The following is a 288,358-nucleotide window of genomic DNA, read 5'->3' on the forward strand; positions in this document are numbered from 1 at the left end:
AAAAAATTTCCATCCTCCCCCAGCAGTGCCATCCTCCCCCAGCAGTGCCATCCTCCCCCAGCAGTGTCATCCTCCCCCATGCCATCTGCCCCAGTGCCATCCAACCCAGTGCCCCCAGTGCCATCCACCCCAGTGCTACCTGCCCCCAGTGCCATCCACCCCAGTGCTACCTGCCCCCAGTGCCACCTGCCCCCAGTGCCACCTGTTGTCAGTGCCATTTGTCCCCAGTGCCATCTGTCATCAGTGCCATGTATAAGTGCCATCTGTCATCAGTGCCACGTGTCATCAGTGCCACAGTGCTGCAGTATACATGTGGTGGGCAGTCTCAAAGTGGTTAAATAAACATTATTCCTTTACAATCACTTTAACAAAGGGTGGGGCGGGGGGGACATTTATAATTTTTTTTATATCTATATGCATATGTTTTGCCTTTCATTTATATTTTAAACTTTAACCACTTCCCGCCTGGCCTGTAGCAGAATGACAGCCAGGAAGCGGTTCAGTTATCCTGACTGGGCGTCATATGATGTCCAGCAGGATAATAAGGCAGCGTGTGCCCACAGGGGCGTGCAGCATGGCGATCGGTGGTGTGGTGTGTCAGTCTGACACACCGTAACCCCAATCTAGGTAAAGAGCCTCTGACTGAGACTCTTTACCACGTGATCAGCTGTGTCCAATCACAGCTGATCACAGTGTAAACAGGAAAAGTAATGTATCACCTGACAGATGCGAGTAGAGGAGAGCTGATAAGCTGCTTTCCTGACAGGGGGGATCTGCACTGATTGATTGTCAGTGCAGCTCCCCCCGAGGGTGCCCACCCAGGACCACCATGGATGCCACCCCGGGACCACCAGGGATGCCTACCAATAATGACCACCCATGACCACCAGGTATGACCACCCATGACCACCAGGGATGCCAATCAGTGCTCATAACTTATGCCAATCAGTGCCCATAAATGATGCTAATCAGTGCCCATCAGTAACACCTGCTAGTGCCTCCTCAGGAGTGATGCCTATCAGTGCCATCTATCAGTGTCCATCAGTGCAATCCATCAGTGCCCATCCATGCCACCTATCAGTGGCCATCAGTGCCGCCTATCAGTGCCCATCAATGCCACCTATAAATACCCATCAGTGCACCCTTTCAGTGCTCATCAGTGTCGCCTATAAGTGCCCATCAGTGCCACATATGAGTGCTCATCAGTGCCGCCTATCAATGCCTATCAGTGCTGCATATCAGTGCCGCCTATCAGTACCCATCAGTGCTGCATATCAGTGCTGCATATCAGTGCCACCTATCAGTACCCATCAGTGGTGCATATTAGTGCCCATCACCAGTGCCCATAAGTACCACCTCATTGGTGCCACCTCATCAGTGCCCATCAGTTCCGCCTTATCAGTGCCCGTCAGTGCAGCCTCATCAGTGCCCATCAGCGAAGGAGAAAAGGTCTTTTTTTATTTGTTTAGCAAAAAATAAACACCCCAGAGATGATCAAATACCACCAAAAGAAAACTCTATTTGTGGGAACAAAATTATAAAAATATTGTTTGGGTACAGTGGTGCATGACCGTGTAATTTCCATTTAAAAAGCAACATCGTTGAAAGCTGAAAATTGGCCTGGGTAGGAAGAGGGGGAAAGTGCCCGATATTGAAGTGGTTAAAGAGGGTCAATCGTCCACAAGCTCTATTTTAGGAACACGCCCGAAGTGGATCACCGTCTTTCCTAACAAAGCTGATTAATATTCTTGGTAACTGCACGACTTTAAAACCGAACAGTGAAACAGAAATCATTTTTCGAACATGCAAGATGTCAGAATATAAAACTCCAGCACTGCTATTTCATTCTTTCAAATTTTAGAAGCAAAATATAAAAGGGTATAAAAAAAAAAAAACAAATGAAAAAAAAATCGGTCAATGTTTTACGTCTTTCCTATAATAATGGCCTTTCAAGTAAGTTTGGTTTTGAGCTTGGCCGCGTCTCTTAAAAATGTGCGGGTTTTGTAATATTCCACTAAGTAAGAGTTTGTTAAATGATATATATACTTTTTTTTTTTTTTTTTTGACTTTTGGGTTGAGTCAATTAAACCACATTGCTGTTCAAGCCAGGTTCTTGCATCTCTCCAATGACATGGTCTATATGTTCTGGAGAATGCTTCAGTCATAGTCCACTCAATGTACTATGAAGTAGAATCGCTTCTGAAAACACCATAAATGTTACATGTACAGAGCGGACTTGTCTGATGCGAAATGATTAAGTCAGGCGTTTCCAGGAATACTATGGATGGGTGAAATATTCCAGAGACTCTACTGATCTGATCCTTTTTAGAAAGTCCTTTTTTCTAGGAGGCAGGGCCACCACGTCTTGGAGAAGAGGTGCACATAAAGAGCGATTGCTACAATAAAAAAAAACAAAAAAAAACCCATAACCTCCATGGAATGAAATATTCTCATCTGTTTCAGAGAACCATGTCTTTAATGCTATTCCGGTATCATAAAAAGCAGACCTATTCATGGAGTCTATTCACGTAGACCTGTCAATCCACTTCATGGTCAGGATAATTTGCAATGTATGACTGTACCCTTTAATACGTGCTTTATGTTAAAAAATCTCAAAGACCTCACAATGACCTTACAGTATACAATACTGATATTCATTCACTTCTCAGCTTGCTACATTCTAACGCTCACTGAATTATTATTATTTTTTTTATTTTTTTATTTTTGTGTTTTTGGACCTTGGATGGATTTCTTGCATCTCTAGAAATATATTATCGCCGCGACGAAGGTTAAGCATTGCCAGATTACTCAGACATATTGATATTTTATGCAGATTAGTCTACTGAACAGATAATGTAAAACATGTTGTATTACATGGCATGACATTATATGGTATTTTCAAATGTCACTGCATACTGAAAATGCCACTCGAGATACATTTACAGATAACAGGTCTTGCCGTTTGCGACCCTAAAGACAATTATTGTATGGCAAAAGAAAGCTGTTTAACCCTTTGGACGCTAAAAAAAAAAAAAAAAAAGAAAGGAAAAATGGTGATCTCTATCAAATAAATCAATAAATACTCTTTCGGCCACAAATTTATTCACTCCCGCTTTCAGAAAATCTTATGATTGGCACTTACAAAGCTTATCCAATCAGTTTGCAGGGCCATCTATATGCTTTTTTTTTTTTTTTTTTTTTTTTGCAAACGGCTGCATTCAAACGTTATAAAGAAACATTGTAACAAACGGCTGGAGTCCAATTCTGGTCCAGCATGCCTCACTGACTGTGATGTCTCACTCACTGTGTAGTGTAATAATGTGCAATGAATGGATGGGCGTCGAGGAACAAAGGCTGTCATTTCAGCAGCCTCTAGTGGCAGGACGCCAAAGGTGCACCGTAGCTTTAAACGCAAAGGGATTTGCATCGATATTAAAAAAAAATATTTTGTTTAAATAAAATTATTTATATGTTTAAATCTGAGTAACCCTAAAATATACAAATGATTATCCTTGTTCTAAAATCATTTTTATATCCTAATACCTTCCCATGTTTTAACATGGTGGGTAATTCTTTATTCTTTAGAATACAAAGATTTTTTTTTGATTTTTTTTTTAAATGATGATCTTGTAAATCAAAAAAGTGAATCTAAACTCGATCATTCAAATCTCATATCCATTTTAACTTGCTTATGATGTTTTAAAAGTAATTTTAACCCCTTCACACCGAACGTACGCAAATTTGTGTTCATGGCGTGGAGGGGTTATACTGGGATGATGCCTGCAGCTGCAGGCATCACCCCAGCACTGTTTTTTAGAGCCAGCGGTTGGCTCTTTAGTGATAACAATCCATGCGGCGAAAACGAGCTGGAGGGGATGCCTCCCCCCCTCCCGCTACCTTCCACCACTCTTCCTGGGCCTCCCGTCCCACCGGAAGACCAGAGCCACCAGCTGGAGCGTCCGCCAGCTAGGCTGAGCCCCGAACTAAGCCAGATTTGGCTCTGATCAGGTCTCTGATATAAAATCCCTGAAACGGCGGCACAACGTCACTTCTGGTTTACTGCCAATGGCGCAGATTTTAAGAAAATGACAGTATTAAGAATTGTAAAATTTGGTGATCTGAATACTCTTAAGTGCAAAGGAGGGATTTGAGGTGTTTTAGACCCCCGATCCCTCTATAAAGATGACCTGTCACCACCTATTACTGTCACAAGGGATGTTTCCACAACAATAAAAGTGATAGGATTTTATTTTTTATTTTTTAAAGGGATAATGTAAAAAAAATAAGAAAAATATATATTTTTTTGCAGCGCTCCTGTCCCCGTGCAACAAAGAAAACGCATACGTAAGTCACGACCGCAAATGTAAACAGTGTTCAAATCACACATGTGAGGCATCGTCGCAATCGTCAGAATGAGAGCAATCATTTCAGTAAAAGACCTCCTCTGTAACTCCTGGTAACCGTTACTTTTTTTTAAAGCACCGCCTATGGAGATTTTTAGGCACCATTGGTTTTTTGCCCATCTGCAAGTGTGTGCAGTTTTAAAGCATGACATGTTTTAGTATCTATTTACTCAGCGTAACATCGTCTTTCATATTATACAAAAAAATTTGGCTAACTTTCCAGTTTCATTTTTTTTTAATTCGTGAAAGTGTATTTTTTCCCAAAAAAAGCATTTGAAATACTGCTGCGCAAATACTGTGTGACATAAAATATTGCAATGATTACCATTATATATATAATGTTTGGGGTTCTAACTAATTTTCTAGCAAAAAATACTGATTTTAAAGCAGCAAATGTCAGAAATAGACTTAGGCATGAAAGGGTTAAAGCAGAACTGAAGGCTTATATAGAACAGACCGTGAGCAGGCAGGGTATTATTATTATTATCGCAAAAGATTTAGAATTTTAGAGGCTCTAAGGACTTTCATGGCACCACCATAGACATAACACTAGCTGAAATTAATAATTGAAATCATTACATTTTATTTTCAAAATCTATAAAACCATCAATACGTTACTCACAAAAATGGAAAAGGCTGTTTAAGTTTCATCAAGTTTTATTAGCAACAATGTTTACAATATATGCCTTTAAAGCAGAGACAGATCATATTAAGACAAGTATGCTCACAGCTTGACAACTCAGAATTATGACTCACGACGTGTGATGCAAACTGAAAGGTAATGTTATATAACAGTATTGAAGCATGTATAGAAGGTATATTATAGAACCCTTTTCAGGTGGTTTATAGCAAATAAACAATGTAATATACCCTGGCAACTGAACAGGAAAGGGTATTTGAAAAAATAAAGGGCCCACCGGCCCAACCTACATGACATAAAATATGATCTTAGAGGTAGTAAAAAATATGGTCAAGCCTTTAGCGAGGGCACAAGGAGAAAATTAGGAAGGAGGTGATAGGAAAGGAAAGTAAGAAAATAGAAGGGGATGGAAGAAAAAAAGAAAAAAAAAGAAGAGGGGAAGCCAATGGGAGGTCATCCGGAGCGAATAAGGTTTCACACTTTCAAAGAGATGAATGGGTCAAAAACTACAAAGAGTATCTGAAATGGGACCACACTGTCCACATAAGCTTGTAGGATTCGGTTTCATCCTTCTCCCATGCAATCATATGTTCCAGTTGGTCAATTTTATCCATTTCGCAAGCCCATTGGGCCAGCGATGGTGCTTCAACCTGTCACCAGTGTCTTGCTATTACAGAGTGAGCAGCAGTGTTGAAATGCCTGACAACATGGATAATACAGTGATCTGTGGTTTGTTGGGAATTCTATCTCCAACAAGTCGATCAAACAGGTGTAACATTTTATTTCAGAATGGGAATATTTTCGGGCATGTACCTGTCACGCTGACATCCTTGCCTATTAATGTGGTTATGTATACTTTAATGTAAGTTAATGGACATTACCGTGGTTCCGTACCAGAGCCATCAAGTGACCAAATATGGGTAACGCACCGGTATATTATTACCTTGGGACAACCTAAAGACTTGTACAGGAAGTGACTATTGTTTTGACTGAGAGGGTTGACCTTGTTACCCAGGAGTCTGTGTAACCTACCCATGGACACTCTCTTACGCAGTGCATGCTGGGTAGGGGATAAAAGGGACCCCAGCAGCCATTTTAGGTCTCGGGGGATCATGTTGCCTGCCTGTGCGGATCTATGGAGAGGCTTTTCATCCTTCAGTTACAACCAAGTCTGTGAGAGAAGCTTTTCATTCTAAAGTTCTACAACCAAGTCTGTGAGAGAGGCTTTTCATTCTAAAGTTCTACAGTTTTATCTGAATCACCTGTCGGTTGCTAAATTCACCAAAAGGGGATTTATCCGATAGTTGTAATATTCAGTTGCAAATGGCTATTCCCTGGATTGCATAGAGAGAGACATTCAAGTGTCAGCAGTTCCAAGAATACCTGAGCTTTACTACCCATACCCTCTATTCCCTACTGAGAGACTGTGTTCTGTTCAATGTTTTGCAAATAAAAATCCCTAAAGTGGATCCAGTGTCAGTCTCTGTAGTTTGTTGGGCCATCTACCTCAGGAAACCCCTAGACGCACACGAGGTCAAGAAGGTAACAGTAAAAGCCCAAAAATAACCAGCCGCTCTTTCGGGGGTCAGTTTTTTGGAGGGCCACCCTGAAAAACAAAAATACATTAAAATTTAGAAAAAAATCTGAAAAAAAAAATGAAAAAAATGTTTTTTTTTAACTTACCAGAAATGCCTGTTGCTAGGCACATCGTCCTAATCTGCCTCTTCCTCCTCCGCGGTGATCTTCGGTCTTCTCTCCTCTGTGTGGCATCTTCTGGGTAATGGGGCGCTGTGTGTTCTGGGAACTGTGTGTCCCAGAACACAGCGCGCCCCATTCACAAACCACTGCGCGACTCACGCATGCGCAGTAGGAAACGGGCAGTGAAGCCGCAAGGCTCCATTGCCTGTTTCCCTTAGTTAAAATGGCGGCACCAGGACCCGAGAGCCGAGGGACGGGTCAGCCTCGGGCGGCCGACATCGCGGGCACCCTGGACAGGTAAGTTTGCTTATTAAAAGTCAGCAGCTACAGTGTTTGCAGCTGCTGACTTTTAAAAAAAAAATTGAAAACTGGCTCTCCTCTTTAATTGAACAAGCTGAAGTTAGAAGCTGATTGGCTACCATGCAGAACTGCACCAGATAAATATCCCCCATAGTGGCTGAAAGAGAAAGCAGTCAGTAATAATGGCATGCAAAAAAGCATGAAAAAAGCTTTTAATGGGAAAAAAATCATGGAAGTTGCTTAGTCTACACAATATTTGGATCTATTTTTACATTTTAGGAAACGAGTGCGTGAAACTGCCAAAACATTACCCCATTTTTTTATTAGAAAAGAGGCACATGGCAGCCCTAAGAAAAGCTGTTCATATACATCCTACTGAAGTACAGCTTTGGTGAAATACGTGTTTAGTATGCTGGTAAATCTCTTGTGATAGATCCTGTGTGTCTGAGCATACTGAGAACTGAACCACGTACCAAGATAGGAGAGATGAGAAGTACTCAGTGCTTATTCATTGATTCAAGGGCAACTATATCTCTAAGTTATGTTCAATGTCTGCTAATGCATGGCCAACATTAGACAAAGATAGTTTGTATTAACCCTTCAAAAGACAATATCGATAGAAGGGCTTGTATCTATAGTATGGCAACCCTCTGTAGTTTATGGTCCTCAAATTACATTTCCAATACTATACTATACTATAATATAGGGGTTACATCGTTTAATTTTTATTTTGATTATGCTTACCATATTGATTTGATGTCCAGGAATGTAGTTACAATGTTAAGCAACCTTTAGTGGCATCTTATGGTGGACCATTGTTAGACTGTAGTCTGTTTTTTGTTTTTTTTGTTTTTTGTCTTTGTGGTCTTTGAAGAAGAGACTACAGAGTGAAAACAAATAATAATATGATAATAATGATTATTATTATTGATGTAGCACCCTGATGTCTAGGCAGGGTTGCTCCTAAATTTACCTGCCAGATGTATTGGCCATGGCCAGTTGTTTGGAATCAATTGAGTTCACCCTAATGCCCTGTACACACGGTCGGAAATTCCAACGAAATAAGTCTGATCGGATTATATTTTCCGACAGAAAAAATTTGAGAGCAGGATCTCAAATTTTCCAACAATAAAATCCGATCTGACTTTTTCTGATCGTTTGTAAAGAATTCTGATCGGACAAAGTGCCACGCATGCTCAGATCAAATTACGAGACCAAAGCTATTGACAACTAGCCTCAATGTAGTCCCGTCATAACGAACCAACATCATCATGTTCCGAATGATCGGATTTTCCAACAACTTTGTCCTACTGTGTGTATGCAACACCAGTTTAGGACAAAATCTGCCGGAAAAAAATCAGACGGATTTTGTGGTCGGAATGTCCAACCGTGTGTACAGGGCATAAGTCTGAAATTGCTGCACTTCTCTCTTCTGTCACTAGATGGCCAGGTAACTAGTGACAATAGATAAGCCGGGAATCTGGTGACAATAGATAAGACAAGGGCATTGCAAGGACAGATTAGGATTAGATAGGGTATCTCAGCCAATGGGCAGGGTCTTCTTGGGTCCCTTGGCCTGCTGGGAGAGCGTATTTATTCGGGTGAGGTCAGGTGATAGGGGTTCTGTGCCACCTGGACAGCTGTCTGGGTGGACCTTGTGTTGTGCTGCGCGGCTGCTAGGCCGGAGTTTGGGCCTATCCTGGGCACATCTAGCTACTAAGCTGTCTGAGGGCCTATCCAGAAGCAAGATAGCAGCATAGGGTTGGGATTGCGGCTTGCAGTGCAACCAGAAGTGACGGTTCTGCCAGCCAAAGAACCTGTTGTGGTCGGAGGTAGAGGGGAAGCTGTCACCACTAAGGGACCAACCACCTTATTTCCAGGGACCACAGTGAGTAGCTGAAGCAAGTACCGGAGCAGTATTCTCACCAATCAGGAACGGTGAAGATTTGGGAAACTTCAGCAGGTACCAAGCCAGGGGCCCAGCCAGTGGGGTGATGCTTGGGAAGTATCTGGAGTGCCAAGCCAGGTACCCAGCAGGGAAGCAGGGGTGATGCTTGAGGAAGATACTAAAGTAAGAAGAATAGAAGAGCTCACAGAATTCAGTGGCAGTGAATCAGCAAGTCTAGTGAGAGAGACTGGGAGCTCAGTGGGCTGAGAATCTACAAGAAGTGATTGTATAAAAGTAAAGGAGTTCATTACAATTTGTGTTAGGGACTGTTCTAAGACTGTTGCCATAGGAGACAGTGCTCCTACACATGCAGATGTGGTCTCTTGCTGGATGCCTTTCCCTGTATGGCTATCTACCTGTAGAAGTTTTGGGGGGTCTGTCCAGGGCCATCTTTAATATTGATTGGACCCTGGGCAAAAATGTTCTTATGTCTCCCCCTGCTCTGAGACATACAATAAATAGCAGCTAGACTTAAAATCAGTTTACTGTATCAGATCAGGCAGCAATTGTGATTGGTTGCCAGCAGTTACAGCATAACATTACCTCTTACTGACTGGTTGCTAGTTTAATACACATTACGGCCCACTGATTAGTTGCTAGAGGTTACAGCAAATGATATCTGCCTGTTAATTGGTTGCTAGAGATTACTGTACTGTAATACTCCTCACTGCAGGGGAGCATGATATACATATGCATGCCACCTTTATTTACATATCAATGCCGCTGGCTGCAGCTATTTACTTAGTAATACTTACTTTACTTAGTAATGCTGCCGCTATTTACATATGAATGTCGGTTATTTACATGCAAACACATGGTCTGCAGGTGAGTCATCTGTACACAATAGCACAGAGCTGGGCAGCAATAGTATCAGCACTTCACACTGAGATATTGGCACACAGCACAGGACTAAAACTTCAAGGGACAAGGGAATTTAAGTTGGGATAGTTGGCCCCACAACAATGACAAGGCCCAGGGTAGCTGCCCCTTTTGGCCTGCCTTAAAGATGGCCCTGGGTCTGACAACTACCATTGCAACTACTTAAGGGTGTCCTGGCCCTAAACCCTCTCTCCCATTGATACATTATTATTATTATCATTGAGAAATATAAATAGTTGTAAGAGAAGTAGATTTACCTGTGATATCTGACTGCATATTGCTAAATTAAATCATATTTTATTTTAAAATATTTGGTTTTCTGCATTTTATATGTAGCACCCAGCCTTGAGTCTAATGGTGACTACTGGGGATAGGGAAGGCTGACATACATCCTCAGGGTACAGGTTTTTGGGCATGGTGGGATATGAACCAAAAAGAATGACACTTTTATGCTTATACAAAAGAGAAGTTTATTTCTCAGTACAGGAAAAATATGGGAGAGAGGGGAATAGGGCACAGGACACCCTTAGTAACGATTAGCAACTGGCAGATTGGCAGACTAGTAAGACAAAAATAGGTGAGATAAGGCAGACAGCAGTATAGGAATAAGAGCCTTTAAGCTGAACCAGCACATCTGTACTTTGTAGGCCAAGCTGTCTCCTCTAGTAACTGAACTTTACTCAGTGCTTCATACATTGGTTTCCTTAGTTCTCTCTGAAATCCTCCCAGCCAGCTCATTGCCTCCAGCTCATGAAAAGTCCCCTCTGGCACTTCCTTAGAATTCCATCCCTCTAGAATCATTACCGAATCTTTGGCAGGCTTTCCTCCACATAAACCTTAACACACGGATAGGCCTCGTTTAGGCCTAGCAGCCGGAAACCACCTAGATAGGCCCCTATGCTTTGGGCCTAGCAGCCAGGAACTATATATATATATACCATCCACCCAGGGCGTAGCCACCCTTTCTTCAAGCCAAACCCGAACACTTTAGCGGTGGTATTTTTGGAGGGGTATTTCCTGGGGAGAGGGCTAGTACTAGCAGGGGGTCGGGAGAGTAAGCCCTTGTACACACGGTTGGACATTCTGACAACCAAATCCGTCGGATTTTGTCCGACGGATTTTGTCCGAAACTGTTGCATACACACGGTCGGACAAAGTTGTTGGAAAATCCGATCGTTCAGAACGTGATGACGTTATTTCGTTTTACGACGGGACTACATTCAGACTAGTAGCCAATAGCTTTGGTCTATGAATTTGATCTGAGCATGCGTGGCACTTTGTCTGATCGGAATTCTCTACACATGATCGGACAAGGTCCGATCGGATCATGTTGTCGGAAAGTTTTATAGCCAAGCTGGAAAACTTGGTCCGTCGGATATTCCGACTGAAACAGTCCGATGGAGCTCACACACGGTCGAATTATCCGACAACACGGTCCGATCGGACATTTTCCGTCGGAATGTCTGACTGTGTGTACAAGGGCTTAGATATGTGCTGGGGAGGCAGTAGCGGCTGGTGCTGAAAATTTTTGGGGTGGAGCAAACAAACTGAAAAATTCTGAAAGAAAACCCAATTGCAGCTTCACTGTGCCCCATAAAATGCAGCCACTGATCTCGAATCCGTAAAGAACTCCAGGTTGACCCTCCCCTTCTTTATCTCCTTCTTCTCTCCCCCCTTTTTATTTCTTTCTTTCCCCTCTTCCCTTTTCTTTCTTACTTCCTTGGTCTTCTGGTTCTTATATGTACAATACAGATGATCGCCTATAGGGCCTCACACAGTAGTGGGCCCCGGGATAATCTCGGGGTTCACTACCAGAATTCCCTGTGATTCCGGGTCTCTGCCATTCACCGTATGTGGTGGAGTTCATGGGGGGAAAATATTACACAGTCCCACTAGTACTCGGATACATATCGCACATTTTACGTTCTACTGTAATGGTAGAGGACAGATACGTAGGTATGTATAATGATCATACCTTCTGTACTTCTGTATTGCTATGTTGACAATCTGAGAAGTCTGTTTACTTCGAAATCTGTTTCTTTTTCAATAAAAATATTGAAATATAAAAATGCAGCCACTGTGCCCCATCAAATGTAGCCATTGTGCCCATCATATGCAGCCACTGAGCCCATAAAATGCAGCCACTGTGCCCATCATATGCAGCCACTGAGCCCATAAAATGCCACCACTGTGCCCATCATATGCAGCCACTGTGCCCATTATATGCAGCCTCTGTGCTGATCATATGCAGCCTCTGTGCCCATCCTATGCAGCCACTGTGCCCATAAAATGCAGCCACTGTGCCCATCATATGCAGCCTATGCTCTTCATATGCAGCCGCTGTGCCCATCATACGCAGCCTCTGTGCCCATAATATGCTGACACTGTGTCCATCATATGCAGCCTGTACCAGACTGTCTGGGAGAAAACCGTACAGGTGGCAACCCTCCTGTAACTCATCACTCTAATGTCAAAGGCAACAGGACCACCTACTGACAGAAGGGAGAGGCTACAACTTAGAATAGAATTAGCAGAAGCCATGTAATCACTAAACACTACACATTAGCCAGGTTGACTACCACCCAGCATAGTAACTAAATTTACCTGCAGCACTGTTCTAGGGACAAGGGTGCTACATATAGCATACAGCTCAGTAATGCTCAGTACAAAAAGGTCAACAGTGCATAACTGAACACATGCAAAATACACTTTGATATGACTTTGATATAATAAAAAATGATCTTTCCTCGCAATACACTACTTGCCCTGCACTCTACAGAGTATAGATCTCTTCAGAAACTTTGATAGCAACCAGTCGCCCTCCCCCCCAGCACCAATACCCTACAGCACCGTTGAACCCCCCCCCCACAGCACGATTCCCTGTGGCTCCCTTGTAGCTGCCCACTTTTCCTCTACCCTCCCACCACTGATGTCTTAACTCTGCAAATAGATCCCTCCCAGGTGCTCTGACTCCCCCTCTACTGCCTCACCTCCCTGCAGCGCTGCTGGCCGGCTTCCCTTCCTCCCCCTCTCGCCAGCTACAACTGCTGCTGGGGCAGGAGATCGGTGTCAGGATGGAGATGGGGATGGGGGCTGGTAAATATATCATGTTTACCAGCCACTTCCTAAATGCACACAGTGAGCGATTGGTACTGATCACTCCTGTGTTTATTCAGCACTCAAGCATAGTAAACTTTGTTTACTCTGCTACAGTTTCTGAATGAATAGGAGTCTCTGTACAGAGGCTTCTAAATATTTATCTGCAGTGCAGTCAGTTGAGGTTTTAAAGAATGGAACTGAGGACTCTGTTTGTTTATACTACTGATATCTCACCAAAGCCCCTTATATCAGGTCCCCCTTATATCAGGTATCCCCAGCGGTGTCCACTTTACATCAGGTATCCCCTAGTGGAGCCCCCCTTACATCAGGTATCCCTCCAGTAGAGCCCCCCTTAAATCAGGTATCCCTCCAGTGGAGTCCCCCTTTACATCAGGTATCCCCTCAGTGGAGCCCCCCTTTACATCAGATATCCACCAGTTGAGCCCCCTTACATCAGGTATCCCCCCAGTGAAGCCTCCCCTTACATCAGGTATCCCCCCAAGTGAAATCCCCCTTACATCAGATATCCCCCAGTGGAGCCCCCTTTACATCAGGTATCCCCCCAGTGGAGCCCCCCTTTACATCAGGTATCCCCCAGTGGAGCCCCCTTAAATCAGGCATCCCCAGTGGAGCCCCCTTACATCAGGCACGCCCAGTGATGCCCCCTTACATCAGGTATCCCCCCAGTGGAGCCCCCTTAGACCAGGTATCCTCCCCAGTGGAGCCCCCTTACATTAGGTATCCCCCCAGTGGAGCCCCTCCTTACATCAGGTATCCCCCAGTGGTGTCCCAATTACATCAGGTATCTGCCAGTAGAGCCCCCTTACATCAGGTATCCCCCAGTGGGGCCCCCTTTACATCAGGTATCCCCACCAATGAATCTCCCCTTACATCAGGTACCCCCAGTGGAGCCCCCCTTACAGCAGGTATCCCCCAGTGGAGCCCTCCCTTACATCAGGTATCCCCCCAGTGGCTTCCCCTTTACATCAGGTATCCCAGCAGTGGATTCTCCGCTGCCATTACAGAATTCCAGAAGTAACAGAGGCTGAAGGGGAACAAAATAGAGGTGGAGCCGGCCGGGTGGCTACAATAGAAATTGAACTGGGGTGCCGCCCACCCCCGCCCCTTTCAACAACAGGTCATCACAGATAGACAGGAAGCGGGGTGGAGGGGTGAGCGGCGACACAGCTCAATTTCTATTGTCAGCCACCCAGCGGTGTTCTTGACATTACTTCTCCGGCTGCAGACCTCTAGTGGCGACGATGAAAAATCAGGCAAACAATTATTTCTCTTGACATTTCCTGGGAAACGCTAAAATCTGGAAAAAGCTCTAAATCCCAGGAATATCCCGGGAAATTTGGAACAGTTGGAAAGTATGCGCTACACGTCCCACAGCTCACCGCCTGACCTGCTGCCTGACCCTCTGCCTGACCCACCACTACAATGGGGTAAGTACCGGGCAGACAGCGGGGGTCACAGTTGGCTGCATTTGTGAGGCACAGTGGCTGCCTATAATAGGGCAAAGAGGCTGCAATTGATGGAGCACAGAGGCTGCATGTGATGGGCACAGAGGTTGCAATTGATGGAGCACAGTGGCTGCATATGATGGGCACAGAGGCTGAAATTGATGGGGCACAGAGGCTGCATATGATGGGCTCAGAGGCTGCATATGATGGGCACAGCTGGCTGCATTTGGTGGGCACAGTGGCAACAATTGATGTTTTTGTTTCAGTATTTTTCAGAATTTTTCAGTTCGTTTGCGCCCCCCCCCCCCCCCCCATAAAAAAAATTTGGAGCACTAGCCGCCATTGGATGAAGCATGTAATATGTGTTTATTGTAACCAAAGAATACAATATATATATATAGATAGATAGATAGATAGATAGATAGATAGATAGATAGATAGATAGATAGATAATATATATATATTAGAGAATATACTCAAACTAGCTGGCCTTGGAATGTCTGAATTGCAAAATCTGTACTCATAATGTACTGGAGTCAACAAGTCACAGATAAAGATGATATTTTATGTCTATTTTTAAATGAGATCTAAAGTCACAGCATACACTTTCCTTTTATAATATTAACATTTTTATAACAATGTATGTAAACAATAGCTATTTTTTACATTTATATAAGCTTACTTTAAAGTTTCCATTTACTTTCTGAATACTGCCTGTCTGCTGACCATTTCTTTCCACAATTTCCTGCAGGCTTTGGAGCTTTTCCTCTGCTCATTCCTTTGGTTTACTTTTGAGATGGACTACATAACCCATGGTACAGCGATGATGTCACAAGTGGTGTACTTCCTTTAGGGACTCCGCCTCCTGAAACTTCTCCTCCCAGCACCCCTGTAGTTCAGAAGGCAGGCTCTATGAAATGTGTGACATGTCAGTGCCTACTCACAGAGCATAGTGAATGCATGTGACAGATTTCAAGGAAGTACATCTCCCAGATAGACAGACAAACAAGTGTGCTGCAAGTTTGAAAATGACCTCATAAGCTATTGCTAGACTTGCCAGGCTTCACACGTCTGTTGCACAATTGCAGCAAGTCCACATTGCATGACTCCAGATAAACATTCTTTGCAAACATAAGTACCTGAAATGAAAAAAAAAAAAAAAAAAAACATTCTGCAAGTCTGCTGAAAGTTCTGGTTCAGTTATGGTGTACAATAGTCATCCCACCACAGGGGTCACTGTGACTGAATTGTCATGCTGTAGACTTGAAGAGCTCTTGCTGTAGACTCATCACTGCAACTTTACTCTTGCTAGAGACTTGCCAAAAGAGTCAACTAGAATTTGTGCTTCAAGTGCTCTACAAGTGTACAACTTGCCAGTGAAAATGTGCTGCAAGTTAACAAGATTTATAATTCAACACTGCCACAAATGTGTGGCAAGTTATCCTTGCTTTCTGGATCTGTGGGCATTCTTCAAAAAGCAAGTTTACAAACTTCAAGCTTGTTCAGATTAATGGAAGTAGGATAGAAATAATTCAATGTGGAAATGAATATATGGATTAAAATATCAACCATATGTCCATTTTACATGCTGACAACATGCGGACAGGAAAAAAAGTGTGCTGGCAAATGTTCTTGTATTTGTATTTACCATATAAAGATCGTCTGAAAATTATTCCAATTTTGTAGTGCAAAAAATTCCAGAAATAATCTGTAAATTCAACCCACAAGTCACATGAATTTCAAGAGTGACTGGATATGTCCTTTAGGTTTTGACCCTGTCTTTTTATTATCTCCCACCTCCTCCTCTGTGATCGTGGTTGGATGGATCCTCCTGTTTTTCTCTATCGGTAATCACCTGCCAATTCAATATCTTTTAGGTTGACAATGGTGCAGCCTGTATGGAAATCCTTCACTCTGCGTCATTATACACCTTTGCTTGGTTTTCATATAGATAAATGAAATGTTGCCAACAAAGTCAATAGTTTTTTGGTTTTGAAGCTATTAACCTGACAGAGACATGGTAAGAAAGAATAAGTGCTTGCCAGTTATATGGATGCACAGAACTGTATTTTCTGGAATCCAGATTTCTGTGCATCCATATAAATGGCAATCACTGGAGGAAAACAAAGATCCATGTTTCTGCTTAACAGAAACACAAGATCTCCATTTTCCTCCCTCACAGACCACCATTCAGCCTCTCCTGTGAATAATCGTGGGTGGCCGGCGTGCGTCACAGAACCGATCACAGGAATCACGTACGTGGTTTTGTGTTTAAGGGCCTCTCTGCCACAGTAAATGTATGCGGGGCAGTCCTTAAACAAAAACTCCTAAATGATAAACTCTGTTGGTCACATGTTAAAAAAAAAAAACACTTTCGGATTACGGAGGAAAAATAAATAAATTAATATCAAATAAATGTTTTAAATCATCATACAAATTTATACTTAAACACAAATCTTTACTATTTTTGTGCAAAAGCATGGCGTGGGCTAGCTAGGAGGAGGTTCTGCCAATAACAGCCTGTTTTATGCCCCTTTAGCCTGTGTCTGTTGTTTGCATGTGCTTAGAATTACAGGGAGGTGAAGCCTCTATCAATCGATATGTAATATCTCACCCCCATTTTGTTTAACTGATTAGTGGGCACGGAGAAAGAGGGAGGGAGTGGACTGCCACTGACCACTGTGTATACGCCCACATGTTTGACTCTATAGTCACATGGGCTGCATTGATAAAAAAGGAGGAAATAAACAGCTTAGAAGGGAACAGAAACTGGAGCATGCTCAGCAGATGTGGCAACGGCTAGTCTACACAATCTCAGGCTGCAGTGGGGACACAAACAAGGAGGGAGGGAGGGACAGTGAACTGCTAGATAAACTTTTTTGCAGAATACAAAACAGGAATCACACAGTGACTGAGTGAGCATGTAATACAGCATGTACTGACAGTTTTAATGAGGTGGGTTTAATGACACTTTAAATCAAATAGAAATGATGAATAGCTTCTGTAATGTGTTACACAACCATTGTTACTCATCTTTGCTGATATTTTGGTAATAATTCTGTTCTTGGGTCCCAGTAAGGTAACAAACTTCTGATTTGGATACACAGATTAAAAAGTTTAGGGACATCTTATTTAGAGATTGAAAGCTTTTGTTCTCTTGAAAAGTTCACCATCTTTAATGTAAATTAGGAATAGATTTAATGTATACAGTCCCTTTTGGTATTGTGCGGCACTGGAATGCTGTCTTGGTTGCCTGGCAGTTCTAACTGCTTGTATAGCAGAGCAGGATAGTTTGCACTTTACAAAGGGAGACAGTACAGTTACAGTACAGATTTCTCCATATGTGTTCCGTAGGAAAAACCATAGTATTTGGTCAAGGTTTTCCATAGTGATTGGTCAAGGTATTCTATACTACTTGGTCAAGGTTTTTTTTATAGTGATTGGTTAAGGTTTTCCATAGTGATTGGTCAAGGTTTTCCATAGTGCTTGGTCAAGGTTTTCTATAGTGATTAGTCAAGGCTTTCCATAGAAATTGGTCAAGGTTTTCCATAGTAATTAGTCAGGGCTTTCTATAGTGATTGGTCAAGGCTTTCTATATTACTTGGTCAAGAATTTCTATAATGATTGGCCAAGGTTTTCCATAGAGATTGGTCAAGGTTTTCCATGATAGTTTGCCAAGGCATCTATAGTGATTGATCAAGGTTTTCCATATTAATTGGTCAAGGTTTTCCATAGTAATTAATCAAGGCTTTCTACAGTGATTGGTCAAGGCTTTCTATATTACTTGGTCAAGAATTTCTATAATGATTGGTCATGGTTTTTCATAGAGGTTGATTAAGGATTTCCATAGAAATTAGTGAACATTTTCCATAGTTATTGGTCAAGGTTTTCTATATTCATTTGTCAAGAATTTCCATAGTGATTGGTCATGTTTTTTTTTAACCGCCAATCATTATTACGCTCACCCAGATAAGAAGACTATCATCTATAGGCACCTTAACACAAATCAGTCTAATGGTGGCCATACATGCTTTGATAAATGGTCAATAACTTTTCTGATCCTCAATTAATTTGTATTGACAACATATTCCATCAATATGCCACACATAAAGAAGTGGATTTTGACCAATTGTTGAAAAATACGATCATAAGTGATAGAATGCATTTCTGGTTTCAACATGCAATCTCATAATCTGATCCATTAAACTGTGATCAAGTTCATGAACAATGCATAACAATACTGATGATCCTTGGAACATGATCAATAATTTTCAGCCTTTCCGATCAACTTAGTTTGGCAAAATCCGATGTAAATTAAGCCTCAATCTACCGGAAGGGAAATTATGCATATTTGATTGTTTGCCAATTTGATCATTTTGAGTGAAGAGCACGTTGATTGGATGATTCGATCGAAGAATGTATGGCCACCATAGGATCCCCAGTTTTGTCCAGCTCAGGAAGAATTTCATTTTAACCATTTATTATAGAAAAGGCTGGCAGTAATGTACCAATAAAAGATCCTTTTTATATATTCATCTGACTTCACTATTACTCATTATTGCTCAAGCTTCATGTATGGCCTCAGTTGTTGTAAAGCACAAGATTCCTTTGTTTTCTTTCCTTGAAATTTCCAGTAAGAGACGTTTAATAGAAACCTTGTATGCTTTCGCTTTGGAATTATGTGTGAACTCAGAGGTCAAAAGAAAACAGAATGATCACACCAAGATGTTTTTTCTTCCAAGCCACCTTAGATGCTTATTCATCCCACAAACTGAAGCCATTTCAATGTTATTCTGCAAAGTACAAGCTGCAACGGTAACTTTACCTATGTTGCCATGACAATATCGATTTATTAAGGTGGAATTGTGAGATAGTAAGACCACACAATGAGATAATACATACTGTATTTAAGTAGCATTTATTATTATGAATCTTATTATAATAATTATTATTAGTAGCATTATTTTTATCATCATCATTTTCTGTTATGGGTGTAATATTCACTGGGTCCAGTAAGTAAAAAAAAAATGTTGCCAAGTTTTTTTTTTTGTTTTTTTGGAAGTTATCTACTATTCACAATACAAGTTTGAAAAAACATAAATCTAAAATATCTAAAATATTACTATATAGAAATATAGCTATATTGATACATATATATATTTCCACATCCGTGATCGGGTCTGTATTGTTGGTAATCAGTAGGTCTAGTAACGCTTTGTTTATAGTTGTCCTGCAAGACATTTAGGAACTGGCGAGCCTTAGATGAATGCACGTTTCCTTCCGCTCGTATATGACTGGATAATTAAAATCCCCCATTATCATGATACTTCCCATCCTTGCTGCTAATCCATATTGTGATAGGAGGTCCGTCTCCCTCTCCTCCCTCAGATTAGGGGGGCCTAAAGCATACTCACAGTGTTATTTTCCCCTTAGTTTCATCCCTTTGGGGCTCTACCCATAAGGATCTTCCGGCGGGAAATGTATGATGACAGACTGTTGGCAGAAAATCCAACCGTTTGTACGCTCCATCGGACAATTTTTGTCAGATTTTCCACGGAGAAATGTTGGATGGCAGGTTTTTACATTTTCCGTGGACAGATGTCTGTTGTCAGATTTTCTGAGCGTGTGTACACAAGTCCAACAGACAAAATTCCAAAGTATAAACACACAGGCTCAGAAGCAAGGGCGAGCCAGAAGCGGTCGGTCTTGTAAACTAGCGCTCGTAATGGAGAATTAACATTCATGGCGTGGCAAATTATGAAATCTTGAAATACAGCTCACATTCTCTTCTTTAATGTGATAATAATGAAGCTGCTTTGCTGGTGATACTGATGGAGTTATTGCAAATAAATTTTCCAAGGCTTTTTTTTCTAGTGATATCAAGAATAATATTATTATGCTTTTTTTTGGCAAGCACCCCACAACACCATTATACCCTAGTTTTTAAGATCAAAGATACAACTATGTTGGTGTCCCTTGTCAATTTTACATTGTATTTTTTTAAATGTAACTGCCTACTCCCAAACTCTCATTTGAAGTAAAACACATAGCCAAGTATTATTCTACACATTTTTTTTATTGTGCATTAAAAAAAAGAAAACAAAAAAAATTAGACATGCTATCTGCCAATAGAACCAATATTAATATTAACCAAAAAGTGCATTCTCTGCATCCAAAAATATAGAAAATATAGCAAATCAAATCATTATTATTCAACCAAAAAATAAAATAAAAGCCTCATGCATGCATCCTGCTTCTTAATACAGGGGACCAACAATGCCAAGAGTTGATGAAAGCAGGGTTCCATCATCTGAAGATAATTCAGAAAATCATCCGGATTATTCTCCTGCAGCTCCCGCAGCAAAGGCATATGACATAATTGGTCACGATTAATAAAGCAACCAATTTTTGGTCCAAAAACTCCTCCTCCTCCTGTTCCTGGATTGGACTTGGGTCAAAGCAATAACTCCAAGGCCAATAATAAATAACACGTTATCTCCTCTGCTTCCACAACATGGCTGGTTGACGAACGGCCATTCAGGAACGAACTGAAAAGCACAAAATGAAAAGCATGAAATGAAAAGCGCAAACCAACACTCGCCAAACTTCTACTAACACCAAATTAGCAGAAGGAGCCCAAAGGGTGGCGCTAAAGAGATGAAAAAACACGTAGTAGGTCAGTACATTCGTGTTTGTTGGCTGAGAATTCCTTGCCGTTTGTATGCAAGACAAAATCCAGGTACACGCCTTCGGACAAAAGTCTGAGGTTTTGTCTGTGGAAAATCCGATCGTGTGTACGGGGCTTTAGTGATGTCATCTCTCACATTCACTTGTCATTAGTGATGGACGAACTTCCGACGGGACGTTTCGCGAACGCGAAATGCGAACGGACCCAAACGTTCGCGAAACAGAACGTTCGCCGCGGGCCCCATTGACTTCAATGGGAGGCGAACTTTGCAAACCTTCATGTCGAATTTGCGGCCACGTGGTAATTATTAGGGGGTAAAACGTAGTCCCACCATCTGGACAATGACATAATACATGTATGAGGTGAATTTGGGATCGATAACTACAAGCATTTTTATTTTATTTGGGAAATTGTTCTAACAATTCAGGACTATGGAGCTAATGAAGGCAATGGAGGAGAGGGAAGGTCAGGGACCAGGGTAGGCAAAGAAGAGGGTGCAGGAGATGATCACCAGCAGCGTGACATACCGGAATGACACATGCACCGTGATAGAGGCATCTGACAGCAGCACCGTAATACAGAGCACTGACAGCAGCACCGTGACATACAGCGCTGACAGCAGCACCGTGACATACAGCGCTGACAGCAGCACCGTGACATACAGCGCTGACAGCAGCACCGTGACATACAGCGCTGACAGCAGCACCGTGACATACAGCGCTGACAGCAGCACCGTGACATACAGCGCTGACAGCAGCACCGTGACATACAGCGCTGACAGCAGCACCGTGACATACAGCGCTGACAGCAGCACCGTAAGCAGCCCCAGGAGGAAGTCAGCACAGCACAGGGATGGTGTGATCCCCTCATAATAAGAACCCCCAGGAGGAAGTCAGCACAGCACAGGGATAGTGTGATCCCTTCATAATAAGAACCCCCAGGAGGAAGTCAGCACAGCACAGGGATATCATAAGCAGCCCCAGTAGAAATATGACACCGCTCAACCTCTTCAAAGAGGAGGGTAGGGGCATATAGTACGGTGTGCTTTTTTGGGTCAAGGAAGTGAGCCAAATGAATTAAGAAGGTCTGTGTGCTTGATTAAAAAAATAGTTTATAGACATATACATGGTCTACTGGTCACATGTGTTGAATTCCTCCGAGATCCATGCCTCATTCATTTTTAGAAATGTGAGGTAGTTAACACTGTGGTGAGCTAGGCGAGTACGCTTATCGGTCACAATCCCCCCTGCTGCGCTGAACGTCCTTTCGGACAGGACACTGGATGAGGGGCAAGCCAACAGTTCGATTGCAAATTGGGCAAGCTCTGGCCAGAGGTCAAGCCTGCCCACCCAGTAGTCTAGGGGTTCATCACTCCTCAGAGCGTCCACATCGGCCGTTAACCCAATGTAGTCGGACACCTGACGGTCTAGGCGTTCCCTGATGCTGGATCCGGATGACACCTGTCGATGGGTCGGCTGAAAGAATGACCTCATATCCGAAGTCACCAACACATCTTCAAACCGGCCTCTTCTTGCAGGCGCTGTTGGATTGGTACCCGCAAATCCTTCTCTGGGAGTGGGAATTGCTCCTCTGCCAGCGCACGCAAAAGCAGAATGCAGCATTTCTCGAAGCAAGGCCTGGAAGTGCTGCATTCTGACAGCCCTCTGCGACGGCGGTAACATTTCCGCCATTTTGTGTTTGTACCGGGGGTCTAAGTACGTTGCCACCCAGTACTGGTCCTTGACCCTCATGCTTTTTATACGGGGGTCCCTATTAAAACACTGGAGCATGAAGGCCCCCATTTGCACTAAAGTGGAAGCGGTGTGGTGGCCTGGCTCCTGCTCATCATCCAGGATAATGTCGTCCTCTTCATTCTCCTCTCCCCATCCACGCACAACAGGGATCCCAGAAAGGTTTAAAGCATGCTCTTCTTGCTCCTGCTCATCCGCCCCGGCACCATCCTCCTCTGACTCCTCATCAGACTCCTGTTGTTGACTTGTCTCAGATAGAGTAGCCCCCCCTGGGAATTCATCCAGCATTGCGACTTCCTCATCTTCCCGCTCCTGCTCCTCCACAGCCTGATCAATGACACGACGCAATGCACGCTCCAGAAAGAAGGCATAAGGTACCATGTCACTGATGGCGCCATGGCTGCGACTGACCAGTTTGGTGATCTCCTCAAATGGCCGCAGAAGTCTGCATGTGTCGCGCATGAGCAGCCACTGGCGCGGTGAAAAAAAACCCAGCTCCCCAGAACCGTTTCTTTCGCAGAGTTCATACAGGTAGACGTTAACTGCACGTTTCTGCTGGAGCAGCCTATCAAGCATATAGAAGGTTGAGTTCCATCGCGTCGGGCAATCGCAAATAAGACGTCTGACCGGCAGATGGTGTCGCCGCTGAATGTCAGCAAGGCGAGCCATGGCCGTGTAAGATCTTCTGAAATGGGCCGAGATTTTCCTTGCCTGCCGCAAGATGTCCTGGACCCCAGGGTATTTGACAAGGAATCGCTGCACGACCAAGTTTAAGACGTGTGCCATGCACGGCACGTGCGTGATTTTGCCCTGTTTCAATGCGCTAAGCAGATTGGCACCGTTGTCACACACCACTTTACCAACTGTCAAATTGAGCGGTGTTAGCCACTCATCTGCCTGTGAACGCAAAGCTGAAAGGAGTGCCGGGCCAGTGTGGCTCTTTGCTTCCAGGCACAACAGACGCAGCACGGCATGGCAACGTCTCACCTGGCATGTGGAATAGGTTCTGGGGAGCTTGGGCGGTGCAGTGGAAGAGACGCTAGCAGCGGAAAAGGAGGAGGCAGCTGAGGAGGAGAGGGAGGAGGATGGAGTAGGAGGAGGAGAAGAAGAGTCAGGCCTGCATGCAATCCGTGGCGGTAAAACCAAATCTACACGGGTGCCACGGGTTACATGCTTGACGGCCGTCAGAAGGTTCACCCAGTGGGCAGTAAAACTGATATACCTTCCCTGCCCGTGTTTGCTAGACCACGTGTCTGTGGTCAGATGTATCTTGGCACCGACACTGTGTGCCAGAGATACATTCACTTGCCGCTGAACATGGCCATATAGCTCTGGGATGCCCTTCTCTGAGAAATACTTCCTTCCTGGGACCTTCCATTGTGGTGTTCCAATGGCCACAAATTTGCGAAAGGCCTCCGAGTCCACCAGTTTATATGGCAGTAGTTGGCGGGCTATGAGTTCTGACAAGCCAGCCGCCAACCGTTGGGCAAGAGGGTTATCCGGCATCATCATTTTTTTACGCTCAAACATTAGGCCCACGGAAGCCTGCCTTTTTGCAGAAAAATGTGAGCTTGGCGTGATGGAAGGTGGAGTGGAGGACAATTGTGAGGAGAGAGGAGAAGGAGAAGTAGAAGACGAGGCTGGACGGTGAGAGCCTGCAGTGTGGCTTTGTGTGTTCCGTTGCTCCCACTGGGCTCGGTGATGGCTGCTCATGTGCCTTCTTAAGGCGGTCGTCCCTAGGTGAGTATTGGGCTTACCGCGACTAACGCGTTGACTGCAAAGATTGCAGATGGCAACGCTATTGTCAGCAGCGGACACGTTAAAAAAAGCCCACACTGCGGAGCCATGTGCCGGTGTCCTGGGAGCGCCAGATGTGACCGTACATGGTCGATGACTCGCTCCTGATACATTTGCAGTCTGCTTTGTCCCTGCTGTGCAATGTAAGTCATTGCTGCTTCTCCTCCCTATCTGCTGGTCCATATCTCCCTCTGAACTCCCCTCCTCTTCCTCTCTTGTGGGCACCCACGTGACATCACTAGACACGTCATCATCAACGTCACCTTCCCCACCGCTATAAGTAGAGATCTCGGAGTAGGCAGCAACACCGGGGACCAACCTCCTCCTTGGGCTGATCTGGGTACTGGCGTCAGACTGCTGAGTAGCGCTTGTTGCTACCTCCTCTTCCTGATCCAATACCAAGAGTGGCTGCGCATCAGAAATGTCCTCTTGATATGGATCGGAAAATAATTCCAGTGACTCAAGCGGAAGGTATGTGGTGGTGGTGGTCGTGTTGTTGGTGGTAGTGTCTTTGGGGGTGCACATAGCAGAGAGTGAAGAAGAGGGTGCAGATCGAGAGGATGAGGAGGGTGCAGAAGAGTAAGGCTGAGCGAGCCACTCAACCAAGTCTGGTGCATCCTTTAAAGTAATTGAACGCACCTTCTGCAACTTCCCACTTTGGCTCAAGCCTGTTGCTCCTGCCCTACCCCTACCACCCCTGCGGAAGGGCCTGCCTCTTCCTCTGCCTGTCATTTTTTAAATGACCCTGTGACAAAACTCTTAGTCCCTATACCGATGAAGGACTGCTGCAGTATAGGGCAGCGGTCAGCAGTGGTGCACGTCAACCCTATCTATTGTGGACCGATAGCGGTCCTTACAGAACAGCAGACTGTACCGCACTCAAGCCTATGTACCGTAGCACCCTATACCAAGTTACCAGTCCTTATAAGAACTTTTGTGGACCAAGCAGGTTGTGTATTAGTGTTTAGCAGACTGTACGTCAGTCCCTATACCGCTGAAGGACTGCTGCAGTATAGGGCAGCGGTCAGCAGTGGTGCACGTCAACCCTATCTATTGTGGACCGATAGCGGTCCTTACAGAACAGCAGACTGTACCGCACTCAAGCCTATGTACCGTAGCACCCTATACCAAGTTACCAGTCCTTATAAGAACTTTTGTGGACCAAGCAGGTTGTGTATTAGTGTTTAGCAGACTGTACGTCAGTCCCTATACCGCTGAAGGACTGCTGCAGTATAGGGCAGCGGTCAGCAGTGGTGCACGTCAACCCTATCTATTGTGGACCGATAGCGGTCCTTACAGAACAGCAGACTGTACCGCACTCAAGCCTATGTACCGTAGCACCCTATACCAAGTTACCAGTCCTTATAAGAACTTTTGTGGACCAAGCAGGTTGTGTATTAGTGTTTAGCAGACTGTACGTCAGTCCCTATACCGCTGAAGGACTGCTGCAGTATAGGGCAGCGGTCAGCAGTGGTGCACGTCAACCCTATCTATTGTGGACCGATAGCGGTCCTTACAGAACAGCAGACTGTACCGCACTCAAGCCTATGTACCGTAGCACCCTATACCAAGTTACCAGTCCTTATAAGAACTTTTGTGGACCAAGCAGGTTGTGTATTAGTGTTTAGCAGACTGTACGTCAGTCCCTATACCGCTGAAGGACTGCTGCAGTATAGGGCAGCGGTCAGCAGTGGTGCACGTCAACCCTATCTATTGTGGACCGATAGCGGTCCTTACAGAACAGCAGACTGTACCGCACTCAAGCCTATGTACCGTAGCACCCTATACCAAGTTACCAGTCCTTATAAGAACTTTTGTGGACCAAGCAGGTTGTGTATTAGTGTTTAGCAGACTGTACGTCAGTCCCTATACCGCTGAAGGACTGCTGCAGTATAGGGCAGCGGTCAGCAGTGGTGCACGTCAACCCTATCTATTGTGGACCGATAGCGGTCCTTACAGAACAGCAGACTGTACCGCACTCAAGCCTATGTACCGTAGCACCCTATACCAAGTTACCAGTCCTTATAAGAACTTTTGTGGAACAAGCAGGTTGTGTGTTAGTGATTAGCAGACTGTACGTCAGTCCCTATACCGCTGAAGGACTGCTGCAGTATAGGGCAGCGGTCAGCAGTGGTGCACGTCAACCCTATCTATTGTGGACCTATAGCGGTCCTTACAGAACAGCAGACTGTACCGCACTCAAGCCTATGTACCGTAGCACCCTATACCAAGTTACCAGTCCTTATAAGAACTTTTGTGGAACAAGTGAGTTGTGAATGTTTAGCAGACTGCAGCAGAAGGGCAGCAGTCAAGTATAATATCCTTTCTATATTTGGAAGAAAGAATATTATACATGTACAAGCCTATTACTGTACCACTGATACCAGTCCTGAAAAGAACCTTTGTGGAACTAATAATAACAGCAAGTCTTTAAAATTACCCTCACTGCCTGACAACACTGCTTCCTTCCTGTCCCTATACAAATTGGCAAAAAAAGAGAACGATTAGTGGTTACTGGAACAGCTCTTTTGTGGACCTTGATAGTAACAGCTAATGATGATGATGATGATGATGATGATGAAAGACTAATCTGGCTGTCCCTGTAGCATACACCGTCCTTTCCCTTTCTCTAAACTAACAAAAGACACTCAGGCTGCTGCAAGAATCAGCAGCACAGCAAACCTATCAACACCTAACACCTATACCAGTCCTGAAAAGAACTTTTGTGTACCAAATAGCTAGTGGTTTATCTCTCCCTACTCCACACAGGAACCTGTCCCTATCGTAACAGAAGAAAGAATGTAAAATGGCCACCGGATCGGGTGTATTTATAGGTTAGGGGGAATGTACAAGTGTCCATGTGCTGTCATGTCTCAATTGGCTGTCCTGTATCACATGATAAACGTGTCACCAAAGGTTAAAGTTCTTGTATACATTAAACACGTAAGTCCGCCGCGGCGAACGACGGAAAAAGGCGTTCGAACGTGCGGACCGCGAATGTCGGAAATTCGCCGCGAAACGACCGCCGGGCGAACCGTTCGGCCATCACTACTTGTCATTGTTCTTAAATTAGCAAAATGTTTTTTGAAGGTAACATGGGATACTCAGCAGAAAACTTGGGCACAACTGAAAGCAGAGTTATATACTTTGTGGTGTCTGTTCCTGAAGCTGAAAGCGGTATTAAACCCAAAAGCAAATATTTATCATTTTGCAGCTTACCAATTCTTAGATGTGATGTCTGCATTTGTTTTCTTTTTTAGGCTTTCTTTCCTCTATTTTCACCTAGTAATTTAGCCAGTAAATCTGTTGTTTCTGAACAGAACGAGCATTCCAGCAGAATGTATCAGTTTCAGAATGAGACAATACATTTAACTCTGACAGGTGCTTACAATGACCAGCTTTTAACTGTTTATGTAAATATCTCAAAAGCAAAAAAGAACAGTTTGTTGTAACTGATTAAACCTAAGGCTACTTTCATACTGAGATTTTTTTCTCATACGCTAAAGGACTAAAAATAGCGCTTGTAAAGCGCCTGAAAAACGCCTCCCCTGCCACCCCAGCGTGAAAGCCCGAGTGCGGCATCTTTGGGGCGTTGCGAGAGTGCTGTATACACCGCTCCTAAAACACCCCTGCCATTGATGGCCGGAGCTGCTGAAGCACCTGCAAAAATGGCGGCACTTTACCCCCCACCCCAGTGTGAAAGTGCCCTAAGTGTTAGCTGGCTTTAGTTTATTTAAATCTTAATCCATCTAACACTCCCCTCCTCCCAGACTGACAATGCTTCTGTGCTCCTTCATCCAGAGTGGGGCACTCTGTTACAGGAGATGTGTTACTGGCCAGACCGCCAGGTTAAAATGGAGGAATAATACCTAAGAAAAGAAAACAAATGCAGCCACAACATCTAATGATTGGTTAGCTGCAATATATTAAATTTTTAGTTTTGGGTTTAATACCGCTTGAAGTTTAGTCTGCACATATTTTGTCTGTCCTTGTTCCTCCTTTCCCTCCTCTTCAATGTTCTGATAAATATTCTAAATAAAACTTTTTCATTTTGATTACGTACCTTATTTTAGATCCAGTGCAATGCAGGGGGATTATGGCTGGTGGGAGGGGCTAGCAGGGCGCTGTCTAGCTAGCTTCCTTAACCGATTCCCACCTGACCTATGGGCGAATGATGCCGGCTCATCATATTACGTCCTCCAAGAATCGCTCCACGCAGCTGCACAATCTGTCACTGGCTGCATCCACCAGACACAGCTGATGACTGATCACTGTACCGACCCCCTACCAGTACCATGTGACTACTGTAACCAATTACAGCAGGTCACATGACAGTTGTAAACAATGAAGAGCTTCCTTTTAAACCATCCATTGTGTACAATTGTGATGCTAGCTGTGATTGGTCACAATGATCACATGGTACAGACTAGGCCAATCATGGCCCATCTGTGCCATGTAATCAGCTGTAGCCAACCACAGCCAATCACAACAAAACAAACCGAATGAATCAATTTCATTCAGTAAAATGCTTGCTTATAGCAATGAAATTGAATAACGGGCACTTTTACCCTTAAACGCCTTGATGGGTGGTGATCAATCCGGAGGAGTGGGCTTTTCTAGATAGACTACACTTGTCTGTGGCCCACCCCTAGTAATGCCCACAAGGGATGCTGAGCCTCCATGATTGAATGACCTGGAATCCAGTGAATGAAAGGGGTGGGTAGAGTCAGTTCTACTGGGGAGGAAAGTGCTATATGATGTCGGACATCCTCCAGCTAGGGAGTAAGGCAGGCCCTATGTGACTTGCTGCAGCTTCTAAAACACATTGTGAAAAGCTCCCAGTGTACAGTGAAATCAGAGTAAAAATATTTGGAAGCGGTTGTAAAGGCTGAAGGTTTTTTTTTTACTTTATACATTCTATGCATGAAGCCCCCCAATCCTTACCTGAGCTCCCTCCAATCCTAGCGATGTTCACGATAGCCTTGGCTGCCCTGGGATTCTCCCTCCTCATTGGCTGAGACAGTAGCAGGAGCCCATTGGCTCCCACTGCTGTCAGTCACAGCCAGTGAGCCAATGAGAAGAGAGCTAAGCGGGAGCTGCGGCTCTATGTGTCTTATGCACGCAGCTCTGCCCCCACTGCAAGCGGCTTTTTCTGGGAGCATTGCTCAAAGGGGAGGAGCCAGGAGCGCTGGCGAGTGGCGGGACACCCGAAAAGAAGAAGATCGGAACTGCTCTGTGCAAAACCACTGCACAGAGCAGATAAGTATAACATGTGTGTTATATTTTTTTTGTTAAATGACGTTTTTATATCACTTTAATTTTATTTTTTCTGTGGTTGCGCTCACTTATTCATAGCAGACATTGAACTATTTGATAACACCACATAACAGTCGTATATCGTTATACAAATAACAATGTACATAGCAGACATTCAGAAATCATCCATTAAAGCTTGGACTTCAGTAAGCTGGAATGTGACCGCCTTGTTTAGATATTATACCCTTGTTTTCCATTTATGATATCAGTGAAACTGCATGGTGTTGCTCATATGATGTGCAGATTCCAATCTATGTTCTCTCTATGTCATGTCCTACTCATTGAAGCCAATCCTGTATTATCTCGGGATTATCAGAACTGCAACACTGCCAAGTACTGCAATTTAAACCTCTTTTCCCCTAAAAAAAAAGGACTTAGATAATATACAAAAAAAAAAAAAATACAACATCTTATTCTTTGATCAATAGTAAGGACATATATGCATAAAAACAACTCAATTTATAGCAGTATTATCATGCAATGCACATACTGTACGGAAAAAAGTCAATCAATGCAAATGTTAAGTTTTACAACCACACAGATGGGAGACAATATCGATGCGTTTCGTGGTCATACACTTCATCAAGATCAGGCTTTTCTAATGCCCTGTACACACAATCTGCCGGAAAATGCGGGATCAGATCTTGTCGTCGGGTAATCCGATCGTGTGTGGGCTCCATCGGATTTTTTTCCATCCGAATTTCCGACACACAAAGTTTGAGACAACAAAATCCGATCATTTAAATTCTGATCGTGTGTAGACAATTCCGACGGACAAAGTGCCACGCATGCTCAGAATAAATTACGAGACAAAAGCTATTGGCTACTGGCTCGTTTACAGTCCCGTCGTACGTGTTCTACGTTACCGCATTCTGAACGATCGGATTTTCTGACAACTTTGTGCGACCGTGTGTATGCAAGTCAAGTTTGGGCCAAAATCCGTTGGAATCAATCCCACGGATTTTGTTGTCCGAATGTCCGACCGTGTGTACAAGGCATTAGATCAATCAGACTTAATAGACATCTTCACTCATTTCTATATTCATCTACAATTAATAAAAAATAAATTGCATACTAATTACACAGGTTCTGTGGCTGATTAAGTGGTAATTAAACTCACTTAGTGCCTTATCTGCATTAAAGTAGTGCCAGAACCTGTATAATTCATATGTGTTCGGGTTTAAAGGGATGAGGTGGCAACCCTATGTATTGGTGATGTCTGGTGAGCCATATGAGATGCTGGACAGGATCCTCTCTGATCCATTACACAATCCTGTGTTGTGCCTTGTTCCTGCTGAACCTTGAACTTCTTGCTCCTCCCATGACATTAAGCCGTGTCTTTCTACTCGTTACCAACCTTGGCTTGCTCCTTGACTACGTTTCCACTTAATCTCAATCTGCGACCACTTGTTACCAACCTTTGGCTAGTTTACTGTCTGCGCTTCTGCTTGATTCTTACCTGCTATTTCTGCTACTGGACCTCAGCTTGCTCATCAACTGGTGGGGCAATCCTGAGGAACGTGACCTGTCACTAACATGCAACAATACCCATCTCCACCACCGGGATCTCTGGTGAACACCGGTTAGTGCTTAGGCCCCAACCTCTGCTGTATTTGGTGATGTCTGGTGAGCCACATGGGATGTTGGACAGGACCCTCTCAGATCCATTGGACAATCCTGCATTTTGCCTTGTTTCTGCTGAACCTTGAACTCCTTGGTCCTCCCATGAACTTCCCATTTAAGCCATGTCTTTGCACTACTCGTTACTGACCTTGGCTTGTTCCTCAACTATGCTTCCGCTTAATCCCAATTTGCGACCATTTGTTACCGACCTCGTTTACTGTCTGCACTCCTGCTGGATCCTTACCTGCTATATCTGCTACTGGACCCCCGACTCGCTCATCAACTAGTGGGGCAATCCTGAGGACTGCAACTTGATACTAACATGCAAAAAAATCCATCTCTACCACCAGGATTTCTGGTGAACACTGGTTAGTACTTAGACCCTGCACCTCAGGTGAGCCCATCGCCATTCACCAGGGTGGCCTGATGCTGAACTTATCCTGCTGGTCGGTGGGGGCCTCTCTACTGCTATAGCTACTGACCTCCAGTCCTGACCCTGACCATGACACATCATTTCTTACATAGGAAGGAAAACATATATATATATATATATATATATATATATATATATATATATATATATATATATACGGTATATATATATATATACATAATTACACAGTTTATAGTTTATGAGGATGATCAATCCCCTTACACACACCTTTGCACCTTAGTGCTTGGTGTGGCAGGCAGCTAGCAGGAAAAGGCCTTTAAATTAGAAAAAAAATCCACTTGTTGCAGGCTCTGAACTGGGAAGATTTTTATATACTGTCCCTGGTTTTACTGAGGCTGGCCACCCTGATGGGGCCCTCTAATGGCATGGGGCCCTCGGTTCGTGCCCGAGTGCCCGAATGGTCAGTCCACCCCTGTCCTGACCACTGAAGACCGGTAACATTCCACCAAGAGCTCCAACTTTGGAGTTGCACTGACCCAGTTATCTAGCCATTACAAATTGGTCCTTGTCAAAGTCATTCAAATCCTTATGCTTGCCTATTCTTTCTGCTTTCAACACATGAAATTTAGGGACAACATGTTCATTTGCTGCCTAATTCATCCCTTCCACTTCAGGTGCCATTATAACAAGATAATCAGTGTTATTCATGTTACCTATCAGTGGTCTCTGGAGTTATTTCTGGGGTTAATTCTGCAAAAGCAGTTGCTCCAGAGCTTAGTAAATGAGCTGAAGCTCTACTGACTTCCATCGTCCAATCATGTGCAAGCAAAAATTCATTTTTTTTTTAATTTTCCTTCAGTATTCTAAATCTTTACCTCATTTACTAAATTCTGGAGCAACTACAGAGTGCAACTGCACAGTCTATTTGCCTTTAGTAAATCAACCCCATAATGTTATGGCTGAGCCATGTATTTTGCTATTTTTTTTCCTGTCCTGATAAAGTTTCTTGAGTCTGTGGATTTTGGGGGACAAAAAAAAGCAGTCTTCCTTTGGGTCCTCAGGTAAAATGATCAGTACCTGATCCCTGCTTCCTAAAAAGAAATCCAACAGATGTTCCTACAGTACAGTAACAGTGCATATTTTTTTTAGCAATAATCACTGTATTAGTGCCACTGGTTCCTGAAGCCACATTTCTGTAGGTTTTATCAGAGTATTCAAGAATTGGCTGACCATTTTTTCTTAGTTGTTCTTTTTGTAAACATGTGGTGTTCTCACTCAATAGTGTATAATTCCTGACATGTAAAAATCCGAGTCACCTAAGAAAGCAGTACTAAAACCAAAAGCAAAAATGTGGTATATTGCAGCTTACAAGTTCTTAGATGTGGTGGCTGCATTCATTTTCTTTTTTAGGCTTTTTTTTCACCTGGTGATCCAGCCAGTAAGTCTGTTACATAGTTACATAGTAGGTGAGGTTGAAAAGTTAATTAATTCCAACCTATATGTGTGATTATATGCAGGGGTCAAGTCCTGGGGAAAAAAGTGTGGGAACTCCCACCCAAGATCCACTTCCCCACCAAAAAAAAGAAAAAGAAAAAAAGATACGCTCATATGCATATATATTTCACACAGAATACAGTGCAACATTTATTGTAAAGTGCCAGTTTACATCAATGACTGGGCACTATTCCTCCCTATGACACCAATGATGGGGCACTATTCCTCCCTATGACACCAATGATGGGGCACTATTCCTCCCTATGACACCAATGATGATGATGGGGTACTATTCCTCCCACTGACACCAATGATGATGATGGGACACAATTCCTCCCACTGACATCAATGATGATGATGGGGCACGATTCCTCCCACTGACACCAATGATGGGGGGCTATTCCTTCCACCAGAGAGCAGGTGTTCCCATCAGAGTGCCCCCCATCAGAGAGCAGGTATCCCCATCAGAGAGCCCCCCCATCAGAGTGTCCCCAGAGTTCCCCATCAAAGTTGTGACTGAGCCATCACAAAGTAGAAAAATGTGCACCTGGATAAGTCCTTGACGAAGGAGCATGCTGCAGGGGGGGCAAAAGCCGGGCGGAGGAACTTGCTGATGAGGCTGGGGAGCACAGGTGATGTCATTGGTTGTTAGGACAATGGCGGTTCTAGCAGCCAATGACAGTATTGGCAGGCGTGGTCCTGTATAGTATAGCAGTGGCTGCTGGAGGAGGAGGACCGAGGGAGGGGAGAACGCCGTCCTTCACTATGCCTAGCATCCCTGCTTAGAGAAGGATCGGCTCAGGCGTCTCTAGTCCTGCAAAGAGAACAGCGTTTCTGCTGTGAAAAAAGTGCAGGGACGCCGTTCCCACATGTTCCCGCAGGACTCGAGCCCTGATTATATGTCAGTATTACATTGTATATCCATCTATGTTGCAGTCATTCAGGTGCTTATCTAATAGTTTTTTGAAACTATTGATGCCCCCCGCTAAAACCACCGTCTGTGGAAGGGAATTCCACATCCTTGCCGCTCTAACAGTAAAGAACCCTCTACGTAGTTTAAGGTTAAACCTCTTTTCTTCTAATTTTAATGAGTTGTCACGTGTCTCCCTTCCGTGAAAAAGTTGAATCCCTATTGTGGGGTCACCAGTATGGTATTTGTAAATTGAAATCATATCCCCTCTCAAGCGTCTTCTCCAGAGAGAATAAGTTCAGTGCTCGCAACCTTTCCTCATAACTAATATCGTCCAGAACCTTTATTAACTTTGTTTCCTTTTTTTGTATTTGCTCCATTTCCAGTACATCCTTCCTGAGGACTGGTGCCCAGAACTGGACAGCATAGTCCAGGTGCAGCCGGACCAGAGTCTTGTAGAGTGGGAGAATTATTGTTTTATTTCTGGAGTTAATCCCCTTTTTAACCACTTCAATACTGGGCATTTTCACCCCATTCTAATGTGCTAGGCACATAGTTAACCCTTTGATCACCCTAGATGTTTAACCCTTTCCCAGCCAGTGCCATTAGTACAGTAACAGTGCATATTTTTAGCAATAATCACTGTATTAGTGCCATTGGTTCCCGAAAAGTGTAAAAAGGCAAATCACTGTTCTGGCAGAAGGGAAAATGGAGATCTTGTGTTTCTGCTAAGAAACACAGATCTCTGTTTTCCCTCTACAGTCAAAGCATCCCCCCCACAGTTAGCAAGCACTCCCTTGGAAAACACTTAACCCTTTCATCACCCCTGATGTTAACCCCTTCCCTGTCAGTATCATTAGTACAGTAACAGTGCATTTTGTTTTAGCACTGATCACTGTATTAGTGTCACTGGTCCACAAAAAGTGTCAGTTAGGTGTCTGATGTGTCCGCCACAATGTTGCAATGTTGCAATCCCACTAAAAATCGCTGATCGCCACCATTACTAGTAAAAAAAAAAATCCATAAAAATATCCCATAGTTTGTAGACGCTATAACTTTTGCGCAAACCAATCAATATGCGCTTATTGTGATTTTTTTTACCAAAAATAGGTAGCGGAATACATATTGACCTAAATTGATGACATTTATTTTAATTTTTTACATTTTTTATTGGGTATGTTGAATAGCAGTTGGGGTATAATGTCTATGTAATGTAATTATACTTAGAATTATCTATGTAATTTATACTGTAGGGACCTTGATTCAAACTACAATTTCAATGGATTGAAAGTATTATGTATATGTATTTATTTCCCTGCACTTTATTTTTTCCGCACTATTGTACACCAAAGCTCATATTTTAATACATTTTTTGTACATTTGTCATTGTCATTTGACAAGTGATTTTATAATAAAAATAGTTATTTGAATCTTATAAAGTGATTATCCTTTCTTGCTGCCAGAAAACCCCACGGGGAATTTGTTTTTTTGAATACAGTTACGGGGTGCGCAGCTAGCTCAAATTCATATTTATTTGCCTTTTTTTGCCAGTTTAAAAGCAGAAAGTAAAAAAATGTTGTTGTTTTTTCAAAATGGAGTCTTTTTTTGTTTGTAGCGCAAAAAACAAAACAAAAAAAACGCAGGGGTGATCAAATATCACTAAGCTAAAACTCTATTTGTGGGAAAAAAAGGACATCAATTTTATTTTGGTACATCATCGCCCGACTGCGCAATTGTCACTTAAATGCCGTATTGTAAAAAATGGCCTGGTCAGGAAGGGGGGGGGGGGGGGTGAACCTTCTATGGCTGAAATGGTTAAAAGGAACACCGGCAACTTCTCCTAAACCAGGCATGTCCAAAGTCCGGCCCGCGGGCCAATCGCGACCCGTGTTCCAGTTTCGGACGGCCCGTCTGGTAATGTTGACATATATATCTTTTGTGGCCCCCATCGAATCCCCGAGTGCTGGGGGCCACAAAAGATAGATATGCTGGCTGCCATGGAGGGGTCGGGATGAGTGCCATGGATACAGGAGTATTTCCTGTTTACACAGCGTCCTGTGTAAAAGGAATCAGGCTGCACTGATGGCAATGGTGAGTCTGCATTCATGGCAATGTGGGGGCTGCATTCATGGCAATGTGTTGGGGGCTGCATTCATGGTAATGTGTTGGGGGCTGCATTCATGGCAATGTGTTGGGGGCTGCATTCATGGCAATGTGCTGTGGGCTGCATTCATGGCAATGTGTTGGGGGCTGCATTCATGGCAATGTGTTGTGGGCTGCATTCATGGCAATGTGTTGTGGGCTGCATTCATGCCAATGTGTTGGGGGCTGCATTCATGCCAATGTGTTGTGGGCTGCATTCATGGCAATGTGTTGTGGGCTGCATTCATGCCAATGTGTTGGGGGCTGCATTCATGCCAATGTGTTGGGGGCTGCATTCATGGCAATGTGTTGTGGGCTGCATTCATGGCAATGTGTTGGGGGCTGCATTCATGGCAATGTGTTGTGGGTTGCATTCATGGCAATGTGGGGGCTGCATTCATGGCAATGTGTTGTGGGCTGCATTCATGGCAATGTGTTGGGGGCTGCATTCATGGCAATGTGGGGTCTGCATTCATGGCAATGTGTTGGGGGCTGCATTCATGGCAATGTGTTGGGGGCTGCATTCATGGAAATGTGTTGGGGGCTGCATTCATGGCAATGTGTTGGGGGCTGCATTCATGGCAATGTGTTGGGGGCTGCATTCATGGCAATGTGTTGGGGGCCGCAGATGGGCACTGACCCTTATTTTGCACAGGTCTTTATTTAAAATGTACGATTTTTTTTTCCTGAGACTTCCTTTTTAAAGTTAAGGTGTGTGGTATAAGCCGATTAAATACAGTATATCCAAATAGCACACCCAAGCTCATCTATTCACCACACAGCACAAAGGCAAGAGAATTCCTGTTGGGCGGTGTATTAGTGCTCGGACGAACACACCAAGACCAAATTTTAATGGTTTAAAGAATGTCAGGCAAAATGGTCGGCCCTCAAGCATGTTCACTTCATCAAATCTGGCCCTCTTTGAAAAAAGTTTGGACACCCCTGTCCTAAACGGTGAAGGTTAGGGTAATTTGGAAGACACCTGCAGTTATATGCATATTGTTTCTACTTGCTTTAAATGGGAAAAAGTAATGATGGAGAGTTTACTACCGCTTTAAATGCGATCATTGAAAATACATTATATTTCCCTTTTAGATATGAGGCATAGTTGTGTAACTGTTGCTGTAAAAAAAATATTACCCAATCGTTCACTATGGCAATAGGATTTGCAGAGAATGCGAGATACCAGGTAGTTTTAATTTTATTTCCTTTTATTAGAGTGTTGTAATTAACACTTTTATTTCACTGTTGTGCTGACATTTAAATGTCACTTTACTTACTGTTTGCCCGAGGTTATTTATACACAACAGCCTTTCACATTAAAATTCTTTCTATAAAACTATCCTACATTTGAAGGTTCTTAAATCACCTTGCTAATGCAGTCTCACAGCTCTACCCACTTAACAAATATTTGCAATGCTTGAGTCATATTTCAGAAGTGATATTTTAGTATTTAATTCCAAGCTGCTCATAATTTCACTGGAATTCCATGTTTTATTTCAAAATCTTTCATTGTTTTTATCTATCACTAAATTATTTAATTTTGGCAACCGGCATCCTTCATTTACATCTAGTCACTATGTCATGGCTTTCTTATATATTTGCTTACATCTATCTTTTCTACCAAACATTTTATATTTGTAAAAAGAGCTGGACATATAAAAGCTTAAAGCGGGGTTCCCACTTAAAAAAATAAAATAAATTAAAAGTCTAAATTTAATAATCGGACACTTACCTGTCCCAGGGTCCAGCGATGTTGGGGATCAAAGCCCCGCTGGTCTCCTTCTCTGTTCGGCGGCGCCGGCATTGTAACTGTTGGCGCCCGTCTTCACCAACTGCGCATGCGCGAGTGGCACCGCGCACGGTGATTGGCTGGGCACTCATCTGGTACCTGTCACTTGTCCCAGATGATTGACAAGAGGGAGGGGGCAGAGCTGAGCCCTTCCTGCGCCGAGGGGGAGTGACGTCAAGAGCCCAGGCACTGAAGGAGGCAGACTACGAGGGGCCCCCTAGCACAGTGGTCATTAACCCTGTCCTCCGGGCCCACTAACAGGCCAGGTTTTATGTATTACCTTGCGGGAGATGCAGACTAGATTACTGCAATCACTGAGCAGTAAATGATATCACCTGTGCTGTATTTCAGTTATCTTGCAAACCTGGTCTGTTAGTGGGCCCTGAGGACAGGGGTGATGACCACTGCTCTAGCTACAGCCATTTAGAGGTGAGTAAAAAAAAAAAAAATTTCCAATATATATATATATATATATATATTTTTTTTTTTAGGCACAATCATGATTTATTATTTATTTTTTTGGGGGGGGGGGGGGGGTGGAACACCACTTTAACCTCTTTCTGTTCAGTCACAGCGGCAGGTCGGCTCGTTCACGCAAATCGCCGAAATTGTACGACGGTTTGGTAACTTGCTTTTGTGGGCGCGTACGCTCCCATTGGCCAGCGGGGGAGCCAATCAGCGAGTCACTGCGGGGTGGCCCAGCGAACCTGCGATCTTTCCCCGCAGTGACAAAACAGGGATCTGCCTGTGTAAACAAGGCTGATCTCCATTCTGACCAGGGAGATCTTTCCCCGCAGTGACAAAACAGGGATCTGCCTGTGTTAACAAGGCTGATCTCCATTCTGACCAGGTTCTGACAGATCTTGTCTTTCTGCTAAGCAGGAAGACAGATCTGTGTGTTTCCCCAGTCACACAGTCCCCTATACAGTTACAAACAGGGAACGCAGTTAACCCCTTGATCACATCTGATGTTAACCCCTTCTCTGCCAGTGCCATTAGTACAATAACAGTAAATATTTTTAGCACGGATTACTGTAATGTCGCTGGTTCCCAAAAAGTGTCAAAAATGTCAGTTAGGTGTCCGATCTGTCCGTCACAATGTCGCAGTCCTGCTAAAAATCACTGATCGCCGCCATTACTAGTAAAAAAAACAAATAAATAATAAAAATGCCATAAATCTACCCCCTATTTTGTAGCCGCGATTACTTTTGCGCAAACCAATCAATATACCCTTATTGAAATTTTTTTTACCAAAAATTTGTAGCAGAATACATATCAGCCTAAATGGATGACTACATTTGTTTGTTTTACTTTTTTCTTTTTTTGGAAATGTTTTTTAGCAGAAAGTAAAAGTTTTTTCTTTTATTTTTTCAAAATGAATGCACTTTTTTTGTTTATAGCACAAAAAAATAAAAACCGCAAAGGTGATCAAATACCACCAAAAGAAAGCTCTATTTGTGGGGAAAAATAGGACATCAATTTTGTTTGGGTACGCAGTGCCATATCGCAAAAAATGGTCTGGTCAGGAAGTGGGTAAATCCTTCCAGGACTGAAGTGGTTAAAGAAGAATCGCATGTATGGATATCTTTACATACAATAGTTACATTGGCTTCCCGGTCCTGTTCATTGTGAGCACAGGAGTTTGGCCACTTGGTAGGGATGCCAGCCTTGGATGAGGTGGAGAGCGTAACATCAATGTTCCTCTCCACCTTATTCAATCAGAGAACGCTTTGCATTTGTAGTGCTGACCCCAGAGAGGCTACTGAGAATATACCCATGTCTTCCTTCCTATTACTGAGGCTGCCTATCACACTTCCATGAACACTGACAATACAGGATCAGTTTAGGGGATGCCTTTTTTAGAATTTTTTTGTTTAAAATCTTTTATTGTTTCAATGAAAGACAGGTAGTACAGCGACAGATGCACGAGCATGAAGAAATAGACATAAAAAAGCAGTCATTATGTTTGACAAAGCCAATAATGGGTGGACACTTAAAAGCTGAAATACATAGAATAGAATGATTTATAGTCTATATAGATACAAAATACCCAAGTCACTATGCTTGTATTGGATATTTATGAAAATGAGTAGGTTACTTCCAATCCTATCCAGGAGCTTATCATAGTCACAAAAGTAAAGTGATTAAAGACAGTAAAAGTGGAGGTTCACAGAAACATTTGGTGTTGTTGACGCCAAGGCTTCCATTTCATGTTGAAGTAGAGCATTGAAAGAGTCCAGTCTTTGTATGATAGGATTAGGAGTGGCTACACATTTTCTGAGAAATGGGATGTCTCATGAATTAGGGGCAAAAAAAGCAAAAAGTTAGCTATGGTTAACTAAATAGATTTACCAATTATTTTGGAGGAGAATTCATCAAGTCTACACCAAACAGGTAATAGTTTTTCACAAGACCAAAACATAGAGTTTTTGGAATTTATTGCTAAATAACTTGAAACAGGAGAAGGGTTTAAGGAATCGTATACTCAGGGCCATTTTTAAGGCAGGGCAAAAGGGGCAGCTGCCCTGGGCCCTGTCATTGTTGTGTGGCCCAAAGCAGCTGTCTCATACTTGCCAACTATCCCAGTTTAAATTCCCTTGCCCCTTGACGTTTTAGTCCCGTACTGTGTCCTGATATCTCAGTGTGAAGTGCTGCTACTAATGCTGCCCAGCTCTGCCCTATTGTTTTGTACAAATGACTCACCTGCAGACCCTGTGTTTACATGTAAATAACCAGCAATCATATGTAAATAGCGGCATTCATATGTAAATAGCTGCACCAGGCGGCATTGATATGTAAATAAAGGCGGCATTCATATGTATATCATGCCCCCTACAGTGAGGAGATGATGTGCTGTAATCTCTAGCAACCAATCAGTGAGCAGTATTACTGTACAGTAATCTCTAGCAACCAATCAACAAGCAGAAATCATGCTGTAACCTCTAGCAACTAATTAGTGAGCTGTAATGTGTGCTGTAACCTTTAGGAACCAGTCAGTAAGCGGTAATGATACACTGTAACTTCTGGCAACCAATCGCCTGATCTGATACACGAAACCTATTTCTAAGTCTAGCTGCTATTTAGTGTATGTCTTAGAGCAGGTGGGGAGCAAAATTTTATTTTGGGGGGGGGGGGGGGCAAGAAAACGTTTGCCCAGGGTCCAATCAATATTAAAGACGGCTCTGCGTATACTCCAAATAATATTACAAAAAAAGGAGGACAGCTTCTTCCTAATCTTATCTAAGCAGCCCTTCCTGGAGGTAACAGGGTCTAGGATTCTATAAGAGCAGCCCCAGTATGTATATAGGATCCTCTGACACTTCGTTCCCTTCTAGCACTTGCACATCCGATAGTCCACAGCAAGGTCTTTACACACAATTTCCTGTCTGCCCCCCAACTTCCACAGGTCTATACCCAGTGAACGAGATAAAAGATCCTTCTTCAGACCCCAACTTCAAGACAGTGCCCTGCAGCAAATAATCCTTTAGCAATCTTCTTCAGTTCCTCAGCTCAGAACCTGCCGAGTCCCAGAGTGCAATTTCTTGTCTCAGTAGCGATCATCCAGAGGCAGCAGCCCCAGGAGAACTGGAACTCTCCCTAAAGAGGAAAGAACACTCTGGGAAGGCATCCCAAACATTATCACCTCCCCAGCCACCTTCTGGATGCCACCTTCAAGGCTTTGCCTGGGGTATGATAAATATTCATACTGGACATTTGATTCTCCCTGCCCTGTATAGGCGAGGGACATCAAACACCCAGTTTGGAAACCCAGACCAGACAAAAACAATAGATCACTGCTCCACTGCCTGCAAAAGTCAAAAACGAAATATAACCTAGCAGTCTAACTAGAGGAGGCGCTATATCCATAGAGAAAAGGGAAAGCAAGTCACTTCTTTGCTGTATGAGGCATGATGGTTAAAATAAATGCCAAGCACCTTTTTTTGTAATTATTATTATAATAATAGTAATAATGACAGTAATGATATAGTTATACAAATATACCATCTTAATTGTTGTTTAATTATTAATAATGAAACCAATGAATAATTAAAGGGGGGAGCCAGCCAGGGAAAAAAAAATGTAAAAGTCAGCAGCTACAAACACTGTACCTGCTGACTTTTAATAAGCACACCTACCTGCCCTGGGTGCCCATGATGTCGGCCGCTCAAGGCCGACCATCCCTCGGCTCTTGGGTCCCGGCGCTGCCATTCCAACTAAGGGAAACAGGCAGTGGAGCCTTGCGGCTTCACTGCCCATTTCCCACTGCTCATGCGTGAGTCGCGCAGCACTTTGTGAATGGGGCGTGCCGTGTTCTGGGAGACACGCAGTTCCCAGAACACACCACGCCCCATTCACTAGAAGACGACGTGAGGAGGAGAAGACAGAAGATCACTGCAGAATAGGAAGAGGCAGAGTAGGACGATCTGCCTAGCAACAGGCATTTCTGGTAAGTTAAAAAAAAGTTTTTGTTTTTTTCCTCCAGTTTTTTAGGGACATTTTTAGGCAATTTTTTTTTTTTTTTGAGTGGCCCTCCACTTTAATAATGAATGATACTTAGGCCGCGTACACACGGGCGGATTGTCTGCCCAACTAAGTTTGTCAGACAATCCGACAGACAGTCCGTTCAACTTTTGAATGAACGGACTTGACCACACACGATGAGCAGGCAGTCCGCCGAAAGCTTGCGCGATGACGTGTACGGCACGTACGACGGGACTAGAAATTCGACGTCCAATACACTGCAATGCAACCTTCGGCGTGTAAATCCTTTCTGAGCATGCGCCATACTTAGTCCGTCCAACTTGCCTACTCACGAGCGGACTGTCCGCTGAAACCAAGTTTGGACGGACAAAATTACGGAAATTCCGAAAGACTAAGTCCGTCAGACTGTCCGCTGAAAAAGTCGGCTGAAGCCCACACACCGTTCTCCGCTGAAACACGTCTGACGGACTTAGTCTTTCGGAATTTCCGTAATTTTGTCCGTCCAAACTTGGTTTTGTCCGTCCAAACTTGGTTTCAGCGGACAGTCCGCTCGTGTGTAGGCAAGTTGGACGGACTAAGTATGGCGCATGCTCAGAAAGGATTTACACCGCTGAAGGTTGCTTTCAGCGGACTGTCTGTTCATCGTGTGTGGTCAAGTCCGTTCATTCAAAAGTTGAACGGACTGTCTGTCGGATTGTCTGATGAACTTAGTTGGGCAGACAATCCGCCCGTGTGCACGCGGCCTAAGTTGGGCAGACAATCCGCCCGTGTGTACGCGGCCTTACTTGTTGGGTAATTTATTTAAAATCGAATGGCAAGGGGTGGAGAACCTAAGCTTCCCATGGCACTTTACCCATTTAAATAGTGTTGTATTTGGATAATACATGGCAAGGCCAGAGGGTAGAGGAATGGGAGTAAAATGTTAAGCAATTCAGTTCAATTGTTTGGAAATTGGAGAAAATGAATTTGCCTATTCAACTAGACAGTTTGTTGAATAATTGTGACTGCTAAATTTGAGTGAAATGTCTCTATCTCTCTCTATATTGTAGAAGAGTTTAATTCCTGTTAGGTTATTTGCTCTGCAAATTCACACACATGACAAATATTTATAAAAGAGGATGACATACACTCTCCATGCATTTTGAGTTCGTACTTTTTACACAAGTGGTACTCAGCCTGTTTCCTAATTGCTTATGAGCACAGCTATTGTGCCATATTTTCTGGTTCACAATCATTATTTTGCCAATGGTATTGGAAGCCTATTTCACAATATGATAAAGTTTTGAATATTTTGCACTCATAAGACTTGAAAACAGGTTGTTAGAATCCATCTTGGGTTTAGCTCATATGATGAAATCTTATGTTTTAATGAGACCACTGGACAACATTTTTCTTCACTGTTCTCTCATAGAAGCCAATGAAATTTCAGATGCTACTTTGTTAGTACTGGTTACGAAACAAAAGTATATACCTTATTGTTGGTTGTAAGCAAGCATCTTCATTGCAAAAAATAAGGTAATCAAACTTAAATAAGCTTTATCTTTAAACCAAAATTTGAAAAAATTGAACTTTTAAGGTACCACTATAATGGCAGTAATCAACAAAAATATATAATTAACCTCCCTGGCGGTATGATTATTTCTGATTTTAGGTGCTGAAAGCGGTACAATTATTTTGCATGGAAATTTGGCGTTTTATATTTTAGGCCTGTAATTCTTAGGAATAACTCTCTTAAATCTGTTCAAACAAGAGTCTAGTAGACATCCCAGGTATGATGAAGTTTATAATATAATAAATAACTATAAATAATGATAACAAATAATAAGAAATAATGTAATCAAATTCAAAAACACTGAAATTTGCTCAGTTGCAGAATTGTCGCTGTCATTAGATTTAGTGTTTTATGATGGATCTCCCCACAAATCACTATCGCTCAATTCTGCAAGTGATTATAATTTATTATCGCTGTTTTCTAGCTGGTCTAAAATCACTTTTGACATAAAGGGACAGTTTTTGGTTGCTATGGACAATCTCCAAATTCCAGGCAGAAAGAACAGTATAATATAAAAGTGCATGCAGGGCACTAGACAGACCACTAGGGACAAAGAAGACGTGTGTTTTTTTATACAGTACTGTAATCTGTAAGATTACAGTACTGTATGTGTATTGTGCATTTTTACTTTTTTGAATTTGGCGCTTCCCCTGCCCCCTTTGCTCCAGGAGTTTTTTTACCACTGACCGTGTGGTAACAAAGACAATGGCAATGACCGTGTAGAGGCAAAGTTCCTTCACTGATTCTCCCTGGGCCTCCTCCTGCGATCGGTGCACCCCCCCCCCAGATGGGGGTGCCCTCCTGCTGCTGCCTAGTATTCCATTCCTCACGTCACTCAGCTGACTTTTCTCCTCAGTGGCATGTTACCTCAGCTTATATAGGAGGCCCGCCCCCTGCCAATTCCAATTGGGGATCGGTCAGGGCTCCCACACAAGCTGCCTGCCACTCCAGTCCTAGGCCCTGTCCCTCTTCCAGAATATTCTCCCTGGAAGCAGGGGAGGCGCCTCAGAACCAAGCACAGGTGTTCACACCCACTGCTATTCTGACCACTCCCAGCCCCCAGATCAAAACAGATAGGCTTAGCTTGCAGCATAGGCCTGCCTAAATTTGCCTGTACTGACAGTACCTAGTAAAAAACTATTAAAAGCACCCACTATTATTGGTAGAGGGTGCTACATTGCATTTCCCAGTTTTGTAAAAATATTAAAATAAGGTTTTAATTGTATTTTTATTGATTATTGATGTTACTGTGGAACATTAAAAGTCCCAAGTTTGTTTTTAATTATTTTGGTATATGCTATTGGGAATGTGCTGTTGGGTGCATTCCAATCAATCCCACTGTCATATACAGTTTATTCAATCTCCATCTTTAATAAATCTATTGCATGTAACTAGATAGGAGGAATACAAATGTCCCAGTATGTATTGGTAATTTTGAGGAATGGTTGCATGGCCCTCTCTACCCAAGTGGTAGAATTCAAATTGCAAATGCTACTAACTGAGAATCGACTTCACTTTAGTTTGGGACCCAGTACATGTCCATGGCCTTGGGCCGGCCATACACGGTTTGAATCTCGGCCAGTTCAGCATGAACTGGCTGAGATTTGAACCATCAATGGGCAGGCTGAATATACCGTTGATGGATCAATCAACTTGGGTACAACCAGCCTATCACTAGTGGCTATAGTTACATAGTTAGTCAGGTTGAAAAAAGACAAAAATCCATCTAGCGTAACCAATAAAAAAAAAATCATACAATCCTATATACACAATCCTATACCCACAATTGATCCAGAGGAAGGCGAAAAAACCCCAGCAGAGCATGATCCAATTTGCTTACAGCAGGGGAAAAAAAATTCCTCACTGATCCCCAAGAAGCAATTGGATATTCCCTGGATCAACTTCACCTATAAATGTTAGTATCCAGTTATATTATGTACATTTAGGAAATAATCCAGGCCTTTTTTTAAAGCAATCTACTGAGCTGGCCAGAACCACCTCTGGAGAGAGTCTATTCCACATTTTCACAGTTCTTACTGTGAAGAAACCTTTCTGTATTTGGAGATAAAATCTCTTTTCCTCTAGATGTAAAGAGTGCCCCCTTGTCCTCTGTGATGACCTTAAAGTGAATAAATCAACAACAAGTTCACTATATGAATCACTTATGTATTTGCACATGTTGATCATATCCCCCTCTAATCTTTCCTCATAGCAGAGCTCCTCCAAGCCTCTTATTAGTTTGGTTGCCCTTTCTCTGCACTTTCTCCAGTTCCCTGATATCCTTTTTGAGAACTGGTGCCCCAAACTGATCTAGATTTGTACAGGGGCAAAATGATATCTCTCTCTCTGGAGTCCATACCTCTCTTAATAAAATAAAGTATTCAGCTTTTTTTAGAAAAGGTTGCTGTGATCACTGTTTTCTCTTAGTGGGGAAGGCTTTCTTTAGCTTCCCCTGTCCCCCACCGGGAGAAGACAATGACCTGGTAAGAGGGATTCTCCTGTTAGCACTGTCTGTGTTGATGTGAGAATGGTGCAAATTTCTTTCAGGTAAAAAACTTGTACCATCTATGGCCTGTCTTGCTAACGTCCACCACTTTTGCACACTGACCACTAAAGTTGTAGAGGCTCCTTGAAAGAATTGGGGGGCACTGAAAGTCACGTGACTTTTGGGAAGTTGCACGAGTACATTAGAGGATGCATACAGTTGATGTTAGTTTAGATGTGACAGGTCCTGTTTAAATGGATTTCAGCAATTTACTTATATTCTACATAATTTCTTATTATTCTGCAGAAATTTTTCAAATGATTATAGGTAAAGGGTAAATGTGGCTTGAAAAAAACATTTAAAAGCTTGAAGCAGTTGGGAAGCTATTTAAAGTTCTGCAAACAAAGAGAGTTTTTCTTCTGCATGTTACACTGAACATTTCCATTTTAACATAGTGGGAGAAACATTTTGATTTATGTCATGGAAACATTTCCTATCACAAATGTCTATTTTTTAGCTCATAAAGAACCCACTTTCTATGTAGTAAGTACTGTGAAAAGTTAATGCTCTTGTTTTTGTTAGCAAGTCAGTTTTAGATTTCCCGTAATAACTCTGCTTAACATTACAAGTGATACATAAGAGCCCTAAATACAAGCAGGTCCATCTCCTTCAGTAAATGGAGTCAGAAAGGCAAACAGAGAGAGCCCAATGCTCTATCATAGACTGGGTCCAAGGCTAACACTGGACTGTTTATCTTGTAATTGACTCAAAAAAAGAATTCTGGGAGAAAAGAAAATGAGAACACCGTGAACTTACATTTCCTGACCTTGGTTAGTGGGCACCACGTATCTTGTAAAAGTTGTAAGGGTTGAAACTATTCACATCATTCTTACATTCTTCCTGTACTTGTATGTTCAGTTTGGAATGTACTTTTGATGCAGGTACAACACACATTAACAATTTCACTTTCAATTGTTTTTATCAGAAAAATGTTTGTATAGTTACAGAGCGTAATGCATCGATCACATTTCTTGTTAGAGGCTAAGTTCACCTTTTTACGAAAAAATTCTAAGTGCATATGCTTTTTCAGGTAAAAAATATATGTATTATTTTTTTCTACTCTGCAGCCTTTAATCACTTCAGCCCATGAAAAATTTACCCCCTTCCTTAACTGACAATTGTGCGGTCACGCGACATTGTACCCAAACAAAATTGATGTCCTTTTTTCTCCACAAATAGAGCTTTCTTTTGGTGGTATTTGATCACCTCTGTGGTTTTTATTTTTTTGCGCTATAGACAAAAAAAGAGTGACAATTTTGAAAAAAAAAACACTTTTTTTTTTTTACTTTTTGCTATAATAAATATCCCCCAAAAATAGAAAAAAACATTTTTTTTCCTCAGTTTAGGCCGATATGTATTCTTCTACATATTTTTGGGAAAAAAATCACAATAAGGGTATAGTGATTGGTTTGCGCAAAAGTTATAGTGTCTACAGAAAAGGGTATAGATTTATAGCATTTTTAATATTATTTTCTTTTACTAGTAATGGTAGCGATCTGCGATTTTTATCGTGACTGCGACATTATGGCAGATCGGACAATTTTGACACATTTTTGGAACCATTGCCATTAATAGAGCGATCAGTAATAAACAGGCTGAAAAAGGGTAATCATCCCAGAAGCAAGAGGGTGATGAGAATACCTTTAGTCAGTCAGCTCCCTCTAGGCCCTAATACCATAGGAAATATAAAGTAAACAATCTATATGATTTGTGTAGGAGAGCCCCTTTAATAAAACAGTTGTATACATGAGAGGAGGTCCTTGGAGTATGGGTATCCTTGATCTTCAGCTATGGTGGGGCCCAGAGATGTTACTGTCCAGTAGCAAGCCAATAAAGCTGAATAGATGTTGTATTTTCCCCACCAAAGACCTTCCGGGTCAGGTGTAAAGGTGTATGCATGTAGTGTCTTTGAGTAAAGTGTCAGAGATGAGATGGACTTTTGCTGCTCACCTCACCAATGCAGCCAATAAACGGGTCCCGCGAGGCAGGATATCCCTGCATAGGCTCTTGAATGTCTGCAGTGAGTTGTGAGGTGTCCGACTGGCAACCTGTAGGCGCAAAAATCCAGCTTTGACCCTATATATAAACACCAATGATAAATAATGTTTGCTATCTGTGCATTAGTAGGACCCGCATCTGTCACATTGTGCGTTTGCCAATTAGCTCCTTTGCGCATGCGCGTATGCATGCTAGTACCGTTGCGGACCTGCATACGCCTGTTCACACTTTTTGCACTAGTGCTCATGGCTATGTGTCGAAAGCTTCCATTACCAGTACTGGCACTTTTGCCATTTCCCTGACAGTGTTCCCCTCCAAGGGGCAGTCTCCATATGCCCAAACAGGCCAGTGTTTCAGGATGTCTGTTGTGAAAGTCTTGTACAAGTCTAGTAGCATGTACATTGCTTTTAGGCTCCCAAGAATTGTTTTCGGGGGGTTACTCCCTCCACTTGATGAGATACTGGACTTGCCTCTCCTCCGGCAATCCATAATGGCCTCTACTTCAAACTCCGTTTCCCCTTCTATCGAAACTGGAGGTGGAGGCAACTCTTCCCTCCCAGGGAAAGGACTTGGTACAGCTGGTTTGAGCAGAGAGATATGGAACACCAGATGAATTTTGTAGGAATTGGGTAGTGCCAGCTTGAAAGCCACCAGGTTTATCTCTCTCTTAATTTCAAAGGGACCGATACATTTTGACCCAAGCTTCCGAAAGGGACATGAGAGCTTGAGGTTTACTGAAGAAAGCCATACCTTGTCCCCTATTTTAAAGACAGAATTTCCTCTTCTCTTCTTATCATGGTATTTTTTATAGTCCTCTTGGGCTTTTTGTATGGCCTCCTGAAGCAACTTATAGTTGGTTCACATACTTTATTTGATCCTAGACTGCGGGGGCAGATGCTTCCGGTATGGTATTCAGTAAGAAGGAGGGATGAAACCCATAATTTGCTCAGAAAGGAGACTGGTGGCTGCATGCAATGAGTTATTATATGCAAACTGCACAGGGAAGAAGAGAAATCCAGTCATCCTGCAAACAAGTACAGAAACACAGTAGATCCTGTTCCAGGATTTGGTTTGTCCTTTCTGTTTGTCCATTGCTCTGAGGGTGGTAAGCTGAGGACAGACATACTTTTATTGATAAGGACTTGCAGAGATCTCTCCAGAATTCTGGAAGTGAACCATACCCCTCTGTCGGAGATAATATTATCTGGTAGTCCATGTAACCTGGCAATCTCTTAACGAACATGTTTGCTGTATCTGAAGCGGAGGTTGTGCCAATCATCGGTAGGAAGTGAGCCATTTTGGAAAGGCGATCCACTACCACCATGATGGTGGTGCATCCCCCAGAGGGGGGCAGGTCTACTATAAAGTTCATGGATATCTCTTTCCAGGTTTGTCCAGGAATAGGGAATGGTCTCAATAGTCCCCATGGCTTGGCATTGGAACCCTTGTTGGACTGGCATGTGATACAAGAGCTGACATACTTCCTTCAATCTTGTCTTAGACTGGCCCACCAAAATGAGTGCTGAATAAGTTCAGAGGCTCTTCATTTCCCAAAATGTCCGGCAAGCTTATGATCATGCAAAGTCTTTAGAATTTGGAGTCTGATTGGCTGTGGAACAAAAATGTTATCCCAATGCCACAAAAACCCATCTTGGTTTCTCAATGAGGATACTTCTGGTCCAGTGCACTGGGTAGAGGCTTGCTTGATCAAAGTCTTCAAGTCAGGCTGAATAAGCAAAAACTTCCACATGGATAGGATCGTACTTAGCTCTGCTGATTCAGGGGTGTCAAGGAAAATGCGGGAGAGTGCATCTGCCTTCTCATTCTTGGAACCTGGCCGATACACAATATGAAAATTGAACCTGGAGAAGAACAGAGCCCATCAGGCTTGTCGGGTCTTAAACGTTTAGCTGTTCTGAGGTACTCCAGGTTCTTATGGTCTGTAAAGATCATAATGGGATAAGCAGCACCTTCTATGATTGCCAACATGTAATCTGACATACTGAAGCAAAGCATGATCCTCTCCCTTCAGATACTACAGGGCCCCCCTTCCCCAAAGCACCCCCCATGTTGAGGGCACGCGGCGTGGTACGGCTTGGGGGGGTGCTCCCTCATCCCCACCCCCTTTCCTAACGGGCTGGGTGCTTGGATAAGGGTCTGCTATGGACTTTGGGGGGACCCCCACGCCGTTTTTTCAGCATAGGGGTTCCCCTTTAAATCGATACCAGGTGACGGGGCGAGCGAGGTGTCAATCTCGCCGATGGAGGCGGTGACATTGACTTCCTTCGCTAGTTCCGTCTACCTGGAGCCACATTAAAAATTAACGGACTTTACTCCGTGTGTAGGCAAGTCCGTTCATTTCAAAAGTCCGGCGGACTATTACACAGACGGGCAGATTGTCCGCCAGATTGCCGAGTTCGGCGGGCAATTTGAGTCAAAACTTCTTTCTAAGCCCTTGTACACACGATCAGAGATTCCGATGGAATGTGTCCGATTGGAGCGTTTTGTCGGATATTCCGACTGTGTGTGGTCTGCATCGGACTGTTTCCGTCGGAATATCCGTTGGACCAAATTTTCCAATTTGCCGGAAATATTTTCCAACAAAATGCTCTGATCGGACATACTCCGATCATGTGTAGAGAATTCCGATCGGACCAAGTGCCACGCATGCTCAGATCAAATTCCTACATCAAAGCTATTGGCTACTAGCCTGAGCGTAGTCCCATCGTAACGAAATTACGTCATCACGTTCCGAACGATCGGATTTTCAGGCAACTTTGTCCGACCGTGTGTATGCAACAGTTTCGGACAAGATCCGTCGGACAAAATCCGACGGACAAAATCTGACAGATTTGGTTGTCGGAATCTCCGACCGTGTGTACAAGGGCTAAGTCTGCCGGATAATCCGATCGTGTGTACGCAGCATAACTGTACCCTCTTATAAGTTTGTTTTATTTTGTTCTATTTGCATTATTTTTGTAATAGTTTTGGTTATTAATGGTTGGAATTTATTTTCTTGGCAATGGACATTTGTGGACTTGGAGGCATTGATGTCAAAACAGATAGTATGCCTCAATTGGAAGAAAAAGACTAATGAAGAACTTAGGTATTAAAAATTAAGAAGGGTACTTAAAGGTGTTGTAAACCCTCATGGTTTTTTACCTTAAAGTGGAATTCCACCCAAAAATTGAACTTCCGCTTTAGGGGAAGGTGACCCCCTGACATGCCACATTTGGCATGTCATTTTTTGGGGGGGGAGCAGAAACCCTCTTTTTAGAGGGTCCCAGCTCTCACTTCCTCCTGGCACACCACAGCACTGGAAGCAAGTTAACCTCTCCCCCCTCCCTCTCGGCAATCATCTGGGACATGTCACAGGTCCCAGATGATTGCCCGGCCAGTCACAGCATGCTACACAGCTCGCGCATGTGCAGTGCATGTCCGGCTGTGAAGCCACAGCCGGGTGCTCACAGTGACAATGCCGGCTCCGCAGAGAGGAGGGGGAGACGAGCAGGGCTTCGTTCCCCCGCATCGCTGTATCCTGGGACCGGTAAGTGTCCGATTATTTAAAGTCAGCAGCTGCAGTATTTTGATCTACCTTTGTGGAAGGGTATGCATTCCAATGGCACAATAACTGTTGATCCCATTTTACAAAAAAAACACGAGACTGAACTCCCAGTTACCTAATGATACTAACACAGAATTCAACATTGAATCTAATTCTTCCTTACCTTCTGTTTCTTTATCACAGAACCAATAGAGGAATGTGATATGGAACCCAACACCGGATGGTACACACATAAGAGGGGATTAAATGGTGCTAGGATTCATAATAATTCAGAAACCATTAAATGTCCCCCACCACCATTTGGTTTACACACACACAGGTAATAACACACTGGCCCATACACATACAGGTGATGGCATTTCACATAATCACGCAGTTTCTGCACAGTTTAAACACATGGAACCCACTATTGGCTCCCCAGGAGCACATTACCCAATATAAATCATGTTTCACACCCTATATCTATATCCATGCATGTACCAGCTTGCATTAGGAACAATAATTTGCCCCATGGAGTCACATCTAAGCATCCTCACAATGTTCAAAGTAATGCTTTTTTAGGACCAGTTCACACCACCGAACACAAAAGAATAGGTTTTATGGATCAATATGTCACCAAACTCAAGCACAACCAACTTAGATATAATTAATTTAACACCCTATTTACTATCTGAGGATGGAAAATTTGTATTACATTTGGGCCTTAGGCCGTGTACACACGGGCGGACTGTTGGCTCAACTTTGTCTGCTGAACAGTGTTTCAGCGGACAGTCCGCTCGTGTGTGGGGCTTCAGCGGACAGTTTCAGCGGACAGTTTGACGAACAAAGTTTTTCGGAAATTCCGAAAAACTGTCCGCTGAAACTTGGTTTGAGCGAACAGTCCGCCCGTGTGTAGGCTACTTTCGAAATGAGCAAACTGTTCCCCCTCGGAGGGAAGTCTGCTCATTTCGAGCGCGTGTGCAGGTAGGCGGGGCCCGCGACGAAGACGTCACGGGCTCCGCCGCCTGGAATGGACTTAAAGGGGAACCCCAACGCCGAAAAAAATCGGCGTGGGGGTCCCCCCAAAGTCCACAACAGACCCTTGTCCGAGCACGCTACCCGGCCGGCCAGGAAAGGGGGGCGAGCGAGCGCGTCCCCCCTCCTGAGCCGTACCAGGCCGCGTGCCCTCAACATGGGGGGTGCCTTGGGGAAGGGGGGGCCGCGCGGCCCCCCCACCCCAAAGCACCTTGTCCCCATGTTGATGAGGACAAGGGCCTCTTCCCGACAACCCTGGCCGTTGGTTGTCGGGGTCTGCGGGCGGGGGGCTTATCGGAATCCGGGAGCCCCCTTTAATAAGGGGGCCCCCGGATACGGGCCCCCACCCTATGTGAATGAGTATGGGGTACAATGTACCCCTACCCATTCACCTGTAAAATAAAAGTACCCAAAAAAAAAACAACACACGAGATAAAATATTTTATTGCACAGCTCCGGGGGTCTTCCGTCTTCGGGGGTCTTCTCGCCGGACTCCTCCGCTATCTTCTTGTAGCTCTTTTGCTAGCGGAGGAGTCCGGCTTTCTTCCTCCCAGCCGCCGGCCTCTTCTCCCGACTTCGGGGGTCTTGTCCCCCTCTTCGGTTCTTCTGCCGGGCCACCGCGCCTTCTTATAGCTCTTTTGCAGGCGGTGGCCCGGTCTTCTGTCGCCGCTGTCGCCGCCGCCCGGCAGAAGAACCGAAGAGGGGGACAAGACCCCCGAAGTCGGGAGAAGAGGCCGGCGGCGGGGAGGAAGAAAGCCGGACTCCTCCGCTAGCAAAAGAGCTACAAGAAGATAGCGGAGGAGTCCGGCGAGAAGACCCCCGAAGACGGAAGACCCCCGGAGCTGTGCAATAAAATATTTTATCTCGTGTGTTGGTTTTTTTTGGGTACTTTTATTTTACAGGTGAATGGGTAGGGGTACATTGTACCCCATACTTATTCACATAGGGTGGGGGGCCGGTATCCGGGGGCCCCCTTATTAAAGGGGGCTCCCGGATTCCGATAAGCCCCCCGCCCGCAGACCCCGACAACCAACGGCCAGGGTTGTCGGGAAGAGGCCCTTGTCCTCATCAACATGGGGACAAGGTGCTTTGGGGTGGGGGGGCCGCGCGGCCCCCCCTTCCCCAAGGCACCCCCCATGTTGAGGGCACGCGGCCTGGTACGGCTCAGGAGGGGGGGCGCGCTCGCTCGCCCCCCTTTCCTGGCCGGCCGGGTAGCGTGCTCGGACAAGGGTCTGTTGTGGACTTTGGGGGGACCCCCACGCCGATTTTTTTCGGCGTTGGGGTTCCCCTTTAAGTCCATTCCAGGCGGCGGAGCCCGCGACGTCTCCGTCGCGGGCCCCGCCTACCTTGACACGCGCTCGAAATGAGCGGACTGTTGCCTCATGTGTGGGCGAGTCCGCTCATTTCAAAAGTTGCGCGGACTTAGTACGACGAACAAAGTTTGCCGTATTTGTCCGCTCAAAAAGTGCCGTGTGTGGGCGTGTTCGTTCATTCAAAAGTTTGAGCGGACTGTTTGACGAACTTAGTTTCGGCAGACAGTCCCCGCGTGTGTACGCCGCCTTAGTCTCTGTTTCGCTAGATAAGGCAGAGTAAGTCCTGTATTTCTTTTTTTTTTTTTGCTATAAAATTGATGTATACATTTATGTTTGACAAAGTGAGATTACAAAAACAAACCAAGAGCAATTTGAATGAACAGCTCAAATAATTCAGGATGACGGATTTCCACACACTTTGTCACCTGATTCAACTTCTCAATGAGAATGAAGCAGCCTCATTCCAAAGCCCTGGCAATATCCAAGAAAGGGATAATTTTGTATCCAATGAGATGAGTCTATATCTAAGACCTTGTGTAGGGTGTAGAAAGGAAGAGAGTGTCACAACTGCTTAACTTGTCCAGTAAAAGTATTTATTGAACATGTTTTTGGAGACCCAATAATACTACTTCATCAGGATGAAGCCATAAAAAAAAAAAAAATACAAACGATATACACATGATATTTATCATATAATTTTTTTTTTTATCATATTTACCATTTTGTTGTCATATTTATAATTTTTAGATTTTTTTTAATAATATTTACAGTAGCATGTATAGCTTTATATCCATATTTACCAAAATATACTCTTTATCCATAGAATTACCACATATATAGATGTATGCATTTGCATACAAATTTTCTTGCTATTGATTGGGTAGTATAATATATTATTTTGTATGATTTTTATGCCTTCAGCCCTGAGAAAGGGGAATTGTTGAGCCCCCAACGCATTGGATTTTCTGTATCAAATAAACACCTTTACTAGGCTATTCAAAGAGTTGAGGGGCTGTCTTCCTTTCTACCCCCTAGTAGTGCATTAGGTGATCTCTGGTGATAGTCCAAATGATGGACTCAATCTATGACCATGGCATATATAACATCTTTAATGATGTTATATTTTATCGTTTGGAACTTCTATACTACACAAATACTAACAATGTAAATAGTGCACTGAGGAGGGGAATGCCTGGGAACTCTTCAGTTTCCTTGGTTTTTTAATAAGGCCATTCAAAAGTCATGAGTTATGTTTGCCAATTTCTCCTATCTCAAAGGTCCTTCTCCCCCACAGTTTTAAAGAGTACATGGGATGCTTCAGCGTGATATAAAGGGTGAATGCACACTAGTCATCCAACAATGGTGATACCAGCACAGGTAAGTTAAGTGCCAGACCCGTATTTCAACTTTTTTTCTTTTAGGATAGAATAAGGAAAGTAACAAAGCCTGTCATGTTTTGTTATCTGTGTCCTTGACAGTCAAAGAGCTAAATTCATAAAGTCTATATAAAAACTTTTTTTTTTCACTTTGAATAGAACAGAGTATAGTTTAAACTTCTTTCAGGTTCTTTTTGCCATGTGCAGTATTTCATTTCAAGGGTTCCCATTCTTTCTTGTAAACACAACAGGAAGGAAAGTGAGAGGAAATCTCATCAAAGTAAACTAAATTCCCTTAGACAATTGTCACTGGCTCCTCCGCTTCTCGAGTACCCCTTTGGAGAGCTGCTCTCCCTCGGGGCATCCGTGCGGGTACATTCCCATGTCCTGCTGCTGCGTCTATTGACACAGGCAGCAGGAAGCAGGACTCATCCCCGCCCCCATGGTTCCCACGTCATTGGATTTTATTGACAGCAGCGGGAGCCAATGGCTAAGCTGCTATCAATCTATCCAGACACCAGCTGGAGCTGCTGTGCTTGACCCGTCATTGGAAAGACCGGGTTCAGTTAAGTAAAAGGTGGGCTCTCGGGGGCTGCTGCATCACAGGAGGTTTTTCACTTTAATCCATAGAGTGCATTAAGGTAAAAAAAACCTTGAGTGTTTACAACCCCTTTAAATCCATTGTTTTGTGTAAGCTGGGAATTATGATTAAGTATGGGTAAGATTAAAAGCCTTCTTTGTGCAGCAGCCCCCCTTAGCCCCCCTAACACTTACCTGAGGCCCCTCTCTGTCCAGCGATGTCCACGACTGTCTCAGCCATCCGAGATTCTCCTTCCTGATTGGCTAAGACACAGCAGCAGCACCATTGGCTACCGCTGCTGTCAATCAAAGTCAGATAGTCAATCATAAAAGAGAGGAGGCGGGCCAGGTCAGGGCCCCTTGTCTGAATAGACACAAGGAGCTGTGACTCGGCTTGTGTGCCCTCATAGCAAGCTGCTTGCTGTGGGGGCACTGAACAGGAGGGAGGGGCCAGGAACACAGAAGAGGGACCTGGGAAGAGGAGGTTCTGGGCTTCTCTGTGCAAATCCACTGCAAGAGAGTAGTTAAGTATGACATGTTTGTTATTTTTATAGGGGAAAAAATGAGCCTTTACAATCACTTTAAATCTTCCAGAGTGGGATATACAGTAATTGTGTCTAAATACAGTTTGGAAATCCACTCCACACTGAGTTATCCTGTGCGATTAACACAAAAAGTATGGATTTTTGAAAAAGTGATATAGGGATGTCCAAATGAAGTGACAGTTTAGATCAGCCTTTCTCAACCTTTTCAACACAGAGGAACTCTTGAAATAACTTCTTGGTTTCTGGGAAACCCTACTAAAAATTACTATATCTACGACTCAGGATACATTAGTGTAGCACCCTCCTAGATAGGTGCAAGGTTATTTAAATTCACTTACTTGCTCACTGTCTGTTCTGTGTTTCTCTGGCTGCAGGGTTGACTACTTCCCTCTATCTGTCTGCAAAGGTTCTGGAAGACAGTGGACTCCCCAATTCCTGGGGAGAGGTTCACAGATGATAGCTGGGAAGGAGCATCAAATACTCTGAGACCTGGAGCAGAGAGATTCTTTTCACAGAGAAGGAGATCCCAGCCTGGGAGGCTGCTGCCCTCCTGGGGAAGCCTGCCATGTAACTGCTGTTCATCGAGGTCCAGGCTGGGCTAGCTGTCATGCTTATTATGTTCAAAATTGATGGAGCTGACTGAGGGACTTCTGGGGATCTGGTGTGGTATCACTGTGAAGAAGTGTCTGGAAGATATTGGAAGGAGGCGTCCAACTATCCAGGGACTTTAGTGAGTATCGATTGGAGAGCAAGAGCACTGGGACCGCGTGCTTCTGTTGTCTCTCATAGTGCTGGGGTCAGTGTTGCTCAAAAAAGGGGACATTGTTCCTGGTATCCTGGAATAACTCAGTCCATTAACTGCTTGTGCACAGACTCTGCTCAGAATAATAGGAGGAAGATTAGTGTCCTCAAGTTCCTACTAGAGTTATTGGAGTATCTCACAGTTACACTACACCTATCCAAGATGAGTTTTTTACTAAAGTATCAGAAAAGCATACCTTTAGACTGTTCATTTGAGCCAAAGGAGTGAATGTGACTGTGTCCTGGCTGCAGGTACAACTATGGGAAAAGACCTTAGGGACCTTAAACTGCGGGCTCCTGCGGGAGTAAGTGCTACATTAGTGTGATGGTCAATGGAAAGAATGCTCCTTACACTTGTGGTCATTGGGCAGAATTACCCCCTTATGGATAGCTAAAAAGATCAATGCTGTGAGTGGCAACTTATCTGAGAGGCTGAAATTGCTCATTGCTCAGGAAACCCCTACCAACCTCTGGATCTATTGCTCCATGGAACGCTGGTTGGGAAACCCTGGTCTAGTATATGTGTTTGTGAGGGCATTCCACACTCAATGTCCAAATAAAGGAATTGTGGTAGGGCTCTTTCAGATGAGCAGCCAGGGGTAAGTAAACACTTCCTGATGACAATGTAAGATGAAGCATATGTCAAGGTGTATGTCTGGTCATGTCACTTCTGGTTCCCTGGCTTCCAGTTTTGTGTTTACTTGGCAGTGCGACGCCAGCCGACCCTTGAGAGAGAGCCGGGTGGCAACGGTTCCCTTCAGTCTTTATGCGGGCAATCCTCAGTGCCGGGACAAGGCACCTACATATGTAAACAGGCATTTGTATTGTTTTTAAACTACTTTTTTTTTTTAAATAGATTTTATTGAAGCAAAGGTGATACACGTAATCACTTAAGATGTTATAACAAAGAAAGATCCTTCTTGTTTTTCACCCGGTGTAATATACAGATACCAACAGTCAAGGCACTTAGAGAAATAAAACAGATGTGTACATGGAACTGAGATTAGTAAAAAAAATGTAAGGTAACTCAAAACATAACTGCCATGCCGCCAAAACTGGATGGATCTAGAGTAAGGAACCTTGTGAGCTACAAGCAGTACCATAAAATGGAAATAAAATAAAAATATAAGGTACGTGTCGTTCATAAGTTCTTGTAGACACACTGTGAAGGAGTCAAAGATGAAATTGCTTTTCTATTATTCTGGTTCGGAGACCGAGATAGAGACAAAAACCAGTGGCGGCCCATCCATAGGAGGTGCCCGGGCGCCGCCCCCCCCCCCCCCCCCCCCATAGTGTAAAAAAATAAATAAAAAAAAAAGTAAAAAAAAAAAACGGGCCCTTTAAGACATTTAAAAAAACAAAAAACATAATTTAACAATTTAACATAGTGTACTGTGGCACCGGTCGCAGTGCACTACGAGAAGCATCACGTCGATGCAATCACAAGATTGCATCCATGGCGCTTCATTTGCGGGTTAAAAACCCGCCTTGCGGCGCACTGTAGGACACCGACTAGCTTCCGCCCGTAAAATCACTGTGATTCTATGGGCGGGAGCATTGTCATTCAAAGACAGACAGGTCACTTCCGGCTTTCGGCTGCTTTACGAAACCCGGAAGTTACATCGGCAGCTCCGTTCCTCAGCCCGAGTGGAGCTGCAAGACAGTGAGGTGAGTGGCATAATTGCTGTCTCTGGGAAAAAAATGAAATAATTAATTTACAAATAATAATTAATTACCAAATGCACCCTGGCCGGCCTAAGCCCCTGTACACACGGTCGGAGATTTCCACAACCAAATCCGTCGGATTTTGCCTGTCGGATTTTGTCCGTCGTATCTTGTCCGAAACTGTTGCATACACACGGTCGGGCCAAGTTGGCGAAAAATCCGATCTTTCAAAACGTGATGACATAATTTCGTTACGATGGGACTACGTTCAGGCTAGTAGCCAATAGCTTTGATGTAGGAATTTGATCTGAGCATGCGTGGCACTTGGTCCGATGAAAATGCTCTACACATGATCGGATTAGGTCCGACCGGCCCAGTTGGTCGGGAAATATTTCCAACATGTTGGAAAATTGGGTCGGACGGAGATTCGGACGGAATCAGTCCGATGCATACCACACACAGTCGGATTATCCGACGACACGGTCCGATAAGACGCAATCCGACAGATTATCCGACCGTGTGTACAAGGGCTCAGTCTTTACTAGATCACTCTGTTGTGCTGTGCAGGAATTATTAGAGCAATTTGTAAAAGACACAATATAAATTGAAAAAGAACATAATGCTTCTTGCAGGAGGATCACATCATGCCATGCGGTATTCTTTTTCAGCAAAGTGAAAAGAATGGTCTGCTCTGTTGCTTGTTGTTACTCACAGTTAATTTGCTGGCAAAGACATTTTTATAAACCTTTTTTGCATTTTAGTGTAAATCTGAGATCTGAGGACTTTTTGACCCCCCCCCCCCCCCCCCCCAGATCTCATATTTAAGAGGACCTGTCATGCTTTTTTCTATTGCAAGGAATGTTTACATTCCTTGTAATAGGAATAAAAGTGACACCATTTTTTTTTTTAAACTGTGAAAAAATAAATATAATAAATAAGAAAAAAAAATGTTTTTTAAAGCACCCAGTCCCGACGATCTCGCGTGCATAAGCGAACGCATACATGAGTACTGCGCCCAGCCGCCTGCATAGGAAAACGGTGGTCAAACCACACATGTGAGGTATCGCCGCGATTGGTAGACTGAGATCAATAATTCTAGCTCTAGACCTCCTCTATAACGTAAAAGATGCAACCTGTAGAATTTTTTAAACTATGGGTGGAAGGAAGTGGAATACAGGGGACAGATTGGGTGGATTATATAAGGAGCATGGTTTATGAGAAGTGGGAGGGGCCAGAAATTATGGGCGGGGCCTGGCGCCCCCCCATCCAAAAACTTCACCAGCCACCACTGACAAAGACAGAGACAGACTCGGGTTGATTTTTCAGATGCATCGTTGAAGCTGATGAGTTCGACAGAGGTGAGACAGGGTAAGTATGTTGAGGGAGATCTTGAAAATCGGAGGCGGCTGGTTCCTCATTAAAGGGTCGAGGATTGGGTCGTCAGTTTCTGCAGGAGGATAGGTAGGGGGATAAAATACTTTTAATAAAACAGTATGACGATATTGGTCCCCCCCCCCCCCTTCTCAACCGAGCAAGTTCCAAGACTCAACCACTTAAGCGCATTTGACCTTCTTTTTAGTTAAAGAGGTCATGGTCCTCTTGTAAGAAGGACATCCTACCGAGCCAATCGGGTCTTTTTTTATTTATTTGGATATATTACAAGTTGGTGATGGTTTCCCACAGAATGTCCCATTGAAGAAATATCATTGACGATTATGAACCGTTTATTTTATTTTGGTTAAACAAGTCACACAATGTTTTTGCACTTTGCATGTTTTTTATGATTCAAAAGGTAGCACTATGTTTCAATCTTTCAAACACAACAGGTATAGCTTTTTTCTTTATTTAAAGTATAGACACTCTACACTTTTAGGGGAGTAGCTTTTTTTAGTTTTGTATTTATAATTCACAATTTACATTTTTGATTCACCTATTGGCGCAAGGTACCTTTTCAGTCCCGGGGGGGGGGGGGGGGGGGTAAAAGCAGGCGGCTGAGGTGTGGTTTTACTCCCCCACAACCATCCACATACATAAGGACTTGCAGTCGCTCAGAGTTGTACACGTGCTGCGTCAAAAATTTTACTTCTGTAACATTGGGTGAACAGTACTGCTGTAAAAGACAACCCCATTTAAAGCGGAGCTCCACCCTAAAGTGGAACTTCCGCTCATTGGAACCCTCCCCCCTCCGACGCCACAATTGGCACCTTTCAGGGGGGAGGGGGGTGCAGATACCTGTACAGTACAGGTATTTGCACCCACTTCCGGCATAGATATCCGCAGAATCTATGCCACCTCCTGCGGGTCCCCCTGTCTGAAACACACGGATCCCAGAGACAGCGGGGACCATCCTTATTGCGCAGCACGAGTAGGGAACCGGGAAATGAAGCCGCAAGGCTCCACTTCCTGATTACCGTACCCAAGATGGCGGCGGCAGCACCCGAGAGACGATCGAGAGATCGGCTTCGGGTGCCGACATCGCTGGCGCACTGGGCGGGTAAGTGTCCTTATTTTAAAAGTCAGCAGCTGCAGTATTTGTAGCTGCTGACTTTAAAAAAAAAAAACGGCGGAACTCCCGCTTTAAGAGAATAGGTCCACACTGGGGTCTCCCTGCAGGTCAGCATTTTCAGGGTTGAAGCAGGTGATGAGGAGTTAACATATCACCTCCCAGTCGCCTTTCAACCTCCCTCTAAAAAGTGTTCTACCACAGCATGGGCTGCTACATGGCAGAAACAGCCCTTATGCCGCATACACACAAGCGGAATGTCTGGCAGAAAAAGTCCGACAGAAGCTTTTCAGCATATATTCCGATCGTGTGTATGCCTCATCTCATTTTTTTTACGAAAATTCTGACGGACCTAGAAATAGAACATGTTTTCAATATTTGCGACGGAACCAATTTCTATCGGGAAAACCTCTCGTCTGTATGCTGTTCTGAGGGACCAAAACCGACGCATTCTCTGAAGCAAGTATGAGACGGAGGCTATTGGCTACTGGCTATTGAACTTCCTTTTTCTAGTCCTACGTGTTGTATGTCACCACATTCCTAACGATCGTACTTTGGTGTGATCGTGTGTACGCAAGACAGTTTCAGCGGAATTCCATTGGAACTCTGTCGGAAAAACCTTTGGAGTTTATTCCGATGGGAAAACTGGTCGTGTGTACGCGGCATTTGTGATTGAGCTCTAAGTGACCTTATTCACTAAGCCATAACTAAGCTATTTCAGTAAGATCAAGCACACTTTTCCCTTTAGCAGGAACCAGTAGTCTTCAAGAATATTGTTGCAACCCTCTTTCTCATCACCTCTCAGGATAGAAAGTATAGGGTGGCATTGTTTTAAAAAGCATTAAACAGCACTAACTGGCATGAACTGGTGCACATGTATAGCGCATTTAAAAACTTGTATGAAGTGTAAGTTCCTAATTCGTGGACCCAGCCAGTCCCAGCCTTTCCCTGCAATTTGTTCTTAGGTTTGGTGGGTTGCTCGGTGTCCAGTAGTGACAGAGGGGGGGAATGTATATCTCCATATACCGGGACTTTAAATGAAGCGCACAAGGAAAGGGGGTAGTGCGTCTCCATCCCTAAACTAAATTCAAAAAATAATAAAAGAGTATGGAACTTTAGATGAGGCAGGCTCAAGCACAACGTAAAAGTAAAGAATTTTTTAGTGCACATGAATGTTAAATTGCGTAACGTTGTATATGACAAATAATTGCTCAATGCATATGGAGACATCTAGGAGAGTACATAGAATACACATAAACAGGATGTAAAACATGATTACCATAACAGGGGAACAATTGTACATGTTTCATAAGTATGATAACAAAAGACCTAGTAATATACAGTTAAATTCATAAGATGTTGATGGAAATGTGAAGGGTTACATCCTCAAAAGCTTGGCGCGTTTCGTCGGTATGCCGACTCGTCAGGAGCGGATGCTGAATATCTGTAAGTAATGGCAGATGTTCTCAATCAAAAAAGCCCATGATATGGAAAGTATTATATGTAAAGAGGTTTATATAGAAAAAAAGAGATGGGCAAGTCCACAAACTTACATCCCATTGGAATGCTAAACTCAAAAGATCATGGTAAGCAGGAGTCACCACATCAAGCCTCCCTGGGAGTGAGGTGTAAAGGTCCGCCTGTAACAACAGGTCCAAACTGAAAAGTCCCCAACCAGTGAACAAATGTAGTGGTGACTCCTGCATTCCAGGATCTTTTTGAGTTCAGCATTCCAATGGGATGTAAGTTTGTGGACTTGATCATCTCTTTTTTCTATATAAACCTCTTTACATATAATACTCTTTTATCATTTTTTGAAGTGTCCAGTAGTGAGCTGCAGGAATTGGGAAGGACAGCCCTCAGCTTTCTCAGGCTGCCCAAGGCTCTCAATGAAACTTGTGAAGGCACATAGGGGTATCTGTGACATAGTTATATATGTAACACTACCCCCGTAAGGGCTGCTGTAACTTAAATGGTTCTTTTGGTGAAAGGGCCGCTGTAACTTAACCGGTCAGCAGAGGCACCCAACAACAACATTTCACTCATGCTGGCTCAATAACCAATCTAGAGGTTGCCTTTTTGGATTTTTATTGCTGAAAAATTTGGGATGGGAGAGGGGTATTATGGGATACACCAGATTCCCTGAACGTTTTACAAGAGGACACTTCACTTTGCTAAGTTTCTCTGAGCAAACTCTATGCAGGAGCAAGCACCAATGCCAGAAACTGAACCCCTTGTGTTTGGCAGTAATACTACTGGGTTCTCCACTCAAGAGACAAAGCACACAGTCACAAAAACTCAGGGTTCAAGTCATTATTCACAATGCCACAGAATCACTGCCTTCCAGTATCCACCCAACACTCTTCAGTGAGAGGTTAATACTCACAATGCCACAGGACAGCCAGACCCCTTCTAACTTCCATCTGACATTCTTCAGTGAGCTCTCCAGACTGATAGTTGAGAGTCTCCTTGACTGGCCCATAAAAAAAATATGGATCCAGAAATATTGGCCCTACAAAGTAAATCTGGAATTAGGATGGCTGCTGCAGATGTGGGTGTCTACCCTCACCCAGATGGGTGGATTCCCTCTAACAGGCAGAAGAACCCTGCTGCTTTAAATCTCATACTATTTATTTGTCTCCCAGTCCCCTTCTGGGCACACCTATTCAGGAATTGGTTGGAGCACAATAAATATTTAGGTTGCCCATTTGCCTTGCTCAACCCATTATGTTCGAGTAACCTCTGGAAGACAAGGGAGAGCAATCCGGCCGGCAAGGCTGGGGTTCCTTATTTGAACATTAGAACTCAGGGCTCTGGGCTTGTGACAGAGTTATGCTTCTACATTCTGTTCCTAGTGCCTTGCCAAGAAAAACATATGCAATGCACTGGAATAATCTCCTTGGACTTTAAAGGCAGAAATTGGAGTAATAAACAGTATGGAAAGTAGTGCCCTGCCAAGGGCCTTGACTTTGACCGTTCCTGTTTGCTGATCCTTGATTGGATAACAGATACACTAATGATTGCCACCTGCCCTGAACCTTGCTTAGATATCAGACTCTGTCATTGTCTGCTACCAGCCTTGACCTCTGCAAGCTTGACATGCGGCTAGTCACTGGTCCTGGTCACTCCTACATATTACACCTCCTTTGAACCGTTCTGCATCCTGAAGCCATCTGACAGTAGGTGAACTCTCCTGGGGTTGCTGGGAATAACACCCCTTTTCTGCAAATACAACACCACACCTTAAGTCCTGGAGGCATCAAAGTACAAGTAGGCATCCTAGTCTTCAGGGAGAAGCAATACTTTACATTTCTAAGCCTATTTGAACTTCACCTACATTAACTGGAACTTGAACCTAAACAGTATAAAATAAAGTGATAGGAGTATAAAATCCTCTTGTGAGGGGCCAGTTGACTATTGATGAGTAAATGTGGCAACATTTGATCTGACCCCAAGTTTTAAATTTAGAAAAAATGTTCAAACTTAGAATAGATTTATATGCATATTTGATGGTCTCTTTTAGCCCTTAGGAGAGCTGTTACATAATGTATTGCCACCCAAATGTCATAAGTGCCCCTCACAACTGCAAGGGAGTTTTGCTATTGAAAATAAAGGTTACATCAAGGGAAGAGCCTTTCATATGGCTATGAGGGGGTCTTGTGAAATACACAAATTCCATAAATTACAGTTTTGGGGATGTATACTTTGGCAGTGCATATATGCCTATGGAATTGAATATAACATTAAAGTGGGGTGTCCCCTAAAAAAAAAAAAAAAAAAAAAAATTAACAGTCAGCAGTTACAAATACTGCAGCTGCTGACTTTTAATAATCGGACACTTACCTGTCCCAAGGTCCAGCGATGCGGGGGAACGAAGCCCCCCCTCGTTCCCCGCTCTGTTTGTGGCACCGTGCGGAGCAGGGCACCGTGATACGCCGCACCTGGAACAAGTGACAGGTCCCAGGTGACTGTGTGGTGCGAGGGGAAGTGATGTCACCAGCCCGGGCAAGGAAGAAGGCAGACTACGAGGGACCCCCTAGCAACAGGTATTTAGCGGTGAGTAAAACTTTTTTTTTCCAATTATTTATTTTTAATTTTTTTTAAGATTTTTAAACAATTTTGTATTTTTTAGTGGCAACACCACTTTAAGTAGTTCTCGCCTTGACCTGCTTTAACTGGCAGAAGTAGTAGCTCTAAAATACTTTTTATATATATATTTTTTTTTAAAAACTCTCTTTTTGACCAGAGAAGGACATGCAGCGCCAACGTATGTACATAATATAATGGGCACTAACATTTATAGGTTAAGTTGACGGAGGGAAAAAATCTGATTACCTCTCGAGGGGATCAGGAAGGATTTTTTCCCCCTGCTGTAGCAAATTGGATCATGCTTTTCTGGGTTTTTCGCCTTCCTCTGGATCAACTGTGGGTGAAGGATTGTGTATATGGTATTGTATTATTTTTATTTTTTTTGTGTTGAACTAGATGGACTTGTGTCTTTTTTCAACCTGACTAACTATGTAACTGTATGGGTGGGTAAAAATTGGTTAGAAGCATAACAGATTAACCTGTTCCCCTCCACGCTATAGCTGAATGACAGCTACAACTTGGACCTACATTGCCGGGAGGCCGTCAATATGTTTTGCATTCTCCCCACAGGGCGAGCGCAGCGCGGGCTGTGATCACCGAGTTAATGAGACTCATTTCCGGCCCCTTACCACTTGATCATCTGTCAGCCAATGACAGCTAATCACGTGATGTAAACAGAAGATTGGTAATCATTTTTCTGAAAGCATGAGGAGAAAAAATATCCGATCACTGTCTTCTGTGTAAGGGACATCATTCACGAAGAGGAAGAGGCACAGCTGCCTTATCTATGCCCCCCAGTGCCACCTGCCAGTGCCCACACAATGCATATCAGTGCCCACCAGTGTTCCAATCAATGCCTCATCAGTGCCACCTAGCAGTGCTTCCTATCAGTGTCACCTACCAGTGCCTATCACTATCCATCACTGCCACCCATCAGTGCTCATCACTGCCACCTATCAGTGCCCATCAGTGCCAGCTATCAGTGCCACCTATCAGTGCCCACCAGTGATGCCTCATCAGTGCCCACCAGTGAAGCCTATTAGTGCCACCTATCAGTGCCACCCATCAGTGCCCACCAGTGATGCCTCATCACTGCCCACCAGTGAAGCCTATCAGTGCCCATCAGTGCAGCCTCATCAGCGTACATCAATGAAGGAGAAAAATTACCTGTTTGCAAAATTTTATAACAAGATATAAAACTGTTTTGTATTTTTTTTTCTAAATTTTCTATCTTTTTTAATTTTTTTAATAAACAATAAAAACCCAGAGGTGATCAAATACCACCAACAGAAAGCTCTATTTGTGGGAAAAAAATTACAATATTTTCATTTGGGTACAGTGTAGCATGACCGCGCAGTTGTCATTCAAAGTGTGACAGGGCTGAAAGCGGAAAATTGGTCTGGGCAGGAGGAAGGTTTAAAGAGGAAGTAAACCCTGATGAGTTTACTTCCTCTTTGTCTCCCTGCAAAGGTAAAGCATAATGGACTACTATGCATCGCATAGTAGCCCATTATGTGTCACTTACCTGACACAGGAGCCTGCGATGTCACCGCTGTCCCCTGTAGTCCGGAGCCTCCATCTTCTTCCAGGTATCGCTGCTCTGGCCACTCACAGCGCCAGAACAGCGATGACGTCACTCCCGTGCATGCACATGGGAGCCGCCACTAACGGCATATCACCGTAAGCAGTGTCATGCTGCTAACGTCGATAGTGCGCCTGCGCGCCGCTGTCTTTTAGTAAATATATATAGTATATATATATATAGTAAATATAGATATTTCTTGGACCTACAGGTAAGCCTTAATCTAGGCTTACCTGTAGGTCAAAGTGGTTTGTAAGGGTTTATAACCACTTTAAGTGCCCAGTAAGCAAGTGGTTAATAGCAGTGCCTCTATAATGATCAGCCATCTACGGGCTATTACTCAGTACTGTGGCTCACTTTGTAGTGTACACCTGTACCCTAATCAAGAACAGTTAAAGAATAACTCCACTTTTGTTGAGAAAAAAACATTCCCCTCTGGGTGACCTATGTACATTGCAAGGATTGTAACAAATGTTGTTGCCGATTCCTACCTTTTGTTATTCTAAAGAAATCCCTGTGTGTTTGTCTGTGCCTCTGTTCTGAGTAGATCTAATGGGATGGGTTTCATAATTAACTGTCAGCTGTGGAGCTACTGGGCACTAATGAGGAAATCTGCTGGGCCTTTAGACATGCTCCTATTGAAAGTATCTCCCAAAAAATGAAATTTTTGTTGCAAGAGATGCCTTGTATCTCTGACTTGTATCTTAGGCAGACTTCTGGGAAAATTGGTGAGCCAATCACACAAGCAGGAAATTATGTTTCTGGGGAGTGGTCAGTCCACACTCTGTGTACAGAACAACTCCAGGTAGCCATATTGCAATGCATTCTCAGAAAATTACATTGGCTGCAGATTGAAAAGAAAAGGTACTTTTTTAATTAAATTAATTTACAAAATGATTAGTGTCGCAATTATATGCGCTATATTATATTTTCTAACTTGCTAATTTAAAAAAAAAACATTTTTTTTATTCTCTCTATGTTTAGTGCTCACTGTGCCTGATATCAATAAATTCTCCTGAAGAAGCCAATTACCAAGGCGAAACATGTAGAGATGAAATCAGCTTGCACTTGTATTAGTACTGTAATATCTTTTTGATGTTTGTTTTGAATGTTCCAATAAAGTTCTGCTTTTTATAAATGTTTTTGTTATAATTGTGCACCTTAAACATCCCAAATATATCCTTGAAATCTCTACTTACTTCTATTGTCCTAACCTGGACATCAGTCTGCTGGATCTACAAATGTCTATTGTTTTATCTGACCATCTGTCTGAGAACCTACACCACCGGGCATCTGTCCTGCTTAATAATGGCTGTTGGTCTTGCAACACTTCTTAACAATGAATATGGCTAAATGAAGAGACACAAGCTACAGGGGGGTGTCTTTCTAATAAATTGGAATTACAGCCCTTAGATACGGGTATGTAAAAAATTGTCAGAACAGATTTGGATAAGTTCAGCTGTCATTGTAAGATAAATTATAGCTACCACCCATAGGTTTGACGACCACAGATTTCATTTAAATTAATTAATGAATTTAATGTTATTAAAAATGACCTTCCTTTTACAGTCAGAAACTGTAATTATCAAAAACAGATATGCGTAGGTAAAAATTGGCGGAACTAATTGGGATAATTTAGCTGTTGTTGTAAAAAAAATTAGAGCTAAAAAGGTTTGATGATTTTATTCAAATGAATTCATTAATTGAATGTTATTAAACATTACATTACTATTTCAATCAGAAGCTGTTTTAGGTTTCAAAAACAGAAAATTCAATGCAATGTGTCATTTCCTCCTTGTGTGATTGGCTCACTGATTTTCTCAGACATCTGCAATAAGGTAACAAATCCAATTTTTGGCATCTTCTGCAATAGGAATTTTATTTTTGGTGAGATGCTCCCTAAAACCCTTTTCACACGGAGGCAGTTTTCAAGCATTTTAGCGCTATAAATAACGCATGTACAGCACCTAAAAACTGCGCTTGTGGGATGTTCGGAAAAGTCCTGCAAGCAGCATCTTTGGGCGGTTTGAGAGCGCTATATACATCACTCCCCAAACTCCCCTTCCCATTGCAATATATGGGCAGCACTTTCAAAGTGCCTGAAAAGCGCTTTGGAATCAGCGCAGCACGAGAGTTTTTAACCCCTTCTTTGTGGTTAAAAGCACCCCGCTAGAGGCCGAAAAGCACCGCTTAAACAGCACTAAAGCGCTGCTAAAATGAGCGTTGCTTTAGCACTCACACAGCCCCAGTGTGAAAGGGGTCTTTGGTTTAGATTACTTTCACACTGCTCCGTTGCAAAAATGTGGTAAAACGCATATGCATTTTTGGCACATTTCCGGTGCATTTTGCACCCGTGAAAAAAAAGGACACGTGACTCAAAAAAATTACCAAAAACCAGGGGAGTTGCTAGGTCTACAAAAGATCTGGGACTAGAGCCCATAGCAGCGTAGTAAAGAATGTCATATGTTTGGGCGGGCATACACATGTATATAATATATGTGTGTGTATATATATCCCCAGAGAGTCCCCCCTATATCAGGGTCCTCAGAGAGCCCCCCACTTCCATCAGGCTTCCCAGAAAGCCCCCCCCTACATTAGGGTCTCCAGAGAGCCTCCCCCTAAAAAAGGGTCCCCAGAGAGCCTCTCCTTAAATCAGGGTCCCCAGAGAGCCTCCCCTTAAATCAGGGTCCCCAGAGAGCCTCCCCCTGCATCAGGGTCCCCAGAGTGCCCCCCACTTACATCAGGGTCCCCAGAGAGCCTCCCCTTGGGGACCCCTGCAGAGACTTGGGTCTATTGGCCCCAGATTCTGGGCTATAGCCCCAAAAGCCACCCCCTAGCGAGGCCACTGCCAAATACGAAACCGCGAGTGCTTTTTTGATGCGTTTTCCATTCATTTCAATGCGGAGGTGTGTTTTTTTACTGCACCAAAAATGCAGCATGCAGGACTTAAAAATGCAACTGACTGATGTGAAGAGTTCCATAGGATTTAATGGTTATGAATTTTTCCTCTGCTTTTGATAAGGAAAAACAGAAGAAAATCTGATCAGTGTAAAAGGGTCCTTATTTACTTTGGAAGGGAGGCAGATACTGCAACGTTATTCATTGAAACACTAAAAGTGCACCAGGTGGTTATAAGAAACTAGACCCTGACATTCAGGAATCAGTTTTGCAAGGCATAATGGAGCAAACTTTATCTATTAAATCTTCTGCCCTTGGTGTTTTAACTTTACTGGCAGAAAAAAAAATGTTTTACTATCCAAATAACTTATAAAGCCCTCTTCCTGTTTCTTTTCTGGTAATTAGCCTCGGCTTATGACATCATGCATGGTTCTCTCACTCTTGTTAGAGTATGGCAGGAAGGGAGGGGGGGATGAGTCATAAGAGGGCCAATGAGAGCTGCAGAGCTGGAAGTGTGCCTCTGTGTGTCTGTGTAAATCCAGGAAGTGAACATGCAGCAGCTTCAGCTGCCCACAGTTAAAATGGAAGCAGCCAGAATCAGTGGAGGGGGATTTCTGCAGCATATTTGGCAAGTATGGAATCACAGTATATATAAAATAATATGCAAAGTGGTTGGAGGGAAGCTTCAGAATGGCAAAGATGTTTTTATTACAAACTATGTGAACAGGCTGCAGTTCCTCTTTAAGCACATTTAAATATTTCTTGGAAAACTTTACCTGCTCAATGATTTCCTTATTACAATATCTGCTTTTATATTAATTACCGTGTGTGTGAGTGGTGCATATAAAAAGACTTTTATAGTTCTCTGCATCTTGAATTTGTTAATAAACTTCATGAAAAAAAAATAACAAACACTCCTCTAGTGAGCTGGTGTAGGGAGACTGCTAGGCGCAGCTTTATCTTGAAAAGAAAACACCTTGTAAATAATATTCTTGTTAAAAATGATTAACTAATATCACTATTATATGTTACCATTATAACATTGCTAGATGTCAATAACTGGATCTCCCATGCAGAAAAAGATGAGCAGTAAAAACTTTTTTGCAGACTAATATATAATGGCCACCAGAACCATACCGGCACTCTAGCAGGAGTGTCAGATCATCAAAACATAGTCTGCCAGTCCCTAATGACTATGTTTATCAGAACAGAGGCTTATATTGTAAAGTATGTCATGCTGCTAAAACACAGAGCCTCTTGTTCAAAGGCAACAGTATATTATAAGGTAGTCCCATGTACCATCAGGAAATAGCAAAACAGACTGATTTGGTGAAGATGAAATATATATGACAAAAAAAAAAATATCTATATATATGTGAGGGGTGTACTCACTTTTGTGAGATACTGTATACATCTATATAGATAGATATATAGTATATATACATATACAGATATATATATATATATATATATATATATATATATATATATATATATATATATATATATATATATATATATATATATATATATATATATATATATATATATATATATATATATATATATATATATATATATATATATATATATATATATATATATATATATATATATATGTATATGTATATATACTATATATCTATCTATATAGATGTATACAGTATCTCACAAAAGTGAGTACACCCCTCACATATATAGATATTTATTTATTTCTCAATTTAACACTTTTAAAGACTTTCTTTGCAAACGTTTATTGGAATAAAGTTCCATTCCAAAAAGTTTACCCTTAAAGTTTTTTTTTTTTTTTTTTTTTTTTTTAGCATTTCTCTTCCAGTGCTTCACAACAACACATACAAACAATTTATTATAGGTAAAGGGACCTTAATGTGATTGTAAATTCAATGTTTTAATTAAAAATTTTTTTTTTAAAACAGGTTTATGGTATTGCATAGTGCAGCCCAAATCCTCCTCTTCTGGGGTCCCCCATCAGCGCTCCAGGCACCTCATCTTCTCAGTGTACCACCGTAGGAAGCTGCTTCCTATCATGGCACACCTGCGGGCTCCATCTGGAGCCGTGCTTCCATAGGCACAGAGAGTGGGGCTCATCCCCGCCCCTGCTCTCTCATCACAAGATTTGACTGACAGCAGTAGGAGCCAATGGTCTGTGAGAGCAGAAGGAGAAAGGGCAGAGCCACTGGAGATGGGCACAGTTCTGGATTGAGTGATGGCTCAGGTAAGTTTGGGAGGGGGGGGGGGGGTGAAGGGGTAATACTGTTAGCTAAACATTTTTTACAAGGAATGCATGTAGGTCAAAAAAAAATGTTTAGTCTTTAGGCTCCTTTCACACTGATGCGACTTGAAAGTCGCATGATTTTGCAGCTGCGATTTTGACGCAATTTCAGGGAATGCCTGTCTACACTTAAGGTCTATGGACCTCAACTCGCATCAAAGTTGGACCAAAGTAGTAAATGGACTACTTTAAATTTGGTGCGACTTGAAGTCGCACAGATATGAATGGTTATCTTTGGAAATCATGGGGTACAACTTGTGATGTGACTCTGATGTCAAAAGTCGCCGAAAAAGATAAAAAGATACTTTGTTACAATATGTATCATTTGGTAATGATAAAACCGGAAAAAAAAAGAAAAAGTTTTACCTCTATTTCTACTTTAAATGCTCAATCAACATTGACTGTTTTAATGCCTTATGCTGCTGACTGTAGTAAATAGATAGGACGATCAAATTTACTTGTTTTAAACTTTTTTTTCTCACATTTCTTCAGTTATTTCCTGGTTTCCAGGCCTAGGCAAATGATGTCATAAATCCCAGGAGTCTACAATTTATGTCCTTTTTTCCCACAAATAGAGCTTTCTTTTGGTGGTATTTGATCACACCTGCAATTTTTTTTTTTTTTGCGCTATAAACAGAAAAAGACCAACAATTTTGAAAAAAAATAAATAATAATAATTTTTTTGCTATTATAAATATAAAAAAAAAAAAAAAGTCTTCATCAATTTCAGCCAATATATATTCTTCTACATATTTTTGGTAAAAAAAAAAATCTCAGTAATCGTATATTGATTGGTCTGTGCAAACGTTATAGTGTCTACAAAATAGGGAATAGATTTATGGTATTTTTTTTTCTAGTAATGGCGGTAATCAGCGATTTTTAGCGGGACTGCGTCATTGCAGCGGACAGATCAGACACTTTTGACACTTTATTGAGATCATTGACATTTATACAGTGATCAGAGCTAAAAATAGCCACTGATTACTGTATAAATGTCACTGGCAGGGAAGGGGTTAACACTAGAGGGGTGATCAAGGGGTTAAGTGTTACCTAGGGAGGTATTTCTAACTATGGGTCGAGGGGACTGACTGGAGGAGGAGAGAAATCGCTGTTCCTGATCACTAGGAACAGAAAATCTCTCTCTACTCCCCTGTCAGAATGGGGATCTGCTTTGTTTACCTTGACAGATCCCCATTTTGGCTCTCAGAGGAGCAATCGCGGGTGGCCCACGGACATCGTGACGGCAGCCATGTGCATTGGCTCCGGTGCTTCTTAAAGCTGCCGGCATACAATGACATCGATTTGCACAGCCGTGCCAACCTGCCGCAGTACAACTGTGGCGGCTGGTCGGCAAGTAGTTAAAAATGAATTAACGAGTGCTTTTGGTTTGTGGCGCTTAGATGCAGTATAGTTCAACTTTAAGTCTAAAGGAGATTGTACAGAGATTCTACAATCAGATTGTATAGTGTATGGCAAGTTTTAGGGCCAGTTCACACTAGAATTCATATGTGTTCCCCTGCAGTGCGATTTCCCAGCCCATTCATTTGAATAAGCTGAAAATTGCACAGAAAGCAGAAATAAATAGTGCATGCACTACTTTTGTAAATGAAATTGTGAATGAAATTGCACCAAATTGCATGGTCTGTTGCCCCTTTGTGATCTTCAATTATCAATGTATTGGCACCTCCAGCAGATTACAAATGCAGGGGGTTTTGAACGCATTTCGGGAAACACACATGGAACGCACCTTTCCCACACCAATCTGGTGTGAACCAACCTTTAGAGAGATTTCTCCTCATTTCCTGTCCTTTCTGACGCCCATCACATAGACAGGATGTCAGGGCAAATGTCCCCAACATGGAAACAAACCGCAGTAAGAAGGCACTTTGACTATTTTTGATGGAAAGTCTTTGCATCTTTCAATAGGCTGAATGTAACACATTTTGTGACTTCCAACTTTGTTTCTACTTTTACAGTGAATTAGTCAAAGACATGTATTTTGGCTTTCAAAGTTTGTTTTGGACGCTTACTGGCTTATGTATACTTTGCGTATACCACAATCCCTTGTTCCAACAGAATGTCGCTTGTTCTTCCTCTACACCTACAAATCCACTTCTCCGAGGGAGGACAAGCCGACACTGAAAGACATGGAATGCCAAATTTAGGCACAGATACATCTGGTTTGTGGTATGAGAATATATATATATATATATATATATATATATATAGTGAGAGTGTATCCGCATGTATAGAAAATATCTTTATAAGATTATCTTTTAGAAAATATCTTTTATATCTATCTTTTATTTATTTATTTTTAGATTATTAGAAAAGTGTATCTAAACTCAAAAGCAAACAATTATAATGCAGCTTACCAATTCTTAAATGTGGTGGCTTCATCTGTTTTCTTATTTACATTTTTTTCTCTTTATTTTCACCTGGTGATCCAGCCAGTAAGCCTTTTATCTTCTTTTAACAGGTCAAGCTGTCCATAAAAAGTGGTAGTTAGAGGGTTGAGACCAGTGGTAACTGGTGGGTTTTGAGTTTGGGGGGGGCGGCACTGCCAGCACCCCCACCTCACGCCACCCGGGGCATCCAGCATCGCAGCAATAACAGCACCCACCCCTCGGTAGCCCTGTCACTTACTGGATCTCCTGTGATCTCCTCTCCTCCTTCTCTCAGAGGTGTGGGGAGCGGCGGTCATAGGTGCGGGCAGTAGCCCAAAGGGTGGGGGAGCAGTTGCCAAAGGTGCGGGCAGAGGCCCAGAGGTGTGGAGAGCGGCGGCCATAGGTACGGCAGGAGGCAGCCCAGAGGTACCTTTCTAAATTATAGCTCCCCTATGTACCAATATAGTATTAATGTACTTCTTGCAACTTTCCAATATATATATATATATATATATATATATATATATATATATATATATATATATATATATATATTTCCAATTGTATGTGCAGCTTTCCAATATTTCTATACAGGCTTACCTAACTCTCTTCATAGCTGTTTAAAAACACTGCTCCATTACTTCTGCCTTACTTCCTGGTCAGACTGTAGGTCAAGACACAGGAAGGAGTTCACCAGATGAGGGTGGATGATGCAGGGTGTGTGCAAATTAGATCAGCTGGTCGACTCCTTCCTGTGTCATGACCTAAAGTCTGTCCAAGAAGTAAGGCAGAAGTAATCGAGCAGTGTGTTTAACCTCCCTAGCGGCGCACGGGAGCGGAGAACGGCGGCAAATTCAAAAAAGTAAAAAGACACAAAACACACACCGCACTGTAATCTTACAGATTACAGTGCTGTATTAAAAAATTACACACCCCCTTTGTCCCTAGTGGTCTGTACAGTGCCCTGCATGCACTTTTATATTATAAATACCGTATATACTCGAGTATAGGCCGACCCGAATATAAGCCGAGGCCCCCAATTTACCCCCAAAAAAACTGGCAAACTTATTGACTCGTGTATAAGCCGAGGGTGAGACATGCCTGTCCATCCCTGTGTGTGTGTCCGTCCATCCCTGTGTGTCCGTCCGTCCCTGTGTGTCCGTCCATCCCTGTGTGTCCGTCCATCCATCCCTGTGTGTGTCCATCCATCCATCCATCCCTGTGTGTGTGTGTCTCCATCCATCCATCCATCCATCCATCCCTGTGTGTGTGTGTCTCCATCCATCCATCCATCCATCCCTGTGTGTGTGTGTCTCCATCCATCCATCCATCCATCCCTGTGTGTGTGTGTCTCCATCCATCCATCCATCCCTGTGTGTGTGTGTATCCATCCATCCCTGTGTGTGTGTGTGTGTGTGTGTGTGTGTGTGTGTGTGTGTGTGTGTGTGTGTGTGTGTCCAGCCTACCTGTGTCCCGAGCCTTTGTCCCGAGCCTCCGTCCCGTGTCGTGCCTTGCCTTCGTCCCGTCCCGTCCCGTCCCGTCCCGTGCCGTGCCTTGCCTTGCCTCCGTCCCGTGCCCTCTTCGTCGGCGGCCATTGTAAAATTCAAAAGCCGCGCCTCCTCCTTCGCCTGTGATAGGCGGAACACTGAATTTCCCAGCAGCCTGTGTTCCGCCTATCACAGACGTCGTATCATCCTCGTCCGTAGTACGAGGATGATACGACGTCCGTGATAGGCGGAACACAGGCTGCTGGGAAATTCAGTGTTCCGCCTATCACAGGCGAAGGCGGAGCCGGAGGCGCGGCTTTTGAATCAGAATGGCCGCTGTCTGTCTGCTCGACACGCTGATCGAGCGGGCAGACAGCGATGACTCGAGTATAAGCCGAGGGGGGCACTTTCAGCCTCAAAAAAGAGGCTGAAAATCTCGGCTTATACTCGAGTATATACGGTACTGTTTTTTCTGCCTGGAATTTGGAGATTGTCCATAGCAACCAAAAAGTGTCCCTTTTTCAGTGTTTTAGGATTTGATTACATTATTGAATCATTTTTATTATTCTTTATTATATTATAAACTTTATCATACCCGGGATGTCTGCTAGACTCTGGTTTGAAGAGATTTAAGAGCGTTATTCCTAAGAATTACAGGACTACTAAATAAAACGCCAGATTTCCATGCAAAATAATTGTACCGCTTTCAGCACCTAATTCCAGACTGAATCATACCGCCAGGGAGGTTAAACAGCTATAAAGAGAGTTATGGAAGCCGGTGTAGAATTAATAGAAAGCTGGTTTATTTTTGCAAAATAAGTACATTAATGCTATATTGGTACATAGGGGAGCTGGAAAAAGCAAGGCAAACTTAGCTTTAAATCTGGTGGCTGCAATTGTTTAGGTTTTTCTTATCTTCACCCGGTGATCTATTTTAGGGTGTCGCCACTCTGGATGGAGTACCAACAGAGACACCTTTAGACAGCAGCATTGTCAGTCTGGAGAGAGAGTAGTAGATGGACTGTCAGATTAAAGGCTAAGTTCACCTTTTTTTCAGCTCTCCTATGTATGAATATAGCATTAATGTACTTATTTTGCAAAAATAAAATAGCTTTCCATTAATTGTATACCGGCTTCCCTAACTCTCTTCATAGCTGTTTAAACACACTGCTCAATCACTTCTGCCTTACTTCCTGGGCAGAAAGTCATGACACAGGAAGGAGTTGAACAGCTGATCTCATTAGCATACACCTTGAATCATCTACTCTCAGCTGGTCAACTCCTTCCTGTGTCATGACCTAAAGTTTGATAAGGAAGTAAGGCAGACGTAATGGAGCAGGGTTTTTAAACTAGCTATGAAGAGAGTTCATAGCTGTAAGCCTGTAGAATTAATGGAAAGCTGTTTTATTTTTGCAAATAAGTACATTAATGCTATATTGGTACATAGGGGAGATGTAATTTAGAAAAAAAAAGTGAACAAAGGTGAACTTAGCCTTTAAACTAAAACTAAATCAAAACATGTTTTGCTTTTTGCATAGGGTAAGGAAAGATTATAACCCCTGCCAGGTTTCTTAGCCATCTGTGTCCCATTGGGGAGATTTCCCCTCACTTCCTGTCCCAGAGTCACAACAGGAAGTAGATGAAATCCCTCCAAAATTAGGAAACTCCTTGTTTGTTACCAGGCTCCTCATAACTTTTGCTCCCATTGAAACATTTCTCATCTATTCCAGTTCTGGTAACAACCCAAAATTTGGGATTTTCTTTCACTTTTACTCTCGGTGATAATGGCCATTAGGACAAATAGAGAGGGTGAATCTCCCTAACAGAGACAAACTACGTCTGTTGTACTTAAGAATTGTACTAGTTGGAAGGCGTGCATTATCAAAATCTGTATAAGGGTCTCCACACACATTACAATCTGATTGTGCAATCAACTTTAGGGTTACCAAAACTATGTAATATGAAGACCTGGCAAAGCTATCCAATCAGTTTGTACCCAATCTAGCAGGCCATTGCACTATATATTTGTTGGTAGATCTAAGCCCTTGTACACACGGTCGGAGAATCCGTCGGAATGTGTCCTATCGGACTGTGTCGTCGGATAATCCGACTGTGTGTGGTATGAATTGGATTCATTCCGTCGGAATATCCGTCGGACCCAATTTTCCAACATGTTGGAAATATTTCCCGACCAACTGGGCCGGTCGGACATACTCTGATCATGTGTAGAGAATTTTGATCGGACCAAGTGCCACGCATGCTCAGATCAAATTCCTACATCAAAGCTATTGGCTACTAGCCTGAATGTAGTCCCATCGTAACGAAATTACATCATCACGTTCTGAAAGATCGGATTTTTCGCCAACTTTGTCCGACCGTGTGTATGCAACAGTTTCGGACAAGATCCGACGGACAAAATCCGACGGGCAAAATCCGACGGATTTGGTTGTGGAAATCTCCGACCGTGTGTACAGGGGCTAAGGGTGCACTCACACTATGCTCAGTTGAACTAAACCGTGCTTGAGTTTGATTGTCCCCTTCACCTTTCCCCCCTAGTCTGCACCTATACTGGGCTATAAGAAAATGTTCCTGGGTTTACTTACATCATCACCTCTGCCAACCAGATCACAGTGATCCTGCTTCTGTGCTCAGTGCTCTAGGGAGAGATCTGTGCTCAGGCCCCGTCTTCACTCACACTGAAGTAAACCATAAAGGGCCACCGATGAACTAAGTCTGGAACAACTCTTCCAAGTGATACCATGCATTGCACACTTAATCATATCCAGGCACAGTTTGGAGCACTCAATATAACCAGACCAAGGGGGTGAACTGTGCCCAGTTTCAGTTTGGAGCACTTTACCCACCCAAACAAAGCAGACCAAAGAGGGTGAACCATGCCCAGGAACTTTTCAGAGCACTCACAGGACACAAACAAACCAAACCAAGGTCTGGAGCCATAGTTCAAAGCACTCACACTACATACAAACCGGACCAAGGGGTTGAACCATGTCCAGACACTGTTTGGCACAATCACACTAGTCAAACTGCACCATGCACAGGCACAGTTTGGAAACACTCACACTGCACAAACGAACCGGACCAAGTTCTTGAACCATGCCTGGGCTTTGTTAAAAGCCCTCACACTATACAAACGAACTGGACCAAGGTCACGAACCATAGTTCAGAGCACTCACACTACACAAACGAACCGATCCTAGGTCATTAGGCATGTCCAGTCTCAGTTTGCAGCACTCAAACTACACAAACAAACCTGACCAAGGTTCTGAACTGTGACGGGCTCAGTTTTGAACATTCATACTACACAAACGAACCAGACCAAGGTCGGGAATCATGCCCAGGCTCAGTTTGGACCACTTATACTACACAAACGAACTGGACTAAGGTCATGAGCTGTGCTTGGGCTAAGTTTGGAGCACTCATAATAAACAAACGAACCAGAACAAGGTCATGAACTGTGCTTGGGCTTAGTTTGGACCAATCACACTAGCCAAAAGAACCAGACCAAGGGTGTGAACTGTGCCCAGTTTCAGTTTGCAGCACTCATCCTACTCAAACAAACCAAACCAAGGGAGTGAACCATGCCCGGGCCTAGTACGGAGCACGTAGAGTGCACGCACACTGGCGGTTTTAACCAAGCTTTGCCATAATTCTACCCCTTGGTCCAGTTCATTTGTGTAGTGTTAGTGCTTTGAACCACGCCCAGAAATGGCTGAGAGTACTGTGCTCATAAATAGGTGGTCCCAGGCACATTTTCTTTTCTTTTTTTTGTGGTTTGGTTAACTTTTGTGTGAGTGCCAACTAAGCTTGAGCACAGAACTCACTATAGATGATCAAGCACCGAAGCAGGGATCCCTGTGGTCTGGTTGGCAGAAGTGATGAAGTGTGCCCAGGAACACTTGCTTATAGCAAAGTGTGAGTGCAGACTGGTAGGGGGGGGGGGGGGGGGTAATACACTCAGGTGTGGTTAAATTCACCTGCGCCCAGTGTGAGTGCACTTCACAAACTAACTGGACCAAGGGCATAAACCGTGCCTGGGCTCAATTCAGAGCACCCACCCTACGCAGATGTGAACTATGTGCTCGGTTTGGAGCACTCACACTATATACAAACGATCCAACCAAGGGAGTGAACCACGTGCGGGCTTGGTTAGAGCTACCAATGGGATTGCACCCTAAAGGAGATTGTATGATCAGATTGTATTGTGTATGGTCAGACTAAGGCATTGCTCTCTAAATCATTTAATCATATTGACTAAAGTAGATTGTAAAATGAATTTAAAATGTGTAAGTGGGAAAAACAATAACCAATAGCATAAAACAGCAGTTAAGGCAATGAAAGCAATTGCTATAGGCATTGCCCGTTGCTTTATTAAATAATGCCATAACATTCCTGATAATATGGAACAACATATTTCTAGATTGCGTTCAAGACCCAGCCACGCAGGAATCTGTAGGACCCCAACACTTGGGTAGCGTCCCATACAAAAAAAAATCTTTATTTAAACATCTCTGGTCTTTAAACATCTCTGGTCTTTATGTCTTCTTTAACTATTGTGTTCTTCTTCAAGTCCAGCAGCAGTATGCCTCCACTTCTGGCTGAGATACCCTTATATATATATAAGCATCTTAATGATGGGACACCCCAGGGGGCAGGAGCTCAACCCCACTGCACTAAAACCCACCTACTTCTCCTCCACCTCGCAGCCTTCACAAAGTCCCCTCTGGACTTTCACCTACCTTTGCAGGAGGGTCCAGCATACTTAGTAATCAGCAGGCATTTCCAGGAGTTATCCGGAAAAAAAAAAAAATTGACAGGAGGAGTCTGAAAGTCAGAGGCTGCTAAACTTGGTCTGATTGTGAAAAAAAATTCTTTCCTTCACACTCACAATACTTATACTACAGCCTTGCTACTTCTCCTGCTGCTGCCTGCAAGGAGCCTGACACTCTACACCATAAATAAGGGGGATTTTTGCATTTTAAAGGTGGAAGGCTGGAAACATCTGGAGGCCGGTGAAGATAACATCATTAAGAAAACTGTCATCAATTTTTTTTTTCTCTCATCTGTGAAACAAGAGACCAACGAAGACATTTAAAAAAAAAAAAATCAAAAAAGCTAAAAGTTTTATGCCAGGTGTATGGGACATAGAATATTCAAATACTGCACTGAACTTTTAAAGGTAATGTCACATTTATTTATTTATCTGTTACAGGTATTTTGTATAATGCCGACAATTTATATGATCGATTATTGAAACATTTAACATTTTACTGGTTAAAAAAAATGTATTCAATTTTAATAGAAAAAAAAAGGTTATAGAAAGCTATATTTTAGTAATATTGCCAGGGAAATCTTTCTAGTGTACGCAATATTCGCACTGGGTATAAGTAAATATTAATGATGTCTTATTAGCAGAATTTTTCTAATCCATTAACAATAAAATATTGATTGTAAGTAATATTAAGTATTAGTTGGTTCATTGAAGTGATACAAGTTAATACAGTGATGTGAATGAATAAAATTCATTCATTCCTGGGAATGACTCACAATGGAGTTTGCTGTCCAAACTCTAGTAGTAGATCCAATCCATTACTTAGGATAGCTGTGTGGTGCAATAATGAGTGCAATGAAATATTGAACAATCTATAGGTTCAGCCCAGAATATATTTCAGCACGCTGGAAATTTTTTGTCTTTTTAACATAATGTGGAACGCTCTTTTCTGAGAGTATGAGATTGAGAAAGGGTAAGGATTTAACTGAGAGTTGTATCTGCCACAGTTTTAGATCCCGGACGATATATATATATATATATATATATATATATATATATATATATATATATATATATATGTTCTTGTGTTGTGTATGTATGACTAAACATGTACTAATATTTGCCCTGGTTGCCCATTTTACCTGTGTGTAACGCCAGGGGAACAAGGGGGCATCACCAACATGGCACTCTTAAACCCTTACTTGTACGAGACTTCAGTTCATTGTAGAGATAGCTAGGGTCATTGATATTAGTGGAACCATCTACTAACATTTGTTCTGGTTACCCAATTTAACTGAATGTACCACCTGTAAATCAAGGGGGAACCACCAATGTGGCAGTCTATACCCATACTGGTATATGGCTACAGTTCATCATAGAGCCACCAGAAAGTCAATGGTCTGAGCGAACCCATTAAACATCAGCTAGCATTTGTCCTGGTTACCCAATTTACCTATATGTACTCCCTGAAGATCAAGGGGGCACCACCAGGAGATCAAGGGAGCACCACTAATGGGGCAGTTCATACCCATACTGGTATACAACTGCAGTTTATTGTAGAGACACCAGTAAGTTAGTGGTCTGAGTGAACCCATTAGACATCTACTAACATTTGTCCTTGTTACCCAGTTTAACTGTATGTACTGCCTGGAGATCAAGGGGGCACCAGGAAATCAAGGTGGCACCATCAATGTGAGAGTCCATAGCCATACTTGTACATGACTGCAGTTCATTGCGTAGAAAACTAGTGTCAGTGGTATGAGTAAATCCATTAAACATCTACTAATAATTGTTCTGGTTGCACATTGTAAAGGTATACACTTTCTGGAGATCAAGAGGGTATCACCATTACCAATGTGGGAGTCCATACCTATACTGGTATAGGACTGCAGTTCATTGTAGAGACAGCCATTGTCAATGTAATGAGTGAACCCATTAAACATCTAAGAACATTTGTCCTGGTTAACAAGTTGAACAGTATATACTACCTGGAGATCAAGGGGGCATCACCAATGTGAGAGTCCATACCCATACTTATACATGACTGCAGTTCATTGTGTAGACAATCAGTGCCAATGGTATAAGTAAATCCATTAAACATCTACTAATATTTGTCCTGGTTACCTATTGCAACAGTATCTACCTTCTGGAGATCAAGGGGGCATCACCATCACTGATGTGTCAGTCCATACCCGTACTGGTATAGAACTGCAGTTCGTTGTAGAGATAGCCAGTGTCAATGGTATAAGTGAACCCATTAAACATCTACTAATAATTGTTCTGGTTACACATTTTAACTGTATACACCTTCTGGAGATCAGGGGGGCATCACCATTACCAATGTGGCAGTCTTTACCCATACTGGTATAGGACTGCAGTTCATTGTAGAGACAGCCAGTGTCAATGTAATGAGTGAACCCCTTAAACATCTAAGAACATGTGTCCTGGTTAACCAGTTTAACTGTGTGTACTGCCTGGAGATCAAGGGGGCACCACCAATGTGAGAGTCCATACCCATACTTATACATGACTGCAGTTCATTGTGTAGACAACCAATGCCAATGGTATAAGTAAATCCATTAAACATCTACTGGTATTTGTCCTGGTTACACATTGCAAGAGTATGCGCCTTCTGGAGATCAAGGGGGCATCACCATCACTAATGCAGCAGTCCATACCCATACTGGTATAGGACTGCAGTTCGCTGTAGCGATAGCCAGTGTCAATGGTATACGTTAACCAAATAAACATCTACTAACATTTTCACAATTAAACTGAATGTACTTTCTGGAGATCCAGGGGGCACCACCAGTGTGGCACTCCATGCTCATACTTGCAGTTCATTGTAGAGTTGGTTAGTGTCAATGGTATGAGTGAGCCAATTAAACATCTACTAACATTTGTCCTGGTTACCCTTTTAACTGTTTGCATTGCCTGGAGATAAAGTCCATACCCATACTGGTACATGACTGCAGTACATTGTGCTTCGCAGTGTGGAAATTAGTGACCAGCAGTGAATGAATGGTACCCGCATTGCTAGTCATGGTATAAATGCGCCTACTGTATGTATCAATCTATGGGTAGCTTCACTGCATCTTGATATACTGTGGGAGGTCACAGCCAAAATCCACAAGTGTAGCTGCTGGACCTCATCCCTCTACCGGGAATAGTTTCATGGTTCACCTATTAAGATGGATCATATTAACAGACCATTGTCCACCATGGAGCTCACGTAACTGTTCAATTTCACAAGCATCCCCTGTGAATACATTAAATACGTGTGCCAGTAATATAATAATGGTAATACCTAATATGTAGATTATTATGGGGTGCATCTAAGATAATTGAATATCCGTTATGTTCATATAACATGTAAAGAATTGGGCTGATTTAGTATGATGAGTGATAGTTATGCACTCTAATATAGTAATATTGCCACATAGGTGAAGTGGGAGTTAGTAGACAGTTGGGCTGAGTTACTAAAGAAGTCAAGAATCTTCATTCTAAAAATTGTGTGACAGTTACTTCAGTTATCCAATCATGTGAAAAGCAAATTCCTTAGAATTCCCAATCTGATGCTTTTCCTGTAATTGGATAAGTGAATATTCACACAATTTTATAAGTGAAGATTCTCAACTCCTTTAGCAAATCAGCCCATCTGTCTTTAATAACTTACATTTCACCCATTGGCTATATGAATAATTCTGTCCCTAGACAAGCCTGGATATATTAGTTAGTTATTAGTTATTATATCACACTGATCTATTAGTAATAAGGGCAGCGTTTTTGGTTTTAGAAATGAGAAGTGCTTGTTATGCATACTAGTCCTATAGCCACATAAGGGAAATGTGAGTTACTAAAGACTGACAGTTGGGCTGATTTACTAAACATGTTGAGAAATTTCACTTAAAAATTGTGTGCATATTCACTTCTATTCTCCAATGATGTGGAAAGCAAATGGTAGGCTTGTTTAGGGAAAGAATTATACATAAAGTCATATAGCACACATTAGTGAAATGGGTGTTATTAGACAGTTGGGCTGATCTGTTAAAGAAGTTGGGAATCTCTACTTAAAAAGATTGTGTGGACATTCACTGGGGCTGCCTCTGCTCCACAACGCCAGCATACTACAGAGCCACTAGTCAAATATATTTAACCCTCTCAGAGTTGAACCATTCTCCAAAAAATACAGCCCTGAAGAAGGAAAAGGCAAGTCTCCCGAAAAGCGTTGGCTCCACTTTATACTTTATACTTTTATCTTCAGTAAATAATATTAAAAATCATCAAATGAGACATTTTTGGTTTTAGAAATGAGAAGTGCTCGTTATGCATACTGTTACCACAGCCACATAAGGGAAATGTGAGTTACTAAAGACAGACAGTTGGGCTGATTTACTAAACATGTTGAGAATTTTCACTTAAAAATTGTGTGCATATTCACTTCTATTCTCCAATGATGTGGAGAGCATATGATCATATTATTGAGTATTTAAAGTAATAAAAAGTTTGCTTTTCACATGGCTGGAGAATAGAAGTGAAGTGAATACTCACACAATTTTTGGAGTGAAGATTCTAAACTCCCCACCTGTCTTGGTAAGTCAAGTTTCACCCGTGTGGCTAAATGACTCTACATATAATGGTCTCTCCAAATTTTGCGGCTGATTTACTAAAACTGGAGAGTGCAAAATCTGGTGCAGCTGTCTGGGCATGTTAGCCAATCAGCTTCTAACTTCAACTTGTTCAATGGAGCTTTGACAATAAAACCTGGAAGCTGATTGGTTTGTATGCAGAGCTGCACCAGATGTTGCACTCTCTAGTTTTAGTGAGGCTCGGTTCACAATTAGGATCTGACTTGTGAGACCCTAAGTTGCTTGACATGTGAAATCCAATTTTAGTCAATGAGTGCTGTCTTAATTAGCACTACTAAAGTCGCTCCAACTTTATAAAAGGTTCATGTACTACTTTTCCCGACTTGTGCCCATAGACTTTAATGGAATTCACCTCCAAGTCGGATCCTCATTTTAATTGATGTGATATGGATCTGATATTACTGGAAGATTACACAGGCATTCCCTGAAGTTGCTTCAAAGTCACTTTAAAATCACAAAGTTACATCAAGTTGCACTGAAGTCGCACTGAAGTCGCACTGAAGTCGCCTGACAAAGTTGCACTGAAGTTGCCTGAAAAGTTGTGCTGTAAGTCGCGCAGCTTGCAGGAGCCTAAATAAAACGCATTGTCTCTATCACAAATATATCCGATTTAATAACTGAGTCACAGGCTTGTTTAGGGAAAAAAATTATACATAAAGTCATATAGCACATATTAGAGAAATGGGCGTTATTAGACAGTTGGGCTGATCTGCTAAAGAAGTTGGGAATCTCTACTTAAAAAACAAATTGTGTGGACATTCACTAGGGCTGCCTCTGCTCCACAACGCCAGCATACTACAGAGCCACTAGTCAAATATATTTAACCCTCTCAGAGTTGAACCATTCTCCAAAAAATACAGCCCTGAAGAAGGAGAAGGCAAGTCTCCCGAAAAGCGTTGGCTCCACTTTATACTTTATACTTTTATCTTCAGTAAATCATTTTAAAAATCATCAAATGAGACATTTTTCTGCACACCGGGCGCTCCTCTCCAATCATCCAAGTGTTCCCTGCAGAAACGCCCCCCTTTGCTGTTATCTGAAAAGTAGCAGCTCTAAATCCCAATGGATCTATCACCTACCACCTACAATTGGGAAGTGATTCCCTCTATACCCTCCACACAGTAATTGCCCGCTAGGCAGCCTCCAGAGACATAGGTCCAGAACTGTTTTTCACCCAAACTTGATACCTACTAAAAGAGTTGGGAATCCTTACTCAAAAAATGGTGTGAACATTCACAAATAACAATAACAAGCTTATTTAGGGGAATAATTATACACAAAGTCAAATCATCAATAGCAACCAAACGGCAATTGTCTTTTATTGTTTTGACCGTTTTGAACTAATAAAAGGTCCATTCCGATTGCTTGCTATGGACAGTGGCACTCCACATGTCTTCATTGTTCATGGTACTGATAATGTAATAATAATAATAATAATAATAATAGGTCTTATTCAGATAAAGATGATAATCTTAGAAATTATTATTTTTTACTAAAAAGTAGTTGATGATTGAAATGGACTTCCAGCAGAGGTGGTTAGTCAGTCAACAGTAAATGAATTTAAACACACTTGGGGTAAACTTAGATCTATACTTTACATAAATGTAAAAAAAAATATATATATATATATATATATATATATATATATATATATATATATATATATATAGCCAAAAGTATTGGGACACCTGCTTTAATGGCTTCCCAGTCTTAGTCCGTAGGGTTCAATATTGAACCGGCCCACCCTTTGCAGCTATAACAGCTTCAACTCTTCTGGGAAGGCTGTCCACAAGGTTTAGGAGTGTGTCTATGGGAATGTGGGAATGTGTGACCATTCTTTCAGAAGAGAATTTGTGAGGTCAGGCACTCATGTTGGACGAGAAGGCCTGGCTCACAAAGTCTGCTCTAATCCATCCCTAAGGTGTTCTGCCGGGTTGAGGTCAGGACTCTGTGTAGGCCAGTCAAGCTCCTCCACCCCAAACTCGCTCATCCATGTCTTTATGGACCTTGCTTGGACCTTGCGATGGACCACTGTTTCTATGATAAAGAAAAACATTGTCTAAGAGGATGCTGCACAGATCAGCGATCAGCAACTTGCAAAACTGTTTCAAATAGAGCACAATCTAAGGACCATTAGCATAAATGTTGGGGATTTGGTTAACAACAAATGGCTCTAATCCCAGTATTAGAACAGTCAAGAAATGTAGTACCCTTAACATGCAAGTGACAGTAAGGATAGGGGTTTTAATATGCCTCAAATATCTTCAAAAGCACACAACACCAAAATTCTACATCTACATAAAAAGACAAGTTTATTCTAATATTAAAAGATTCTTTGGAGTGACAGGTTTTGTCCCGTAGGGGCTTCCTCGGGATCCACTTCCTCTTGTAGTCTTTCCAGTAAACCGACCAACCAGAGAGAACTTCCTTACTTCAATAAAAGGTCAGACATAAGAAGTAATACCCAATTACCCAGTTACTATTTAATACTGGGCATTACTTCTTATGTTTGACCTATTAATGAAGTAAGGAATATCTCTCTTGGCTGCTTTACTGGAAAGACTTCAAGAAGAAGTGGATCCCGAGGAAGCCCCTACCGGGCAAAACCTGTCTCTCCAAAGTTTGAGCAATAGGGCAGTCTCATGGATATATATAGAAACATTGACCATAAGTCATAAAGGTAGTCAACAGGACAGGAGTCCCCTAGATGGATCCTGCCAACAAAATTCACAAGTCGTAACCCAGAGACTTGGAAATTTGTTAAAGGAGGGGAAAGACGACATAAAAGTCACCTACAGTGCCTTGAAAAAGTATTCATACCCCTTGAAATTTTCCTAATTTTGTCATGTTACAACCAAAAAACTTAAATGTATTTTGTTTGGTATTTTATATGATAGAGCAACACAAAGTGGCACATAATTATGAAGTGGAGGGAAAATAATAAATGGTTTTCAATTTTTTTTACAAATAAATATGTGATAAGTGTGGCATGCATTTGTATTCAGTCCCCTTTACTCTGATGCCCCATAACTAAAATCGAGTGGAACCAATTGCCTTCAGAAGTCACCTAATTAGCAAATAGAGTCCACCTGGGTGTAATTTAATCTCAGTATAAATACAGCTGTCCTGTGAAGCCCACAGAGGTTTGTTAGAGAACCTTAGTGAACAAGCAGCACAATGAAGGCCAAGGAACACACTAGACAGGTCAGGGATAAGGTACTGTGTACCCAACATCGTGGCATGAAGACCCAGAAAACCCTGACAACAAAAGTGTAAACCAACCGGGAGCATCCTTCAATCACAGTTCAAAATAGGGTGACAGCTCACACTAAAGGACCACTTTCGATTGTAAGTTCCCCGAGCAGAGCCATCCTATTCCTTCTAGCAAGAGAAAAAACGAACCCAAGTTCTACCGCTATATAGTATAGTTGGTGTGTAGAGTAGTCAGTGCTCTGGCTGATTAAGCTCACAAAAGAGCCATAGAAAGTACAGGCGGGCAACTCGACAGCTTCTCTATAGAAAATATTTATTTAAGCATTACAGCAATAACATCATCCAAAAATTCTGACGCATTTCGGCCTTAGGCCTTCATCAGAAGAATAAAATGCGTTTGATGAAGGCCTAAGGCCAAAATGCGCTAGTTTTTGGATGATTTTATTTCTGTAATTTAAATAAATATTTTCTATGGAGAAGCTGTCAAGTTACCAGCCTGTACTTTCTATGGATCCTGTTCCTTCTGTATTGAACTGTGTTGTAATTGTACTGTCTCCCTTTCTATTGTAAAGCGCTGTGCAAACTGTTTGCGCTATATAAATCCTGTATACTATGATTAATAATAATAATCATAGTTACATAGTTAGTATGGTTGAATAAAGACACCAGTCCATCTAGATCAACCTGAGTGAGTGTCTACAATTTTCCCTATCCCTGTACATTGTGCACTCACATCAGTCCCTACCCTCAAGGAGCCCACAATCCAAGGTCCCCAATCATATACTAGGGCCAATTTTGGAAAAAAGCCAATTAACCTACCTGCATGTCTTTGGAAGTGGGAGGAAACCGGAGTACCCGGAGGAAACCCACGCAGGCACAGGGAGAACATGCAAACTCCAGGCAGGTAGAGTTGTGGTTGGGATTCAAACCAGCGACCCTTTTTACTGCTAGGTGAGAGTGCTACCCACTACACTACTGTGCCGTCCAACAAATTTTGAACTGGTAAAAATTTTAAACATTGGAAACTTTATAACCTATTTACACAGTTAGTAAGGTTGAATAAAGACACCAGTCTATCCTGAGTGAGTGTCTACAATCATTGCTATCCCTGTACATTGCACACTCACATCGGTCCCTACCCTCAAGGAGCCCACAATCCAAGGTCCCCCATTCATATACTAGGGCCAATTTTGTACAGAAGCCGATTAACCTACCTGCATGTCTTTGGAGTGTGGGAGGAAACCCATGCAGGCACAGGGAGGACATGCAAGCTCCAGGCAGGTAGAGTTGGGGTTGGGATTCAAACCAGCGACCCTTTTTACCGCTAGGTGAGAGTGCTACCCGCTACACCACTGTGCCACCAATATAATATTTAATATGGGATATAATTGGGATATATGGGATAAAATCAGGATATATACGAGTCCCTGTATACCGTATATATATATATATATCAGGTCCTTTTTCTATCTGCGGGTGTGGAATGGAAAAGTCAGGTTGTATCTTGTGGATTTATTGAAAGTACATGTGTCCTAAAAGGTGGGGGAAGAGGACGGGGAGGGAAGCTGCTAACATACTTAGTGTAGGGCTGTCTGTCAAACTTTCCACTTTCTTCCCTTGAACCTCTATATTAAGGTTTCCTGTAATACCAGCCATCCCGTACAGAAGGAATACGTTCAGCGCCGGTGACTAGTCAAAGTGGGCACTCGGTGTGGAAAATCAGGGAGTGAGGTTATTTTTAAGGAGATATGGAAATAGAGCAGAAAAAAGAAAATAAATATGAAGGTATTACTGCTCTGTGTAACTTGCATGAAGGATAAGCGTTTAACGTTACTTCGTCAGGAGAGTCAGGTATCAGTTGTAAAAATCCAACACATGGCACATTACTTTGAAAAAACACTTTTTATGGTATATTTATACTGTTGTCAATGAGGCAACTGTCGAGACCCTGTTTGAACTGACGAAGGCTGACTGTACATTATACAATCTGATTGTACAATCTACTTTAGATCAACTATGTAGTGCAGGGGCCTGCCTGATTTGATACAAATAGTATAATAATAGTTCATTAAATGTGTAAGGGCTGGTTCACACCAGTGCATTGTTTCTCCTTTTTTTTTCTTCACCTTAAAGAGGTTGTAAACTCAAGAAAAAAAGAAAAAAAAACAAGACAAAGGCATAATGAGCTAGTATGCATTGCATACTAGCTCAGAAATATTTAACTTAGATCGAAGCTGTAGCAGCGGTCCCCGTACACCGCTGTGACTGGCGACATGTCTCCCGGAGTTGTTTCCGGGTTTGCAGGGTCCGATGCTGTAATTGGCCAGAGGCGCGATGACGTCACTCCCACACATACGCGTGGGAGCTGCCTGTCACGCACGGCTACTGAAGAAATGGCACGGATGGGCTGTTTCTTCAGAGCGCATGTGCTGATGACGTCGGCACATGCGGATACAGTAAATATCACCTAAACTGTGCAAGTTTAGGAGATATTCACAGTACCTACAAGTCAGCCTTATTATAGGCTTAAAAAACTATTTTAAAAGATGGATCTCAGAATACCGTTAATTTTTTTTTGGGGGGGGGCAAAAAAAAACTATTCATCTAGAGTAGATATCATAGGTTTACCTGTAGTGAAAAGTGGTGTAACTTTGGGTTTACAACCACTTTAAGGGCTAGTTCCCAACACATGCAATCCAGTGCGTTTTTTTTTATTCTGCATTAGAAATGCATGGAAAGTAGATTTTATGGTTTCCAATGGCATAGTTCACACCAATGCGTTCCAGTTGCAGCAAAAAAATTAAAAAGTAGAACACGCTGTATTTTTTCTGCACTGAGCTGTACTGGAACACAGTAAAACGCATAAAAAATGCACTGGAATGCACCTAAACACTCCAAAAATGCACTGGAACGCACATATCCCCATTTAGGGCCAGTTGACACCATGTGCAGTCCAGTGCATTTTTTTCTGCATCAAAAATGCATGGATAGGCGGTTATATGGTTTTCAATAGCATAGTTCACACCAGTGTAGTCAGTTCCAGAAAAAAAAGTAGAACATGCTGCATTTTTTCTACACTGAACTGTACTGGAATGCGGTAAAACGCATAACGAATGCGGTAAAACGCATAAAAAAAAACACCGGAACGCACCTAACTGCACCAAAAATGCACACACATGTCCTAATTTAGGGCCAGTTCACACCATAGAAACGCAGTCCAGATGCATTCCAGATGCTTTACTGAATGCGCATTTTTAATGTGTTTTTGATGCGCTCCAGTGCATTTTTCATGCAGTACAGAGCATCCCCTCCCTATTTTTTCCTAACCCTAAATAAGGATGTGTGTTCCAGTGCATTTTTTGGTACGATTAGGTGTGTTCTGGTGCGTTCCAGTGCGTTTTTGATGCATTTTACAGCATTCCAGCACAGTCCAGTGCAGGAAAAATGCAGCATGCCCTACTTTTTTTTTCTGGAACTGGAACGCACTGGTGTGAACTAAGCCATTGAAAAACCATATAACCTACTTTCCATATGTTTGTGATGCAGAAAAAAAACGCACTGGACTGCATGTGGTGTGAACTGGCTCTTAAGGTGAAGAAAAAAAAAATGGGAAAAAAATGCACTGGATTGTATAAATAAAAACACACCAAAATGCATAAAAAACCCTGGAATGCATAAAAAAACGCGTCAAAAATGCCTACGCAGAAAGGTATTTCTATGGTGTGAACTGGCCCTTAAGGGGAAGAAGAAAAGAGGGGAAAAATGCATGCAAACGCATCCAAAATGCATTACAGATGTACATGCAGAAAAGCATCCAGAACACATCCGGACTGCATTTCCATGGTGTGAACTGGCCCTAAATCTAAAGGTGAGTGTATAGAGATTGCACAGTGTGTGGCCAGCTCAAAACTTCTATAACTCTTTAAATATTTCTATATATTGCTCTCCAATGCTATTTATACAGGACATCATTTGCAGGCCTCCAGATGGTTACATAGTGCTCTATGCATGCACAAGTCCTTTCTTGTTGACAGCAATGATTTTGGTTATTCAGCCTTTCAGGTAGAAAGTTAAAGAAAATAAAGGGTCATCTCAGTATCTTGGTCTTAGTTTAAACTAAACGCAGGCAATACACATTTTCCAGCAGGCTGTCAAATTTTCAGCAGATATCCCTTTATTTGTTTATAAATCGTCATTTTTAAGTGTTATAAAAAGTGTTATTAGAGTTCTAGAGTTTGGTTTATTGGTCTATATTTCTGATTTGATTAAATAATCATTCAACAAGGACATAAACGTTTCAGTTATTTTTGGAGTTTTTCCATTTTCAATTCAAATTCTGCATCGTCCGAAGAAAAAAAATAAACTCTCACTACTGCCATCTGCAGGCAATTTTTATATTTAGCATTGCACAGACATGTACAGTTCTCTTGCTTTGTAACAACTTCTGTTTGTTGAAATACAAATACAGGAGTTGATTTACTAAAACTGGAGAGTGCAAAATCTGGTGCAGCTGTGCATGATAGCCAATCAGCTTCTACCTTCAGCTTGTTTAATTAAGCCTTGACAGCTTCCATTTTTTATTTTTTTTGTCAAGGCTTAATTAAACAAGCTGAAGGTAGAAGCTGATTGGCTATCATGCACAGCTGCACCAGATTTTACACTCTCCAGTCTTAGTAAATCAACCCCACCATCTCTATTGTACTCTACTGTACTAGTAAATATGTGAATTAGGTGTATTTATCAGAAAACATAACAAGTGTTGTGTCTTGGAACATTTACAGAAGAATTGCTAATATATCTGCACTTTTGATCCGTGTACAGAGCCAAACAATCACAATCAATAATCACTCCACCATTGAAAGAAAGGTCAACTGGCTGGACCGGACATCTTCATTCGATTGCCAGTTTTAAATTGTAACCTGAGCATTAAACAGGGTCAGTGCTGGATAATTACTAAATCAACTGCTGCAATGGATATGATTATGTATAGATGACCACACGGAAGGATAGATAATTAGATGGATTAATAAATATATAGATAATAGATAATGAATAGATAGATAGATAGATAGATAGATAGATAGATAGATAGATAGATAGATAGATAGATGATTAATAGATAACATCTGTATACAATATGTAGAAGCCATTGTGCAACTGTTTTTCTTTTCTTTTTTTTTAAATCACATCAGTGTGTTTTGTTTCTTACAATCCCATCATAGATGGATGAATTCTGGATAAAAGCCCCAAATTTACATTAGAGGAAGAAGGAAATTTTTGGCTGACAGTCAGTCATAACACTGAGTGTCCTGTGTCACTGCTCTGCGCTGTTTGTACAAAGCCCCATTCAAAGGATTCTTAATATGAAATACATACAAATACAGCCGCGTATGTCCTCACATCCTAAAGTTATAAGGACAGTTGCCTTATGTCCTCAGATCCTAAAGTTATAAATACAGTCACCATAGGTCCTGAGATCCTAAAGTTATAAATACAGTCACCATAGGTCCTCAGATCCTAAAGTTATAAATACAGTCACCATAGGTCATCAGATCCTGACATCATAAATACAGCGGCTGTAGGTCCTCAGATCCTGACATCATAAATACAGCGGCTGTAGGTCCTCAGATCCTGACATCATAAATACAGCTGCCTTATGTCCTCAGATCATTACATCATAAATACAGTCACTGTAAGTCTTCAAATCCTGACATCAGAAATACAGCCGACTTAGATTCTCAGATCCTGACATCAGAAATACAGCCACCTTCTGTCCCTAGGTTCTAACATCTGGTCTCAGATCATGACATCATAAATACGCTCAATTTATGTCCCCAGATCCTGACATCATAAATACAGCCACCTTTTTGTTGTAATGTGCAGTTAGCTTGCCTGCCACTAGATGGCTCTGTTGCTATTGTGGCATGGTAAGGGGAAAGTTGTAAGCCAGTGTTAGCTCCCCTTTTAGAGAAATCCCTTCTCAAGTGATGTAATGGGTGGAAATAGTGCCCATATAAATGCCAGATGTGGGTTGAGCCCCGTGTAAATGGGGTGTGGGTACAGAGCTGCTCAAATGTAGTCCTATTGTACATAGAGCTGATTCAAATGGACCTTTGCAGGCGAGGTGGTACAGAGTGTACGAATAAAAACTATAGTCACCTTGTCTCCCTTGACTTTCTTCTTCAAGTCCTGTAGTGGGGTGCACAAGCCCTCAGAGGCCTGGACAGAAGCTTTGTATGTAAGTAATGGCGGAAGCCTGGGAGATTGTCATCTGGAAGCGTGCCCGGCTTGGGAAAGATATCGAAGGGACATTGGTCAGAGACTAGAATACTAATGGAAGCACCTTGTTGCCCCTGACCCTCAGCTGTGGGGTCCTGTGGGTCAGTGATGGAAGCCTAGAGCTGTGGATTTAGTATACATGGGGAAGTGGTCCAAACTCTGCGGTGCACCAAAGGAGAGGCCTTACTCATGGCATTCCACACCAAAGATTCTGATAGTATGTCAAATGTGAATTGTCACAGGAAGTATTGTGAAGATGTGAAGTTGCGGTAAAATGCTAAAAATGTATTCATGTGTGGTCATTCCTTTATTCTGAATAATAAGGTCTCAAGCCAGAATGTTTATGCGAGCCCTTGGCGTGGAGATATGTGTCATATATGGTGAGTACAAAGGCAGGGGTTTCGCTATACACAAAGAAGTGGGGTGGTACTGATACAGTTTGGCGCCGACATCTGTCCAATCTCAGGTCCCCCTCACATTCTGTCCCCAGATCCTGACATCATAAATAAACCCAACCTCAGATTCTGAAATCATTAACACAACTGCCTTTTGACCTCAGATCTTGACATCATAAATACAACTATGTAACTAAGTTCCCTACATCACAAATACAGCGGCCTTATGTCCCCAGATCCTGAGATCATAAATACAGCCTCCTTAGGTTCCCAGATCCTGATACATAAATACAGCCATCTTATGACCTCAGATCCTGACATCATGAATGCAACCAACTTATGACCTCAGATCTTGACATCATAAATACAGCACCTTATGTCCCCAGATCCTGATACATAAATACAGCCATCTTATGACCTCAGATCCTGACACCATGAATGCAACCAACTTATGACCTCAGATCTTGACATCATAAATACAGTACCTTATGTTCCCAGATCCTGATACATAAATACAGCCTCCTTAAGACCTCAGATCCTGACATCATAAATACAGCCACCTTATGACCACAGATCCTGACATCATAAATACAGCCACCTTATGACCACAGATCCTGACATCATAAATACAGCCACCTTATGACCACAGATCCTGACATCATAAGTACAGCCACCTTATAACCACAGATCCTGACATCATAAGTACAACTGCCTTATGTCCCCAGATCCTAATATGCTACTACTCTCAAGCTCTCTCGTCTCCTCCTCTCCTGCTCATCTCCAGGATTTCTCCAGAGCCTCTCCCATCCTCTGGAACTCGCTTACTCCACCTATCCGGCTATCCACTACTCTTGCTACCTTCAGGCGATCCCTGAAAACTCATCTCTTCAGGAAAGCCTATCACATCTCCAACTAATCTTTTACCACTTCCATCAGTTCATTCCCCACAGTTGCAAACTTTTGTACTACCTGCCCAACCCTATTAGATTGTAAGCTTTTCTGAGCAGGGCCCTCTTGATCCTCTTGTATTTTATTGTATTATAACTATTGTCTCCCTTTTTTACATTGTACAACTGTTGGCGCTATATAAATCCTGTATAATAGTTAAAAATACAGCTATCTTATGTCTTCAAATTATGAATACAGCTGCCCGACACCCACCCTGAAATAATGGGTTCATTACATGGAATAAGCTGCATTGCTTTCAGTACAACCAATGAAAGTTAAAGTGTTAAAAAAAACGCCAATAATTTGAAAATAATCACGTCTTCATTTAAATTGAGCTCTTCCCCTTTTCCTCTCTATTACGTTTTGCTATGTTAGAGCTTTTTTTTTTTTCATTTGGTTACCGCAGGATGACGCCAAGCCCACTCCCTGGTCCACCTCCCCCGTCCTCCTCCTTCCTCCTAAACAAACCAGCCTCTGTGTCTCCAATGTCCAACTTCTCACCAGCAACAAAAGCTATGTTCTTCTAGGCTCTCGGACCACATAGCGTGTGCCAGCACTCTGCTACTGATGGCCCATACAAGCCAAGAAAAGTAAAGCTTGTTTAAATGTGAAAAAAAGGGGCGAGAGAGACGGGGACAGAGAAAATCACAGGCAGAAATGTGACCGTTAGAAAGGGGGGAAAAATAGGTTCATTGGAGCAACGGAAACCTTAAAAGTTTACTTTTGAGTAATCACTGACTGCTTGTCAGGAGCAGAACAGCCCGTCTGTGTATGAATGGGACACAGAGTTATGAGTCTTGCTCAGCCACTCTCAATAGGCCTACAGTACTGCCAGAGCAAGACTTTTTCCACCTTATGAATGCATTTATTTCATGATGATCACGCATGTCACATACACATCAATTCAAAATGATACCATTATTTTAGGATCTGTAGGTCCCAATTAAAAAAAAAAAAAAGGAAACCGTTTTTGAAAGCTAAAATATGAAATGAACCAATTAGTCCTCGTCTGCTTTAATCGTGTACAAAGTATTTTACAAGAAATGGAGATGTTTGCAGTAGCCGGCTGACTGAGACGTCCCTGGCAATGGCTTAAGAAATTATATTAATAAACTTGTAAAAGAGGTTAAAAGTGTAATAATAAAACATTAAAAGAAGGAACGAAGTTTAAATATAAAGCATAGTCCATCCATGCTTTTCTCCTATCTGTATTGGTTGTTTATATTTAGCTAGAGCTTAAAAATTTTAAACAAATTAATAAATTAAATTAATTAAGTGAGCATTTACAAATGTCAAATGAAAGTTTATTAAAATGCTAATTTTTTTTTTTTAAGTTTTAGTTAAATATAAGCAAATAAACACTAGTAAATGTTATTTAATGATAATAATAATGTTTAAGGTTCTATAATGATGATAATAATAATATACTAGGCTGTATTCACACTTTTGCTCCACATTGCACGGCATTAATACCTGTACATTAATGCATGAGCCTGTTTTTTTCCCATGTCCCTTATTTGTATCGGTTACTTGTAATTAGCTAGAGCTTTAAATTTAAAACAATACATTAATAAACAAATCGAATTAAATGAGCATGTAAAAAATGTCAAATGAAGGTTTATTAAAATTTTCATTAAATTAATTAAATTTTTTTTTTAATTATTATTATTTAAAACTCTAGTCATCTATAAGGAAAATGAATACCTATAAATGTTACCTAATAATAATGTCAAAGGTTGTATTCACACTTGTGCTGTATATTGCATAGTGTGTTACTACCCGTTGCATTAATGCAGCCTGTTTATTTTCACCAACCTGCCAATGCATCCCAATGCAGACCAAGATCTACAGTACTTGGCCATTTTTTACATGGAGCATATTCGCTTCACGCACCATATATGGAAATAAATTAAATAAATATATTCCCGCGCTACGCCAAATCTCCTACCCTGAAAATATTAAAGGGCTGCTATCACTAATATGTTTAGTCACACCACATCAAATATAATAAGTGCCAAATAGTGAAGCGCTGCACCTATCCAGCATATCAATATGAATACCTCAAACCAGTAAATAAAACTAAAATGGAAAAATATTTAAAGAATGAATAAATAATAAACACTAAAAGAAAAAAACACTACATCATAATCTATACATACACAAAATAGTGGAACTAATTATTTGGTTAAGTGGCTGCTGCAACAATTCCCAACTGGTCACGGCGAATGATCATTTTTTACAATGTACGGCATCTATGTTGCCATGGGTTGCATTGGAACACCATTCAAAATGAACACTAACAAAAACTTAACACATGTTTTTGCGCATTGCAACAATGAACGGTAAAATGTTTTTATCCCTACATGTCTATACAGATCTCTGCAAAAAATATTTTTCTTTTAATTCTGCCGCTGTGCTAGAATTGGCGCACAGCTATTACACACGTAAGATTGTATTAACAATGTCTTAAAACACACTGGAGTTTATTCCCAAAGATTATCACACATTTTTATTCATTAAAATATCTTTAACTCTTGATTTGCTATAAGGCTAGGATCCCATCGATCCATGGTTTGTATCTTCCAGACGTTCCTCCTCCTTAATGCTTTTTTTTGTTGGTTTTGAAACCAACACAGATGTGGTGTGGTCCCACTGATTTCATTAGGCGAGTTTGACAGGTGGCACCACCTGTCAAACTTGACATGCCGAGTTAAATCTGCCATAGCTACAAAGGAAAGCATCCTGACTGAAGCATGTTCCCTTCATTGTTTTTGTATCGAACAAATGCGTTGTAGTCCTATTAACTTCAATGGGTGTGAATGACAAGTAGTACTGTCTTTCAAACTCGACAAACCAAGTTAAATTTGTCAAGGCAGCAACGCGTAATAAATTTGCCATGTGTACAATAGCCTCAGCGATTTTGTATGGCACTAGTGCACCGGAGCCAATGCAGCACGGTCCTATTGAATTCAATGAATGAGTTTGACAGGCAAGTTAAGTTTGCCAACCAAATTAAATTTACCTTGGCCACAAAGAAAAGCAACGTGGCCATGACCAACGGGTATGATCCCCTCCCTGCTGCCTTGTTGGATATTTGGGGGCTGCTTGGGGGTCAAACTGCCCAGTTCAGCCTAAACCAGGGTGAAGCTTTCACATGGTAGCCCAATCAGCTACAAAAGGGGAAACTTTCACCCTCTGGGGTGAATGGGAAATTCACCATCTGCAGCTGATTGGGCCGACAGCTTGCTAACATGCGAAAGATTCCTGAAAGTTCAGGTCAAACATGTCATGTAACTACGGACACGGAATTCTCCCCCGTTTGGAGCTGACTAGGCAGGCGGCCTGCTATTATGTGACAACTTTCTGTGAGTTCAGACCAAAAAGGGAAGAAGATTCTGGCCATTGTCATTATCTAAATATGGTCTCATGGCCACATTTGGACAGGCTGATTGGCCAAATATGGCCATTAAGTCAATGTTGTCACCAATATCCCTGCCTCTTTGTTACGAAAGGTTGCGGGGTAGGAAAGCGGTAGGTCAGTGGCCTGCCTTCATGTGGTAGTTTCCTGCGCGTTCGGCCCAAACCTTAGTGCATCAATAATCCCTAAACAAGTTGAAGACACTAGACTTCTCCTTCTCTTCATCATGGGAAACCAACAACCTGCTTTCATATGTAGGGCAGTTCTCATGCACTAACAGATGGCAGGAAGTTTTTCATGGGTACCAGTGGCTGCTAAGGGTCATGGGAAGACCCACCAATGTATCAGTAAATGCATGCATGGTGGCACAATACCCAAATCACTCAATGTTCAAACAATACAAAGATGGCATGCACTGTAAGATTTCTCTCATTTAGCTACACGTTTGAACAAGAGAAATCACTATTCCTCTACCCAGGCTAAACAGCATGGATGGATGAATCTCTCCTACCGGCTATTGTATTCTGACAGATGGAAACCATGGCTGTCTAAATACCAGAACAGTGGCTGTATCTGATTGGATTTTCAGGGCATGGATGTCAGGCAGGAGCAGGGCCACCCATGGCTTCAATTTTGGCGGGTTTGTCGGTCAGGAACCTGATCTGTGTATGGCCAGCTTGACTTGCTGATATAGGTCAGCACATGCTTGCTATAGCTTAGTTCAATGCTATTGCAAACAGCACTTTAGTTCCAAAGGCAGGAAGGTCAAGAAAACTAGAAATGATCTTTCCTGGAATCTGATCTTACAACAGCATGCTGGAATCTGGATGGTTGTTGAGGGTTACAGCACTTTTTACATTGTACTGCTCTATCAAATATACACATATATTGTCAAAAGTATTGGGACACCTGCCTTTACACACACATGAACTTTATCGACATCCCAGTCTTAGTCTGTAGGGTTCAACATTGCCTTGGCCCACCCTTTGCAGCTATAACAGTTTCAACTCTTCTGGTAAGGCTGTCTACAAGGTTTAGGAGTGTGTCTATGGGAATGTTTGACCATTCTTCCAGAAGCACATTTGTGAGGTCAGGCACTGATGTTGGAGAGAAGGCCTGGCTCACAATCTCTGCTCTAATTCATCCCAAAGGTATTCTATCGGGTTGAGGTGAGGACTCTGTGCAGGCTAGTCAAGTTCTTCCAACCCTAACTCGCTCATCCATATCTTTATGGACCTTGCTTTGTGCAGTGGTGCGCAGTTATGTTGGAACAGGAAGGTTCCATCCCTAAACTGTTCCCACAAAGTTGGGAGCATGAAATTGTCCAAAATGTCTTGGTATGCTGACACCTTAAGAGTTCCCTTCACTGGAACTAAGATGATTTGGACCAGTGGACAAAGCAAGGTACATAAAGACATGGCTGAGTGAGTTTGGGGTGGAGGAACTTGACTGGCCTATGCAGAGTCGTGACCTCAACCCGATAGAACACCTTCGGGATGAGTTAGAGCAGAAACTATGAGCCAGGCCTTCTCGTCCAACATCAGTGCCCGGCTTTACAAGTGCGCTTCTGGAAGAATGGTCAAACATTCCCATAGACACACTCCTAAACCTTGTAGACAGGCTTCACAGAAGAGTTGAAGCTGTCAGATCATCCTCCGCAATATCACATTCCCGCTATAAGTCACTGATCGCTGCCATTACTATTATAAAAAATTTACATAAATATATATATCATAGTTTGTAGATGCTATAATGTTCATGTAGACAAATAATATATGCTTATCGGGATTTTTTTTTTTTTTTATTACCACAAACATGTAGCAGAATACATATTGGTCTAAATGACTGCCATTAGTAGTAAAAATAAATAAATAAATAAAAATATACCATAGTTTGTATTTGCTATAACTTTTGCGCAAATCAATCAATATACGCTTATTGGGCTAAATTCATGAAGAAATTACATTTTTTTTTATTGGATGTGTTTTATAGCAGAAAGTAAAAAACATTGTTTTTTTTTTTTTGTTGTTTTTTTTTAAAGTGTTAGTATTTTTTTGTTTTTAGTGCAAAAAATAAATAATGCAATTGTGATCAAATACCACCAAAAGAAAGCTCCATTTGTGGAGAAAAAAATTACATCCATTTTATTTGGGTTCAACGTTGCATGACCGCGCAATCATCAGTTAAAGTAACATAGTGCCGACCGTTGTAAAAACTGTTTTATTTTCTACCGAGTTTCCAAGTAGAATTTCCCTAAACATATTATCAGTTTAATTGGTATTAGTCATCACTCAGAAAGGATTATAAGCATGCAAAAGTTAAACTTTAAATGAAGTTTTCGCCCAAGATATATAAAATGAATTTCTTCCTATTTTAGGTCTAATGCATAAGACACAAGGGGCAGAAAAAACACTGCCAACAGAATATTTTTGTAGAGAATAGTGAGAGTTCTGTATGTTTTAAATTGGCTGCTGTTCGGGGGAAAAAAAAAATGGTTTCATTTGGAGGGAAGGCTCTGTATTTACGTTTAGTCTCAAATTAATGCAGAAAGGGAAGTGTTGGAATGTCAGTACTGCAATGGAAAGACCAATGTCTGAATGAAAGGAGCAAGCCATTGGGAAAGGGGAGAACTGACCAGCTATCCCGAAAAAGAAAAGTTCTTAGTCCAACCTTCATTCCACCACATTTCTCCGGGATACTTTACATACAGGGTGTCTGTTCCACGCCAAGAGGACAAAACAGCTGTTTTTTTCATCTCTTATAATAAACATGAAGAGATCTAACTGTTCCTTCATGGTGATGAAAGGAGACCGTAGGGCATAGCATTTCCTCCATATTTATTCAGCATTCATTGGAAAGTGTCCCAGTACTGTTCTCCACTTATCTGTATGTATGAATTCTATCATAAAAATAGTCATATAGCCAGAAGCATATGTAGACAAAGAGAACATACTCGTGAAATGGTGGGATGAAAATACAAGGCCAGTAAACACAAATATATTTGACTTTTGAGTAGATCCTGCCACTACCATCTAAGCCCTTGTACACACGGTCGGACATTCCGACAACAAAATCCATCGGATTTTGTCCGACGGATTTGGTCCGAAACCTGTGTTGCATACACACGGTCGGACAAAGTCGTTGGAAAATGTGATCGTACGTAACGTGATGACGTTATTTCGTTAAGACGGGACTATGTTCAGGCTAGTAGCCAATAGCTTTGGTCTAGGAATTTGATCTGAGCATGCGTGGCACTTCGTCCGATCGGAATTCTCTACACACAATGGGACAAAGTCCGATCGGATCATGTTGTCGGAAAGTTTTATAGCCCAGCTCTAAAACTTTGTCCGTCGGACATTCCGATGGAAACAGTCCGATGGAGCCCACACACAGTCGGATTATCCGACAACACGGTCTGATCGGACATTTTCCGTCGGGAATGTCCGACCGTGTATGCAAGGGCTAATATCTCCTGAAGACCGTAGATGTGGCATCTGCCAGCCTTAATACACTTGCTAAGGTCTCTACATGACAAAAATGCTGATGGAGGAGAAGAAAGGGATTCTAATGCAAAAGAAAACAGAGTCAGGAACTCCATCTCGACACTGGAGTCCTAATAGATATGAAAACAAAAATCATATCACATGTCTTGCTGGGTTGGAGGAAAAAATAGGTGAAATACTGTCCCTGAAGAAGAAGCAACTTCAGGCTCCTACCTCTGATGGTCATGTGACCAAAAACCAGTTGATTTCTGCTGAAGGAGAGGATCAGCCAATTTGGGAATCGCCTTGTAAACCTCTAAAGTAAAAAAAATGAACAAAGCATATGTGAGCAAGGTGCAGCATGGTGGGGTGGGCAGTGAACATGCAGAGTCCAAGTTAGGCAATAGTATTATACTATAGAAAGGTTCAACAGAACCAGGCACATCTCTAAGCACTTGTACACACGGTTGGACATTACGACAACAAAATCCGTCAGATTTTGTCCGACGGATTTTGTCCAAAACTGGTGTTGCATACAAAGTTGTCGGAAAATTCGATCGTACGTAACGCGACAACATTATTTCGTTACGACGGGACTATGTTCAGGCTAGTAGCCAATAGCTTTGGTCTAGGAATTTGATCTGAGCATGCGTGGCACTTCGTCCGATCGGAATTCTCTACACACAATCGGACAAAGTCCGATCGGATTATGTTGTCGGAAAGTTTTATAGCCCAGCTCTAAAACTCTGTCCGTCGGATATTCCGACGGAAACAGTCCGATGGAGCCCACACACAGTAGGATTATCCGACAACACGGTCCGATCGGACATTTTCCATCGGAATGTTCGACCGTGTGTACAAGGGCTAACAGGCACACCTCAATGTGCCTCAATCAGGCACACCTATCCGGAGCCACTTACTGTGACAGAGGTCTGAAGACTTGAAGATGCCAACAGCATCTACAACAAGGAGCTGAATGCGGCCTGGTCAGTCCACACCCAAAAGGCAAGGCTTTCTGGAGCAAGGTAGATGTAGTCCCTGCACCGTTTCTACTCCTCTGGAACCTTCCCCTACCTCTTAGTACTGTCTCTGCCAGACGGGGAACCAGTGCCTACACTAACCCCTCATATAAAGCTCTCCAAACCCAGAAAACTGAGGCTTAAATAGACTCTGCCTGACCCAAGTGGACCACTGGAGTCACATGGGGTGCCAGCTTTCAATCGGACAACTGTCTGCTTGTGACTGCAGGAAATCATACAGGAACCAAGTTTCTCAAAATTTCCTTCCCTTCTGCATTGCCGCTTTGGTTGAGCGTCACCTGCAGTAGGGAGTACTGACTGCACCTACCTACACATATGCTTCTATAGCTGGGATATGCAATTAGCGGACCACCAGCTGTTGCAGAACAACAAGTCCCATGAGGCATAGCAAGACTCTTGCCAGACACAAGCATGACACCAAGAGGCAGAGGCATGATGGGACTTGTAGTTCTGCAACAGCTGGAGGTACGCTAATTGCATATCCTTGTTCTATAGTGTATAGTAGCTTCAATCCAAAGCACTTAGTGTGGTTTCTTTCTGCTATCGCTTGCCTCTGCGATCTGCAGGAGTCACTCCTAACAAGTTTTCCCAACGCCAAGAGGTAAAAAGGTGACATGGGAGGGATCTTCAGCACACAGCCTGTGATTGACAGCCTCAGCTCTGTTCCTGTGTGCTGTGTGAAAAGTTGGGTCCCTTCATTCAAATCAGCTCTCAATGAGTTCTGCAAAGTGTAACTTCAGCTTTCTCTGCTTTTTGAAAGCTCGAAAAATCTGTAGAAATTCTGAACAGCTGTAGAGAAGAGAGGGCTGCAGAGAAACATGTACAACTTATGTAGGAAGATTTGTTTCATCTCTGTGCATCACCTAAGGCCAGTCACTTCACTGGGTATTGGTTATGTTCATGTGGTATGTGAGTTGCACTGGTCCAAACTGTATTTTAGGGCATGGCAGCCCACTTTTATTGTAAAGAAAGAAGGAAAAAGTTCACATAAACATCAGTTGTCCATGCAGGGGTTCTTCCATATGAGCAGTTAACTGAAAATGCAGAGCCACCTGGCTCCCTTGTCAGTAGCACCGCTGCTCTTCCTAGCAGTCCCTCTGACTGTGTTGCCCAGCTCTCATGGCTCTCTCGGCTCACTCAGCCTTTAGTTGTAGCACCCTGCTGCACGACCCACTCCTGGCCTCTGGATAGGGGCTCTTCTGACCCCCCAATAGGAATAGATCTGACTCCTTGGATGAGGTCTCCTGGCTATTGGCTGGGGCTCCTCTGACCCCTAATTGACACTTCCTGTCTCTTGACTTCTGACTCAGCTCTGATTCCTGGGTGAGACATCCTGCCTCCAATACGGGAGCTGTCTCCAAACTGGGAGCCCTGAGCTATCCTCACACTTGAGTATATAAAGACCCTTCACTCCTATGTACTCACACAGGCTGCAGGCAACCAACAAAATCTGGATACAGGAATGAAGGTTCTGTCCCACCCAAGACACGTTGGAACCTTCAAGTTCCAGAGCCCAATCCTGGTTTACAGAACGTAGAGAAATTCAGAAACGATAGTCTGGAACCTCGCATTAAGCCTTAAAGTGTTACTAAACCCAGGACCCTGCATTCACTAGATCTGGTCCCCCACAGTACACAGAACATGCAAATGCAATCATTTTAGTAAATATAAACTGCTAAATACTTTTTCTCATCGGCATTATAAAGCAGTCAATATGACTTCTATCAGTGTCTGGTTAAAGCTTGTAGGAGGAATTTACATTCTACTCTGTCCTATGAGGCTGCAGAACCACTGACCTTCTGTCTGGACAGTGCTGATTGGCCCTCTGTTGATCACATGCACTCTCCCAAGAAAAAAAATAAACTCTCTAACAATACACACCAAACTGAGCATGTGCATCCCGTCCTCTGTCTCTGTTCTATCAGCAGATGGATTGAGAACTGTTGAAGAAAGGGAAGATCAAAGAAGACAGGATCAAACAGCCTCTTCACACAATGTGCAGGATTAACCCCTTAGGCTCCACAGTGAATATAACAAGCATGCTTGTATATACAGACTGATTTTACTGTTGTGGATTTAGTAACACTCTAATGCAAATCCTACAATAACACAGTGGCAGGGCCTCACACTGTCACAGTATATAAAATGTTTACAACTACTTTAAGGGAAGTGATCCTTTAAGATATCAGTTATTATAAATCTGTATTTATTCTTTAACCACTTCAGCCCCGGAAAAATTTAGTCCCTTCCTGACCAGAGCACTTTTTGCGATTCGGCACTGCGTCGCTTTAACTGACAATTGTGCAGTCGTGCAACGTGGCTCCCAAACAAAATTAATGTCCTTTTTTTCCCACAAATAGAGCTTTCTTTTGGTGGTATTTGATCACATCTGCGGTTTTTATTTTTTGTGCTATAAACAAAAAATAGCGCCAATTTTGAAAAAAACGCATTATTTTTTACTTTTTGTTATAATAAATATCCCCCAAAAATATATAAAAAAATTTTTTTTCCCTCAGTTTAGGCCGATACGTATTCTTCTACATATTTTTGTTAAAAAAAAATCGCAATAAGCGTTTATTGATTGGTTTGTGCAAAAGCGTCTACAAAATAGGGGATCGTTCTATGGCATTTTTATAATTTTTTTTTTTTACTGGTAATGACAGCGATCGGCAATTTTTATCATGACTGTGGCATTATGGCGGACACATCGGACAATTTTGACACATTTTTGGGACCATTGGCGATCAATGCTAAAAAAAAAATTGCATTGATTACTGTAAAAATATGACTGCCAGTGAAGGGTTTAACCACTAGGTGGCGCTGTAGGGGTTAAGTGTGTCCTAGGGAGTGATTCTAACTGGGGGAGGCGGGGAAGGGCTGTGTGTGACACGTCACTGATCAGTGCTCCCGACTACAGGGAGCTGTGATCAGTGTCTTGTCACTAGGCAGAATGGGGAGATGCTTGTTTACATTAGCATATCCCCGTTCTTCCTCACCGTGAGACGATCGCAGGTATGCCAGCGGACATCGAGTCCGCGGGTCCCGCGATCACGGTCATGGAGCTCCCGGCCGGCGTGTGCACGTGCGCACCCACAAGTTGCCTCTTAAGGGGCAACATACAGGTACGTTAATCTGCCTTACATGCCCTTCTGCCGCAGTATATCTGCGCGAGGCGGTCGGGAAGCGGTTAAAGCAAACTAAGGTATTCACACATTTTCATTATTTTTTGCACATTTCTTGGGGAAAACTATTAGTTGATGATAAATCATATAACCAATAACAGATGTCCGCTGAGGAATAATATTGATCACAAATACATTTTATTCCTTGTTTCTGTATTCAGATAATTGCATCAGAGGTTATAGCTATTATCCTGGTACTCACAGCTGTTAGGGGATTGTATATATATTTTTATATATCAGCTACATAACAAGATGACTTAGAACAACAAGAATGTCCCCACAGATGCCCAGGACCAGGGGTCTCTAAGAGCCATTTCACGCCGTCGGCAGTAAAGCGTTGCATGTTTTAGTGGCGCTTTACCCTCGTTTTAGAGGTGCTTTCCGGGCCACTAGTGGGTCACTTTTAACCCCTGCTAGTGTCCGAATAAAGGGTTAAAAGCACCCCCCCCCCCAAAGCGCCTCTGCCAAGTCGCTTTGCAGGTGCTTCGGCGGTGCTGTCTATTGATTTCAATGAGCAGGGGCGCTTTAGGAGCAGTGTATACACTACTCCTTAAACCCCCTTAAAGAAGTTGCTTGCAGGACTTTTTTTGACGTCCTGCCAGCGCAGCACCCCAATGTGAATGCACTTCACACTGGGATTGCAAATCAGGCATTTTTCAGGGGCTTTACAGGCGCTATTTTTAGCGCTAAAGTGCCTGAAAACGCCTCCAGTGTGAAAGGGGTCTTAATGTTACAGTACGAGGGCCACATTATATCTTTTACAGATAATCGTGAATCAAAAAAATCAAAGCACAGAAATAAAATAAACTTGAGCCCATCAAAGTCCTTCTTACAGCAAAATCCTCTTTTATCAGAGTCCCCAATTAGAGCTCCTGTTATATCAGAGTTCCTATCAAAGTCCCCCTTACATCGGAGTTCCCCCTTACATGAGAGTCCCCATCAGAGTCCTCCCTTACATCCAGATCCCTGTCAAAGTTCCCCTTACATCAGAGGGCTGCAAAAAACACTTTCAGTGGGCAGGATTTGGCCCGCTTGCCACAATTTGGCGACCATTGCCCCAGACCAACCAATAAAAAAGTCTGTATTCTTTTTTGGCGCTCTGTAGTTGTGTTAGGAGTAGCATTCTACAGTAGAGCACATTATTTAAAAAAAAGCCACAATAACATGTTGCTATGTTACTGTATTGCCTTGAGGAAGGGACCCTGCGTGACCCCCACAATATGGTTTACTTCACTTGATGTGGCATTACACTAATAAGAGCGTGTATATGTTTCCAATAGAGCCCTGGTGACATCCCGATTGGCTATCACAGTGATCAGCTGCTGTGAGGCCCGTCTCCGTGTTTTCTTCCTGTGTGACTGGAGGAGAGAGATACATTGTATCTCTCTCTTTCTCCTTGCAGAGAAAAAAAAAGTGTGTTAAAAAAAATTATAATAATAATAAATAAAGATAAATTAAATAATAATAATAATAATAAAAAATAAAATCACCTAGATCAAGGTTTGATCTAGGTCAGTAGCAGGGTTAGTTTGGGTCAAGGTCAGACTCTTTTTTTTTTTTTCTTAATTAGTATCAGTGTAAGTGTATTTTTGGTATGTAAAATGGTCACTATTGTTTTTGGACTGTACTAAGGGTGCATACAACAACTAACATACACATATGCGGTATCGCTGCAGTTATCAGGAGCAGAGGAATTTAATTTGGATTGTTCTTTGGTGGAAGGTTATGGTAGTTAGAAGAAATATACCGCTACATTTTTAAAAATGTTTTACTATTTTGGGCCAGTTTTACTTTGAGTTCCACCCCAAAAAATAAAATAAAAATATTAATGTGCTTAAAAAATAAATAAAAAATAAAACATTTGGAGAAATATCTTTTTTTTTACTCACCTCTAAATGCCTGTTGCTAGGGGGTCCCTCGTAGTCTGCCTCCTTCGATGCCTGGGCTCCTGACGTCACTTCCCTTGGCACAGGAAGGGAGATCGCCTCTCCCTCCTCCCTCTTGTCAATCATCTGGGACACGTGACAGGTCCCAGATGATTGCGCGGCCAGTGACGGCGCGTGGCTTGCGCATGTGCAGTGGGTGCCCGGCTGTGAAGCCACAGCCGGGCGTCCACAGTTAAAGTGCCAGCGCCACCGAGCGGAGGGGGGGCGATCCCCCCGCATCGCTGAACCATTGGACAGCTAAGTGTCCGATTATTAAAAGTCAGCAGCTGCAGTAACTTTAATTTTTTTTTTTTAAGTGGGAACACCGCTTTAAAAAAAATCTGAAGATATACATTACCATTTACCACCAAATGAAAGTCCAATTTTTCCTGGAAAAAAAACAAGCTATAATCCACCTGGCTGCACAAAGTAGTTGTGATGATATGTACAGTTTTGCTAACACATGTCCTAGTTGCAAAATTGTGCTTAGGCATTTAGAGTTGTTTTACCCTTAGACATAAAGGGGTTAAAATCTATGGGGACAAAAATGCTCAAATCTGCCTGAAAGGTAACTCATGTACTTTTTTGTGCTACAGGCGTTTGGCTACAGGCAAAAAAATGCTTAAATGTTAAGAAGAGGCATTGAAATGAATGGGATTTTGTTTGTTGAGCGTTTATGAGCACTGAGCTTTGAGCTGAAAATGTTCAAGTGTGAACGGGTCTTATGGTAGTTTTGTAAGCATCCACAACAATCCTGTGTTTTCATACAATATCATGGCAAATGACCAGATTGCCATAAGATATTTTAGTATTCTGGAGTATTGCCATGACATGTTTGTGCCTTTGTCTATAAGGAAGTTAACCACGTAAAAAAGGAACAATACATTGATGTTTCTTTTTTTTTCTCTTCCCTTTTTTTTTTTCTCTTTTATTAGCTCTCGTAATGATAAAATAAACTATAAGTGTAATTATATTGGTGACTTTAGGTTTGATTTGAGAGTAAAATATGTGTCATTAATTCTATGCATACATTTTCTTAATAAAAAAAGTAATGAATAAAAATAATACATTGATGTTCTCAGTACATTGTTTAATGAGCTTTAAAGCATTGTTAGTTTCGGTGGATAAGGAGGATAGGAGTATGCTTTAATCTGAATATGAAAACTGAACATGCATATTATCAACGTGGAATTTAATTAGATGTAATCTGTAAATGAATGGTAGTTAGTGTACTAAAGTATAAACAATTGCTTTTTTAATATTAATAAAGTACTTGTTTTTACCTTTATTCATACTTCATTGTATCCAAGTGCTGCTGCCTCTTTTCAGTCACTGCCTGTCTACATGCATTCCCTCCAGAGATGGCTCCATGACATTTCTCTTGGCAGGTTTACTTATGGTGCTAATTTTGGTGATACTTTGGTGTTGTTTCCTGCTGAGAGCCTCCTGTTTTTTTTTTTAGGGTTTTATTAAGTTAACATAGTATATTTAGGAGGGCTGTCTCTTTCTGGGTTTGTATACCCAGGAGTTGACATCACAGATTTCTCTCTGATCTCATAGGGGCACTGTCATTTTGCAGGAAAAGTACTCTCGAAAGTGGGCACTAAAACTAAGACTAAGGCCACGTACACACGGGCGGACTGTCTGACGGACTTGGTCCGCTGAAACGTGTTTCAGCGGACAGTCCGCTCGTGTGTGGGCTTCAGTGGACTTTTTCAGCGGACAGTCTGGCGGACTAAGTCTTTCGGAATTTCCGTAATATTGTCCGTCCAACTTTGGTTTCAGCGGACAGTCCGCTCGTGAGTAGGCAAGTTGGACGGACTAAGTATGGCGCATGCTCAGAAAGGATTTACACGGCCGAAGGTTGCATTGCAGTGTATTGGACGTCGTATTTCTAGTCTCGTCGTACGTGCTGTACACGTCATCACGCAAGCTTTCAGCGGACTGTCTGTTCATCGTGTGTGGTCAAGTCCGTTCATTCAAAAGTAGGACGGACTGTCTGTCGGATTGTCTGACGGACTTAGTTGGACGGACAGTCCGCCCATGTGTACGCGGCCTAATTCTCCTAGGTTAAAGATTTTGATTTTAACAAAACAGTTATAAACTGGCTGCATCCGTGGGATTGCTGTTCATGTTCCCAACCTATGGCCATGACTGTTGAAGACATATCCTACATCTGAGCAATGCGCTTGGGTACACGTTTGTTAGGTGTGTCCTCTTGGTGCCATGTTTCTTGGGCTATATCTGGAAGTCACCAGGGATATCTACCTTACTTTCTTTTTTTTAATCCAAGGAAAACTTCTATTGATTACATACAGCCCAAATCAACAGAACAAACCACATATTTTTTATGGTATACAAAAACAGTCAATATTAATAACATCAATAACCACATAATGAGTACCATTGAGAGCGTACATTCTATACAAAAGATCTAAGGTACATAGGAAAATTACATGACCATTTCACCATTACATTAATAATAGGTTTCAGATGGATTATCATCCAACATTAAGTCCAAGAAGCCTGTCCATGACCAGATCCACCGGGGCAAGCGCGGATACATCTAACCATGGGGCCCAGAGTTTTTCATACTTTTGCGGGCATCCATCCAAAGTGTATTACTGATAGCAGCAATCCACTCTTTAACTGTGGGAGGGTTCTCCAACTTCCAATGTGTCATTATTAACTTATGAGCTAAAAATAGAGTCTTAACAATTGCCTCTCTAGTGTGGTTCTCCCATTCAAATTCGTTCAATAAATTAAACAAGCATGGTTTGGGATCTAAAAGGAGAGGTACCTGAAATACCCTGTTCAGGGTGTCCACCACTCCCCTCCAGTAGCAGTGCAGTTTTTGACACCTCCACAGTAGGTGGATCAGATATCTATGATTGCGATTACATCTGGTGCATGCCGGTGTAGACAGAGAACCCATAGTGTATGATCTGTAGGGGGGTATTGTACAACCTCAAAAGGATATATAACTGTGTCAGTCTCTGTGACACATTCAAGGAGCAAGTTATAACAGATTGGAGGGCTTTCTCCCGTTGATCCTCAGTAAGCTGACCAATGTCCCCTTCCCACTCAGCCAACACTTATAGAGGTGTTTTATCAAGAATGACTGAAGTAGCATGGTATAACATTGTGATATGAAGCCCTTAGAGGTTAGAGTCTCTCTAACTGGATTAAACAGATCTGTTGGAGACATAGACCACTTAGAAGTTCTACCCTGATCCACTATGGCATGTCTTAATTGTATGTAGTAAAAGCGCATGGAAGGTGGTATCTACCGTACTTTCAAACAGGGAAAACCCCATGGATGACTGCGGAACTCTCCTTACTGAAAACATTAAGTGTCAGAACAGAAAGTTTCAGTCTTCCAATGAACTATTCTCCCAGCTTATCAGTTTGGGAATGGTAAACTGAAGTACATAAGTGAGTAATATTCAGCGACCAACACTGCTGTTCAGTTACATTTGACATGAAAAGGGCTCCTTTGAATAGTAACATTTCTGTAAGAATAATGGTATGGGAAAACGTGTGAAGCAGCCCTTTCAATATAACCTTAGAGGATGTGTTTCTAAAATGGATTACTTCTGAATATTGGGTGGCATAGTCAAAGGACTACCAATATGTGCTGGTGCAGTGGACTCCAGCAGTGGCCATACCAAATCCATAGCCACAATCTCAAAAAGGACCTCAATAACAGGCAAGGGTACCATCAGAGTTCAAAAAATGTGGTTTGGGTGCAATAATTTGACAACTGCTTTGTAAACACCAGGCCAGAAAATAAACACTGCTCAAACCCCTCTTTTGTTTTATTCTACCCCCAGTTGACCACCCTACACACGAGAATGGGCTAAACTAGACAATGTCCAGCTGCTTCACAACTTTCTCCTATTCATTCTTTACATGATATAGTAAGCCATGTTATACTGCAAAATTGGAGTATACCAGGCTAACTTCTGGTTGTTGTGATACCCCATTTATTACCTTTACATTTTTTCCATGTACTTGTAGCAGTGCATCAGCTCATCAGCCACAATCATGGAGTCTGTATGCCTAATGTGCCCCTTTATGTAACTGGCAAAGGCTCTGCTGTAACAGTCACAGACCACTTACTCCACAATCTGAGTAGGTTGGAGCACATCCAGTTGAAACCACCTGTTTGTAAGGTGGAACAAATACACTCAGAAGACCATGATATAACAGCAAGCCTGGCTAAGATTTATCCTTTCAGTTTAGGATACTCCTTGGCACCTCAGATTGTAAGTAATAGAAGAGGTGCTCACATATCATCTCACTGCTCCTAGCTTTTTAGTACTTTCAGTGGCTCATTAAAAGATGACAAGGTATAATTCTATATCATGCTCCAAGAGTCAACCTCCAGCACCAGCTGTTGAGGTGTAAACATCGGTCCCTGTGCCATCATTTTCTTCTCTAACTGCACCTGTATCGGCTCCTGTAGAGACAGATCCATTTGCTGCTGTTCCTCTAAGGAGTGGGCTACAGTCAGCTGTTGCATCTACTGGGCGGTTAAGAGGCTCGCCATTGCTGGTTAGCATTTGCAAATGATAACTAGCATTTTGTCAAACAGATGTCAAAAGTCTGTTCGTAGAGCTTTATGTTCATCCAAGCACCATGTTATAAAGTGAACAGACTCAACTGGTATAGGTAGCAGCATACCATGCACAGGACAGGGACACCCAGGAACAGTCCAATCAGACACAGACGTGGTAGTAGAACACTGCATCATCTCCACAATTATTTTATATAAAACATTTTTATATCAAAGGCCATTGGCATACACAGACCCTATATATATTACGCAATGCAGAAAAGAAAAAAGGCCTACTATGTTGTTCCTACTGTGGTCAAGTGGCTCAATAGCTCAGTGTTCTAGATGTGATTTTAGTGACGTGTCAGTCTGAACTTCACTTTAAGGAATTTTACAAAAAACTAAATTAAAGTGATTGTAAAAGATCGATAAAAAAAAAAACATGTTATACTTACCAAGGATTTTGCACAAAGCAGCTCCTGGCCCCTCCCCTTCATCAGGTACCCCCACGGAGAGCCGCTTTCCCTGGGGGCACCCATGCGGGCGCGCTTCCGAGTCCTGCTGCTGCGTCGATTAACAAAGACATCGGAACTCAGCAGCGCCCCTCTGCTCCCGTGTCACTGGATTTGATTGACTGTAGTGGGAACCAATGGCTCCTGCTGTTATCAATCTATCCAAACAGAACAGAGACAGAGACTGGAGTGGCTGGGCTTGTGCACATCACTGGAATGGATGGGCTCAGGTAAGAAAAAGGGGGGCTCGGGGGGCAGCTGCAGCACAGACGTTTTTCCACCATAATACATAGAATGCATTGAGGTGAAAAACCTGGAGACTTTACAACCCCTTTAAATTGCACACAGAATAGTTGTCTTTGCAGGAGTTTCAACTTCATGTGCAAACAACTGAAAAACGCAGTCACCTGGCACCCTGGGCAGCAGCACGGTTGTTCTCTATGGTCTCTTTTCACTTTACAGAAAACACAAAAAGCCAGCTTAGCTGAACAGGCTTCTACCTTGAAACTCTCCTTTTCCTAGAACCCAGGCTCGCTCTGTGTCTCTCTCACTGCTTCCTTGGTTCTCTGACTCACAGCTTCGTACTCTACAGGTCCACACTCTGACCTCTCAATAGGAGTCCACCTGCCTCCTGTGTTGGGGCACACCTGACTCTTAGCTGAGCCCTCATGTCTCCTTCCTGGAGCCCTGTCTCCAGAATGAGAACCTTCAGCTATCCTCAGGCCGTGCTTATACCAACCCTGAACATCTGAATACAGAACTCACACAGGATGCAGGTGTCCAGCAAAACCCAGACAAGGAATTGAACGTCCTATCCCACCCAAGACACTTTGGAATCTTCAAGCTCCAGGCCCCAATCCAGAACTACCAAACCCAGAGAAAACTTACAACACAGTTTTCTCCACTCCACAATAAATTTGCCAGACCTTCACAAACTAAAACTTTAGAATCTTGTGTCATCTTTACATCCCTTTCCTAATCTATCACGTGGCAGGGCATTGCACTGTCACATTACTAATTCATACTGTATATCTCAAAAACGTTAAATTATCCAATTTATAATACTTTATTATATCAGCATATTAAGGAATAAACCACAAAAAAAGATGAGATTTCATATAAAGACCTCCATGGTGAGAAAAAATTATCCCTGACAGAGACCTTCAATTACCTCTGTTGGTATATTCTGGTCTGCTTCATACAGAATCCTGAGCTCAAAGCTAAATTTGTGAAGTCAGACTACCTCTTGTTCCTTTTAAAAATATTCTGGAGAATAAAGCTTAAAGCTCAACTGAGCCTGAATCCCCTAAATACTGTACATCCCAGGTGCATCAAAACAAAAGGTGTGCAAAGTCTTCCAGTTCATTTTATTTAAAAAGCAGACACAGCCGAACTAAAAAAAAGCCAGTCCCCTGCTAGCATATTGTAGAGAGGGATTCTTGTCCCCTGTGTGAAGCTACAGTAAAGCCTCGTACACACTAACGGACTTTCCGCCAACAAAACCATGGAATTTTGTCCGAAGGGTGTTGGCTCAAACTTGTCTTGCATACACAGAAATGTTGGTCAACAATTACGAATGTAGTGACGTACTACATGGTTTTTCAGCTCTTTAGCGCCACACTTTGGGCTCCATCTGCTAATTTCCTGTTAGTAGAAGTTTGGTGAGTGTAGATGCATTCGAGGAAAAACAAAACAAAAACATATATATATATATATATATATATATATATATATATATATATATATATATATATATATATATACATATTTTTTTGTTTGCACATGATTGGATGATAGAAATCAACACAGCTATCCCAAATTTGCTAAGCTAAGGGAGAATTTCCTTGCAAAGTGAACAACTAATTACCTTTAGTAAATCAACTCCTATACATTGTGACAGTTGATTCTTTTTCCTGGGAAATCTAATCTGGACTTGAAGTTTGATTGTGTGGTATTACCCTTTGCTGAATATGTACATTCACTTTGGTTGAATCCCGAAGGCGGTGGCTCCTGACCTCTAGTATGAAATGTGTATTGTGTGTTCCGTTCCTCTGTCTGCACCATAGCACTTCCTAATATACCTTCCTCCCTTCCTGTGAATGGCATTTCCTTTCCTATAATATTCTTTTTCTCTTTCTTTACCACCCATGTATTGATATCCCCCCGCAGGGCTTGTTCTATCAATTATAATCAAACCCATCACATACTGAGATCACGGGGCTATAGAACAGAATGAATCAGTGTAGAGATCTCTTGTACTTTCCTGATATAATTACTGAGAAATTAACAGTGAAAAATCTGGTGTTTTGGCTCTTTTTGTATAAACTCCATAGCAATAGCCGCCAGTTATCAGGAGAAGAAATAACTGAGCACATCTGTTGAGGTTGGACCTGCATCAAGCTGATTTACAGCAATGCACAAATTTCAGCTGCTACACTGTCTGGTGCCCCTGATTGGTCTTCCTCTTTTATAACTGGTGTGTAACGGTGATAATAAATCCAAAAGCAAACAAAAAAATATTGTTTTGCAGCTTACCAATACCTAGATTTTTTTAGGCATTTTTCCCTTATTTTCACCAAGTCATCTGACATGTAATGCCGCGTACACACGACCGGAATTTTGGACGGAAAAAGCTCTGATGGTTTTCCAGACGGAATTCTGATGGGATTTCGCTCAAGCTGTCTTGCCTACACACGGTCACACCAAATTCCGACCATCAAGAACGCGGTGACATACAACACGTACGACGGGACTAGAAAAAGGAAGTTCAATAACCAGTAGCCAAAAGCTTCCGTCGCGTAGTTGAATCTGAGCATGCGTGAGTTTTTGCACATTTTTAATTGCATACACATGAACGCATTTTCGAATAGGAACTTTTTCCAACCGGAAAATTGAGAACATGCTCTCAATCTTTTGCTGGCCAAAATTGGGCCAGCAAAAGTCCAATGGAGCATGCACATGACCGCATTTTCCAACCAAAAGCTCTCATCAGTCTTTTGCTGGCCAAATTTCCGATCATGTGTACGTGGCATAAGTCTTCTATTATTCAACTTCCTTTACCAGACCGAGCTGCCAAGAAAAAGTGTCAGAGGGGTTGAGACAAACCATTTACCACCCAGGGGGAGTTCAGAGACATGCACCCAGCAACAACACCTGAACATCCCTGTGCCAGTAGATCACAGCCCTGCACGGGGCATGGAATGAATTGCCCCTTGTGAATGGGGCCTTGGGTTTAATATTGCTTGAACATTGCATGAATATTGCTGGAGCCAAAGTCTCAGATAACAAAACTGCAAGCAGGCAGGATCATTATTGCAAACGCGACATGCAATGTCTCTTGTGTAATAAACTAAACCTACCTGCCTGCTCGTAGTCTTCTTAGCTACTTCAGCACTGGAAGATTTTACCCCCTTCCTGACCAGAGCACTTTTTGCGATTCGGCACTGTGCAGCTTTAACTGACGATTTCGCGGTCATGCGACGTTACACCAAAACAAAATTGACGTCCTTTTTTTCCCACAAATAGAGCTTTCTTTTGGGGGTATTTGATCGCCTCTGCGGTTTTTATTTTTGCGCTATAAACAAAAAAAGAGCGTCAATTTTGAAAAAAACGCATTATTTTTAGATTTTTGCTATAATAAATATCCCCCAAAAATATATATAAAAAAGTTTTTTTCCCTCTGTTTAAGCCGATATGTATTCGTCTACATATTTTTGATAAACAAAATCGCAATAAGCGTATATTGATTGGTTTGCGCAAAAGTTAGCATCTACAAAATAGAGGATAGTTGTATGGCTTTTTTATTATTATTTTTTTTTACTAGTAATGGCGGCAATCTGCGATTTTTATCAGGACTGCAACATTATGGCAGACATGTCAGACAATTTTGACACATTTTTGGGACCATTGGCATTTTTACAGCGATCAATGCTATAAAATTGCATTGATTACTGTAAAAATGTCACTGGCAGTGAAGGGGTTAATCACTAGGGGGCAGTGAAGAGGTTAAGTGTGTCCTAGTATGTGTTCTAACTGAAGGGGGGATGGGACTGTCTAGGGGAGATGACAGATCGTCTGTTCATACTCTATATGAACAGACGATCTGTCTGTTCTCCCCTCAGAGAACCAGAAACTGTGTGTTTACACACACAGATCCCGGTTCTCTGTGTTTTCCCCCGAGCGATCGCCGGAGCCGTCGGTGATCGCGGCCACCGGGCACTCGCATCAGCTCCGTGGGCGAGCAGGGGGCATGCACATGCCCCTGGTAGCCGTCTCCCTTTCCTCTAAAGCCTGAAGTCCGTTCCGCATTCAGATTGTGCTTCAAAAGGTACTGACTGGCAGTAAGGAAGCGATGAAACGCCACCATCTGCATGTAAACTCCCCCGGTCTGCTGACTATTGCAGCTTAAGGGGGGACAGTTGTCAGGTGGTAACTGCAACTGCACATCTAAACTTAGCCTTAGAATGTACACTGAACTGGGCAATGCAGGCATCAACTACCAGCTTCTTCTGGTTGCCGGTATGCAATTGTCTTCATTGGCTGGTGTGAGATGATGTCACCCGCGTGCATGTGCAGAAGTGATGACATCCCACATTGGCCAATGAAAACGGCTGCATCTTGGCACCCAGAGTAAGCCAGTAGAAGATGCTGGCGCTGGCAAGAGACCTTGGACCGTTGAAGAAGAGGTAAGTATTTTAAGCTTTACAGCTTTAAAGTTAAAAACACATAGCCTTACCCTGACAAGTGTACAGGCTGGCGGATCCCTTGCAGGGTTTCCAACTGTCAGTAAATTTACTGAAAGTTTGTATAAAACAGTGACTTTTACAACTGTCCATAAATATCAGGGGCTGATAATTTGTCTTGCTGTAGTGACTTCTGTAAATGTATACCAATTGCATTAGATCCACTTCTGTACAACCACGCCCTTACATAGATCGAAATTTGGTCGGTCCCTGCTAAACCAACCAAATTTTAAGACATGTATTGCCAAATGAAGTCTCAATTAATCAGAAAGGAATTTATGGCTATTCTATATTCTATATTTTTATTGTTTTAATGAAATCGCACATTGGTTGGCAAAAGACAATCAAAAGGTGAATGAGTGGCCACCATAGAGTTACAGGAACCCTATAGAAAGTGTATGAGATATGTTGCCTCCATACTCCATCTTACATTTGCTGTTGACCACAACCTGTGTTTGACCACAAGGGGTTGGCAGCACTACATTCTAGCACTTGTATTAATTCTATATATTGATGCAGGTATTTATTTCCTTTTCCTCCTACTTTCCACTTTTGCATATAAATCCAGCAAGTGCCATTTTCTGTCTTCAGAGTTTTTGCAATGTCCATCTATAATGATTTATAAAATGTATGTGTGATGTATGTGTCTGTGATACCCTTATGTTGAATATGCTGAGTATACAGTGTTCTACAAATGCAATTACTTTTAGATTTTTTTTTCAATTCATTTATATGTATCAAAATGTCTATATTTGCATAAATACATACATATACATATTAGAAGGAATGCAGCACGACCTCTTCCTATATCACAATGCATTCTGCTTCAATGACCTATTGCTAATGCTAGCTTTTAGAAAGTCAGTATTTGCATAAAACCTATCGCTGGCCAGAGTAGTGATTTAAACAGTAGGACTAGTATCCTGGTAGTTTCCGAGTGCAATACATTTTCCAAGACAACAGGTCATTTTAAGTGTGAGTGTGTCCCGTGTATTCATAGTATTATTGTATTTTTCATTATATGCAAGCAAAAATATGTGAGCCATTGAAACATGTTTATTTTTCTTCCATGTTACATTTTTATATTTTTTTATATGATTTAAAACTTCCACAGGCGGTGGTCTCAGCGGGCGGCATCGATAGTTTCAAAAAACTATTAGATAAGCAAGCACCTGAACGACCGCAACATACAGGGATATACAATGTAATCACACACATAGGTTGGACTTGATGGACTTGTGTCTTTTTTCAACTTCACCTACTATGTAACTATGTTTTATATTATTGTTTGGAACAAAAAATTAATAATAAATATATGTGAGTGTGTTTTAAAAAAAAAATAAAGGTATTTTTTATTATACAGAGAGAACTATGGGGGTTATTTACAAAAGGCAAATCCACTTTGCAATACAAGTGCAAAGTGCACTTGAAATTGCACTGAAGTGCAGTCACTGTAGATCTGAGGGGGGCATGCAAGGAAAATAAAAAACAGCATTTTAGTTTGCACATGATTGGATAATAAAATCAGCAGAGATTCCCCTCATTTCAGATCTACCCCTCAGATTTACAGAGACTGCACTTCCAAGTTTGCACTTGTAGTGCAAAGTGGATTTGAGGATCCTCATATGCAGTTATTGGTCTTCAGGTGGTGTCCAATTATCAGCCATTGTTTTTCCCAGCTGCTGTAAGGGGGACTTGTAGTACAAGACTTTTGAAGCTTAAAGGTCCCTCCACTAAAGCGAGAGTGTGCCCACTGGGGTTGGTGGTAGCAGGGGCGGACTGACCACTGGGCCACTCGGGCACTGTCTGAGGGCCCCATGCCACTAGGGGGCCCCATCAGGGTTGCCAGCCTCAGTAAACCAGGGACAGTATGTAAAAATGTGTGTGTTTTTTTTTTTACATCTGTCTCTGAAATGTCCCTTACCGACATCCTTTTGGTCTAAAAATCCGGAGATTATAGCTGCCCCACCTCTCCAGTACTTTCTCAGCCAATAGAAACATGTCTGTGTATACTGTGTGATTGTATACTGTGTGTGTGTGTTTGTGTCTACTGCGTGGCCCCATAATCTCTGATTGCCTGGGGGCTCCAAAATCTCCTATTGACGGGGGCCCCATGAGTTGCCAGTCCGCCCCTGGGTGGTAGTCAACCTAAATATTGAATCTTGCACAGCAGTTGGAAGATTTATTAGATTGAAGTGGACTAGAAGATTGATTTGACATTCACAAATAGAAGATTTACATATTTTTAAATGGAGATTAATATATATATGTGTGTGTTTTTTATTTTCCATTTGGAATGTATTTGAAATTGAATTTGCACATTTTCTTGCAGTATATATGGCTTTGTCATAAGTTACACGTGGTATTTAGCACCTTGTGAGGTTTTATTAGCTGGGCATTTATACATACTTTTAGGTTTTATTGTTTATTATGTATCAATTCGAAAGATAAGCTTTAGCCAATTAGAAAACGGAATCTGGGAATCTCACACAATCCCATTCTCCAGCACTTTACTGGATCTCTATAAGATTCCCTCTGGAAACCACAACATGAATATATGAAACAGTGGGGCTGATTTATCAAAGCTTGAGGGTACAATATCGTATGCTGTTTTGCATAGAAATCAATCAGCTTCCAGTTTTTTTTTTTTTGTCAAAGCTTAATTAAACAAGCTGAAGTTAGAAGCTGATTGGCTATCATGCACAACTGCACCAGATTTAGCATTCTCCAGTTTTAGTAAATCAACATCAGTGTTACTGGAATTATGTAAAGCGGAGTTCCACCCAAAAATTTTACTTCTGCTTTAAGGGAAGATGACCCCTGACACCCTGACTAATTTTTTTTGGGGGGGGGGTGCAAACCCTCTTTTGATAGGGTTCCAGCTCCCACTCCCTCCTGGGGCACCCGCGGCGCCGGAAGGAAGATCACCCCCCTTCCTCTCGGCAATAATTTGGGGCACGTCACAGGTCCCAGGTGATTGCCTGGCCAGTCACAGCGCACATCGCGGCTCGCGCATGCACAGTGTGTGCCCGGCTGTAAAGCCACAGCCGGTTGCCCACAGTGACAATGCCGGCGCCGCAGAGAGGAGGGGGAGACAAGAGGGGCTTCGTTCCCCCCCATTGCTGGACCCTGGGACAGGTAAGTGTCCGATTATTAAAAGTCAGCAACTGCAGTATTTGTAGCAGCTGACTTTTTTTTTTTTTTTTTATTTGAACTCCACTTTAAAGTGGGTGTAAACCCTCACATATACCAAGTGAAGCAAATAGCCTCCGATGATACACAGAGATGAAACAAATCTCCCTACATAAGTTTTACTGGTATATGTCTGTTATATTATATCACATGTGAATTGTTACTAATAAAAAATGTTTTGCTTTTACTATTGGTGCCTATAAAGTCCATGTTTTAATTTCAAATATGTATATTGCTAATATAAGGATGTGGGATCTTGTACTAGACATACATACACCCACAGTACCATCCTGTGTTGGTGTACCCTTTAAATATTTATCACTTGTATATGTGCTGTCCTCAATTTTGTAGACTGTTTAGAAAGTGCACGTCATGTTAGAATTTTATCTTCCTGTTCCACCACTGAGTGTGGATTCTTGGCATACACTGTTTGACAGCTGATTGGAGGAAAGGCACATACTCCCTCTCTAGGCAGAGGAAGGAAGAAATGTGCAGAGCTGTGCTGTGAATAGACCAGCTGTCTACTAACCTATTTATAGCACCCACCCCCGACACAAATCATAGGCTGGTTTTATCTCGGTTGTCGAAGAGCTTGTCAGAAGTTATGCTGATAACAGAAAAACTGAGCAGCAGAAAGACACCAGAATTAGGGCTTTGGAGAGAGATAAGTAAACACTACAGATATATAAAATTCATGACTTAATTTACATCCACATAAAAGAGCTAGAACAAAATAAGCTTTGTACTGGAAACATCTCAGTTCTTGGAACATCTAGACGGTGGTTCTATGGAATAGGCAGGTGCTGGTCAACAACAAGTTGGTGATTTGAGAGGGTAGCAAAGCCGCTAATTGAGCTGGTATTAGTATAACAAGGAGCTCACATTGCTCTTGCCTTTTCTCACAGTCATCTTACTGTTGAGATATTTTTATTAGGGAAGAGAGACATACATTTAAAAAAAAAAAAAAAGGAAAGCTTAAGGTCAGGTTGGTCTAAGGTTATCAGTGGTGTACCCCAAGGTTCAGTGCTGGGACCCTTACTTTTTAACCACTTGAGACCCGCGCTATAGCCGAATGACGGCTACAGCGCGGATCTCCTTTTCCGGGACTACGTCTATTGACTTAGTCCCGTGCACGAGCGACCTGCGCGCCCCCCGAGGGGCGCGCGCGGCGCGCTCTGTGATCGGCGAGTCTACGAGACTCGCCTGATCACCGATCCGTGCAAGGGGTCGATCCCAACCCCTTATCACGTGATCAGCTGTCAGCCAATGACAGCTGATTATGTGATATAACGGAGCCAGTGCCCACCTGCCCCCTGCTTTGCCTGCCTGAATAAAAAATGTGTCCCCCCTGTCAGTGCCACCCAGCAGTGCCCACAGTGCCACCCAGCAGTGCCCACAGTCTGCCTCAACAAAGGTGCTGCACCCCAGTGCCACATATCCATGCCCAGCAGTGCCGCCCATCAGTGCCCAGCAGTGCCGCCCATCAGTGCCCAGCAGTGCCACCTATCAGAGCCACCTATCAGTGCCCATCAGTCCCATCTATCAGTGGTACCTATCAGTGCCCCTTAGTGCCACCCATCCGTGCCACCCATCTGTGCCACCCATCCGTGCCATCTTATCTGTGCCCGTCTTTGCCCATCAGTGCCGCCTTATCTGTGCCCATCGGTGCCGCCTTATTTGTGCCTATTAGTGCCGCCTTAACTATGCCTATCAGTGCCCACCAGTGCAGCCTATCAGTGCCCACCAATGCAGCCTATCAGTGCCCACCAGTGCAGCCTATCAGTGCCCACCAGTGCAGCCTATCAGTGCCACCTCATCAGCGCACTTCAATGAAGGAGAAAAATTACCTGTTTGCAAAATTTTATAACAAACTATTTTACTTTTTTTGTTTGTTTAGCAAAAAATAAAACTCCCAGCTGTAATTAAATACCACCAAAAGAAAGCTCTATTTGTGGGAAAAAAATGATACAAATTTCATTTGGGAACAGTGTTGTATGACCGCGCAATTGTCATTCAAAGTGCATCAGCGCTGAAAGCTGAAAATTGGTCTGGGACTGAGGGGGGTTTAAGTGCCCAGTAAGCAAGTGGTTAATATCTTTATAAATGATATTGGGTCTGGGATCAAAAGTAACATTTCCATCTTTGCAGATGACACCAAGCTATGCAGTGGAATGACGTCCTTACAGGATGTCTCCAATTTACAAGCCGACCTCAATGCTCTGTCTAATTGGGCAACTATGTGGCAGATGAAGTTTAATGTTGAGAAATGTAAAGTTATGCACTTGGGGGCTAAGAATATGCATGCATCATACATGCTAGGGGAGTACAACTGGGGGAATCCATAGTGGAGAAGGATCTGAGGGTTTTGGTAGATCGTAAGCTCAATAATAGCATGCAATGCCAAGCTGCGGTTTCCAAAGCGAGCAAAGTCCTTTCCTGTATTAAGAGAGGTATAGACTCCAGAGAGAGAGATATCATTTTGCTCCTGTACAAATCATTAGTAAGACCTCATCTGGAATATGCAGTTCAGTTTTGGGCACCAGTTCTCAAAAAGGATATCGGGGAACTGGAGAAAGTGGAAAGAAGGACAACCAAACTGATAAGAGGCATGGAGGAGCTCAGCTATGAGGAAAGATTAGAGGAACTGAATTTATTCACTCTTGATAAGAGGAGATTAAGGGGGGATATGATCAACATGTACAAATATATAAGGGGTCCATATAGTGAACTTGGTCTTGAGTTATTCACTTTACAGTCAACAAAGAGGACAAGGGGGCATCAATATGTATCATTATATAAATAAAATATCTCTACTTTTACCTGTAACCTTGGATAGTTTGATGTTGGCTAAATTACCACCTGTATCAAGTGAAAGAGCAGGATTTTGTCTGGAAGGGTTTTAATTTACAATGAAATGTAAAAACTTTGAAAGACAACGGTTCAAGTATCGCAATTCAGTAATAACCAGTCCAGAGAATGAGAAAAGTTTATACAGGCGTATTCTCTACTGACAGAATAATCCATTGCTGGGCAAGACTAGATGGATTTATAATAACAAAGTAGCAAAGGAAAAAACGATTTTCTCTTGCTAATACATTTTAAGCAATACATCTGTTTAAAGAACTGTATCCCTATATAATTTTCCTGCTTGTCTATGCCTATATTACACCAAGGGGGTCTAGTTATAAAAAAAAAATCTTGTTTGAATTTGTCAAGCATTTGAGCAGTCCCCCGTATTGGGGTTGACATACTAATATTGGAGAGTGCAAAATCTGGTGCAGCTGTGCATGGTGGCCAATCAGCTTCTAACTTCAGCTTGTACAATTAAGCTTTGCCAAAAAAAAAATCCTGGAAGCTGATTGGTTTATATGCAGAGCTGCACCAGATTTTGCACTCTCCAGTTTTAGAAAACCAACCCCTTTGTGTCCAATATGTTTATTTCCTTTTATCATCAGATCCAAGTTTTGGCCAAAATGTAGTACTTTCCTGAAATAGTTCAATCACCACTCCGCTGTCATCAGGGCTACAAAAATAACGTCTATATGCATGTGTCATTTTCCATTATTATGGCTATTTTTTATGTTTATTCTTGTAGCTCTAGTGATGTGGTGTTGCCTCTAAAAGGTATTAGCTATTTAATATGACTTTTTTAGAAAAAATGTAAAATTATCTTGAACTTTTCTATTTTGGTCTGGCAATCCGTTCTGCATTTCTTCCATTCAATTAAAAAGGTTGGCTTAACGCAAAACACATTAACATCAAAGGAAGGATAGATAAGGCACTGCTCTTATTAAGAGGTAATTTGCAACCTCTCGATACTTGAGGGGTGTGTATACCACGGGTACATATAATGCTAAAAGTGAAAAAAAAAGTGCAGAAAATAAGAAATGCAAAGGATATCCTACTGTGTAAACTTCCTGATAGCTTATTTATAATGCATACTTTTAGAAGCAATGTGCATTCAAACAAAAATAAAATGAAAAATAAAAAAACAAATAGAAATGCTCCAACTTGTGTGAAATCCACAATCCTGTGCAAAATCTGCAATTCAAAAGTATAATTTCTGTGGTATATAGTATTGCTGTGAAACTGGGCTCAGAAACATGCATATACCGTCCTTAAACCCTGGTGCAAGGGCGTTGCTAAATCTACAAAAGATTTGGGGCTAGAGCCCATAGCAGCGAAGTAAAGAAAGTCATATCCTTGGGCGGGTATATATATATATATATATATATATATATATTCTATATAAAATATTGTTACATATCTGAGTGTGGATACCCAATTACATCAGAGCCCCCCTCATTATATCAGGGTCCCTAGAGAGCCCCCTCCTTACATCAGGGGGGGCTGCAGTTCCCGACAATTACATTGCCGACAGATTGGTACACAAGTGGATGCTGGGACAATGATTAAAATTGTTGGAACTGCTGAATATAGATAAGAACTTGTGCCTGATAACATTAAATAGTCATGTTCCTCCCTCAGCCACCAGCTGAGCAGATGGAGCCCAGAGCCAACCCTAGGTAAGAGACTCGGGGCTATTGGTCCCAGATTCGGGGCTATAGCCCCAGTAGCCACCCCCTAGCAATGCCACTGCCCTGGTGTATAAAAAAGTCCAATAATAAATTAACAATGTGCTCCTTCAAATTGTTCTGCACTTCTTAGAAAACAGTGCCCCATAAGAAATGCCCTCACTGCTATTATTCACCCCACAAGGAGGTATTTCACTTTCACAGTATGAGCCACTGTGCAGCCTGTGGAATAGGAAAACTTCCTGTCCTGTATCCTCCAAATGCTTCCTTGTCTGTGATGTAAGTGGTCTCCTTCCTGTTAACCTCTCTCCTGTTAACCTCTTAAATGTTGCCCACATGTAGAGAGGAAAGAAACTCCATAGTGTGATACCATACAAATTTCCAAATATTTATTAATAATACTGTTGGGTACTCACATTTAATAAAAATCATTCAAGCAAAAAATGTTTAAAATCAGGAAGCCGGAGCGATCTGCACTCCATGGCTTGAAACGGGAAGTGATGCAATAACACTGTTAGTCCCATCCTACGCGTTTCATCACTGGGACATCATCTGGAGTGGCCCCCTGTTTAGACCCCAGATATTTCACCCAGCAATATATATATATATATATGTATAATTGAAAAAATTGAATTGTAAAAAATAATAAAAAATAAAATATAAATAAAAACTACTGACACCATCCACTGCTCTAATGACATTGTCAGTATATATACACATACACACATGGTTTTGACTAGGGATGAGCTTAGGTTCGTTCAGAATCTGGGTTCAGTAAGACCCCAGAAGGAAACTGTTGGTGCCTGCCCATTCAGCTGCAGGCTGGAAATCCCCTACCCCACAGAAGCACTAGGGGACCAGGATGCTTGTGATATCATTGAACTAACATGGTCAAATGGCCATGGCATACATTAAATGTACCATAATGGGCCACCCTTATTTAAATGGGCCCTAAGAGTTTGTACAACTTTTGTTTTGATGCACCTGTAAGGTGTTTAGCTGATTTGGAACTGATAGTTCAGGTAAACTTTAAAAAAAGAATTCCAGTTATGGTATTTTTTACATAGTTACATTGGTTCAGCTTGGACCAATGTAACTATGCATAAACCAAATGTAGAATGTAGCCCAAAACAGTGAAAATAGTACCACTCAAATGTCCCCAAACCTGTGTCAGTCGGATCAGCATGGGAATAGACTGGTGCATAGACTTGCGCACAATGGAAAATTTTGTTTAGTTTCAGTTCGTTGTCATTCGTAAAATACATCATTTAGTTCTGTTATATTCGTTATGTTATATTAATAAATTTTCGGATAATTTGTTATCATTCGTAGAGTGTCGAATTAATTCGTTTGTATTCGTTGAAATTCGCTATTTATGTATGTATAGACATTCGTGATATTGATTCGTAGTTTGGAAAGTCGTTTGTTTATTGAATCTTATAACACACACAATGACAACGTCTCTTCTCCTCGGCTCAAATACAATACAACACCCTTCTAACTCAGTTCTCAGAAATGCACTTTGCCAGTAATCCATCCTCCGGCACAAAATTAATTAGCTGATTGGACTATAAGATTTACTTTGAGCTGACCTTTTGTTTCATTAGATCTTTAAAGAATTACCGAATCATGTCGAATTCATTCGAATTCATTTGTTATATTTCTTTCGTATTCGTTGTTATTCGTTATTTTTTTATTCGGACATTCGGATGCATCCGAATGTCCGAAAGATGCAAAATTTGGCCGAATTTCGATTCTTTACGAAACGAATTGCACAAGCCTACTGGTGCAAGACAGACAGGATTGCCTTGTCAGGCTCTAGAAGACTTCAATAAAATGGTGGCCGTCTGCACACAGACAATGACTCCCTGTTGCTAAAATAAGAATGAGATGGAAATGCATATATGCATATGCATAAGCCATACCTGTGGAATCCATCTAAAATCTGGAAATCACTGTAGTAGACAACGTTATTCCAATGATCTGCGCTAGCCTCCAGGTTCCATGCTGAGAGTGGCTGCCCTGCAACTTTCTGAACACAGGAGGTTGACTTTCCTCTCCCCAAATTGGGGGAGGGGAGTAGTCTGAATTTGAGAGAAACCCTCACTTGTATTTGCACAAGTGCTTGGAGGACTGGCTTCAGCAGGTCCCTAAGGAGTGGAGTCCTCTTGACTTCAGCCTAGGTAAACTAAGGAGTACTTTGCCCCATCAGGAGCTCTGTGTCCGAGGGGTTCAGTGTTTGGATCCCTTCTTCTTTAAAGGTTTGGCCATTTCTGCACTCTCATGAACATTTGTTGTGTGCTGCAGGAGTTCAGCAACCACCATACAATGGAGCGCTGCATAAAAAAAAAAAAACGTGACGTTGGCCACTTGGCATGGTCACCATTTAGAGAATGCTTTGAACTTGATTGATCAAGGTGGAGAGCATGACATCACCACTCGACCTTTCCAGCTTGTCCATTCAGCGAATACTTTGCATAGATTGGCTTCCTACACCCAGAAGCTAGTTATCTTCACTAGCTTCCAGAGGCATTGCCTAAGTATGGTATATGCATAGTTATACTGATCCAAGCTGGACCAATGTACATACAGTATGTACAGAATCCCATACCTGGAATTCTTCTTTTAAGCAGCGCTCCACCCAAAAGGGGAATTTCTGCTTTAAGAACTCGTCCGCCACTCCTCTTGAAAAATTGGCACTTTTTGAGCGGGGTGTCCGGTTTTGACAAGTACCCATTATCTGACCCTCCCTCCCCGCTGCAGTCTTCTAGGACACCTGACAGGTCCCAGAGGACTGCTTGACCATTCACGATGTGCAGCACTGCTCGGACATATGCAGTGGGCACCCAGCTGTGAAGCCACAAGCTGTCACAGCCGGGTGTCCATAGTTAAGATGCCAGCGCTGAGGAAATAAGACAGTGGGGGAAACCAGCTGGTGTGAGCACACCGCTGGATCATGGGACAGGTGAGTGGCTGTTTTTTAAAAGTCAGAAGCTACAGTTTTTGTAGCTGCTTACTTTTATTTTTTTCACAGGAGTCTGGAACTCATCTTTAACCACCAGCATTTGCTGGTTGTAGCTAGAGATGCGCTTGGGAACAGTTGGAACCCAGATGAAGGCTGTCAGTGCTAGGCCAATCGGATGCAGGGGGGATGCTTGTGATGTCATTAGATGAATATGGCCACATGGCCATTTTAGGTCAATGATATTAACCTAATATGGCCATATTGCCCCATTAACTCAATAATGTCATGAGCATTCTGAGCATCACAGCCTCATTGGCCTGGCACCGACAGTTTCCTTCCGAGCCCAAGCTGAACTCAAGCTCATCTCTAGTTCTGACCTTCAGCCTACCGGCCTATAGTATTGGTATATAGTATTGGTGTAGTATTGGTTGTCTATGGAGAATGTCAGCAGTCAGTGGAAGTAATAAAACGAATAATCAGACAGTGTATGGTCTGCAAGAGATCAGGTGTGCCACCCACTTGCGGAGAGACCAATAACACATTTTGAAATAGGAGTTTATTAATCTGAATACGCCATGTGTCAATATTGAATGTTTTAAATGTTGTTTCTATGTGAATGTTTATTTTTTAACCAGATAAATAAATTTCTCTCTGAGAAAGATTTATTGCTCTACCACTATACATACCGTGTGCATGTCTCCATGGAAACACGGCATTGCCAGTATCCATGGGAAGGTGCATTTGTGTTCCTAAAAGCAATTTCAGATTTATTTCAAAGAGTCTTTTATATCAGGACTTTCACAACAAGACGGCAAAGCATGGGTATTTATAACTCTGCCCAGTGGTACAATATTACAAATATATTTTTGTTATCATGAGATGTTCTACTGAAAGTATACAGAGAATTGGGATTGAAGGAGCCTACTGGTAAACATTCTTTTAGCCAATGTTGCCACGTCCCATCCTGAGTCAGTTTCAAAAAGCCGTATTGTATGAACCAGGCAGCTAAATAAGTTCCGGCATATAGGGTGCCAAGAGCAAATGTGTGCCGAGAGAGGTTTTGAGCACACTGGGCCTGTGTTACCAAGGTTGTAGGCTTGTTGGCTAGTGTGTCTCTTAGCGGGGGTGCCTTAAAAAACCTGTTCAATGTGTACCTAGCTAGGGACTACGCAGGAGTAAACTCTACAAAAAGCCTATTTACAAGCATAAATTCTCTTGTCATACAGGAGCAGGTGAACGGAGATTATAGAAGTGAACTCTTTTTAGAAAAAGCAGTTTTTATTGTAAATGATTTAAAGTAGAACTAAAAGCAAATCTTTTGTTTCCATGTTTTTCAAGGTTTTTTTGCTATCTATGTCCCATTGGGGAGATTCCCCTTCATATCATGTCCCGAAGTCGCAACAGGAAGTTGAGATAAAGCCCTGCTGGTCACCAGGGTCACAAGAACTAGTATCCCCATTGGAAGATTTCCCGTCTTTTTCTGTTCTGGTGAACACTCAAAATTTTAGATATTTTTTCATTTTCACTCTTGGTGATAATGGTGATAATGGTCATTAAGGCAATTAGAGAGGGAAAATTTCCCTAACGGGGGCACATAGGGCAATGAAAAGGAACAAACAAAAAAAGTGTTGTCTTCAGTTATACGTTAAAGTAGTATTCCAACCTTAAAATGCTCCCTTCCCCTCCTAAAACCTATGCTGACTAACCTGTGTAGAAAATGTGTATACCTTTACCTATTTTCATGCCTACGTGTCCACATGATCCCCCTGTTTCATCAGTGGTGGCTGCAGTGGACTGGCAAGAGAGTGGCTAGGAAGCCAGGAGTGGTGACATCACCCATAGGCTTCCATGTTCCAGCTGATGTTGGCACTTCCTCCTCTCCCCTGCAGCGGCTGTTGGCTGGGGATCTGGATCATGTGACTGGACCAGAGTGGGCTGAAAATAGGTAAGTATATACATCTTATTACACAGGTTATTCATCATAGGTGTTAGGAGAGGGGAGGGTACATTTAAAGACTAGTTAGGTTAATGTTAAGGAATTCTACTTTAAGCTCACAAATTGACTATTAGACTAACAAGTGTTTTCTGCTTATATTTTGCCTTACCTGAGTCCTCCCAACGCCCTCCCACCTTGTACTCCTCTCAAGAGTCCGCAACCCTAATGCAAGCAGTGGTCTGGGTTTTAGTAAGAGGTAAAAATAAAATTCCTTAATTGGTGGATGCCAGTCTGGAGACGTGGGCATTTCTAGACATGTTGCCTTTGCTTGCAGACTGCCCTAGGTACTGCCTGTTTGTTATATATGCCTTTATGATTAAAAGAATGGAAACCCAATACATGCAAGGGGTGGGCCATGGACACTCATGTTGGATGTCCCTCTGCCAGGAAATGAGGCAAGCTCCAACTGACTTGCCTGCAGCTTCTAGTGCACAACGTGATTAGCTCACAGTGTGCAGTGTAATCAAAGTAAGAAAATTCAGTACAGAAGAGGAACCTGTAGAACTGTGCAAGACTGAAGGGTAGACTTACATTCAGCTTTTAAAACAGTGTAATCCTCGCCAAAAATATATATATATATATATATATATATATATATATATATATATATATATATATATATATATATATATATATATATATATATATATCTGTAGCAGCCATAACCCTTTGCATGGCGGCCTTAACTTTTTGGGTTTTACCGGTTACCTCCGCTTGGCTTGTTCTTCCACATCTAGGGGTTCCCAGGGTTGATACCCAACAACTTTGGACACTGACACCAATAAAGTCCTTTTGAAAGGTTTTTTTTTGCAGGGGTAACAACCAACAACACAGTCTTGTATGGGAACAGAGGGCAAGGGTGAAGAACTCAGACACCTTGAACTGCAGACATAACAAAGTCTCTAGTACAATCTCTGACCTTGAACAAGTTGTAACTGAAAGTGAACAGGAACCTTTTCCTCAGTACCCGGAACGTTCTCTGTCTCCTTGATAGTACTGGAAAAAGCGTGGATTTGTCAATGTCCTTCCCAAATCAGTAACCAGGCACTTCTCAGGATGCCAGCTTGTTGGCCCTCCTCCGAAGAGTCCTCCCCCGATCACTTTCACGAGCCTTGGTGCCCCTCCAACGCAAAAGCACACCCGGACGCCTTGAATCCTCCCTCAGTTACTGCACCTCGGACCAGCCGCTTCCGAGACTCAGGAACAGATGGATCCCCACCCCAGACCAGGCGGGTCTATTGGGGTTAACTAAGCGAAGCATGTTGCGTGACCGGGACCCCTCGCTGGGCTACCCCGGTCCAGAATCAGGAACAGACCGCTAGGGCCTCACCAACGAACCAACCGTAACACGTGACCTCAACATCTTAAGTACCCCTTCCCCGACTCCTCAGCGGGGCCCAGCACACCCACTGATTGGCTCAGAGGAAGTTGATACCCAAAACGTCCAACCAGGCCTGGTTCTGAACTGTCATGTGCACCTCACTGTACACATGACCAAGCAGAACTCTAACACAGCCCAGCCAAACTGATGTCAAAGTTAGCCTACATAATTAACCCTCAGAACCCCATTACTGTTCTGAGGCAAAAACTAAATTTACAATCGAATGACACTTTGTCCAAAATGTCATCCGCTACACATCTATATATATATATCTCTATATATCTCTCTCTCTCTCTCTCTCTCTCTCTCTCTCTTTATATATATATATATATATATATATATATATATATATATATATATATATATATATATATATATATATAGTAAAACCTTGATTTGAGAGCGTTTTGCAAAATTCTTTAATACATTTTGACTTGATAAACAAGCGATGTCTTGATATACAAGTAGCATCATGTCACAAATAAGTTGAGAAGAGAGGTGCCTCTAAGTGTAGCAATATGGTTACATTTAATGAAGGTACAGCATTTAGAAACTCACATGGTTGATGATTAAAACTGGCATATCTAAGTATGCCGGCATCTGGGGTAAAGCTGCCCACATAGACCATCCTCCTCACCGCCATTGACGTCATCCCTTCCACGCTGAGCTCCACAAGCGATTCGAGCCTCACTTTCAGATCGCTCTACTGCAGGGTAGTCTCCCCAATCATGATTGCAGACTGCGGTGAGAGCCGGCGGTGCAGATATGATCTATGTGGACAGCTTTACCCCGGTTGCTTGCATACTTAGATGGGCTTCTTTTAATCATCACATCAACAACAAAAGTCATTGGCGCACAAATTAATAATCCCTTTGTGGAAAACGCTTATCCATATGTTAAGATACTCGTTATTTCAGAAGATGTCCTGTAATTGGTCTCAATGTGCAGCTGCTAGACCACTTTGGACTCGGTGGAATAAAAGGCAGAGATTAAACAATCAAAAAACAGCGCATCAGAGAAACTCGTGATATGATGTGAAAAAACACATAAAAATCATTTATTAAATAAAAAACAACAAAGACATCTGATCCTCCTGGGATCTTAAAAGCATAAAATCGATCAATCACAACAATATAAAACGACAGATGCTTGGTAATAAGTTACCCCTGGAGTTTTCTATTTGTGACTTTAAGATGATAACAGGGCTGCACTGCCAACAGTCAACTACACATAGGGACTTTGGTGACTGTGAGTAATCCTCTCCCAAAAGCAGGGGGAAACACTGAAGTTCGTGAACAAGTGCAAATAAATGGAACTACCCTGTTTCCCTGAAAATAAGACCTAGCATGATTGTCAGTGATGGCTGCAATATAAGCCCCACCCCCCAAATAAGCCCTACCCTGTTTCCCCGACAATAAGCCCTACCCTGAAAATAAGACCTACAAGGGCTTTAACTAGGGCTTATTTGGGGAATAGGGCTTAAATTGCAGCCATCACCGACACTCACGCTATGTCTTATTTTCGGGGAAACAGGGTATGTTCCAGAAGTCACTCACTTTGTTGATGGATGGACTGTGGGACTGGGGCGCCTCCGTGCTGAGCTTGATGAGTGGAAGGGAAGTATTCAATCCTGTTCCCTGTGATGTATTAGGCTCTAGGACGGAGGTGCAGTGCACGCTGAAAACTGTGTCTCCAAATTGGACACAAGGTGGCGTCCGCCCAGCTTTGACAAAGCGCATGCGCGAAACATGTAAGAAGGCCAGTTGGCATGGCAACTCTCCTCACCACGGAGCCCTCCACGTGACAAACAGCCACTCGGACAAGCGGCATCACACGCAGTGCGTTGCGCTCCAAGCCTCCTACCACGCCAGGCGGACGCCACCTTGGCGCTATCTCCAATGTGTTAAATGCAGTGCTACACTATGAGTGAACTATGAGTGAACACAGCAAAGAAGCTAAAACAGATAAGAATAGTAACCAAAAATGTGTAGCCTCTAAACAGTGAATCCAAATCTAGAGTGCTGTGAAAAGTCATTAAATATCCTCTAATAACGCACATGAATAAATAACACAATTGATGAATAAAGAACAGTGTCCATACGTGATGTCACACAAAACAGCAGTCCATAAAAATGAGAGAAAATAATTGGAAAATGCCAAGTTCCAAGCATTAAAGTGCATAGGCAAGAACAATGGTGAGATGGATTAAAAAAGCAAAAATAAAATGTCAAACTTTTTAATGGAATACAGTTGAAAAAAAATAAATAGATGGAAATTATATATCATGATATCATTAGATTCCATTCAGTTATGGTTTTAATTATAGCGTTTGGCGAGTAATGCAGTTCCCATATTCTTGCATATTTTAAAGTAACTTATTCTGTTAATTGTTTTAGAGAAGGGGGCTAATGTTGTATCAAATTCAAAAATTTTACCAAATAACCCAAAAACTTAAAAATTCGAATGCGGGACTAAGGAGACCACAAAATGATTTAAAAAAATAAAAATAGTTTATTGATACAGTTGTTGCGTGCATTCCCATGCCCGGCAAAACACGGCCCTGAATGGAGCACCATGTGAACAAGGCCTAAATTCTGCCTAAATTCTGTTAACTCTATATAATTTGAAAAATAAATATATTTAACCACTTGCTGACCGCCCTATAGCACTTTTAGACCCCTTTCACACTGAGACGGTTTTCAGGTGCTTTTGGGCTAAAAATAAAGCGCCTAAAAGACGCCTCCCCTGCAGCCCTAGTGTGAGAGGCCGAGGGCTTTCACACTGGGGCGGTGCCCTGGCAGGACGTTAGAAAAAGTCCTGCAAGCCGCATCTTTCGGGTGGTGCGGGAGCGTTGTATACACAGCTCCTGCACCGCCTCTGCCATTGGAATCAATGGGCACCGCTGCCGAATCGCTTTGCAGGTGTGTTTAACCCTTTATTCACCCACTAGCGGGGGTTAAAAGAGCCCCGTTTGCTCCCGAATAGCGCCGCTTTGACAGCGGTAAAGCTTCTAAAATGAGTGACTCTTTACCGCTAATGCCCCCCCCGCCCCCGGCTCCCGTGTGAAAGTAGCTTTACTGATTGATACAGGGTGACGGCTGCATGCAGGATCCTGTATATATACATGATTCGGCACTTCTGCCTGTAGGGGGCACGCGCGCACCGCTTCTGCTGTGCTAATTCACAGCAGAAGCTGATCTGCGGGTCCCGGGTACTCAATGTCCTCTAACGATTGTTAGAAAAACACAGAGAACTGAGGCCAGGCTTAACTTTGACAAGGCAAGGCTAAACAAGGCTTATCTCAGTTCTGACGGGGGGGGGGGGGGGACGATCCTGTGTCTCTGCAAAGAAGTGAATAGAATTGATCTTTTCCCTTAGTGACAGCAGCACACTGCGTACACACAAACACTGGCTAGGGAAACAGCTAACCCTTAGATCGCCCTAGATGTTTAACCCCCACCCAGTGTCATTAGTACAGTGACAGTGCATATTTTTAGCACTGATCACTGTATTAGTATCACTGATTCCTGCAAAGCTTCAATCAGTGTCTGGTAGTCTGCAGCCAATATCGCAGTCCCACTATAAGTAGCTGTTCGCCGCCATTATTAGTATAAAAAAAATATATATCCATAAATCTATCCTATAGTTTGTAGACGCTATAACGTTTGCGTAAACCAATTGATATTCGCTTATTGGGATTTTTTGACCAAAAACATTTAGCAGAATACATATTGGCCTAAATTCCACGAGCATGTACAATTTTAAAGCATGACATGTTCTATTTACTCAGCGTAACACAATCTTTTATAATTTACAAAAAATTCTATTGTCTGTGGTGTTTTTTCGCATTAAAATGTATTAAAGTGTATTTTTTCCAAAATAAATTGTTTGAAAGAGCAAATACAGTGTGACATAAAATATTGCAGCAATCACCATTTTATTCTCTAGGGATTCTCTGGGGATTTTGCTGATATATATATATTATATATATATATATATATATACATATATATATATATACCATATTTATTGACGTATAAAACGCCGGCGTATAACACTCACCCCAAGTTTAGGAGGGAATTTTAAGGAAAAAAACTTTTTAAGGAAAAAAATGTACATTTAGATACCCATCAATGCAAATGGGTCAGTGTCCATCTGCAGCCTTGTCAGTGTCACTGCAGTTTAAATATGGCACCACCGAGATACACAGAGCTGGTCCTGTGTATCTCAGCTCCTCTCGGCTACTCTTGCAGTCCCACCCTATGATGGACATAACATAGGTTCAATGGTGGGACTGGACATGACTGCGAGTGGAGCCGAGCGCCACCGAAATACATAGAGCCGAGTGTACTCGGCTAGGCTCGGCTCCTCTCGGCTCCGCTCACAGTCACGCCCAGTCCCTGTGTTATGTTCATCATAGGGTGGGACTGGGCGTGACTGTGAGCGGAGCCGTCAGGAGCCGAGCCTAGCCGAGTACACTCGGCTCTATGTATTTCCGCGGCGCTCGCTCCTCTGCTCACAATCAGTGGGGGTTTGGCGTATAACACGCACCCACGAATTTCCCCTGAAATAAGTTTGCGTTATACACCAATAAATAGGGTATATATCACATATATAATACAAATTGATTACATAACCACTGTTTTCAGCAACTGTAAGGACAGGTCTGAACTTGCTTTGGTCCTTGAAGAGTTGCATATTCAGAATGCTTTTCGGGATGCTTTTCGGTGAGCATTTGACAGAGGATGAGGAGGTGATGTATTGCCTACTTACCACCTGCTTTAACCCCTTGAACCCTGCACTAACACACTGCAACTGGGTGCATTGCAGAACAGCCCTCTTCACTTGAAAAGTTTTTGCTTGGCAGGTGCTACACCCACCAAAAGCTACAAGGGGTATATTTTCTTGATTTACTAAAGGTAAGTTGCACTTTTCATAGGGATTTTTCCCCAGACCTTAGTAAATGAGGTGAAGCTCTGATGACTTCTATCATCCAATCATGTTCAAGCAAAAACACATTTTGTTTAAATTTTCCTTGCACACAATTCATTAAATTGTTACTAAACCCACAACAGTAAAAAACGGTCTGTATATGCAGTAAAGCATGCTTGTTATACTCACTGTGGATCCTAAGGGGTTAATCCTCTGCATTGTGTAAAAAGGTTTGATCCTGCCTTCTCTAATCCTCCTCTTTTTCCACTCTCCCCAGTCTATCTGGTGATAGAACAGAGCCTTGGGGGCACTCTGCACATGCTCAGTTTGGTGTGTATTGCTAGAGAGGTTTTTTTATTCCTGGGAGAGTGCATGTGATCAGCACAGGGCCAATCAGCACTGTCTATAGAGAGGGTCAGGAGTCATGTAGCCTCATAGGACAGCCAGAGTAGAATGAAAAACAAGCTTTAACAAGACACTGATAGAAGTCACAAGACTGCTTTAACTGCCGATGAAAAAAAGGTATTTAGCCGTTTCGATCCATTTCGATTTACTAAAACTATTGCACTTCCATGTTCTGTGTACTGTGGGAGACCACATATAGTGCATGCAGGGTCCTGGGTTTAATACAGGCATACCCCACTTTTAAGTATGCAATGGGGTTTATTTACTAAAGCTGGAAAGTGAAAAATCAGGCTCACTTCTGCATAGAAACCAATGAGCTTCTAACCTCGGCTTGTTCAATTAAGTTTTGGTAATAAAACCTGGACGCTCATTGGTTTCTATGCAGAAGTGAGCCTGATTTAGCTCTTTCCAGCTTCAGTAAATAAACCCCATTGTGTACTTAAAAGTCGGGTATGCCTGTAACACTTTAAGCTCTGGGGAAAACCCCCTTGCAGGGTGCAACTTGCCTTGCAAAGTAAACAGCCTATTTGCCTTTAGTAAATAAATATCAGTAAGTATGTAATGAAACTAAAATGTTGTCATAAGAATAAATATCCATGATAAAGCAATAATGTGTGTACTTACTTGCCATCTACCTTGCATATACATTTTTTTATAAAAAAAAAATTTTTTTACAAGATAGCACCAAATAATACTTTTTTGTTTTATTTTACAGGTAAACTATGACCACTTTACTGCTAGTGTTCGTGTATTTGCGTGTCATCGCTGCAGCAATATCTGTGGAAGTTTCAGGTGAGCTTTAAATTAAATAGGTTTCATCTTCTTTATAATCTTCTTTATTTAGTATATAATCGTACTTATCAGGCAGTTGTAAGTTATCATATGGTGCAGATTTTACAGAGACTGACGTATACTTGCCACCTCTATGCCACGGCATTAATTTCAGTATTTTAATATTATGATCCTTTAAAGTTGAACTCCAGGCAGAAATTAATTTTAAAAAAATAGATTAAAATAATTGTTAAATCATACAAAATGGCAATGAATGCAACTAGTGTAATTTTTCAAATGTCTCTCCTGATCTCAACCTCTTGCAATCCCCTGCACAGCAAAAATCAGACCTGCTTTAATAGAAACCAAGTTTTTAGCAAGCTCAAGACTTTACCATCAAGATACCATGGAGGTGGAAGGAATCATGCCATGGCCAAGTAGTTAGTATAAAAGTTATCCCTCTTAGCAGAAGAACATGATAGGCTAGGTCAGTGGTGACGAACCTTGACACCCCAGATGTTTTGGAACTACATTTCCCATGATGCTCAACTACATTGCAGAGTGCATGAGCATCATGGGAAATGTAGTTCCAAAACATCTGGGGTGCCAAGATTCACCATCACTGGGCTAGGTCAACATACAACTACGTCCGGCTCTTGGACAATATTCTGTCATTCAATGGAATTTAAAGAAATGGCATCTTTGTGAAGATGCCACCATCCTCACTCACCATCACCAATGTGGGGAGAGGATGAAAGTTCCCTGCCACTCCCTAACCCCTCCCATAGAACTTCCCTATAACTTTTCTATTCTGCTGTTTTTCATACCTTTATTTATCCATTTAATGAAATAATAAATAGTAACATTGGTCGTTTTTTTTTTGTTTTGTTTTTTGCCAGTTAATATTGAATTTATTGAAAGGCACAAACACCAAAACTTTTATTTTAGTGATTTACATACACTAAGTAAGTAATGTAACTTGATTAAACATATGGTATTTTCAATATGCTAAATGCAATAGATATTTTAGGCATTTCGATTTCGTAAGGGAATGTAACTCTTTATGCTATTGACCTTACATTCATTACTTTATTTAATATTGCCCATTTATTTCTGAGTAGCTGAGACTAGGAATGGCATAAGCAGAAGGCTGCACAAGGCTATTTGAATTCATGTAGCAATATACCTAATAACTGAATGTGGTTGGGCTTGTTCCCTGTTTTTTTTTTAATCAATAGTTTTTATTAAAGTTTAAATTTTTATCAAGACAAATGACAGAAATTATGACTAAATAACAGATCAGTTACAGTAGTTAGATACATAGATAATAGTATCCAAAAATAATAAAAAATATAATATAAAGAAAACCATATTAATTATCTCAATTATAATCGGGATAATAAAGATAACGATCGGGAGGTTATTAATACATCCATTGTGGAGACAATACACAAAAGTAATATCAATATTATCTTCATATATTTATATACTGCCAATTTAAGTAATTCAAAGATGATGAACCTAAATATATTCCCGAACACCCCTATGGGTGCTAAACTGTGTTCGGGACAGTAATAGTAACCTGTCATTTAATAGATACAAAACAAAGATTAAAATATTAGAGCGGGGTAAGTCATTTTTTAATTCAAGTTATCTAGGAACAAAGAACTCGTGCAATGTTTTGGGGACTAGCCCATTTTAACCATGGCTGCCATATTTTATGAGTATGTTCTTTTTTGTGAGGCCGAAGAGCTAGAATTGATTCATAAATGTAATGAGTTTGAGTCGATTCTATCACTTCTTTTATGGAAGGAGGATCAGGATTTTTCCAGTTCCTCGTTATACTGATCCTGGCTGACAGCAAAATATGTGTAAACACATTTCTAAACTGGATAGGATATCGATCAAGATCAATGGATAATAGAGCCAGTGAGGGATTTGGAGGAATGACTGTTTTGGTAATTTCAGACATAACTTGAAAGATTTGTTCCCAATACTTCCCAAGTTTAGGGCATGTCCAGAATGTATGCAAAATATCACCTTTTTTGCCGCACAATCTCCAACATTTGTCGTCAAATGTGCCATTGAATTTAGATATTTTCTCAGGAGTAAGATACCAGCATCGAGTCAATTTAATGGATACTTCCCATAATGTAGAGCAGCATGTGGCTTTATATGTGGTGTTACAAGCTTTTTCCCATTGGTCAACTGTATAGGTGTATCCTAAGTCTTCTTCCCATCTAATTAAAGGGATAGTCTTTGTAAACACACTTTTTTGTTGAAGAAGATTATAGAAAAGAGAGATCCCTTTTTGTTGATGTATGGGGATCTTAAGGAAGGACCAAGCCGATTGGGGAACATTATAGGTCCATGATGGGAGGTTGGAAATGCAATTCTTAGTTCGGATGTAGAGGAATAAATCAGAATTTGGCAATTGAAATTTCTTTTGAAGTGTAGGAAATGGTTTGATCACCCCATTATCAAGTAGATCAGATAGATATTTAATTCCCTTCTCTATCCATGGTGTAAATGAGGTTGTCTTCATGAAATTATGTAGAGTATTTAGCGGAATTTGGACTTTGGTATGAAGCGGGTGTGAGGAAGTTAGATGCAGAAATCGAACACAGGATTTAAGTGTCGCTAATATTGTTGGGGAGATGCGAGAAGGTATCTTGGCTCCAAGTGCCTTGGTCCTTTTTTTTTGAGTTGGTTGGTTACCTTTTATGAACCCTTGGTCAGATATTGTTACAGGTACATGCAACTTGCAGATATTAACCAACAATTAATAATGTCTTAGATGTCATAGGTGTCTATCTCCCCTCATACCATACTGCCTATGGTTAATCATATCCAGTGGTGGCTGGTGCTCTAGCCAGGAGGTGGCAAACAAACCACCCGATGACAGTGGCCACATTCCAGATCTCCCTGTACATCCCCCCCCCCCCCCTGGTACTGGCCAATACAACTACTTCTCCTCTCGGCCAATCATGCTCCCTTCACGTCCTGATTGGCTGGGAGGAGAAGAAGAAAGGTGATAGTGAATATTAATTTGCTATTGTCACACAAGTGGGTGGGCTTGAGGTGCAGTGCCCTGCGCCCCAAGCCCACCCTTTTTGTTAAGCCAATTAGAGCCTCGGGCTCTAATCACGTGCTTCAAAAAAAGACCCCATTGGAATCCATGCTTCCGGCGCCCTCATGTAGCTTAGGGGGTGGCACCCCTGTGCCCTGCATGGGACGGCCACCACTGGCAGTGAAGGTTAATCTCCATTATACAAAATTATGAGGGATGGTGTTGCGCTCCTTATATAGAATTCTATGTTATCCTATATGTAAAATTATCAACTAGTGATAATAACTAAAAAGACATATATTACAAACATAAAGTGCAAATATGTGGATATCGTATGCCAAAGAAAATTGCATAAATACGTAAGTATGTTAAAAAAGGACATAAATATTCACCATTAAAATACCAAAAGTGCAAAGAATCTTAAAAATTATATATGGAATGTATATCCAATATGTGCAAAATTGCATAAAAATAAATCAGTGGGTAAGTGATCTGTGATAATTGTGCGAGATATATAAAAAATTCATACAGTACTTATTTCATCAAGAAGCGATCAATAAACAAGATTAAATATATATATAAATAAAAAAATATAGAAGAAATAGGAGAAAATATATATATAAAAAATATGAAAAAATATATTTAAAAAATATATATATATATATATAAAAAAATATATAATATATCTTAAAGTAAAATAAGTGTAACAAGTCTCTTAGTGCAAATTTTGGACGTCTATTTCTTGGTCCAATGTGCAACAGTAGTGGAAGTGTGGAAGTGTTTCACAAGGACACTTTGTGCTGCTATCTTAATATTCGGTGGTACTGTGCCTTTAAGTGATGTGCTAAAGGTCTTCAGTGTCACTGACACCTGTGGCTAAAATGAATGGTTACCTTACTGCTGTAAGGTATACAGCATGTAGTAAAATTTGAAGGAATGGATCCCTCCGGATGGGCCTTTTCCTAGGCGTTCCTATGGGGTGAAGCCAGGAGGACGGGGGGGGGGGGGAAGGGGGGGGTCCTTTCTTTGCCTTTCCGCTTTCCGCGTCAGTAACTTGAATCACTCAGGCAGGTACTCAATGTATTAGAAAGAAGATAAAAGAGGCCTACCATGGTGCAGTATGTTGCAAAAAGTATTGGCGTTTATTCAAGTAAAACAGGTAAAAAACTCACATTTTCTTAGTGTCAGTAGTACATTGTAAAAACGAGCGCCGCGCTCGTACCTATGCGTCTGTTCCGGTGTCTCTATTGCCTCTTGGACACGAGTTTGGTCCCTACGGTGTACGCAGCACCTTTTTTATCTTCTTTTAGTATATTGTCACCTATTTCCGTTTAGCGCAGGAGTACCCACTCTACATTCCTAATCTCCATTATAGACTCTTATGTGACTGTACAACTTTTGTACGTCTTACCTTGTTGTACAACTTTAACATTCAATAAAAAAAGACTGGTTTAATAAAAAAATATCCCTCACTGCTGCCATCATTTAACCTCCCTGGCGGTATGATTATTTCAGATTTTAGATGCTGAAAGCCGTACAATTATTTTGCATGGAAATTTGGCGTTTTATATTGTAGTCCTGTAATTCTTAGGAATAACTCACTTAAATCTGTCCAAACCAGAGTCTAGTAGACATCCCGGGTATGATAACGTTTGAAAAATGAACTCATAAATTATAATATAATAAATAACTAAATAATTATACCAAATAATAATATAATAATAATAAAAAATATTCAATAATGTAATCAAATCAAAAACACAGAAATTTGCTCAGTTGCAGAATTGTCGCTGTCGTTACTTTTCAGTGTTTGATGACGGATCTCCCCACAAATCACTATCGCTCAATTCTGCGAGTGATTCTAATTTATTATCGCTGTTTTCTAGCTGGTCTAAAACCACTTTTGCTGTAAAGCGACAGATTTGGTTGCTATGGACAATCTCCAGTTTCCAGGCAGAAAGAACAGTTTTTATAATATAAAACTGCATGCAGGACACTGGGCAGACCACTAGGGACAAAGGGGATGTGAAATAATTACATACAGCAATGTAATCTGTAAGATTACATTATACTGTATGTAATGTGTGTGTTTTACTTTTTGAGTTTGGGGTTGTTCTCCGTTCCCGCGCGTTGCAACGTTCGCAGGGAGCGGAGCTCAGCTCCATGATGAATCGAGCGGAGGATGAGCCGCTCACACGGGGGGTGGGGGGCATCGCTGGATCCAGGGGATAAGGTAAGTAAACTCATCCTAGATCCAGTGATGCGATCTGGCTCGGGGTTACCGCTAATGGTACTGCATTTTCACCCCGAGCCAGACTCGGGAATACCGCCAGGGGGGTTAAAGCATGGGTGTCAACCTGTGGCCCTCCAGCTATTGCAGAACTATAAGTCCTATGAGGCATTTTAAGGCTGACAGTTACAAGTATGACTCCCAAAGGCATGATGGAACTTGTAGTTCCACAACAGCTGGAGGGCCACAGCTTGAGCGCCTCTGATTTAAAGTATATCAAAAGGGATTAGAATACCTGTCAGTTTATATTGCTGTCTGTGTGCCTGTTAAGGAGAGTCATACTCTCTATTTGTCCTGTTTACAGTTATCATTGAAAGTGAAAGTAAAAGAAAAGAAAATCCCAAATTTTGGGTTGTCCCCAGAAAAGTAATAGAGGGGAAATCTTCCAATGGTGATACTAGTTCTGGTGACCTGGGGGGCCAAAGGAATTCCCTTCATTTTCAGGAATTTCCTCCCACTTCCTTTTTTGCTATGGGACAGGAAGTGAAGGGAAATCTCTGCAATGGGACACAGATGATGGAAAAAAATCTGACAGAGGTTAAACCTTTCTTGCTTTATCCAAATAAAAAATAAAATAAAAAAGGTTTTGCATATAGATCTACTTTAAATACCTTTGAGGAAAATAAGGTAAGTCAAGATTTAACAGCGTCTTTTGAGCTGTCATGGATGGGTCGCCTAGCGGCCTTCAAAATGATGCATCTCCCCCAAATTCTATACTTGTTCCGGACACTCCCTATTGTTATCCTTGCCAAATACTTCAGATCCCTACAGTCTTTACTCTCCTCCTACATGTGGCAGGGTAAAAAGAGCAGAAGCGTGCACACAAAATTGATTAAACACCGTAGGGCAGGGGGTGCCGGATATGTAGACTTCCAGGACTATTATATGGCATCAGTATTGACCCAAACTAAGGATTGGTTCTCATCCTCTCCACTCACGGTGTGGGGACAAATTGAAGCCTCTCTTATCCCGGGGAAAAATCTCTCCGCATTGCTCCTCTCTAACCCTAGATCTCCCCCGCTGTATACACATATTCCCCCAACAATGGTTGCTACAGCCCAAGTTTGGAAAAAATTTGTACGTCTCAGTCAATCCTACCCTACTAAAACCGTCATACAAACCCCCTTGCTAGTAATGCATTACAAGATAGACCTAATCTCTTTTAACCAATGGCAGCAGAATGGCATCCTATATATTAACCTCCCTGGCGGTACGATTATTTCGGATTTTAGGTGCTAAAAGCGGTACCATTATTTTGCATGAAAATTTGGCGTTTTATATTGTAGTCCTGTAATTCTTAGGAATAACTCTCTTAAATCTGTCCAAACCAGAGTCTAGCAGACATCCCGGGTATGATAAAGTTTGAAAAATGAAATCATAAATTATAATATAATAAATAACTATAAATAATTGTACCAAATAATAATATAACAATAATAAAAATTATTCAATAATGTAATCAAATCAAAAACACTGAAATTTGCTGAGTTGCAGAATTGTCACTGTCATTACTTTTCAGTATTTGATGACGGATCTCCCCACAAATCACTATCGCTCAATTCTGCGAGTGATTACAATTTAGTATCACTGTTTTCTAGCTGGTCTAAAACAATTTTTGATGTAAAATGACAGTTTGGTCGCTATGGACAATCTCCAGTTTCCAGGCATAAAGAACAGTTTTTATTATATAAAACTGCATGCAGAGCACTGGGCAGACCACTAGGGACAAAGGGGATGTGAAATATTTACATACAGCAATGTAATCTGTAAGATTACATTATACTGTATGTATACTGTCTGTTTCACTTTTTGAATTTGGCGCCCATCTCCGTCCCCGTGCGTCGCAACGCTCGCAGGGCATGGAGATCGGCTCCGTGATAGATTGAGCGAGGCACGGCTCGCTCGTACAGCGGGGAGACAACGCTGGATCCGAGGGAGAAGGTAAGTAAACCTCCTCCTGGATCCAGCGATGCAGTCCCGAGTCTGGCTCGGGGGTTACCGCTAATGGTACAAAAATTCCACCCCGAGCCAGACTCGGGAAGACCGTCAGGGGGGTTAATGATCTCTTGACCAATAACAAACTTAAAACCTTCCAAGATCTACAAGAGGAATATCACATTCCTGACACTGACCTCTACCTCTATCTCCGAGCGAGACACTACCTACTCGCAACCCCAAAATGGACTTGCGAAATACCCCACCCTGCTTGGAAATTTTTCAAAACCCAATCAAATACCAGTAAAGGTATTTCCCTTTTTTATAATATACTCCAGCAGAAAAGCGTATTTACCAAAAATAACTCTCTGCTTACATGGGAATCAGAACTAGGCCATGCGTACACTTCGGAACAATGGGCTAAAGCATATAATTCCACCTTTAAAGTTACCAAATGCTCCAATCTTTGGGAACTATCCATTAAGATAACACAGCGATGGTACTTGACTCCTACAAGGGTATCAAAATTTTATAAATCTCAAAGCGATCAATGCTGGAGACAATGTGACAACAAAGGGAACATGCTCCACACATTTTGGAGCTGCCCCAGGCTGGCACCCTTTTGGGAGTCAATTTTCCACCTAATATCTGACATAGCCCATGTACCAATAATACAACAGCCCAGTCTAGCAATCCTCTCCCTAGACCTAGATCTGTATCCTAAACAAGTCAGACATGTTATACTACATGTCTTACTCTCTGCCAGACTATGTATTGCTCGACTGTGGAAAAATCCATCACCACCCATGCTGGGAGAGGTGGTGAGACTGGCCCACCTACACTTTACCTACGAACAGACAATTGCACGTTGCCAGGGTACCCGACAATACACCTCCTAGGTATGGCTCCCATGGTCAACATGGGTCAACAATAATAATTTACTTCCTTTACCGTAAAAGCAGCATCAAAAATCTGGCTGCAGATATCCAAACACAGAGTCGTCAGATCTACTATCTTTTGCATTATAGTTATGTTGTCACGCATACGTATTATGATCTTTCTCCTTTAGTTAACTCTATTGTATTAACCGAATGGTATTCTGTTCATCATTAGAGGGGTGGACTTGCCTCCTGGTCACAACCTTGATCCCGTGAGGGGTGTCCAGGTGGGGAGCTCCAATGTCCCTTCAGACAATTTAGTAACAAGATAACATTTCTACTGCTGTATATCGCCTGTATTTTGAAAGTCTGTGTGGTTACTTATGTACTTCGATCTATACTGGACTGCGTCCAATACCGACTGATCTACAAATGTTTGTATTCTGTTAAACTCTAATAAAAATCATATTGGGAAAAAAAAAAAAAAAGATTTAACAGCAGACTAGAAATGCCAAATAAGTTCCTACATGGCCCTACCACTTTAAACTCTAATCATAAGTCTATCCATAAATGTAGGCTTAAAGAGGAGCTCCAGTCTCCCCTCAAAAAAATTGAAAGTCAGCAGCTACAAATACTGAAGCTGCTTACTTTTAATATAAGGATACCTGTACAGGGATGCAGCGATGTTGGCATCTGAGCTGATTCTTTAATCAGTTTTGGGTGCAGGCGCAAGCATCTTAACTAACGTTGCAGCCAGTTCCCTACTGCGCATGTGCGAGTTGTGCTGTGCTTTCTGAATGGTCCTACTGTATTCTGGGACCTGTGTGTGTCCCAGAAGGCAGCGAAGGGGAAGAGGAGGGGCCGGCGATCTTACCCGCAAGTGAGAGTGGGTACCTGTCAAAACCAGGTACCTGCCCCCCCCCCCCCCCCAAAAAGTTGCAAATGGGGCAGTAGAGGGGAGAGGGTGCGGACAAGCGAAGCTACCCCTTTTGCATGGAGCTTTGCTTTAAGCATTCAAAAAATACATGTGTGCAAATTAAAATAAAAATAACTCTCAGAATATTTATTTTACCCAAAAAATTTATGTTTTTTGTCTTTCATGTATTTTCAGATCATGCTAACACACTGAGTGTGAGTATTCCTAAAGAGGCTCCTCTAAATGTTCTGCTTGGACACTCAGTCACCATCCCCTGTTACTTCATCAATGATGTGGAACATTTGACCGTGGCCCCCTCAACAGCACCATTATCCCCTAGGGTCAAGTGGAGCAGACACAACAAAGGACACGAAACAGTCTTACTGGTGGCCACTGATGGCCAAATCCGTGTCAATGAAGCCTACAAAGGACGTATTTCTTTACCAAACTATTCTCTCATCCCTTCTGATGTCAGTCTGGAAATTGTGAACCTGTTGTCCAGTGATTCAGGAGTCTACCGCTGTGAAATAATGCATGGGATCGAAGACAGCCACGATACAGTCAAACTCAATGTAAAAGGTAAGGTTAACTCACCCATGATTAATCCTTTCTTGATTATTCTAAAATACAGTTTAAGGTTACATTTATTGAAAAGTGGTGGTGTCTACTGATTCAGGAATGTCAAAATTACAAAGTAAAATTTTGTTAAATGGACATTCAGGTCAGAAGTTTGACTGAAAGCTTGTCAATGACATATATAAAAATCTGATACCATGCTAAAAAATGATAAAGAATTACCTATGAGATGAAGGAGCTTCTTCTGAACCATGTAATGTGTGTGATGACTTGTATTTTGTGTTTTGGAAGGAAATTGAGAGTAAATATGTGATTATGTTGTTGGGTTTTTCTTACTTATTCTTGTATTACTTTGAATTCACAAGCTGGAGAGTAGCAGAATTTTCTTGTAAATGCCAAATATATATATTTTCTTCTGCAATGTGCATGCCGAATATATTATTTTTGAACTATCTGAAAAATACCTCCTGCTAATCCTACCTGATTATTTTTATTTTTTTTAACTCTTCTCACGCTCTTCTTATGTTTCTAATTTATAATTTAAAAAGTTGAAAAAAAAAGACACAGGGGTTCATTTACTAAAACTGGAGAGTGCAAAAGCTGGTGCATCTGTGGATGGTAGCCAATCAGCTGCTAATGTCAGCTTGTTCAATCAAGCTTTGACAAAAAAAAAAAAACTGGAAGCTGATTGGTTTCTATGAAGGTTTCTATGAAGAGCTGCACCAGATTTCATGCTCTCCTGTTTTTGTAAATCAACCCCACAGTTCCATCCAGTTCTGGATTGATGACCAAAACAAAGATGACGATGAACCAGTGTTTTGTAAAGGGGTAGAATTATTGCTACAGTATATATCTGGAATGTATGACCTTTAATGCATAACAGTCTTTTGCTAGCTTTGTTATCCATGGGTTTGCATTGCATGCTATTGCTAACTCTGTGATACAAGCTACAAGCACCCCCAGATCCTTATCTATCACTGATTTTCCCAGGGAAGCCCCTATTAATGTTTATTTTGCATATGTATTTTTTGATACCCAAGTGCATAACTTTACATTTCTCAATACTGAACCTCATCTGCCATGTAGCTACCCAATTCCTATGTGTCGAGAGACTTATTGAGTCAACCCAGTTCTTTGTTTTACATGTGTGGCTGCCATACACAGGTAGTCAATGTTCTATTTTCAAAAAGAAAGTCTACTTTCCCATATGGTTTGGCCTTGCAGTTAGCTAGCATGAAACATGAGATATTGGGGTTGATTCACTAAAGGAAAATAGGCTATTCTTTATTCTACTTTCCCATATGGTTTGGCCTTGCAGTTACTGTAGCTAGCATGAAATAGACAGGTGCATTCGTTTTCATCCCAATGCATTTTCTTCCGAATTTTGGGTATTTAACAAGCAATAATGAACGCACAGAATCTGAAAACCAAAAGATCCGACATAAACAAATGCTTTATTTTTGTTCGCTATAGATAGGAGATTCAACATGGCGCTGACAATAGCGATCTGTGTCCATCAAACCTGTGGTCGAATGTGCCTAACCTTAGCTCTATTAGTCCAAGATTATTCTACATAGAGAGAAAAGATTTGACATAGAGAAAAAAGATTCGACATAGAGAGACAATAGCAAAAAAGGTTGAATGTGCCTAACCAAACTGTATTAGTCCAAGATTATTCGACATAGAGAGAAAAGATTTGACATGAAGATTCGACGAAGCAGTCGCCGCAAGCAGATATTTATGGTCAAATGCTCCCCCATAGGCTATAGAAGAATGCTAATGCTGGTTGACTAGTAATAATAATTAATAAATATAATTATTACTAGTGTCATACAACATTAGAATTCTACTATAACTTGTAGGTGAAACATTCGACCGGAAATGTACGGTTGCAGCGTCGTTTCCTGCTCCATCGAATCTTCTTAAAACATTCGACAGACACCATAAGCCTCAATGACAGATTCAACCTTAATTATTTCGGATTTTTGGACGAATGCATTTTTTAACAAAACAAAATAAATAAAAACGAATTTTGGGAGTAACTAAATAAATTCCGAAACAAAATATTTCAGTGTGCACATGTCTAGCATGCAACAAGAGATATTGGGGTTGATTCACTAAAGGAAAATAGGCTATTCTTTGCAAAGAATACTCATTTGCAAGGAAAGTAAGAAATACCACATTTTTGCTTGCACATGCTCGGATGATGGAATAAAGAAGAAAAAACAAAGAATGATAATTAAATTGGTAGCCACCAGTAGACCCAAATGAAAGAGAGAGCACTCAATTGAATAAAAATCCAAATGTATTAAACATCATTATAAAAACCACTTTAAATCAAAAAATTGATTCAAGACAGATGAATACGTAATATATACATGTAATATTATCCCAAATAGGTAAATCCTATATAAGCACAGAATAACCTGTAGGCATGCCCACAGGTATGGTAAGTATGTAGCTGGTGTTAGAGATGATCTTCAACATCAGGGCCCCACAGGAAATTACATGTGATCCCCTGGTACTGTGATATCCTTTGGGGCCCTGATATGGAAGATCATCTCTAAAACCATCTACATACTCACCATATCTATGGGCATACACATACCTACAGGTTAGTCTGTGCTTATATTTAATTTACCTATTTGGGATAATATTACATGTATATATCATGTATTCACCTGTCTTGAATCAGTTTTTTTATTTTAAGTGGTTTTTATAATGATGTTTAATACATTTGGATTTCATTTAGGTCTACTGGTGGCTATCAGTTTAAAGTCCATTATAATTATTTGTTTTTTCTTCTTTATCTACATTTGGTTGTGGTGCCACATTCTGAGTCATGTCTCAATAATTTTTCATTTTTAGTTTGGATGATGGAAGTCAGCAGAGCTACACCTCATTCACTATGGTCTGGGGAAAATTCCCTTGCAGTGTGAACAGTTTATTTGCCTTTAGTAACTCAACCACATTGATTTATTAAACCACTCTACATTTTGATACACTGATACCTCACTGGTGGTCTTGTGTTTTGGTATCCGGTTGCTCTTTGGATTATGCTATTAAATAACCACTCTGGTGCACCAGTTACTTCATTGAAATTAACCACACCCCTTTAGCAATTTTACTGCTACAGAGCTGCAGCTGTGTGCTGAATCATGTATATATGCGTGATCCGACTCTTCCGGGAAGCAGGCATGAACGTTTATACAAAGCAAGAGCTGATCAGTGGGTACCGCACACCCCATGTCCACCAGCACCCGCCGATAATCCTGCAGAGACACAGAAAGGTGGTCTGCCTATGTAAACAAGGCAGATCGCTGTTCTGACAGGAGGGAAGGCATGGATCCTGTGTCTCTGCAAAGCAGTGACAAGGATCCATGTCTTCCCCTAGTAAAAGTACCTCCCACACTATAGTAAAATATGGCTAGGCACACTTAACCCTTTGATCACCCCCAGTCAGTGTCATAAGTACAGTGACAGTGCATAATGTTTAGCACTGATCACTCTGTTAGTTTCACTGGTCCCCAAAAAGTGTCAAAAGTGTCAGTTAGTGTCCGAGTGTCTGCTGAAATAACGCAGTCCCGCAATAAGACGCTGATCACCGACATTACTAGTAAAAAAAGCAAATGAAAATAAATAAATATATCCCGTAGTTTGTAGATGCTATAACTTTTGCGCAAACCAATCAATATATGCTTATTGACATTTTTTTACCAAAAATATGTAGCAGAATACATATTGGCCGACATTTATGAAGAATTTTTTTTTCCATTTTTCTTTTTATTGGATTTTTTTATAGCAGAAAGTAAAAAAATGTTTTTTTTTTCAAAATTGTCAGCCTTTTTTTGTTCAGAGAGTAAACATTAAAATCCGCAGAGGTGATTAAATACCATCAAAAGAAATCTCTATTTGTGGGGAAAAAAAGGACATCAATTTTATTTGGGTACACCGTTGCTTGACCGCACGAATGTCGGTTAAAGTAACACAGTGCCGTATTGAAAAAAATTGGCCTGTTCATGAAGGGGGTAAATCTTTCAGAGCTGAAGTGGTTAATACATAGGACATGAGACTAGCAGTATGGCTACATGAATTTTCTCAGTGCTACATTTCAAATGGATAGAACACAGGAAAGTCTAATCAATACATTGCATCTACCTCCAGCAGTGTTTTCTGAAAATATTTCCTTTAAGAAGTGCCATTATTGGTATACTAGGTTACCGACCAGCTTTGCATTGTTCAGGGAGCAGCTTAAATGTTGTTTTATAATTATTTACTTTACCTTGTTTCTCAATTTACTATTTTGTATTGTGAAAAGCAATATCATCAAAAATTTACTTTTGGTGACACAAATATCTACTCTCAATGTATGTGTTGATCAGCTCCCTTTAAGGCAAATGTCAGGATAAATCATAAAACCTTTATATGTGACTAGCTAAATATGGTATTGAGCTTGGCACCAAATAGCTATTAGACCATCCAGGACTTTAGGCTCATTGAAAATCTGCATTTTAAGTAGTGTCTTTCCTTGTAGGTCATACAAGGTTGCATAAATTCCTTTACTATTTTGAATTATTAGCAATCAATTTGTGTAGTGTAATGACGAACAGTCAGAGAGGAAGGATATACATCTCTAGGGTCACAGAAAAATGCAATAGTTGTATTCCTTTAAAATTTAGGAAGTAAAAAACAGCTTGCCTTTTAGTTGGACAAAGCCACGGGTTTTCTTTATGCACCATTACAACTTTCTAGACACTGGCACCCTAACAACCAATGACGTCATCAGTTAATAAGGAGGATGTATGTTGCCTCCACGGCATTCTTATTTGACCCTCCTCTGCCTCTCTCCCTCAACACTGGGGTGGCATTAGCTGACTGATGTAGAGAATTTGAGGGAGAAGAGAAACATTGGAAAAATAAATCATCTCTAAAATTGGGTGTCCTATGTGTGGATGTTGCTGTATTATGTAGAACTATTAGCATAGTTTTTACATTTTAGAATGGGGTTCCTCAAGACTGTCCATAACATTAAAGGGTGCCTTGAGATTGTCTATAATTTTAAAGGGTGCCTTGAGAATGTCTCAACACTGATCTAAACCCTTTAGATTTTCCTCTTGGAGTAAAAAACAGGCATTTAATTTCAGTACAAGCTGGCACATAAAATGTCTTAAAAGAAAGTTAAAGTGGTATTTAACCCAAAACAAGCATTTATTATATAGCAGCTTAGTTTACCAATCCTTAGATGCAGGGGCGTAACTATAGGGGGTGCAGCAGTCGCGACCGCAACCGGGCCCTGTGATGCAGGGGGTCCATGCAGCCCCCTCTACATATGGCCAGCAGCAGCATAGGCAGCTAGGGGTACCAGTGCACCATGCACACGGGTGGCTGGAGGTGGAGGGTGACTAGCAGAGCTCCATGCTCGACTATCGCACTGGCTGCTCTTTAGTTGTGCATTCCCCGCATGACCTGTGTCCTCAGCCGGCTCCTCAGAGTACCCCTATCCTGCTCCATGCATTGCCGCTCAGTCCGATGTCTGTTCTCCCCAGCCAGAGTCCCACCCCCCCCCCGAGTCCGGCCCACACTGCACTGCATACTTCTCCCGGGTAAACAAACTTTAAGCACACAGATGCAGTGTAGCCCTATGAGAGCCAGCTCCCCGGAGGACACTGCAGGCTTGTCTGCCAGCCCCCCTCCTCCCCCGTCATACACAGATGATGAAAGGTCTTTCTGGGCGATATGCTGATCGCCCATCCAGCACACTGGGTGGAGCCCAGGCCAGCATGGATGAGTGCGCGGCCTACAGCTTGGTCATGGTGAGTGAGAGGACCCCATCCCCCACACACCATTATATACCCCCTCCCTCTCCCCCTGGGGACAGGGACCCCTTCTTACGTGGGGACAGGGACCCCCACCTCCCCTGGGGACTGGGACCCCTTCTCACCTGGGGGCAGTAACTTCATCTGCCCTGGAGAAAAAGGCCTCATCTCTTCTGGGGACGGGGACCCCATCCTGCCTAGGGACAGTCCCCCAATGGGGCACCTAAAAATAAAAAAAAAATTATAAAAAAAAACTACTGATACCAGTGGTGGAACTACAGGGCTCACAAAGGTCATACCTGTGACCACGCCCTGGAGTTCCACCGCCAGACTCGGAGGAAAGGGCCCTGGATGGGGTTCAGGGGGGCCCTTCATGGTTTCTTGCATCAGGGTCCTGAAGGTTCTAGTTACGCCACTGCTTAGATGTGATAACTGACTTATTTTTTAAGGATTTTAATTGTGTCACCTAGTGATTTGGTTATGGAACTTTTATGTTACTAGACACACATCCTAGCTGTTTATACCCAGCTACTGGCTCTTCCACCCTTAGGGATTCTGGTAGCATCCCCAGAACTGTACGTCTATGGCAAGTCTAAGCCCTTGTACACACGGTCGGACATTCCGATGGAAAATGTTCGATCGGACCGTGTTGTCGGATAATCCAACTGTGTGTGGGCTCCATCGGACTGTTTCCGTTGGAATATCTGACGGAAAAAGTTTTAGAGCTGGGCTATAAAACTTTCCGACAACATGATCCGATCGGACTTTGTCCGATTGTGTGTAGAGAATTCCAATTGGACAAAGTGCCACGCATGCTCAGATCAAATTCCTAGACCAAAGCTATTGGTTACTAGCCTGAACGTAGTCCCGTCATAACGAAATAACGCTATCACGTTACATACGATCGGATTTCGGACAAAATCCGTAGGACAAAATCGGACGGACTTTGTTGTCGGAATGTCCGACCGTGTGTACAAGGGCTAAGACTAGAGTCGAAGCCCTCTTCTAGTTGGCTCCAACATTTGAATAATTAGTCTGCTGTTACAGACCTTGCGTCTTTTAGACTCCTACAACAGAAAATACATTTCCTCTATGCCTGCAGTTTGAGGACCTCTATGCAGACTAAAAACATCCTTAGGGGTCTTGGGCCCAACCTGAGACTGCACCAGAGAATTTTTCCTTTGAGAAGGGATTTCTTAAAAGGTTATCTGTGTTCAATGTGGATACCCCGGTGATCCACATTAACAGATTTACCACTAAAAGGGTCAAGGGTATACTTGGATTTGGGGAACCTCTCTAATAGGAATCTGATCTCCTTGGATCCCTGTTTAGGTTAACTGGGTTGGCCCTATGTCCTGTGATGGTTGTATCTATGATCCGTTAAACCATGTTGAAATGTATTAAACTCCTTAGAGAGTATCCTTTCATCATTGGGTTAGGACTTTACATTACAGAGTGGTTCAAGCAGATATCTGAAACCTTTAGCTGTGATGGTTTATTACAAGCTCTGAACTAGTGTCCTACATGGGCAGATGTCTGTACAAATGCATCAGACACTCTGGCTATTTACATCAGATGCTGAGATGTCTAAGAAACACATGATTCATCTTCCCTTTGAGGGGATCTTTGGTATGGCTCGCGACACTGTCATTGGCAACGCCTCATGTGGCTACAGTATGCTCCAACCAGAGCACTGGAGATCTGCAGAAGGGTCAGAGGAGCCTCATCCCTCTACCTCTGAATCAACTCCCAATCTGACCAGTAGCCTGAGATCTAATAATGCATTTTGCAAGCCCTTTGGCATGAGAGTGTGCCCCAATTCTACAAGTGGGGGGGGCTGATCGCCCATCAGGTTGGGTCTCTTTGTATCCGCCCTCCTTGGCTTTTAGGTGCTAAGGTTACCCCCTTTAGCTCACATACTACTTGCATGACTAGACATCACTACTCTTTTTGGAACCTTTGCCTAGGCTCAGAAGTTCAAGCCTTGGGCCTTTTTTCATCCTTAGGCCAGCTGTCGCTGGTTTCTTGTCTCACAGCTCCTGCTGGTACCCTTTGAAGTAGTCACTGTCAGTCCACTTTTAAGTGAATTGCTTCCTGGTCTGAATATCAGTTTGATCCTTTGTGACTTTCTGTGTGTTGTTAACTGTTTCCTTGTCTTGTACAGAATGTCACCTCTGGTTCAGAATTGCGCAGTAGTCCATCTGGTTGTTGCAAATGGTTCCTAGTCCTATCTTAGATCTGTCAGTGGCTGTTGTCCACCCCCAAATTACTAAATTCTTTCGTGGTATGTGGCTTAGTGGATAAAAAAAGAAAATTTTTGACTGTATCTTACCGTAAAATCTTTTTCTTTAAGTCCACTAGACATATAAACCCTCTTCTGTGTTTATTGTCCCTATATACTGCTTGAATCTCAAAACAAATGCATGGTAGTTAGAGGTGGGGTTATATGAGGCTTGATTTCAATGGTTATTCTGTTTGCCAGTGTCCAAACCTTTAGGAGGTAGTTAGCATCACATCATTAAATGTGTTAGCCCCTGTACACACGGTCGGAGATTTCGACTACCAAATCTGTCGGATTTTGTCCGTCGGATTTTGTCCGTCGGATTTTGTCCGTCGGATCTTGTCCGAAACTGTTGCATACACACGGTTGGACTAAGTTGTCGAAAAATCCGATCACTCAGAACGTGATGACGTAATTTCGTTACGATGGGAATACGTTCAGGCTAGTAGCCAATAGCTTTGATGTAGGAATTTGATCTGAGCATGCGTGGCACTTGGTCCGATCAAAATTCTCTACACATGATCGGAGTATGTCCGATCGAACCAGTTGGTCGGGAAATATTTCCAACAAGTTGGAAAATTGGATCAGACGGATATTCCGACGGAATCAGTCCAATGCATACCACACACAGTCGGATTATCCGACAACGCGGTCCGATAGGACACATTCCGACGGATTCTCCGACCGTGTGTACAAGGGCTAAGAATTACTTATTTCATGTGTTTCCCAATAGACTTAATGAAAAAAAATTTAAGTACGTAAAAAATCGTATATTTTTGGACATTCCTAAAGCAATAGATGCTATTTTGAACAGGTGGCTAACCGAGAAAAAAGTACTTCTTTAACTGTGATTGGTTCAGAGGCATTATGTGTAATTTTTTTTTGCCAACTTTAAGCAGTGTTTAGCAGTGTTTTAGCAGTGAAATTTAGCAGTGTTTAATCCTCCCACAGGAAAGATATTCTTTACAGTAAGCGCTGACTAGAGCGGACTAGAGGATCGAATAGCCTAAAAAATTACTGCATTCCTAGAGGAAACAAATTAATGTCTAGTTACAATTTAAGAAATACATAATGAAATGCTGATCCAGTGAGTTATTTAATAACGTAGGACAGGGGTTCTTAAACTTTTTATTCTGAGGATCCAAATAAGAAAATATTACCTTATTGTCGTTAAAAACAAGGATTATTACCGCAAATCTACTGATCCACCTGGACGAACTAGGCTACACAGTCAAATGGTAACTCACCTCAAACACATCCACAGCCCTATTTGGGTCCTCAACCTAGTTTGAGAAAAACTGGCCTAGTGAATGCAATCTGATTTCTTATCATTCAAAGACAGAACTACCTTTAGGAGCTTTTGTCTTCTTCAGAATCAACCAAGAATAAAGGGTTCTGTAAATTCTAATGCCGCGTACACACGACCGGACTTTCCACCAGAATAAACTCTGACGGTCTTCCCACCAGAGTTCCGACCAAACTGACTTTCCCACACACGATCACACTAAAGTCCGTTCGTTTCGAACGCGATGATGTACGACGGGACTAGAAAAGGAAGTTCAACAGCCAGTAGCCAATAGCTGCCCTTGCGTCATATTTGGTCCGTCGGACCAGCCTACAGACGAACAGTTTTCCCGATAGAAATTGATTCTGTCAGAAAGATTTAAAACATGTTCTATTTCTAGGTCAGTCAGAATTTTTGAAGAAAAAAGTCAGATGAAGCCCACACACGATCGGACAATCCGACATAATGATTTTGTCTGACCCTTTCTGCCAGAAAGTCCGGTCGTTTCTGGCAAGAGCAACGCATATCTTCTGTATTTGCCATAAATTTTCTAGCCAACATTTTTGGTTTAGTTATCATTTGAGGATTGTTTCATTGGATTGTCATATTTGAGAAATATATGGAGAACACGCCTATAAGACTTGAATACAGCCTCAAGTTCAAGGTAGTTTTACTTCCCCCTAATATCATAATCATAGGCTGTGAGCCCATATTTTTTAAAGTGTGAAGGGAGGTGAAGTCAAACTACCTTCACATGTAAAGAAGAAGCAGTATATTTTTTCAAATGTCCCCAAATTTCGGATGTTTTAAGTGAATATAGTTTCACTTCGACTAGTAAATTGATAAAGCAGTCCTTTGCAACCCTTAAACATTTACTTCTGTATGCCTGGGTCCTTTTCTGGAACCTACACCCCTACTTTCAGGAGAGTGGTTTCTCACCCCCCTCATTAAAGACTTGAGAATACATTACTTCCCTTTGGGTTAATTGAGTATGTGTGGCAGAGTTATTCTGTCCAAAACCTCACCCCAATTTCTTAGACTGATCTTAGTAATTTAAATAGGTAATCTTCATCCTATGACTGGAATTCACAAAGCAGATAGATGGAAAGCCTGCACTCCAGTGTGGGACTTGGGCAGCCCATAGATGATACAGGTTTTTTTCATTCAACTAACTGACCCAATTCCCTCATCCACACAATTTGAAATGGATGGGAAAATCCTCCCCGCTGAGCTATGGCATTCTGACAGTGAGGGGGCATCCCCGCAATCAGAATACACTGATCAACGTTGTAGGCTATAGCCTGCAGCGCTAATCGAGCTGAGAAAATCTGACAGAGTGGTTGTAGAGAAGTTGATCTGGGTTCATACATGGATGGATATTCAGCTGTTGCTTGCTGAACTGGTCAGATTTTGACCAGATATGGCCTGCTTAAGGGCCTAAGGAGCTTTGGAGTTAACTAATAGGGACTTGAAAGAAGCACAGTTGGTATCAAAAATATTAAATGTAACATAAGTTTTCACAAAAATCAAAAGTTAAATGGCATAAAAAAAAAATTGATTTGATCATTCTAATTCTAGTTTATATTTAGAACTTTAGATAATAATAAAAAAAAACATCTTCTGAAGTCCAAAGTGCTCTTGCCACCATTATAGCATTGTTTCCGTATAGGTTCTATAATCAAATGCAAATTATTATCTCTTCTTATTCTCTGCTTCTTTATTGTTTTATTTCAGGGATTGTTTTCCACTACAGAGCAATCTCCACAAGATACACTTTGAATTTTGAAAATGCCAAAAAAGCTTGTATACAGAACAATGCTGTCATTGCTACCCCCGAACAACTCCAGTCAGCCTATGATGATGGCTATCACCAATGTGATGCTGGTTGGCTTTCTGATCAGACAGTGAGGTAAGAAGCATCATCACCTTTTTTTATATAATTATGATCATTTTGGCTTTTGGACATCTAAGAATCTGTTGCAATTTAGGTACACAAGAAAATTCCTTCTACAAAAATCTTAGTAAAGGTAAAATTTTTCTGCTTTCGACGGATAATCTTGTTCACAATTTGAGTCATTGGGGTTGAATTACTAAAAAATGTTAACTTTACAAGGGAAGTTGCACTTTGTGAGGGAATCTTCTACAGAGTTTAACCTCCCTGGCGGTAATCCCGAATCTGGCTCGGGTTGGGATTTTACTATCATAAGCGGTAACCCCGAGCCAGACTCGGGATTGCATCGCTGGATACAGGGAGGACACGGAGAAGTTACTTACCTTGTCCCCTGGATCCAGCGATGTCCTCCGCGCTGTGTGATTGAGCTGTCCTCCGCTCGACTCACACAGTGCCGAATGCTTGCGAGCTCCGTTCCCTGTGACGTTATGGCGCACGGGAGCGGAGATCGGCGCCAAATTCAAAAAAGTTAAAGTACACAAAACACACACAGTGCTGTAATCTTACAGATTACAGTACTGTATGAAAAAATTACACACCCCCTTTGTCCCTAGCGGTCTGTGCAGTGCCCTGCATGCACTTTTATATTATAAATACTGTTTTTTTTGCCTGGAATTTGGAGATTGTCCATAGCAACCAGAAAGTGTCCCTTTTTCAGTGTTTTAGGATTTGATTACATTATTGAATAATTTGTATTATTATTTATTATATTATAAACTTTATCATACCCGGGATGTCTGCTAGACTCTGGTTTGAACAGATTTAAGAGAGTTATTCCTAAGAATTACAGGACTACAATATAAGACGCCAAATTTCCATGCAAAATAATTGTACCGCTTTCAGCACCTAAAACCAGAATGAATAATACCGACAGGGAGGTTTATGAATATGGTGAAGCTCTTCTGACATCCAGAAGAGGTCTCCTTCCAGGCTTACCTGCTTTCTATTTATCCATTATCTTGCATGTGCTTCCACTGTGGAGGTTCTCAAAAAATTATATAGTTAGGACAGCAGATAATACTGGGGTGCTCTGAAGTGGCTCTGCAGCTTTAGCATGCTTTTGGAAATGAGTGCAAATTAAACCCCTTCTACATTCTTGAATTTATCTGGTGCCTTTAAAATCCCAAAGTCCCTATTTTTCCCCCTTTTTAAAACCTGTTTTTAACGCAAGCCGTTAGACAGGATAATTAATTTTTTGCATGCTGGTTGGTGAGTTGAGCTGGGAATTGTCTTTGTTTTTTATATCCATCACCCAACCACGTGCAATCAAAAATACTGTTTATTTAATTTTCCTTGCATGTTATTGGGGGTTATTTTTACACGTTTTTCTGTATGCGCTGAGGGAAAATGACCTTGAAATATGCAACTTCCCTTGCAAAGTGAAGGCTTATTTCCCTTTATTAACTCAACCCTATTGTGCAAGATTAACCATAGATGGGTGGACATCTCACATCTCACAGAGGGAACGGACAATGAGCCATCTGCCGAACCTCTTCACACAGATAGGACCCCAATCTTTTCCACAATCTAGCCAATGCTACTTAGAGCCTCCCCATGTTGCTTCCTCGTTTTATTTCTTACAGATCACTATCATTCTCATGTCTCATTAAAACAGTGCTGCTCAGTCCTTCGCCACTACTAGCTGGTTACAAGGCATTTTTATTTTTATTCTTAGTATTTTATTCTTATCTTAAATATATCAGCAATAGTGCTGCAAAAGACTTAACCTCTACTATTTACACATTTTTAATACCCAGTAAACATCATCCGCAGTATATCACCAGTTCCTATTTCCCTACCCCAGCTGTTACTATTTGGTTTAACCCAGTTTTGACATAGAGTAATTGGGAGGCATTTGCTAATTTGTAGGTAGGGATTAGTGCCCCTTTTAGGGAGACCTCTCCCCTGGGTGGATACTGTAGGTTTGGCTTGTTTAGTCTCTAGGGCCAGGAGACGGTCAATGAGAAAAGGTAGACTATAGAAACTATCATGTTGAGTTTCATTTTCTGGAAGAAGTCCTTGAGGTAGGCCTGATATAGGCCCTATTGGAGAATGCGCCAAAAGCAAAAAGACACTTACAGTGATAACTAGAAGTCTGGGCCGGAATACTTATGTTAAATTAAAAGTTGAAATGTGCAATGTACACTCTGTTACTGGAACAGTAAGACATCATAAAGGCTGAATGTGTGGATTTTTTTTCTGGAGGTGGGCTAAGGTGGCGTAGTTTCTTAATGTTACATGTGTGTGATACCCTATCTTGTTCCTGTTACAGAAGGATGATGGGAGGTACCCTTGGCCAACCTGTTTGTTGCTGGTGGTGAATCGGCGCCCTACTTACAAATCAACTCCTCTTGCACATACATTTTTAGTGTCTCAACAATGGCCACTGACAAACATCAATGCAGTATGTTTTACACAGGGTCTGTTAACAGATTCAGGTCAAATTAGGAAATCAAATGTAATTGAAATTGATAGGGACAGATTTAGGACATTAGGGATAGTTTCCTGCATCCCTTATGTGTACATCAATGTCATTTTACATAAATTTAATCGAAGTAAAACAAAAAATATTATCTTTATCAAATCCATGCACTTGTGCTCAACATTCCCATCTATCTCATGTTATCGAAATGAAAAATATGATTGTTTTTTTTATTTCCCTAAACTCAAAATCAAATTTTTTTTCTTTTCCTCATGTACTAAAATAATGATGAGTCAATAGTCAAATAGTATTTGAGGAGGTATGTATACAAATTTTGGAAAATAACAAGAGGCACTAGAAAGTTGTTGCTCATAGAGGGAAACAGACGCTGATCAAGGATGAAGATCTGTAAGAGACTGTATTTTGTATAATATCTCACTTTATTCCTCACTACAGGTATCCAATTCATAATCCACGTGAACCCTGCTATGGTGACAAAGAAACGTTCCCCGGAGTTAGAACTTACGGTGTTCGAGAAACTGATGAGACCTATGATGTATATTGCTATGCTGAAGAAATGGAAGGTGTGTCTATCTATCTATCTATCTATCTATCTATCTATCTATCTATCTATCTATCTATCTATCTATCTATCTATCTTTCTATCATTATCTATTAATCTATCAATCTATCATTCTGTCTATATATTTATCTATCTATCCAACTATCCATTAATCAATAATTATCTATCTATCTATCTATCTATCTATCTATATCCACCCATCTAATTATGCATCTATTTCCTATCTATATATCCCTCTATTATCTACCCCGTTTTCCTGAAAATAAGACCTAGTGCGATTGTCGGTGATGGCTGCAATATAAGCCCTACCCCCCAAATAAGCCCTAGTTAAAGTCCTTGTATCTATCTATCTATCTATCTATCTATCTATCTATCTATCTATCTATCTATCTATATATCTATCTCTCGCTCTCTCTCTCTCTATCCATCAATCCATACAATCATCCATCTAATGCCTATGTATGTATTCCTCTATTATCTACATGTATTAATCCATCTAATTATGTATCTATGTATTTATCTATACATGACCATAGCCGTTGGATGGCAGCAAATAATTAAGTTAATACCTAAATGTGGCCTATCTATCTATCTATCTATCTATCTATCTATCTATCTATCTATCTATCTATCTATCTATCTATCTATCTATCTATCTGTCTGTCTATCTATCTATCTATCTATCTATCTATCTATCTATCTATCTATCTATCTATCTATCTATCTATCTATCTATCTAATCTATCTATCTATCTATCTAATCTATCTATCTATCTATCTAATCTATCTATCTATCTATCTATCTATCTATCTATCTATCTATCTATCTATATCTATCTATCTATCTAATCTATGGCCCATTTTCAATACACATGACTACTGTGTTTTTTCCACAGGTGAAGTGTTTTATGCAACATCTCCTGAAAAGTTCACCTTCCAAGAGGCAGAGAAGCAATGCCAGAACCTTGGAGCTAGACTGGCTACTACAGGAGAGCTTTATCTGGCTTGGCAGACCGGCATGGATGTGTGCAGTGCTGGTTGGCTGGCAGATCGCAGTGTTAGATATCCAATATCCCATAAACGTCCCAACTGTGGTGGAAACTTAGTTGGAGTCAGAACAGTCTATCTCCACCCTAACCAGACGGGATATCCAGATCCTCTGTCTCGTTATGATGCTATTTGCTATAAAGGTTTGTTTTTCCATTTCATTTTGTTAACAAATTTTTAGAGGGAATCACATTATAAGGATATGCAGTGCCAGATTAACACCTCAAGGGGGATTTCTACTGAAGTAGATCTCTGACTCCTATTTCCAGTGTTCATATTATAAGAAGTAATGGGTTTATCTTACTGTCTCAGATCTTGGACATAGTTTAGATTTGGCCAAATCTTATTTCCCTTGTGGGAAAAATAATTATTCTGCTTTTCCTTTTCTACATCCACATCAGTCGACAATAGAACTATTGACAGATGTTCATCAGATATCCATATGTGCATGTAGTAGTAGGAGAGTGTCTAGGATGAGATCACCTTTAACAGAAGCTCCTTTCTCTGGAAGACCTTTCTTACAGCCTGCCAAACACATCCACTCAGCATGAGCACATTAGTTATTAAAATGACACAATTTAGCTCAGTCATGCATAGACTTAAGTCTAAGTGTCCTTACGTGTTCTTTAAACTGCTTTGCTCTTGGAATAGATGATGCTGAAAACATTACTATTCAAACTGTGACACAGCCCGAATTGGAGATCTTCTTCCAGCAAAATGTTACTGAAGTAGAAGCCCGTGGCAGTATTGCTACCTTGGAAGGTCTTGACTTTACCCTCACACCCTCTGAAGACAGCTTTACAGCTACACCAGTCTTTCCAGGAACGCCTCTAAGTCCAGAATTGGTGCCAACAGAAGCCCCGTTGGAAAACATCACAGATGATGGTCTTCAGCTATGGCTGGAAAATGTCACAGCTGTTCCATCTGTTGAAGCTACTGGCACCGTTGAAGAGGGAGTAGTGCCAGTTACTGCTGCCATTGATGCTGCCCAGCCAGAAAAACCCATCTCTGAGACTGGTAAGTGCTAAGCTTATTCAGCCTAACAGCGGTCAGCAGATTCATGCCCTTTGTGCTGGTCTCATTATATACAGTTAAATATATTAAAAGCAGAACCATTAAGAAAATTTTTTTTTATCTATCACTTAAACCAGGGGTATCCAAACCCCTGGTATGGCCCTCTAGTGGTTCAGGAACTACAATTGCCATCATTCCTAGTCATGTCTGTGAATGTCACAGTTTTACAATGTCTAATGTGATGTGGAGTTCCGCAACAGCTGGAGGGCAGTAGTTTGGAGATCCCTGACTTAAAATGTAACCTGAGCAAAAGTGTGTTGCAACCTGTGACGGACCTGTTTTAGTAGAATGTTAAAGTGGAACTCAACTGTATCTGAGCACCACAGACTGAAAACACTATTTAAACTGGAAAAGTGGAAAAGTAGAACTTTAGTCAGAAAATTAAGTCCTGCTACATCCCATCTGGTTGGCCCCTTTTGCAGTTGTAGCTATGTAAAACATTACAAATAAGTGCCTATACTGTTTAAAATCCAGCATTACACGGTCTCATCCCACTCTGCACATGCTCAGTTGCTCTCTATTTTTTGGCACTGTGCCTAAAGTGTAGAGGCTGCACTGTTGACAGTGTAATGGTTTACTGCTGTTCAGAGGCTCTGGGCTTCAGCAAAATGGCAGCCTCCAGCAAGAAGAAACAGGAAAAATGCTGGAGGCACTTTACAGCACATACTAATTTTGGTAGCATAATTATTCATGATACAAGCAAAAAAACTTGTATGCATGTGAAGAAACTCTAGAACCTACCCGCAGCTCAGCCTTGAGGCTTTATGACACCACTGAGGTATCAGTGTCTAACACAAGCATTAGTTCACAACACAGATCAGTTCAGTCCAGCACATGGATGGCTCCAATATAAAACGTAACACAAAAAGGTCCCTTATCTATACAGTGTTCCTTGCTAAAGAATTTTTTTTTTTTATCAAGTTGTTATGGGTAAAGTTCCACTTAAAGCGTTTGTTACCCCAACACTTCATCTTCCTCATACGTGGCTGCTGTACCATGCACCTGTATGAGAAAATCTCCTGTTTTCTTTGTATTGCTTCCTTTATGTAAAATCCCTGGTGTTCCTGCTAGTCCCTTTGCTTTACTATTAAAAACTGACCATACTCGGCAGGAGAGCACACTGTGGTCAGTTCTCCAGCTATGCTGGGAAATTAGTGTGCTCTCCTCCAATGATCAGACTTGTCCTTCCACACCCCACTGCACAGCCATTCACTGGAAAGATCAGTGTGCTGCTGCTTTTCCTCCACCCAGCTCGTATGCAACTGAGAACAGAGGGAATGTGATCACTTATAAAAAAGGGCAAAAGGGTATTTATAATGTTTTTTTTTAAATATCTATATAAACATGTTTTGCATTTAAGTTATATTTTAAACTGAATGGGTTGTTTTAGAAGGTGATTGTTTACAATCATTTTAAATTCACATTTAATATTCAGCCCAAACTCAGCCATCCATCTAAGTCTCCATGCTTTATTTTATTGAGAAATCACTTTTAAAAACATCCCTTAGCATTTCTATCCACAGCCATCTTCAGTAAGAGCAAATGATTCAAATAGCATTTAATTAATGGAATCCATCTGACCTTACCTCAGGCATGCAGGCAGGTAGGTGTGCTTGGCCAAGAAAACCCCTCCTCCCAGCCTCCAGAAGAAAAAATGTATAATGTATGTATAATGAATTTATAAGATCATTTTGGCCTAGGCCAAAAACCAGTAAACAACTGAAGAAAAGTAAAAAAAAAAAAAAGTTTAAAATAAGTAAAGGTGTATCGTTAAAAGAAAAAAAAAATCCTCCAAAAACAAAAACAAAAAAAAAACCTGCCATTTCTGCGTAATGTCAGTCATATTGAAAAATGTACTACTGTAACTCCTCCAAAACCATGCATATATATAATACAATCCATGCCAGATGAACAATAAAGCAGACACTCAATCTGTACCTATCCTTCAAAGTGGGCAGATGACACCAGCTTGGTTCAGTCCATGAATGGCACCACTCAGCAATCCCTACATAGCAAGTATACTTATCTGCTCATCATAGAGAAGTACACACAATCGAATAGGTAGTTGGAAGATAATATGATAAAGAAACACCGTCTGACCAGTTTGGACGATATCCCGGCTGCATCAAAAGCTTGGCACCAATTATTAGTTATGTGTGCGTTTTTATGTGATTTATGATTTCTGAAAAATAAACTTGAACTATATTTTTTGATAATATGTATATCGTGTTCTAGGATGGCCAATGGATGTATGATACATTATACATATTTAATTTCTTATACTGACATACAGTGAGGAAAAAAAAGTATTTGATCCATTGCTGATTATGTGTGTTTGCCCACTGACAAAGAAATGATCAGTCTATAATTTTAATGGTAGGTTTATTATAACAGTGAGAGACAGAATAAGAACAATCCAGAAAATCGCATTTCAAAAAAGTTATAAATCGATTTGCATTTTAATGAGTGAAATACGGTTTTTGATCTCCTATCAATCAGCAAGAAATCTGGCTCCCAGGTGTCTTATATACATGTAGCAGGCATGTTGTAATGCAATTTCTCCTTTTGGCCACAAGATGGAGACAGAGAGATGCTGACTGGTCCTTCCAGAAAAACTGAGAGAGAGAGAGAGAGAGAACACTGGGAAAAAGGCGGAGTTTCAGGAAGTGATGAGGGGACTGAAGAGTGGGAAGTACTGAGGTAAAACACAGAGAGTGCTGACAGGAGATAGAGGAGATGAGATTGCTTAAAAGGGAGGGAGATACCAAGGTTCAAAAAGTCCTTTGCTGGGACACAGTGACACTTAACAGTGAGGAGAGGAGGAGTGTGTGAGGGGAAGGAACTGAGGTGCCAGAGTGAGGAGAGAGGCACACGCTGACACCAGAGACTGTGTACCCCAACAGAGGAGAAGGGATATCCTGAAGCCCAGAAAAAAGGAGAGAGAGAAGAAGAGAGAGAGAGTCTAGGAGCCCAGGAAAAGAAAAGACTTTGACATGACAGTGCAGAGACAGTGAGGAGAGAACAACTGTGCCCAAGATTGTCAGCCAGAGAAAGACAGAGCCTGAGTTGGCAGAAATCCACAACCATTTGGGGAATCTCCTAAGTCTGCAGCGAGTTATCTGGGCCAGTGTGGAGAGAGGATCAGGTGCCATTGAAAGCTACTACAGTGATCGGAGGATACCAATACTTGCTACCATTGCTGGGGAATAAATTCACTGGGAGCTAATTAACCAGTGACTCCATAGCTCTAATACTGCATGCAGGCCTTACTGGCGGCCGCAACGCATGCCAATGAGCTCCAATGAAACTTAGGACTAAGGACTGCCCCTAGTTGTAACTACCTTGAAGCTCTAGCTGCTGGCCAGTTTAAAGGGGTACTATACCTCTGTCTATTCGTTTGAATGTACTCAAAACCTAGTGTGGATTTATAAGTACCCTTGTTGCATTTAAAGTTTATATGCATTGTTTATTGCTAACCTGCCTGCTGAGTGTGTTCAATTCGCTTTAACTGTTACTTATGCTATAATAGTCAATCAATAGTTTAAGCGTATTTATCACTAAACAGGTGTGTGTGTGTGTGGATTTATTGCCATATCCCACAGCAAGGTGAAATGTATTTATCACTCTCACTTGTGTTGTAAATTGCTCTTGCGGTAATTTTATTCAACCAGGTTTACCGGGGGCTGAGGTTGTTCTTGGAGTCGAGACGCAGAACAGAGAACCCAAAATTTAACCAGCGCCTCATTCGGGGGTGGTGCTAGATACAGGTAATGAGCTGAGATTAGGAGCACTCTCTTAAAGGGAGTGCTCCTAATTTCAGCTTGTTACCTGTATAAAAGACACCTGTCCACAGAAGCAATCAATCAATCAGATTCCAATCTCTCTTCCATGGCCAAGATCAAAGAGCTGTCCAAGGGGACAAGATTGTAGACCTACACAAGGCTTGAATGGGCTACAAGACCATCGCCAAGCAGCTTGGTGGGAGAGTGGCAACAGTTGGTGTGATTATTTGCAAATGGAAAAAACACAAAATAACTGTCAACCTCCCTCGGGCTGGGGCTCCATGCAAGATGAGAACTGTGAGGAATCAGTCCAGAACTACACGGGTGAATCTTCTCAATGATCTCAATTCAGCTGGGACTATAGTCACCAAGAAAACAATTGGTAACACACTAGACCGTTAAGGACTAACATCCTGCAGCGCCCACAATGTTCCCCTGCTAAAGAAAGCACATGTATAGACCTGTCTGAAGTTTGTTAATTAACATCTGAATGATTCAGAGGAGAACTGAGTGAAAGTGTTGTGGTCAGATGAGACCAAAATCAAGCTCTTTGGCATCGACTCGCCATGTTTGGAGGAGGAGGAATGCTGCCTATGACCACAACACTTATGCCTATGCCTAGGAACACCATCCTCACCATCAAACATGGAGGTGAAAACATTATGTTTTGGGGGTGTTTTTCTGCTAAGGGGAAGGACAACTTCACCGCATCAAAGGGATGATGGACAGGGCCATGTACCGTTGGATCTTGGGTGAGAACCTACTTCCCAAAGCCAGGGCATTGAAAATGGCTAGTGACCATAACCAAAAACACACTATTATGACCGGCTCAAGAAGAAGCACATTAACCTCCTTGGCGGTATGATTATTTCGGATTTTAGGTGCTAAAAGCGGTACAATTATTTTGCATGAAAATTTGGCGTTTTATATTGTAGTCCTGTAATTCTTAGCAATAACTCACTTAAATCTGTCCAAACCAGAGTCTAGCAGACATCCCGGGTATGATAAAGTTTGAAAAATTAAATCATAAATTATAATATAATAAATAATTATAAATAATTGTACCAAATAATAATATAACAATAATAAAAATTATTCAATAATGTAATCAAATCAAAAACAATGAAATTTGCTGAGTTGCAGAATTGTCACTGTCATTACTTTTCAGTATTTGATGACGGATGTCCCCACAAATCGCTATCGCTCAATTCTGCGAGTGATTCCAATTTATTATCACTGTTTTCTAGCTGGTCTAAAATCATTTTTGATGTAAAGGGACAGTTTTGGTTGCTATGGACAATCTCCAGTTTCCAGGCATAAAGAACAGTTTTTATAATATAAAACTACATGCAGGACACTGGGCAGACCACTAGGGACAAAGGGGATGTGAAATAATTACATACAGCAATGTAATCTGTAAGATTACATTATACTGTATGTATACTGTGTGTTTCACTTTTTGAATTTGGCGCCGATCTCCATCCCCGTGCATCGCAACACTCGCAGGGAACGGAGATCGGCTCCGTGATGAATCGAGCGGAGGACGAGCCGCTCGTACAGCGGGGGGACATTGCTGGATTCAGGGGAGAAGGTAAGTAAGCGTCCTCCTGGATCCAGCGATGCGTTCCCGAGTCTGGCTTGGGGTTACCACTTTTGGTATAAAAATTCCACCCCGAGCCAGACTCGGGAATACCGCCAGGGGGGTTAAGGTGCTGGATGGGACCTAGTGGATGGGTATTCCAGCATGACAATAACTAAAACCACACTATTAGGACAGCCTCAAGAAGAAGCACATTAAGGTCCTGGAGTGGCCTAGCCAGTCTCCAGACCTTAATCCCATAGAAAATATGTGGAGGGAGCTGAAGGTTCGATTTACCAAACGTCAGCCTCACAAGCTTAATGACTTGGAGAGGATCTGCAAAGAGGAGTGGGACAAAATCCCTCATGAGATGTGTGCAAACCTGGTGGCCAACTACAAGAATCGTCTGACCTCTGTAATTTCTGACAAGGGCAACGGGTCAAATACTTATTTCACTCATTAAAATACAAATCAATGTATAACTTTTTTGAAATGTGTTTTTCCGGATTTCTTTGTTGTTATTCTGTCTCTCACTGTTAAAATAAAACTACCATTAAAATTATAGATTGATCATTTCTTTGTCAGGAGGCAAATGTACAACGTACAAAGGGGATCAAATAAGTTTTTCCCTCTATCTATCTATCTATCTATCTATCTATCTATCTATCTATCTATCTATCTATCTATCTATCTATCTATCTATCTATCTCTTGTTTATTTATCATTGATGACAAAAAATAAAGCTATATTTAGCTATTAGCTATCATTAAAATGAATTAATACATAAAAGGTTCTGTTTAGTTAAAGTAAAACAAGAATAACACTTTAGTTGTTTGTGTATAAATCCCTGGTTAATAATGAGTCCCTTACTGTCATGTCAAGGTGTTGTGTTCCATTACCGAGCTGGTTCCAGTCGATATTCCCTGAACTTCAACCAAGCGAAGCAGGCGTGCCTGAACAATCATGCTGCCATCACAACCCCTGCTCAGCTGCAGGCTGCCTATGAAGCTGGTTTCGATCAGTGTGATGCTGGATGGATATCAGACCAAACTGTCAGGTACCCATGTCTAGAACTTAATGAAAGATTGGGACTGCCACAGAGTTTTTGGGCTCTGTAGAATATATACCAAATAATGTCAACATGTTTGACATATCTAAATACCAAGACAAACGACTCTTCAAAATTGGAATATATTTTTAGAACGTGTAGCTTATTTTATTTTTTTTAGACAATAAACAATTTGACTTTAATTTTGAAATGTACCTCAATCAGTGCCAAATATAATACAAAATTCTGATAAGTATCAGTGGATTCTATTAAACTCTTGTCCCAAATGTGATTTGGTGACCAGTTTATTTTATATCCACTAGGTCAAGTTTGTACAAATGCGTGAGTCTTTATATGAAAGGTAGTTTTTTTGTTACACCTTGTCATACCACCATTGCCATAACACTTTTACGATATTGGCCAAACTTTTAAATGTGCTGAGAAAGGTGGTGGCACATTGACATGTAAAATGTGGCATAACACTTTCAGATACATCTGAGTTTCAAAGTAAAGCCCCATTCACACCTGAGCATTTTGAAGCTCCAAAACACTAGAAATCCCATGGTTTTCAATTGTGCTTTTCACACATAAGCGTAATGTTGCTTGAATCTCTTAGCTCCAAAGAGTACATGAGCTTCTTTTGAGCTACAAGCTTGAAGCTTTGGGAGTTTTTGGCCCCAATAGACTTGGGAATGGGAATGGGAAAGCTCCACAAAACATGTGAAAACACATCTATTTTTTTTTGTTTGTTTGTTTTTTTCCTGTAGTAACTAGCTTTCCATTAGCTAATATTAATCCAGGTAAGAAATTCTGAAGCAAAAAATGCCTGTACAAACCCCTAAAAATAAGTGGCTGTAGCACCATCCACAATAGGTTGCTAGGTCAGTTAGGTCAATTTGATTCTTTTGGCTCCTCTGTAATCATTGGAGCAGTGTGTGATTGCTTTGGGCTGTACTGGGTTTCACTGGCTGCAGGTTTCATTTGCTTCCCTCTGCCTTCTGGAGGATTCTAGAATGTAGTGGGCTGGATGAAGCAAATCTTAATATATTAATATATTATAAAAATAATAATTTATTATACTGTAACTATTCAGGGCCGTTTTTAAGGTAGGGCAAAAGGGGCAGCTGCCCTGGGCCCTGTCATTGTTGTGGGGCCCAAAGCAGCTGCTTCATACTTGCCAACTATCCTGGTTTAAATTCCCTTGCCCCTTGAGGTTTTAGTCTTGTGCTGTGTCCCAGGTGATTCACCTGGAGACCTTGTGTTTACATGTAAATTCCCGGCATTCATATGTAAATAGAGGTGGCCGTCGACATTGATATGTATATTATGCCCCCCTAAGGTCATATCCACAGTAATCTCTAGCAACCAATCAACAAGCAGAAATCATGTGCTGTAACCTCTAGCAACTGACCAGTGAGCTGTAATGTGTTCTGTAACCTCTAGCAACCAGTCAGTGAGTGGTAATGATACACTGAAACCTCTGGCAACCAATCGCAATAGCTGCCTGATCTGATTCAGTAAACTGATTTTGAGTCTAGCTGCTATTTATTGTATGTCTCAGAGCAGGTGGAGAGCGAGACTGCATGGGGAGGGGGCCCCCAAGAAAAGTTTTGCCCAGGGTCCAATCAATATTAAAGACGGCCCTGTAACTATTACTTTAATTGTCAACAGTAATTTCAGGCTAATGGCTAAGATGAGTTCAGTCAATACTGAGAATTATCTCTTTTACTTGACATGACTTGTAAAGACTTTAAAACCTATTAAATGTTATGTTGAGTTCTAAATGAACACTAGAGGTTCAAAGTGGATTGATGCTCATTTAACAAAAATGGCAAATCTTTATGGTTCTATAGTTAAACACGCCGCTTATCTGAATTCTTTTTACTTTTGATATTGTATAATGATTTCATGTATCCAGATATCCAATTGTCCAACCTAGAGAGAACTGCAATGGAGACAAGAATGGTTTTCCTGGAGTCAGAAATTATGGAGTGGTGAATCCAGATGAGCAATTTGATGTTTATTGTTATATTGATAAACTACGAGGTACGTGGCCAGAAATAATAAGTGCAAATTTATGTAATTACCTATAAAAATGTAAATTCATGTTGAGGCATGTAAATATCTGACCAAGACCTAAGCCCATCTAAAGTCTTTAGTTTTTGTTTTCCTCTAAGCCCTTGTACACACGGTCGGACATTGCGACAGGAAAATGTCCGAACGGATCGCGTTGTTGGATAATCCGACCTTGTGTGGGCTCCATCGGACTGTTTCCGTCAGAATGTCCGACCAACAAAGTTTGAGAGCTGGATATAAAAATTTTCCGACAACATGATCCGATCGGACTTTGTCGGATCGTTTGTAGAGAATTCCGATCAGACAAAGTGCCACGCATGCTCAGATCAAATTCCTAGACCAAAGCTATTGGTTACTAGCCTGAATGTAGTCCAGTCATAACTAAATAACGTCACCACGTTACGAACGATTGGATTTTCTGACAACTTTGTCCGACCGTGTGTATGCAACACCAGTTTCGGACAAAATCCATAATGTCCGACCATGTGTACAAGGGCTTAGACCGCTAAACAGGCATTTTCAGTGCAAGCCGCAATGGTAAATATTTTTTTATCCCCTTCCCATCCACCCTGGCGTCTCTTTAAATAGTTCAGAAGGCCCGGGACGGGGGCAGTAGGGATTGACAAACTGTCACTGTAGTAAGATGATCAGAAGCTGGTTCCACTAGCTACCAATCTTTACCTTGGACCAAGAGCTTTCAATAACAGCTTGGTTTTTGTGCTGAGAGAGTGCAGTGAGCATCGGTCTGTGTTTGCAAAGCACTTAGATGGGAGACTTGAGATATACATTTTAGTGGAATTTCCAACAGTAGATCAATACCAACAAAATACTGGTGTAGGAACAGTGGTTTGCAGCAGTTACAGTTACATCTTGGTTCCAGCTCCATTAGACCTGGTTCTTCTCTGTTCCTAAGCTTCTACACTACATCTATCTTTGTATCTATCTATCTATCTATCTATCTATCTATCTATCTATCTATCTATCTATCTATCTATCTACCTCTATCATCTAACTAGTATATTATCTATTATCTATTTATCTATTCTAAAGCTATCTATCTATCTATCTATCTATCTATCTATCTATCTATCTATCTATCTATCTATCTATCTATCTATCTATCTATCTATTTATTTGATCATAATAGTGTTGATATTGACATAAATTTGTGACATATACAGTATCTTAAATCATTCTTTTGAAACTGGTTGTAATATTGAATTTAGGTCTTATTCTTCTGAGAAGAAAGGGCGTTATTATAAGTAGTTTGTGTTGCTAGGTCTATATAATTGCTATACATAAATCAAAGAACAAGGTTTACTGTGTTGTAGCTAATGACTTTCAAACTATTTCCAGATACCGCTATATGTAGAGAAAGAAGGTCCTTTACTTCTTTACTAACAACTTCATTGATAAAATGATGCAAAAATAATAAATATCGCCAGAGTGTATTTACTTTTTGTAAATCTTTTTGTTTGGTTTTCTTTTTTCTCTTATAAATATAGTCATTAAATTTGCTGTGGGAATGAATGCGACCATTCAGGTCTTTGGGTACCACATAGGAACATTATGTCATTATATGTAACGTGACATATTTATGCACGCACGCTATGACACACAGAGTCATGTTACATTCTTTGTACATTGTATAGGACCACAAAAATGATTCAATTGTGATATATTTTGGAATACTTCTATAAAAGACGTGTCCTAACTTCCATGTGCTCTTCGTTCTTTGCACTCTTCAAGGTAAAGCTGAGCAAGCTGATCTACCAGTCACCATTCTCTTTCCTTTTCTAAATCTGGTGGCTCACACTTTTGAAGATACTTTTTTTGGTCCAATTCTTCACCTATGATTGCCAGTGCCTGCAGCGTCATAGTGGCGGAGCCTCTGGCACGTGTACAGGTTTTCAGCTGCTTGCCATTTTACTGCCCCTACATCTACAACACAGAACACACAACAAACAGAGCACACTCAGAGCAGGCCCTTTTCCCTGCACAGCCCTGCTCTGGATTATGTGACTACCTCTGCTCTGCCTAAGACACTTTGGGGGTTGATTCACTAACGGCAAATAGGCTGTACACTTTGCAAGGGAAGTTGCACTTAACAAGTACATTTTCCCCAGAGCTTAGTGAATTTGGTGAAGTTTGACATTGCAAAGAATATCCAATCGTGGACATGCTTGCATATGCTTGAATGATGAACATCAGCAGAGCTTCATCTCATTCACTAAGCTCTGGGGAAAATTCTCTTGCAAAGTAAACAGTCTACATAGGGCAACCCCCTGCCATACCTTCAGCTAAGCTGACTAGGAATAATACACGCAAACATTTTTTTAAAATATTAATTAAACCTACCATTTTTCCATTACTTCTTTTGCTTTCTAACAGTTGAGGTAGCGGTTGAATGAACTGTAGTATAACTTTTGGTACTCTAAGACCCCTTTCACACTGGGGCGTTTTTCAGGCGTTTTTCAGGCGCTTTAGCGTTAAAAAAAGCGCCTGTAAAGCGCTTGAAAGAAGCCTCATCTGCAGTCCCAATGTGAAAGCCCAAGTGCTTTAAGAACCCTTTCACAATGTCAGCGCCCGAAAAACGCTCGTAAAGCGCCGCTTAAACTAGCAGCGCTTTACCAGCATTTTTCGAGCGTTATTGGGGCGCTTTTAACCCCTGCTAGTGGCCAAATAAAGGGTTAAAAGCGCCCACAAAACGCTGCTGCCAATAGCGTTTTTCAGGCATTTTTCAGGCGTTTTTCAGGCGTTTTACAGGCGCTTCCCATTGATTTCAATGGGAAGGGGCGCTTTATTCACCGCTCCAAAAGCGCTGCAAAGAAGCTGCTTGCAGGACTTTTTTTGATGCCCTGCCAGCGCAGCGCCTTGGTGTGAAAGCACTCGGGCGTTTACATTGGGATTGCAGTTGCGACTTCTTTCAGGCGTATTTTTTAACGCTAAAGCGCATGAAAAACGCCTGAAAAACGCCCCAGTGTGAAAGGGGTCTAATAGTAGATTTGTTATAGAGGGATATGTATCAGTTCAAAAAAGAGGGAAAACTAGAAGAAAGAGCAGCAGGTAGACTTGGTTGCAAAAGAAGCACAGTCCCTCCAAATGAGGGATCATTGGGAACTCCAGTGCAAAATCATTGGGAACTCTAGTGCAAAATATGGTACAGCTTTGCATAGAAACCAATCAGCTTCCAATTTTTATGTCAAAGCTTAATTGAACAAGCTGAAGTTAGAAGCTGATTGGCTACCACGCACAGCTGCACCAGATTTTAAACTCTCCAGTTTTAGTAAATCAAACCCCTGTGACCTAAGTTGATTATGTGCAGGAAAGTGAAGTATCCTAGTAACCAGTAAAAGTTTATTTTTCTGAAAATAAATTATGGGTGCTTTCTATAACTTTTTTTGTCTAACTACCAATTAAATGTATATTGTATTTAAGAATAAAGGTGCTTTCAACACATTGTTGATTATTGTTCCTTTGATGTCGTATACAGGACAGGTGTTCTTTGCAACCCAACCCGATTACTTCACTTTCCAACAAGCACAAGAGTTTTGTGAAAGCAAAAATGCCACCTTAGCTTCCACTGGGCAACTGTACTCTGCCTGGAAGTCAGGATTCGACAAATGCCGAGCAGGCTGGCTTTCCGATGGAAGCGTTCGCTATCCTATTGTGACACCACGTCGAGTATGTGGAGGTGACCAGCCTGGAGTGCGCACGGTCTATTTGTATTCCAACCAGACAGGTTTCCCGGATCCACTGTCAAAATACAACGCATTTTGTTTCAGGCGTAAGTGTTTCAAATTATTACCCATGAATGTAAATTTAAGAAGACAATTGTGGTATCAATTTGCTTATTGTTCAGTGCCAATAATGCAGACATGTTGTACTGGGCAATAGCATAACATACTAATTTACTGTTTGTATAGACTTTTGTTTACAAGTAGCTCATATGTAGTGTACTAGGGGGTATGTCATTAAAGGGCTTATGTTTTACATCTGTTTTAGATCAGTCTTGCAACCCATTGGTAAATTCACAGCCCAATCACATACCAGGCACTTGGAATTTTGCCTTCATTATTCAATTTTTCAAGGCCTAAAAATGAAAAACTATATGAAAGTGTGGCAGAAAAGATTTATATGCCTTTTAGAATTAGAAGTCACCCTTTCTAAAAGTAACATTTTGATTTGACTTTTTGGCAATCCATTTTACAATGTTGTTAGAATATGTGAACATGAAACTTTTTGTATAAAGCTAAATCGTGTTTTTTTTACGGTCATGAAACCGTATGGTCATGCCTGTCCATTGTTGACATACAGGTGTCAATACCAACCAGATGGTACAGCACAGGAATATAAGACTGACAGAAAACTGAGTGCTGAGTTTAGTGGTATAGCACAATATGGGACCCCCTATTTCTACCAAGGGGCACTGTTACCAAGGTAAATAAAGAGGAACTTCAGCTTGATTTATTTAAAAATCCAGCAGCTACAAATACTGTAGCTGCTGACTTTTTAAGGGGAGTAGAGAGGGCACTACAAGGGATGCCATCCTCGCTTAGGTGATGGTTGCAGAAATGAGAGAAGGTACTGAAAAAAATTGGTCCTCTTCCCCCGTCCTGCCCAAAAAAAAACTGTAACTTCCCTGTAAGTTACAGACTGGGGGGGGGGGGGGGGGAGTGGGGACAAAACCAGTGGGACTTCACTATTTGAGTGTAGTTCTGCTTTAAACATTATAGCATTTCTTTTTTTTTTTTTTGATCCGCTTCTTTGATTTATTTTTATTTTGTCTTGATGATTTATATTGCATCTTTATTTGTCCACAATTTTTTAAGACAGAGTGCTTCTATAACATAGGAGCACTCTGTATTAAATAAATAATGAAGACAATGTAAATACTTTCCTTTCTAGGAGGTGGAGGGTCTAAACTCTTTTATCTTCCAGCATTGCTGCCTCTAGTAAAGTCTTCAGCATTGACACTTCCAGGAGTGTCTTATTCTTGCACCTCCTGCTGCTCACTGACGGTGCCTCCCCTGGTCTCTATGTGACTATACGATTCAGTAGTGATGTCAGTGTCAGAGGGAAGAACCACGCCTTGAAGTGTTAAATGCTTAAAGGGATTGTAAAGTAATTTTTTTTTTTAAATAACAAACATGTTATACTTACCTCCACAGTGCAGCTCGTTTTGCACAGAGTGGCCCCGAACCTGCTCTTCTGGGGTCCCTCGGCGGCTGTGTCGGCTTCCTCCCGCAGGTACTTCTCACATTCATGCGAGCTCCCTTGCATGGTGAGAAGCACCTGCGGGCGCGCTCCCGTGATACAGCCAGTGGCTATAGCCGCTGGCTGTATCACACGGCCCCACCCCAGGCGCTTTGCGTCAGTGGATGTGATTGACAGCAGCGCGAGCCAATGGCGGTGCTGCTTTCCATCCATCCACTCCAGCCAATCAGCAGCCAGGCTGAGCGGTAAAGAGGACGGCGGGGACGAGCGCGGGATTTTCGAGGGGTGAGGTAAATAAAACGGGGGGGCTGGAGGTGCAGGCAGTGTCAGATGTTTTTTCACCTTAATGCATAGAATGCATTAAGGTGAAAAAACATTTACCTTTATAACCCCTTTAAGATTTTACCAGAGGCCCCATTGCTGGGAGGCTAAAGCTGGGTATACATGAACAGTTTTTTTTTTTCATTCAACCGGTTGAACAAAAAAAAAAATGACAGAACCCTGCAGAAGCACAAACAATGTTAATGCAGGGATCTCTCCCACTGTACTGTTGTTTTCTGATATTGGCTGCAAGTGCTGATCAAATGCTGGTTTAACAGCAAGACCAATTGATAGAAGCCGGTTGTTAGACTGGCTTCTGTTGAACAGACAGCGGTGCACATGCACTGATAGTTGGCTGGGTCCTGCTGATCTTGTCAAATTTTGGTATCTGTGTACCAGACTTAAAGAGGAAGTAAACCCTGATGGGTTTAACTTCCTCTTTTGCTCCCCGCAAAGCCTGCAAATTAAAAGCATAATGGGCTCGTATGCATCTCATACTATCCCATTATATGACACTTGCCTACAAACTAAGCTCTCTCGGTCCCCTGTGCACGTCCACCTTCACCCCTCTTCCTTCCGGGCCTCTGGCTCTGTGACTGTCCAGAGTCACATGATGTCAATCCCACGTATGCATAAGCAGTAATACTTATTTAATTCCCAACTCTGGCAGACTACCTTGATCCGTGCACGTCCAACACTGCCCCCTCTCTAAGGTGCTCTGACCAGAGTTGCACTTCAGCCTCCTTCACGTACAATGCAATGTTAATTGCTCTGCATTGGATTTGATGACACTAAGGGACAACTCACAGCCCTGAGAGCTGGAGTGGAGGGAGAGGAGGGAGAGGAGGAGAGCGTTGAAGTGGCCAGAGCAGAGGTAAGGTAAATAATACATCTTCTTTTTCTACCCCCCTAAACTAAACAATCATTGAACCTTTGCTGTGTGGGAGGGCAGGGTGTGGGTACTGCAAGGGTACATTTTGGATAATTCCCAGAGATCAGTTTTAACAGAAATATCTAACGATGTTTAATTTATTGTGTTAAAATGTTCCACTTTCTTTCTATTATATAACAAGGAGTATATTGCAGAAACCAACAAAACACTGTTTTGTGTTGCAGCTTCTCTATTTGAAGAGGAAGAAGTTCCAGGCACTCCATCAATTGAAGAAGAAATTATTACAACTAAGGTATACCCTGGTGTGGAAGGGTTGCCATCTGGAGAAGAGATTACTGTAGAAACAGTAACTGCCACTGAATTTGAGAATGAAACCGATTTCTGGCTGATAAATGTCACCGCCCTCCCGACTGTTGAATTAGAGATAGGTAAGCAAAAGGTCTTTTTACATGTATCATTCATTTGTATCATGCATCTAGTTATCCCACACAGTAATTCTCTTGTTGTAATAGATACCCACTTTATAAGCAGATAAGCATCTTCCATCTCTGCCTAAGATCCATTATCAATTTTTGAAAGTACTTTGCTAGTCCTCCTCTGGTTTAATTATATTACTTGTAAACTATAGTTAAGCAGGCCATGCATGGTGCAAATTCACACGATTCCCCCATCAACTTAGACCGTGGACAGGTGACTGGTACATCGCGGTCTGAGCTTGCTGCCCTACCATTACAGAGCATTAGAGTGCCATGCAGAGGGACTACTTGTAAAGTTGGAGTTGTAGTAGAGAGCAAGAGCCACATAAGCCGATGCCTCCTCTGTAGTGTCGGCTCCTGTCCCATGTGGAGTGATACCAACTGTGCTCCACCTCTTATCCTGGCTAGTGGTCTCCAGAGTGGTGCCAGCAGCAGGAAAGAAGAGATCTTCAGGTCAGTGTGAAGCAATACACTGGGCATAATAGCATAGGACTGATTTCACACTGAAGTGCTGCAGTTTAGCCCCACTGAGGGTGCAGTGCAGTGCAGTGAATGCAGGAATTTTTGATACGCTTTCAGAAAGTGCGCCACCCCTGCAGGAGATAATAGAAGGAGCAGGTAAACCGCAGCACCTCAGTGTGAAAGCAGCCTTATAGGGGGCTCAAAACAGTAAGGGTTCATTTATATTTGTAGTTTGGGGGGTGGTAAAATAAGCAACAGGGGGTTTAATTCCTGCTGCAGCATGTGTATATCTTTTGGCTGCTGCCTCAGCAACTAAAGAGGGTAGGTAATGGGGGCAGTAAAACTACAACTCAACTTTACATGTGAAAGAGCACTGCTGCGCCTCTGAAAAGCGTTCCAAGTGTGTATAAAAGGTGTTGAAGAGGCAATAAGTTGCCTCCTCTCCACCCAATTTAAACCCATGATTGCCATGCAATGCATGCAATTGTAACATAGTAGCATGGCGATTAGAGGTTTAAATCAATTGTGAGGAGGTGACACTGGGCGACACTGCCTGATGATCTTTGACTTCCACCGTGTTGTTCAGGTAGATCTCCACCTCTTTAAGGTTGCCTACCCCAGACTTAGACAGTGCTGATGGGGGAATCAGCAATTACTTTCTTCCAGAGGGGGTGGAGGCAAAGCCATCCCCATGGGGAGAAGACAGTGATTATCGCTAGCGGCTATAGCAGATGCTAGTGATAATCGCAAGATAATCTGGCAGGCTGGTTTACCCAAGTTGTTATCGGTCGAAAGGTTCCTGCTGAACTGGCCAAGATTTGAACTGTGTATGGCCAACCTTTTTCTGTTAAAGCTCCCACCAACTGGGTCTTATATGGCTAAACCGCAGTAAACACTTTCATTCTAACCAGGGAGTTCAACTGAAAAAATAGACAGATCGCCATACAAACACAAGCGATATTGGTGCAGAAATCTCCCCTGCTGTGCTATTGTATTTCATTCTAATCTAAACACCCGTTCTCACCTTACAATACTTCTGTAAATTGCCTAGGTAGAGTGGTAGTAAATTAGATAATTTACCAAAGGAGTAAAGAATGTTCACTTAGAGATCAGAACTATCGTTTTTTTTTCTTTTATTTTTTGTTCAAACACTCTGAAATGGCTAAAAATAGTGTTGCATGCACACTTGCAAAACTATGGGGTTTATTTACTAAAACTGCAGAGTGCAAAATCTGGTGCAGCTCTGCATAGAAACCAATCAACTTCCAGGTTTTATTGTCAAAGCTTAATTGAACAAGCTGAAGTTAGAAGCTGATTGGCCACCATGCACAGCTGTACCAGATTCTGAGTGCTCCAGTTTTTTGTAAACCCCCCAGTGTTTTGTGACTTTCCAGAAGGTCTTCCTTCTGCTATGTAGGTCCAGTGCAGGACATGGTGCTCTTTATGACTTTTTAGTTTGAGCACCTCTGGCTGCACAGCTCAGAGGTTATAGCCTTCAACACGTCTCTCATTTTGGGTTTGATTTACTAAAGGCAAATAGACTGTGCACTTTGCAAAGTTCAGTTGCACTCTGCAAGTGCAGTTGCTCCAGAGCTTAGTAAATGAGGTAAAGCTTCACTTTGCAAAGAATTCCCAATATCACACCTCTCAACTTTCTAAGATGGGAACAAGGGGCACCTAATAGCAAAAGTATGTAGGCATAGGACATACCCCCCTGTCACGCCCCCTTTAAGGAGAGTTATACAAAAAAAAAAAATTAGTTAAACCCACAAGTGCTTTTTTACCACTACTATTCCTTTATATTGGCTTTTGGAATGTACAAATGCAGCCATTTAGAAACTGAATGAAAGTTTTTGCACTGGGAAACACTTTTTGAAAGATAAAAAGGGCATTTTATATAAAACTATATAGATCAGACCAAAATGATGGACAAATGAAGAGGAAAGAGGGACAGAGGGCGATTTCGGAGTGTGATTTCCATTGACATCTGTGCAAAAACCCACACAGATGTCTCTGAAATCGCCCCCGAAGTCGGGACTGACATGCGGGAATGAAATCATAGGAGTTCAGCAGTGGTAATGATTTCATTACCAAAGTCAGTGTGAACCTAGGCTAAGTGTCACTTGTTGATTCTGCCAGTAACACACTTCCAGTTCTAGCATGACAACACTCATTCTACTGTATCAGGATGCATGTATTAGGGGGGGCCACACCCCTGCGCCCCGTATGAGCGGACACCACTGGTCCTCAGAAATATCTGAAAGCGATGTAACTGATAAGAGTTAACACAGCCAGAGAGTACAGAAAGTTATCTGTTTTAAAGAATAACTATACGTAAAACTCTTTTTTTTTTTAATTTTGAACAGACTGGAGAGGGATTAGAACACCTGTCTGATTTTATTGCAGTCTGTGCCCCCTTTAAAGAGATTCACCCTCTCTATGTGTCCTGTTTATCATTGTTATTGAAAGTTAAAGTAAAATAAAAGCTCAAATTTTGGGTTGTCCCCAGAAAAGTAATAGAGGGGAAATCTTCCAATGAGGATACTAGTTCTGGTGACCTAGAGGTCCCCAAGGGATTCCTTTACTTTGCAGGGATTCTCAGTTTTTTTCTTCTTCGGCATTGTGAAGCCTACTGAGCTATGTATATCACGTATTCCAAAATGCTTCACTTTCATTCACAAAACCTGGAGCAGGGCGGGCCTGGCATGCATCATTAGGGGGCCAGGCTGCCTGAACCAGGAATAAGCACCTGGCACCTGATGATGTCAGGACTAAATGGCGGCATAGGACTTTGGCTGGGCAGTTGAGTATCTGAATTGAAGACAATGCTGTATTACAAGTAAGAACTGAAAAAAAACAGGGAAAGGAGGGCATTTTGAAGTTCTTCCTTAAAAGATCAGAAGGGAGCAAATTATGTATCTGAAAATATCCTTTCTTTTTTTTATTCCCTTGCACATGATTGATTCAAAGTGAACACATTGAAATTGAAAATTTTCAACTCCTTTAGTAAATGAATCCCAGAGTGTTAACATTCTGAAGACATTGTGATCCTCCATTTTTTGTAAAATTTCTATTATTTGTCAAAATATGTTTTACAATATTAAAGCCTACTGCAGTTGTGTCTTCTACAACTAAACTAAAATTCACTTCATACAATATACTGTATAATTAGATAAAAATGTCAAACAAAGGCAGACCATAAGCATGGTAGTGAATTTGGTTCTTGTTAAATCACAAGCTGGTCTCACAAAAATTGTACAAATCCATGCTACATGTTTGTTTCTGCATTATACTTTATGTTATTTTTTATTAGTGATAATGTCTTTTTTAATATTTCTTCTATTTATTCTCTGTTTAAAGTGAGGCCTTCAGCAATTCCTCCTGTGGCTGCAGTTCCAGATGATGTCAGTGGAGAACCATCTGTCAGTGGGGCTAGTGGTCTTCCATCTGGAGAAGTCTCTGGGCAGCCCAGTGGAGAAGTATCTGGTGTTCCTGACATTAGCGGGGAACCTTCAGCAAGTGGACTTGTATCAGGAGAGGAAACTAGTGGAGAACCATCAGGAATAAGTGGATTTCCATCCGGAGACATTAGCGCAAGTGGACTTCCATCAGGAGAGGTTTCTGGTGAAATACCATCAGGTGAAATTGATACCAGTGGCTTACCTTCTGGGTTCCCATCTGGAGAAGAACTTATTTCTGGATCTGCTTCTGGATTTCCTGATATTAGTGGACTGACATCCGCAGACATAAGTGGACTTCCTTCTGGAGATGTTAGTGGGGAGGTATCTGGTGTTGAGTTAGTTAGTGGGTTACCATCAGGGTTTGAAAGTGGTCTGCCTAGTGGAGATTTCAGTGGGCTGCCTTCTGGTTTTCCAACAATCTTACATGTTGATACTATTTGGACAGAAGGTGTTACAAAATCACCAGACACTGAAGCAGAAGGGAAAGGTATAACAGAATTCAGTGCCTCAGGTGATTTATCTGGATTGCCATCCACAGATTTTAGTGGCCTCATTTCAGGTGTGGAACTAAGTGGTGAGCCTTCTGGTTTAGATTTTAGTGGCCGACCCTCTGGATTTTTTGAAGTAAGTGGAGAAGTATCAGGTATTGATATGAGTGGCTTTCCATCTGGTATTCCAGACGAATCGTCCGGGGATATTTCTGGCATTAGTGGGCTACCATCTGGAATAAGTGGTGAAGAATCTGGAGATATATCTGGAGTGAAGGAATTTAGTGGAGATATATCTGGAATATTCAGTGGTGACCTGTCTGGAATAAGTGGTTCAGGTTTAGTAGATTTTAGTGGTGCAATTGATATTAGTGGAGAAATATCTGGTGTAAGTGGTGATATCAGTGGGGTGAGCTCTGGCACATTTGATGAAAGTGGGGAGCCATCTGGTGTCACTCTTATAGATGGCATTTTATTAGAAATTACTAGACCTTCAGAAGAAGTAGAGGAGGGTAAGGGCTCTGTAGAAGAAAGTGGGCTGTTTTCGGGAGATTTCTCAGGTGAAATATCTGGGATTTCTGGTATAAGTGGGGAACTCTCAGGTGATATAGATGCCAGTGGTCTTATCTCCGGAGACCTCCCCAGTGGAGAACTAGACATCAGTGGACTGACAAGTGGTACTATTGACATAAGTGGAGAAGCATCAGGATCTGGATTTATAAGTGGCTTACCATCTGGAATTGATGACATAAGTGGACTCACATCTGGTATTCCCACAATATCTCATATAGACCTCACTTTAGTAGAGGTCCCAACCACAGGACCTGTTACTGAGGAGGCTGGCCAAGGGCCATCAGGTGTATTTGAGATTAGTGGATTTCCATCAGGAGAAACATCTACAGATGCATCCGGAATTATTGATTTAAGTGGATTTCCATCAGGAGAAACATCTACAGATGCATCCGGAATTATTGATTTAAGTGGATTTCCATCAGGAGAAACATCTACAGATGCATCCGGAATTATTGATTTAAGTGGATTTCCATCAGGAGAAACATCTACAGATGCATCCGGAATTATTGATTTAAGTGGATTTCCATCTGCCACACAAGAAAGTGGAGATGGTTCTGGTATTCATGCTTCTGGGGTCCCTGATATTAAACTCATTACAGATGATTTAATTGAAGCAGTTACTGAACCAACTGTTTCACAAGAGTTAGCTGGAGTGACCAGTCCATATATTATTGACGCATCTGCATCTGGAGATATCAGTGGTGAAGGGCCTCTCACTATTCCTGACATCAGTGGAGAGCCATCAGGAATCCCTCTAACAAGTGGTGAACCTGAAAGATTTGTTGAAGGTAGTACAGAAGCCAGCACTGATATATCAGGGCATCAAACATCCTCTGCTCATGATGTGTCAGGTGAAACATCTGTACCTGACATAGTTATTAGCACATCGCAGCCAGAATCTGAGATAAGCCTCGACCAAAAGGAACCGGAGGAAGCCAAAAAGGATACAGAACTATCTGCCTCTGCTTCAGGAGATATAACAGAAGGTGTACCACTTGAAGAAATATCTGCCTCTGCTTCAGGAGATATTACAGAAGATGTACCACTTGAAGCTGTAACACCGGCCCCATTATTAGAAGCTAAACCACAGGCCATACCTGATGTAACTGAAGTTGAAGGTACTTTGACTGTATCATAAATGTTCATATTGTGTTATTTTAAGCATTAGAGATACTCTGAAGTTGTTCCATTCCACATGTTACCTTAACAAGTGTATGTGCTTCCAAAGCTCTGTTAGAGAGATTTGCCTCTCAATAATAATGCTTTACTAGAGAAGAGGCAAGGAAAAATTTCCAACAGCAACACAGACAGAAATAAAAATGCTTTTCTTTAGAATAGGGTATGGCTATAACCCGTACCCCCTGTTCCAGGCTCTCTCTCACGTCTAGGGGACCTATGTCATGAAACCATTGTTAGTAGGACAGAAAGTAAGGTTAAATCTCTATAATGAAGCCCAAGATAGCAGTAAAAAAAACAACAAAAGTTCTAATGCTTTCTCACTCTATCCAAAACTAAAAAAAAAAAGTTTTACTGAAAATGTGTGCTGTAGGGTATACACTGTATGCACAATTATTAGTAAAGTTGTACTTTTGAAGATTAACTTCATTATTAAACAACTATAGTGCTTTTAGTCAATCCAAAATGTTAATAAACCTCAAACCTTAATATATTTGAGAATGTAAAAGGGAGTTTAGTACGTTGATGCATGCAATGGTGTATTGTCCTGCATAAATATCATGGTCTTCTTGAAAGACTGCTTAAAGAAAGTATCTTCTAAAAACTGGCAGTAGGTTTGGGAATTGGTTTTGAGTCCATCTTCAACCCAAAAAAGTCCATTTAGCTCATCTATAATTATACCAGCCCAAACCAGTACCCCACCTCCACCTTTCTGGTGTCTGCCCTTTACTGATCCAGCCACAGGTCCATCTGGTTCATCAAGAGTCACTCCTCTCGTATAATCAGTCCATAAAACCTTTGAAAAATCTGTCTTCAAATATTTCTTGGCCCAGTCTTGACGTTTCAGCTGATTTGTCTTGTTCAGTGGTGGTCGGGTTTCAGCCTTCCTTACCTTGGCCATATCTCTAAGCACTGAACACTTTGTACTTCTGGGCACTCCAGGTAGTTTGCAGTTCTGGAATATGATAGCACTGGAGGATAATGGGTTCCTGGTAGCTTCACGTTTGTTTCTTCTCAAATCTTTTGCAGTTAAAGCGGAGGTCCACCCTAAAATGGACCTTCCGCTCATCAGAATCCTCCCCCCCTCCGGCGCCACAATTGGCACCTTTCAGGGGGGAGGGGGGTGCAGTTACCTGGATAATCCAGGTAACTGCACCCACTTCCGGGATAGCTCTCTGCGGAAAGGGACGTAGATTACGCCCCTTTCCGCAAGTGCCCGCCCCCTTCCGCAAGTGCCCCGCTGCCTGCTGGGAAACACACAGATCCCAGAGGCAGCGGGAACCGTCCTTATTGCGCAGCGCGACTCGCGCATGCGCAGTAGGGAACCGGGAAATGAAGCCGAAAGGTTCCATTTCCTGATTCCCATACCCAAGATGGTGGCGGCAGCACCCGAGTGACGATGTAGAGATCGGCTTCGGGTGCCGACATCGCGGGCGCGCTGGACAGGTAAGTGTCACTATTTTAAAAGTCAGCAGCTGCAGTATTTGTAGCTGCTGGCTTTTAAAAAAAAAAAAAACGCGGAGTCCCGGCGGACTCCCGCTTTAATTTGCGTCTTTTTTTCAATCAAGCTATTTCAAGAGTGCTGCTTTCCTCTGGAAGATGTTTTATAATTTTTGAGCCAAAGCCGCAAAGCACCTTGCCCCACGTTGATGGGGACAAGGGCCTCTTCCCGACAACCCTTGTCTGTGATTGTTGGGGTCTGCAGGCTTGGAGTTTATCGAAATTGTTAAAGGGGGCCCCAAATCCCAGCCCCCCCCCCATGTGAATGGGTATCGGTACATTCACCAAAACGGCAGTGAAATGTAAAAAAAAAAATAAGAGCCGGTTTTCGACAATTCCTTTATTATTAGCTCTGTCTTCTCCCGGTGCCTTCCTTTCCGCCGACGTCTCTTCCCGCCACCATCTCTCCCGGTGCCTTCTCTCCCGGTGTCTTCCCCTCCCACCGGTGTCTTTTCCTCCCACTGCCATCCTCCCCTGGGATGGACCTGTGGTGGGACCCCGTGCTGTTTTTTTTTCGTAGATATTTTTTGCTGGCAATTCTTAATTTTTTTACATTCATCTGTTAGCGGGAAACCCCGCTGACAGCTGATGACTCATCGGTTGTTAAGGACGCGGTGACCGGCTTCCCGGCCCCCTCCTTAGCAATCAGCTATCTATAGTGTTTGAAGTTCAGTTCAGTCACTTTTTTTTTTTTGTATAAAACGGATGTCAGTGGGAATGAAAACAAATGTAAAAATTGACATCCGTATCCGTTTTTGATCCTTTTTTTTTGCAAGAGGAGGATCTGGGCTGCTCTGTGTAAAACCACTGCAACAGAGCAGGTAAGTATAACATGTTTGTTATTTTTATAGGATAAAAAAGCAAGACTTTAGAATCACTTTAAATTCCTATATTGGCTACAAATTAAAAAAAGTATAAATATATATAAATAAATAAGTATAAATAAGTATAAATGATTATAATGCCTAAGAAAATAATAAGTATAAAGTATATAAGTATAAATACCTCTAACACCTATAAATAAATAGGTCAAATGCCTATAATGGATATAATGTATAAAAATAATAATAATAATATAAATACATATAAATAAATACATATAAATATTTATAATGCCTATAAATAAATATATATAAATACCTAAATTGCCTATAAATAAATAAGCATAAATACCTTTATATTAGACCATCATCATTTTTATTGAATATCAAATGTTAATTTACGGTCTTGAAAAAATATGCACACTGATTTATGTTTTTTTTTTGGCAAACCTGATTTCCAAAATAGACAAAAATATGTAATTCCTTTTTTTAAGGGAAGAAGGTGGGTGAAAACTAACCAGTTTCTCCTGACTGCAGGCATTGTTGGAACTTGCGCTGACATCCAATGTGGGGCTGGAACGTGTGTAGAAAGAGATGGAAGAGTTCACTGTCAGTGCCCACCAGGATATGGAGGAGACAACTGTGAAATAGGTAATTGACATCCTTTTTACTATTTTTGTTTCTTTCTAAACTCTATCCTTCGCTAAAATACATGACCTGAATAATTGTGTTATTCTTGGTATTTCAGCAAATAATGAAAGGCATGAGAATCCATGGTGATGGTTTCATAGTTGATATGCCACTGGCGGTTTTAACAAAGTACAATGACATGCATCAGGCCAAAATAGTTTGTTAAAGAATAGCCTTTTTTTTTGACAACACTGATCATCTGTTATTGATTGTTATACTTTGAAGTACTTGAGTCAAACAAACAAATATTCAAAGCATAATCTGCCTATCAAACTGTAAATTAAGAATTCCAAAAAAAATAAGTTATATATATATATATATATATATACATATATATATATATATATATACATATATATATATATATATATATATATATATACATATATATATATATATATACATATATATATATATATATATATATATATATATATATATATATATATGGCATTTTAAAGCGGGAGTCCGCCGGGAGTTCCGTCGTTTTTGTTTTCTTTAAAGCCAGCAGCTACAAATACTGCAGCTGCTGACTTTTAAAATAAGGACACTTACTCGCCCAGCGCGCCCGCGATGTCGGCACCCGAAGCCGATCTCTCGATCGTCTCTCGGGTGCTGCCACCGCCATCTTGGGTATGGGAATCAGGAAGTGGAGCCTTTCGGCTTCATTTCCCGGTTCCCTACTGCGCATGCGTGAGTCGCGCTGCGCAATAAGGATGGACCCGCTGCCTCTGGGATCTGTGTGTTTCCCAGCAGGCAGCGGGGGACTTTCGGAAAGGGGCGTAGATTCACGCCCCTTTCCGCAGAGAGCTATCCCGGAAGTGGGTGCAGATACCTGTACTGTACAGGTACCTGCACCCCCCTCCCCCCTGAAAGGTGCCAATTGTGGCGCCGGAGGGGGGGAGGATTCCAATGAGTGGAAGGTCCACTTTAGGGTGGACCTCCGCTTTAACACAGAAATAAAAACATAGAATGTAGTATTCAAAACATATGGCAAAGTATTTAACTGTCACAGAATTCCATATATCCCAAAGATAGGAATATTGTCTACCCCTTCTTGCGCTTGTTTAAGGTGTAGATATCAAAGATTTTATACAATGGTTTAGGTATCCATCCAAAATGAGCACATAGAACCAGTAAATCACTGAATACGAGCTTGGAAACACTTATAAGAAAAACAGTAATTTGAAACTATTATAACGAATCAAATTATTATAATATTAGGACACCAAAATTGCTCAATCATAGTAGCTCTATACAGCTCAAGATTCAGTAAATTGTATCCCTAGAACTGCAAAGACATCAGGCTATTTTAAGAGTAAACCTTATTAGGTTTTTATAGAGAATGTTTTTAAAAAAAAATTATACTTTTTTTCATATTTTTTTCTGTGTTTGAGATCGTTGTAGTCCCCTTTTTCTGATATATATTCTGTATGGTATTGTGCGATGATGGCTTTTAAGAAACATTACAATCTATTATAGTCCACTCTTTAAATCACTAATTATAAAAAAAAGTACCTTTGGTTGCTGCACCACAGTGATGTTCAACTCCAGTACTCAAGACTCTCTAACAGTGTTTCTGTTTTCTTTCAGTATCTGATATAATTAGTAGAGATGACAAAATACAAAAAAAGTAAGAAAACTGTAAAGTCTAACTTCAGGAAACCTGAAAATTCTCCACTGCAGTGATGCTGCACCTTCCCTGCAAGTGATAGTTTCAGAAAAAATTAAGGTGAACAAACACCCTACACTCTCACCACCTCCCCCCCTTTCTTTGCTGTACTTACCTCCTTGGGTGATGAGCTGTCAGCAGGGCCGGACTTACCATTGGGCATGACTGGGATCAAGCCCATGGACCCCGCCCAATAGGGGGCCCCGCCAAGATACATAGCCAAGTGTACTCGGCTCGGCTCCGCTCACAGTCAAGCCCAGTCCCGCCCTATGATGGACATAACACAGGGACTGGACGTGACTGTGAGCCAAGCAGACTACACTCGGCTACTCTCGGCTCCTCTCGGGACTGCGAGAGGACCTGAGATCCCCCGAGAGGACCCGAGAACCGCCGAGAGGACCCGAGAGCCGCCGAGATACAGTCCTGTATGTCGGCGGCACCATTTTTAAACTTCAAGACTGCAATGACAAGGCTGCAAATGACACTGGGGCAAGAATGCAAATGACAAGGCTACACTGGCAAGGTTGCAAATGAGACTGACAAGGCTGCAATGACTCTGGACAAAGCTGCAGATGGATGGGAAAGGATTCAGATGGACACTGATAAGGCTGCATTGATGGGCATTTAAATATAATTTTTTTCCTTAAACGTCCCTCCTAAAAGTTTTTTCCTTAAAATTCACTCCTAAACTTGGGGTGCATGTTATACACCCGCACGTGTTATACTCCGATAAATACGGTAATGTATAGAAGGTAGGGCCCGAAAGTGACTCAAGCCCAGGGGCCCCCACCAACCTAAGTCCTACCCTGACCAGGGGGGTGAGGTGGGTGTAGGATGTTAGTTCACCTTTAATTTTTTCAGAAAAGGTGAACACTTTAACTGCTTGTTAATGGTTGTTAGATCTAGGTGGTATAGAAAATAAAATGTACTTACTCAATCCACCACTCCTCCATGCTGCTAGACCAGTCCCAACAGTGTCTTCTCCCATGGTCCAACATTCTAAGATCCTGACATCACCAAAAGGAGCACCATCTCCTGGGGGTACAGAGGATCAGGTAAGAAAAAGTGTTTTTACTCTTCCCGACCTAGTAACCCTTGCAGTGAAGGCACATCCTCATTGCCATTGTGGATTTTCAGACTTCCCAGAGTTGGGCTTTAAATAGATCTTTGTCCTCAAGCTTCAGGAAAGGTTACAGTATTAAAAACAAATACATCTTGCAGCACAGTTATCCTACCTCCCAAGGGACCAAAAAGAGTAAAATAAAAAGGTGCCTTACACATTTTGCCCTACATAAGAATTTTATTGGCAACATCAGCTCAATGCTGACAGCATATGGACCAATATCAGTATGGCAAGACTGTGACAGACCCCGTTTGCTCAAGAGGAGTATGTCCATCATATAAGCTTCCTTGCCCGGTACCAGCTCGATCCAAGACTACTTAGCCCACCCAATCACTTGTAGGGTGAAGAAGCATAAGACTGTTTATTCAAACACCGGCACAAAGAGATATACCCCCTCCCCCCTTCTTTGCATAATGACATAGGGTAGGCTAAACTTTACCCCCTCCAGTAACAAGAGACACACAGGTACATTCAACTTTTTTACAGTAGATCACCTTATCAGCAGGGAGGCTGTTGGAGAAATTCCCCCTCCCCTCTCCACCCAGCCCCCAGTCTACTTGCTAGAAACACATATACATCCCATAATACTTTGCTCCCAATGCAGATATTAACAATAGCAGGTAATTAACAAACATATAACAACTCAATACACAGACAATAGCAGGAAACCCCCAGTAACAGACTGTCTGGCTCCTAATTTGAAGAACTCAGTGTCCATTAAGTAGTTGTCCATTATTCGCCTAGTCACCCTGTGCCCCTAATAGCCAAAGTTATACTTACATAGAAGAGGGGCATGGGGTGCCGAGACAGGGGTTTCCCAACCTCTCCAAGGTAAGATGAGTTCCACAAGCACCCCCCACCCAAAGTGACTCATGTCACAGGGACCATGCATCCAATGACCTTACTGCTATAGGAATGGCAAACTGGTTTCTCTGAGGTAAGGGGAGCATACAATTTTAAATTTAAAATAATGAGAAAAAAAAGGACAACACAAGGAGCTCAATTCACTACACATTAATCTTTATTTGCCATAACAGTCATTATTTTCAGAAATGAGAGCTGCTAATAATAGTCACACATGTATTTAAAATAAGAATTGTTATGCTAATAACACATGCAATATAATTGAGTGAATTAAGTCAAATATCTGCATATATCTGTGGTCTCTGATTTGGCCTGAACCAGGCGTGATTTGTTTAGTTGCAAAAGTTGATTGGTTCATTCCTAATAGTTATTATCAGTAACTAATTAAGGTAACTGTGCCCCAACCTGGTAATTGGGAAAACGTGTACTACTAATGGGCCCGGTGTACCAGAGTTGAGCATCACTGCTTGAAGCAATATACACAGCTTAACTTGGAAATATTTTGTGCAAAATGAATACTGTAGTCATTCTAAGTCCTGTTGTTGTTTGGATATCGATTTAAAGACTAGTTTGTCCTGACTATGTAACTTAACATTGCAATTTAATGATCGATTTCATATAAATATCCAGCATCTGTCTTTTTAAACTTCTTACCATTTTATTTTTCAGCTGAACGGTCAACCAAAATGTCTTTTTTTCTAATGTAGAAAAATGAAAGGGGTTATGATAGCAACTCGAACAGAAATACAATTATTAGGAATAGAACCTTAAGTAACATGATAGTATTTGAGTATCTTACCTGTTTGTTAATATATATTGTAGAGAATTATTTATACTTTGGTATTTATTAGAGCACCATCATATTCATACAGTGTAAACAAAACCAAGCAAAAACACCTGGAATCATCATAAAGCTCAATAAAGGCCTTTTCTTCATTTGCAAAAAATCATTACAAAAATATTAAACTCAACTCAAAATTAAAATAAAATAAAATGCCCCCCTTCCCCACACATCTCTTATGTCTAGACTTAACTAGACACAACTGGATAAAATTATTACTCACATCTAAAAGACTAAAACAAACTATGCCTGCACTCAGAGAGGTGTTTCTCCCCAAAAAGGCATACATCTGAAAGCCATTTGTTGCATACTAGCCCTAGAATAGGTGAATTTGACTGAATACTAGTGCAGAAGGAATGTTACCGGATATATATAGCACCCTATAGAGCCACCCTAGAACCACAAAGTCTTAGGCCGCGTACACACGCGGGGACTGTTCGCTCAACTTTGTCCGTCAAACAGTTTCAGCGGACAGTCCGCTCAAAATTAGCATGGACGGACTTGCCCACACACGACGAACGAACAGTCCGCTGAAACCGTGCGCGATGACGTGAACGGCACGTACGACGGGACGAAAAATACGACGTCCTATACACTGCAATGCAAACTTCGGCGTGTAAATCCTTTCTGAGCATGCGCGGAACTTAGTTTGACGAACAAGCCTACACACGAGGGGACTGTTCGCTGAAACAAAGTTTCAGCGGACAGTTTTTCGGAATTTCCGAAAAACTTTGTTCAGCAGACTGTCCGCTGAAACTGTCCGCTGAAAGCCCACACACGAGCGGACTGTCCGCCGAAACACTGTTCAGCGGACAAAGTTGAGCGAACAGTCCCCGCGTGTGTACGCGGCCTAACTCAGGATCAAAAGTTAGGGATGTTTCTGTTAATTGTGGTGGTTGCATTTTTGATAATGTGAAAAACATATGTGGTTTTCTTTGTGTGGTTGTGTACCATGCATTTCCAAATGAATGCTTAGAATGAGAGTGTTCAAATAAGTTATGTTTTTGCTAGATGGATATAATGCTTTGTACTGGTGAAGAAACTGAAAAACCTATAAAAGGATATGATAATGATAGGAAATTCCCTGTGTAAATGGTTGAGTCTTAAGTATATTATCTTTTTTGCTGCCCGTTGTGAGGCTGTTGCCTTAGTATGTGAGAAAATGTAAATTTTAATAACCCCACACCCTACTATACAATTAACCACATAAAATGGACCATACGATGTCACTAGTGGATCCAAAATATATACAATGAAATCTAAGTGCAATATACAGATACAAATAAAGTGCATAAAGTGCAAATAACATCCATATGATTGCCACCAGATCTCTCCAGTGGGTACACGTAAGATTGAATATAAATAAAGTGCAATGCTTCCATCAATTGTGAAAAGCTTCCATCAAAGTGTAAAGCTTCCATCAATATCTCCAAGGGTGCACGTTTATGTTAATCCAACAATAAAGTGACTTGTGAGTCTTCTTCCACCAACACCTGTCACACAGCCCACTCACCGGATTTATATGATCCCCATTACAGGTAGTCATATACAGTAGATATTAGCGATACCACATCAGATCTGACCCCAATGACGTCAGATGTGCTAACGAAACGCGTTGTGTGGGATCGAGCTTGATACGTCACTTCCACCTAAGTGCACCGCAGGTGGAATGCAAATCAGCATCCCTACTCTCACTTTGTTGATTTTATATCATCACTTGCTGCAAGTGGAACTTTTTATGCATTTTAATGAATTTTTATGTATTTTAATGAAATAAAGCAAACTTACTTCACCATGGTAGGCATCTCTTTCTTCTTACTATCCCACTGATGTCTGAAGACCTAGCTTGTGGATCAGCCTACTGGGAGACAATCACCAGGAGTGGCATCTGTAATATCTGCTGTATATGACTACCTGTAATAGGGGTCATATAAATCCGGTGAGTGGACTGTGTGACAGGTGTTGGTGTAAGAAGACTCACAAGTCACTTTATTGTTGGATTAACATAAACTTCATGTATCTTGCACCCTTGGATTTACTGATGGAAGCTTTATGAACATTGCACTATAATTATATTCACTCTTACGTGTGCCCATTGGAGAGATCTGGTGGCAATCATATGGATGTTATTTGCACTTTATGCACTTTGTTTGTACTTTATTTGTATCTGTATATTGCACTTAGATTTCATGGTATATATTTTGGCTCCACTAGTGACATCTAGTGATCACTTATGAATTTGCACAATTTGCACAATTTATGTGGTTAATTGTATAGTAGGGAGCATGGTTATAAACATTTACATTTTTTCACACACTATAGAAGGATATGCCATGCTACGGCCGATAAGACTAGATCCATGGATAAGACTTGGTTACTCTCCCCAGTTCAAATGGTCATTCAACACATCTGTAATGTGCACCCAGACAAAGTCTCTGGTTTCAAGGCAAATCTCATTGTTGGGCCAAAAATGCAGCGCTAACATATTATAATATTCAAAATACTTTATGCAATATGGCTCAGAAATTAACAATGTACATTAAAGTGCTTATCTGTGCAATAAATGAACTAAAAAATGTCCTCAAATACATGTAACAGTGAACAATAAAGTCCTCATTGAAGTATAAATGGTGATTTCAAGTGGAGTGATGTGCTGTAGTAGAAAAACAGTCCTTTTGAAACAATTGAAAGTATGCCACCAGAAGAAGAAAAATACAGGAGATGTCCAGGCACCCAGAGAAAGGTAAGGCCATGCCACCCTAGTGTGATAAATTGGAGGCTTACCAGAAGCTTATGAACCCAAATAAGGTGGTCAACACAAGCCTTTGTTGGCACAATCCCTTAAATCATTCATAGGTGAGCACAGCCAAACCACAGATGTGGAGGAAATCAAGGTAGCAAAAGCAGTGCAGCAAGGAGGCAAAACCCAAAGATGCCCTTTACAGTCAGTGTGGACCTGTTGGAACATGTGTGATAAAAAAAAAACAACCTGCAGTGTGGAGAACATTTTCTTCTACAAGACCTGTGAAGGTCTATGACGGGTGAGACTGGCTGGCTAGCTGGAGACCATTGATATTGCTTGGGCGGACAGGAGTTTTGAAAGGTTCATTTATAAATGTGTGACCATGGTTTGGAGTCGGTGATGAGCGATTTGAAGGATTGTACCAATCAAGGCTTGTGTTGACCACCTTATTTAGGACTACTTCCAATTCACCTGGATGGGTGGAGAGAGGGGGAAGCAGACCTGTTTTATGGTGAGCACGGAAGGGTGTGCTTGGCATCCACCGACCGGTGATCTACCAACACCTCCCTCCTCCTGGGGCACGGAACACCAAGCAACCCTCTGCTCACCAAGACTGTGGGCATTACGTCATCCTCTTCACCCACCGACTACCAGGGGGACAGCCTGGCAGCGTATGCTATCCCAGCCAGCTGGAGTGCTCTGCTGTAGGGTGAGTGTGGAGCTAGATGGGCCCGCCCACGCCCCCCACCCTTAAAATCCTCCAGCACCAGCCGCCATCAATGAAAAGGACTTTACTGTTCACTGTTACATGTATTTGATGGTATTTTTAGGTAATTTATTGCACATATAAGCACTTTAATGTATATTGCTAATTTATGAGCCATATTGCACAAGGTATTTTGAAAATTATAATTGTTAGTTCAGCACTTTTTGTCCCTATACTGTGATTCTTTTACTAGAGTATTGTGTCAGCAGCTTTTTTCATGTAGATCTTAGCACGAAAGTCTTCTTTTCCTTTTTACAAAATTAATTGTTGTATTTGGTTCCTGCTGTCTGCTGGGATTCCAGGTGTTATAAAGAACATCAGTGCCTTGATTGATCTATCTTGTACATGCACCATATCTATAAATTGAGGGAAAGCAGATGGGCAATCATTTGATGGAGATAATCTATTTAAATGCTGGGATTTACAGCATTGGAAAGTATGTGTTATATCCAGCATGCATTAGGGAGCAGGAAGCCATTGCAAGTTAAAACCTAAGTAGTGTAATTGTAATTGTATAATGGCCATATCCTGAGAACTTAAGGGTTGGTAAAAACTTTCCTTATGCTACATTTATAATGTATACTGTATCAGCAGGATATAGCTGCAGCGAGGCTTTCTGAAAAAGCAATCCCCTATCTCCCTTAATGGCGCTTTAAGCGTAATCAACGTGTACTATATGATGGATCCTCAACTGTGGTTTGATGTAGATTCATGGTTAATATACAGTCGTGCTCAAAAGTTTGCATACCCTGGCAGAAATTGTGAAATTTTACCATTAATATTGAAAATATGACTGATCATGCCACATCACATGAAGCCATTTATTATCACGTGTTTTTTTTGGATCATTTTTAAATCATAATGATAACAAAATTCACCCAAATCGCCCTGATAAAAGTTTACATACCCTGGAATGTTTGGCCTTGGTACAGACACAGAAGGTGGCACACACAGGTTAAAATGGCAATTAAAGGTTAATTTCCTACATTTGTGGATTTTTAAATCACAATTAGTGTCTGTGTATAGTCAATGAGTTTGTTAGCTCTCACATGGATGCTCTAAGCAGGCTAGACACTGAGCCATGAGGAGGTAGAAAAGAATAGTCAAAAGACCTGCGTAGCAAGGTACTTTACACCTTTACCTAATTATTCTGCATACAAAAATATGAACACATCACTTTTTTAGATAAATGGGAGTTGATTTACGATAGGCAAATAGTCTGTTCGCCTTGCAAGGGAATTGAATTTACCCAAGAGCTTAGTGAATATGGTGAGGTTTGACGTTAGGTAATAGACATTTGCACTGCTGAAAAATGTGCTCGCTTTAGTTTCTTTCGTTTTATTTTCTCATTATGATCGAAATTTGAAAATTCGTAAATTCAAAAATATGAAAATGCAAAAATCCGAAAATAAGAAACAATGAAAATTTGAAAGAACGAAAATCTGAAAATTCTAAATGACAACCAACCAACTAACTAATAATAACTAACTATTAAATTATCGGTATTGGAATTTCCTTTCAAACTTGGCTGTAAGTGAACACAACAAATACAAATGTGTGTAAAGTTACGAATTATCCGAAATAACGTATGTCGCATCTAAACGAATGGAACATAATGAATTAATAATAAATAATAATAATAATAATAATAAAACGTTTGACTATTATTGTTATGTATTATTATTAATTTGTTACATTCCATTCACTTAGATATGGCATTCGTTATTCCGGATTATTCGTAACTTTGGATAAATTTGTATTCGTCACGTTCACTAACAGCCACATTTGAAAGGAAATTCCAATACCTATAATTTAATAGTTAGTAATAGTTAAGTTATTATTAGTTAGTTATTAGTTCAGATTTTCGAATTTCTGAAATCCCGAATTTATGAATTTATGAATTTTCGAATATTCAGAAAAATTTGTTAAACGGGTTTTCATTTATTCAGATAGTTTTCTGAAATGTTGAATTTGTAAAAATTTGTTTAAAAAATGAATTCAGAACTAAACAAATTGCTCATGTCTAGTGTATAACACAAATGTCTTAAATATATCTTTGAGCGTGTGAAGATATTTACGGTGCAGACCATCTTCTGCTCCTGAGCTATATATTTGTTTTGAGACTTCGCTCTTGGTGAAGCAGAAGAGGTTCAGATTTTTTGGCTCATGAGTTGGAGAATGTACTTCATTTACAGATTTGCACTTGTACACTTAATTACAGATGTTTAGATTTAAAAAGGAATCACCCTCTCCACTTCTCCCAGGACCTCCTGCTCTCTATCTTCCTTGTTACCCCCCCATGCTCACCTACAGGATTTCTCCAGAGCCTCTCCAATCTTCTGGAACTCCCTGCCCCAGCATGTCCGGTCAGCTCCTACCCTGTCCGCCTTTAGGAGATCCTTGAAAACTCACTTATTCAGGGAAGCCTACCTATCTAAGAACTGTACCTGAGTCCCCTCGTTCAGATCATCCCCTGTAGCCATTACCTTTTGTACCACCTTCATATCCCTTTAGATTGTAGGGCCCTCCTATTCCTTCTGTATTGAACTGTATTTTAATTGTACTGTCCCCTTTTTTATTGTAAAGCATGGTGTAAACTGTTGGCACTATATAAAGCCTATATAATAATAATTTAAAAAGGAGACTATTATATAAACCTATAAATGAAAGGATTTTCAAAAAAATATATAACATTAAAACTGAAACAGAGTACTGGTGAAATGCCATCTCTGTAAGTTTTTCGGCTAGGGTTTTGGAGATACACAAATAGCCCACACCTATAGCAAAAACATTATTCAACATTAGCCAAAGCTGTACCGTTTGTGATTATTACAGACACCTCTTACCTGTATAGGCAGATTTTTTGGTAAAGGTGAACTAACCTTTTACTTGAAGGCCTGCACAGTGGACCTGCTATGTCCTTGGTCCATAAGTGGTTAAGAAATGTAATATGTTTAAAAAGTAGTAAATCTAATCCTAAATGGCAAATAAAAGTGGTAAAATGTCATTAATAGAATCAAGTATAAACCTTTTGATAGATGGTAATTTGGCAACTGTCTGGGTTGCCTTTTAGACTGAAGGAACTATGAAAATATAACCATCCCAATCATAAGGTACCTGAAGATGTGTCAAAATTCCTCTCACCTGCCCTGGTATCATAGACCTCATTTTTTCATAAAAGCCACTATAAAAGTGTAGCAAATAATCAGGAATTGTAAATTACTTTTCCACTTTAATATAGGGTAATACTTATATTGAGCTGCGAGTGAAGAGCCCCTAAATTATAATCTATTATAGACTATTATAGATTATCTATTATAGACAGGCTCATCAAGCTTTTCACATCACTTATGTGTTACACATAATTCTCTTTGTCCCATGATTCTGTGAGGTGAAACTCCCATCTTATATTCCAATGTGTGGGGCAGAGGCTACTGCTTTGCTGCAATACAGACACTATATGGTTTCAGCACAGATCCTGGGGTAGGCTGACTCAATACTTTCATCAAAGACAAGGTAAGTATCGTTTTGAATGGATTAACTCAGTGTTAGGGATTAGGTTAGGGTGGTTGGCTTAGTTTAAGGTTTAGGGTAAGGTTAAGTGATATTAAACATTAAGATTGGGATTACGTTTTAGAAGGTTAAGTGCTACCACAAAGCACTCTCCCCATGTTGAGGGCATGTGGCCTGGTACGGTTCAGGAGGGGGGGCGCTCTCTCTTCCCCCCCTATTTTCCTGCAGCCTGCCAGGTTGCGTCCTCAGATAAGGGTCTGGTATGGATTTTGGGGGGACCCCTATGCTATTTCTTTTTAAATTTTGGTGCAGGGTTCCCCTTAGAATTTTGGGGGGACCCCTACACCATTGTTTTTTTCAATTTGGTGCAGGGTTCCCCTTAATTTCCATATCAGATCTGAAGGACCTGGTATGGATTTTAGGGGGACCCTCACGCAATTCATTTTTTTAAATTTTGGTTCGGGTTCCCCTTAATATTCATACCAGACCCAAAGGGCCTGGTAATGGACTGGGGGGATCCCATGCTCTTTTTTTCCAATGAATTTCAACTATATTGCTGAGACCCGACAATTCATTACAGCCGCGATCAGTTTTAAATGACAATTTTTCTTTTAGAAATTTCATTTTTCTGTGGTACTGTTCTAAACACGGGAAAAATATGCCACTTTACAAGCATAATATAGACATCCCCCAGGCACGATATTTAAATAAATATTTAATTTTTATTGTTACACTTTTAAACCCCATACACACTATCAGATTTTCTGCTGATTTTTTCTTTCAGATTTACCAAAACCGTATAATATGAGGTCAAACCTTAGGAGTTTCAAGTTGTATTCAATCAGGCAGGCCCTTGCACTACATGGTTTTGGTAAATCTGAAGGAAAAAAATCTGCAGAAAATCTGATAGTGTGTATGGGGCTTAAGCATTACAATTATCACTGCTCCCCAAAAAATGGGCATTTAAAAAAAAAAAAATTGCACTGATACATGTTCCCTGGGGAAGGACCCGAGCAACTGCACCTGCAGAGTGCACTGCACTTTGAAAAGTGCACAGTCTATTTGCCTTTAGGAAATCAACCTGATAGTGTCTGTTTTACGTTGTAGGTCTACCTTCTTAGCAGAGACTGGGTTTTCAACATATCCAGTTATTTACAGACACATGTAAATGACACTGAATCTGATTAAATGCAAATAGGCCTTGTCCAAATCTAATAAGCCAGGCAATCTGAATAACATATGATGAGCTGACAACGTTGGGGACACCATTTTTCAATAACAGAAGGAAGCTTTTTTTCAAAAAGCTGAATGCGGTGCCTTCAAAAAAACACAGGAGATGTGAGTGGGAGTAACTAGATCCAAACGTCTGTTACATATAATAATGTAGGATGTATTCTATGGTGTAGAGCACAAGATCACTGGTTAGGTAACTCTCTTACATGAAGGGGACTCTAGAGGGTGTTTAAGATAGGATCCAAGGGATATAGTAGAAAGTGTGCACCACACCGTAGTTAAAAAGGTCCAAGTGAGTCTGTTAAATTTTAACATCATTTGTTTGATTTTTTTTAATGAAGAAACACATTTAGTTGACTTTTTACAATGGTGTGGTGTTCCTTTTCCGCTATACCCCTTGGTGCTACAAAACACGCTCCTCCAACAACCTTTTGACAAACGTTGTTGGGCTCCATTTTTCCAATAGGAAAAGTGAGAGATTTCAATTTAAAAAAAAGGGCCAAAACAATAACACGTCATTGCCCTGGTATTGTCTTGTATAAATTTTAATAGATCCTCTGTAAAATATGTGGTGTGTTATTGGTATGTAATATGGTGATATGTTGTTCTCTTGTTCTGTTTTCTTTTTCCTCCAGGAATCAAATGAGAGACACCACAGCTAACTCATTAGGGGCAAAGAAGCCTAGAAAGTCCTAATCTGCCTGTCAAAGCTCCCACCTTCCCCTGCTGTTTTCCTTGCTTTAGCTAAATGCCTAATTTTCCCTTATGGCGTGCTTAAAACTTAATTGTTGCTAATTCAAAAATAAAAAGGAGAACGAGTTACTTGGTCAGCGGTTGTGCATTTAGGGCTGGTTCAAATGGCTGCTGCTTGCTGTCAAACACAGAGCATGCTGGGCTAAAGAGCGATAACCCTTAAGCCTAAAAAGTTTGAAAAGCCACAAAAAGTTTCTTCAACTCTCATTCCTGTTTAGTACAGAACGCTGAGTGTGCATTTTCCTTACATGGCACAAATAGTGAGCTAATTTCCTGTGCAAAAGCCGTATATTTATTTTTTAATGTGGCTTCACACCTTTTTTAAACACATGATAAATGCACCAGTAAATGTCAGTAACCACCCCTGGAAAAAAAATATGATATAAACGTTGAAATATTTTTTTTTCCTAAAACACACATACATCCATTTTAGGGATAGTATGTGAATTAGTTACAATGCTTAATGCTTGAAACAACACAATTTGGTTGTTTGCCACAAATTGTGTTTGTGAACACTCAGTGTTACACTCTGGTTAATGATAACTGACCCCAGAGACAAATAAAGTACAAGAAAAAAAAACATTTACTTTTATATTGTTAGAAATATAATTTGAACAATCTGATTGTAAAAGTACAAGTTATCATGTTTGATAACATTACTTTCTATATATTAAATTGTATTAATACATTTTAATATAATACATTTTACTTTGATGATAGTTTAGGATAGTTATTTTCGCAGTTCATTTTTTTTTACATATTTTACTTTAATAAAGCAATTTGTAACCCCAAGAATAGGTTGTATATTAAATAATGCTACAATTATGTTTTTCTTATATTTTATCATTAAAAAAAAAATCATCAATGGTTAATATTCAGTGCACTATAGCTAAATTTCTTTTTTTTAATTGGATTAAAACATTAAAATACTTTACTGAAGTACTACAGACTAGGATCATGTACTGGACATGCGCTATTAGCCTAACACTGTTTCTATGTCCTTATACTGACATACATATGTACAGTATATGTCTCCATTAAAAGCAGCATTTGAACAGCACAACTCAAGTAATCAGATGTGCTCTCCTTTTTTTTGTTAGGTAGCAGTCCTAGGTCCTAATGGCAGAACCTTGATTTTTTACAGACATTGATGAATGCCTTCCAAGCCCTTGTGTGAATGGAGCTACCTGCGTTGATGGCATCGACTCATTCAAATGCTTATGCCTTCCCAGCTACGGAGGGGACCTATGTCAGATCGGTACGACCAATGTGGCTTGAGCTAATTTTACTAACAACTGCATCCCAACCAAAATGAGTCCGTCCCTCCTTTCCAAAGCCAAGGGTAGTGATTGTTTCTTGGTGGGCTCAGGCCTACCTGTGAGAGAAGAGTGAATAATCTGATTTTGTCTCTTTCAGTTTCTCTCCCTCTTCTTCATGAATAATCTGATTTTATTTTGGATTACAGGAAATAACTCTACATGCGACCTGATCAAGAAGAAATTTACTGTTGTGTGTCTTCTCTTTTAAGGTTTCCTAACCAACTGCAGGTTCCCAAAGAGTCAATATACTAAACTACAACTAGAAATTTTATGGGGCCTATAGAACAAAGAAATTTTTACTCTTAGCTTAAAAACGTTGGCGTCGATTTACTAAAACTAAAGAGTGCAAAATCTGGTACAGCTGTGCATAGAAACCAATCAGCTTCAAGGTTATATTGTCAAAGCTTAATTGAACAAGCTGAAGTTAAAAGATGGCTTCCATGCACAGCTGCAGCAGATTTTGCACTCTCCAGTTTGAGTAAATGAACCCCACTGTTACCATTTCTGGTGTTTATACTACCAGAATATATTTGCAAACCAAACCCAGCTTCACTGGATGGAAGCTGGGTTTAAAAGGGCCAGGAGTCTACCTTACTGATCCATGTAAACTATTTGTGAATGTTGTAAGGTATGGTCAACTGTCACGCCAAATACACCCCCAACCCATTTCCCTTGAGTCTTTAAAGTATTTTCAACTTTCTTTGAAAACAATTTGTCCAAGTGTACTATCCAGATACCAGAAGCCTGAAATGTTGACAGTATCCTACACAGTATTAAGAATCTGTTCAATTGCTTGTTTACTTAAACATATGAAAGTTTTCTTAAGCCATAAAAAACTACACACACAATGCACATAGCTAAAATATGCTTAATCAAGTATGCTTTCCCCCCTTTTTTTTTAAATACATTTTTAGTGAACAAAATTAAAGAAAGTACATAAGACAATGCTATGTCCACAAACAAGACAAAGGAAAAAGAAGCTCAGGCTGTGAAGGCGAATGAGGATATGAGTAAAACATAACAATATCGAACCAGTACAAATCACATTTCACAGGGACTAATAAAAAACTGATTGTAGAAGGAACAGTGGTACATATCAGTACCAGAAATACACAATAAATACAGTGCAGGTATGTACTGCACCTCAATGGGAGAAAGTAGATAAGGTAAAAAAATAGAGAATAGTTAGCAGAAAGAGGAAAAGAAGGGGGTAGCAAACAGTTGGCTATTACAATCAAACATGCTGAGCAGATAAGGTGGTGTCTGGAGAATGAACAGTGACATCAATGTTAGACAATATCTCCAAATACTGAGCAGAGGTCTTAAACTTGAACTAGCCGGTCCATATCCTGGTGAGTTTTGCTGGGGTGATATCTTGCATGAGGTGATATCTTCCATGAGGCAAATATGCTCTACTTGTCGAAGACACTGAGATATAAGGGGAATTATTGTTTGTCCCCAATACAAGGGGATCAGAGATTTAGCCACTTTTATTAAGTGAGGAGTAATGAATCGTTTATATCGACTTGTTGGTTCGGTTGAACAGTGGAAAAGGACAGCCCACCAGTTGGATTAAACAAGTAAACATTGTTGACAGAATGTGGTTATTGACACATAACCTATTCCCTATCATAAAGCTGACCTTTCCCCTTTAGATGTTCATTCGAGCATTTGTGCAAAAAAGGAATCATTAGTCCAAGCAATTGATGGCAATTTCATGGACTCAACTAATTTTGAACTACTTTACATTGTCAAAATTTTTATTTTCACAATCTGGATTAATTTTGACAAGGTGCAATTTTTCTTGGCCAATTGCCAATTTAGCTAATAGAAAATAGTATGTTACCATTGGTTTTAATAAAAAAATGTTCATTCTCATCCTTTGATCACTTTACTCAAAAGCAAATGTCAAATCAGCCTGACTCTTAGGTAATTAAAGCGGGAGTCCGCCGGGACTCCGCGTTTTTTTTTTTTTAAAGCCAGCAGCTACAAGTACTGCAGCTGCTGACTTTTAAAATAGTGACACTTACCTGTCCAGCGCGCCCGCGATGTCGGCACCCGAAGCCGATCTCTAGATCGTCTCTCGGGTGCTGCTGCCGCCACCTTGGGTATGGGAATCAGGAAATGGAGCCTTTCGGCTTCATTTCCCGGTTCCCTACTGCGCATGCGCGAGTCGCGCTGCGCAATAAGGACGGTCCCCGCCGCCTCTGGGATCTGTGTGTTTCCCAGCAGGCAGCGGGGCACTTGCGGAAAGGGGCGGGCACTTGCAGAAAGGGGCGTAATCTACGCCCCTTTCCGCAGAGAGCTATCCCGGAAGTGGGTGCAGATACCTGTACTGTACAGGTATCTGCACCCCCCTCCCCCCTGAAAGGTGCCAATTGTGGCGCCGGAGGGGGGGAAGGTTCCGATGAGCGGAAGGTCCACTTTAGGGTGGACCTCCGCTTTAAATGGACGTTCCAAATACTAGAGCTTTTAAAACAAAAAACCTACAAATGTATTCAAGTGCACTGTTGTCAGTAGAGTCTTTAGGTAGAACCATCCACTATTGAATTTTCTCATTTAGTGATAAGATGATTTTGCCTGATCAAGTACCTAATACCATACTGTATCAAAAGACCTAAAACATGCTTGTCATATGGTCAGGCAATGAGATTTGCAGTTTTATATAATTATTTAATTTAAAATAAATGGAAGTTTTTTCGACTATATTTATATATAAAGAACATGTGTGATGTGCCTGAATTTTAACGCTGAATCACATTTAGGTCCATATTGAATAGTGTGATTTGTAAAGCACCAGCATATACTTGGTCAGCAGATTATTGAATTAATAATTAATTAACGAGCACATTTAGGAACTAATGAAAGAAGAAATAAAATAGCAAATTGACAGCTGGCCCCGATTTAGTGTTTTTTGGATACTTTTTCTCGGCATTAACCAAAGGCTTACATTGTTACATCAAGTCAGCTAAGCAACAAAAAAAACAAGTTAAGAAAAGGCATGTTGTTCCATGCGATAGAAAAAATTCTTGACAAACTCTTCTTTATTAAAAAAATATATATATCTTTGAACAGGTGCCCTAACAATTTTGTGATACAAAAACAAAATCTGCTTCCTTTCAATAAGACAATGTGCTGGCAGGAAATTGCATTTTTATTTCTGTACTTCAGAAAGGTCAATGTTAATTTGGAGTAATGGAAAAATCTATTCATTCAATCATCTACTTTAGGCAATTGTCTGTTTAGGGGCCATAATGCCCCAGAGGTCAAAATTGTTAAATTAATGTTTTCATTTAATGGCTGCATAATGAAGCACATGGTCTATTGTCAAAAAATGCTTCTTTTCATTGTTAAGTTATTTGTAGCACACTTCCAACTAAAAAAACAGCAGCATTTCAAATATATGTCGGTCTTTATTGATTGGCTTTAAAAGATAAGAAACTTCAAATCTTTTTATGTTTAACTTACCTTTGTTATGTCTGCCAAGGTCCATTACATTAGCATTTAGGATTACAGTGTTTAATAAAAAAAGACCACTCAACCTACAGTGCTGAAGAAGTCTGACATATTTCATGCTGAGAAAAAGCACCTGTTCATTTGTTTTGTTTTGTGCATGTCACAATGCAAAGAACTTTAACTTTGCAAGGAAATTTTCACTTTGCTTAGTGAATGATGATGAAGATATGTTGACTGCCATCATCCAATCATGAGCAAGCAATGAGATTGGCTACTATTTGCGAAGAGAATTTTTAATACATTAATTAACCACTTTGGCTCTGGAGGTTTTACCCTCCCCCTTCATGACCAGGCCATTTTTTTTTGCTCTACAACACTGCGGTATTTTAAGTGACAATTATGCAGTTGTGCAACGCTGTAAAAAAGAAAAAAAATGCCCTTTTTTCCCCCACAAATAGAGCTTTCATTTAGTGGTATTTGACCACCTCCGCGGTTTTTATTTTTTGCGCTATAAACAAAAAAAGACCTACATTTGTGAAAAAAAAATCATATTTTTTGCTTTCTCCTATAAAACATATATGATAAAAAAATTGTAAAAAATCGAATTTATTCATTGATTTAGGCCAATATGTATTCTGCTACATATTTTTGGTAAAAATAATCCCAATAAGCGTATATTGATTGGTTTGCGCAAAAGTTATAGCGTCTACAAACTATTGGATGTTTTTCTTTCTTTTTTCTTTTTTTTATTACTAATAAAGGCAGCGATCAGCGACTTATAGTGGGACTGCGATATTGGGGCAGACATATCGGACACCTGACACTTTTTGGCGACCAGTGACAAAAAAAGTGCACTGTCACTGTACTAATGACACTGGCAGGGAAAGGGTTAACACCAGGGGGCGATCAAAGGGTAAATGTGTCCCTAGGGGATGCTTTCCAACTGTGTGGGGGGTACCTTAAAGCCTGATGGGTTTACTTCCTCTTTGATTCCCTGCAAAGGTAAAGCATAATGGACTACTATGCATCGCATAGTAGTCCATTATGTGTCACTTACCTCACACAGGAGCCAGCAAAGTCACCGCTGTCCCCTGTAGTCCGGAGCATCCATCTTCTCGTTGGGTCTCGCTGCTCCGCCGCTGTCATTCGATGAAGCCGCGATGACGTCACTCCCGTGCATGGGCACGGGAGCCACCACTCGCGGCATATCGCTGTTGACAGCGGCGTGCTCTTTCAGCAAATATCGGCAAATATCTCCTAAACCGTGTAGGTTTAGGAGATATTTCTTGGACCTACAGGTAAGCCTTAATCTAGGCTTACCTGTAGGTCAAAGTGGTTGGTAAGGGTTTACAACCACTTTAACTGTGGGAAGACAGAGATCTGTGTTCCTGCTTATCAGAAACACAGGCTCTCTGTCTTCCCTTCTAGCAGAACGGCAATCACCCCAGACCTGAAAGTACGTGATCGGGCACAGAACAGCCGCCCTGGCACCGTATATGTGCTTGGGGTGGTTGCTAAGTGGTTAATCTAAGTAAAAAGTACAAAGTAAACAGCCTATTTTCCTTTAGTAAATCAAACCCCAATGAGTTTATAGTTTTGGGGAAAACAATTCTGGTGCTTAAAAAACTATGTCAGAATTCATAATTATTTTACATATTTGAACAATCTCTTTCCTTTTCAACCCTTTTTATCTGCCAAAATATTTATTGTTAGGCATAATTCATGTGTAAAGTGTCAAGCAAGGTTATTACTCCTTTACTTTTTAGTATTGCATGAGCATGTCTTACTGTTTATAATCATCACAAAAAAATAATATTCGCTGCCTTTAAAATTGGCTTTGAGCATTTATGTCTTGAGTGTCAGCACAGAGATGGCTTTTTAATTAGGCAAATTAGGTGGTTGCCTAAGGCCTCACACTCACTGGGGTCCTCCCAGCTGCCTAATTTGCCTTTGATCAATCACCAGGGTGGCGTTCCGCCACCTCCGGCGCTGCCTTGTGCTTTCCGGGCATTGCTGACACTTTTCAATACAGAAGCCGGGCTTCTGCAGAAGTGACAGCACAGCTCTCCAGGTGGCCACACTGAATCCTCGGGGAGGGGCCTGACATCCCAAGTGTCAGGCTGCTCAGGCATCTATTTAGTCGCTGCACTTGCTGGTGCCCGCGGCATCTCCCATGCCACTTGCCACCCAGAGTAACAGAGCAGAGGACGCTTTTCCTAGGCTTTGCCTCGGCTCATGATAAACCACACGAGGAGGAGCCTAGGAGAAAGAACATCTCCCATCTGCACATAGAGCCTGAGTCCGGGCCGTATCTAAGGTCTGTGTTGGGACATTTATGGGGGAGAAGAAAAAAAAGAATTTATGGCAGGCGAAGACTATTTGGGGGGGGGGGGACTTTTGCTGGAAGAGGAATGGTCATCCTGTGTAGGATGAGGATTTGGTGGAGTCAGTTTTTATTTAAAGTGGCTGGTGTGAAATGCAGTTTTTAACTGCTCCTTCTGTACGTATCATGCACCTTAGCTCTGCTCTCCCTCTCCTTTTATTATTTTTTTTTAATCTCTGTCTCTGTATTTCTTTCTTTCTCTCTCCATCCCCCCTCTCTTTCTTTCTCTCTTTCTTTCTGTCTCCCACCATCCCTTTTTCTTTCTTTCTTTCTTTCTTTCTTTCTTTCTCTCTCCATCTCTCTTTCTTTCTTCCTCCCTCCATCCCTCTTTCTTTCTTCCTCCCTCCATCCCTCTTTCTTTCTTTCTTTCTTTCTTTCCTACCATCCCTTTTTCTTTCATTCTTTCTTTCTCCCTCCATTCCTCTTTCTTTCTTTCTTCCTCCATCCATCCCCTTTTCTTTCGTTTTTCCTCCCTCCATTCCTTTTTCTTTCTTTCTTTCTTTCTTCCTCCTGTCATCCCTCTTTTTTTCTTACTCCCTCGTCCCTTTTTTTTTCTTTGTTTGCTTGTTTCTTTCTTTCTTTGTTTCTTTCTTTCTTCCTCCATCCACCCCTTTTTCTTTCTTTCTTTCTCCCTCCCTCTCATTTTCTTTCTTTCTCCCTTCCTCCCTCTATCCCTTTTTCTTTCTTTCTTTCTTCCTCTCTCCATCCCTTTTTCTTTCTTTCTTTCTCTTTCTTTCTTTCTTTCTTTCTTCCTCTCTCCATCCCTTTTTCTTTCTTTCTTTCTTACTCTCTCTGTTCTCTTTTTCTTTCTCATTCTCTTTTTCCCTCGTTTTCATTCTTTCTTTCTTTCTTTCTTTCTTTCTTTCTTTCTCCCTCCATCCCTCTTTCTTTCTTTTTCTTTCTTTCTTCCTCCCTCCACCTCTTTTTCTTTCTTTCTTTCTTTATTTCTTTCTTTCTTTCTTTCTTTCTTTCGTCCTCTCTCCATCCCTTTTTCTTTCTTTCTTTCTTTCTTTCTTTCTTTCTTTCTTTCTTTCTTTCTTTCTTTCTTTCTTTCTTCCTTCCTTCCTCCCTCCATCTTTCTTTAATTTTCTTTCTTTCTTCCTCTCTCCGCTCCTCTCTTTTTTACCTTCTTTCTCCCTCTATTCCTTTTTTTTTTCTTCCTCCCGCTTTCATTCTTCCTTTTTTTCTTCCATTTTCTTTCTCCATTCTTCTTTCTTTCTTTCTTTCTCCAGCCTTCCTTCTTTCTTTCTTTCTTTCTTTCTCCCTCCATCCTTCTTTCTTTTTTTATCCTTTCCTTCCTCTTTCCTTCTCCCTCCCTCCATCTCTTTTTTTCCTTCTCCCCCCCCCCCTCCTTTTTTCTTTCTCCTTCCATTCCTCTCTCCTTTTTTCTCCCTCAATCCTGCTTTCCTTTATTTCTCTCTTTTTTCTTTCTTTCTCCATCTCTTTCTTTCTCCATCTCTGTCTCTCCCTCCCTCCTTCTTTCTTTATCCCTCCATCCATATACACACCAGGAAGTTTCACTCCAGTTCTCTCTACCTATCCCTTATCTCCTACCCACTCCCCCCTTCCTTGACCCCTGCAAAGAGCGTGAGTGGGGCCTCATGTCTACATTTTGCCTAAGGCCTCACAAAGCCTAGAGCTGCCTCTGTGTCAGGATACAAGAATTCCTGAGGAACAAAACAAGTCATATGTTCTGTTGCCATTAACTAACCTAGAAGATACCCTTCAAATGATGACTGACTCTTGAAGGTTATCTATCCTGTCTTCAATAACTAATACAATGGAGCTTCATATAGCTGCAATGGAACCCAGAAGAAAGGGAGGCCTGAATGGGACACAATCTGCCTGTCCCTTAGACCTTTTGTACAGCATATACATATGGATGTATGTGTGTTTTAAGCATGTAAAGATCAAATACAATCACTAAAGCCAAGATTTTGTGATAGTATTTTAATATACAGTAAGGTGGTAAACGCTTTAGTAAAGTTACTAAATCAAACATTTATTTAGGTATGGACATAATGGGGTTGATTTAATAAAACTAGAGAGTGCCAAATTTGGTGCAACTCTGCATAGAAACCAATCAGCTTCCAGGTTTTTGGTCAAAGCTTAATTGAACCAGCTGAAGTTAGAAGCTGATCGGCTACCATGCACAGCTGCACCAGATTTTGCACTTTCCAGCTTTGGTAAATCAACACTAATATTTCTTCTTCTCCAAACAAATGCTAGTTTGTGGCCACATCTCTTTGTTATTCTCCTATAAATATGAAGATAAGGTTACATCATGAAATGTCAATGAGTTAATAAATTAAGGAAATACACTTAACATTGTAAATGTCAAATTCGTCAATGTCAAATGTCATAGTCAATGTCCTGTACTAGTATCCTTTTTTTAACTTTATAATCTTTATTGAAACATTTTTCATTTATCATTGACATACAAACAACCATATCCCACATCTCCCTCCCCTCCCCTTTCCTTTTAAATTAACATATACAAAGAAAAAACAAAAGATATATTCTCATTAAACTTCTCAAGTGTTTACTATATAGTTAGCCCATCTTCCCGTTCTCTTTCTACTCTACTCCTCATTGACCACCTTCTTACTTTTCCAGCTCCAACCATTTCCTCATTTTATCCTCATATTATCTTAATCCTTATTCATTCTTACCCCACTCATTCTCTAATCTTCACCAACATTTCTCTTATTCATTCTTATTCACTTATTCACTCTTAATCATTCTTTCTTCCTATTTTGATGCATCACATCCTATCCACTTATTCCTTAATGGTTACCCTTTAGTTGATACTACTGACCATCTCAATCCCTTTCCCCTTGTCCTTCCTCCTTTATACTGATGGCTCATTTCACATTTTTCTCTTAAGGGATATCCCTTTGCATCCCACCAGGATTTCCAAATCTCATATTTCTTCATATGTCCTTACCTAACACATACTGATTTTTCCTTCCATATTGTCTCATTCATACCTCGCTCCCACTCTCTACAGGTTTGGTGTAACGCTGATTGCCATATTTGTTCAATTTCCTTGCCTGAAATAAGCATCTAAGCACTGCAGTTTGAGTACATCCGGGATCTCCATCCTCTTCTACATAACCCAACACACATAACCTTACATCTAGGTTCAGAGACGTCCCAAATACCAAGTTTATAGTTCCAAATTCCTCCTTCCTATACCGGTATAGCTTTGGGCACCTCTAAAACATGAATAAGATCCCCTTCTGTTTTCCCTGTACTAGTATCTTTGATATTCAGGTAGCATCCTCATTAATCTTAATCATTATTTACATGTCATTCTTGAATTTTATGATCTTTTGATCATCCTTGAATTTTTTGATTATGGTGTATGTTCTGTGAAGGCCTCCCTATTGAACACAGTAAAAACACCAATTGGAAAGTAACTGGCATCATAAACATCCTACACTAATATTCAATGGGACTACGATAGTTGCTTGGTAGATTTCTTGATTCTTCAGGGGAACTTGCAGTTGAAACCTCTTCTCTTCTTACTTGTGTAAGTCTTGAATCCCTGTATGGCTGAGTAAGGTCATCTGACTTCTCTTTTTACTGAACATTTTCAGGTAAAAGACACCTTTTAACTTTGTCTCTGTTACTGACATTTTGTTTTCTACAGGTTCTAAGTTCTGACTGCTGAAAGAAGCTTCGAAGTGGACTCCCAACATACCAGCTATAGATGTTGTTCCCTCACTTCATTCTTTTCTCTTATATCTTCTAGATATTGAAGTATGTGATGAAGGCTGGACTAAATTCCAAGGACATTGCTATCAACATTTCTCAAACAGAGAAACCTGGGTAGATGCAGAGAACACATGTAGAAGCCATCAATCACATTTATCTAGCATCCTGTCATCTGAAGAGCAAGAATTCGTAAATGGTGAGCAATGAGTGAAAGTGTATTTACAGCATATTTTATTCTACATTTATTCACTTAACTTTACATCAAGAACATGGATATTATATGGTTACAATTTCAGCTTTAAGCTCTGGGCCTTCGTTGCCTATCATACATAGAACCAATAATTGGATTTTCACAAGCAGTCTATGCACTGAAAAAAAATCATTTTCACAATAAAGGTCCATTTTCTGCAGAATTGCAGCTAGGCAACACCTTTTTTTTTCTCTTTCACAGAGTAAGGGCCGGTTCACACTGCAGGCGAGGCGAGGCGACTCCGACTTGCCTCGCCGCGACCTGCAGCGGCCTCGGCGGCGACTTGCAAATGACTTCTGTATAGAAGTCAATGCAAGTCACCCCGAGGTCGCCCGAAAGTAGTACAGGAACCTTTTTTCTGAGTCGGAGCGACTCGAGTCGCTCCTCTCAGAACGGTTCCATTGTACAGAACGGGGGCGACTTGTGGGAGCGAGGCGAGGCGAGTCGTGTCGCCTCGCATCGCCCGCTGTGTGAACCGGCCCTAAGTCTAATATCCAACACTCACATTAAAATAATTGTAAACTTTAAATTAAAAAAACAAACAAAAAAATGCCATACTTACCTGCTCTGTGCAGTTCTAGTTGACACTTTTCTAATCTAAAAAAAATTGCATGGCACGTCTCTAGCAAAAGTAAAATGGCAGCGGTGAGTCTACAGCAAGAGCTCTGCCAGTCTAAAGCAGGGAGCAGAGATGATTCAGCCACAGTGACCCCTGTGGTGGGATGACTGTCGCATAACATAACTGAACCAGAACTTGCAGCAGACTTGCAGAATGTTCGCAAAGAAAGATGATCTAGAGTCGTGCAATGCAGACTTGCTGCAATTGTGCAACACACTTGAGAAGTCTGGTAAGTCTAGTAACAGCTTAGCAAGTCATTTTCAAACGTGCAGCTCAATTGCTTGATATCTGGGTTAAAGACACACTCCCAGCCATCAGGTTCCTGCTACCTGCTCCAAAGCCACATGATCCACAGGTGGTAACATAGCAGCGGCAATTTGTATACTCTTCCTCACTTAATGTGATTGTAGCCGTATTAGTGCAATTGTGACAGAGAAAATTGAGTACTCTCCGTGATACTTTTTTTATTTGCACTAACATACAATTTTTCAGGACAAGCTTTCAGGTATGTCCCCTTCTTCAAGGTCCAAGCAGTACTGATGTACAAATTTTTAAGCAGAATGTAAAAAAAAAAACAAAAAAAAAAAAAAAAACTCTGAGGGAAAGAAGAGAAAAAAAACAACAAAAAAAACACATACAAATCAATGGCAATAAAGATAAAAGAAGAGTTAGTGAGATAAGACAGAGGGAGAGCTATGATATGGAGGGGGGGTTGCTAGTCACAGAGGGGGTTGTAAAACTTTAGTATAATGAGTAAGGAAACCTATATCTAAATTCAGGCCATTATTTTTTGTGTCAAAAAGAATTATCATTCTTAGTTCAAAGGTTTTCCTTTCCTGGATAGTTCTGAAATTCTCTTTAAGAACCAAAACAAATCCCACATTTTGTATTCACTAGCAGTACCATTTAGGCAGTACCATTTATATACTGATAGTTGGAGTGTATACCTGAAGTTCAGTTTTAAAGTGTGCATTAATCTGAATGTACAGTATATTGAACTGAATTGCAACACTGTACCAAATAAAAATATCTCTCTGTTGAGTCGATTGAGAATTTCTCTAAAAGACGCCCTGCGCTGGAATGGTGATCTGGCAGAAGTGCTTGGCATAGGAACCTTGAACTCGTTGAGGGAACATAAAGGCTTGATATTATTTTAACATATTGTTCATCTAGGTCATCTCACTTTGTTCTAAAACTTTGATCTAAAAACATAGTCTACTCAAGAAACAAAGTTTACACAAATTAGCTTCCACAATATAAAATGTTCTTCATTTCAGTAAATCTGCAATTTTTTATTTTTTAAGTCTTCCATTAACAGCATACACAACTTAATTTGAATGTTCATATTCTGTTGTTTTGCCCTGAGCTTAGTGACAGCATCCATGACTGCACATAGAACAATTAAACACATATGGCTGTTTTAATAATTTCCTGAATTTTCATTGTATCCATTTGAATTAATTTATTAACACAATGTAATAAATAACAGGAAATGCACAAGACTATCAATGGATCGGGTTAAATGATAAAACCGTTGAGAATGACTTCCGTTGGTCTGACGGCAATCCTTTGGTAAGTGTTATTTACTTAAGTTTACATCTACTTAGATACTTTTGATTAACATTATTATTATAAAGGTCATTATAAGTCATCAAAAGCAATGAATAAGCAATGAATAACATGTCACAATGTATACATTAGCAAATATATTTACAAATTATAATAAAGAATATAGAAGCTTCAGAATTCTACTCTATGTATTTGCAAACTAGGAATTGGTGGTAAATCCCAATCCACAGTAGCTTATAACTGGTCCAATAATTTATTGCAACGCATTCCTAATAACTATCTTTGTAGAAAACTCTCTGCTTTTAGTACTTTTAAGGTGCCAGTTTGGGAATATAGAACAAAATATTATAAAATTTCAATCAAGTTATTCACTTTACTTTTTGAAATAATTAAAAAGGATATATACTAATTCAGCCTTGTCAAGGCTCATCCTCAAGACTTGTAATTATTGCCTTTTAGTTATGTATAATACTAAAATATCTTTAATGAGGTTGGCTTGGTATGTATACTTTTTATTTATTTCAAAAAATTATTTTAAAATGACGTGAATAAAGTGATTAAAGTTTTTATAATATGTTGTTCTGTGTTCTCGATCTGACACTCTAAAAGACTCAAAATCAGAAAGTTTTTCTACATACCCAATGCTTAGCAATCAAATATATTACTCCTTTTAATGGCATAAGTATACATTTTTAAATATTTTTTTAAATATATGTGTACTTTTATCTATTTTTTAAATATCTGTGTGTGTATATGTGTTAGTTAATTACCAAGGCATATTCATATTTTCTTGCTAAATTTAGTTTTATGAACAATTGTAATGTAGAAACACTGGGAACAGGGAATCCTTTGTAAACTCCAATTCATACATTGGTAGGCAGCCTGAACCCCCACTCTTAACCCCCTGTGCCTATGTTATGTCTCTCTGTCATGACATTTAAAAACAAACATTTCAAAATTGCACTCCTTCCTATAAGCTGTGGAATGTACTAATGTAAAATGATATCAGAAGGAATTGCAAAATTCTCAGAGAATTCTTTGCTTACCTCAAACTCAAAATTGTGATTGGCTTTTTCTTTTTTATTAAACAACTTCTATACCAATAAAGGGCTTCTGTTTTCTAGTTATATTATACATATTAATCTTAAATGCCCAGGAAATCCCTGTGCTTTTTCTTCACCGCTTGGAGCACATACTATAAGATTAGGCATATACATTGAGAAAGAAAAAGATTTAAAATAGCAAATTAATTAAACACTCCAAAAATATTGCATCCTGGCATATGTACAAATTTTTGTAGGTCAACATTGAACAGTGATTTAATACATTACCAGAATCTTTTAATCTGGGCAGTTTCTTCCTTGTCCAAAAAAGAGAGATGGCTCCATGTGCTAAGACAGTGGCAAAAAACGTAACTTGTAAAAGCCAATAGGAAACTTTTGCCCGTGGGACTTTTATGAGTTCTGCCACAATAAAGTTGTTACTATTAAAAAATTACAAAATGTCATTTAATTTTAATTTAAAAACAAACATATTGGACATCATAGTGTACATAGATTCCTAGTGGTTACATGTACACAAGATTATAGAAACACTTAAATAAATGCATATTTTGGACTGTAGTCTCTACGTGTTTTGTGGAGCAATGCCCACTTCCTCAGGAGACAGCCAAACAATTTTTGAGGTTTGTGTATATCTGTGGAAAGACCATGGCACAAGCAAAAACCAAAAAATTGACTTCTAGGTATACATAAATGAAAATATCAGAGGAAGTAATAAGCCAGAAGGATACTCACATAACCACTTGACATACAGGGATCATTGCCCTGAAAGCACCATCAACACGATAAGTATACACATGGGTAAGCCCAAAAGAACAGGGGTATTCCATATGGTAAGCTCAGGTTGGGAGCTGACAGGAGGCATACCTAGGACCTAGATGCATAGCAGGGCCCAGAGAAGTAAATTGTTTATTCCATGATGCTGGCAAGAAAGATAGTAATCTTTAAAGGGTAACTACACTTTTGTAGAGAAAAAACAATGATCAATGTATATTGCAAAAAATTTAAACTTTGTTGCAGACTCCTACCAGTTTCTGCTCTGAATAAATAGCTGTTTTTAACTATGTATTTTGCATACTGACTTTGAATGGAAGGGACTGGTTCATTATTCACGTAGTGCAATCTCCGTGTTCTGATCAGAAAAGCTGAAGTATCTACATCCCTTTAGACGTATTTACACACCTCTTGTATTAGAGTGCCCCTGAATAAGAGTTGCCTAGCTATAAAATTTCCAAAACACACACACATGACCACTGTGTCCACCTGACACAGTGGATTGCGAATCCTGGTACATGTGGCCCAGTGATTATGTGATGTTCACAGCTGTCATGAATTCATTCATAACGCTTGTATCTCTTGACCTTCCCTCTTAGATTGTAAGCTCTAAGGAGCAGGGCCCTCTGATTCCTACTGTATTAAAGTGTATTGTATTTGTACTGTCTAACCTCAAGTTGTAAAGCGCTACGTAAACTGTTGGAGATATATAAATCCTGTATAATAATAATAATAATAATAATAATGACAGTTGAAAACATTGCTGTTACAATGATCTTTATTGCTGCAGCAAACAAAGTGTAAAAAAAAAAAAATCCACGATGACCTTCTAAAAGTAGTACAGTGTTACTATTGAACTACTCTGATGAAAGTATGTAAAAAATAAAAATAAAAAGTTTACCACTTCAATACAAGGCACTTTCACCCCCTTCCTGCCCAGACCAATTTTCAGCTTTCAGCTCTCTCACACTTTGAATGACAATTACTCAGTCATGCAACACTGTACAAAACTAAATTTTTATCATTTTTTTCACACAAATAGAGTTTTCTTTTGTTGGTATTTAATCACCACTGGCTTTTTTATTTTTTGTGATATAAGTAAAAAAAGATAGATAATTTTGAATTTTTTTTTTTTTTCCGTTTCTATTATAACATTTTCAAAATAAGTAATTTTTGTCCATAAATTTGGGCCAAAATTTATACTGCTACATATCTTTGGTAAAAATAAGCCAAATTAGTGGATATTATTTAGCCTGTGTGAACGTTATAGAGTCTACAAGTTATGGTGCCAATCATTAAAAATGTATCACACCTGATGTACTGACGGATGTATTGATTTAATTAACACATGTGTGAGACTTTAAACACAGATTGGCCACATAGAGAGGCCCAACATGCAGGGAGCACCTTCAGGCGTTCTAGGAGCATAAATTACACATATAATTTCCTGACTACCTATCACATTTTTGAAAGGCCTGGAGCACCAGGACAATGGAATTACCCACAAAATTACCCCATTTTGGAAAGCAAACACCCCAATATATATTCCATGAGGCATAATGAGTCTTTTGAACATGTCATTTTTTTCTATATGTTTTGGAAAATGTGGAAAGAAGATGAAAACTTATTTTTTTTACATAAAGTTGTCAATTTATAGGATTTTTCTAACACATAGCATGTACATAGTAAAAATTGCATCCCCAAATACATTCTGCTACTCTTCCTGAGCATGGCGATACCACATGTGTGAAAGTTTTACATATACAGAGACCTAACATCCAAGTAGCACCCCAGACGTTCTCGGAGCACAAATTACATACTGTATCTAATTTCCTGGCTGCCTATCACACTTTTGAAGGCCCTGGAGCACCAGTACAAAGGAAACGCCCACAAAATGACCCCAATTCTGGAGAGCAAACACCCCAACGTCTATTCTATGAGGCATTGGCTACAGATAGGTACTCTGATGGGCTGCAGATAGGTTCTCAGGTACTCTGATGGGCTGGTGACAGGTACTTGGGTACTCCGATGTGCTGGAGACAGATACTCGGGTACTCTGATCGGCTGCAGATAGATTCTCAGATACTCTGATGGGCTGGAGATAGGAACTTGGGTACTCTGGGCTGGAGACAGGTACTCAGGTACTCTGGGCTGGAGGCAGGTACTCTGGGCTGGAGACAGGTACTCTGATGGGCTGGAGACAGGTACTTGGGTACTCTAATGGGCTAGAGATAGGTACTCAGGTACTTTGGGTTGGAAACAGGTTCTTGGGTACTCTGGGCTGGAGACAGGTACTCGTGTACTCTGATGGTCTGCAGATAGGTACTCAGGTACTCTGGGCTGGAGACAGGTAGTCGGGTACTCTAATGGGCTGGTCATAGGTACTCTGATGAGCTGGTGACAGGTACTCTTTATTACTGGGGCAATCTGTGTTCTATTACTGTGCACTGAAAATTGGTAACTTGCTGTTACCACAATCTCTTCCTTACAAAGGATCGGTGTGTGAGGAGGAGAAACTGGCAACAGCTAGTTACCATGGTTTAATGACATTTGTGACCAGCTGTTATTAGACACAGCCAGTCTCGTGGTAAACAGCCATTTTCATTGGCTCTTTACCCTGATCGGGGATAGGCTGTGTTCCGAGGGACAATCCCCGATTGCCGCTCTTCATGCCCCTGGGGAAGCGCACAAGCGACGTGCACAAAGACAGTGCTTTGATTAAACACAGCCAGTCCCATGTTAAAGAGCCATTTTCATTGGATCAGGGATAGGCTGTATCTTGAGGGACGTGGCTCATTCCTGATCGCCACGCTAGAGCAACGAGAACGGGCGGATGTCATAAGACGCCCGCCCAGAGGGAGGAAAGGTTTCTGCCGGTGTCATTTTACAATGCGCCCTTAGGGGACGGGTTAAAAAAATTTAATAAAAAATGATTTATTTATTTATTTTACATACTGTCACTAGTCTGTATCCCTGATCACTGCCACATTGGTCATATAATAATGCTGTACTGCACTGGTGACAGTATACAAAAAATATTGTGGAAAACAAAATTCAAATTCTTAATTTCTAAAATGAATTTGACAACGAAATTACTTCAAAAACTCCCAAAAACTTGCCATGCCTCTTACTAAATACCCTTGGCTGTCTAATTTCCAAAAAGGGGTCATTTGGGGAATATTTGTACTGTCCTGGCATTTTAGGCCCTAAAGAAATTAGATCAGCCATTAGTACATCAGGACTGATTAATATTCAAATATGTAAACCATAGTTTGTAGAGGCTGTAGGTTTTATGCAAAACAATTAGTATAAACTTATTGGGATACATTTTGGCCTACATTTATGATGATATTTGATTTTAAAACAAAAAGCAGAAAATATTGTTATTTCTCAAAATGTTCAGTCTTTTTTAATTTATATCGTTAAAAAAAAAAAAAAAAAAACCCAGTGGTGATCAAATACCACCAAAAGAAAGCTCTACTTGTGTGCAAATAAATAAATTTACATACAGTATTGCATGACCGTTCAATTGCCAGTTAAAATAGCGCAGTGTGGAATAGCAAAAAATACCCTGGTCATGAAGGGGGATAAAACCTTTCAGAGCTGAGATGGTTAAATCCCTTCAACACTTATCTTGACCAATATCCTCTAGCAGCGGGGATGTAAGTAATAGAGTTCACCAATGGCAGAATGTGTGGAACTTGATTGACATGGTAGCAAATTTCAGATGCAGTTAGAAAAAAATATAGTTGTCAAGCAGTACTTTGAAGAATAAATTGTTATTATAAATTGTTAGGAGAGATGCAGTCCTACATGAAAAGTAACTGTCGGAAAAATTGATTGATACACCATCAAGTCTACAACATAGGAATATAATGAAGTATGCTGGTAAATGGTTCTTTTATGTGCCAAGTGTATGAGTTTTTTTATTGCCTTTGTTGTGAAGTTTGTATAGTTGCATAGATTAGTTTAATGCTTTCATATAATATATAATAGGAATAACAACAACAACAACATTAATATGTTCCAGCTTACTAAAATGTTTTTTTTGTTTTTGGCTACTAGCAATATGAAAACTGGAGGCCAAACCAACCAGATAACTTCTTTGCCACAGGAGAAGACTGTGTGGTGATGATTTGGCATGAGAGGGGAGAGTGGAATGACGTGCCCTGCAATTACCATCTGCCATTTACTTGCAAGAAAGGAACAGGTAATGTACTACATACGGACTAGTGGAAGAAAAGTACATTCGGGTTCCTGGTCATGCCAACAAATTATATGTAACTTTTGATTTTTTAAACTGTACTTTAAAGGGGAAGTCCACCCTAAAGGGAATGCCCTGCTTGTTTGTTTCCTCCACCCCCTCCACTGCCGCATTTGGTACCTTTATGGAGGGAGCGGATACCTGTTTTTTGACAGGTACCTGCTCCCACTTCCGGGGGACTTTGCCACAGGCATGCACAGTAGGGGGGTGGTTGTGTAAGGCTTCACTGCTGGTTTCCCTTACAAGGAATGGTGGCAGCAGCACCCTAGAGCCGGCATAAAAGTAGGCATAAAAGTGATCCCATGATTCTGCTTTTACCCATTGACATGGTCCATTGTTATTGATCAGGAGAGACTTCAGGAACTTAATGTGTCCAGTCTGGAGGAAAGAAGGGAAAGGGGAGACATGATTGAAATCTTTAAATACATCAAGGGGGTGAATAAGGTTCAGGAGGACAGCATTTTCAATATGAAGCCAAGAATGTGGGGACATGACTTCAAACTAGCAGGAGGAAAGTGGAAAACTAATCTTAGAAAGTACTAGTTTACCCAAAGGGTAGTGAATGTTTGGAATAGCTTTCCAGCAGAAGTAGTGAGTCAGTCTACAGTAAGTGGATTCAAGCAAGCTTGGGACAAACATACATCTATACTCAGACTAGAAAAAAGGTAAAAAAACAAAAACATGTACCACAAATTTGAAAGCTCCCATTGGCTCAATTGTCAAGTATCATTTTAAAGTTGTATTATTAATACTATTATTTTTAATATTATTACTATTCCTCTGCCTCCTCCTCCTACTACTACTACTCTTTATACATTAATTGTACACCACTGCTACATGGTCCTTTAGGCAGTTTTTGTGTAAAATCACAAACCAGTCACAAAGAATAGGTCAAAAATTTATAAATGTGTTCAGCTAAACTCAATGCCCCTTGAAAACAGATACCAATGTCTTCCAGCCTCTTGTCATGCAATCAGGGTCAGATTTCTGCATATCCAACATGTGCCATGGCCTAGGATGGCATGGCTCCCATATAATAACTAACATATTCGCATGTATAATAAAAGATTCCACACAAGCCATTCTGTCAGTATCATGCAATGTTCTCTACCGTCATGGCCCAGCTTGGGTATTTTTGTTGGTGGAATAGTGTATAAAGTAATTACGGTTTGCACACCCTGGTTTGGTAGGAGTCAGTTTGCCTATTCATGTAGATTCAGTTATAGAAATAGTCATGGAGAGGGGAAATTGTCTTTTTGGACCCTGCTGATCTCATTAGTGGTGTACTAAGGCTAGTCAGTCAATAAGGATTGGAAGGGGCAGCACATGACAATTGGCCTAAGGAAAGAAAAGAGGTGTAACTCTGGCCTTGCATGTGGTGCAGCAAAAAAGCAGTCAAACTGATTCCTCATAGACATCTTTATCCACAACACATATCTCACTATACAACAGAAGATTTTTTTAGCAATTTTAACTTCTTTACACCAGCTAAAAAATGTAATTGATTAGTGTAGCCTACCGTTATCTCTGCTTGTTGACGGTATGTTGCTCTGTTTTTTTTTTTGCTATCAGAATCAGGTTGAAAATTTAAAAATTGCTAAAAATGCCTGTTTATGGCCAGCCTTAGCCTAGAATGATACATTTTCAGCAGAAGATTTGAAGAGCAGATTCACATGTGACTTAAAAAAAAAATACAATTTTGCAAGCACTATTGTAGGTGACAGTGAAATATTCCTCTCACCTAACCTTCCTGGTACAGCAGCAATTCCTTTTTAACTTCTTCCCATGGCTCTTTTTATACAATGTCTGACAAAGAGGAGAGCCTTGTGCCACTTTCAAAAGAAACAACTTGTTTTGCTAAAAGAAAATCCGCTTCTACGTTGTTGCCAAGCACTAGACATTTGGCAAAGCCATGCCTAGTATACAAATATGCTGACCGGAACATTCTGAGAAAGGTAATCAGAAGACATTGTATAGGTATTTACAAAAACTTTAATTAAGGCTGCCGTTACTTATAAAGTACCACAAGATCTGTGACAGTCCAATAATTCATTTTATCTTACATGGGTGGCAAAGCAAACTGAAGCTATTGGAATGCTCATTAGCTTAGCAACGTGTAGTCTTGCCAACAACTTGATGCTTATGCCAAGCTACTGCTTATGGCCCTTTATTTTATGGACATCCTTTACAGTTCTACAGCACTTGGGAAAAAAAAGTCACTGATTTATTTTTAATGCTGTTTTAAACAAAATGGGTGAAATCACTTGTGTTATCCTTGGGCTTGGGGTTGTATACCACTATTCTGCCACTTGTCAACAACAATAATTCCCATGAAGAGCTTATATAAATGAATATATATATATATATATATATATATATATATATATATATATATATATACACATCTATATATATACACATCTATATATATATATATACATATATATATATATATATATATATATATATATATATATAAAAAACACACACAACACAGGGGCTGTACCGAATGTAATGCAAACATGGATACATTTTTTTTATTAACGCAAATAGATTGTTCAAATTCCACCTGTTGGTAAAGTAACTCTTCCTCTATAGTAATTCTTCTTCTTCTTTTTCATTGCAGGGTAAATAATGGCTTCCAAGCAGAAGCAACGTGCTGCCAATAAGTTCTTGATGAAGGTGGGGTGCAGGCTGTCCGACATCCCCAGAAGGCTATAGAATGTTTACAGAGATGACACCATTGACAGGAGTCACCAATGCCCTTGTCAATGATGTCATCTGTGGAAAAGCCTGCACCCCTCCTTCACCATACACTCAATGACATCATGTTGCTTCTGCTTGGATTATTTACCTGTTTACGTTATTTACCTGATTGGTATATATATAACATGCTTATAGAATACAAATAGTTAAAATAGTTTATGGAGACTCTCTACGGTGTACATTGGCTGCCATATAAAGTACCAGCATGACTGTGCCCAGGGTACAAAGCCAGATACATAAAGACATGGTCTGATGAGTTTGGTGTGGAGGAACCCAACTGGCATGCACAGAGCTGTGTCCTCAAACCTATGGAACACCTTTAGAATGAAGTGGAAAGTCATTTGCCACCTACGTCCTCTCATACATCTAACACCTAACCTCGTAAATGTGATATTTGTGAATGGGCACCAATTCCCACATATACACTCTAAAGTCTTTTGGGAAGCCTTCCCTGCCTTATCAATGGAGGAGGTGGTCCTTTCATTTATCCTGTTCTTCATTCATGGAGCACTTTACACTGAGGAAAGCTAATATAACTATAATATAGAATGTTTCTATGAAGGGAGGCAGGGGGGGGGGGAAAGGACGGGCATAGTCAGCACTCTTGATGACTGCCTCTGACAGGTTCAACCAATTGTGTTAACCTCTGCAGCACCAGAAGAAAATGGTTGTGGGGTTATAGCAGGCAGAGGACTTTGAATAGAACAGCCAGCAGTACAAGGGACAGTTTATGTGGACTTCAGGTACTGTCCCTTGTGCTGATTATTATTTTGTCATTTAAAATAAACTTAGGCTTTAATGTTGTTCCTAAATGGGAATTGTCCTTGCACTTCCTGTGTATATCCAAGATAGGAAGTGAGGAGACACTAGGCAAGGAAAGAAGCCAAGGAAACACGCTGGAGTTTGGTGGCGGTAAGTAGAACTTGGATTTTTTTTTTCAACAGAGGAAGTAGAGGGAACTCAAAATATAGCTCCACTTTTAACTGTCGGAGAAATTCCTGTAAATCTAAATACTCAATCTTCTGTTCTAGTGGCTTGTGGAGATCCTCCAGTGGTAGAGAATGCATACACCCTAGGAAGAACGAAAGAACGGTATGAAATCAGCTCCTTAGTCCGGTATCAGTGTAACCAAGGATTTTTACAGCGTCATGTTCCTATAATCCGATGCCTATCAAGTGGGCAATGGGAAGAGCCACGGATACAGTGCATAAATCGTAAGTTTTGAATACAGATATCATGCTTTCCCCTTCTTTCTATTATTCTGTATACTGATCTCTTGCAGCATGTGTATGCCTACACCTATTGCAAACACGTGTGTTTCCACAAACTTAATTAGCTCTGTGAAAACTGCTAATTCACAGTTCTGGCACTGATCCTAATGATGCCGTTATTATTTCTGCTAATAGAAGGTTTTGTAAACTGGAGCCAAACTCTGTTATTTATGTATTAGCTTTTTTTAGTCCGTATGCACAATGTATATTATGCATTGCTTCTATATTGTACGTATTAAGTGAATTTATTTATTTTCAAAATAATCATATGGTCTGCACAGAAATAATTTACATTTTGAGCTGTCACGGTATTATTTCTGAAACAAAAGAAACCATAGGTTGAGTCCATAAACATAAATTCGAATTAATCGCTCTCATTTTCTCAGCGGGGGATACTGACTTCATGTAAGTTTCATCATTATTCCCAAATTAGCAGATCATTTCTCCCCAATGTGCACATTTTTGGCTAGTGTTGTGCAAAGGGTGATTTGAAGCAGCAATACTATGTATTCAGGTTGCAAGTGATTTAATTGCACAACAACCCCTGTAATTTCTTGATTCATCGTCAACCAATTACCATAGCAGGTACTAAAGCATGGGCAGGCTGCCATGACCTGGTAGACTGTACTAAGTTTCTTTAGAGTAATAGACTGCCAGGAGCTCACACTTGCTATACATAGAAATTAATACTAGCAAACGTGCGCCCCTTTATTAAAATGTATGGGAGTGGGGGCGTTTGTAGTAATATTGTTAGTGTTTCTTTTTTAATGTAAAAGCATAGTTAGCTTTGTGTATGTCTGAACTATATAAGTGATCTATCCAGGAGAAGAATGGTCACAGAGAGAAAAAGAGAGTGGCATCTACGGAACAGGAGAAGAATAACAATGGAGGAGAGGGGGCATGGATAGAAGTCAGAACCTCAAGGAGAAAGGGCAGACAGTTGTTCTAGAGCTTAGTAAATGAGGGGGAGCCCTGCTGATTTTCATCATCCAATCATGTGCAAGCAAAAATGCATTTTTTTTATATTCCTTGCACGTGATTAGATACTCTTTGCAAATTGAAGCTTTGCCTCATTTACTAAGCTCTGGGGAAACTGCACTTGTAGAGTGCCTTTATCTGGCCCTTTGGGCACTATTGACACCAACAATGGAGCATCATTTTGCTACTGACATCAACATTGGGGCACTAATTCTTCCACTGACACAATAATGGGGCACCATTTCTCCCACTGACATCAACATGGCACCATCCCTCCCCCTAGCACCAAATATGGGGCACTTAATGCCACAGATGCCAGGACAATTTCTTCCTTGTTTTTCATGCCAGGGCAATTTCAACTCTCCTGGCCACAATTTGGCCCCCCTAAAGTCTGAATGACAGTAAATTTGCCTTTTGCTTAGAAAGTATGAAAACCCCTGGTGTAATGTATTGGTGTAATGGCATGGATGAATGGCACTGGGGGAACTTTGGGTCACTTACCCAGATAGCAGGGGAAACTTGACACACATTTGTTACAGTGTTGAATTGCAAGTCTGTTAACTTGCTGCACATTTCACTGGCAAGTTATACACTTGCAGAGCACTTGAAGCACAAGTACTAGTTATCAATTTTCCAATTTTCAAAAAATTTGCATGGCAAGTCTCTAACCAGAGCAAAGTTGCAGTGGTGAGTCAGAGGCGGCAATTAGGGGGGAGTGGGTAGGAGATGAGTAATAGGTAGAGGAGAACTGGAGTGAAACTGGGGGATCCTCGTCTGTATACGAATGGAGGAATGAAGAGAGAAGGAGGAAATAAAGGAAAGTGGGATTTAGGGCGAAAAAAAGAGGGAGGAATGAGAAAGAAAAAAAGAGGGAGAAAGAAAAAAAGAGGGAGAAAGAAAGAAAGAGAGAAAGAAAGAAAGAGAGAAAGAAAGAAAGAAAGAAAGAAAGAAAGAAAGAAAGAAAGAAAGAAAGAAAGAAAGAAAGAAAGAAAGAAAGAAAGAAAGAAAGAAAGAAAGAAAGAAAGAAAGAAGGAAGGAAAGAAAGAAAGAAAGAAAGAAAGAAAGAAAGAAAGAAAGAAAGAAAGAAAGAAAGAAAGAAAAAAGGAACGGAGGGAAGAAGAAAGAAAGAATGAAAGAAAGAAAGAAAGAAAGAAAGAAAGAAAGAAAGAAAGAAAGAAAGGAAAGGGGGTGGAGGGAGAAAGAAAGCAAGAGATATGGAGGGAGAAATAAAGAAAGAGGCATGGAGAGAGGAAGAAAGAAATAAAGAAAGAAAGAAAAAAAGGAATGGAGGGAGTAAGAAAGAAAGAAAGAAACAGAAGGAACAGTTCAGAGATGCATTTCACACCAGCCACTTTAAATAAAGACTGACTCCACCAAATCGCAAGTCCCCCCCCCCAATTGTCTTCACCTGCCATAAATCCATTTCTTTCTCCTCCCCCATAAATGTCCCAACACAGACCTTATATACGGCCCGGGCTCAGGCTCTATGTGCAGACGGGAGATGTTCTTTCTCCTAGGCTCCTCCTCGTGTGGTTTGTCACAAGCCGAGGAGGACCCTAGGAAAAGCGTCCTCAGCTCTGTTACTCTGGGCGGCAACTGGCGTGGTAGTTGCTGCGGGCACCAGCAAGTGCAGCGTCTAGATGGATGCCTGAGCAGCCCGACACTTGGGATGTCAGGCCCCTCCCTGCTTCATGCACATTACACCAGCTGCATCCAGGCGGGGAGGATTCAGTGCGGCCACCTGAAGAGCTGTGCTGTCACTTGTGCAGAAGCCCGCCTTCTGTATTGAAAAGTGACAGCAATGCCCGGAAAGCACAAGAAAGCGCTGGAGGTGGCGGAACGCCACCCTGGTGATTGATCACAGGCAAATTAGGCAGACAGGAGGCCCCCAGTGATTGTGAGGCCTTCGGGGCCTGCCTAATTGGCCTAATTAAAGAGCCTCCTCTGTGGTGAGTCTACAGCATGAAAATTCAGGCACAGTGATCCCTGTGGTGGGATGACTATTGCACAATATAACTAAACCAGAACTTTCAGGAGACTTGTAGAATGTTTGCAAAGAATGTTGATCTGGAGTCATGCAATGCGGACTTGCTGCAATTGTGCAACAAACTTGTAAAGACTGGCAAGTCTAGCAATAGCTTATAAAGTTATTGTCAAACTTGCAGCACAATTGCTTGCTATCTGGGTTGTTACTGCTGTTTCTCCATCCTGGGGACAGAAGTAGACAAAGTGGAGGAGTAAGACAGTAAAGCAGACACAGCCTGTAGCACATTGCTAGGGGAGAAAGAGCTATAGTCAATGAATAAAACATTAAGAATGAAACACTTAAGGACTGGAAGGATTTACCTCCTTAATGACCAGGCCATTTTTTGAGATACGGCACTGCGTCAATTTAACTGACAATTGCGTGATTGTAAAACGCTGTACCCAAACAAAATTGACGTCCTTTTTTTCACACAAATGGAGCTTTCTTTTGGTGGTAATTGATCACCTCTGCGGTTTTTTTTGGCGCTATAATCAAAAAAATACCAACAATTAAAGAATATATATATATATATATATATATATATATATATATATATATATATATATATATATATATTTTACTTTTTGCTATAATAAATATCCCCCAAAAAATCTAAAAAAACTAATTTCTTTTTAATTTTAGGCCAATATGTATTCTTCTACATATTTTTGGTAAAAAAGAAAAATCACAATAAGCGCATAATGATTGGTTTGCGCAAAAGTTATAGTGTCTACAATATAAGGGATAGATTTATGGCATTTTTATTCTTCGTTTTTTTTTTTTTTACTAGCAATGGCGGTGATCAGCGATTTTTAGCATGACTGCAACATGCAGACTGAAAATTTGTCTGCAATAACTGCAAAGCAGCTTCATTATTAACCCATTATAGAAGAAGAGAATTGTGTGCTGTATTTGGAGATTTCACGAATGTTAATTCACCATTACGAGCTCTAGTTTACAAGACTGACCGCTTCTGCTTCCGAGCATGCGTGTTTGTTGGCGGAAAATTTGAGAACATGCTAGCCAACATTTGTTGGAGGAAAGTGCGACAAAAATTGTCCGATGGAGCATACACATGGTCGGACTTACCGCCAACAACCTCACATCCAACATTTCCCATTGGAAAATCTGATTGTGTGTACGTGGCATAAGGGAACATAAAGGAGGTCTACTTAAAAAAAGAAAGGAAAATCAGCAGCCAGTGAGTTTGGTAATTCAGAGAAGTTTCTTAAATTTGTATACTGCTGCTCCAGATGGGTCTACCACACAGTCCCTTTCACCTTCTGTGTATTCAGGTGCAAGCACTGGTCATCCAGCCATATGGAAGAAATGTAAAGCCCCGTACACACGAGAGGACTTTTCAACATCCAAAGTCCGACGGAATGATTCCATCAGACTATTCGATCGTGTGTGGGCTGCAACGGACTTTTGATTCGCAAAAGTCTGACAGACTTTAGAAAATGGAACATGCTTCAAATTTTTCAGACGAAACTCCGCCGGACCCGGTCCCTCTGAAAAATTTGCTCATGTGTATGCTATTCCGACGGACTAAAACCGACGCTAGGGCAGCTATTGGCTACTGGCTATGAACTTCCTTATTCGAGTCCAGTCGTACGTCATCACGTTCGAATCTGTCGGAGTTTGGTGTGATTGTGTGTGGCCAAGTCCGCTCAGTCGAAAAGTCCGTCAGAACTCTGTCGGAACTCCGGCAGAACTCCGGCAGAACTCCTTCGGAAGTCTGTTGGACATAAGTCCTCTCGTGTGTACGGGGCTTAATAGGATCCAAAAGGCTGCACATTTGAAAACCGTGTCTACTTTATTACTATTCTTCAAAACACCACATACAGCAAAAGTGGGACCGTGGAAGCAAGGAAACGCAGTCAACGCATTTTGTGCTGCTAGCGCTTATTCATTAAATCATAAATAACTGCTACTTTTTGAAGATTAGTAATGAAGTGGATTCAGTTTTACAAGTGTGCAGTTCTATTGCATTTGTTCTAGAGATGTTTCTTGCAGGATCCATAGGGCCTCCCGTTGGGCATCCACCAGGGACTTTACGGGGATGTTTGTTTGTTCAGGATAGACCACTCAAATCATAGACTGTGCCAAGCAAACCAGGATGAATGGAAACCTTAAACATGTATTTTTAGAAAGTAAGGTTAGCAATGGCAACTCACATATTTATTTCAGTGTGGGTTTCCTTAAAAAAAAAAAATCAAAGAATAAATAAAATTAAAAAAAGAGCAAACGTTTTCTCGGCAGTTAAACTGTATTATTTATAGTACGTATTACAAATGTGTTGTAATGTTTATTCTTCTAATAATGATTTTCGGTGACCAATTCTAAACTGGCAAATCATAACACCTTCCATAAAACCTTTTTGCTCACTATTTTTTTTTTTGTTTATTTTCCTGCAGCTTCCACTTACAGACACAGGAGAAGCCCCAGAAGGCGATCGAAATTGGCTGGAAAAGATACACAAAAAAAGGCCCATTAAAAGGAAACTGACAAAAAAAATATTGTAAAGAACATTTATATTAACAATGTCAATTTGTTTTTGTTTTGTCATATAAGGAGTTTATATTGAAGAAAAAGCCAAGTTGTATATAAAAAAAAAAGCACCAAAGCAAATTAGGTTTAAGCATTTTACTAACGGTCAATGAAGTGCCTTTGTCAGGAACCCTGTTGTGGCTTTCATAATGGAGGGTGGAAAAGAGCTGATTGGATACACAATGGCTATATGAAGCCACAAAGACTATTTTTTCCAATGTTTTAAATATAATGTGACAATAATGTGATATTTTTATTATTTAAACTCCAGGCTGGCCGAATTTAATGAAGTAATATAAATATATTAAACGTTACAAATACATTGCACATCAAGGACCTTGAATAAAAGAGAAAAAAAAAAATTGTGAACAATTGCTGAATGTATCTCAAATGTGAGAGGACAAAGGGGTGGGGTGAGTGAGCGATTGAAGAGACAGGGTCTGTTCACACATGCTTTTGACTGGAATGTAAACTCACATAAAGCACTTTTTGTATATTGTTTCAGCTATATGCTACGATATGCAATGATGTAGAGCCCTCTCCCACCACACTCATCACCCAGAGTTTACTGATGTCACTTTCAGTAAACCTTTGCTAAGAGTGGTTGTCAGAGATCTGCATGGGCAGGCCCATACCTCCCAACAGTCCCAATTTGGCAAGACAGTTCCAATATTAATGAATACAAATATGATCAAAGTCTTTGGATTTTTAATGTGGTTTAAAAGATTGTCTTTTTAGACTGTACAATATTGGGGGGTATATACACTATATTGTCAAGCGTATTGGGATGCCTGCCCTTACATGCACGTGGATTTTAATGGTATCCCAGTCTTAGTCCGTAGGGTTCAATATTGAGTTGGCCCACCCTTTGCAGCTATAACAGCTTCAACTCTTCTGGGAAGGCCGTCCACAAGGTTTAGGAGTGTGTCTATGGGAAAGTTTGACCATTCTTCCAGAAGCACATTTGTGAGGTCAGACACTGATGTGGAGGAGCAGGCCTGGCTCTCATTCTCTGTTTAATTCATCCAAAAAGTGTTCTATCGGGTTTAGGTCAGGACTCTGTGCTGGGCAGTATATATCCTCCACCCCAAACTCGCTCATCCATGTCTTTGTGGTCCTTGCTTTGTGCACTGGTGCGCAGCCATGTTCGAACCGGAAGGGGCCATCCTTAAACTGTTCTCACAAAGTGTGGAGCATGAAATTGCCCAAAATGTCTTTTTATTCTGACACATTAAGAGTTCCCTTCAATGGAACTAAGGGGCCAACCCCAACCTATGAAAAATAACCCCACACCATAATCCCCCCTTGCAGGCCAGTCAAGTTCCTCCATCACAAACTCACTTATCCATGTCTTTATGGACCTTGCTGTGTGCACTGGTCCAAATCATTTGGTGGATAGGGGGGGGGGGGTTATGGTGTGGGGTTGTTTTTCAGGGGTTGGGCCTGGCCTCTTATTTACAGTGAATGGAACTCTTAAGGCATCAGCATACCAAGACATTTTGGACAATTTCATGCTCCCAACTTTGTGGGAACAGTTTGGGGATGGCTCCTTCCTGATCCAACATGATTGCGCACTACTACACAAAGCAAGGTTCATAAAGACATGGAAGAGCGAGTTTGTAGTGGAGGAACTTGACTGGCCTGCACAGAATCCTGACCTCAACACGACAGAACACCTTTGGGATGAATAAAAACAGAGACTGCGACCCAGGCCTTCTCGTGCAACATCAGTGCCTGACCTCACAAATGTGCATCTGGAACAATGGTCAAACGTCCCCATAGACACACTCCTAAACCTTGTGGACAGCCTTTCCAGAAGAGTTGAAGCTGTTATAGCTGCAAAGAGTGGGCCAACTCAAAGCTGAACCCTACGGACTAAGACTGGGATGCCATTAAAGTTCATGTGCGTGTAAAGGCAGGTTTCACAATACTTTTGACAATATAGTGTGTATCATAGAAATGCATACCATAGATTTAAGGTTACTATCAAGACCTTGCTTGAATAAAAAATATATTTTGATACTCTCAGAGGTGTGCAACCTGTGGGTTGGAACCCCAACTAGGGTACAAGGATCCTCTTTTTGTTTTTAGTATATTATACCTAGAATTGCCCTGTTAGGGGTTATGGAACAAGAGCAAAACCAACACTTTGGAGTCTCCAAGAAATGGCATATAGAATCTTGGGGTTCCAACTTCAAAAAGGTTGAGCACCCCCGCCGTAGATTAAACAGGCGTGCTTATTTATGGCCCTATGCTGCTTGTGTAAAAAAAGTTCACTTCATATGTTTAGTATGCTCTGGAATATTTGCACATGCCTTATATACTAATACTGCACTTAAGTATCAATGCACTTAACTATTCTTAAGCGAAATGGATTCTCTTTTATATGTTTAGCTTAAATTATCATCTTTTTTTTCTGCAAAGCACTGACGTTCCTTGTGGTTTTTAGGACATTTATAAGTGTCAGTTGGGTATGTCAGTCTATTCTTTCATATAATCTGTTACTTTCATTGATAATCTTCAGCAGATGAGTGTTTATTCTGGTATGCCAGCAAGATATTGGTACTGTTGGGTAAGGCTTGGGAAGCCCTGTTATGTTTCATGATATTAGACCACTGGGGCACACTGTGGATTTGTTATGGCTGCAATGCCAGACTCAGATAGCAGAGGTCCCCAAAGCAGAGATCGTAAATGGGTCCCTTTAACGTTATAGGTCCCAGTGCAGGTTCACTGTCTGTGCTTTCAGTAGTTCCACCCCTGCTTAACAGCCATGTTTTCTGTGTATGATATTTGTCAGTAGTCTTATAAACTTCCTGCTGTCACTGACAGCAAAAATTAAAAAAAAAATGGTCTTGCTTTGTTACAACTTAATAGAATCAAATCTGCCTTGGGGCCTTCTATGTCTCCAACAGGGTAAGGATTATCCTAATGTGGACAGGTTATCTGTAAATATAATCAGACAAGCCACCATAATCCTGCTTTAGTAGGACCCCAGACAGTTTGCTTCCATTGCCCTCACCTGCTCTCCGGGGACCGTGCAGCGCATGGTGTTACCGTTCACCTATTTATATGAATTTAAAAAGTTAATGTTATTAAAAAAAAATTTGGATTACCAATTTGTTCTATTTTTATTTAAATGGAAGTTGCAATATTCTTCTAGAATTCTGGAGGAGCCTCTGTGTGTAATGTCCTGTACAACATTTCCTATTTCTTTTTGTAAAAAGCAAAACAGATATTTTATAAAACATGTGCATAGAGAGAAGACAGAGTTAAAACTGTTTTAACATTGGAAAAAAAGGAAATCATTGTGAAATGTGTATAATAAATTGCAAAACCTGTTGTATATTTTATGCTTACTGGGTTTGCAGCGAAATATTGTTGACTGTTGAGTGACTATGTGACACCAGCCCGAGGTGTGGGAGTACTTGGTGGATATTGATGAGTGAGTTACAGACTTTGGTACAAAGATCCAGTGTTTTCTTCTATGCCCAAGTCTGTTTTGCAACCAAAGGTGCTGTTTGTTCATTTACAGCCATCTATGGCTCAGTGGAAAGGTGTCTGTTTCCCAAAAAATGTTCTGTTTAACTTTGGCTTCTCATCAACTAGGCTAACTTTATGGAGACAGATTAATATTTGCAGAAGCTTTAAAATAAATACATTCACACAGACACTTGAATGCCGTATAAAATAAAACTTTACTTGTTAAAATTAACCTAACTATATTGTAATGGATACATCTTTGTATGTGTTTTCCATAATTTCTTAATGAGCTCATAAAGAAATAACAGATTTAAACGTTTCTACATTTTTTAACTGATAGTTTTTTTTTTTTTTTTTTTACTACTAATAAATCCTCAGTTTTACAAATGAACATTTTATACAAGGTACACCCATGTTATATGCTATAATTGCAAGACTAAAACAAACACTGCAGAAGCTGTTTGCCTTCAGGATTTCTCTTTCTGTTTCTTCCTACAGAGTTGTTTTAAATGGTATCTAAAGCCAATTTTAGTTTTAGTTAATGTAATGAGCTCATAAAAAACGAACAGATTTAAGTTTATAACTTTTTTTAACTGATGCTTTTTTTTTTTGTACTACTAATAAATCCTCAGTTTTACAAATTAGCATTTCATACAAGGTACACCCATGTCATATGCTATCATTCAAAGACAAAAAAAACACTGTACAAGCTGTTTGCCTTCAGGATTTCTCTTTCTGTTTCTTCCTACAGAGTTGTCTTAAAGGGTATCTAAAGCCAATTTTAGTTTTAGTATTAGTTAATGTAATGAGCTCATAAAAAAATAACAGATTTAAAAGTTTATACATTTTTTTAACTGATAGTTTTTTTGTTTTTTTTGTACTACTAATAAATTCTCATTTTTTCAAATGAACATTTCATACAAGGTACACCCATGTCATATGCTATAATTGCAAGACTAAAACAAACACCGCAAAAGCTGTTTGCCTTCAGGATTTCTCTTTTTGTTTCTTCCTACAGAGTTGTCTTAAAGTGAATCTAAAGCCAATTTTAGTTTTAGTATTAGTTAATGTAATGAGCTCATAAAAAAATAACAGATTTAAACGTTTATACATTTTTTTAACTGATAGTTTTTTTGTACTACTAATGCCGCGTACACACGAGCGGACTGTATGGCATACTTAGTTCGTCATACAATCCGACGGACAGTCCGTCGTACTTTCAACTGAACGGACTTGACCACACACGGATGCACAAACAGTCCGTCGAAAGCTTGCGCGATGACGTGTACAGCACGTACGACGGGACTAGAAATAGGAAGTGCAATACACAGCAAAGCACCCTTCCGCCGTGTAAATCCTTTCTGGGCATGCGCCATTCTTAGTCCGTCGAACTAGCATACTGACGAGCGGATTGTCCGCTGAAACCAAAGTACGACGGACAGAATTTCGAAAAATCCGAAATTCTTAGTACGCCGGACTGCACGCTGAAAAAGTCCGCTGAAGCCCACACACGAGCAGATTGTTCGCTGAAATGTGTTTCGACGGACTAAGTACGCCGCACAGTCTGCTCGTGTGTACGCGGCATAATAAATCCTCAGTTTTTCAAATGAACATTTCATGCAAGGTACACCCATGACATATACTTTAATTCCAAGACAAAAAACACTGCAGAAGCTGTTTGCCTTCAGGATTTCTCTTTCAGTTTCTTCCTACAGAGTTGTCTTAAAGTATATCTAAAGCCATTTTTTGTTTTAGTTTTAGATGATGTAATGAGCTCATAAAAACAACAGATTTAAAAGTTTATACATTTTTAACTGATAGTTTATATATTTTTTTTACTACTAATAATTCCTCATTTTTACAAATGAACATTTCATACAGGATACACCCATGACACATAATTCCAATACAACAAAGCACTGCAGAAGCGGTTTGCCTTTGGAATATCTCTTTCTATGTTTCTTCCTAAAGAGTTGTCCTCAAGTGTATCTAAAGCCAATTTTATTTTTAGTTTTACATGATGTGGTGAGGGGTTAGAAACCCTGTTAGATTTTTATTGTCCTGATGACTTACTATAGTCAAAAATAAAAAAAATGTTTTGGCTTTAGATATACTTTAAAGCAGAACTTTGTCACCTCCACTGCTACCTTCCTCTGTACTATCTTCTAACACAGTATGAGAGATTTGCTAAAACTGGACCACATAGCACATGGTGCAGCTGTGCATAGTAACTAATAACCAATCACCTAGAAACTGACTGGTTACTAGGCAAAGCTGCAGTAGATTCTGTGTGCTCCAGTTTTAGTAAATCTCCCCCAGTTTCTTCCTCCTTCAGCCATCGGGCAGCCACTATGGTGTAAAAGTTTTATGTACATTATAATGTTACCTTGTTACACCACCCAGCTCCTACTCTCCACATTTTCATAGATGCTGAGACTGGACCACAGGCAGTATACAAAGAAAAAAATATTCAAGCAAACATGTAAAGGAGTTTTTTTTTTTGTTATGCCCCGTACACACGAGCGGACTTTTCGACATCCAAACTCCGACGGACTGAGTCCGGCGGACTATCCGATCGTGTGTGGGCTGCAACGAACTTTAGCGAAGCTAAAGTCTGACGGACTTTAGAAATGAAGCATGCTTTAAATTTTCCCGACGGAACTCCGCCGGACCCGGTCCCCTTTGAAAAATCCGCTCGTGTGTGTGCTACTCCGACGGACTAAAACCGACGCTAGGGCAGCTATTGGCTACTGTCTATGAACTTCCTACGTCGAATCCAGTCGTACGTCATCACGTTCGACTCCGTCGGAGTTTGGTGTGATGGTGTGTGGTCAAGTCCGTTCGGTCGAAAAGTCCGCCAGAACTCCGTCGGAACTCCAGCGGAACTCCGGCGGAACTCCTTTGGAGGTCTGTCAGACTTAATTCCTCTCGTGTGTACGGGGCATTAGAGAAATATACAGTTTCCTCTATGATATATCTACCCGCTAGCAATTCATTTTTACCATTCATTTTGCTTTAAAATGCAGGCATGGATAAACAGTGCAGGTAAAAATAGCCTGAAACACGTGAAAAGGAGCACAGAATTTCACCTGCTGACAGAAAAATTTGAATATTGTTTATATGCAATATCTACCTGAAAAACTAAGATTTTTGTATATACTGTAGAATCTTTTCCTTGAGTCTATTGATGGACACAGAAATACAGGAATAATGGAAGTATAAGAATAGGGAGTAATCAGGTTATACTGCTGCCTACAGGAGGATGAGACACTCTGAGGCTGGCTTCACATATGAGCACGCAGCGGCTCACAGCAGGAGTCCGGTGTTTCCTCGTTCACCATTTAAGGTCAGATTTCAGACCGAATTTTTGTAATTTGGACCTGAAATTGACCAAAAGATGCACAGGGCTCCTGTGCAAATCACACTGGAGCCACTGCAGAGATATGTGAACTGGCTCCATAGAGAGCTGGTCACAATCTCCGGCTGTGCAAATTGGATGCAAGGAAAGCCGCATCCAATTCGCACTAGTGTGAGCCCACCCTTAAACAAAAAACTATAAAGCCAATCTCCATTTTAATCCCGTCTCTAACTGTCATACCTCAGTTTTGTAAGCAAGTAGTACATAGCGCCAATAATAGAGGGACAGGGTTTAGGTGACTGAATGGACTCAAAAAGATTTTACAGAAAGTCGAAAAACCTTATTTTATTTATTGTTTACATTCTACGAGGAAGTGAGCTGCCATCTGGATAGGGGGAGGCCTGCGGGTGTGGTGTATCTGGATTTTGCAAAAGTATTCGAAACAGTTCCCCAAATATGCTTAATCTACAAGCTGAAATCTACAGACGTGGACCATAATGCCCCATACACACTATCAGATTTTCTGCTGATTTTTTCCTTCAGATTTACCAAAACCATGTAGTGCAAGGGCCTGCCTGATTGCATACAAATTGAAACTGCTAAGGTTTTATCTCATATTATATGGTTTTGGTAAATCTGAAGGAAAAACTCAGAAGAAAACTGATAGTGTGTACGGGGCTTTAGGTCTTTTCTTGGATAGAGAAACTGGTTACAGGGGTGTGTCCAACGGGTGGTCTGGAGTGGTAAGTGGGGTACCCCTGGGCTCTGTCTTGGGACTAATTCTGTTTAATTTATTCAGAAATGATATAGAGGATGGGATACATAGCTCAATCTCAGTTTTTGCGGACGACACAAAGGTAAGCAAGGCAATAACTTCACATCAGGATAAGGAAATTTTACAGGAAGACCTGAACAAAATAATGGGGTGGGCACCTATATGGAAAATTAGGTTTAATGTGGAGAAATGTAAGGTCATGCACTCGGGGGCTAAAAACATAAATGCAAACTACTCACTATGGGGAGAATCTATGGGCGGATCAAGGATGGAGAAAGAATAGGGGGTCCTAGTAGAAGACAGACTAAGCAATAGCATGCAATGTCAAGCTGCAGCTACCAAAGCCAGCAGAATTGTATCATGCATAGAAAAGGGGATATACTCCAGAGATAAAACAAAATCCTGCCACTTTATAAAACTCTGGTTAGGCCACATCTGGGGTATTCCATCCAGTTCTGGTCACCAGTCCTCAGAAGGAATGTGCTGGAGCTGGAGAGAATCCAGAGAAAGGCAACAAAATTATTAAGGGACTGGAGGACCTCAATTATGAGGAACGACTACAGGTACTAAATTTATTCTCACTGGAGAAGTGACGTTTGAGAGGGGACATGATAGCGATTTAATGCCTCAATGGTGATCCCAGTATAGGAAAAATGCAATTCAATCTCAGGCAGTGTATGAGGACATAGGGCCACATAATAACATTGGAGTAAAATCGTATTTAACCTTAACCACTTCAGCCCCGGAAGGATTTACCCCCTTCCTGACCAGGGCACTTTTTGTGATACGGCACTGCGTCACTTTAACTGACAATTGCGCAGTCGTGCAGAGTTGTACCCAAACAAAATTGATGTCCTTTTTGTCTCACAAATAGAGCTTTCTTTTGGTGGTATTTGATCACCTCTGCGGTTTTTATTTTTAGCGCTATAAATAAAAAAAGATTGACAATTTTGAAAAAAAAGCAATATTTTTTACATCTTGCTATAATAAATATCCCCAAAAAATATATATAAAAAAATGTCTCTCATTTAAGGCTGATACGTATTCTTCTACATATTTTTGGTTAAAAAAAAACGCAATAAGTGTATACTGCAAAAGTTATAGTGTCTACAAAATAGGGGATAGATTTATAGCATTTTTATTATAATTTTTTTTTTATTAGTAATAACGGCAATCTGCGATTTTTATCGCAACTGCGACATTATGGCGGACACATTGGACACTTTTGACACCATTTTGGGACCATTGTCATTTATACAGCTATCGGTGCACTGATTACTGTGTAAATGACATTGTCAGGGAAGGGATTAAACACTAGAGGGAGATCAAGGGGTTAAGTGTGTCCTAGGGAGGTGTATCAACTGTGGGGGGGGATGGGCTACCACTTACATGACAGTGATCACTGCTCCTGATCACAGGAAGCAGTAAATCCCTGTCATGTCACTAGCCAGAACAGGGAAATGCCTTGTTAACATCTCCCCGTTCTTCCACTCCGTGACATGATCGCACACCCTTGGCGGACATCTAGTCCACAGGACCCGCAGGCACAATCACAGAGTTATTAGGCAGGCATGTGCATGCACCCACAATGGCTGATTTAAAGGGGACATACCTGTATACCCATTTGCCCAGCCATGCTATTGTGCTGATGTACATCATCGTACGCTGGTTGGCATGTGGTTTTTCATAGTCAGGGCGATAAGGATGTGGAACGCTCTTCAACAATTGGTGGTGGCTCTTGGATGTGCATTTTAAAGAACACAACATACAGGGATATGGCAAATGACCATAGACACTGACACACGTACACCTACACAGGTTGAACTGGATGGACTATTGTCTTTATTCAACCTTACCTACCATGCAACTATGTAACTGTGTCTATTGAGTGACACAGGAATTCAGGGATTCTGAAACTGAGGCATCCAGAAGCAGTGAAACTGAGGGACGAGCAACAGCCACTGAGTGGTCCAGCAGATGTAGAGATCATTGCGCAGGGATATTGAAGGAAACAACACCAGAATCAAGGTTACATGAAGAAAAGGAAAACAAGTTATGGGCAAGGCCACAACCAAGGGGATGGCACTGATGATCAGTCTGATGCTCCAGAGCAGGACAAACTGCTACCTGAAGAAACAATGGGCCTCAACCAGCAAAGACTGGAGGACCAACCAACCATTCACCAAAAAATGGTGGAAAGGAACACTTTTGTCAAACAAACACCAGTCCCAGGAAAAAAGATCAGGAAAGGGGAAGTGGGGTAGACATACCATGTCCAAAAGGAAGACCAGAATAACAACAGTAGAAGACTTAAGTTTAGCTATTCTAAATATTGACTTCAGGGAAAGGAAATCTAATCGATTTAGCATGACAACAAGAAAAAAAAAGGTCAGTCATACAGTATAAGGCTTAAGCCCAGTATTCCTATGCCTTGAATTCAGATAAGGAAAGGAGCATGATAGGAAAGAAGTTACCTGATTGGACAGCCAATTTCGCAACAAGATAGCCAAGATTGTGAGATTCCCCACAGCATAACAATTGCAATTGTTAAAAGGTAGTGAACCATAAGGTTTCTGGAGTCTTAAGGATACTAAACCACTGTAAGTCCTCCTACAGGAGAGTTTTGTTTTATAAATGACACTTACCCAAAGAATAGGCAGGGATGAAAGTATAGCATATCCCATACTGGAGTGCAAGCGCACCAGGATCATCAGATAGAAGAGAATGAGTCCTTCTAACCAGACACTCGGGGGGGGGGGGGGGGGGTCCTGGGGTGTCATAGACCACTCTATCAACCTATATTTAAAGAAATATGAGTACACCCCTCACATTTTTGTAAATATTTTATTATATCTTTTCACGTGACAACACTGAAGAAATGACACTTTGTTACAATGTAAAGTAGTGAGTGTACAGCTTGTATAACAGTGTAAATTTTCTGTCCCCTCAAAATAACTCAACACACAGCCATTAATGTCTAAACCGCTGGACACAAAAGTGAGTACACCCTTAAGTGAAAATGTCCAAATTGGGCCCAATTACCAATTTTCCCTCCCCGGTGTCAAGTGACTAGTTAGTGTTAGCCCTTGTACACACGGTCAGACATTCCGACAACAAAATCCGTCGGATTTTGTCCGACTGATTTTGTCCAAAACTGGTGTTGCATACAGACGGTCGGACAAAGTTGTCGGAAAATCTGATCATTCATAATGTGATGACGTTATTTAGTTACAACGGGACTACGTTCAGGCTAGTAGCCAATAGCTTTGGTCTAGGAATTTGATCTGAGCATGCGTGGCACTTTGTCCGAACGGAATTCTGTACAAACGATCAGACAAAGTCCGATCAGATCATGTTGTCAGAAAATTTTATATCCAGCTCTCAAACTTTGTTGGTCGGACATTCCGACGGAAAAAGTCAGATGAAGCCCACACACGGTCGGATTATCCGACAACACGGTCCGATCAGACATTTTCCGTCGGAATGTCCGACCATGTGTACAAGGGCTTAAGCCGCGTACACACGGGCAGACTGTCTGGCCAACTTAGTCCGTCAAAACACATTTCAGCGGACAGTCCGCTCGTGTGTGGGCTTCAGCAGACTTTTTCAGCGTGCAGTCTGGCGGACTAAGTATTTTGGAATTTCCGTAATATTGTCCGTCCAACTTTGGTTTCAGCGGACAGTCCGCTCGTGAGTAGGCTAGTTCGACGGACTAAGTATGGCGCATGCTCAGAAAGGATTTACACGGCGAAAGGTTGCATTGCTGTGTATTGGACGTCCTATTTCTAGTCCCGTCGTACGTGCTGTACACGTCATCGCGCAAGCTTTCGACGGACTGTTTGTTCATCGTGTGTGGTCAAGTCCGTTCATTCGAAAGTAGGACGGACTGTCCATCGGATTGTCTGACGGACTAAGTTGGCCATATAGTCCACCCGTGTGTACGCGGCTTTAGTGTTAGCGTAAGGTCTCAGGTGTGAATGGGGAGCAAGTGTGTTAAATTTGGTGTTAATGCTCGCACTCTCTTATACTGGTCACTGAAAGTTCAACATGGCACCTCATGGCAAAGAACTCTCTGAGGATCTGAAAAAAAGGAATTGTTGTTATACATAAAGATGGCCTAGGCTATAAGAAGTTTGCAAAGACCCTTAAAAAGAGTTTCAGCACAGTGGCCAAGACTATACAGTGGTTTAACAGGACAGGTCCCACTCAGAACAGGCCTCACCATGGTTGACCAAAAAAGTTGAGTGCACGCGCTCAGTTTCATATCCAGAGGTTGTCTTTGGGAAAAAGTCATATGAGTGCTGCCATCTTAGCTGCAGAGGTTAAAGGGGTGGGGGGGGGGGGGGATCAGCCTATCAGTGCTCAGACCATACGCCGCACACTGCATCAAATTGGTCTGCATGCTTGTCGTTCCAGAAGGAAGCTTCTTCAAAAGATGATGCACAAGAAATCCCGCAAACAGTTTGCTGAAGACAAGCAGAATAAGGACATGGATTACTGGAACCATGTCCTGAGGTCTGATGAGACCAAGATAAACGTATTTGGTTCAGATGGTGTCAAGCGTGTGTGGTGGCAACCAGGTGAGAAGTACAAAGACATGTGTTTCTTGCCTACAATCAAGCATGGTGGTGGGAGTGTCATGGTCTGGGGCTGCATGAGTGCTGCCGGCACTGGGGAGCTACAGTTCATTGAGGAAACCATGAATGTCAACATGTACTGTGACATACTGAAGCAGAGCATGATCCCCTCCCTTCAGAGACTGGGCCGCAGGACTGTATTCCAACATGATTATGATGCCAAACACACCTCCAAGATGACCACTGCCTTGCTAAAGAAGCTGAGGGTAAAGGTGATGGACTGGCCAAGCATGTCTCCAGACCTAAACTCTATTGAGCATCTGTGGGGCATCCTCAAACGGAAGGTGGGGGAGCGCAAGGTCTCTAACATCCACCAGCTCTGTGATGTCGTCATGGAGGAGTGGAAGAGGACTCCAGTGGCAACCTGTGAAGCTCTGGTGAACTCCATGACCAAGAGGGTTAAGGCAGTGCTAGAAAATAATGGAGGTCACACATAATATCGACACTTTGGACCCAATTTGGACATTTTCACTTTTGTTGCCAGCAGTTTAGATATTAATGGCTGCGTGTTGAGTTACTCTGAGGGGACAGCAAATTTATTTACACTGTTATAAAAGCTGTACACTCACTACTTTACATTGTAGCAAAGTGTCATTTCTTCAGTGTTGTCACATGAAAAGATATAATAAAATATTTACAAAAATGTGAGGTGTGTACCCACTTTTGTGAGATACTGTAAACGGTATACTATATACACACACACTACAGTGCTGTGCTACGATAAGAAAAAAAACTACTGAAATGACCTTAAGCATAAAAGGTATTCAATATTCATATCATAATAGTTCAACTTTAACACTACCTAAAAATGCATTGTGACAAATTATCCCACGTGTTCAAATAGAAACAATTTCACCAATGCTCACTCCAAAAATCCACCTCTTGTCCACCACCCTACCACAAGAGTGCTCCCACCTTCTTTACATGACCTGCATATTACAGCAGTCACCAAACACGTTTTCCCCTTATGGGGACACTAAATACAATCCAATCTTTATTCCACTGCTCCTCTCCTCCTTGAATGATGGTATCACTGGCTTCTGCCGCCTTCTATGTTCTGCTCAGCTTCCATAGCTTGTCAAGCAGGGAGCACAGAACATGCATTGGAAGCTGTTCGGTGGCAAGCTATGGAATCAGAGCAGAACATAGAGGCAGAGCCAGTGATACAATCCAGGGCCGTCTTTAAGGCCGGGCAAAAGGGGCAGCTGCCCTGAGCCCTGTCATTTTTGTGGGGCCCAAAGTAGCTGCCTCACACTTGCCAACTATCCGAGTTTAAATTCCCTCATCCCTTGAGGTTCTAGTCCCATGCTGAAGGAGCGCAACTCTTACCAGAAGATTTTTTTTTTTCAGTTAATTGTGTCATGACTAAACATTTGTAATTGGTAAAAATAGCATCTAGTTTGTGGACCCTGTCACTTTTGACCAGTGCCGGGACAAAATTAACCAGTGCCCAGGGCAAAGATGCCAAATTGCGACCCCCCCCCACTTCATTAGGTGTAAGCTTATGAGGAGGAGGGGGGGAGAAAGCACAGCCTGCACTTCATTCTTGCTCTCCCCTCCTCTCCTTGCATAGCTTCTTGCATTCCAGCACTGAGCTGACAGAAGTAATGATGCCGCTGTCACTACTCCTGTCAACCTTATAGTAAAAGACTGACACGTTTTGATGTCACTTCCGGCTCAGCTCAGAGTATGTTCCACTCTGGTTCTACACACCCCAAGGCATAGACCTGGACAGCTGAGACATCTACCCTGCCAATGCCACAGCGAACCCACAGTGACACACCACGGGGCACCTACAGTGACCAATGACTTCTCTTACAATGCTGTTTTATCTTCAATTTCATGTGAGTAGCCATTTGGCTGTTTTTGAAAAAATGCCATTTTGATTTTACTACTACACTTAGTTTGGCGCATCTGTTCTTTGTTTATAGTAGAAGATACTTGTGGGGCCCTCATCCCTACAATATACTCTGTGCCCAGGGCAGCCTACCCTTCTGCCCACCCCTTGTCCCGGCCCTGCTTTTGACCACCCATCCCCACCCCATTTTTTCATATGCTATCAATTAATCTTAATTTAAAGCGGGACTGCACTGCGGAAAAAAATATTAAAAGACAGCAGCTACAAATACTGCAGCTGCTGACTTTTAATAAATGGGCACTCACCTGTCCCGGGGTCCAGCGATGCCGGCATTGATCGATCGGGTCTCGGCTGCTGCCGCCGCCATTCTAGGTGAGGGAATCAGGAAGTGAAGCGAAGCGGCTTCACTTCCCGGTTCCCTACTGCGCATTCACGAGTCACGCAGCGCAATAGGAATTTTCCGCGCTGTCTCTGGGACCCGTGTGTGTCCCAGCAGACAGCGCGCAGGGACAGGAAGAAGCGTAGACTCCCGTGGGAGTCTATGCCCGGAAGTGGGTGTAAATACCTGTCTTTGACAGGTATCTGCACCCCCCTGAAAGGTGCCAATTGTGACACCGGAGGGGGGGGAGGGTTCCGATCAGCGGAAGTTCCACTTTAGGGTGGAACCCCACTTTAACAAAGCAAATATCCCTTTCCTTGTCTATTCTCACTACAAGCTACGTATAAATGGTAACTTGAGCCAAGACCACACCACTACACCTTGTTTTGTGGGAAGGCCACATAAGTTTAGGAGGGTGTCAAACGGTTTGGTTTGGCAAAAATACTATTAGGAAAGGAGAATTATGTATATAGTCAACATTTATTGTAGATCATGTGAAATTTCTAGAAATGTTTGCCACAGAAGTCTGTAGTTATAGGGGACAGCATAATCCAACCATAGTCTAACGCCGAAAACACGCTCTTCTGCAAATCACCTGGAAGAATGGGAACCGGTGCTCTGGCCCAAGTGTCTTTAGAATATAGCAATAATCCTTTAATATGATGAAGCCAGCTACTCGGTAATAGCCATTGCATCAATTCTTTATTGGTCACATGGCATTATACAGCAGGAACACACCAACACCTTTCAGCCAAAGCCTAATGCCCTGTACACATGACCGGTTTTCCCGTCTGAATAAACTCTGAAAGTTTTTCCGATGGAGTTCCGACAGAATTCCACTGAAACTGTCTTGTGTACACACGATCACACCAAAGTCCGGCCGCCAAGAACACGATGACATACAACACATACAACAGGAATAGAAAAAGGAAGTTCAATAGTCAGTAGCCAGTAGCTTCCATCTCGTATTTGCTTCATAGCATGCATAGTTTTTGGTCCGTCAGAACAGCATACAGATGAGCGGTTTTCCCGATGCGAATTGGTTCCGTCGGAAATATTTAGAAAATGTTCCATTTCTAGGTTCATCAGAATTTTCGATGTAAAAAGTCCAATGGGGAACACACATGATTGGAATATACGATGAAAAGTTCCTGTCTGACTTTTGCTGTCGGGCATTCCGCTCGTGTGTACGCAGCATTACTCATAGTGGGTGGTTGCAGGTTGGGAATCACTGGGATTCCCATAGCCACATACAGAAGTGGGAACCTAACCTTAGGGATAGTCTATATTGTAATTTGTGAATATAACACATTATTTCTAATAACAGTTTATACAACAAAATAAAAAGATTTGGCACAATTAGAAACCAAACACATGCACACAAAATACAAGGACTTTTATTGTATGCTGTTATTTGCTGCTATATGAAATACGCGGCATCCTGGATAATTGTATGTCTATTTCTAATACTAGACCTCAATCAAATGTAATTATATTAAACTGATTTTTTTTGTAATCTATTGATTTAGAGGAAGCCGTTTGCAGGAGTATGGGCAGTCAATTTGTGAACAGCTAATAAATAGATAAGAAAAAAAATCACAAAACTATAAAAAGGTTGAAAATTACTTTATCATTACATTGGGTGCATGCTGAGTACAATACCAACTGGCTCTGCTGAATTTAGAGAATATATACACTCACCGGCCACTTTATTAGGTACACCTTGCTAGTACCAGGTTGGACCCCCCTTTTGCCTTCAGAACTGCCTTAATTCTTTGTGGCATAGATTCAACAAGGTGTTGGAAACATTCCTCAGAGATTTTGGTCCATATTGACATGATAGCATCACCCAGTTGCTGCAGATTTTTCGGCTGCACATCCATGACGCAAATCTTCCGTTCCACCACATCCCAAAGGTGCTCCATTGGATTGAGATCTGGTGAGTGTGGAGGCCATTGGAGTACAGTGACCCCATTGTCATGTTCAAGAAACCAGTGGTGAGATGATTTGAAGTTGTGACATGGTGGATTATCCTGCTGGAAGAAACCATAAGAATATGGGTACACTGTAGTAAAAAAGGGATGGCTATGGTCAGCAACAATACTCAGGTAGGCCGTGGCATTTAAACGATGTTCAATTGGTACAAAAGGGCCCAAAGTTTTCCAAGAAAATATGCCCCACATCATTATACCACCAGCAGTCTGAACCATCAATACAAGACAGGATAGATCCATGCTTTCATGTTGTTTACACCAAATTCTGACCCGATCATCTGAATGTTGCAGTGGAAATCGAGATTCAACAGACCAGGCAACATTTTTTCCAATCTTCTATTGTCCAATTTTGGTTGGGACAGTGCTAATAAATAGCAGTGTCCCCCTGCATTTGGCACACATTTACGAGTGGATAGAGTAGAGAAAGGAACCCACTTGTCCAGGATAGTGATTAGTGATAGGGAGAGGTTCCTGTTCGAGGAGGGTAAGATACCGCTGATTGACTCATTAAGATAATGAGTTGACCCCACAGCACTAGGGGATTCCATAAAGATCACATAGCCTGCTTGTTGCAGGTGGTGAGTGGTGACCATCAATTCCCAGACTGGACTAGTGCATGAAGCCAATGCTGCTCTCCTCAGGGAATCTTGTAACTACACAAAAGAATAAAACAAAAGGGTGCAAAGACCTAGTGCATCATCCAAAGCATTTTATTAAAAGGTAAACAAGTACATACTCACAAAAACAATGAAAATAACAACATTGTACATACGTAGCTCCAGAATAAAAAGGGCCTCACCATAACGAAATTCAGATAGAAATAAATGTCATTAACCAGCTGACGTGTTTCAGGGGCTATACCCCCTTCTTCTGAGCAAAATTCATTACTGCTACCACTGATTGTTTCACACAGCCTCTGGTCTCTGTGTTCACTACCACAACTTTATTCAGGACTGTACCGCTACATGTGCCAGCACCTTGCCAGCCTGCCACCCCTCCAGCAGATGCCAGCTCAGTATTGTAGGCCTTGCCTGAGTTGTGCCTTACTGTATTGATGGGATATTGCTTGATTTCTGTGTTCAAGGGCTGTAACCTTCCATACTATTCAGCCTATTCACATTGCCTCCTTACTCCTGTGCATTAAGGACAGTAGCAGTAACTGACTAGGAGCTGGGCTGTGCCCAGGGGCATATCTACCTCGAGGCAAACAAGGCATTTGCCTTAAGCGGCAGTGTTCGGGGGGGGGCGCCACCCTCAGGCAGAAGGGCAGAGGCAGATCTTTAATTAGTCAGGACAAGGACTGCCAAACAGATCACTGTGTTCCAGGGAGCCCGATGCCTCCCGTAGTGTTTATGACAAATGAGTTGTGGGTGGTTCTGAAATGCGTTAGGAGACCCCTTACTGCCTCAGGTCCTAAAAAATCATCCCTGGCCGCTGGAGTTTGGCGTTCAATGACTACAGGAGGCACCAGGCTCCCGGAACACAGTGGTCTGTCTAGCAGTCCTTCTGCTGACTGAGCAGCATATGCGCTACACCCTAAAGATCTCTTCAGTGCTGTGATCTTCCCGACCCAGGTGGGTCTGACAAGTGCAATCCTTTTTTTTAACATGTAAGTTGCCATTTCTTTAATAAACTGCTTGTTTAGTTTTAATGCTGCACTTAGAGTGGTGCTCTGTGTTTAGTTTTTGATCCATGCAGAGATTCCTTCACTTCTACTGACCCTGTCATCTGCCCCACTGACCCCATCCTGTGCCCTGCAGACTCCATCCCCATCCTCTGCCCTTTTGACACATAAGTGGCACTTGGATGAATCGTGCCTTAGGGTCTGATGTGGAAGCAGCAGCTGTTCATTGTGAATGGCTGCAGCCTCCTCATCAGACCCTGAGACAAGAATGGTATACCAAGGCTGGGGTGGGACAAATTTAGATGGGGGGGTTGGGCACCCAATTTTAGTCTTGCCTAGGGCAGCACAAAACTAAAATACACCACTGGCTGTGCCTGTGTGAGCGGATTACTGCCATTGTTGCTGAGCCTGTTACAGCAAGTGTTACTGAGCATGTTGCCGCACATGATACTGAGCCTGTTGCTGCACCTGTTACTGAGCCTGTTGCTGCACCTGATACTGAGCCTGTTGCTGCACCTGATAGTGAGCCTGTTGCTGCACCTGATAGTGAGCCTGTTGCTGCCCCTGTTAATGAGCCTGTTGCTGCACCTGATACTGAGCCTGTTGCTGCACCTGATACTGAGCCTGTTGCTGCACCTGTTACTGAGCCTGTTGCTGAAGTGGTACTGAGTTCACATGCCTGTAACCCCATCTGTTTGCCATTGATTACAACAGAATCTGTACTAGTACCATGTTCTATAAGCGTTCCTATTATCTCTAAAGAAAATCTGCAACCTTTAAAATATAACAACTGTGTAACTTTGCCTGGACTCTGTGTGTGCTGCTTCCTCAGATTAGATAACATACTCCTGGTCCTGCCCACGTTATTAGCAGAGAAAGAAAAGCACTGCAAATGTAAAAAATAACATAAATGGGAACAGAGGCATTAAAGTGGTATTATTCCTTTCCTAAATCAGACAAAAATAATACAACACAAATAAGATTTTTTTTTATGTACTCCTTGGCGCTTTCATTTCTGATGGTCTGCCTGTGCCGCTATATTCCTGTTCTCTCTATTTGATGTACAAAACAAGACAACCACTTCAGAACATAATGAACGACTGTTGAGTCACATTAACTACTCCAGTGTAATTAGTATACTGTGCATAACACACCATTGAAAACAGAGTGACACTACGGACCAAGCAAGCCATTAGCTTATGTAAAAATGACACTATATTCACCATTCCAAAACTCACACACAGAGTTCTGTTCCTATAAAAGCAATGCATATCCTAAATGTGGATCATAACAGTGCTAACAAAACCCAACTCACCATAATGAACAAAATTATAGGATACTCCAAGCAAACAACATGGGCACAGGCAGACATATTTCTTGCAATCTGAAATGTGAAAAAGAAATTGAATGTAAAAGCATGAAAATGACCCTCGCATTCAAATGGAATGTTGGTCTATGTGCATATCCTATGGCATCTTGCCACACAAGCCATTCTGAGATAATTTACGTAACTGTGTAGCCCGAGATGAATAGGGTGGCCTCTTGCTCATTTCCTGTCCAAGCACCCCTGTAGTGAAGACAGGGCCTTCTAGGGCAGTGGAAGGGCACAGGTGTCTGGGATCTGTGGGATTGAGCTGTAACTTGAAGATACAGGAGTCCTTCCAATGGTGGCATGGAGTCTGGTCACAAGCCTTGTTCAGAGGCTGCCATGACAGGTGCAGAACCAGGGTCAAGCTCAAGGTCAGGGACAGGCAGAAGATGGTAATGTGCTGGCAAACCAGAAAGCAGAGACATAGTCATATATCCAAGCCGGGTCAGTAACATAAGCGAGAAGCAGATATAGCAGGCAGGGGTGATCCAAGACAGGTGTCAGACGTAGCGGGGTCAGGAACAAGGTTAGCAGACATGGACTAGAATCAGGAACACAGCAACCAAAGCTGAAGACAATTCACCACTGAAGCCAGGCAGACTCTCAGTTTAAATAGGCTGCTGGGCGCCAGAATCTGAGGATGCGTGCATTTGCATGTGCATTCCAGTTCTTGGTAGTCTTGGTCTATGCTGGATACTCTTTATATGCACAGAAGAATTAGCATTTACTGAATGAGAAAGAGCATTTGGTAAACGGGAATGAGCATCATTTGCTGAATGGGAATGAGCATTTGCTTTGGATTTTCCCTGGATTAACTACCTCAGGTGTTATTACTTATAAATGTTAATATCCAGCTATATTTTGTGTGTTTAAGAATACATCCAACCTTTTTTTTTTTTTAAATCTACTGAGCTGGCCAGAACTAGTTCTTCAGGGAATCTAGTCTGCATTTTCACAGCTCCTACTGTGAAGAAGCCTTTCCATATATGGAGGTTTAATTGATTTGTCTCTAGACGTAAAGAGTGTCCCTTTGCCAGGGCCATCTTTAAGGCAGGGCAAAAGGGGCAGCTGCCCTGGACCCTGTCATTGTTGTGGGGCCCAAAGCAGCTCCCTCATACTTGCCAACTATCCCAGTTTAAATTCCCTTATCATTTGAAGTTTTAGTCATGTGCTGTGTCCCGATATCTCAGTGTGAAAATGCTGCCCAGCTCTGCCTTATTGTTGTGTACAGATGACTCAACTGCAGACCCTGTGTTTACATGTAAATAACCGTCATTCATAAGTAAATAGCTGCGGCCAGCGGTAATAATATGTAAATAAAGGCGGCATTTATATGTAGATCATGCCCCCTGCAGGGAGGAGATTATGTGCTGTAACCTCTAGCAACCAATCAGTGAGCATTAATACTGTAAAGTAATCTCTAGCAACTGATTAAGAAGCAGAAATAATTTTCTGTAACTTCTAGCAACTAATCAGTGAGCCGTAATGTGTGCTGTAACCCCTTGCAACTAGTCAGTGAGCAGTAATGATATGCTGTAACCGCTGGCAACCAATCTCAATTGCTGCCTGATCTGATACATTAAATAGCAGTCTAGCTGCTATTTATTGTATGTCTCATAGAGGTGGAGAGTGAAATTGCATTGGTGGGGGACCAAGAAAATTTTTGCCCAGGGTCCAATCAATATTAAAGACGGCCCTGCCCCTTGCCCACTGCGATGACAATGAAGTGAATGACTCCACACCAAGTTTACTATATAGACCACCTTATGTATTTATACCTGGTGAACACATCCCCCTTATGCATTTATACACTGTGATAATATCCCCTTCTCAAGAGAGAAATTATAAAAATTTATAAAAATAGTCTGGTGTCACCAGTGGTGCACCTGCATCCGTAACAACCATACATACAAAGACAGAACTATGCCCTGGGACTTTACAGAAAGTGTACCACAAATGGCCATAGAATGCAAATTAGACATGATAAATGGGTTTATTTAAAGGTAAGTACACTTATCATCATGTTACATTGGATGAAAATACAGCAGGCCAAGCTGATTCATGGTAATTCCAGTGTATAATACATACTTAAAAAGTTACAAATGACAGTACATGTTTGAGACAGTGCATCTTAAAAACTCAACGTGTTTCATGAGCTACCGCTCACTTCTTCAGCATAGAGCATGTCTATAAAATAAAACATATGTTTTTGAGAATATATAACACATAATAATAATAGATAATATCCTTAAACTCATAGGGGACACCATAAAGGACCCCATACTTACAAATCGGCTGAGAGTATTGTAGCACCTGTCATGCCTTCAGCAAGGTTTTCTTATGTTCCTTTGCTAATTGTTGAGTATGTAAAGATATGTAAAGTAAATTGCAATATCGCCATCTAGTGGTTCTTTTACATACTTAGTATCTGTGAATAATTTTCTGAAGGTAGGTAGAGATTGTTGCTTAAAAGCCACCATAGCTTGCCATAATTCCACTGGTCTATACCAGTAGCCATCTTTCATTCTATGTATCTTCTCCAGAGTACTCTAGACTTACTCAGCTGCAATTCTAATATCATCGGAAACATCGCCTGTATGTTTACAACCCCTTTCCCTAGTTAGACTAGTGTGTTAGGACTGTATATTTTGTATACTTATTGTATGTTATTTATTTTATTTTAGTTTTACTCTAACTTCCCTGCAATAAAAGTTGAAAAAAGGACATTGAGCCTGCCTCAATGAGTTGTTAAGGGAGGAGAGTTAGCTGTCTGTCTAACTATACCTCAGCCACGTATAGTAAGTAAAACCTCCAAACAGGCTTGCACATAGAAAGCCAGTAAAATGGTGGCCACAAACAGGCTTGCACAGAAGCCCAGTGAAACAGCAGCCTTTGACAAGCTTCCACATTGCAAGACATCATGTCAGAGAAAAAGCCAGAGCCATTAGAGACAAGGTCTCAAGTCTCGGTTTGCTCCAAAAGCTCAAAGAGGTCATGGTCGCTGTTGCTCACGCAAAAGCAGAAGCTGCAAAAGTAAAGGCTGCCTTTGCCGAAAAAGAGATTGAAGCGGTGTTAGAGAAATTGGCTGCAGAGTAGGAAGCAGCAGCAGCAGTTGCTGAGGCAGACATCTTAGAGGAACTTGCCAACCCCACCAGTGAGAGACTCAGCAACATACTTTAGATTAAACCTGACCATCATGACAATTCACAGCATACTTCAGACTATGTGCTGCAACATGCCAAGCCGGATGACTGCCTGCATTCAGCTCCAAGATCAGATTTGACTCCTGCTGTCCACAAAGCCTACATTAAACAAGAAAATAATCCCATACTCAGTCAGCCTTCATCCAAACTATTAAACCCCTATGATACAGTCACCCACTTCAGAACGGAAGAGTCACAAGGTAGGAATCACAGCGACAGCATTTCTGGTGACCACAAATACCCACCAAGGCCCCAGTACAGCAGAGCACCTCCAGACTACTCACACAAAGATCAAGGTATGTTGGATTTTCTCTGCAAGTGACAAGGCCAATCTCTTGAAATGGCTGGGGACTGAGCATGCAAGAAGAATCAGGGACATCAATGTTAACTATCCAAGCAGAGGACTGAACATGATATGGGAGAGAATTTAGGAGTGGATTGGAGTGTAACACGGCATTCTAAGTCCGCCGTACTTTCGGGTCAAAAAAGTATGCCGGAGGCTACACACGGGGGATCGTCCGGCGGACTTGAGTTTGCCGGACTTTTCCACCCGCTTGTTTGATCGTGTGTACGCGGCATTACACTCTTTAAAAGAATAGAGAAAGTTAAGTGACCTGGTGACAGAGCTCCAATTAGCCAAGGCAGAAGGAGATTTGCCAGGCCTTGCTTTTCTAGATACAGCCCGTGGTGTTAACCCCATAGTGCAAAAACTGTCTTACAGCCTTCAAGAAATGTGGGTTACATGAGGCTCCCACTACAAGCAAGAGCATAACGTCCCTTTCCCACTATTCTCTTTCTTTGTGGACTTTGTTCACCAGCACGCAAGACTAAAAATAATCCCTCCTCTCAATCATCTGACTCTACTTACCCTTGGACAGGTAAGCCTACTTCAACTCACAACTTCAAAGAGATATCTGTTGCAGTATACAAAACAAGCATATCATCAACCCAAGCAGAGAGTGTCCCCTTTAAAGTGCAGAGGTTTCAGAGAAAAAACTCTCCAAGATCGCAAAACCTTTAAAAAAAATTGAATTTGCTTCAGTTGCTGTGCATCAACTTTGCAGCTTGCAAAAAACTGCAAAGCGGGCATCAACTGTTCAGAGAATGACAGCACAGAACACAATACAGCTCTACATCCAGAGCCAGCGCCATGGACTCTTACCCCCTTAAACCAGACTGAAGAGCATAGCAGGGAGCAGCAAGACACAGTACCTCCTGTAGTGAAACCCCAGTACACCCAAGTCTGTGGAGAAGGTCTCTTTGGCAAATCCTGCTCCAAGATTTGTCTTGTCACAGTTTGCCCCATAGGTCACAGACAAAATACAGTAAAGCTGTATGCGATCTTGGACAATCAAAGCAACAGATCACTTGCTAGCTCAGCCTTCTTTGACACCTTTAAAATCGAGTGAGCCAGCTCTTCATACTCACTCAAGACTTGTATGGGTGTGAGTGAAGAAACCGGGAGAAGGACCATTGGTTACCAAATCAAATCCATTGACGGCCAAACATCCCTGCCTTTGCCAACCTTAATCGAGTGCAATCAGTTCCCAACTGAAAGAGGGGAGATCCCAACACCTGAAGTGCTGTTCCATCACAGACATCTAAAGAGCATAGCACATCTCATCCCTGCGCTTGATTCCCAGGCTCAGATAATGCTCCTGTTGGGAGAGATATTATCAGAGTTCACAAGGTGGGAAAACAAATCAGTGGCCCCCATAGCTCTCCCTTCACTCAAAAGCTGGACCTAGAGTGGGTCATTAGAGGCGATGTTTGCCTAGGGAATGCTCACAAACCAACCAGCGTGGACTCTCTTTTTACAAAGACTTTAGAGAACGGGTATCCTTCCCTTTTCCAACCTTGCCCCAACAGATTCATCATAAAAGAGAAACCTGTTAGTGTGATACATTTTAACCTTTACACTAGCAATTTTCCCTGCATTAAAGAAAAAAATCAGTTGGGATGCTCAGTTTTTCAAAAGACAAAAGAAGACCACAAACTTGCCCTATTGAAGATCATATCTTCTTGAAGATAATGGAATAGGGATTCTACAAAAATGATGCAATCAGCTGGGTAGCACCCCTGCCTTTCAAAACACAGAGACCGCTTCTTCCTAACAACAGACTACAGGCTCTAAACTGCTTTTCTTCTCTCAGGCACAATTTTCAAAGGAAACCAGAAATGAAAGAGCATTTCTTCTCCTTCATGAGTAAGATGTTTGGAGACAGCCATGCAGAGGTGGCCCCACCACTGAAAGAGAAAGAAGAGTGCTGGTGTCTACCTATCTTTGGTGTTTAGCAGCCCAAGAAGCCAGGGAAAATCAGCGTACTATTTGACTCCAGCTCTCAGTACAAAGGAATCGCTCTCAACAAAATCCTCTTAAAAGGACCAGATCTCAACAACACACTTCTTGGCGTTCTCATCAGATTCCACAAGGAAGCCATTGCCATAGTTGCTGACATACAACAAATGTTTCACAGTTTTCAAGTCAAGGAAGAAGACAGGAACTTTCTGAGATTCTTCTGGTTTAGGGATAACAACCCCACTAAAGACGTAGAATACTGCATGAAAGTGCACGTTCTTAGTAATAGCCCAACCCCTGCTCTTGCTATCTATGGACTTAATCTATCTGCCCAAGAAGGTGAAAAAGACTATGGGCAGGATGCTAGACAGTTCATTGAGAGAGACTTTTATGTAGATGATGGCCTGAAGTCACTTCCATCGCCTGGGGCTGCAATCAGTCTACTTAAGAGGACCCAAACCACACTTTCCTGTTCAAACCTTCGGTTGCATAGTTATACGCCAGTGATTTGAAAGACCTAGACTTAGCAACAGACTCACTACCCATGCAGTGCAGTCTAGGACTCAGTTGGGAGCTTAAGTCTGACACCCCCACCTTCCAGGTTGACCAGGAGCCAAAGACTTTTACACGGCCAGGTGTCTTGTCTACAATAAACAGACTGTATGACCCACTCAGGTTTGCAGTACCAGTGACCGTCCAAGGTAAGATTATGCTCAGAGAGCTTAGGGCAGACACATGTGATTGGGATTCTCCACTCACTCCTAAAAAAGGCACATATGTACTGATGGAGCCTGAATCTGATGCAGAAATCCCCCCTCAGGTTTCTGCACTACACACAACAGTTGCTAAAAAATTGTTGGGATCTAAGCGCCTTCATAGATTCTCCACTTGGAAATCTTTACACAGAGCTATAGCCTGCTTAATTTGCATAGCCAGATCTTTTAAAGCCATGCCTACAGGATAAAAATATGGGCAAGACAAGGTTGGCACTATTGTCACAAGGCATACACAGTGGATGAGCTCACACAGACTAAAAAATGTTAACTTCCATTGTGCCCAGCAACTGACTTATGTACTAACACTAGAATGCCTTCAAAAACACAAGAATGTTCCAAAAGATTGTCCTTTAAAGAAACTTGATCCCTTTGAAGACAGCAAACCTAACTTGGAACCTGGCACTAATGTTCTTGTGAAAGACTCTCAGTCAAGCAGAAACTGATTTTTTTTTCAGGGAATGTCAGGAAAGTTGAGGTTAAGGTCATTAGGCAAGACGAGCCTAAAGCTTTCCTCAGACCTGTGTCCGAACTAATTTTACTATTCTCCCCAGAGGAACCATCATAGTTGGCATCCATGGGATATCAGGCGGGGAGTGTCATGCCTTCAGCGAAGGTTTTCTTATGTTCCTTTGTTAATTGTTGAGTATGTAAAGGTATGTAAAGTAAATTGTAATATCGCCATCTAGTGATTCTTTTACATACTTAGTATCTGTGAATAATTTACTGAAAGTGGTTGCATAGTCGATTTAGGCACTTTTACCTACAGAAAAGCCTATAATAAGGCTTACCTGTAGGTGAAAAAAAATCTCCTAAACCTATACGGTTTAGTAGATATTCCCCTCGCAATGCGCCGCTGACTGCAGCGGCGCATGCGCACAGGGGATTCTCAGCTGGAAGTCCGGCCGACTCCGGACCCTGCAGGGAAGAAATCTCCCATGCACATGCGCGGGAGTGACGATATCGCGGCTCCGGCCACTCACAGCGCCGGAGCCGCGATACCCGGAAGAAACGCAGAGGGAACATGTCAGCTCCCTCGGCGTGGATCGGGCGAGATCTCAGGGCCTCGTTCTAAGGTAAGTATTTCATAATGAGCTAGTATGCGGGTATACAACCGCTTGAAGGTAGGTAGAGATTGTTACAGTAACTTGCCATAATTCCGCTGGTCTATAGCATGAGGTCTAAGAGACAGCCCCAAGTAGCCACCTTCCTTTTTCATTCTATGTATCATCTCCAGAGGACTCTACACCTATTCAGGTGCAATTCTAATGTTAGCTGAAACATCGCCAGTTTGTTTATAACCCCTTTCCCTAGTTAGACTAGTGTGTTAGGACTGTATATTTTGTATATTGTGTATACTTATTGCATGTTATTTCTTTTATTTTAATTTTACACTAACTTCCCTGCAATAAAAGTTAAAAAAAGGATCTTGGGCCTGCTTCAATGAGTTGTTAAGGGAGGAGAGTTAGCTGTCTGTCTAATTATACCTCAGCCATGTATAGTGAGGGCAGAACAGCGACATTCCCAGATAGTGACAGTCAGAAAACGTCTGGCCCGGTGTAGGTGTGGGACTGGAGGAGACCCAAGGGGGTGCACGGATGAGAGGCAAACATAGCATGTGCAAAACCAAAATGTGCTCATCCTATAGTGTCATCCCAGGTAAAAGCTATATCAAATATAAATATATGTGTCTAAATGTTTGATACAGTGGCATGACAGAATGATTGAAAATAAAAACTATGGACCAAATAGAGAAGATAGTGGTTCCTAAGAACCTCTGCATTGTCTCTTGATCTTCTCAAGAGAAAATAAATTTATCTCGGCTAATCTTTCAGTGCAGGGATTCATTTTCTACTTTCACAACCTTCTTCGACAATTGTTGATGCTTTGCTGCTAGATGGAAATTCATTGTGGTCTATAGATAGTCTGTTGCTTGCAAGCAGTGCCGGGACAAGGTCATCTAGAGTGAACATGCCAAACCGCAAAAAAATAATAATTCAGCACTAATCTGCATGCTTACCTCCTAAGCATAAATTCTCCCTCCTCCCAGTACAACCCCCCTACTGAAAACCCACCTAAAAGAACAAATCTTTGCCCCGCCATCCCTCAAATCCCACCAACACAAATCTCCCCCCCCTCATAAAGCAAATCTACCCCTCAAATTTCCCCTCCAAGCACACATCCCCCAAACTCCCCTCTAGCACAGATACCCCCTATCATACCTACTAGGACAAATCACGCCCCCTCCACAACAAAAAGAGAGCGCTAGTCTGTATGCTTACCCTCTAAGCATAAATTCTCCTTCCTCCCAGTACAAATCTGCTTCCCTGCTGAAACCCCACCAAAAGAACAAATCTTTGGCCCTCCATCCCCCAAATCCCCCCACAGAAATGCCCTGTCCTTTACTCCTGGGCAGCACAGTGGTATAGTGGTTAGCACTCTTGCCTAGCAGTAAGAAGGGTCGCTGGTTCGAATCCCAACCACGACACTACCTGCCTGGAGTTTGCATGTTCTCCCTGTGCCTGCGTGGATTTCCTCCCACACTCCAAAGACATGCAGGTAGGTTAATTGGCTTCTGTCCAAAATTGACCCTAGTATATGTGGCTCCTAAAGGGTAGGGACTGATGTGAGTGTGCAATGTACAGGGATAGGGACAATTGTAGACACTCACTCGGGTTGGACTGGTTTCTTTATTCAACCTTACTAACTATATAACTATGTAACCCCTCCTAAAGCAACTCCTCTACCCCTCAAATTAACCCTCCATGCACCTTCTCCCCCTCTAAATCCCCCTTCCCAGCACAAATCCCCCCCCAATCCCCTCCTCTAGCAAAAATACCCCCCCATTCATCCCAACAAACAAATTCCCCTCCTAGCACAATTCCCCCCCTCTACCATATCACCTCTTCTAGCACAGACCCCACAAATCCCCCCTCCTAGCACAAATCATCTTCCCATCCTCCTTCTCAACAGAAATCCTGCTAAACTACAACTCCTACCACACCCCACTCCCTCCAAATTTTCACACCTAGAACAATTCTTACCCCCTACCGCCCCCAAATTCCCCTTTCTAACACAAATCCAACCCCCCAATCTCCCTGCACCCCCACCCCACTTGATACCACAGTGCCCAGGGCAGTCACCCCTCCTACCCACCCCTTATCCTGGCCCTGCTTCCAAGGGAGAGGGAGCTTAGGATAGTCTTCAATGTATGGAAAATCATTCTGTATTAAAAACAGAAGGCAAATGCAAGCAAATAGATTCTTTCCATAATCATTACTGAATTTTGTTTTCTGCCTGGAGCACTCCACTTTGGATTCTTTATTTTATACCACACTCTGGAAAGCTGTACTTCTGTCCATTTATTCCAGTCTACAGGACATTAGCAGTATAAAATGGGATAGCTGCAACTGTAACTGAATAGTCATTTAACAAGAATAAATTCATAAAGAGAGCATTAATCGCTGTGCCATGTATGGATCGCGCTCCATGATGTACAAGCCAGGCTGAGCATACACAGTAGAGCTCCTTTCTTACTAAGTGGCCCTGTGCAGATATGTTCTGTTTATCTATTTGCCGTTGGCCACCTGGAGACCTCGCGGTTTTTACACAAACTGGGAAGCTCATTGAGAAATTTGGAAGCCTGCCATCATGGCAATACAGAGGAGAGTTGTTCATAAAGGAGCCCTTTTTTCTGGCTGCCACGTAGACGCCCACTTTGAATAGATGCTGCAGTGTGGACAGTGTGCACTAGGAAGCGCTCTGAGGATCTCTACTTCTTACTGGGTGTAGCAACATCAACATATAGGTTAACCCTTCACCTGCTAGAAGGCAGGGACCCACTTATATGTAGGACATGCCATAAAAAATGTGAACCATAAAGAACAAGGGATTTGATAAAATGATGAAAACATTTCTACAAATCATGAGCAAAATGTTTGAAAAAATTAAAGGATGTTGGTGCAAATATTTTATTAATCAAGTCATTATTTTGATTATTTATTATGTAAATTCTTTAAATTTGGAATTCCATTCCATCTGGATTTTTGTTAAACCAGTGCATACAGTGCCTTCAAAAAAGTATTCATACCCCCTGAAATTTTCCACATTTTGTCATGTTACAACCAAAAACGTAAATGTATTTTATTAGGATTTTATGTGATAGACCAACACAAAGTGGCACATAAGTGTGAAGTGGAAAAAAAATGATAAATGGTTTTCAACATTTTTTACAAATAAATATGTGTAAAACGTGTGGTGTGCATTTGTATTCAGCCCCCCCTGAGTCAATACTTTGTTGAACCTCCTTTCATTGCAATTACAGCTGCAAGTCTTTTTGGGGATGTCTCTACCAGCTTTGCACATCTAGAGAGGGACATTTTAGCCCATTCTTCTTTGCAAAATAGCTCAAGTTCTGTCAGATTGGATGGAGAGCGTCTGTGAACAGCAATTTTTAAGTCTTGCCACAAATTCTCAATTGGATTTAGGTCTGGACTTTGATTGGCCCATTCTAACACATGAATATGCTTTGATCAAAACCATTCCATTGTAGTTCTGGCTGTATGTATAGGGCCGTAGTCCTGCTGGAAGGTGAATCTCTGCCCCAGTCTCAAGTCTTTTGCAAACTCTTATGCCACGTACACACGATTGGAATTTCAGTCCGCAAAAGACCGATGAGAGTTTTTCGTCTGAAAATGCGACCGTGTGTATGCTCCATCTGTCTTTTGCTGGCGGAATTCCTGCCAGCAAAAGATTGAGAGCATTCTCTCAATTTTTTGGTCGGGAAAAGTTCCTATCCGAAAATGCGATCGTCTGTTGCAATTCCAACGCGCAAAATTCCTACGCATGCTCGGAAACAATTTCACACATGCTCGAAAGCATTGAACTTCATTTTCTCGGCTCGTCGTAGTGTTGTATGTAACTGCGTTCTTGACGGACCTAATTTCAGTGAACTTTTGCGTGACCGTGTGTATGGAAGGCAAACTTGAGCGGAATCCCGTCGGAAAAGCCATCATATCTTTTTCCAACGAGAAATCCGATCATGTGTACGTGGCTTAACAGGTTTTTTTCTAAGATTGTCCTGTATTTGGCTCCATCCATCTTTCCATCAACTCTGACCAGCTTCCCTGTCCCTGCTGAAGAAAAGCACCCCCACAACATGATGCTGCCACCACCAAGTTTTATGGTGGGGATGATGTGTTCAGGGTGATGTGCAGTGTTCGTTTTCCCCCACAAATTTTTTTTCTTTCAGGCCAAAAAGTTCAGTTTTGATCTCATCTGACCAGAACACCTACTTCCATATGTTTGCTGTGTCCCCCACATGGCTTATCCCAAATGGCAAAGGGGACATCTTATGGCTTTCTTTCAACAATGGCTTTCTTCTTGTCACTCTTCCATAAAGGCCAGATTTGTGGAGTGCACGACTAATAGTTGTCCTGTGGACAGATTCTCCCCCTGAGCTGTGGATCTCTGCAGCTCCTCCAGAGTTACCATGGGCCTCTTGGCTGCTTCTCTGATTAATGCTCTCCTTGCCCTTCCTATAAGTTTAGGTGACCATGTCTTGGTAAGTTTGCAGTTGTGTCATACCTTTTTTTTCCATTTTTGGATGATGGATGGGATGTTCAAAGCTTGGGATAGTTTTTTCACCCTGTTTTAAACTTCTCCACAACTTTATCCCTGACCTGTCTGCTGTGTTCCTTGGCCTTCATGATGCTGTTTGTTCAGTATGGTTCTCTAAAAAACCTCTGAGGGCTTCACAGAACAGCTGTATTTATACTGAGATTAAATTACACACAGGTGGACTCTATTTACTAATTAGGTGACTTCTGAAGGCAATTGATTCTACTATTCTACTAGATTTTAGTTTAGTTGGTCTATCACATAAAATCCCAATAAAATAAATTTACAATTTTGGTTCTAACGTGACAAAATGTGGAAAATATCAAGGGGTATGAATACTTTTTAAAGGCACTGTACTTTGTGGATTGTCTGAGTATATCCGTGTACTAGACTATATGATTATATACTACACTATAATCTTATCTTACTACAGATATTTCATTGCCTTGTAATATACTTTATATACACATTATATTCTGTATCTGTAAAATTCTAACAATAAACATATATTGAACTATATTTATAAATTATAATAATTAATTAATTATTGAATACCATATTAGCAGATTTGTAGGACAAATTAATCAACTGTCAATTAATAAACTTTTAGCAAAATTGTATGAAGGCTTATTATATATTAATCCATGATCTGGTTATTTGCTATTTTAATGAAGATTCAATCATCTACTAATAACTTTTAAAAGATCTGTGTCTTAAATAAAAAAAATATGTCCTTTGCATGAGTAATGATATACGTGTCATTATTATTTTATTTTATTATTATTTTTTTTTTTAACAAAAGTCCTAAACAAGTTCGTTCTGAATACAAGGATACTAAATCTGTATACTATTTACAATTTTAGTCTAATTTTAGTCTGATTCACAAAAAAATTTATGACATTGAGAAGAGTATTCCCGGAGGATGATTGATAGCCTTTGATTGAGTTGAAAAAAATAAAATAAAAAAATAATAAACTTATAATATTTACCTGCTCTGTGTAAGGGTTTTGCACAGAGCAGCCTCAATCCTCCTCTTCTCATGTCCCCCACCTGCACTCTGGGCTACTCTCCCCCGACGAGTGCCCCCATAGGAAACCACTTGCTATGGGGGCACTCATACGTCATTTCTCCTGAGCCCCACTCTGTGTGTCTCTGCGACACACAAAATAGGGCTCAGCTCCTCCTCACTGGCTATGATTGGCAGAAACCAATGGCTCCCACTACTGTCTCTGAGCCAATGAGGAGGCAGAGAGCCAGGAGTAGGGATGAGCTTCGTGTTCGAGTCGAACGCATGTTCGACTCGAACATCGGTCGTTCGTGCGTTCGCCGAATTCCGAACGTTTGGGCCGTTCGCGGCAAAATTCGTGTGGCCCACAATGCACTGCGATGGCGCAATGCATTGCTGTCTCACGATTGGCCAAGCATGCACTGTGACCCCGCATGCTTGGCCAATCGCAGCGCCAGTAGCGGGAAGAGCAATGGTTGGCCACAGGCATCCTGCCTGTGGCCAATCATAGCTCAGACTGTGTAGTGCACGCCCCACACTATATAAAGCTGCCTTTCAGGCAGCCTCGTGTAGTGTTTGTTAGCATCTGAAGCAGTGGGTGTTCTGTGTACCTTCAACACAGTTACACACCAATCGTTTTTGGCTGATTTACTATTTTGCTCTTGTGTAGTGGTTACTGTCTGTGCCCTGACCGCAGTATACACCACTATATTCACCTCACCTATATAGCTAGTGATCTAGCTTTAATAATAGAGCTTGCAGTCAGTAGTGTTAGTGCGTGCTGTCTGCGTGCTCTGTACCCAGTACATACCACTATATACACCTACATAGCTGTTCTCTATTTGAGCCCGATTGTCATTTGCTGGAGTTATTGGAAGTTGTGTGTGCCTCCAGCACAGCACAGTATACATCTGTATATACCCCTTTAACTCTGCTGTTTTCTGGTTATTGTCTGCGTGCCCTGACCGCAGTATACACCGTCATATTCACCTCACCTATATAGCTAGTGGTCCATCTTTAACAATAGAGCTTGCAGTCAGCAGTGTCACTCAGGAGATAGTGCGTGCTGTGTGCCTGCTCTGTACCCAGTACATACCGCTATTATCCACCTACATAGCTGTTCTCTATTTGGGCCCGATTGACATCTGCTGGAGTTATTGGAAGTTGTGTGTGCCTCCAGCACAGCACAGTATACATCTGTATATACCCCTTTAACTCTGCTGTTTTCTGGTTATTGTCTGCGTGCCCTGACCGCAGTATACACCGTCATATTCACCTCACCTATATAGCTAGTGGTCCATCTTTAACAATAGAGCTTGCAGTCAGCAGTGTCACTCAGGAGATAGTGCGTGCTGTGTGCCTGCTCTGTACCCAGTACATACCGCTATTATCCACCTACATAGCTGTTCTCTATTTGGGCCCGATTGACATCTGCTGGAGTTATTGGAAGTTGTGTGTGCTTCCAGCACAGCACAGTATACATCTGTATATACCCCTTTAACTCTGCTGTTTTCTTGTTATTGTCTGCGTGCCCTGACCGCAGTATACACCGTGATATTCACCTCACCTATATAGCTAGTGGTCCATCTTTAACAATAGAGCTTGCAGTCAATAGTGTCACTCAGGAGATAGTGCGTGCTGTGTGCCTGCTCTGTACCCAGTACATACCGCTATTATCCACCTACATAGCTGTTCTCTATTTGGGCCCGATTGACATCTGCTGGAGTTATTGGAAGTTGTGTGTGCTTCCAGCACAGCACAGTATACATCTGTATATACCCCTTTAACTCTGCTGTTCTATAAAAAAGGCATCTGCAGGAGTTAGTGGGTGTTGTGTGCCTCCAGCACAATATAAACTACCCAACTACTGTTTTACCCAACTCCCTTCAGGCCATTACCATGTCTGGAAGGCCAGCAAGGAGAGGCAGACAGGCGCGAGCCGATAAAAGAGGGCAAGCAGGCTCTGTGTCTAGAGACAACAGTGCTGGTCGTGGACGCGGTGCATTGTCATCAGCACGTGGCCATGGGACATGCTTGTCCTTTTCTGCAGCTGGACATGTTGAACCGCAACATGCCAACGACTTGGTAGAGTGGATGACCAAGCCCTCTTCATCCTCCTCATCCTCTCTCACCCAGTCTCAGGGTAGTAGAAAAGCAGCTGCCAACACATCGTCGTCCCTCCTCTCAATGTCATCATCAGTGACTCCTTCCCTAGACCCACCACGTCCTCCTGAGGAGTCTCCTGAACTCTTTGAGCACAGTGTTGGGTACATGCTCCAGGAGGATGCCCAGTGTTTGGTGGGCTCTGATGATGACACTCAGCTAGAGGAAGGCAGTAGCGTGAGCACAGAGAGAGGGGATGCTCAAGAAGGACAGCAATCTGGCAGTCATGTTCCACAAGCTGCAGCATACTGCCAGGTTTGCTACAGCGATGAAGAGGGAGGGGATGATGAGGGCACTGACTCCACGTGGGTGCCTGGAAGGAGGGAGGAGGAGGAGGAGGAGGCACATGTCCAACGAGGCAGGATGCCCTCCGGGGGCCAGCTTAGGGGCAGCACACCGACTGAATCACACCGCAGAGCTCCGCCTGCGCAGAGCGCTTCCTCTGCGCAGAGCGCTTCCTCTGCGCGTTATTCTAAAAGTTCTTTGGTGTGGGCCTTTTTTGAGACGAGTGCATCAGATCGCACCGCTGCTATTTGCAACATATGTCTCAAGCGTATCTCACGTGGCCAAAACATCAGCCGCTTGGGCACCACATGCTTGACCAGACATATGTTGACCTGCCATGCAGCTCGTTGGCAAGCATACCTCAAAGACCCACACCAAAGAACAAAGCGGACCTCTCCATGCTCCTCATCAGCTGGCATCTCCAACCCCACTAGACCTTCAGTCCTCTCTGAAACCTGCTCTGAGAGGAATGAAGGTGTAGAATTAGGTGTGTCACAGCCAAGTGCTTCCGGGAACTCTGCTAGTGGTACATCCACGTCCGATTATAGCAGACAAATGTCCCTGCCCCAGCTGCTGGACCGGCGCAAGAAATTTACTCCCACCCATCCACATGCCCAGCGGTTGAATGCTAGCTTGGCTAAATTGCTAGCACTTCAACTGCTGCCTTTTCAGTTGGTAGACTCGGCCCCCTTCCGTGAGTTTGTACAATGTGCGGTTCCTCAGTGGCAGGTCCCCAAACGCCACTTTTTCTCACGGAAGGCAATTCCGGCTCTCTACCGGCATGTGGAAGGCAATGTCCTTGCCTCGCTGGACAGGGCGGCCAGCGGTAAGGTGCATATTACCGCTGACTCATGGTCCAGCAGGCATGGACAGGGACGTTACCTGTCTTTCACGGCCCATTGGGTCACTCTTCTGGCTGCTGGGAAGGATGCAGGACAAGGTGCAGTAGTATTGGAGGTTGTTCCGCCACCACGCCTCCAAAATGCTACTATTGGTTGTGACACACCTCTCTCCTCCACCCCCTCCTCTTCTTCTTCCTCCATGGCCTCTTCCAGTGCTCTGTCCTCAGAACCAGCGGTGCTCCGTAGGCGTTGCAGGGGCTACGCAAGTACGCAGGCAAAACGATGCCATGCCGTGCTTGCGCTGGTTTGTTTGGGGGACAGGAGCCACACTGGGGCGGATGTTTTGTCAGCTCTGCAGGGGCAGGCCGAGAGGTGGTTGACGCCACGCCAGCTTAAGCCAGGAATGGTGGTTTGCGACAATGGCACCAACCTCCTCTCCGCCCTCCGACAGGGACAACTGACCCATGTGCCCTGTGTAGCTCACGTCCTTAACCTGGTGGTGCAGCGGTTCTTGGGCAGGTACCCCGGCTTACAGGATGTCCTGAAACAGGCCAGGAGAGTCTGTGTGCATTTCCGCCGATCATTTAATGCCTGTGCTCGGCTGGCTGAGCTCCAAAAGGAGTTGAACCTGCCCAAGAACCGCCTTATATGTGACATGCCCACCAGATGGAACTCAACATTGGCCATGCTGCAGCGGCTGCACACGCAGCAGAGGGCCATCAATGAGTACCTGTGCGACTACGGCACCAGGACAGGGTCAGGAGAGCTTGGTTTTTTCTCACCACGCCAGTGGGGCATGATCAGGGATGCATGCACTGTCCTGTCACCGTTTGAGGAGGCCACAAGGATGGTGAGCAGTGACAGTGCATGCATCAGTGACACTATACCTCTTGTCCACCTCTTGGAGCATACGCTGCGTGGAATAATGGACAGGGCACTTGAGGCAGAACAGAGGCAGGAAGAGGAGGACTTCCTTGCCTCTCAAGGCCCCCTTTATCCAGACAGTGTTCCTGCTGTGCCACCCATCACACAGGAAGAGGGTGAGGAGGAGGAAGAGGAGGAGGAGGATGATTGTGTCAGCATGGAGGTGGAGGCTGGCACTCAGCATCAGCAGCAGCAGTCTTATAGGGATGATTTACAGTCCCAAGAAACACGTGGACTTGTACGTGGCTGGGAGGAGGTAGCTGCGGATCATGTTGTCCTTAGTGACCCAGAGGACTCCGGACCGAATGCCTCAGCTAACCTACGCTGCATGGCCTCCCTGATCCTGCAAAGCCTGCGGAAGGATCCTTGTATTCTTCGGATCAAGGAGAGGGACCATTACTGGCTGGCCACTCTCCTTGATCCACGGTACAAGGGTAAGGTTGCCGACCTTATCTTGCCATCGCAGAGGGAGCAGAGGATGAGACATCTCCGGGAGGCCTTGCAGAAAGCTCTGTGCAACGCGTTCCCAGAGACTGGGAGGTCACAAACTCCTGGTCCTGGACAACGTGTTGCTGAGGCATCAGTCAGAAGGAGCGGTGGAGAAGGTGGCCGTCTGACTGATGCTTTCAGACAATTTTTTAGTCCGCAGCCCCAAGGTATGATTGGTTCCAGCACCCATCGCCAGCGTCTAATTTACATGGTGCAGGAATACCTAGGGGCAAGGTCAGACTTGGACACCTTTCCCACTGAAAATCCTCTGGCTTACTGGGTCTTGAGGATGGATCACTGGCCAGAGCTTGCACAGTATGCAATTGAGCTACTGGCCTGTCCTGCATCCAGCGTTCTTTCGGAACGCACCTTCAGTGCTGCTGGTGGCTTCGTTACCGATCACAGGGTGCGCCTGTCCACCGAATCAGTTGATCGACTGACCTTCATCAAGATGAATCAGTCTTGGATCACCCACAGCTACCAAGCACCTGAAGCTGATGTAACCGAATAATTTTTTTTGAAATACCACATCCCTTCAAGACTGCCTATGCTGATGCTGAGTGACTGTCCTGTTATGTTGATTGTCTATCCTCTTCCTCCTCCGCTGATATGTTGGAAGAACATTTTTGGTTCTGGGTGATGCCAGCAGCCCAATTTTTCTGCCCCTGTTTAACAGGGGCGTTTAAGTAAAATTTTTGATGCAATGCTTTGCAGCAGGGCTAATTCCTGCAAAAAAACTAGAGTATATGGCAGAGGTTGCAGTGTGATGGCACCAGTGCCTAAGGCCCAATTTTTCTGCCCCTGTTTAACAGGGGCGTTTAAGTACAATTTTTGATGCAATGCTTTGCAGCAGGGCTAATTCCTGCAAAAAAACTAGAGTATATGGCAGAGGTTGCAGTGTGATGGCACCAGTGCCTAAGGCCCAATTTTTCTGCCCCTGTTTAACAGGGGCGTTTAAGTACAATTTTTGATGCAATGCTTTGCAGCAGGGCTAATTCCTGCAAAAAAACTAGAGTATATGGCAGAGGTTGCAGTGTGATGGCACCAGTGCCTAAGGCCCAATTTTTCTGCCCCTGTTTAACAGGGGTGTTTAAGTACAATTTTTGATGCAATGCTTTGCAGCAGGGCTAATTCCTGCAAAAAAACTAGAGTATATGGCAGAGGTTGCAGTGTGATGGCACCAGTGCCTAAGGCCCAATTTTTCTGCCCCTGTTTAACAGGGGTGTTTAAGTACAATTTTTGATGCAATGCTTTGCAGCAGGGCTAATTCCTGCAAAAAAACTAGAGTATATGGCAGAGGTTGCAGTGTGATGGCACCAGTGCCTAAGGCCCAATTTTTCTGCCCCTGTTTAACAGGGGCGTTTAAGTACAATTTTTGATGCAATGCTTTGCAGCAGGGCTAATTCCTGCAAAAAAACTAGAGTATATGGCAGAGGTTGCAGTGTGATGGCACCAGTGCCTAAGGCCCAATTTTTCTGCCCCTGTTTAACAGGGGCGTTTAAGTACAATTTTTGATGCAATGCTTTGCAGCAGGGCTAATTCCTGCAATAAAACTAGAGTGTATGGCAGAGGTTGCAGTGTGATGGCACCAGTGCCTAAGGCCCAATTTTTCTGCCCCTGTTTAACAGGGGCGTTTAAGTACAATTTTTGATGCAATGCTTTGCAGCAGGGCTAATTCCTGCAAAAAAACTAGAGTATATGGCAGAGGTTGCCGTGTGATGGCACCAGTGCCTAAGGCCCAATTTTTCTGCCCCTGTTTAACAGGGACATGTAATTACAATTCTTGATATAATATTTCACAGGAGGGCCCCTTCCTGTGCCCACCCAGAGTAACTGTGAGGACTTATAGTGTTGTGGCACCAGCACCACAACCACCAAAGGTAAATTTTTCTACCACTGTTCAACAATGGCATGTAATTACAATTCTTGATATAATCGTTCACAGCAGGGCGCTCCAGCGGCCACCAAGAGTCACTTTGAGGGCTTACAATGTTGTTGCAAAACCAACACCTTGTTCCGCCATTTCTGCAGAGCATATAGGGCAGGCCCCTACTTTCAAACATCCAATTTACAAACATCTCCTACTTGCAAACGGAAGGAGACAACAGCAAGTGAGATGAAAAAAGATGGACGACAAAACAAATTATACAGGGGTGATAACCCTTCCCTATGTTTTCCAAAAAGCTTAAAAATAGTTTTTTTGACTGGAGCTACACTTTAAAAATGTACCAGTTGAAAATTACAAACAGATTCAACTTAACACAACAAACCTACACAGTCCCTGTCTTGTTTGCACCGCCTGTATACTGCTGTTCTGAGTATATAGGGCCTGGGGGCAACACGTATTTCCTTTTTTTAATATGGGTACAGGGTTCCCCTTAATATGCGTACAAGACCCAAATAGGCTGGTAATGGGCAGGGAGGGCTACCCATGCCATTTTTCTGAATGATTTTCAACCATATTGCAGGAACCAGATATAACATTAAAACCGCAAGCAGTTTTAAATGGTGTTATTTCCGCTTAATGTCATTTTGTGCAGGGACTGTTGTAAACACGGGAAACACGTGGCACTTCACAGGCATACTACAGACACCCCCCAGGCACCATATTTAAAGGAATATTTCACTTTTTTTTTTCACTTTAATCGTCATTAAAATCAGTGCTCCCGCTAAAACGGTAGTTTTTAAAACTTTTTTTTGCAGTGACCCATGTCCCCTGAGGCAGGAGGCAGGTCGCCAAACCCTTTTTAGGACACTATCTTGCATATTAGCCATTAAAATTAGCACTTTCCAATTCGAACGTTCGAGTCCCATAGACTTCAATGGGGTTCTAACGTTCGTACCGAACGCGGGGGTCGTTCGCAAGTTCTGGTGCGAACCGAACCGGGGGGTGTTCGGCTCATCCCTAGCCAGGAGAGCACATCGCTGGATCAAGATCAGGCTCTGGTAAGTATTAGAGGGAGCTGCACTGAAGGTTTTTTACCTTAATGCATAGAATGTATGAAGGTAGAAAACCTTCAGCCTTTCAGCCAACATCAAAGTGTATCTAAACCTAAAACCAAAAATTATTTTGCTTTATTATCACATGGTAATTCTGCAAATGACACACATCCTGTCTCTGAGTGGGTTTGTCACTCCTCCACTGTGTCCATGGAGGGAACCATTTGTATCTCTATTAATTGGTAGTTTACAGCTAAAAAGCTTGAAAGGAAGGAAGGAAAGAAAACTCTTCAGTGTAGCTTACAGGAAGTGCCGAAGTCTATATCAATATATATATATGTATTCCCTGTTTTGGCTGAAAATGTTCTTAGCTTAGAAAAAGAAAACAAATGCAGCCACCACACATTGTAAGCTGCAATATGTTAAATTTTTGCTCTTAGGTTTAAGCAGTGGCAGCTGGTGCAGTGGCGGCCTAGGAGGAGGGGCTCCTCCCCTCCTCCTAGGCATCCAATAGAATCAATAGGATCACCTGTCCTTTCAGCCAATTGGGTGACGGGTCTCAAAACCCGCTTCTTGTTTGGCCAGGAGAAGGATCCGTGTTATAATAGTGAATATTCATTCACTGTTGTAACACACCTGGGTGGGCTCCGTTTGCAATTCGGAATTTAAACGATCGGATTTTGATGTCAGAAAATTTTAGTTCCTGCTCTCAAACTTTGTGTGTCGGAAATTCCGACGGAAAAAGTCCAATGGAGCCAACACATGATCCGATCGCAAATTTTCTATCGGAAAGTCTGACCGTGTGTACAGGGTATAAGAATGAGACAGTGTAATTGAAACTAGACAAGAAAAGAGCCCATCGTGCCCTTCTGGGAGACAGATGTTTAGCTTCAGACATGAATGTGAGATTTGATTCTTTTGATCAGTAAGAATGAGAACCGACACAGTGGTACATTTGAGGAGATGTCTCCAAAATGATCGCTAACAACTCTCTGTCACCAATCTCGGAATTGCAATGTGCAGGTGACAATTTCTTGGAAAAGTAGCCACAAGGATGCATAGAGGTAGGACGTTGAGACAGAAGGGCTGCAACTCCAGTCTCGAAAAGCATCAACCTCAAGGATAAAAGGTAACATAGGATCAGGATGTGCCAACACAGGAGCAGAAACAAAGGCAGCCTTGAGACTCGCAAAGCCCTTAATGGACTCCGGAGACCAAAACTGTAGATTACCATCCTTTCTTTTCATATCAGTCAGGAGCTTGACCAGAGACGAGAAGTTACAAATAAACTTCAGATAATAGTTGTCAAAGTCAAGAAAACGCTGCAGAAGATGTAAACCCACGGGTCAGTGTAGGACTGCTGAAAGTTTCTCTGGGTCCAATGAAAAACCAGCAGTGGAAATGACCCCGAAATGTAACCTGTTCACGATGGAATTTGCACTTCTCCAATTAACAATAGAGATTTTTCTCTCTTAGTTTCTGCAGCACACGATAGACATCTGTGTGGTGGCTTTCCAGGGACTTGGAAAATATGCAGATATTGTCAAGATAAACCACCACACGTAACTGTAACAAATCTTGGAGGACACTGTTAATAAATTCCATGAAAACTACGTTACAAAGGCCAAAAGGCATTACGAGGTGGTCATAATGGCCTCTTCTGGTATTAAACTCAGTTTTCCACTCGTCGCCCTCCTTAATCCTCACAAGATTGTATGCCCTTCTCAAATCAAGCTTTGTGAAAACCGTTGCTCCCTTGAGGTGGTCAAATAACTTTGTAATCAACGGAATCAGATAGGCATTCTTAATCGGGAAACGATTGAGACCCCTATAATCAATACAAGGTCTCAGTTCACCACTCTTCTTCTTCACAAAGAAGAAACCAGCACCAGCAGGAGATGAGGATTTGCGTATGACACCTCGAGAAAGTGCAACATACTCCTCCATGGCCTTATCCTCCAAGACCAACAAAGGGTAAATCTGGCCACGAGGGGGTATGGCATCAGGTTCAAGGTCTATTGTGCAATCATACGACCATTGTGCAGGCAAACTACCAACTTGACCATTGTCAAAGACATCGCTAAAATTGCGGTACTCCTCCAGCAGGGAGGAGAGAGAAGAAATGCACAGGACTTTGGCTACCTTCTGGCAGCATGTCTTACTGCATTGTGGTGACCAGGAGAGAACCTCAGCACGGAGCCAATCAAAAGAGGAGTTGTGCCTCTGTAACCAAGGATAACCAATAACCAACAGAATCTTAGGTGAGGAAATAACATGGAATTTGATTATCTCATGGTGAAGAGCCCTTACGGCCATGGACAATGGAACAATCTCATGAGGAGCATGGGCAGGCTGTAGGGGTCTTCCGTCAAGAGCCTCAATGGCAAGTGGAATGTCATGCAGCTGCAGCGGAATCAAGCGCTTCAATATAAAGGCAGCATCAATGAACAGGCCTGCAGCCCCAGAGTCGGTTAGAGCCTGTATCTCAACTCAGCCCAAGAAAGGGTAACCGAAACCAGGGGCTTATCCTTCTCGATAACTGGGGATGAAACAACGCCACCTAAGGTCTGTCTGTGACAGGACCTCAAGGTTCGGGCGTTCCCTGGACGGTTAGGACAAGACTTCAAAAAGTGACCTGCCTGGCCACAATAAAGGCACAATCTCTCCCTCCTCCTAAGGGTTCTCTCATCCGCAGAGAGACGCGTGAAGCCCAAGTGCATGGGTTCATCTTCACTGACCGACTCGGTACCAGGAGGCATGGGAGGTGAGGGAGGCAATGGTGGGACTGCAAATATATAAGATGCTTCTGCAAGCGTTCCTTAAAAGAGAGTCTTTCTCTGAGTTTGGAGTCAATGAGGATGGCAAACGTTATCAATTTCTTCAGCTCAGTGGGTATATCTCGCGCTGGTATCTCATTCTTCATGGTATCTGAGAGACCATGAGAAAAAGCAGCCACGAGGGCCTCATTGTTCCAAGCAACCTCTGCTGCTTGAGTACGGAATTCAATGGTGTAATCGGCAACAGTTCTCGTACTCTGTTTGATGGACATGAGGCACTTGTCAGCAGAAGCGGAGCATGTGGGAACGTCAAATACCCTTTTAAAGGAAGCCGCAAACTCTGGTTAACTCAAGACAACAGGTTTTTGCATCTACCATAGAGGGTTTGCCCAGGCCAAGGCTCTCTCAGAAAGCAAAGATATCACAAAACATAGTTTGCTTCTGTCCAGGGAAAACGCCTGGGGCAGCATCTTAAAATTTAGCTCAACCTGTTTGAGAAACCCTCTGCATTGACTGGATTGCCCCCAAATCGCTGGAGAAGTGGAGTGGAACCAGACATACCTCTTATAGAGGTATTACACATGGCAGGTGCCTGCATGGAGACTGGAGCAGCAGTGGGGATGGCCTGCAGCACAGGCTGTACCGGAGTAGCCACAGTGGGAGATTCTAGGTGAGCCGTGCGACTCAGGATGCAGTGTTTGTAATGCCATGGCAAATTGATCCATGCGGTGATCCTGCTCATCCAATCTGGAAAAAATATTACCAACAAGTGGATTGACTGCATCTTCTAAATTCATGGCCTTTGCCTAGTGTCAGAAACCATGAATCAGACAGACAGAAGTACAGTTAAATCTCACTTGTTTAATAATAAAAAAAGGTGAACAGAGTAAACGTGGTCAATACATAGCCAGTGTTCAGGAACTGGAATGGATAGTCAGACAAGTCAGAATGTCAGGGAGCTATAGATGAGCGTAGTAGAACAGCAAGCAGGATCTGGAGCCAGAAGGAATGTCAGCCAAGCAAGTCTTTAACAGGAACACAGGAGAGCGTCTCTAGAAATGTGACCAAGGCGAAGGCAGAGATCATCTGGGCTTGACGGCTTAAGTAGGCAGGACTGACAAGCAGGATATCATCAACCGAACAGTCACTGTGGAGAGATAGGAGCTGGCTATTAGCCGACAGCTGAGCGGCCAGCTCATAGAAAGAAGGGCTGAGCTCAGCCCTGACACTGGCATTGTTGGGCAAGGCAGTCAGCTGTAAAATCCACAATACTGCTGACACGTGGTCCAGAAAGCATTGACAGGGACGATATATTTAGTTCACAGCAGACTGGGTAACGCTGCTTGCAACTCGAAAGGATGCAAGACAGGGCTCGATGCTGCAGCTTCTTGTGCCCCCCCGTCTCCATACAGCTGATGGTGAGGATGCCAGACCCGTGAGCTCTACCCTCTCCTCCTCCTACTCCATCACCTTGATGCCCTCCTCTGCAGAATTGTCCTATGAACATCAGGTAGCCCCGGTACACCAGAAGCGTTCAAAGGGCTATTCCTAGAGTCAGGCTAAATGGTGCTATGCAGTGCTTCAGCTGGTGTGTTTAGGGGACAGGAACCACACCGGAGCAGAGATTCTTGCAGCTCTGCTGGAACAGGCCCAGAGGTGGTTCACACCATGCCAGCTAGAGCCAGGAATGGTGGTGTCTGATAATGTGACATGCCCACCAGGTGGAACTCAACTTTTAAGCACCTGTTTGACAGGTGCATATCATTGCAATTTTTTACATCAAGGCCAATTCTTGCTTTCATCAAGAGCACCTCTATAAGGTTACAGTGAGAAGGCGCCCCTGACACCCAAAGAGTCATTTTTCTGCACCTGTTTGACATGTGCATATCATTGCAATTTTAATACATCAAGGCCAATTCTTACTTTTATCAAGAATACCTCTATAAGGTTACGGTGAGAAGGCACCCTTGACACCCAAAGAGTAATTTTTCTGCACCTGTTTGACATGTGCATATCATTGCAATTTTAATACAGCAAGGCCAATTCTTGCTTTCATCAAGATTACCACTATAGGGTTACGGTGGGGAGACGCCACGACATCCGTGACCCAAAGACCAATTTTTCTGCACCTGTTTGACAGGTGCATATCATTGCAATCTTTTACAGCAAGGCCAATTCTTGCTTTCATCAAGATTACCTCTATAGAGTTACAGTGGGAAGGCGCCACCGACACCCAAAGACCAATTTTTACGCACCCGTTACTTCTATCCAAAGTTAAAGTGACACCAGAATGTATCCAAAAAATATCTAATCTTGTTCCCAGTGCACTACATTGTGACCTCATCATACACACTGGCTCCGCAGTTGTTGCTGAGCAAAATAAAGGCAGCTTGCAGGGAAATATTTTGGGCTTTATAAATGCAATTATTGCTGCACCAGATTCTAGACATGGTACAGATCTGCCACTTTACATGTAGAATAAGGGGACCCCCCAGGCACTATATTGGAAGAAATTTTTCATTTTTAGGCTTTCATTTTAAAAATTTAAAAAATCACTGCTCATTTAAAAATTACGTTTTTCAAAAACTTTTTTTTTATTGATACATGTCCCCCGGGGCCGGTCCCGGACCCCTATAACCATTGTATGCCCAATTACTTGCATATAAGCCTTCAAAATGGGCACTTTTGATTTTTGACATTTGGGTCCCAGTGACTTTAATGGGGTTTGTTATTCGGGTCCGAACTTTCGCAGTGTGCGGAAGTTCTGGTGCGAACCGAACAGATGTCTGTTCGGCCCGTCCCTAGTTACCACCTCAAAAGATGTGGCAGAATCCGAAACAGGGAAAAAATGTCAAATAAGGGGGAACCGATCCTTAAGGTGTCACCAGTACATCTACTCCTATTGGTAGTCTTTGGTAGACTTTTGTCCCGGACACACCTGTCCCAAACTGTTGTAGAGCTTGGAATCCAGTAGATTCCCCTGCTGAGTTCCCCTTGCCACTATCCTATACCTGAAATATGTATTGGTGATAGAGACAGCACATGTAGTGTCCCAGACAGAATGTGGTACACCTCCCTGAGTCGCTTGACCTCTGGTGCCGCCCTGGTGGTTGATATATATGCCTGCAGAGGCATTTCCAGATTGAACCTACAGCTGGTTTGTCCTATAATCCAGAGCAAGACATACTGGTCAAAACTTCCAAGATATTTGATGGACAATATTCTCTCATGTGGAGACCAAGCCCCCTGAACTGTAGCCAGCCTCAAATCAGCTAGGAGAGACTGGCATCAGTTGATATTATCTTCCAAATTCCTGAAAAGAAAGAATATCAAACACCAATTTTTGCTCTGCAACACCCTGGAAATAGAGCCTTCCATCAATCCAATACCTATATCTTCACGTTCCAGACAGAGAGAATGATCCACTACCAAGACCTGGAGTAGGACTGTATGTAGGGAACGTGCTTTAAACTGAGGAACATTTTTCTTTTTTTTTAATTTGGGATATTTATTATAGCAAAAAGTAAGATATTGTGTTTTTTTCAAAATTGCCGCTCTTCTTTTGTTTATAGCGCAAAAAATAAAAACTGCAGAGGTGATCAAATACCACCAAAAGAAAGCTCTATTTGTGGAAAAAGGGACATAAATTTTGTTTGGGTACAGCGTCGCACGACCACACAATTGTCAGTTAAAGCAAAACAGCAACGTATCGCAAAAAATGGCCTGGTCGTTGAGCAGACAAATCTTCTGGGGCTGAAGTGGTTAAGCAACATGCATCTATGGAAGTATGTTTTTATGGAAGCATGTGCTTATGCAACTATGTATTTAGTCAAAACATGAAAGCGTGCTTCCCTCTAAACTCGCATTTATACAATATGTGCCCATGGAAACATGCATTTACGCAACAAGCAAGCATGCGTTTATAAAATGTGTGTATACATTACGCAACACGCATGTATACAGACATGTATAAAAATGCATCTTTATGCAGACATATATGTATATGCAGACATGTATCCTTATGCAACCATGTATCTTAATGTGACCGTGTATTTTTATGCAAACATGTATAACCATATATATTTATGCGAACATGTATAAACATGCATCTTTATGCAATCATGTATTTTTATGCAATCATGTATCTTTATGCAAACATGTATAACCATGTATATTTATGCAAACATGTATTAACATGCATCTTTGTGCAACCATGTATCTTTATGCAAATATGTAAAACCATGTATATTCATGCAAACATGTATAAACATGAATCTTTATGCAACCATGTATTACCATGTATATTTATGCAAATATGGATAAGCATCCATCTTTGTGCAACCATGCATCTTTATGCAACCATGTATCCTTATGCAAACATGTATAACCATGTGTCTTTATGCACACATGTATAAACATGCATCGCTGTACAGACACGTATCTTTATGCAGATGCCCATCTTAATGTGACCATGTATCTAGAGCAACCGTGCGTTTCAGCAACCAATGCGTTCCAGCAATCATGTGTTCCAGCAACCGTGCATTTCAGCAATTGTGCTTATTAGCTAGTTTGCAGTTACTGCAGTTGGCCCCATACTAGTCCTGCAGGATTTAGCCAAGCACATATGCATCCATTTCAGCCTCTATGCTGTTTCAGAATAGCGAAAAATGACCAAAACGCACACTATACTGGAGACACAATTCATTAAAGTGCTCTCATGCCCATGTCTTTCCAAACATGTGTATATTTTTCAACATGCCTTTAAGCAACAAGATTGCAAGCATGTATACTACACTGCACCTGCCTGCTGAGCAGTAAAAAACACTTTAAAGTGAACTGCTATCTGTCCAGGGGTGTATCAACTTTCAATTGAACAGTCCCCCTGGATTGAGCAGCAAATATGAAGCATATAATCATGACTCGTCCACACAGTTCTCCCATAGTAATTACTCACACTTATTTAGTATCCATGGGCTGCTGCTATGTCTCCAGAGGCCCTGCTGAACCTGTTGCCACATGGCATCATGGCCGCCCTTTCACTTCCTGCCTATATAAATATAGGCCATACTAAGCAAGCCTGCACCCTCTAGTGGCTGGAGCAGAAACCACAGCCCATATGACTAAGAAGTACATAGCACGATTAAACAGCCCACTGCTCCAGGAGGCCACTGGGAGAACACACAGTCAGATCTCTCTCTTTTTTTTTTCAAAAAAAGAGAAACTGCAAAAATGCACACTTACCATTTCTGCTGCAGGACTCTGAACATAACAGGAGTTCAATCTTCACCCATCATGGCAAAATTTGTCATAAAAGACCTTCAGAAACGGGGTTCCCCTTAATGTGGGGTCCACTCCCCTGGACCTGTATAGCACCCTGCAGTAAAGCACCTTTAGAGGTCAGAAGAAACACTGCACAGGGTTCCAATACGCAGGGTCCAGCGCTATAAGGCTGCATTACAGGCAAAACCTTGAAGCATCTTCTCTCCTTCCAATGAGGCCCAGGTAACATCAATTTTGGCTGATAGCTTTTTTCAAATGGATCCAATTGAAGTCCATGATTCTTAATAGAACTATCCAGTGACCACCACCTTACAGACACAGGCGAAAAAACTGATGTGCTTCCTGTGAAGGAGGGGTTATTTTGATTGATCTACCAGTGTCCATTCACCTATGGGTGGCTTATAACCCAAGTAGTTATTATTATAATAACCGGCTCTGTGTCCTGTGATGTACAATAAAAAAAAGCAATTTTTAATCTTTGTCTAATATGATAATGTATGTAGTTCCTTTTTGTCTATATTAATAGATGACATGTTTTGAGGTTTTTTTGGTATGTTGTAACTATCCCTAAGACCTCTAACTGAAAGTCCAGTTTAGAATCATTATATACAATTGTCCTTAAAGTACAACTAAAGGCAAAACTTTTTTTTGTTTTGGATAGAGTGGAGAGGGAATAGAACCCCTGTCAGTTTTTATTGCTGTCTGTGCCCCAATTAGGGAGATTCACCCTCTCTATTTATCATGTTTACTATGATCATTAAATGTGAAAGTAAAATAAAATCCAGATTTCGGGTTGCCCCCAGAAAAGTAAAAGAGGGAAGAATTCCCTTAATTTGCAAGGATTTCCTCCACAATGGGACACAGATGGCAAAAAAAATCTGATGGGGGTTATCATCCTCCCTTGCTCTATCCATAATGAAAAATAAGTTTTGTTTATAATTGTAAACCCGATTGTAAACCCGATAAAAAAAAAACTGTAAGACAAAGGCATAATGAGCTAGTATGCATCGATACTAGCTCATTATGAAATACCTTAGAACGAAGTCCTGCAGCAGTGCCTGCACACTGCTGAGACCGCTAACATCTTCCTCTGTGTTTCTTCCGGGTTCGTGGGCACCGACGCTGTGATTGGCCAGAGTTTTGATGACGTCACTCCCATGCATGCACACAGGAGCCACTGGTCACAGTACAGGGCCCTGAATAAACGGCATGGCCGTTCCTTCAGAGCGCATGTGCTGATGACATCGGTGGTGGCGTATATAGTAAATACCTCCTAAACTGAGCAAGTTTAAGAGATATTTACAGTACCTAGAGGTAAGCCATATTATAGGCTTACCTCTATGTGCAATTAAACAAGAAGACTTTACTTCCTCTTTAAGTCCTGTAGCAATTTCATAACATTTAACATAGTAGCTTTTTTATGCTTTTTTTTTTTTTAATAGGAGGATTGAAGGATTGACACTGCCTAGAATGACATTAGGGTTATCACATGTTTTCCAATTTTATATAGAAAAGTTACATTTGGAGGCTGCCTGGACTTGATCGGTACCCACATTGACAAAATACACATGAATAGTCTAAAAACATTATTTTATTACATCATTCAAATAAAACATACACAGTTGGACAAAAGCACTAAAATTGATCTCTCTTTAGTGGATAATTACATAGTGATACCAATAGCTGAGTCTTATGGTCTATAACATAGAGCTTATCCGTATCATCCCAACATGTTTTGTGGTATTATCTGCTTCTTCAGGAGTATTTTTAGAGAGCAAAATTATCACTAGAAAGACAATAATAATCATAAAGCGGAAAATACAACAAATATAATTTACATGGTTGGACGTGAAGATCCAGATAATGAATCTTCTTCAGATAATGGATCAACCTCCTTGGGTGATGGGTAAGCCTCTATACATCTCAATTATCTGGATCTTTATGTCCAACCATATAAATTATATTGGGGGTTATTTACTAGAGGAAAATCCACTTTGCACTGAAAGTGCACTTGGAAATAAAGTCGCTGTAGATCCGAGGGGGACATGCAAGGAAAATAAAAAACAGCATTTTAGCTTGCACATGATTGGATTATAAAATCAGTAGAGCTTCCACTCATTTCAGATCTACCCCTTAGATTTAAAGCGACTGCACTTCCAAGTGCACTTTCAGTGCAAAGTGGATTTGCCTTTCGTAAATAACCCCCATTGTGTTGTATTTTCCTCTTTATCATTATTATTGTCTTTCTGTAGATAATTTTTCTCTCTAAAAAATACTCCCGAAGAAGCAGATAATACCACAAAACATGTTGAGAAGATACAGATAAGCTCTATGTGATAGACAATAAGATTCAGCTATTGGTATCCCTATGTAATTATCCACTAAAGAGAGTGGTTTTAGTGCCTTTGTCATGGCACAATACTGTGTTTCTTTTATTTGAATTATGTAATAACATTTTTGTTTTTACACTATTCATGTGTTTGTTGTCCATGTGGGTGCCATTAAAGTTCATACCTATTGACAGACAATTAACATGTTACCAATTTTATTGTAGATCGTGCTTGGCAGAATCGTTCTATATTGTGTTCACCTCCCTGTTTTTTTTTTTCTGATGAAAAGTTTTTCTCTCTGAGTTAGTAAGTGCATTAATCATGTAAGTACATTAAAGTACATTAAAGTCTCTTCCTTAATGGGTGGAATGCAGAAAACTGCACAATCATCTGATCAATACAGCTACTGTCAGTGCTCCAATTCTTTGATTTCTCGGGATTCATTAAAAGAAGAAAAAGACTAGCGAAGATGAAATGCATGGTCATTGATTTTGTATCAAGTAGGTTTTTGATACTTTGACAAAATAACTCTGTGTGGATGATGGCAAAATCAATTTCCTACTTTGGGAGCAACATTGTAACCCATGACCTATAATCACAGTGGAAAGTCTATTAAGGAAGCGTTGGCAGAGGAGACCTCCTGTGCATTTGTTCTCAGATAGTAGGTGTGACAGCGCTGTGACTGGCAGTTCCAACGTTATGGGGAAATGAGCTCACCTGGCCTTGGAGACACTGGAACTCTAGGTGTCAGCCGCTATCAATCAAAAAATGTCAGTGGGGATCCCATGACAATGAAAATGTCAGTGTTGATCTACTTCTTCGGTAAAAAGAAAATTTAAATTACTAAAGATTTATAACTAGGGTATTGCTGGCCAAAGTGTTGAAAACTTAATTTAAAGGAGTCTCATTTTAAAAATGATTTACTAGTCGATTTGATTTACTAGTTCATAAGTCTGTGTAAAAATCATTTTTAATCCTTAATAAACTTAGAACTGACAGCAGGTTAGAGGATGGATTGGACAAGATAGAAAGAGAAATGCGGATTTACTCTGAACAGATCCTGCTTTGGGGGATCCTAAAAACAATGACCATATACATGAGCAGATGTGGTCATTTCATGATCTTCCTTTCCATCTTCAATATGAGTGAATGTCGGTAGGTAGGTTCATTTGCTGTGCCTATAGACAAACCCCTTATCAACTAGTTAAAGTGTATCTCTAGACAAAAGGTTTTTTTTTTTTAGTTTTGGATAAAGTGGAGAAGGGTAATGCCCCATACACATGGTCGGACGTTCCAACCACAAAATCCGTCTGATTTTTTCCGATGGATTTTGGCCAAAACTAGTCTTGCATACACACGGTCGCACAAAGTTGGATCTTTCGGAACAAGGTGACGTTCGTAACGTACGATCCAACTACATAGAGACCAGTAGCCAATAGCTTTCCTCTCCAATTTTCTTCTGAGCATGCGCGCCACTTTATGCGTCAGAATTCTCTACACGCGATCAGAAAAAGTCCGATCAGATTTTGTTGTCGGAAAATTTTTAATCCAGCTCTCAAACTTTTTCTGTCGGAAATTCCAACAGAAAAAGTCAGATAGAGCCCACACACGATCGGATTTTCTGACAACATAATCCAATCTGACTTTTTCCATCTGAATTTACGACCGTGTGTATGGGGCATTAGACCAGTCATTCTCAACCAGGGATCAATCAGCTTCTAGGCTTTATTGTCAAAGCTTAAGTGAACACGTTAAAGTTATCTTCTTCTAACTTCAGCTTGTTTAATTAAGCATTGACAATAAAATCTGGAAGCGGATATATACCAGGGATATGCAATTAGTGGACCTCCAGCTGTTGCAGAACTACAAGTCCCATGAGGCATAGCAAGAATCTGACAGCCACACGCATGACACCCAGAGGCAGAGGCATGATGGGACTTGTAGTTTTGCAACAGCTGGAGGTCCACTAATTGCATATCCCTGTTATATACAGATGCAGCAGATCCTGTGTGCTCCAGTTTTAGTAAAATCCCTGTTTTTATTGATATATATGCTGAAAATAATTATATAGGGACAGGAAGTGAGAGAAAATCTCCCTACTGGGACATTGTATCCCATTGTAATACACGAAGGACATCTGTAGTTGTTAAGTTGTTAGCAAAATTGTTGTCATCATTACCTGAATTATCAAATCCAGATCCACCATTCAGTAATTGTGGAATAATAATATTACCTGTATCTGTATTTTGTCTTTTAACGCAAGTCCTAATGTTGTGTATTTTGTGTCATACACTATATTATATGCCAGAGTATGCAATCTGATCCACCAGTAGACGCACCCAGATACAATGAAACCAAAAACATTCTTTGTATTGCATTTTAAACATCACAATAGTTATTATTGGAAAATTTAAATAAAGTAAAGGTACAACTTGATATTACCTACAGTATATTTTATTCATTTGTTATTTTTGTCCAGAACGGATTATTCATTTTTGTATTTTTTATTTAAACTTTATGTGATTTTATATAAAAAAGATTTCCAAAAAATATATAAAGTCTCATGGATAAATATAAACATACAACCTTCCTATTTTCCCCATTTCCCTCCCCTACCCTCTCCTCTTCACTACCCTAGTGCCACTCATTCCTTTCCCTCCTCCCCCTCCCCCAACCCCTGGGCCTCAACTCCCCCACCCATCCTCTCTTTCCTACTCTGCCCAGATCTCTGTGTATTTCCTAGTTTTCTTAAATTATATCCAACTGTCCCATATACTGGCAAATCTTTCTGCCTGGTCTTCCCTACTTCTCAAGCACTCCATTTTATATATGTATTCAATCCTTTTGAACCATTCTCTTATTGTAGGTTTTACTGGATTTATTTTTTTTGGTATTACTCACTTCCCTGCATTTATTAGGTATGGCAGTACTGTACTTTTATATTTTTTTATAGACAAAGCCATGGTTCATCGGGAATCTCCAATCCCATTATCTCACCTATGTAGTGCTGTACCTCCTTCCAATATTCCCGTATCGTAGGTGTGCTGTAGTACCTTTCTGGTTACAACCCCTCTTACACAGGGGAGATTTTTTTTTTTCTGATATTGGCTGATATTTTTGTGCCTTGTCAGGTGTTATGCAACATCTTGCCAAACATTTATAGTTCATTTCTATTGAGTTTATATCCACCGCCAAATAATGTACAACACTCAGTACTTTACTTACTTGTTGCTCTTTTATATGTGACCCTAAATCCTTTTTCCATTTTTCGATGAATGGTGCTATTCGTAGTCCCTCTAACATCGTAAGTATTTTATAGATCCGAGATATATTATGTTTCAATTTTGTCTGTAAATTACATAGTTGTTCTATTGGATTTAAATTCTTCTCAGATCTAATTGGTTGCGGTAGTGTTGAAGTGAAATGTTTTAGTTGCAAATGCCTCCATTCATCCAATACCATCAAATCTCTTTTGTGCCTTAATTCCTGATATGATCTAATTTTCAGTTTTTTGTTATATCTTTTAACTGTGTATTTTTAATCTATTTCCCAAAGTGTACACTGTTACCAGGTAAAATTGTGAAATTAGTGGTGAATTGTATTCCCATTTTGCTTGTCTGTAAATTATATCCCATATTTTAAAAACCTTTCTCAATTCGTCAATTTGTACGTGTTTTCATCAAACGATCTATATTTTTGTGGTATCCAAATATTCTTATTTAATTGTGCTCTACTTGATGTGTTTTCTATCTTCACCTATCTTTTATCACTCTTTGTGTTTGTCCATTCCATCATTTGTGCTAATATTACTACTTTATAGTATGTTTTAATGTCTGGTGCGGCTAATCCCCCCTATGCTTTACCTTTGCTTAGTACTGAGAACTGTATTCTTGGTTTCTTGTTTTGCCATATAAACTTTAAGATTATTGTCTTTATTTTTTTTTTTTATATTTTAGGAAGGGCAATTGGTAACATTTGAAATTTATACAAGATTTTTAGGACGACCCACGAGAGTGGTCGTGTTGCTATTTTTTCAAATTTCTGTTTTTATCTCGTTAAGTAATGGGATGTAATTTTCTTTGCCTAGATTCCCTAGGGAGGGTGTTCCTTTTTTCCCAAGTTATTTCAGGTCTTTTTCCCCCATGTAAATGTTAGTTCCCATTGTAGCGCTAACACTTCTTCCTTACTCAAGCTTATATGTAGGATTTCCAATTTTACAGGGTTGATCTTTAAATTTGGGAGTTCTCCATTTTTTTTAACTCTTTATTAAATTTGGGAGTGTTGTTCTAGGGTTGGATTTGTAGAACAGGACATTGTCTATGTATGCCACTATTTTGTGTTCTTCGTCTCCAATCCTCACCCCCCCATATCTGTGCTGTTTCGTATTGTGGCCAATGATAGTACATATAGGAGGGGAGAGTGCGGGCACCC

At 41.5% G+C, this 288,358-nt stretch overlaps 1 protein-coding gene across 3 annotated transcripts; it reads left to right on the forward strand.

Annotated features, from left to right (window-relative positions):
* Nucleotides 1–81,754: 81,754 nt before the first annotated feature.
* On the forward strand, nt 81,755–233,895 carry ACAN (aggrecan). Of its 3 annotated transcripts, none has more exons than XM_077472599.1 (19): nt 81,755–82,211; nt 140,268–140,344; nt 149,608–149,991; nt 161,105–161,279; nt 164,200–164,327; nt 165,223–165,516; nt 166,025–166,390; nt 172,691–172,865; nt 174,796–174,902; nt 178,426–178,719; nt 181,587–181,790; nt 185,661–187,940; nt 190,857–190,970; nt 205,662–205,775; nt 215,433–215,591; nt 217,754–217,836; nt 223,734–223,878; nt 227,730–227,912; nt 233,391–233,895. In XM_077472599.1, the coding sequence occupies exons 2-19, from the start codon at nt 140,275–140,277 to the stop codon at nt 233,468–233,470; spliced, it is 5,355 nt and encodes a 1,784-aa protein (XP_077328725.1). In that variant the 5' UTR covers nt 81,755–82,211; nt 140,268–140,274; the 3' UTR covers nt 233,471–233,895. The 3 variants fall into 3 exon arrangements, with proteins under 3 accessions (XP_077328725.1, XP_077328724.1, XP_077328726.1); XM_077472598.1 differs by having other exon boundaries at nt 81,756–82,211; nt 174,775–174,902; XM_077472600.1 differs by lacking the exon at nt 205,662–205,775 and having other exon boundaries at nt 81,757–82,211; nt 174,775–174,902.
* Nucleotides 233,896–288,358: the final 54,463 nt, after the last annotated feature.

The sequence above is a fragment of the Lithobates pipiens genome, unplaced genomic scaffold (assembly GCF_037356315.1).
Source record: "Lithobates pipiens isolate NorthernLeopardFrog02 unplaced genomic scaffold, aLitPip1_a1.2 Scaffold_8, whole genome shotgun sequence".
Lineage (NCBI taxonomy): Eukaryota > Metazoa > Chordata > Amphibia > Anura > Ranidae > Lithobates > Lithobates pipiens.

Bases quoted from the DNA above. Each gene is read 5' to 3' on its own strand.
- ACAN (XM_077472598.1), top strand. From the start codon at position 140,275: ATGACCACTTTACTGCTAGTGTTCGTGTATTTGCGTGTCATCGCTGCA. The intron at 165,517-166,024 runs GTTTGTTTTTCC...CTCTTGGAATAG, and splicing joins TGATGCTATTTGCTATAAAG to ATGATGCTGAAAACATTACT. The intron at 215,592-217,753 runs GTGAGCAATGAG...AATAAATAACAG, and splicing joins AGAGCAAGAATTCGTAAATG to GAAATGCACAAGACTATCAA.